The following is a 222,071-nucleotide window of genomic DNA, read 5'->3' as shown; positions in this document are numbered from 1 at the left end:
AGGAGCAGGGTCATGGGGGACAGGGCTCCAGCCACCATCAAGAACTCGCCGTGGATCCTGCTGACGCGGGCCGCCCTCTTACCCCTTCAGGGTGCTTTAACGGTGCCAGGGAGCCTCTCCCTGCTCTCCGAGGGCACCCCCGAGGGCCCCCCAACCTGGTGCCGCCCTGCCGGAGGGTCAAACGCGGCGTCTGGCTCGGCCCCAGCAGGGTGTGCACAGGCCGGCGCTGCTGAAGCACAGAGGGACGCGGGGGCGTCTCCAAGTGCGGGAAGTCCCCCCCGTGGCGGGGTCGTGCTCACCGCGTCGGGGTGGTGGGGGTCGTGGGGGTCGTGGGGGTCGGCCAGTCCCGGTGCTGGCGCCCCGGCTTCCTGTCTGTACGATGCAGTGATCTGGACTGGCCTCCCTCCCGGGGCCACCGCGGGCCGCACCTCGCTGCTCCCTCAGCTGCGGCAGAGAGAAAGGAGGCGCAGAAGGGCTTCCCCGTCCTCCAGATGCGCCCCCGCCCCGGCTGCCCTGCGCTCGCCCCTTGGAGAGACGGCCTCCGGGTACCCCAGCCTGGCCCTGGCGGGGTCCTCCCTCACACCGACGCGTGGTGGGCACGTGTGTGCAAGGAAGCCCGGCCGGCAGGGCGGAAGGCAGGGCACTTCTGCGGCGGGGTCCCTCTCATCGTTTTGGGGGACGCCAGGGGCCACGCTGTGGCACGGAAGCAGCTCTGAGGAGAGGCCTCCCATCCACAGCCTTCCATAGAGGGCCACGCCTCCCCAGACACGGCCAGGGCGCCCCCACTCGCGGGACGCCCCCGTGCCCGTGAGGCGCCCTGACGCGACACCGAATCCCCAGCAGAACCCCCCTCCCTTGTCCCTCGATCTCTGTCCCTGCTCTGTGTGCTGGGTGGGCGTTACTGTTGCCCACTGGTACTTCTGTCCTCTTCCCCTTCCCGCACGTGCGCATTGCTTCCCAGTCACCGAGTCGGCATGCCGGGTCAGCGGACCGGTTCTGGCCAAGGCACTGTCGGGGCAAGTCAGGCGCGTCCCTCCCGAGAGCAAACTGGTGCGTGGCTGTCCGAGTGCTGTCCCTGCTGTGTGAGTGGCCGAAGCCATCAGAGGGCCCGGGTCGCTAAGCTGCCTCCAGGTGTTAGCACCGTGGACTTCGTGTGAACAGAAAATAAGCCCCAGAGATTCACAGAGATCTCCACAGAGACGGTGTCTGCGACAGAGCCTCGCCTCTCCAGACTGATGGGGGGCCCACCCACAGCCGCCAACCTGGGAGCCCTGTTCACTGCTGCGCCCCTGCGGGGGGCGCCGAGATCTCTGCACGGGATGTAGTCCGGAACTGGTTGGCCCGCGGGTTCTGCCCCTGCGCGGCTGTGCGGCCGGCCGTGGGCAGTCTCCCCGAGCGGCTGTAGGCCTGCCCTTCCCCGGCCCGTCCTCCCCACCGGGGGGCAGCTCTGCTCATCTGACATGGCAGCATCCAAACTCCCCGGCTTGGCTCCCAGGGCCTTCAAAGAGTCAACACAACCTCCTCCTGTTCAGGCTTCGTCTGTGTCCTGCGGCGCATCCCCTGGGCCCTAGACCAGCCAGGCAGCCCACTCCGCATCCTGACAGGTCATTCGGTTCTCTGCTCCTGCTCTCTTTCCGTCCGAAATGCAGCAAACGCGCATTAAGCACCTACTCTGTGGGAACCCTCTGTGAGGCCCTGGAAACAGAGAGAAGCCTGTTTCAGCTTAGACAAGCTGCTTAGACAAGAGCCAAGTGAAGCAACAGCTGACCCTTGAGTCAGCGGTCTGCGGTAAATGTCACATAGGAAGGAGATGAGTGCACTGCGGGATCAGACTTCAGGCACACCCAGAGCCAAGCTAGGCGACGCCAGGGGGGGCTCCTGGGTTTGAAGACAGTAGGTGTTCCTGGGCCAACATGGACAGGGAAGACATTCCTGCTGGCAGGAAGAGCATGTGGTGTGCTCAGGAGACCTCAGGTTGTGCTGCAGGTCAAGGGAACAGTAGAGAAAGCAGAGGAGGGAGGCAGAAGCCTCACCGTGAAGGGCCTTATTGCCATGGCTTGGGCTTTATTCTGCAGATGTTTGGTCTTCAAATGGATTTTAAGTAGAAGAGGGACTTGGTCAGATCCGCATTTCAGAAAGCTCCTGCCAGCGCAAGCTCCTTCCCACAGTGGTGTGGAGGACCAGCGGGAGGGCCAGTGGGGGGGACGCGGAGGCATGGCGTGGGAGGACCAGTCAGGATCCTTTACAAGTGAGAGGGTGAATTTAGCAAATATTATTAAATTTTATTTTATTTTTAAAGATTATTTATTTATTTATTTGACAGAGAGAGACACAGCGAGAGAGGGAACACAAGCAGGGGGAGAGGGACAGGGAGAAGCAGGCTTCCCGCGGAGCAGGGAGCCCTATGTGGGACTCGATCCCAGGACCCTGGGATCATGACCTGAGCCGAAGGCAGCCGCTCAACCAATTGAGCCACCCAGGCGCCCCGCAAATATTATTAAGTCTTAAAGATTGTTTTTAAGTAATCTCTACAACCAACTTGGGGCTCAAACTCACAACCCACAGTTCTGAGATCAAGAGTTGCACACTCCAGCGACTGAGCCAGCCGGGCACCCCTTGGTAAAGATTAAAGAGGTAGAATTATAGGACTTGGAAAATGCCTGGTGAAGGCAGAGGAGGAAGGAAAGGAAGGAGGATCAGTGGCTCCCACACTCATGCTTGGAATTCCGACTGGGCGGTGGCGCTGCAGCCCCCAGTCCGTCTGCAGCAGGGAGGTTTTCAGACTGAGTTAGAGGCACGCCCGGAAGCCATTCACGGCATTGGCAGATGGTCATCCTGTTCAGGCCTGCGGGTACATCACCCGGTGCGTAGGGAGGTTTTTCTGAAGAGGGAAGTTATTCACGGTGTTGGTCACCCATGAAGTCGACCTCAGGACATGGGAACTCCAAGGACCATGAAGGGAGGCTGGAGGCCGGGCAAGAAGAGAGCCATGTCTAGGCCCTGAGCTGCACATGGGTATTGGTGTTGTGTAGGTGAGATGAACCACAAATGTAGTTCCTGTGATCTCCTGCCTTTACCAAAGCCTTGCTTGACTCACTAGTCTTATGCTGATTTTTTTAAAGTTTATTATTTTATTTTTTTAAAAATGTCTATACCCAATATGGGGCTCCAACTTACCACCCTGAGGTCAACAGTCGCACGCTCTTCTGACTCAGCCAGCCATGTGCCCCTAGCCTTGTGCTAATTTTGAACAAGGGAACACTCATTGGTGCATTCTTTGGGGGCATCAAGGGGCAGGGAGGGGGATACAGGTGCTCTGCTCCCCAGGAGTGGCTGCAGGGCTAGTCACAGTGGTCAGGGGAATGGGAACCTAAGGAACAGATATCTGGTTCTAAAGGCCCAACTGTTCCTTCATAGGGACACCCAGCGCAACCCCAGAGGCTGCTGGCTTTCTTTTGATAAGGGAAGATGACACTTCTCAGTTAGGTACCTGAAGGATACTCCAGAGGAACAAAAACCATTCTTGATCCGTACTAAGTGCTCGGTAAGTGTTAGTCCCTATTTTTGTTACTGCTACTTGCCAGACATGAGACTGGATGACTTACTCGGGTAAGAGGAGGTCTGTGGGCCCAAACAGCTCTACACCTATTTCTACCTTTGAAACCTGTCCTACCACTCAAGATTTCCACTCCTACAATTTCCCTCCATAAAGCTTTTCCTGACTTCCCTGCCTTCCCCCCTGGCTGAGCAGTGTTGGGAATATGACCCCTTCTTTAGAGTACCCACCTCATCCTACCCAAAGCGGAGGTACTGCTTTCTATTTTCTACTACTGGATTGAAAGCTCCTTTTATGAGACTGACGCGCTGCCCACTGCACCAAGAGGGCCGCTTGAAAGCTCCTTTTAAAAATGCACTGGGTGGCTCAGTCAGTTAAGCATCTGCCTTTGGCTCAGGTCATGATCCCAGGGTCCTGGGGTCAAGCCCCGCTTAGCGGGGAGTCTGCTTCTCCCTCTCCCTCTGCCTGCACTCCCCCTGCTTGCTCTCGCTCCCCACCCCCCAAATAAAAAAAATTAAAATGCACTGCCTCATCCATGTTTGCCTGGCTCAGTGCCTGGCACACAGTAGGTGTTCAGCCAGGCTAGAGAACGTGTGCTTTGACACTGCAGAGTGCTACAAAGCTGAAGGATTTTTTTTCCAGGATGCGGTGACTTTCTGCAGCTTCTCCTCTACTCGGAAGCTCCTGAAGGAGCACCTGATGCAACAGGCCTGAGGAAAGGGCTTAGCTAAGGGGCCACTGAAGAAGTCGCACCCACTGGGCTCCTATCCCCAAAGAGGTGGCTCTTGGGAGGCAGGAAGCAGAGGGTGGTGTCTGATTGTTGCCGCCAAGGAGGAGGCCAGGCCAGTTCGCTGTAGCTCATGCTCTTCTGACTCATTCCTCAGTCCCATGGGCTGAGGAACTTCTCCAGCCTTGTGATTGTGGAAACGTTTCAGGAACAGCTAGCGGATGTGGAAAGGTCACAAGCGACCCCACCCCAGGCTCCAAAGTGGCTCCTACTGGCGTGGGTACAGAGCGCTTAATTCTGTCCGCAGACTTCAATCACCCTTCACGGCTAGTACACCCAAGGGCCCACAGGCACAGTCGGCTCTGGGCTTCTCTCCACTGCGCGTCCGGCAGCCCCTGGCTGGAAGGTGCAGGGCCAATCGGCCCGGGCGCCCCGCGATGACCGCTACGGGGCCGCTCTGCATTCACCCTCCTTCGCCGCACACTCGCTTCCCCGTGCTTGCAGGCCCCTCTCGGCGCCGGGTCGGCGTCCCGCGAAGGGCGCCCCCGCCGCCCCGGAGCCGCTCGCCCTCCCCGCGCAGCCGCCGCCACGTGCCTCCAGAAGCCGGTGACGCGGCCGCGCCGGGCCCGCCCAGCGGGAGGTCACGCGCCGCCGGGCCCGCCCCCCCAGCCCCCGGGGCCGGGCGCCTCCGCGAAGGCGGATGGGGCGAGGGGAGGCCGGAGGGCGCGCCGGGCAGCGCCGGGCACACAGCAGGTGCTCAATAAATGGCCGACTGGCAGCTGCCCCGTGGTCACTGCGGCCAGTGCCCTTTACTTTGGCCTGCCACCCGCCCACTCCCCCTCCCCGCCACGACGCGGCCACGAAAGCGGCGATAATCGTTAAGCGGCGGCTGGGGCCACACACACCCTCAGGGGGCTCGTCGACCCTAGCGCGGGCGCGGACAAAGCCCCAAAGCTCCGCCCAGCGCCCCACTGTGGGGCGGGAAGTGAATCCTGAGCCTCACTCGGTTGGCCACTCCGATGACGGACGGGGTCATCAGCCAACCGCAGCCCGGACAAGACGCATGCGTACACAAAAGCTTGAGCCCTAGATGGGGAAAAAACGCCGCGGGCGCACCGCGGAGTCTGGTCTCGCGCGGGCCTGGAGCGGCGGGTGCGCATGCGTGATCCCAGCGCCGCCTCGTTTCTGCGCGACCGGCACCGAGATGGCCCCGTGGGGGCCCGGGCGGCGCGCCCAGCCGCGGAGTCCCGGTGGAACCTCCGCGCGCCGCGCGGCCGGGCGGCGGTGCCCGGAGCGGACTCCGTGGGGAGGAGCCCCGGCCACTGTGCGCGCAGAGGCCGCGGTCACGGGCCAGTCCGCTCGCTGGCGGGGACCCCAGGGCGTCCCGGGATGCACCAACGGAGAAATCCCGGAGCGCTGCAGACGTTCTCAGCCATTTGTATAACCTTCAAAAATAAGCAACACAGCTTTAGGTATATGTGGTAAAACGCTGTAAAAAGTCGGAGGAAGGGTAAACAGGGCGTTCTTGAGTAGTTGGAGAGGTTGGGGTGGGACGCGGCAGGGCGGGTGGCTGCCGCTGGCTGCGCTCTCCCTAACTGGGCGAAATGGTAGATTCATGGGTGTTTCACTGTGGTTTCAGCGTAATACATGGGATGCTTACTCTTGCATGTGTGGAGTATGATTTAAAAATGGGCTTGGCGGGCGCCTGGGTGGCTCAGTGGTTAAGCCTCTGACTCTTGATACCCACTCAGGTCATGATGTCAGGGTGGTGAGATCGAGCCCCTCATCCGGCCGGTGGGCAGCGTGGAGTCTGCTTGGGATTCTCTCTCACAAATAAATAAATAAATCTTAAAAAAAAAAGAGAGAGAGAGTGGCATCACCTCCCCTCCAAAAAAATACACAGTTGGAGAAAAAGGAGAAAGCCTTACCTATATTACGCTTGGTTTCCAGAGCACTTCTACACGTTGTATCAGTTGATTCTCACAACAGATAATTCTCTCCATGTGCAAGATGAAGAAACAGAATTGAAAGTTAACCTGAGGCCAGCAGGACAAAGACAGGAAAGGTGAGTGTGCAGAAGACCAGTGGGGAGCCCCGCACGGTTTAATCTCCAGTGTGGCAAGCGCTGTGCCTGGGACAGAGAGCATGGTCAGTAAGCACTTGCTGAGTGGGTGAGTGACTGGACTTTCTCATTACGTGGGTGACCCGTAGTGAAGGGAGCTACCCTGAAGGCAGGTGGGTGCCCGCACGGCAGCTGGCTGGCCACTGTCAGGGTCAGGAGTCCCAGAGAAGCTGTGTTCTCTCTGGGCGAAGTTTGGATACAAGTCCCTCTAAGGCTCTGTGAGTTTGTCAGTGACAGAAGACAAGACCATATTAAGATAATAAGGTCCTCCCCCGCAGCGGTGGAAGCAGTCCCCAGAGAAAGGCCTGGGTAAAAGACGGTTTGAAGGGAAAGCTGTTGCAGAATAGGTGTGAGGGGGTGTTGTAGGGGTGTGTCCTGTTGCATGTTGTCGCACGTGGCTGCCAGACACTGACGCATCCCAGCCGGAAGAATGGTGGAGCCGCTGAGTGGGTAAAGCAAGGTCATAGACGGACAGTGATTCAGAAACGCCAAAGGAGAGTGCTCCGGACAAGTCAGGGCTGAAGGGAGAGCACCGGAATGTGAGTTAGGAGACCCAGTTTCTAGGCCTGTCACCTTGGACAAGTCACTTCAGCTGTCTGAGCGTTTTTTTCTCCTATGTTAAAGAATGTCTGCACACAACAAGAACTAAAGCATGTGCCCTAGCCCCTTCTCAGGATCGAGTTAAATCGACTCATACAGGTAAATACAGATTTCCATCACTGGGACTTTGTTTTCTTCCGTTGTCCCATAATACGTTCGTGGTGCTGGGACTCCCATGTTTTAGTCTGTGTGCATGTGCGGGAAGTTGGGGCTGACCCAAGTCCCTGTCCCCCGCAGTGCCTTGCATGAAGTCGGAACTCAGGAGATTTGTGTTGAATTGCACAGGATTGTGTGGTGAAGGAGAAGGAGCATTGTTTAATCTCTCTGACACCTATGTTTCCTTGTTTGTAAATGAGGCTAGTTAACCTTAAAACTCCTTTGGGCTCTAGAGTTCTGTGATCGGACTGTGTTCTGTGGATTGAGAAGACTGAACCATCTGATCTCTGAATTCCTTTGCAACCCCGCTGTTGAGTGATTTCGTGGTGCTGGGTTGCGGGCAGCTTACAGAAGCAGTGGTTGGATGGGATCTCAAAGGGAAACTGCGGAGAGTGCTGAGAACAGAAGCAACACCCGGCTATCCAATTGGAGAAGGAGCAGCCTTGGCGAGCGACGTAGAAGGATGAGTCTGAGAAGCAGGAAAGAAAAACAGCGTGGGTGTCAGAGTCCAATGCCCAGGGGAGCCCGGCAGCCACACTCTCCCTGTCGGGGGCCACTGCCACATGTGTGATGGGTGGTGGCGACTGCAGAGCCCATGCCCACCTGGAGCCAGCCCACTGTCTCTTCCAGTTCTTTTTTTTTTTTTTAACATATTTATTTGAGAGAGAGAATGAGAGAGAGAGAGCATGAGAGGGGGAGGGTCAGAGGGAGAAGCAGACTCCCCGCCGAGCAGGGAGCCCGATGTGGGACTCGATCCTGGGACTCCAGGATCATGACCTGAGCCGAAGGCAGTCGCTTAACCAACTGAGCCACCCAGGCACCCCTGTCTCTTCCAGTTCTTAAGATGAAGCTGGAAATGTAGATTTTTATTTGAAATCTCATGATTTTTAAGTGTTGAGCCCCAATTCAGATTATTTTAAAACTCTGGTAAAAGAACAAAAACACCACTCCACACCTACCAACCCCTGGTCCTTGGTCTCTGTGGCATGGTACCCACGGGGCTCTTCCCACCCTTGGTCCGAGAGTGCTTCCGTCCAGCTGTACTGGAAGTGTCCTGTTTCTGTCCACACCACTGCTCTGATGTCAGTGCCAGCCAACCCATCACTTAGCCCCACGCTGTCTTCAGCTTTCGCCTTGCATCTCCTTCACTCTAGAAGCTTGCGAAGTCTTTCCACATCCTAAAAACCCTGCTCCGTTCTACGCTCCCTTCCAGGGACTGTCTGGAAAGTTCTTTCTTTTCCCTTCTCCAACAGATTGCCGAACAGAATCAGTTGTATTCTGCTGCCTCTCTTCCTATCATAAGTTGGCTTTGTTCCTCCGCTCAGTGCCGTTTGAAGTCAGCCTCCGCCATCTCACTGAAGCCCTTCTGACCGGGGCAAAGGTCTCTGGCTAAATTCATGGAACTGCTCCAACTGGGCTCAACTCCTCATCCTCGGAGATCGAGTCTTGTCCTTTTTAAAATTTTATGACCAAACCGAGAAGTGTTCCATCAGTGTTTATTGAGCCAAGCCAGAATGTGTTTTCAAGAAAGAAGGACAGTCAGCATCATCAAATTTGCAGAGAGATCAAAGTCTGTTGGCCAAATGAAGCCCACTGGATTTTAAGAAAAGGAGATTGCTGGCAGCTTTTGAGGGCAATTTGAGCAGAGAGAGCTGGGAGATGTGTTCCTGTAGTTCCCGAGAAAGGGGTTGTGCAGTGGTGATGGGGAGTCAAACTTACATACAGACGATATGCACACGTGTACAGATGACACGCGGGAGGAGTTTGGCGCTGGGGGGAGAGGCACAGAGCACGAGTACTGGAGACGTGAGCGCCACTTGAGATTAAAGCCCCGGCGTGCTGAATGTGCGCGAGAAGGGGTAGCTGAGAGCGCCCTTGGGGGGCGCTGCAAGAGAACTGACAGGTCAGTGAGGGGAAGGGACAGCAGGTGAGAAGTCTCCGAAGCAGGCAGAAGGACTGATCATCTCTGGACTGTGTCGCAGGCCGTGCTGGGGCGGGAGAGCCCCATGCTTTCCGGCGATGAGATGCGGGCAGGCTCGTCTGCAGGCGTGGGGCCGCGGGGCTCGACGGGGACCTCGGGCCATCTCAGGGCCCTCACTCTCGGCCAGTTGTGCTGCTTTTGCTCCCTCTGTGTCGGTTGCTGGGGACTCTGTCTTTGGCTGCCCTCCCTCTATGACTCCCTGTCAGGGAAGTGTCTGTGCCTGAGGTTTAAGCCACCTCCATGCTCGTGACTCTGATTCTGTTTGTGACCGAAAGGTCTCTCCTGAGCCTCCCTTCTGTGTGTCCAGCATATTTCACTGGTGGCTCCATATCTTCATGACTGAAACTGGTCATTTCTCCCTAATTCTTCATCCCAGCTAACGGTCACAATAATTTTGCAGTTGTCCAAGCCAGATACGTGTTTTCACCTCCCTGCCCCTCTCCCCCCACCACCCACGTGTGTATAGGTAGATATTGAAAAGAATAAGAACATACTTGTATTTTGTGTAGTGTTTTCTTTTTTACTTACTACTGTCCAGATCATTTTATCATGTCAATAAATGCTTTTTTTAAGATTTTTTTTTTTTTTTTAATTTATTTGAGAGAGAGAGAATGAGAGAGCATGAGAGGGAGGAGGGTCAGAGGGAGAAGCAGACTCCCTGCCGAGCAGGGAGCCCGATGCGGGACTCGATCCCGGGACTCCAGGATCATGACCTGAGCCGAAGGCAGTCGCTTAACCAACTGAGCCACCCAGGCGCCCCCGAGAAATAAAATCTTAAAAAAATTTAAGCAAATAGTTACTAAAAAGAAAAATTGTTCCCTTTTTTATATTATACATAGCACTGAACGTATCTGTACATATCTTCGATTTCCTTAGATTTAACACTTAAAACTGAAAAGAGGGCAAAGGAGTGTGACAATTGAAAAGCTTTTAATACATATTGCCAAATTGGCCTTCTAGAAAATTGTCCCAGCAGTATATGGTCCACTCTGCCTGTACCTCTGCTAGCATTGGATATTAATATTTTTATGCTTTCTAATTTAGTAAATTATATCTGAGCCTCCAGCTCTTGGCCCCCATCTTTCTGTCCAATGCCCCCAATTTCCTTCTGTGGTCCCACCATTGCCCTGGGGACACAGCTTACTTGGAGGGCGGAGGGGAAGGTAACACCCGGGTTCTCATAGGACGATTCTCAGTCTTCCACTCTTTGCTTAGGCTCTTGTCCCATTTTTGCTACTCTTGTGCACAGGGCTTTCTTTTCTGGTGACTCTTCGGGATCTTCCCTAATCTCTCTAGTTTCCTAACTGCCTGCCTCGGGAAGGAAGTTTTCCCTCGCTGCTTATTCTGGCTGACCCTCCAGGAGCGCTGCGGTGCTGCCCTCCCCTCTGGAACCTTTGTGTTCGGCCCGCGCCAGCTCCGGGAACTGTGGTACTCTCTTCCCTTTCCCAACAAGCAGACATACCCCAATCTCTCCTATCCCGGGAAAGGATATCTCCTGTCACCCCCCTCCCCCTCTCAAACTGCTGCCTTCTTCTCTCCTTCCTTTGCCATCAAACTTCTCCCAAGAGGAATCGGGAGATGTCTGTCGATCCTCATCTGCCTGTCTGCGTTCCGGCCCGTCTTCTCTCCTGAAACCAGTCTTCAGGGGCCCAAGTATCCTCAAAGCTAGTGGGCGGCCGAGTCTCTCCCCCTCCCTCCAGTCAGTAGCTGTGACGGGCGGTGCCCTTGCCACTGTGGCGAGGCCGTGTCCTGGCCGTGTGGCTCTGCCCTCTGCGTCGTGCCCCTGCGACAGGCTGGGTGCGGCCCTCACGTGAGGTTGACTTACTGTTCCCGAGCCGGCTACGAGGAGACGAGTGGAGAGCGGTAGCGCTCCGTGAGCCTGGTTGCGCTGAGGCCTCTGTGGGGTATTTTGCCGCGTCATCTCTTTCTGCTCCTCTGTGCCACCTCCAGCCGGTCTCCGCGTGTTCACGGTGCACCCACCCTCCATGTGCCCACCAACCCCCTCGGTCAGCTTTGGTTGCATTGGCCTGGAAACGAGCAAGCCCTTGTCAACAACCACAGACTGTATTCTAAAGCACGGTTTTAAGTACACCGCTGCTTGCAAGTGAAGAGCCTAAATGGCTCTCGGTGCTGGGCACGGTCTACCCTGTTAGCTCGGCCTCCAGGGCTCCCCTCTGACGCCAGCCTTTCGTCCTCCCAGTGCCTTTTGTGTGCGTGAGCTCCGTCCAGCCCAGAGCATGAGCCCTGGACGCACCTGCCCTCCCCCACCCCTTCCGTCCTCTCTCTTGCTTCCTTCTCTGGTCCCTTCTTCCTTACCGAGCCCCCGCCCCCATCAGATGCCCCCATCAGATGCGGCTTCTCCGAAAACCTTCAAACTCTCCGACACATTGAGTTCGAACTCTTCCCACCCCCAGCCTTAGTATTTTTTGCTTTTCTTTATCATATTTTTCCTGGTCTCAGAGATTTTTGTAAATGTCTGTCTCCTTGACTAGTCTCTTACATTTTCGGAGGATACGGACTGTTGCTTAGCTCCCTGTCTCTCCCACCCTATCCCCCACTACCAGGCAGCGTCCGGAGGAGGCACGTGTTGGGTATAAATGTTAGTTTGGCTTCAACGTCCGGGTTCCAGGGTCTGTCAGGTGAGCTGTCCCTCCACGAAAATGCCTTCGAGGATGGAGTCATTCCCGGAGGCTGGAAGAGATCAGAGATACCCCAAGAAGAGAGATGACTCTTTCCCGCCGGATTCTGACCTGACTACGGCTCGCCCGCCTTCCCAGTTAGTTGTGTGGGGAGTGCGGGCTGGAGGGAAGCCGTGTTGCGGGCCTGGAGGCAGCCGGGTCCGGCCCAAGCCCGGCCCCAGCGCTGCAAGGACGGCTCAGCAGCACACGGAGTTGTGGGGATTCAGTACAAGGCTCGGGGAGCGTTACGGAGAGCAGGGCCGGCCGATTCCGAGTCCGGGAATGTTAGGTGTCGCACCAACGGTAGCAGTGCATCAAACACACTCAGAATGGGTTTTATCTGTTTGCATTTTAGGGCGAATGTGTCTGCTTTCCTGGAAGCCCGCGCCAGGGCGCACGAAGGCCGCTTCCGGCCTCCTGCGCAGCCCAGCCCCGCCGTCCCCGGCTCTTCCTTCCTTCGCGCTCCTCACGCTCCCTGGGGAGGGGCGCAGTACCCGCCGTGGCCACCAGGAGGCGCGCGCGCGCCGCGGGAAAGCGCCTGCGCGCGTGTTCCCGCGCCGCGGACACCCCCGGGGCACGCGCTCGGCCGCAGCACGCTGCGGTCTCGTGGCCGCCGCAGCCGCGTCCCCGCCCCCGTTGCGGGCGCGCGGGGGGCTCCCTGGCGGCCGGTCTCCCAGCGCCTGTTGCCCTCGGCCGTCTCTGGAGCCCCGAGGCCCGGGACCCCGTCCCCGGCGTCGCCCTCGGCTGTCCTCCCTGGGAAAGGGGGCTCCGCCCGCTGCCCCGTGAGCGCGAAGCAGCCCGGCGGGAACCCACACTAGGAACTGCGGGGTGCGCCCGGGGTGCGCCCTGTCTGATCTCAGACTGTGTCCCTTCTCGCTCCCGCGCCCTTTCGGCGACCGCCCCCCCCGCCCGAGCCTGGGCCGGGGTGGGGGACTCACTGCCCGCGGGCGTCCCTGGCCCGCCACGCCGGCCGGCCAGCCGCAGCCCGAGGGGCGGGAACTCACGTTCCCCGGCCGTCCCGACGTGGCTCTGTCGACGCGGAGACAAGGACAGAAACGAGCGGGGGCGGCGGGCGGCTCCGCGGCTGGCCGCGGGGGGCTGAGAGCATCCTGCTAGGGGCCCGGGCCCGGGCGCGCGTGCACGCGGACAGGAATGTGCGCGCGTGGGCCGGGGCACGCTACTCCGAGGTCTGGGGACGCCAGGTGGCAGCACGAGGCCACAGGCCACGGGCCGTCAGCCTCTCTGGCCGCTCGGACGCGAGGGGCACCCCGACCGCGCTCCGACTGCGGGCACCGCGTCCCGCCCCACGCGTGGTAAAGACCCCGCGCAGGCCGGGGAGACAGACCCGGAGAGCCCAATGCCCACTCCCCAGGGCTGTTGTCAGCCCCTAGGTTTCGTTTTCCAGCTTTCAAAAGGGTACAAACAAGGGGAAGTTTGGAAAGCTGCAGGAGAAACCTGGATTAGGGTAAGGGGGCATCTGGATAGCGCTCCCCAACCCAGACTGATCCGGAAAAGAACTGGCTGCAGGAATCCTTTTTTTTTTTTTTTAATAAAATAGTGATGTCCTGAGGACATTATTACCTCACCCATTCCTGCCCCAGGACCCTCAGACATCTCTTCTCCAGTTTCCTCAGAGACAGAGAGCCCATGCCTTTCCCAGCAAAGCAGAAATCAGGCACGTAGTTCACGGAAACTCTTCATTTTTATCTTTCCATCAAGTATTGGTTCTTTGTTCTACCAGAAGCCAGGGACACTTGAGAAAACCCCATCTCAGCCAGGACATCCGGAAAGGCTTCTGAGACACAAAGCAGGGAGTTGACCGGGCCACCACGCCACCTGGGCAAGTGTTCTGGGGTGGGGGCGACATGGTCCCAGTGCAAGATGCCATCTTCTCCTTGGCCTCACTCTGCTTGCTTTTGTAACTCCGAAATGAAATCCCCTTTCTGGATCATTTCCACTCCTCCTACTGCTCAGCTCAACCTCTTAATTAGTGGAGTCATCGTGGCCCTGAAGCCCAGTGGTACCCCTCCCAATTTCCTTGAGCACAATAGAGCCAAGACCACCACCTCATCCTGTCTTCTCTGTCTGTGGGCTGGGACTCCGCAGTCCTCCCCGGTCCTCCCAGTCCTCCCCGGTCCTCTCAGTCCTCCCCACCCTCCCTAGTCCTCCCTCATCCTCCCTGGTCCCTCCCTGATCCTCCCCGGTCCTCCCTGTCCTCTGTCCTCCTCGGTCCTCCCTGGTCCCTCCCTAGTCCTCCCCTGTCCCTCCCTGGTCCTCCCTGGTTCCTCCAGACCTCACTTCTTCCCATGCTTCTCCTTTGACCAAACTGATGTAACCCTGTCTTTATAACGATGCATATAAAGCACTTGAAACACAACTCAATGTCAATGATCATCGTTGCTATTTCCAACTATCTGCAGTATTTCCAGTTTATAAGAACTTTCTTTTTTTTTTTTAAGATTTTATTTATTTATTTGACAGAGAGAGACACAGCGAGAGAGGGAATACAAGCAGGGGGAGTGGGAGAGGGAGAAGCAGGCTCCCCGCTGAGCAGGGATCCCGATGCGGGGCTCGATCCCAGGACCCCCTGGATCATGACCTGAGCCGAAGGCAGACGCTTAACAACTGAGCCACCCAGGCACCCCAAGAACTTTCACCTGCATTGTCTAATTCATCCATCCACTCATTCATTCATTCATTCAACAAATATTCATCAAACACCTGTTACATGCCTGTCGCTCTTCCGGGCACTTGATAGAGAAATGACCCACATGGACAAAGGCCCTGCCTTCATGGCGCTTTCAAGGAAGCTTGTGGTTTTCAATGCCAGCTGATGCCTGTGCGCTGCTTTGTGTTAGGATCTTGGTGTTGGAAAGAATATTAGAAACCAGCTAATACAATCACTTACCAAGACCAGAAATTCCTTCTACATCTTCCCTGGGTGGTCATTCTCGACCAGCCATTTGAACATTCTTCCTCATGCCGAACCTAATGTGCTTATTCTCTCCTTCTCTGCATTCCCTGATTCTCCTGCACCTTTAACTGAGTCACCCCTCTTTGGTGTCACACCCCACCAACAGAGAGAGACCACCATCTGTCTCCAGCAGTTTCTTCACAAAGTTTTGCTTTTGAGAGTTAGTTCCTTTTTTAAAAGAATGATTTTAGGGTATCTCCCGCTCGGGCAGCTCAGGTAAGCCTCACTTGCTGTGCAGTCATTATCCCCTGCACTTTACTGAGGAGGGGAAACCTCCCCAGGTCGCCCCCTCACACATGGCAGAGCGCCCTGTCTGTTTTCCAGGCTCTTGCATGCTGGTAGCTCGTTTAAGGTGAGCTCAGTCCGAAGTATGGTGACACTCTTCGTCTTTCTGGATTTGGATGTGATTCGCCCCTACTAGAGCCAAGGATATAACATTAGCTTTTAGCAGTTCCAAGATGCCACTGGTTCATGATGCGCTTGTGTTTACGCAAAGTTCAAGTCTTACTGGTCCACATTCTCATCAGGAGCGCTTGCTCCTGTCCTCTGCTTTCCCCTACGTTCTACATGTTCTGCACCCTGGGGGCCTACTCATCCTTCAAGGACCACCACCTCGTGCCACCTCCTTCATGAAACCTGTCCTGATTCCACACCACCCCAATTGAACGTTATCTCTTTCTCTCTCCATAGATTTCTGTTTTATTTTCTGAGCACCTATCACGTCCTGCTACGCATGCTAGCAATTTGTGACCTTGTCTGCACTCTTTAATCAGGGCCTGTTCCTCATTTCCCCTTGGGTCCCTTAGTGCTTTGTATGTGGAGCTATCCAGCAAACACTTGCCAAGTGAGCAAATCTTATAACTAGGAAATGAGTATTTTGTCCCTACGCGTGTAAATACTTTATACACCACTGCAGAATTTCTTGAGCAAAGGCTTTCTGTGGCGCTGGGCTCAGTCCTGCTCTGTGTTTCGAGCAGAGCACCTGCCAGGAGCAGTGTGCTGTCCGCTGAATGCTTGCGGCAGTCCTGTGAGGTGGGCATCACGTCTGTTTCCCAGATGAGGAACTGGAGGCTCCAGACCCAGGGCCACCCTGCTCGCGAGCAGCAGAGCCGGGCCTGGCTCTGACTGTTGTTTCTGTCACCCTGCTGCTTTTCAACAGCAAAGCACGTGCCCTTCTGGAGACCAAGTGTGTCGGGGCAGCGGTCCCAATCAGGTAGCTGTTTGGCAGAGCTGGGGAGACCTGCAGACGGCCCTGCGGAGCTTAGGAGTTTAGGACAGGGCTGCTGGTGGCTGCTGTAGGTTCTTTTACCCCCCACCCCTTTTAAAGTAAGCTCTACGCCCAACGTGGGGCTTGAACTCAAGACCCCAAGATCAAGAGTCGGAGGCAGTCAGGTGCCCCCAAATAGGAGAGAAGACTTTTTTTTTTTTTTATAAGTAGTAGCCCCTTGAGGTTCTTGAGCGGGTTACAAACCAGCTAAAAGTGGTGGTTGAGGGACAGGATGGGGTGGCAGTGGCCAAGGCAGGGGAACCCGTGGGCGGACACTGCTGTTCCTTGCGTGCGGGATTCATTCTCCCCAACCCCTCCTGAAGAACCCTCTCACCTGTAAGTCTTTGCTCAGATGCCACCTTTTCGGGAAGCCCCGCCCTGGCTCCCTCACCCTGTTCCGCGTCTCATTTACAGTCTGGGGCAGCGTCTCCCTGGGTGTCTGAAGCCTCAAGCCGGATGTGCCGTGCACGTCCCCCCAGTTCCAGCCGACAGCTCCCCGCCAGGCTCCCCTGGAGCCTCTCTCCCCCATTTGTGAAGCCCCCTTCAGCGACAGAGTAATAATCAACAAGACATCAAATGTGAAAAGCCTATAGAATAAATGACTTTTCGCTGGATTCCGACTGGTGTTTACGTGCATCTTCACGTCCTGTCCCCACACTTCTGCAGGGAGGGGTGAAGGCCACGTTGCAGTAACAACTCCCCAGCAGTCCCAGGTGGGAGAGACTCAAAGAGACCAAAAATGGGTCGGGGCCGAGTTGGGGGGGGACACTGAGCGACTCGTCCCACACCCGGCGGGGGGCTGATCCCCGGAGGCCCGGGCCATCCGCCCCTCGCCCGGATTCCCAGCGTCGCAGGCTCCCGAGAAGAATGCGGCTCAGGAGCATACGTGACCTTTCACCCTTCAGACAAGCTAAGTTTGTTTTCTCCTTTTCTGTCCATCCCGCAGCGGGAGGGAGGGGGAAATGGGATGGGCCTTGTCGAACTTTCTCCCGCGACAATACCCCAGAGGAGTTGAAGTGCAGGGAGTAAAGGATCTATTTATTTTGGCTCAGGAAGGACAATGTAAGCAGATGGTCTTTGATGGGATTAGCGGCGTAATCTCTAAGACCCTGGTAAATTGGAAAATGATCCATTATATTCCACGAACCTTTGGCGGCTTCAGCTCCTGGGGAGGGAGGAGCAGGGCCCAGGGGCACCTTGTTAGAAAGGACCCCCCTCTGGGAGCAGCCCAACCCCGCGCAGAGAATTTGGGAAGGAGTTCGTTAGCTGCACGGCGCCAGCCCCTCTCCTCTTGAGAAAGCGCAGAAATCAGAACTGTCCCTGTGCTCTCTCAGAGCTCCTTACTCTCGGTCTCCCTCCTCCCTCCTCAGGAGATGGCTGAGGGGTCCTGGCTACCACTCCCTGCCCCCCTCCCCCGACCCTTTCCACTCCCAGGGTGCTCAAGGCGACTCTTCCTTGTGAAGAGAAAGATATGAACTCTCCCACCTTGGAAGGGCAGGAAATTCTTCTTAGAATCCAAACTGTATCCCTCCCACTGGATTTCCAGTCTGTTGCCCACTCCCAGCCCCACAGCCCAGGAGGACCCCTCCGCTCCACACCCTGGGAAGCCGGGCATTGCCTGGGCCAGAGAGGGGGATGGGAGGCCGCTGCGGGGAGTAGGGGCTGGGGAGGAGGAGAAATGTGAAAGGGGAGATAGGGTGATAATGAACCACTCCGCCCAGCCCTCCACCCTCTTCACTCACCTCGGTCCCCCAGAGCCCAAGTGCCTCCAGGCCTAGGAGCCCCTCCATCTGGAGAATCTGGGCTGCGGAGGTGGGGGCATATGGGAGCCCTCATCCGTGCGAGGGGTAATGCAGCAGCTCAGGTCGTAGAAGCTGTCTGCCCTGTGTGCAACATCTTCGTCCCCATGGTAAGCCGCAGTTTCTAAAGAAACTTGGATGTTCAGAATGGTCGTTTGGATCTCCAAACAATCGAATGAGGCGGGCATCAGAAAACTTGGAAAGCAGGTGTAGACAGGGTCGGTGACTTGCTGAGGGCCCCAGGTCAGTGCGGACAGAGCCCGGACTGAAACTCAAGCTCAGTGTACCGGGGGGTCCGTGCACGTTGGTAAATGCGTGAAGTGTTTAACTGCCGCACACCTTGTTCATTCATTTCAACACTTCAGTCGTGTCCAGAACTTTCAGTAGTTCTTGAACAGCTGTCTGATTGCAACTGTATCAGATTCATAGACTTAACTTGGGGGAATCCAAAGCTCAAACACAAACCTTCAAAACATGCATTTTTCCATACACAGAAGCTACAATTCTTTGAAAATAAGCACCTACATGAGGGGAGCCGGAGGGTGGACAGGCAGAAGGGTAGTCACTCAACTCCAAATACAAATTCCAACACCTCTGAGCATATTAACTTCAACTGTAAGAGACGAAGCAGGTGACTTGGGGGGGGCGGTTCCGGGAGGAATTCGACTTGTACAATATTTTATTTCAGACTATTCCAATGTATTAAGATATATTTTACTTTATTTTAGCATTTTTTACAAATGGACACTTTGTAATGTGTGTATTTTTTCAACTTTGTTTTTAAAGTTATCTCTACGCCCATCGTGGGGCTTGAACCTGAGATCAAGAGTCCCCTGCTCTACCCACTGAGCCAGCCAGGCGCCCCTAACGTATGTATGTATTTATTTATTTTTTGAGATAGCTTGAGCTGACACCGGGATTTGCAGACTGCTTAAACCAGGAAGGCAGAGTGGAGAGGTAGCAAGCTGCCACCACCCATCCCCCTCTCCACTGTCCTCTGCCTCCGGTACAAAAATCGCAAAGTGGACGGGACAATCCCGAATTGGAGAAAAGCTACAATTCCTTGACTGTCTGCGAAGGGCCAAGCCGGCACACAGCGGGCACATTCATTCACTGAGTTCACAGCCCAGGGAAATAGGCTTCCTGTTCTCCACGTTACCTGTTCGGAAGAGAGGCTCCGAGAGTTTAGGGAACCGGCTTAGCGTCACACGGCCAGTTAAGTGGTGGGGCTGCCATTGCAGACTATGCTCCCCCTAACAGCCTGCACCCCTCCACCGAGCCCCATGGCCTTCACGTCGATCCTCCCCCAGAATGCTTGCATGTTCACCTCGCGGCAGGGACTCTCCAGGGAGGCCCTCCCGCTCCCTGTTCTCCCGGGTTTCTCCCATGGGAGCACCCCACTCCTCACCTCCCACCCCCACGGGTAAGGGGTAAGGGTTTTCTCTCGGGTTAGCTCATCCTCTGCCCCAAATTAAGACACAATCCATTTACTGATGAAGTCCAAAATATTCTGGAGTAGGACTGACCCACCAGATCTGAGTTGGGCTCATTCCCTCCTGGCTCTGGTCACCTTTGCACTGGAAGAATCCTTCCTTCATCAAGGAGGAAAGGGGTGGACGCAATGGTGTGGCCAAGGCTGCTGGGCTGGTCATCACCACCCCTCCCGGCCCCTCTCCCTCCCTCCGCAGCCCACAGAGGTGGGGCCGGAGGAGACTGCTGGGAAGCATTTATTCAGGTGTTCCGAGAGCCAGGTGGCCACCTGACACTGAGGTCAGCTGGGGCTTAGTTAGGTTGGGAAGCTCTGGACTGAGCCAGCCTCTCAGTTGCCAAGAACGCCCTGCACGTCAGTCTGGAGGCTTGGGCTAGCTGTCCCCGCTTAGGTCCCTGCTCTGTGCCCTGGAATGTTAGAGCTTCTGCAAAGCACCGGCTCTCTATCCCCTTCCCTGCCCCGGAGAACCACAGACAGGGTCCACGTGGTCTACGCCTGGCTCCCTCCGCCCCTGGAAACCTGGGTCTAGGGGCAGAACTGGGCAGCTTTGGAAGAAAAGGGAAGGGGCCCCCAGAGCCGCTGGAGAAGGGGGAGGGTTGCAAGGCCTCTGGCCAGACTCCGGGAGGGGCCCAGCGCCCTTCCACCGCCTTGGTCGGGTCCCTCTCTCCTCCGTCCTATTTCCCTGGATCTCCTTCTCTCCGCCTCTCTTCCTCCCCTGGCCGCTGGTTCTTGGGCCCCCTTCTCCCCTGGCTCTGTCCGGCTGGTCTTCCTCCGCCTCGGCTTGCCAGGCTCCCGCGTTGTCCCAGCTTCTCCGGTGACCGATTCCTCAGCCTCCCGACCCCGCACCGCGGCCGGGCCTTCCCGCCTGGGGCTGACGGCCAGCGGGGCCGGGTGGGGAGTGGGGCGGCCACGGCCCCCGGCCCCCAAGCGCCCCACGGGACCCGGCTTCGCGAGCCTCCGCTTGGCGCCGTGAATCCGGAGACAGCGTCTACAAGGGCCTGGCGGCCAAAAACTCGAATTCGGGGGAGGACTGAGCCTGGGGGTTGGCAGTGGAGGAGGGAGGTCGTGCTTGGCTTTATTCCCCCCGGGGATGGGCTCGGCGGCGGAGATGGGGGGAGGGGAGGAGGCACTGGCACGGCCTCCAGCCGGGCTGTTCGCCCGAGCCGGGTCCGGGGAGCGGGCGGCCAGCGGAGGAGACCCCGCGGCCCCCACTTCCCACGGCTCCGGGGACCCCGGGACCCTCGGTTCCTGCAGCCCCTCGGATCCCGTGCCTCCTCCTTCCCGCAGTGCCCCAATCCCGCAGCACTCCCATCCTGCATCCACCCCACTTCCCGCGGCTCCCCATCCCGTGCCCCCCCCCGCTTCCCGCAGCAGTTCCCGCTCCCCACGAATCCGTAGGCGCCCCCGTCCCTGAATCCCCCCTACCCCGGCTGCCCGCGGCCCCCTCTTCCCGAGCACCCCCTTCCTGCAGTCTCCCAGATTCCGCGGCCCTGGATCCTGTGCCCCGCCCCCGCCCCGCTTCCCGCGACCCCTGGCTTCTGGCAGCCCCCAAACTCCCGCGTCCCCAGATTCCCGCAGCCCCCGGGTCCTGCAACCCCCCGACCCTGCAGGCCCCGCTTCCCGCGCCCCTCGGTTTCCTACAGCCCCCCCCGGATCCCGTGCCCCCCGCTTCCTGCAGCCCCGCGGATCCCGTGCCACCACCCTCCCCCCTCTTCCCCCAGCCCCCCAACTCCAACGCCACCTCGCCGCGTCTCGGCCCCTCCCCTCGGGCGCCTTGAAGCCTTTTCTTTTCCATTTTGTTACCTTGCCCTTCCTATCATTTAATTTAACGGTTTAAAGATCTTTGTTATGTTTCCCTTTTATTTCATTTAGTGTTATTTTATCCCTTTTGTTTTAACGTTTGCTTCCTTTTCAAATGGATTCTGTTCTCCTCCTTCTCTGTTTCCGGTTCCCTTTTTCTTTCTCCGCTCCCAGGTCGCCTCGGCTGTCCCGTCCCCCGCGGGCGCCCGCGGCCGTGCGCCCCAGAAAGAGCGGCGCCCCACCGCGCGCCCCGCCCCGCGCCGAGCCCCCGGGCCGGGACTCGGTGGGAAGCGGGAGCCGAGCCGCCGGCGCCCGGGGAGCGCGACTGGAGCGGGGGCGCGCGGCGTGCTCCCGCCTGGGCTGGCCCGGCCTGGCCCCGGGCAGGCGGGGAGGACAGGCCCACGGTTCACGCCGGCACTCAGGGGCCCCTAGACGCGCGCGGGCAAACACCGAGATCAACCAGTGTCACACGCGCAGCCTCAAGCCACCAGAACACACCACCCTCGCCGAGCGGGGACAGAATGGACGCAGGAGGGATCGGTAGGCGCGCGCCAGCGAGCGCACACATCGCTGCACACTGCAAATAGACATGACTCAGACGCAGGAACCTACTTGCACACTCTCGGCAGCGCAGGGGGATTTCAGCGCTCACTCAGCGCATCACAGTGTGACCCTCCGCAGCCACATCGCAGCGGGAAGGGGGCCTGCCTGGTCTCCCCCGCGGGCGCAGCCATCGGAGTTCAGCACCTCTGCCTCCACTGAGGCTCTAGGGGCTCCCAAGGTGGGAATCCTGGCTGCTTGTGTAGCTGAGGGATCCAGCCCAAACCGGAGAGCGGGAGCCCCAGAAATGAGCATCAGCCCGGAGGACTGAAGCCAGCGCGGCACCAAGAAAATGGCACCGCGTTAGGGTATCAGGCTCGCGATCCGAGTGCCAGGGAGGATTCCCAGCCGCATGTACCACGCACAGGGCTGGTGTCGGGGGTGTGAAAAGGAGCAGAAAAGATGTGTGTGGTTCTAGGAATAAAAGTAACATATGTATACCAATATAGGTACCGGTACACACCTAGGGGGATGGAAAGTAGAAACTCTGTCTCCAGCTCACGGCAGGCACGCTAGCCCGAACCTCTGTGGCCAGGGCTGGGGCTCTTTCCAGGGCAGATGGGATGGTGCCATGGGAGCTCTGAGGGGAAAGGCTGGTTTGTGGGGAAACCATATGTATCAGATCTATTATCAAATCGCACACACAAAAGGGATATTTTGGCAGCGTTGGGGATGAGCTCTAGGGTAAAAGATCGGTGGGGCTGTGCACCAGAAGTCCTGGGTCTGGAAGGGGCTCCCAGTTGCAGCAGCATGTGGCGGACGGCGGAGCCTGACCACAGGCACGTGTCGGTCCACGCAGACCGTGCAGGATGGAAACACAAACCCGATGAGATCAAGTCACACCCGGACCTGCTCCACGCGCAGCTGCCGACAACCATACCGGGCACGAGGCAGGCAGTGTGTGGCTACAGATGTCCATCTGGATTGCCAGGGACATTGATTTTGTAAGAGAGAAGATGGGCTAGGAGATGTTTATGTGCACACACAGGACTCCCTAGGTTTGGAGCTCAGTTATTGTACGTGAGAGCCACAGAAGTGGGGAAGTGCATAGAGAAAGAGAAATCCCAGGGAGTCCCTGCCTGAAGCCAGGTCTCGCCGGGGCAGCCCTGGGATATGGGGGGGGGGGGGGGGGCGGAATCCATTGTCCAAACATCATCAGATGCATGCAGGGGGATGTGCCTGATGCAGCTGCAGATCCGTCCACCGTTCACTGATTTCTGGACTGAGCCTGGAGGAGAAACAGGGAGGAGGAAGGTCTCTTGGGTGGGATAGAGAAGGGCAGGCTTGGCGCCTGGGGTTGGCTGGCTGTCACTCTCTTGTCCTTGACTGGGTTCCCAGGCCCTTTCTTGTAGATCTCGGGTCTCGGCCTCTCTCGGTCCCTCTCTCTGTCTGCCTTTCAGTGCGTTACTCTTCTGTATTATAGGGCCACAGAGAAACACTGCCGGACCCAGGAGCAGATAGAAGCACGAACGTTTTCTGGGGATGTGGAGGTCACTGGTGATAAAGCCCATCCTCTTGCTGGTGTCTGTGTATTTATGTGATAGCGCATTTTCATGTTTGTGCAAAAATCCAAGTACAGCCTTGAAAGTTTGTTTTCTTTCAGTCCTTCGGCTACTGTCTCTCAGGAGGGTCTCTCTCTCTCTCTCTCTCAAGGACCCTTCCCCTTCTTCATTATACCACTCAAGAGCAGTCTGGGCCCTTGGACTTGGCCGCAGTTTCGGTCGGTAACCCTCCTGCCCCCCAGTATGGCCTTCGGTGAAGTTTGCCCCAGGTGGGCCACGCTTTACTGAGGCTAAGATGGCTGGAGGGCCCCCCTGGGAGCAGTGCCTGGAGGGAGACGTGTTGGCAACTCGGTGGGGAGGCAAGTATCTCTAAGGACATGACAAGGCCTGTGGGGCCCCTCGAACAGAACAGGGGAGGGGGTGGAGGCCTCTTCTGAGTGGAACAGAGGGAAGGGCATGGGTGAGGCTCTAAAACCCACGGCCAAGGGCCAGGGCAATCCCACCAGGCCAGGCAGGGGAAGAGGGACCCGAGTCAGCAGGGCAAGTCCTGGGAAGAATATGAAGGAAAAGCAATCAGTCCTGTCAGGTCCCACTTCCCACCCCCAGATGTGGCAGAAATAACATCTGGGTAAGAGAAGGCAGGGTGTGAGAAGGGAGCCCCAGGCACCTGGCGACATCTAGGTGGAGAGCCCAACAGTGAAGACAGTGACAGACACCCGGGGAGAGGGGAAGGGGCTGGAGTCCGCCTCTGTCCCCCCCTCCCCTGCCCGCCCCACCACCACCCTGTGCGCTCACCAGGCAGCGGCGGGAATATGACACCAGGGCCAAACGCCTCTGCGTGGATCCTGTGACTATTTACTAGGTGGTGCAAGCAGGGCGGAGGGCTTGGGAGCGGGGTGCGCTCCGGCCAGGGTGGCAGCAGGGACAGCGGCCTGCCCCATGCCCGCGAGGGAACGCACCTGCAGAGCCCATGCTGCCCCCTCCCTCCAGAGAAGCCTGCCTGGGTGTTCTCTCTCAGCCTGGATTCCTTCAAGCCCCGCGCCCCCCCCGCCCCCCCCGCCCCCCCCCCCCCGCGCCCTGGCCCTGCTGCTTCTCGGCTCCTGGGCCCTGGGGGTCCGGCTCCCTGTCTCTGTCACTCTTCACAGCTTTGCTGCCTCTGTCCTCAGGTCTCTGTCTCTCCACGCTCACCCCACCCCCCCTTTGTGAATTAAGAGACTTCTCCTGGAGCCCCTCCCCACTCTTCCCAGAATGACACGGAGCAAAGTGTCCCACTCCCTCGGCCCCCTCCTCTAGGGCTGCGGCCCCCTCCGCCAGCGTCAGATAATTGCTGGCGTGCCGCTCTGAGGAGCCCGAGCTGATACGAGGGAAGGAGAAGGGGGGAGAAATAAATAATAATTTGCTTCCATTCAGTGTATATAGGTTACTTGATTTGCATATATGCTAATAATGCTATAATTACCCTGCTGTTCTGGCCTATGATCAAGTTCTATAAATACATGGATAGCAGAGCGAGGCCTAGCAACACCACCCCAAATTATAAAGTATGTGTCTGTGTGCATCTATGTGTCCCCTAAATTCACAAGCTTCTCTTTGTTATAACACGGCCCTGGGAGCCCTAAGCTCTTCTGGCTCTCGGCTCGGCTGCCCCCGCAGTGTTCGGAGACAGGGGAGGAGGAAAGACCGGCCTGAATGAGAAAATATTCTGGGTTATATGTAATTTTTTGTATTGATATTATTATGAATAAATTATTACTGGTTTTAGGAAAATCAAAGATTTCCCCCAAATCATTCAATTAGTTATTGCCTGAATGTCCTCACCTCGGATGGGCCCGGACTTTGGGGGGCAGGTTGAGGCACGGGAAGAGGCCACCTCCCTACGCTGGGCCTGTTGAGATGTTTAAGAAAGTGCTGGCTATGGGGCCCCCTTCCCCAAAGCTGCCCCCACACCTCAGCCTCCTCGCCTGCTCTGGGCTCTGGGAGCCCTGCAGATGTTTGGGGGATGGTGGCAGAGGTGGGAGGAGGCCTGGAGCAACATAAAAGATGAGATCCACAGCTGTCTGCTTTTAATTATAATTATCCCCTTTCGCTTCCTTTCTGGCTAATGAGGGGGGGATTCGATTTTTTTTCTCCCTTTTCTCCCCCCCCTTCCCCTGGAATTGAGGGGTGGAGTGAGTTCAGGGTCCTCCTCCCCTGCCTCCCCTAGCCCCTGGTTACTGGGAGAAAGGCAGACTCCAGAGGGTGGGGACAGTGTGAAGAGCTTTGCAGGAACAAAGGGAGGACAGGTTTGGATTGCTGGACACGTCCCAGAGTTGGAGAGACCCCCTCCATCCCCCTGGCACCCCTCCCATCAGCCCCCCAGCCCCCAGACAAGGAGCTCAATGTCTTCCAGCCGGTGAGAAAGGAGCTAAAGGGAGCCCAGGCCTAGAGGGAAGGAGGAGGGAAGGGGTGGGGAGCTGGGGGCGCAAAATTAGTCTCAAAGGATCTTTATTTCTGAGCTAGTGAAGCAGATGTAATCAAGGGGAGAGCAAAATAATCATAATGGGAGGGATGAGGGGAGGGGAGCCGAGGCTGGAGTGGGGGGCAGTCTGGCCTTCCCCACCTCCCCCTGGTCCCCCTACTCTGGGGTACAGAAGGAAGCACCAGGCCCATGGACTCTGACCCAAGCCCTCAGAATCCCCCTTTCAGAGCTCGGGGATGCGGGCCCAGAAGGTGGCTGGGAAGGCACCGGGGACAGGAGAGAGCCCCCACCCTAGCTGAGGGAGGTAATGGGCAGGGGGACACTGAAAGCAGTGGGGGAGGGGGAGAGAGGGAGCCGGCAGGGACTCAAGTGGCCTCCAGGTCTGTGGGACAAAAGTTGGAGGGAGATTTGTGTATGAGAGAGGAGGGGAGGGGGCCTTGGGGAAGGGGGGGCTTTGACAATGAACTTGGGACAAACTTCATTAGCATGCAGGCCTGCTGTCTGTCACGTCGAGCTCAGACTGAGTTCCCAGGCCGGCCAGGAAGAGCGGGAGGGAGGGGAGGGAGGGGCGGGGTGGGGGTGATGGAGAGGACCGGCCATTGTGCCATTCTGGGCCCCAGCGTCCAGCAAATCTCGGGACCCCAGCCCTGGAAACCAGCCCCCAAATGGCTCTCCCTTCTCTGAGAAGGAGATAATTTATCGCCCACTTTGAACCCGTGGTCCCACCCCTCCCGTCTCCCGTCTAGCCTTCCAAGCGCTGGCCTTCCGCCCCCACCGTGGGTGCAGTGTCTCCCAAGGGTCACTTTCTCCTGCACAGCTAGGATGTGGATTTGTGATTTGTGGAGCTGACAGGGCCCGGGGCTGGGGGAGGCTTGGGAAGGGGGCTCGGGGACACCCCGAAAAGGCGAAGTGTCCTCTTTCTGTGCCTCCTTCTCCACTCCACTCCCCACCCTGGACGCGCGTCGTCTAGCCGCGCTCTCAAGTCCGAAGGTCAGCTGGACCGGGCAGGAGCCTGGGGACAGTGCGTGTCTGTCACACCCTTTCTCGAGCTTCCTTGGGGGATACGGGTGGCCTGGGGGAACAATAGCTTTCCTGAGCCCCCTCTTCCTGCCTCAGGTTGGAGAAGGCCAGAGAAGGAGGTGGGGAACAGAGGAGATGACAAAGACCCCTTCCCACACCGGCCTCAGAGCGGGAGGGGAGGGGGCTTCCTCCAGGCGGGCTGTCATTTTGGTGGTCGCGGTGTCTTCAGACAGGGGCAGCACCCCCTCTTTGCTGCCTTCCAGGGAGAGCAGCCAGAGAGAGAGAGAGAGAGAGAGAGAGGCGAGCGGAATTCCTGAATGGACAGACAGATGCTACGTCACTGGAGCCGCCCCGAGAAGGAGCTGGAGGGAGGCAGCCCAGCGCTGGGGCCGCCGAGCGGCTCTGCTCCTCACAGAAGCCGGGTGAGTGGCCATTCCGGAAGGGCCTCCCTCCCTCAGGCACCTGGGCCGGGGTGGGATGGGATTCCCTAAAACCAGTCGGGCGCCCTACTTTGCCCACGGGCTAATATTAGGAGGCGGACACAACAATCCCAGAAAGGAAGGGCTGATGAAAGCTGTAGGGGTGACCCACAGGGGTGGGGGTGAGTGTGGAGGGGGAGTCGGCAGAGCCGGGTCGCCCCTCCTGCTTCCGGGGCGCCCAGGGCAGCAGCAGGGAGCTGAGGCGGTGGCCCTGCCCCGCCACCAGAGCCCGGAGCGCCTCCTGGTCCCCTCCTTCCCCAGCCTGGCCCACGGGAGACAGCTCACCAAGTTTGTCAATGGGATTCGGGGGCTTTAGGGTCACGGTACTACTGATCCTGTTAATCCGCCCCTCCCTTGCTCCAGCAGAGGGCCAACATCTTAATGCTGGTACCAGAGGAGGGGCAGGGAGGAAGACTAGCGGGGATGGGAGGGAAGAGAAAGATGGTTCTGTATTTGGACTCCTGACCTCTTTCCTCTCTGCCCCGGGGACTTCAGCTCTTAGGGGAGGACAAGGTCTGAGGAGCTGGGGGCCTGGGGCTGGAGGCATGGGAGGAACCATATTCCCAAACAGGTGGGGAGCAGAATTAGGAAAAAACCCAAAAGCATTTTATAGACTTTAGATTAATCTAATTCCTCTTCTTCCCTGCTTTTCCCATGAGCTGGCAGGTGGGAACGGGGTTCAGGGGAGCTGAAAGGCCAGTGAGGTGTTGGGGTCAGATGCTTAGGTTCCAGAAGGGGCAGGAGCCCCACTGCAGCTCTCACCAGCCCCATCTGATGCTCGTTTTTATTTCTTGCTTTTCAAGAAGGGCCGGGGGGAATAGAGAGAAGGCACAATTCTCACTCCTGTCCCCACCCTGGGCGACAGGCTGGGACCCCCGTGGGGCAGTGGGGGCTGGAGGCCCCGCAGACTATTTCTGGTCCCCCAGAGGCCAGATTTCTGGGAGAGGCTGAGGCTGCCAGTCACCAAACATGCTCCGTGCCTCCTGGGGCGTGGTCCTTGTCACCATGCTCCCCCCTCCCCGCACGATGTGGGGGGGTGCAGGGCAGGGCTCCGCAGGGAGAGCCATTGCTTCTCCAGGGACCCCACGCCCCTTTGCGATGGGGGGAAAGCAGGAGCCAGAGGTCCCCCAGCTGTGTTTGTGTCCATTTTCTAGCCAGTCTGCAAGTTGTGGGGGTTGGCCCCTCTTTGGTGTGAGGACCATTTCAGACCGAGACAGCCCTTTATGAACGGGTGGGCTGGCAGAGCCAAGGCTGGGAGGCGAGTGGGCATTTGTGGCCCTGAGAAGTGGGGCAGGGGCGTTCCAAGCACCCCTCCTAGAAATCGGGCTGGGATGGGAGGCTCATCCCTGCTCCCCAGCCCTGCCTGTTTATGATTTCCTCTACGTTAAGGCAGATTATCTTCCTGATTAAAGAAAGAAGGTGGAGTAGTTGTGGATTGAGTTTGAGGTAGAAGGATTCACCCACCACCTTGCCCCAACACACACATGCGCGCACGCACACGAGTACGCCCGCATACACACGCGTGAATACACTTCTCCTGGTATATCAGGAGCTGGGTCACCCACGTCATTCCCCTAAATCAAAATTAGCCTGAAAGCAAAATACTGGGAAGGTGAGACTATAAAATATTGAGACTAGGTTCCACACCCAACATTAACATTTAAAAAACTGCTTTGTATTCTCACCTTTTGTGTCTGTGAGACAGAGAAGGCGAGGACCAGGGGAACGTTGGGCAGCTCCAGGATCTGCGCTCCTGGATAGAAGGGTGAGAAAGCTAGAGACCTAGCAGGGTTGGCTGTATCTTCAGTGCCGAGGACTTTACAGATACGCTGCAGTTAGATCTAGACAGACAAACATGTCTCCTTGCCCCCAGATCCCTCACTCTGCCCTGAGCAGCCGGGAGCCGTGAGGAGAGGGTGTCCACTGGGCGAGGGACTGCTCCTCCAGGTTCAAGCCAGGGGCCCTTAGCTTCGGCTGGAGGCCAGAGGCAGCGCAGGCTGTGAGCAGGGGCTGAGTTGGCGGCGGCGTCCGGGCAGCGTGGGGCTGGCGGGGGCCCTGCCCGCCTGCACGTCCAGGCATCCGGGCTGCTCTCTCCCCACGGCTGCTGGTGCTGCCTGGAGCCCTGCGAGGGAAGAGGGCAGCCTGGCCTGTGGAGGAGGGATGGACCGAGGAGGGCGGGCGGCAGGGAGAGGGGGATGCGAGGGAGAGAACTGGAACCACTTTAACCTTCACATTCTCCTCCTTGACAGGGCCGGGCATCCAAGAAGCAGCAGCCCCCGTTTCTGGTGTCATCGTGGGGGGCCACCTTGGCTTTTAGGGTATTTATTTTCTTATTCGTTTGCTTTGATGGCGGGGGCGGGGGGGGGGCGGAGCTGGCCCTGCATCCCGCATCCCCTCCGTGTTCTCCTGTTCTCCCCACCCTGCCTCTTCTAGCTCTGGGGCCCTGACTGTGCTCCCCTCTGATGGTAGGAAGACCTGTGGAGCCATTGGTGGTGGGAACGAGAGAGCCCCCGCACCCAGCTCTGTGAGAGGGAGGAGAGGCACTGGGGCGTCAGGGGACTCTTCCTCTTCTCTCAGACATTCCCGAGGGCTGGGCGGCAGCGGCTGACCCCGGGAGACAGGCGGGTGGCTGCAGAGCGGGGCGGGGATGGCGGTACCTGGGCCACAGAGGTGAGAAAGGAGAGCAGTGTGGGGCGTGGGGAGCAGGGGTGTGGGAGGCACGCACGCCCTGAGGGTGTATGCGGGCCGAGCCCCTGGGAGCGTCGGAGGCTCTGGCCGGGAGTGCCGTGGACACAGATGGTGACATTTGTCTTGCTGCGTAGGGTCATGTCTGCACGCGGGTGTGCATGCTCAGCACCCTTGCCCACCCGTGCGTTTGCCCCCAAGGAGGCCACTTGCTGAGGGCGGGCCCTCTCCCGTCTCCGTCGTCACCTTGTCCTCACCTCCCCGACTCCACAGGGCTCTGAGGCAGGCGCTCAGCTCAGCTACGGATCTAAGAACTGGGAGCGGCCAGGGAGGCAGTGATCGGCGAGGCCCAAGGAATTCTCAGGCTGGCCTCTCGACAGGAGAAAACCACCCTCATGGGGAGGGAAGGGTGGCATCCCCGGGGACAAAATCTTCCATGTTGTCCCCATGCCCTCTAACCTCCTCTGCCCCTATGGAGATAGATTTGTTTTGTCACCGCTGCAGCATTTTTTTTTTTTTTTGCCAATTCTTGCTTTTATGTGTCACTATCCCACAGACAATGCAAATATTCTATAGCAAAAGAATAATGTGTGATAATGTTCATAATAATGATGCACTTAGAAGGCAGAAATAAATACCTGAACCCACCTTCTTCCAAATGCAGCTTTCATCTGTATTATCTTCAAGGCAAATTAATCCGATAATTGAAACAAAGAAAAAATATGCCTTTTATTTAATTACCTGAATGTTTCAAGAGAGTGGCCTAATGCCAAAATGTATTTTGGACCCAAATTATAAAAATCTGTCCAAAAGCTGCATCCAGAGAGCCTCATTCAGGCCATGTTTTTCTATACATGGGCCTCTTCAGGCACAGACAATGGTGGGCATCAGGACCAGAGGGATGCGGGTGGGGACAGGCACGGGCAAAGAAGGCAGGCTCTGAGCTAATGAAGACACTTGCAGACTCAGATCTATACTGGGGACTTGGGGGGCTCTCCCCAAGGTACCCCAGAATTTCCCTGGAAGGACTCGGGGTGGGGTCTGCAGGCCATGGCTCTATAGAACACCGACCTCAGCCCAGAGTACTGGGGGCTCCAGCGGAGGCCTTCCTGGGGAGACTGAGGCTGGCAGGCCAAGCACAGGGGGGACCTAATGCACCCATTTTGCTCCAGCTGGCAGCCTCTCTCTGGCCTGCTGTTTCCAATTCTAGATAGTGGAAGGGTCTCTTGTGGTCAAAGGAACTGCCGAATAGTCACTAACACGCAGCGCAGTCGCTACGCCTCTCCCCTCCCCTCCCATGCAGGACCCACACTTGGTCAACACCCTCCCTCTCCACCCATTCGCGCTCAGCGCACATGAGGGCAAACTCAGCGGGGCACGCACATACCCTTGTTAACCCACTCTTTCCTGGGCACCCACCTTGTTTTCAGTGTAGTATTAGATCCCCTAGGCCCCAGTATGTGATGCTGCCTCTGCCCTGGAGAGCTGTCCCCTTTGCTCCCCTCCACGCACTCTCCTTCTGGAAACCAAAGTAGCATGGCCTCATCTACAAAGCAAGCCCAGTTAAGGTGCTGGTGGGGAGTTTTCTGCTTCTTTCCTGGCTTAATCCTCCACGCCCATAGGAATGGAGACAGAGGCCCCACTCACCTCCATCCCTGAGCAGGAGCCCTGGGAGGTCAGGTTGTCAAGTCTGCCCAGACAAAACCAACAAAAAATGGCTTCATCCGGAATCTGGCTAGAGAGGGTGATTGCAAAGTAAACTCACCTCCAGTTTCTGCTGCAGGGGCCTCCTTACCTTTGGACACTGGACACTGCTTAGGCTCAGGAAGCTCTGTAGCGCCCAAAGCTGCAACAAGAAGCAGGGGACCCAGCTCCTTATCTAGCTATTTGCGGGGGCGGGGGGGGTGGATTTTGGAAATGTACCCATTTCTTTCCAGACCCCAGTTTTTGAGAAGGTCCAGCTGAGTCTGATTTTGGCCCATAGGGGTGGGAGTGTCTCCACTGGGCAAAGAAGCCTTTCTGTGTCTAACCCTCCCCAGCAAAAATACAGCAGGGGCTGAAAGGGGAGGAAGGTTCACGCTGGTCCCCACTGCCTCTCCCTGTGCTCACTGGGTGGCTCCAGGGTCAGGGGTTGTGGAGATGAGCTTGGGCCCACTGAGAGTAGGGGACTTGGCTGGGATTGGTGACGGAAGAAAGCGGAGGGTATTGGCTAGCAGGACAGGCCAGCTCTTCCCCCCCTGCTGGCCCCAGCCTCCCAGGCGCTGGGTGAGGGGGAGGAAGGAGGGGGCAAAAGTGCCCTTCAGGTGCTTTAAAGGGATCGTGTGGGGGGCAAATGGGGGAATATTTGTAGGGGAAGTTGGTGGTGTGTGTGGAGAAGTATAGGCCCTATCTAGGGTTGCTGGAATGTCTGCAGGGTGTTGGGTTTCTTATAAAGAGGGACAAAATCGAGTACCTGGAATTATTTGAGGAGGTTTGTAGGCAGGAAGCTGAAAGGCTGGAGGGGCCTATCATTTCTCCCGGGCCTGGTATGGAGGGTGCCTTTAGATAATGCATTTAGCAGCGTGCCGGTAGGGTAAGCCTGTCTGTGAGAGTGTTTGGGGAGGATTCCACTTTTCTGCATCTGAACTGGGGCAACAGAGACCCCAGTGCTCCCCCAGTGCTCCGTTCTGAGCTGTAGGGGCGGGAGGGGCAGGAACAAAGTAGGCAGCGGACACTTTGTCTCTTTCCTTCCTTCCCTACAGCCTCGGCTGGTGTGCTCCCAGCTCTGAGAGGGTAAAGAATGGATGCTGTGGAAGCTTCTAGAAAGCCTTTCCCTTGGGTAAAGGTCCTGAGACCCTCTGGAAGCTGACAGAGGGGGGCGGGAGCTGTGCCTAGCACAGCCCTGAGAAGACCCTGAGACTGGGGAAGCCAGGCTCCATACTGCTATTCTCCTGGGGAAATGCAGGCCCCAGGACTTTGTCCTATTTCAAAGTGTCCCCCACCTCACAATAGTGTAGCAACTATTCAGACATTCTCCAGTCTTTAAGGGGGTGCATAAAATGAAACCCATTGGCCATGGGCTTGCATCTAACCAGGGGAAAGAGCATCCAGGTTCGGCTTTGTCCTAGAAGGTGCAGAGAGGCGACCCCCCCCCCAAGTGGATAAAACAGTCTGGCTGGGCCTGCTGGCAACTGAGGGGCGCACCTCTGTTGGCACAGTGTTCGAGGATCCCAGGTGATAGGAATCGGCCGGTATTAAGCAGGCACCCAGGCTCTAGGTATCTAGGTTGTAGGATTTTTCAGAAAAGGGGCTGAGAGTAGGGCGGTTGGAGGGACGGGGTACCTGGGGACTGGGGACTGCTCCCTGGCAGACACTGAGGCTCAGCCAGGGGCCCACAGCTCTCTCTGGGAGAGCGCCGCCAGGCAGCGAGAATCCGAATCCCGCTTGCGGGGCGGCGCGAGCTGCCGGGGTTGGGAAGCGGCATTACTGGACTCTTGATTCTCCGGGCAGTTGGGGAGCCAGGTCAGGAAAGCCCGGAACTGAAAACCTTGCTGAGAGCGATCCTTCTCCCTCTGAGCCCAGCTCTCCAGCGTCACTGGAGATGGAGCCGGGGTGGAGGCGCGCGGGGCTGGCCTCCGGGGCTGAGTGGAATGTGCGGATACCGCCCAGGTTAATTCCAGCTGAGATCCATCAGCCTCCCCACCCCCAACCTTGGTGTAGGGAGCAGGGTCAAGAGATACTCCCGTCCCTGCTCCGCAACTAGGGAGGCCCAGCCTCGATCGGACCCCGCGTCTCCCAGTAGGAGTCCCTAACTTCCAGAATCTTTCCCTCACTGTTTTGGGTTGGAAACCAACAAGAGCGAGATTCCCGCCCATCCTAAAAGGTTAGGATCCCAGTCTGGAAGGGATCAGAACACGACAAGCACAAAGAATATCCTGAGGAGAGGAGGCAGGTAGGGGCAGAATCTCGTTATCTGATTCTTTTTGATATCTCTGAGTCCCCCCCCGCCCCCCGTACCCTGGCGCAACATACCTAGGGCCCAAATGGAAAATGTAGGGCCTACAAAGAGTGAGGATGGAGATTAAAACCACAAATGGCAATGGCGGGAGACGGCAGGCGAGCCTCGGGGTGGGCGAGGCAGCAGGAGGCTGGGGGTCAGCACACAGACCTGGTAGTTCCTCCCCAACCCCGCTCCTGGGGGGGAGGGGCGCCCCAATTGCGCGCTCCAGCTCTTCCCTGGAAGGGGAGGGGCGGGCCGGCGGGGAGAGGAGGCGGTGACGTCAGACTTGGCGGAGCCAATCGGAGGCTGGCCTGGGGAGGGAGCGTGAAAGGATGAATGAAAAGTCCGGAGCCGGAGCGCGCCCGGGCCAGAGCGGCGGCCGCGGCGGAGGAGGGAGCTGGGGAGGCGAGGCCCGCTCGGCCCCGCTCACCGCGGCTCGGCGGAGGCTGAGATCCGCGCTGAGCCCTGGCACCGCAGACCCCGGGCCACGGCTCTCCGTAGCGGGAGCGCGCCGGGAGGACCGCGCTGGAGAGCACGATGGGCGCCCTGGGCTCGATGTAAGTGGCCTGGCCGGCTCGGGGCAGCAGGTGGGCGAGCGCCTCGGCGTCCAGCGTGCCTGCGCGTCCGCCCGGAGGGGCCGACCGAGACCCTCCTCCGGGCTGCCGGGACCTCCGTGTCGACTCCCGTTTCCGATCGGAATCCCCGCCGAGCCCTAGGGCCCCTCTCGCTTCGGACCCCCGACCATTTTCACAGCCTTGGGTGCTTTGTGGACCTCTTTGTACAAAGCCGTTTCTCTGGGGGTCCCGCGGGGCCTGGGACTCGCCTCACCTGCACCGCCCGCCCCATCTCGTGGGGGGTCTCCCGGAACCCCTCCCGGGTGGGGTCTTCGCCCTCTCCTTCTCTCCCCGAGACGCGCCGGGGAGGCCCTGGGGCGCCCACCCCGCACCGGCTTGCCTCCCTCCGGGTTGCCAGGATTTCCTGTTCCCTGCCAGGACGCCGCCGGGGGTTTCCCCCCACGATTCGCTGCTCGCCCCCGGCTTTAGTCAGCGCCCTTGTTCCAGCCCTTCGCGAGCCGGGGGTCCCCGCGGCTCCCACGCAGAGGCTTGGGCTGTCGGGCGCGCCCTGCAGCTTCCAGAGGAGGGCGGTGGGGACCCCGTGGGGCTGTCGAGGCCTCCGCCGCCGTCCCTGCGGTCGTCCCGGGTGGCGCGAAAAGCCCGCGAGTCCCTCTTCCTGCGGAAGGACCCGCGGAGCTCCCGCTTCTGGCTCAGATGGGAGCGGGAATCGAGGCGCTCGAAGCTCCTGGGGCCCGGGAGCGATCCCTGGACCTCGACGCCGCCGGCCTTCGCGTCCTTCCCACGCCCTTTTCGGTCTCTGTGGTGTCTGTGTCCTGTACTCGGGGTCCCTTTCCGTCTTGGACCCCGTTTCTCTCTCCGCCCCCACCTCCACCCCTGTGCCCTCTCCCACCTCCACCGGCGGGCGGCCGGGGGCGGCGGCGGCAGCGGCGGCGGCGGCCGGGAGGCTGCGTGGAAGAGGCGGCGGCGGCAGCCAGGAGGCGGGGTTGGTTGTTATCTTTGGTTATCTAGCTGTATGAGTGGTGTGGAGTCTTCATAAAGCTAGATAACCGAAAGTAAAAATAACCCCATACACTGCGCAGAGGGCCCCGGGAAAGCCGGCCGCATGGGCGGGCGGGGGAGGCATACACGAGGGGCTGGGGGCGCGCGGACCCCAGGGCCGCGCGGGCGAGAAGAGATGCCGGTGGCCCGCGGGCCTCAAGACCGAACCCCAACCCGGGTCCAGGCAGGTAGGAGGCGCCGCCCGGGCTCACGGTAGCCAGGTGCTCCCCATGAGCTGGGAGGAGGCGAGAAAGGGGAAGGGTGGTGGTTCCCCCTCAGGATGGGGCCTTTCCGGGCAGAATGCGGAGTGGGCCACTGCGGGGGAAGCTGCTCCGAGGCAGAGATCCGTTGAAATCTAGTTGCAGGGTTATTTGGGACAGTGCCTAGGGCTCCCGGCCCAGGCGTCTCCCGTGGGCGCTGGTGAACAGCTTCCCGCAGGCTCTGCACAGTTCTTGCTGGGGTGAGGCTTTGGGGGAGTACCTCCCCGCCCCCAGACCTCCTCTCAAAGAGAAAAGGAAAGAGCAAAGACCCCACCTGGGGTTTTTGCTTTCATCCGCTCCCTGAAGCCCTGTAGGTCTGCCCAGCTGAGCTGGAGCTGAGAATGAGAGTGGAGACAAGTGGGGGTAGACCTGGAGACACAGGCTGGGTTCTGGGGCAGGGGCGTGCAGAGTGTTTCTCAGCTCCCTTGTTCCATATTCTTTCCTCTTTCTGCTCAAGACCTCAGTCTGATGTCTTGAAAAGCTACTCATGGAAGCTCTGTCTTCACTGACCAGATGGGCTGAGTTGGGGTCTTTCAAGACACCTTACCTACTATCCCATCCTCACTCTCTTAGAAATCATCTCCAAGAGCAAATGGCCTCAAGGAGCTCAAACACAAAGGAATTTGTAGCTTAGTACTTATGCTGCCCAGAGAAAGCAAAGAATTAGAGAGATTAATCAGGGCCTTTCCTAAAAGAATCCGTTTATCTGGCCTGACCTAAATATTTTAAGCAAAAGTGTTTCGGTGCAGTTGGGAGAAGGATGGTCCAGAGTCACTTGGTAAAATAAAAGTAAATGTAACAAAGCTAGAGGTAGCCCCGCTGCATTTACTCCCTCTCCCCGTTCCCTCCCCCACCACCTGGCTGGCAGTCCAGAGTGCAGGGAGAAAAAAAGGGCGGGACAGCTGGACAAAATGACCTTGTACAGACTCCAGTTCCCTGTGTAAATTTACAGTTTCCTCCAGGAACTGATTTTTACAGCGAGGAGATTATGATTCAATTATATATTATGTGGGAGAAATATTGGGGAATCCAAACTAAAACAGTCAGGCTTCAGAGAGCCTAGAGCATACACGTTTCCTCCCTTCGGAGGTTTGAAGGAAGGAGAGATTAGCTGCCTCTCACTTTTTTCAGCTGTTCGGAATTTGGTATTTTTGGAGGGGGGCAGTGGAGACAGGATTAGGAAGAAAGGGAGCAGGTTTGGGCAGGGACTAAGAATCCCTAACACCGTACCCCCTGGTAACAGCCTCTGTCTACGTGCTTCTCTTTGATCCTCTGACACTGGGAAGTGGCTGCTATTAACCCCATTTTACAGATGAGGAACCACAGACCCCAGTGGGAAGCTAATGCCCCTGACTAGTTTCAAACCTCGGGGGAAGGACTAGAGGGTAAGGTGGGGAGACTAAGATGTGGATGAAGGATGAGTGAGAAGGGAGGGGATGGGGCATCGGGGAAAGGTAAGGTCCAGGAGAGATGAGAGCCTTAGGCCTGGTTGTGATCCGAGGAGGAGGAGGAGGGGGAGGAGGAGGAGGAGAAGCACCAAGAAAGACAGGCTTTTTTTTTAAGATTTTATTTATTTATTTGACAGTGAAAAGGAACACAAGCAGGGGGGTGGCTGGAGAGGCTGAGCAGGGAGCCTGATGATGCAGGGTGGGCTCCATTCCGGGCCCGGGATCATGACCTGAGCCAAGGCAGATGCTTAACTGACTGAACCACACAGGCGCCCTCCCATTTTTTTGTTTGTTTGTTTGTTTTAACTCTTCATGCAGCTTGTTGGAAATGCATGTTTGGGATCTGCTGAGACTCATCCACATAAGACTTAGAACTTATATTTTAACCACAGTGGGTTTATATTGTTATTGTGGGGCCCCATGAGCACATCTGACCGCTGGGTCTCCCAAGGAGACTAGAGGGCCTGAGGAAGCGCTGGGTGGAGGGCTTACACCCTACACAGAACAAATACCTCCGGGGGGGGGGGGGGTAGAGGCCGGGAGGGATGTGGGCGGGGGGGGGGGGTGCTGCCTTCTGTGTACGCGGCCGGTGAGCGTGGGCGTGTGGGCAGGGCTGTCAGGAGAACGATGGAAGCCTGTGCTGGGAGCTGTCTGTGTCTGCTCGCGAGGGTGAGAAACTGAGTGACCCGACGTGACGCTGGACATGTGTGTGTGTGATGGATCCACGGTGGGCAGGAGGCCTGGCTGTCTGATCAGGGATGCCTGACTAGGCATAACTGTAAATCCAGTAGAGGAACAGACACTCTGGGGTTGGGGAGGGTTTACCAAATGCAGACATCACAGTGATACCATTGAGTCCTGCCACCCGCCTCCCCCAACTTTTATTCCGGATGACACCTCCTCCAGCTGAGCCCACTAGGCAAACTGATAGGGTAGGGGTGCAGGGAGGCTGGCTTGAAGGGGCTCGCAAGGGCTTCACCCATTACCAGTTAGTGAATTTCTGGCTTGGTATCATCACACCTCTGTGTTCACGAGTTTTTAGTTTTATTCTTCTGATCTTGCGACATCCACCTATTTCTACTCGGATGGTTTCTAAGCTGGTTTCTTCACCCATTTTCCTCCCTCGCCCTCATTCCAGTGCCTTCCTATTGGATTCTGAGTCTAGGGGCTCAAAGGCAATTTTCTCCAAAATATCTGACTCAAGTTTTGATTATCACTCACACCCTCACCCTGGGTCAGATTTTCCCCAATTCAGGGCATTGAAAGGTTTCCCCAGTCATAAACATCGTCACCGTCAGCAAGCCTGGGGAGGGACAGAAATGCAAAGAGCATATGTGACTGGACCAAGGTTTGTACTTGGGTGTATCACTTACCAGCTGCAACATCTCTGAGCCTCAGCAGGATGTTTATATAAAGAAGAGACGAATGTATGCCCCCAGGTTTGTTACATGGAGCAAACAAAGACTTCTATGTAAAAGATCTTGTAATATGTTATCATATCCATGGGCAAAGAGTCATTTTTTTGCTACAGTTCAGAACAATGATCTGAAAGCATATGATCGATCTCAGAATGCAGAAAAGGACAGCTCTTTGGTATGTTCTTGACTGAGGATCTCAACACATTTCAACTTGAGGAAGTTCCTTCCTTCTTTTCCAGCTTTGGAGTAGAGGAGGGACTGCTGGGGACCTGGGTAGGCAGTGTCTGAAGGCTGGTGAGAGGACGAACAGCCCATTCAGGGAAGAGCCTAGAGTCCTTGGGGCAGAAGGGCCATCGTATTTTCTCTTCTGAAAAGATCTTATCACCTATTGGTAGAGTACTTACGATTGGTAAACTGACTTATGTAGATAGAGAAATACAGCATGAGTAGATGATAATTCCAAGCTTATTCCATTAAGTTTCTAGAATTACTAAAAACACAGTTTATTTAGGTAAAGGACCCAGTAGGCAGTGGGTATAATAAACAGACCAAATGGAGACCTGCCTATCAGCGTGCAGACTTTTCTTCAGCACGGAGCAACTTTAAGAAGGGGTGTTTTCTCTCCTCTTGCCTCCCAACCTCCCACCTCCCTGACTGCCAAATCAATTCCCCAGGTTAGTAACCCGCCAGAGAAACACAGGCCCCTCTGTGTTCTTCTGGGTCTAGAAGTCCTACTTGAAGTCTGCCCTTCCCAGGGTTTGGGAACTGGAATATTCTGATACTTATTTCTTCACCTCATTCCCACCTTAATGCTCTGGGTACAGATTGACCTTTTCACCTTCTTTCCTTCCTTTGCTATCGAGACCTCAGAGATCTTGGGGGGTTATGGCACGATCTCATCCAGAGGCAGGGTGTGCCAACTTCCCTAGGAGAAAAATGCATTTAGGTTAATGCTTTAAAATCATTGAAAGGAAGTAGACAAAACTATGAAAACATTCTCAGAGCTTTGAGGAAAATGAGAAGCAGGGTTATGGAAGGTAAAGGTGCGTAGGTGCATATTTAGATAGGAGAGAGGTGAGAGAAAAGGGGAACCCTTCCTTGCCACCCAGGCTCTCCCAAGGCTCAGAGTGACACCCCCCTCCTCCTGCCCTAATCCCCCCATTAAGGCTGCTCTCAGTTTGTTATGACAGCGGCTGAAGGCAGCTGAATTGCTGTTTGCCGTGTCTGCTAATTGGACTGAAGGGTTGGAATCTGGACACTGAAAGAGACCATTGTTGCTGTTTACCTTCTACAACTGCCTCCCTGGGGACCTTCTGGGTGAAGGGGAGCAGCATGCCCTCAGGGTTACTGCACCCATGCCCTGTCTCTGCACAAGGGACTGCGCTGGGGAGACAGTTCATCTCATTGCCTGATGTCATTGGGATGGTTTGAGCTTCCACAGCACAGAAGAGACAAGCCCAACACCTGAGTCAGTCTCCCATCCAGATGGGGTCTGGGGCCACCAAGAGTTCCCAGGAGAGGGAAGTTAGATGCTTGTCCTTCTCTTCCCTATTCATTCCCTACTTCTTCAGGGGCCCTAGCTTTGTCTCTTCCTCTGGCTGATCAGGCTTAACCCCTGTACTTTTTCTTAGGTGCTTTCTTCCAGGCCAGTGATTCTTGACTTGGTTATGCACTGAAATCACCTGGGGAGCTTTAAAAAAAATACTGATGTTTGGGTCTAGTTCCAGACTGATGAAATCAGAGTATCTAGGAAAGTTCTCTGGGTATTTCTAATGTGCAGCTAGGGTTAAAAACCACTGAGGCTGGCTTACCCTTCTGCCTGGGACACACACACACACACACACACACACACACACACACACACACAGAGGCAGCCAGGCAGACCTGTGCCCTTTCTTACCTTCCCTACTTTTCCTCTCCAGCTCTCCGTATCTGTAATACTGTTGGGCACCTGAGTATCTGTCTCATCTTTATTACTAAATTCCTTGTGGGAACCGTAGAATTTAGGGTGGAATGTAGAGGTGTGCACCCCATCAACTACCTCAACCTGAGCTCTTCCCCAAGGGCAGGAACTATGACTCTATCTCCCTGTGGATTTCCAAACAGGGTCCAGATGAAGACTGAGCTAATCTAGGGCTCTTACATCCTTAGGGATGGAGGGGTGTGAGGTTCAGAGTTGCACTGACTCTTGGGCTCTTCCTCCCCCCCAAGTCCTTTTGGCAATTGGGATATCTTCAGAGAGGAGAAACTTTCTTCTGCGTTATCTGCCCCTTTGCTTACAAGTTTCCAAAATGTTTCTGCTTCTTCTCTTCCCTTTAGCTTCTCACCTGGGGCGGGTGGGTGCGCCACCACCCTCCCGCCCTCTTTCCTCCACGCGTGAGCCAGAGCCGCATCCAGCACCACGGACAGCTCCCGGGTGGTGAGTAAGCCGGCCGTGCAGGCCCCCTCTGGGAGGGTGAGGAGGGGGTCCTTCTATCTGTCTCTAGATTGTGTAATCTGTGGGATTTGTTTGTGGGCAGCTGTGGAGTCTTGAGAAGAGGAAAAGGCTGAGGGCAGTTGGCATTGCATCTTCAGGAAACCGCATTTGTCCTCTTTGGCGAGTCTGAGTGAGGGGCCGCTGCTGCAGCAGGAAGGATGAGAGTTAGATTTCAGGAAGGATTTAACTGAAGCTCTTGTGAGATCAGGTAGAGCTAGAATAAGCCTCCGCCCTATATCCCTCATTTTACAGATTCCTAAGAGAGTGGAGGAGTTATGACCAAGGTCACTCAGCGAGGTAGTGGAAATGCCAAGATGAAGCCTCCTGAACTCCAGCCTGGTCCTGCCCACCGTGTCTGATATATCCTGTGGGGGCCTCCCTGCCTTTGTTGGGATGCTGATGCTGGTAGAGAATGTTCACAGGTTGTCCTTGCACAAAAAAAGACAGGAGGCACGCGTGGACATGTGAGGTGTCCACACAAGCCAGGAAGAGGTGGGACCAACTTCTCCCTCTGTCCGTGGAGGTTTGGGGGGGAGGCCTCGGACAGAAGCACAGGGGAAGGCATACCAAGCAGTAGCTGGTAAGCCCATGGGAGAAAAGGCAAGGGGGCAACCATCTGCCAGGGCACAGAGGCCAGCGGATGGCCACAAGGAGTCTCCAGAGGCCAGCAAGAGTCACGCAAACTGGAACAGGGCCTGGGAAAGGCCCTTCTGTGTGCCCAGGCCTGCTTCTCCAACACCGGGAGCCCAGAAACAAAGGGGCCATTCTCTCTAGGATGTGATGCCGCCATCTCCGGCTGGCAGTGCCAGGTGGTGGGGGCATCAGGGGGTGTCAACCTATTATCTCCCCCCCCAACTCTTAGGTCCTCTGGGGCTGGATGTTGGAGAGGTGGGTGTTCCATGCTATGTTGCCATGGCAACCGCCCCAACCCCCACCTTCCTAAGCACAAAGAGAGACAGCTTTCACCCCCACCCCCAGGAAGAACCTGGGTCTGGTTGGGAATCTTCCCTTGGGAATCCTCCTTTCTGATGCACACGCCTTGGCATGCATGAGCATCACGCTCTTTTCAGCCCTGGAGCCGAGCTGTACAGGCAGAGAGGCTGGTGCATCCAGAGACTCTGGGAAGGTTGTGCAAGTGAGCAGGACTCCCTTGTACTTAACCCTCTCCCCTCAAGCTCTCCTGTCCCTCACCTACAGCCCAGGCCATCCTGGGCCTTCTCAGCTCAGGTGACAGAGGCCTTGACCTTCTAGTATTTCCCAGAAGTGAGGGACACCCTGCTACCCCCAGCAAGCCTCCAGGCTGTGGGAACAGGAGAAGAGGAGGGGGTCATTTCTGCCACCCTCCATCTGCACCCTCCGCCATTACTCATTAGGCATTCTGCCCCCTCCTTCCGCTCGTTAAGCCTGATTTGCATATATTTGCATAATACAACTCATTTGCATTCCAGGAGGCTCATGGTAGGAGCCAGGAAAAAAGGGGAGGGGTTGGGGAAGAGAGAAAAGGGGAGAGATTTTGTTTTCATCAAAGTGTGTGTGGGGGGGAGGTGGCAGGAAGAGGACAGAAATAAAAACTCACACTACTTTCTTTCTTCCCTTCTGCCGTCCCTCCCTGAGCTGGACTCAGATGCCAAAGAGAGATGCCAAGGGGCCGGCTTTTCTGTCCTTTTTTGTCTTGCTTCCTCCGGGTTTGGCTCCCCAGCCTGGCCCCCCACCTTGTTGGGCTCAGGCTTCAGAAAGAGAGAGACAGGGGTAGGAGGCAATGCTGTGGGAACGGAAGCAGAGGGAGAGGGAGGCCGCCATCTTAGGCAGCTAGAGCCCCTAAGATGTCCACCTTTGACAGGTGGATGGACATGGTGGGGGGGACGGGGGTGAGGCCACAGGAAGCACTTGGCTGGCTGACCAGAATGTGGTTGAGTGTTCCTGCTCCTGGAATTGGGAAGAGAGGATGGGAGAGAGGGAAGGCAGGAGAGATGAGGCATGGCAACCCCAGAGGGGCATGAGCTTGGCATAGGCGCAGGGCTGGTAGAGAGGCCTCCCGTTTCCTTCCAGACCCCTGGTGAGCCCGGCAGTCAGAGGACCTGGCCGAGGATCTGATGGACTGTGGGTAATGTAAAAACCCTGGAGGGGTCAAACTGGGCATCTCAGCAGGAGGAAGGAGAGGGCAAGTGGTGGGTAGGCAGGACCACCTGCCAGGCTGCTGTGTACCTGAGGTGAAGCTTTGAGTCTTCTCTGCCCACTGTCCCCGCTCAGGCTGGGCGACCCCTACAGAGCATTTCCTGCTGGCATCATCCTGTCTGCTCCCGTGGCCTCTGGCTGTCCTGTTACATCCTTGCTTATGCGTTCTGGCTTCTGCTCATTCGGTCCTCCGTCCGGGTTGGCCAGGTCTCCATTATGAGTGCTCCCCAGGGTTCTGCAGCCCTGCTAGTGTATCCCATCAGCCATCGTGGGGTTCCAGATGCTCTCCCACTTCGCTCATTCTGGCCTCTGTGAACTCCAGATCCATTCCCCTACCTGCTCTCTGTGCTCCCGCCCTTAGCTCCCGGGGCAGAGGTTGGAGGGGTGCACCTGCATCATGGATGCCCAGGCCCGAGCTGCAAGGAGGGCCGGGAGGGCTCCCCTGCTTGCCGCTCCCCAGACGTGGTCCAGAGTCCAGATGCTCACAGGTTCAGCCCTGCTTACGGTCTGGCCGGGCTCCTGCCCCCACCAAACTCCTAGGCCCTCAGGTCCCATCGGGAGCAGGCCCTCCCCCTCCACACCACCCACACCAGGACCCATCTCCCCCTTTGTAGTGCCCCTCACACCCACACCTTCCTCTCCCTTCACTCTGCCTCCACGTCCGCTCATTCCATCAACAGGCATTTACTGTGTGCTTGTTATGTGCCGGGGTCGTGCCAAAGACGAAGGTGGGACCCAGGGCTGGTCTGAGGAGCTAATGGTCCGGCAGGGAGGGCAGACACACAGGATTCACAGGACGGGGAAGACTGGGCTGGTGCTGCAGTTAGGGAGGGCCTCCTGGAGGGGCCAGAGGCGAGGTGGTGACATGGGGGGGTGAAGGTGATAAAAGGTAGACAGAGTGTCATCAAGTCCAAAGTCTGAGGAAGTGGGTGGTGGAGAGTAGACAGGCAGGGTCGGGGCTGTCCGTTAGGGGGACTCTGGGCCAGGAGGAGATGGGACATGGACCCCACCAGGGAGGCTGGATGTGACGGGGTGCTGGGGAGTTAGCTGACAGCCTCAGAGATGCTGGGAGCGGGGGTACAGCTGAGGGGCAGCACATGACCACTCCCAGAAGGAAGCAGGACATGCATCCAGCTGCCTACTCAGCCCAGTGCCCAGCTGGATGTTTCACAAGCTCCTGGTTAGGTCTGCGAATGAAGGAACATGTTTAGGCCTGGGAGCCACCTGAGGAAGGGTCTCTGCCTCTACCCCCGGCCTCGCCCCACCATCCACATGCACATGGGTAGGCTTGTGGGAGCTCTCTGGGAAGAGAGGTGGAGAAGCCAGGGTTGGTGCCCAGCAGCGGTGCCCCAAGGTCAGCAAAGAAGACGGGCAGCTGGGGACTGGAGTGAAGAGCAGAGAAGACACTGGGTCCTGGGAAATCCCTGGCAGAGGGGGTGAGGGACAGGGTGGGTTGTAGGGGGTGGGCCAGGGCTCTGAGGGGATCCCTCCTGGAGAAAGGCTGTGGGAGGCTGGGGAGGCAGCTGTGGAGGTGAGGCACTGCTGCTGGCCACTGCGGGGGAAGGGAAGTAGGGGTGCGGCCCCACCCTTCCCCCAGGCCCAGCCTCAGCCTCTGCACAAAGGCTTCTCTGTGAGTGGCCATGGAAGGGGCCCTGTCAGGTGAGGGGGCTTAGCTCCCAGAGCCCACGGGTGGGGGAGGGTGCAAGGGTGTTGGAGGAGGGGAGGACTGAGGGGTAGCTCAAGCTTTAACCAGACCCGGGAAGGAAATGGAGAAGCTGAGATCTGGCCAGGCTCTCACAGTGACAGGCTCAGGACAGGCTCCTCTCCAGGGTCCCCGCATGGAGGCCTTGCTGCTGGCCTTCTTCCCCGCTGCAGCTCCCCATCCTGCCAGCCCCCCCAGCCTCCCTTCCCCAAGCCATAGCTTCCCTTCCGTGGTGCTCCCCAGCTCCTGCACAGGGACCCCCCCCCCCAGGGAGGGTTGTGTGGGGAGGGTGGAAAGAAGAGAGTCCCGAGGCTGCCTGAGACTCCACCCAGTCTTGCCGTCCCTGGGGGAGGTTTCTCTCCTTGCCTGGTCTCCGTGTCACTTATTGCTGACCAGCAGCATGGATAGACCGTCCCTACCACCCCTGCCTCATTGTGCACACCATTCCTTCTCATAAATGTTTGGGTTTGGGGTGCCAACAGCAGGCAGGATGTCAGCTTGCAGCTTGCTCACACATTCGGTAGAAGGGCTCCATCCACTGGATGGACAACAGAAGGAGGTTTCGGTTGTTGACCCTGAAATTGGACAGGCTGGTCAGGATGCAAACCCTGGCTTCCCTCCCTTACAAGCTAGGTGACCTTAGGCAAGTCACTTAAGGTCTTTGGATCCTAACTTCCACAGCTGTCCTGAGGTATCAGATGGGTCCGTGTGAATGAGGGTGTTTTGTAAGGTTATATGCAGATGTCCAGCGCTAATTCTAAAAGGGACGCAGAGTTAGAAGCGCCGTTGCAGGTAGGTGGGAACAGTCAGGGAAGGCTTCCATGGCTTGGAAGTGAGGGTGCGATCGCTGGGGCGGAGGGTGAGGGACCGGGTGCAGTCCGTGGTGGAGGCCTGTCTGAGGAGCGTGGCGGCAGCTCTCGTGGCCTCCGACCGCCGAGCATCTTTAACACCTAGACGGTGGACCCCGTGACGGCAGCTTCTTTTACCCTTCCCTCTGGCCCTGTGTAAACACTGACCCGCAGGCCTGGGGGGAGCAGGGCTGAAGTTCCCCCACATTGCCCTAGCCCTGCGGCCCTCACGTTGGGGTTCTCCAGAGGGCACGTTCGCCAGACACCGTGCCCCTCAGTGAGTGTGTCCAAGAGCCGCCTCCAAGCCTGCTGCACCAGACTCTCTCTGGTCCCCGATGCTACTCAGCGTTGCCAGGAGTGAGCTCAGTCCAGACTTCTCTAGATCCCTCAGCCCATGGGCCCGCAAGACTCTGAGCAGCAGGGTCTTTTGTCTCTAAGCGATCACTCCTTGTGGTACAAGCAGGAGCTAGGAGGGGGAGTGGTGTGGTATCATCCCCACAGATATCCGTGGGGCCTGGAGGCCTGCGGGGAAGGGCCAGGCTGAGGCTGGCATATGGAGGGACAGCCCTGGGCACAGGGGCATGAGCCTCACCCGGCCAGGGCTACCTTCTGCCGGCTTTGTCCATCTGGCACCAGCTGGCTTTCCAGCGCTGCCCCCACAACCCACCGTACTCCTCCTGCTGCCGTTGCCATAGCAATTGGCTGCCATCTTGTACTCAGGGCAGTACCTCCTGTCTGGATCTTCCCATGGGGTTCCCGGAGGATGGGAGATAGGTCTCCAGGGATGGATCCCTTCCTCCTGCTAGCCGTCCCATAAAAATTAATGTTAACATATGATTTTTTAAAAATAGCCAAGATGGAGGCCAGCGGTATGTCAGGCTCTGTGCCGAATGCTCCCCGTGTGTTATGTAATATGGCCGAGGAAGCACTCACGTGATCAATGGAAACGGTTCCCACCCAGTTTCTTATTTCTGTGATGGGCTTTTCCTCTCTCCAGCCAGGAGATTCCATGATCCTGCCCATTCCTGTCTTGGGAAGTCCTTGCCAGTGTCTGGCCCTGATGTGTGCCCAAGCACCTGTTCTTCGACCCTTGGCTTGACATGACTACTTTGAGAAGTGAGGAACACACTGCCACACAGATGCAGTCACTTCATTGGGCTTCCTGGACTCCAGCTGTTGGCACTTGGCCAGCTTGGTGAGGTCCTGGAGCCCCTTCGAGACTTGGGGACCCAAGTCTAAGATCTGTTGTTTAGAGGGGCGCCCGGCCGGCTCAGTCCGTAGAACGTGTGGCTCTCAATCTCAGGGTCATGAGTTCAAGCCCCACGTTGGGCGTGGAGCCTACTTACAATAATAATAATAATAATAATAATAATAATAATAATAATAATAATAAATAAATAAATAAAATCTTGCTTAGACAAGGGGAGTCTGTGTCACAAAATGCTTTGAAATTCCCCTTGCCCCCATCCCCACCCAAAGAGAGAAGCCCGAACCAGAGGCCACTGGAAAGTGATAGTGTCCCAGGCCCTCAGGGTTGGTGGGGGGGTCCCCTAGGAAGGCAGTCTCCCTGCTCCCAGCATTCGGGAGGTTCTGACAGGGTCCCTGAGAGATCCTGAGATGGTGAGGACTCCCTCCCTCTGGAGCTCAAGCAGAAGGCAGAGGATGGTCACCTTGACCCAGAGGGGCATCCCGAAGGGGCACTGAGCAGGGTCTAGCTTTGCCGGGGGAATCCTGAATGAGGGGCAGGTGGAGAGAGAGAAAGGAGGCCATTCTCCACTGAGGCAGGGTGGGCTGGCAGGGAGGGGCTGGGGATGATTTACGACATCATTGTTTCCCCGCCCCCCACTACTGGACGGTTGCTAGGAGATGCTGGCTATCTGTGTCTGGGCGGGAGGGTGAGGCTGCTCCATCTGGACCCCTCCTCCCCTCCTCTGAGCTTCACCCATTACCCCTCCCCAGACCCCGACACACCTTCCCTTCTGTTGGCCCCCAAATCCAGCCAGCCTGGGGCTCATGGGGCTCCCAGGCCGGCTGAGGATCTGGGACCAGGAAGCCAACCGGGAGCCCTGGAGGGAGAGGCCAGCAGACTCAGCTGGGGTGCTGAGGAGTGGCCGGCTCACCTCAGGGCCTCTGGGAGCCAGGGCAGGATGAGGGCCAAGGGAAGTCGGGGCCTCGAGGAACCCAGGTTTGAGGTAGACTGAGTCCAGTGTGATGGGTGAGGCAGACCCCAATCACACCCCTCCACAGTACAGCCCAAGTCAAGGTTAGCGGGCTGTAAAGGCCAGGTTTGGGGTCATGGGGTGGAGAACTGAGGGCAGGGGAGAATAAGGCTGGACCATCTGATCTGAGCAGAGGTACGCCGTGTCGGGGCATGGCTCAGATCCCTTCCTCTTCCGGAGATTCTCTCTTCAGATTTCAAAGCCCTTGGAGAAGTCAGATGGGTGAACTTTAGGGACTCCTAAAGCTGCTGGCTCCCAAGTCCTGCGGGGAAGGAGAGGGACGCGTGCCCACAGAGGTGCTCCTGATACCAGAGCCCACCTGGATTCGGCACCCGCTTGCTCATGCGAGCCCCCTCTCTCAGCCATGTTCTCCATCAGTCTTCCAACAGGCCTGGAAACTGGCTTGTACTGTCCTGCACTTTGTAAAGGGGCAGTCAAGGCCTGACAAAGGACATGTGACTTGCCCAGAGTCAGGGGTTAGTAAGCTGGGCCTGGGGCTTCAGATGAGGCCTGGTGGGTCCTCTGCACACGCTGCCTCCCTCCCCTGTGGCTCCCGCAGAACAAGTTCCTAACACACTGGGAGCGACTGAGGGGCAGGAGCAGATGGGCGGGGGCCTAGCAGACCATGTTCAGGTACGAAGCCGGAGGGATGCTAACACCGTCCTTGTGGGTGAAGACAGGACCGGGGAAGAGGCTACAGTTGCTGCAGAAGCCACTGGAATCCTCCCAGGTTGGTCCCCGGCCAAGGGAAGCATGTTCCCCACCTTCGGCCAAGTCCCCTGGGCCACCGCCTCATCTCTCACCTGCTGGGGATCTGAGTTCCCCGTCCTGTCATGGCCCTGGGTAGAGCTCCTGGAAGAGATGCCTAGACTCAGCCCTTTATCATGGAGCCTTCCAGCCCTTGCCTTTCTGGTGGAGGGGAGCCCCAAGGGCCGCTGGACGAACTCCCCGGAATTCTGTCCTCTGCCTCCTGCCAAGGTCTCCATCCAAAGAGAAGCTTCTTCACTCTTGACACTTCTTTTCAGACCAAAAGAAGGACCTATTTCACCCAGTTGGTGTGGCGCCCTCTGAGAAGCCCTCCTGGACTGACCCAAGATGAGGCTACACTCTAGCAATTGGCTGGCTGCTCCAGGAGGCCCCTGAGCAGGATGGAAGTGGCCAGGCCCTGGCTCCAGCCTGGGCTGCCTGTCCCCCCTGGAGCCAGCGGGGAGACTTCTTTCCACCATGCTCCCGTGTCTGCAGCTGTCCACCTGGCCCATCCCGATCCCTCCTATGTCGTCTGAGCTGACAGTCCTGAGATGGAGGTCCCATCTCATGTCTAATAAAGACTCCTGAATGCTGAACCAGTCCTGGTGGTCGTGATATACCTGGGCAGGGCTGGGAGGGGAGGGCTCCCCAAGAGATCCTTGCTGTGGGGGCCACCGTTGCAGCAGAAGAGGGAAGCCTCGGGAAGACACAGATCTCACCTGTGGGGGTGGGGTGGGGACTAGAGACTTCTTTGGCTGCTTCCACCTCTCCCAGCGGCCCCAAGGCTCCGGGCAATGCCACCCAGGCTCTGGCCAGTCCTAACTCAGAGCGATGGGCAGATGCTCCCAGCTGAGGAGCTACCACCGCAAGGACCAAGAGAGTGGGAGAGGCTGGGCTTGCTGCCCAGAGAGTCTGTGCCAGGGGTCCCTGGGTGGCCCTCTGTCCCTCCACAAAGGGGCCCTTCTTCACAAACGTCCTCCTGTGTTTGAACAAATCACAGAGAAAGAGCACCCACTCTGCTTCCTCTGCCCCTCCTCAGTAGACACAGAAGGGGAGGAATATACTTAGCAAAAGGGACTCAGGTTAGACAGCAGGTAGGACTTCCCAACAAGACCTTGGTGGGAACCTGAGGGCAGGGGACCCTCAGTAGAAAGGAGTTGGGACTGTGCTCTTGACCCCATTTCCCCCATGATGTGTCTATATCCAATGTGCTCCCCCAAAAGATGGGCCCCTCTCAGTCTACAGAGCTCCTCCTATAAAGCGTTAGAGTCCAGACTATCAGCACCTTCTGAGATCTCTATCACCCTCTAGGAAGTTCTTCCTCCATCTAACCACAGCCCCTCCATGGAATTATAGTCTGAAACCCGGAATCTTTCTAAATAAAAAGGCTTAAGATAGGAAGCATGGTACACTTCCAACAGCACAAAAGGGAAAGTATGTCTCCTGCCCACCCCGTCCCCAGCCACCCACCTCCTCTCCAAAAGGCAACCACCGGTCCCTGTGTCCTCCCTGAGATACTCCATATGCATGTATGCACATATGTCTACAACCCCCCTTCCATCTCAACACTGACCACAGCATGTTCAGCTTCCTAGACCAGGGCTCCTAGCCTGAGGTCAAGATGAACCTCAGGGGACCCTGGCATCTGCGGAAATTGCATACAGAACCCTGGGTAGGCACCCGGACACTGTTTCCAGGAAGAAGGGACGCATGAAAACCACCTGGCCTAGTCCCGCTCTTCATTGTACAGAGGACATGGACGCCAGAGAGGAGAAGGGCTATGGCCAGGACCCTCAGCATGGTGGAGCCCCCACCCCCGCCCCCGCCCCCACCCCCGCCCGCACGCACCAAGGAGCCCAGGGTCTCCTGCAAGGACGGGGTCTCAGAGGGCTGACCAAGGCCCAGGACGCAGCCAAGAAGAAGCCATTCCATTTGTACCGTGATGTGGCTTATTGAAGAGCCTGAGACTGAGCCTGGGCTCCCCATGCCTGGCCAGCGCTCCTAAGGTTCCCAGCCCTCCTTTCAGGACCCTTCCTGCTGTCTGGCCTTGCAAGGACCCCCCGCAGCACCCCCACCCCCGGGACGGTCTCTGGGGAGGAGGGGTGAATGCAGACAGGGTCTGTGCCTGCGGTCAGCATGAAGGAAGCTGCTGGGGGTCTGCCTACTCGCCGGCCTGAGCATCAGTCTTCACAGCCTCCTTCCCTTCTGGGTTTTGGGGGCCTGGGTGGGGGAAGCAGCCAGTGACTGGGGTCAGCCCTGTGCCTGCACCGGTGGCCCCCCAGCCTGGAAAGGAGGCTCCTGGTGCAGGCGCTGGGACAGGCTCTGCACAGGAAGGAAGGGCAGGGCACGGCACAGCGGGTGTGAGAGGGGCCATGGAGGGTGGGCTGCCGTTTGGAAGCAGAAAGACCCAGACCCAGACAGGGGCAGAGGGGTGGGGGCCCTCCCTCGCCGGGATGCCAGCACTGGGCTGGGAGGGGCCAGGCGGGACACTCCGGAATGTGCTCTCAGAGTCCCACTGAGCGTATGCAGATGAGGCCGTCTGTATGCAGATGAGACCGTCTGTATGCAGATGAGGAGAAAGGGCATTCTCTTCCCAGGGTTACCATAGAGCCCAGCCCACCCCCTCCCTCAGGGCCCCAGCTGCAGGGCAGCCTGGGAAGTGGCCCGGCTGGGGAGAGGCAACCTGCCACAGAAGGTTAGACTTCGGGAAGGACTTACCCAAGTAAAATGGGCCGTTCTGGGAAAGGAGCTGGAGAGGAAATGGGTTATGTAGAGGGGCGGCGGGGCAAGCCAGCCAAAAAAGATGGGGGCGGACCATGACAGAACACAGCCAGAGGGGAACAGGCAGGCCGGCAGACAGCTGGGAGCGGGACAGCGAGAGGAAGAGCTTGGACTGGCGGCTGGGCATCCACTTTGTGCCAGGCCCACTGGGTCCCCTCGGCTCCTGCCCGTCGCCCTGTGAGCCTTTCACAGACAGGGAGGACCCCCAGGCTGACGGAAACGTGCAGGACCCCCTGTTTGCAAATGGCAGGGCCCTGGCCTATCCAGCTCCGCAGCAGCTTAGAACCTTCCCCCTCCTTCCAGGCAGGCCGACCCGGGACAGCTCCTCCTACCCTGAGGGAGGGTGAGAGGTGTTCGGGGTCGGAGCTGTGCCTGGCGCAGGGGCCCTGGCTGGGAATTACTGGGAACTGGCAGCAGAGGGTGGGGCGGGCTGCTGGGAGCAGCAGAGAGGACAGATACCAGGAGGGGGACATCAGGGTGGGGAAGGATGCCAGGGTTAACGCAGCGGGGGAAACTGAGGCCAGGAGATTGGGAGGGTTGCCCTCCTCCCTCAGCAGATCCAAGTCCCAGCTGGGCCTGAACCCCAGGGCACCGGGCCCCCAGCCCCTTCCTGGGAGTGCAGAGGCCCGGAGTGGGGGTGTCCTCTTCCTCCGGTGGCCCCCGGCCCCCCACATCCAGTGGTGTAGCCAAGGCCTTTGTGGGGAAGCCGCGGGGAAGAGAGGCCCCTTGTTGGCCTGTTCATCTTGCCGGAGGCTCCACCAATGCCAGCCCCCGGCACCGGCTGGGCTCTCCTTCCTGGGGGTGCCAGTCAGCCCCCACCCACCGCCGCTGCCCACTCCCCAGCTCCTCGTTTCCTGGAGCCTCAGGGCTTTGGCCCAAGTCCCGGCTGGAGGATGGCGGGGAGCCCCAGGCCCAGCACCTCCCGCACCTCCCCTTTCACATACTGGCACCAGAGCCGTGGGAACGCTGGGCGGCAGCTGGGCACTGGTGCCCAGCTCTGCCCACCCCCAGCCCAGCCGACCTCAGAGAGGGGAGAGAGGCAGGCTGCCCCGAAAAAGCCCCTTCAGGATGGGGCCCTAGAAATCCTTAGCACTAATTATGAATCTGGGGACAAACAAGGCATTTGCAAGTCAATTAGTGACAGAACTTTCCCAGGAAAGAGCCTCATCCAGGCTCAGCTTCAGACTGGGCCCCATGCTGGGTCATCTTGTCCCTCCTGTCTCTGCCCTGCTCAGAGCTCAGGCACAGAGGCTGGCCCCATGTTCTGCCAGCCCCTCTGCAGCCGAGGGTGCCAGAACCCGGAGTGGGCAGGAGGCTGGGGGCAAGGCCGTGCTCTGTGGAGGGCAGCCGGGGGTCCCTCCAGCTCTGCCCCCGGGAGGGACGCAGGTTCCACCTGCAGCACGAGCCTGAGGCTCCCGCGCGGGATTGCAGGGGAGCCGGCTGGCCTGGGAGGGCAGGGCTGAGTGGACAGGAAAGGAGACGTCATTGTGAAGGGGGGGCGGGCAGGAGGCAGCCCAAGGGGCTACACCTATGGGAACTTCAGGTGGGCCGGCTGCCATCTGGGGCCACTTCTCACCGGCGGGGAGACAGGGCGGGATGTTGCTCCTCCCAGGCCTGGGAAAGGCGCTCTCTGCCTAGAGGACCCCTTAATTGGGGGAACTGGAGGGGGGAAGGGGCTGTTGGGGCAAAAGCCCTAGAGCCAGCCTCGCTAGCCATCTGAGGGAGATTAAGGGATTACAATTAAAAGGCGTTTGCAGACCGAGCAGGTGGGTTGGGGCTGGTGCTAACGATCTAATTGCCGCCTTACACCAGCACTTTAGCGGGGCTCTAATGAGCAGGGGTGGGTTCTTGGAGGGGCGGGCGGGAAGAGGCGGAGTGCAGGGGCCAGGAGGGGCGGGGCCTCACCCTGAACACCCCAGCCCCAGGGTTACACCACAGAGACCCCCTGCTGCCCTCCCCAAGGACCCAAGATGAGGCAGCATCACAGGGCTTTGGGGGCGCGAGAAGGGTTTTGGGGCCAGGAATGAGCAAAGGGGGTGCTTAGGTCCCGACAGAAAGGAGCCCTTAAGATAGGGGATGGTTAGGGTGAACTCTGTGTCAAGCATTGTACTAAGTACTTTATAAACGTATAATCCTCGCAACCACAGTAAAGCCATGTCCCCCTCAGGATGAGACTCCGGAGCTGGGGGTCCCACCGACCAGGGGCCGCTCCCTTCAGACCCGTCCTTTCCAGGAAGGGACAGAGGGACAAAGCCTCTCCAGACTCTGAGAGAGACCAGGCTGAGGGTCCAAGCGTGCAGGGTGCAGCCCCCGAATCCCTGCTGTGGGGGCCCAGCCTCCTCCCCTGACTCTTGTGCAAAAAGAAACCTGGGCACGGAAGGTGCCACAGAGCTGAGCCCTCGCACATGCTGCTCCGCTTCTGGAGGGCCAGCCCTTCTGCTCCTTTTTTTATTTTTTTAAAGACTTTATTTATTTGAGAGAGTGTGAGAGAGAGAGCGAGCACAAGGGGGCGAGAGGGGCAGAGGGAGAGGGAGAAGCAGGCTCCCCACTGAGCAGGGAGACCGATGTGGGGCTCGATCCCAGGACCCTGGGATCATGACCTGAGCCGAAGGCAGATGCCCAACCGACTGAGCCCCCCAGGCGCCCCCTCCACTCCTTTTCTGTCCTTCTGAGAGGTCTTCCTCTCCCCTCCATCCCCAGGCTCCCCTCAGTTAAGGGTTATCTCTGGCTGAGAGGGTGTTACACACATTCAGGAAACACAGGGATGGTGTTTACTTCTAGAAACTGAAGGGCCTGACCGGAGTAGCTCTGGGAGGATCCTGAGCAAGGGATGTGGTTGTTTCTGGGACAGGACCTGGGGTGGAACCTGAGGCACGAGGGAAACTCTGTGCTATATAGTTTACCCTTTTGTGCCTCCAAAGTGTAGTGAAGGAATTATTCAGAAACAATTAAACTTAAAATATTAATTATTGCATCTTTTTTAAAGGCTGGGGAAGGATAGCGTCTCACCCCAAAGGCCAGAGCATAAGCAAAGCCCGAGACGCCTCATATGGGAGGCAAGAGTGGGATTTCAGTTCCTTCTGTGTGCCTCTCCCTTCCTCCGGCCTCCGCCTGCTTCCCCCCGGGGTGCCTGGGCCTGCTCAGTGTGCCCTGTGCTCTGCCTGGGTCCCCCCAGGGCCTTTCAGGACTGGCCCCCGGAGTGGCAGCACCCCCTCCCTAGCCAGTTGGTGTTGACGGCAGAGCCTGGACTCTCACTAGCTCCAGGTACCTGGGCTCTCTGGGCCGGCACCAGCCCTGTGAGGGGACAGTGGTGGCCTGGCGGCTCCCGGCCCTGCCCCCCACCCCCGTCGCTGCTGCCTGGCCGGCGTGGGCTCTGCCAGCCTGCCGTGGGCCCACTTGCCCTCCCGGCACGTCTGTGTTCCTTCTGGGGCCTGGGCGCATCCCTGCCCTTCCTCTCCCGGGGCGACTGCGCTGAGGGGAAAGGGGGTCTGGCCCCGGAGCCTTCGCACTCTCGTCTGGAAAATGGGGCTGCAGATGGTAGCGCTCCGCCAGGGCTGGGGTGGGGGTTAACTGCGGTAGTGGATGTGGAGTGCCTGGCACCGCACGGCCCGAGCGGGGGGCTCCGCGACGGCTGTCATTGCCGTTATTAAGTGGGAGGGACCCTGCGCACTGCGTGAGCCGGTGGAGGGGACCCCTCATTACTGCTCTGGCTGGGAATAATGAGGCCGTGGTAATAGCCCCTCACACTCCCAGGCCCACTGACAAAAGGCCCCACAAAGTGGGAAGTGAATGTGCATAATGGGACCCTTGGGGGCTTCACCCAGGCTGGGGGGCGCCAGGAAGGACCCTCTGGCTCTGGCCCCAGGTGCTTGAGGACCCCGCAGTGGCAGGCCGCCCTTTCTCGGCCTCGGCAGGGCGAAGAGCCTGCAGATGCAAACCTGGGTCGTGATGGGGGGGCCCTGATTGGTGCACCCAGCCCCCAGTACCTCGGGCCTCCTGAGGCCAGTGCGGGAGACTGACAAGAACCCAAACGAATAGGTGAGATGCGTCCTGCATCCACTGGTCATAAAGGATCTGGAGAAAAATAGAGCAGGAAAAGGGGAGCGACAAGAAGGGCCAGGGTCAGGAGGTAAATCGCAAGTTGAAATAAGGTGCTTAGGGAAGGCCAGGCCAGATTTTGTTCAACTTTGTCTTGTGAAAAATTGTCCATAAACACGAAACTGTGCAGGCCAGTGTGGGGAGCCCAAGGCTCCCCTCGGGACCTACTCCCCACACCCCCCCAGCTCCCAGGTTAGGTTTCCGAGGTTTTGAAGGACACCACACGCCTCTCCCTTCACAGACGGTGTGGTTTGAGCTGCAGCATCAGGGCAGTGGGAGGCAGCCACGGGCCACTGGGGAGGCGGGTGTTCCAGGCAGAGGGACAGCAAGCCTGGAGCCGTGAGCCTGGGATGTGGAAGAGCAGCTCCAATTCCAGGGGCTGTGTAGCATTTCACGAGTCTCCTAACTGCTCAGAACCTCAGTTTTGCCGGCTGTGAAAGGGGGCTGGTTCCTGATCCCACAGGGAGTCTGGAGGAGCGGGTGGAGTGTGTTTCCCTGAGAGGGTTTACCAAAAGTGCGGCCTCGAGGCAGGGCCAGGGCCAGCTCTCAGGCATGTCTGACCCCAGAGAAACTCAGTGACTCCGTGGAGGTGAGACTAGACCCCCCCACCCCCAGGCACCCAAGACAAGGCTACCCCCGGCTAGCAGGCCGCAATGATGGGGAAGAGGCTGAGCCCCAAGCTCGGTCACGCTCGTGGTCCGCCCCTCACCCCCACCCCCATGGATGGGCCACAGGATCCCAGGCTGCTGGAGACAAGGGGAGCCCGGAGCTTGAATGGCCACTGTTCTCTGAAGAGGCTTGGTCCCCTTTAAAGACCCTTATCACCACCTCCACCTCCCTCCCAGGGTGATTATCACCCAGAGGGGCCTTTCCTAGGGGACATAAAGAGACCCTCAACTCCCATCCTTTAGGCAGGATAATGGGCCATTCACACTGAGGGGACCCCAGCCCCACACCTGGCCCTCTCAGGCAGCCGACTCCACCGCCCCATTGTCCCAGCGGCAGGGGGGCCCCAGCCCCCAGCTGGAGCCCTCCTGGCCCTTCCCCCACCTTTCCAGCCGCCTGGACTGGGGCTTGATTTGGGGGAGGTGGGCCCGCCATTCATCCCACCCCCTTGCTCAGAATTTCACTCCTCTCGAAAGCCCTTACAGAGCGATGGGAAAATGGGAGGGAATAATTAGGAAAATCATTAGCGTCTCAAGGCCCATCTGAGAGGGATTAAGGGATTAAAAGCCTTGCAGCCAGTCTCTCCTACTTTAAGGTTGTTGTAGGGGTTTTGTTTTCGGGACTTTTTCCCCCTCTTTTCTTCTGAGTTGGGGCAGACTAAAGTCTTGGTGGATCCTTCCTTCAAAAGCTATAGGAAAAAGTCAAGACATTGAAGTCCGAGTGGAGAAGAATGGGGGAGGAAGCAGGTGTGTGGGGGAGGGTCTCTTCCCAAGCTCTCCTGGGCTGCCTTGGGCCACTTCTTAGGGCATGAGTGTACGGGGAGGGGTTGCTGACGCTGGGCCGGGCCAGAGGGGCACCCAGCCCTGCCTGCCAGGCCACCTTCCACCTGCCCCCAGTGCTGGCTGAGGGCTCGGCAGGCTCTCCTGCCCCTGACTGGGTCCGGGATGTCCCTCTACAGAGCACCAGGCAGGCGCTGTCCTCGAGCCGCCCACAGTCCATTTGGGGTGAACCTGTAAACAGCTCATTACAACACCCTGTGAGGGGGGTCTACAGAGGAGGCAGACCCCAGGCAGTCTGGAGGGGTTAGGAACCCTCCCCTGGAAGAGATGGCCAGCTTTTAAGTATGGGCGTTCCCGAAGGCCTGGCACTCAAGCACATCATCCCCTTTCACGGGGTTTCACAGTCTCCCCGACATGGTCCCCTAGCCACAGGAGGAGAAAGTCAAATACTGTGCCTCCTGGTTTAAGGCAAACGGGGACACCGAGGGCTGTGGGTTGCTGGGCGCAGAGGCGCCCGTGTGCCCGTTAAGTGTTAGAGTCTTCGTGCCTCCATCCCAAGCCACCCCCGAATGTTCTGGGGAAGAAAGGTGCTGACGTCACGTGACTCACACCTTTCCCCTCTCTCTCACACACACAGTGGCCACCCTGGTTCCAGTCCTGGGGCTCCCTGGAGTGAAGGTTGCCCCTCCATTCCTCTGGAAGGCCCAGCTAACCCCCTCCAAGCCTCTGTGGCCACCAGCACCTGCTCGAGGGGCCCGAGGCGAGGTCATGGGCGGTGAAATGGAGCAGCCCAAGATGGAGGCAGCCGGCGTCCAGCCGCGGTGCAGGAGATGGACGCTGGCGGCATCACCAACCGCGTTTATCAATGGTCTTAATTAGCAACTGCCAACCAGAAGCCCAGTGCTAATTCCACCAATAATCGAGGCTCGTGGGGCGTGGACGGAAGGGTGGTGCAGGCCGGACGGCTGGCAGGCGCCGTGATAGCGCTGGGTCCCGCTCGGCAGAAGCCCGCCAGAGCGGCTGCCGAGCCGGGGAGAATGGGGGCCCTGCCCCCCGCCAGCTCCCACTCCAGGGTTCCTTGACCCCCCGTGGGGCAGCCTCCTCAGATGGTGTTGGGACAAAATGAAGCGTGAGGAATTGCGGGGAGGGGGGAGACCTCTGTGCCTTCAGAGCCAGAACCAGACGACAGCCCATGGGATGAAGGCGAGTCTATAAAAGCCCGAGTGAAATGAGCTAGAAGGGGATTGGGAACAAGCCCCACAGTGTCCTGGAGCCACATTCCTCGCTCTGGGGAGACGGAGGAGGTGGATGGTGTGAGCAGGGAAGGAGGGGACGCTGGGGGTGGGCAGCCCCTCCAGCTGACGGCTCTCCTGCCAAGAAGAGCAGGGTGGGAAAAGCGAGTTTAAGAACCCAGGCGATGCCCAGGCACAACAAAGCCGCTTCCTCTCTCAGCCTCCGAGCCAAGCGGGGCCTGCTCAGGGCCCCAGAGACCAGCCGAGCAGGCCTGGGGAGCCCCGGAAGTCTGAGCTGAGGGGAAGGGGCCCCTTTGGGGCGGGGAGCTCTGCCCAAAGCAAGGGCGCCATCCACAAATACCCTCATGGGAGGGAAGGTGTGCTCTGGGGTTCGGGCCGGTGGGGGCTCCGGCCACGTGTGGAGATGTGTGAGGACATGGGTTTGCCTTCTTCCCGAGGTGGCGAGAGGAGTTTCCAAGAGGCTGGGCAGCCCAGGTCAGAATGCTCTGGAGGGATTCTGGGTCGGACCAGAGACCCGGACAAAAGAGCAGCTGGGTAAGGAGCTGCAGGAGGGCCCACTTCCAAAGGTGGGGGCCTGGGGGAGGGCAGAAGTCTGGCTGCTTCCCTGGCCCCGTGAAAGCCCTCAGCTCCCAGCCCTGGTCCCCTGACCGTGACTCTCCTCTTATCTAATAGCATCCCAAATGCCAGCCGAGGAGGCCACGGTGCCCCCTACACCCCCAGGATGAGGTTACTGTGCACATTGCACCTGCATCCCCAGGGAGGCCAGGGGCACAGAAGGGAAGAGCTGCATTGGAGACGGAAGGCTGGGCCAGCCCAGAGAGGAACAGGCCTAGGAGGGGGCGGTAGGACCCTCCGCCAGTGTCTTCTCCCTCCTCCCCCATCCAGCCCTCTCCTGCCTTCCTGGGACCAGAGGAGGCCTGGGTTTCCTGGGACAGCTCTCTTGGTGTTGGCCTGACCGATTCTGCCCTGAGAGCCTGAGGAGACCCAGACGAATCACTGTTTCAAGGGCCCAGCACCAGCTCTAAAAGAGCTTCTCACCCGAGTGGCATTCGCTCTCAATCATGAACCTGTGTTGAGGTTCAGGAAAGATGGACTCGGGCCCTGCACCTCGTCCGGCCTCAAGCCCGCGTACCGGAGCTCAGCAGCACGTCCCAAGAGCAGGGCTCCAGGCTCCTCACTGGGACGGACTTTGCTCCCAGAGCTCCCTCGCCCACCGTCTATTTTTTTAAGTAAACTCTATACCCCACATGGGGTTCAAACTCAGGACCCCATGATCAAGAGTCTGAGCCAGCCAGGCGCCCCCACTGTCCGAGCATTTCAATCCAGGGTTTGACCAGTTCCGTGTGTTAGTGGGACGCAGGCCCCTGGGCTGGGGGTAGAGGGGTGCACCTCTTTCACTTGTGGGAGACAACTGCGTCTCCGTCATCAGACAAGTTTCTTTCAGTCCTGCCATGGTGCGCCTTTCTCCCAGGCCAGACAGGGCCCCTAACTGTGGCGACAGCAGAGGGAGGCCTGCACTAGGCCTGGGGCTCAGGGGTCAGAGAGGACCCCTGGGGGTGTCCCTGTCCAGTAACCTGCTTTGGGGAAACCATGAGCATTTCCCTCGGGGCTCTGGACAGGAATCAGCTCCAGAAACACCTGTATAAGTCCACTGGGTCACTGTGACGTGAGAAAATGGATGGAGATAGGGGAGAGCGGCTCGGTGGGCAGGTCGGGAGAGTGGGAAGAACACCAGCCATGGGGCCGGGCGTGCCCCCCAAGGGAAGGCGCCCCTGCAGGCCAAGCTAGTGAGCAGGGGAGGGAAGCTGGGGCCCCGCCTCGGTCGGACCCCCGAGTCAAGCCTCTCTGGGGCAAGGGTAGATATGGAGGGGACAGGTTTGGGGCTCCCCTGCCTTGGGCCGGGGCTGGCGATCAGACGTTGGAGACAATGGCGCTCTGTCCCAGGGCGCTGGGGACGGCGGCTCCGCGTGCAGTGGCTGCGGCCCCTTTCAGGCGGCGGAAGCCGGCGGCCGAGGGGAATTCTCACGGCTGCTAGCATTTGCATAGCCGCTCGCCCGCCGGAGACATTGGCCCGCATTGTTCCCGCTGGTGCCGGCGGCGGCGAGCACGGGCCGGGGCGCGCGGGGCGGCGGCGGGGCCAGACAAAGGGGCCGGGGCGCAGAGCCGGGAGGCGGCGGGTAGGGGTCCTGGCGGTGGGAGAGAAATATCGGGGTGAGGCGGGGCGCCTGCCGAGTCCGTCTGCCCCGGCGCAGCCACCGACCCCCACTCTGGACACCCAGGCCGTGTCTAATTCCTCCCCGAGCCGGAGCCGCGCGCCGTGATGTGAATCCCAACGGCGCGGCTCAGGCCTTTCCCAGGCGCTGCGGTTCAGGCCAGGTCCTCCAGAGGTCGGAGGCCCGGAGGCACCCGGGAACCTAGCAGATACCCCCTTGCCGCCGACACGGAACAGTGGCCACTTCCAGAAACCTTTCCCTCAGCTCCCTGCGGGCTTCCACGCTGACCTCAGTGCCACCAGTCTCCCCCATCGGTGGGGCCCTGGAGGAGAGCGAGGGCCCAGTGTCCTCGTCCATCATTGTCCCCAGAGCTCAGGCGCTGGGGCTGGACAGAGTTCATGAGTGGACAAGCATCTGATTGTCCTGAATTGAGAGTAATAATTGTGGTGATCAGAGGGGCTGTTCCTGAGGGGCAGAGGCCTCATTGTCCTGAAGGGGTGAGGAAAGAGCCCCCTTGGCCCCTGTCCCTGCCATCTCCTTGACCTGCTCATTGTCACCCTGTTGACCCAGCCTGAATGGTTGGGCCACCGTGCAGAGGACCAGAGGTGCTGAGCAGGGCTGTAGGAAAGACGGAGGAGGAGCTCCGGAGACACCTGTATTCCCTGCCCTCTGTGATGGTACCATCATCCCTGTTCCCCATCACTCCCATCTCCCATCCCCCTCCTGCCCCCATCCCCAAACCACAGGTGATGGCTGGCTTCATGGCAGTCTGTAGGGTGCCCAGCAGCTTGCTGGCACTCAGGACCCAGTACCGGAGGGAGAGGAGGAGAAGCAATGACAAACCAGGCCTCTGGCTCGGGAAAGCTCAGCCCCGGACTGAGTCCCCTGAGCCAAGCTCAGCACTGTCTCCAGACCATGGGCGGCTCTGTGGGGGTGACGGAGCTCGGAACCCTCTGTCCCAGGGTGCTGTTGTGGGGCGGTCCCTGCCCTGCCCCTCCTTTCTCAGGGACCTCTGGGTGGGCCACCCCACAGTTTCTCCCTTGGAAGCTGGCTGGCTAGCTGCCTTCCTCCAGAGAGGGCTCAGTTGTCCCTTCCTCCGGGAAGCCCTCCTCCACCAAGCGGGGGCAGTGGCGGGATAGAGCAGGCCGTGTTTTCAAGCCTGGAGATGTGGCAGCAGCATGCAGAAATTCTGCCCAAACTGAACCAGGGCACGAGGGGCTCGTCCTTTCGCTGAGCCTCCCTTTCCTGACAGGTTTTCAGGTCCCTTTGAGGACTGCTGGGGCCGGGGCGGGGGGGCTCCATTTTAGCTGCTGAGGCCCCAGGGGGCAGAGGGGGGTATGTGGCCTTGGCTCTCCCCCAAGCCCCCTCCCTCCCCGCAGGGGCTGACAGGACAGGAGACCCTACTGCCATCTGGGCAGTCACCCTTCTGCCCCAGCTCAGGGGCCTCCCCACGACACACCCACCCCGGCCAGCCATGGGGGGCTCTGAGGAGGAAGGAGGAGGCTGATGGGCCTCGTGGGCAGGGATGGGTCCCCTGCAGCACCTGTCCCTCGGGGTGCTCCCTGTTTCTCCCCTTCCCCTCAGCTCTGTGCTTGGCCTCCTTCCCCAGCCAAACTCAGTCCCCCAAGCTTCCTCACTGGGGGTGCCCTCTGCCCTTGACCCAGGGCCAGGCCCCAGGAACCTCAACCCCTCGGGTCCCTAGGTCTGAATGGCTGTTGGTCTTGAGGGAGAGGTCTGTGGTGGGCCCAGCTCCCACCAGAAGCCTGGAGGGATGCAGGTCAGGTGGGGGGTTGCTTCTGTGCTGCACAAGATCTGAAGCCCTAGAACCCGCCTGCCATCGGGGGGGGGGGGAGGGGGGGGCGGGCTGGGAACTCAACCAGGCCCAGGGCACGAATGCTGGGCCGCAGAGCGGAAGCAGGGGGAAGGACGCCGGATTGGGGAGAGGGCAGAGGGTCGGGGCCAAGGGCCCTGCGCCGGGGCTGGAGCGCGCTCTGGTGGCCAGAAGATGTCAGGCGGCCAGGGCTGCCTTCCCTCCGGCAGCCAGGCTCCTGGCGCTTCCCACTGCCCTTGCCTCACACTCACAGGGGCAGAAGGCATGCCTGGAGGCCGGCTACTTCCAGGGACTCAGTGGCAAACAACCCCTGTTCCCCTTCTCAGCCCCTGCAGGCTCCCGCCCAAGTCAGGAGTGGGAGCGGCTGCCGTTCTGGGGCAGGAGGACCTGGCCAGCCGTGCGGCTGTCCCAGGACAGACTTTCTGGGAGAGAATGAGCTCCCTGTCCCTGGAGGCAAGCAAGCCCAGACTGGGCACCCACTTGGTGGAACTTGGCATTCTCGAGGGAGCACCATGTGCCCAGTGAGGCGGGAGCTTGTTGGCACCGAGGTCCCCCCGGCCCCCGAGCCCACCCGGCTTTCCAACGTTGTGCGTTAGAGCCAGAGAGGAACTCCCCACATTCCCAGTGCACAAAAAGGAGTCGGAGTCCTTGGTGCGGGTGGTATTTATCACCCCGACTGCAGGGCCTGGCACACACTTCGCTGTAACTGCCATGTCAGATGCCTCGCTAAACAGGCCCCGAGGGGTGGTGGTGTGTGAGGGGGGGGCGCTGTGAGTTCTCCCCCGACCTCTGCCAGGTGCGGCCCCCCATCTCCCCACCTTCCACCGCCCTGCCCCCAGAGCCGCAGACACTCAGCCTTTTTTGCAGCAGGAGGGACGGCAGCTAGAAAGGAACTTCCCTATGGTAGCCGGCACCCTCTTCTAAAAGGAGAGCGTCCTCTCTCGAGGGCTGGAAGCAAGTTAGGCCCGGGTGTCTGGCTCCTCCGCCCTCAGGGGGCCCTGGGCTTCATCCTCATGCTCCCCGGGCACCTGGAGGGCAGGGGTGGGGGAGCAGGTGAAGGGGCAGCTCCTGGGGGCTGAAGACCACAGCTGGGGGGAGGGGGCCCCCCAGAGGAGACTGAGCGAGCCGGGAGGAAAGAGGCAGGTGGGATCCTAGGAGGGGAGGCCGGGAGGGAGGGCTCGGGTCTGAGGGGCTGCAGGCATGCTCACCTCCCAGTAAACCTGGTCCTCATAGCACTGGGGGTCCGGAGGGGAGCCCAGGAAGGGCAGCCTCAGCAGGAGCCCTGGTGGGGGGAGGGGAGGGGGGAGGGGCTGGGAGGCATGCGGTCTCCACAGGACACCTGCCACAGACAAATCACAGCTGGATTTGGGGAGCACCTACGGTGCACGGGCCCTGTGCCAAGGGCTCAGCAAGGCCCTTCCTGAGCACCCACCGCAGCCCCGCAAGCTGGACCCGACCCCCAGGTCACCGTGAAGGACGGAGAAGTCCAGCGCCTCGCCGGTTCCTACAGACGGTCATGGGCCCACTTGTGATGCTGCCGCCAACACAGTTCCTGAGCTTTCTGTGGCCTCCTCCCCAGGAGGGGGACAGGCAGTGTTGACTGAGTAAATAAGGAATGACACGAGGGAACGAATCCAATCTTGTTGGGGAATGAGAATCTGGGGGGGAGAGCAGGGAGGGGTGGGGACACTGAATCACAGGTTTTATTCTGAAGGCCACGAGGAGCGAGGCCAGACACCGGGAAGGACTGTCTGACCGGGCATCACTGGGCAGTCTGCGTGGGTGGACGGATCTGTGTTCCCAACCCCCCCCCCAACACCTAACCTGATAAAGAGCTCAGCCGCCCCCTTCAGAGCCTCAGCCTGAGGTCGGGCTGCCCTCTGGTGGGTGAAGTGGGCAGTACAGGGAAGCCAAGATCCCGAGAGGGACCCAGCTCGGCCCCTAGCGCGCCCCCCACCTCCTCTGGGCACCAGAGGGAACAGGTGCCCACTTCCGGACGAGGTTATCCCTGACTCTACCACCCCAGCCCACACTTGGCACAAGGCAGGTGCTCAATGATTATGTGAGCAAATGAATGTCAGGGAGGTGGGATCCGGTGGCCCTTCCCCCCCACACACACCCTCCTCTGTCTTCTGCGCCCCCCCGCGCTCCTGCCAGCCCCCCACCACCAGCCAAGGTCACTCACCTCCGAGGCCCCCCCCCCACAGAAGCAAACGTCAGTGTGACAAACAGCCCGAAGAGTTGGTGCATGGCCTGGGACGTGGTGGTGCGCTGGCCCGCGGCGACGAGCGGAAACACGCTGTCTAGGCTACAGGGAGAGGGGGTGCTGGGGACCCGGGGCCGGAGAACCGGGTCAGCGCACCAGCGCACCGCGCTCCTCATGCAGCGGCCAAAGGACTCACGGGAGCCCAGAACACCCTTTCACCCTCATGGGCCCGCAGACACCCAAACGCTTTTTAAGACTCAGTCTGAGGATCACTTTTGCCTGCCATCTCCTCTGACCCCTGATGTGCAAACTGATCCTAAGGGTCATTATCTCTTCCTGTCCTTATTCATGATGAACGAATGAAAATAGACACTGCTTTTTGTGTTGGTCCACAAAAGGAGGAAGAGAGTGAGTGAGGTCACCCCGGGGGGATAATGACCTCGGGGAGGGTCAGGGATGGGGAGGACTCACCCTTCTCCATAAGCTTCATGGGTGGCCAGCCCAGCCATGAGGACCCCCAGGAGGGCTCCCAGGACCCCAGGCATCCCATGGAGGTTGTGGACACCACATGTGTCTTGGACTTTGAATTTCGCCTCAAGGATGGGCTGGAGGACAGGACACGGTCATGAGTGCCCCCCTGCCTTCCCCCCCAGCTGGTGGAGAGGTGGGAGGAGAGGCGCTGAGGACCCCCTGCTCTGCCCAGGGCCTGGGAGGTGTCTATACCGTGAAGAACTTGTACCCCAGCGTGGAGACTGTCCCAGCCAGGAAGCCAGCTGCCAGGGCCCCAAAGGGTGTCAGCATCATCTCCCCTGCTGTCCCCACCACAACCCCTCCGGCCAGTGCGGTGTTCTGGATGTGGACCTGGGGGAGCACAGGGGAGGGGGGCATGGGAGGCCCTTCCAGATCGCACACCCAGTCTGGCCCCACACCGTCCACCACAGCGGCATCTGCTTCTGGAAGTCCCGCTGCTATCTGATCTCTAACTCTCCTGCTGTCCCGTGGTCTCCTCCTGGGAGGACCCCGCACATCTGGGCCCCGGGCCTGTGCCCTGTCCTGTTCCCCTGGAAAATGGGCCTCCTGGGTCTCAGATCGCTCCTCCCCCCACCCATCCCTTGGCCTTTCCTTGGCCTCCACCCCTACCATGTCCAGCCGTCCGTGCTCCCCAACCAGGGCCGACAAGGCAAAAGTGCCGAGGGTGCTCGCCGTCAGGGAGTAGTACGTGTTGAGGGCTGTTCGGTGCTGCCCGTCCCCCAGCGTGGTGGGCGCAGAGTTGAAGCTGGGCCAGGAGATCCACAGGAAGATGGTGCCTAAATGAGGGGCAGGCCGGCAGAGTGAGAGGCAGCAGGTTGGCCCTGAGCATGCTCGGTGTCCTCACTCGTGACGTGGGGCTAACATCCCCCAAAGCCGGGGCCACAGAGGTGACGTGTAGGAAGTGTTCAGCCCATGGCCTAGTGGCCACGAAGTCCTCAATTAGGGGTACTGAGACAAGAGCCACTCCCCCAAGGACCACAGACGGCTGACATTTTCTTGTTAAGCATCAGAACGGGAAAGAAAAACAGGCCAAGGGCGCGACATGTCAGGCACCAAACTGGGAACTTGACATTCATATCAGGGAAATAACGTGCTTTAAAGCCTCACCCACCTCCTGGGGAGGTGGGCCCTGCAAGGTGCAGGAGGGGGCCTCTGTCTGTGGGGCACCAGATAGACAGGCCTGTGCATGCCGGGGGAAGAACCCGAGGTCCATATGTCCTGCCTACCCGTGTGGGGTTCCCAGGCCGGTCCCGGAGGGCGGGGCGGAACCAAGGAACAAGGTGAGGGGAAGGCTGGGGACCCCATAGGGTCGGGAGGCTTGAGATACTGCCCCTCTGTCCTGAGTGGTCTTGGGTGTGCAAGGTCACTTCTCCCTGCAGCCCCACGGTCTGCGATGGAATCCAGCACACACACATGTGTCCTCTGAGGGGCGAGCAGGAGGAGCGAGGAAGAGGCAGGGCTTCCTGCCTGGAAGGAGGGGACAGAGGAGAGCTGGGGTGTAAGCCTCCTGGGGAAGCACGCCTTCTTTGGGGAGCCCCCGGACTTCTGGCCAAAACATCCACCTCATTTCACCAAAAACCTGGAGGTGAGCAAGAAATACAAAACCAGCCTCTCTTTTTAGTGTGGGAATGGGCACTTTGGTCATTATTCAGGACCACCTATGAAAAAATAAAATCTAAATATCCTTTCCTGCCTCGTTTGTGAAGGCAGAGAGAGGGGCAGAGGCCCAGGTAGGGGCACATGCTTGGAGGAGAGAGTTGGTGGGGGTGGTCAGACCCAACTGCTCCCAGGAGTGACCTGTGGGGGCCTCTGGGAAATCGCCTGGAGGGCAGTGAGAGGGGCAGAGTCCTGGAGGTAGGAGATGGGGAGAATGGCAGGGGCTGCTGAGTCTGGCTTCTGACTTGGGGTGGGGGCTGAAGGGTTTTAAGCAAGGATTGGTGCAGTCAGACTTGGTTCAGAAAGGCCCCCCCAGGAACGGGTGTGGGGCATGTGCATACTCCAGGGCTGAGTTCCAAGAACCTGTCAAAAAAACTGCTGGCAATGATGAGCACAGATGTGGGGCTCTTGGGACCCCAAGGATTACAGGCAGCACCCTGAGACCTCGCCTGGAGGAGGTCCTCTCTGCCCCCCACCCCCACCCCACCCAGGCAGGCCTCACCAATCATGGCAAAGAGGTCGGAATGGTAGACGGAGCCCTGGAGATGCTTGCTTTTCTCCAGCTGGGGCCGGTAGAGGACCCGCGAGAGGACCAGCCCGAAGTAGGCCCCGAACGTGTGGATAGTCATGGAACCTCCTGCGTCCTTCACCTGGGGAGACGGAGCGGAGGTGGAGGGGCAGCCCTCCGCCACCCCCTGGCCCCATGCTCTCCCTGCTCGGGGCCTGGCCCCGACCGTCCCCACCCTCACCCCAGCCCCACCCAACTCACCCCCAGGAGACTGAGGAGCACAAACTCGTTGATGCCAAACAGCACGGTCTCCAGCAGGGCCATGAGCAGCAGCTGAGCCGGCCCAGTCTTGCCCAGGACGGCACCAAAGGAGATGAGCACAGCCCCAGCACAGAAGTCTGCGTTGATCATGCTGGGGAGGCGGGATGGAAGGGTGAGGGGCGGGCGAGGGTGACTCTGCGGGGCTGGGTCAGGGCAGGAGGCAGGGAGCCTAGGCCTCCGGGCTCTTCCCTGGTAGGCGGGGAGGGCTCACATTGCCTTGCTCGGGGATGAGGAAAGCATTTTCAGGGAGGTTCTGTGACATAGAGAGCGAAGCCCACAAGGGGCGGAAGAAAGAGCTCCTGAACCACCAGCGCCTCCGAACCCCATCCTTCTCCAGGAAGCTCCATCCGCCCAACAGCTCTTGGGTAAGAAGGGGCTTAAAGGGACGGGTAGGTGCGGCTGAGTGTGTGGGTGGCTGCGGGACCGGGCAGCGCCTGGGACACATGCCCTGCGGGTCAGGGAGCCGCCGGACGGGGCTGGGGCTGGCTCCCCCCGCCGGGCAGGGGCCTCCCAGCCAGCCCAGGGCCGGGGAGGAGCCGGGGAGGCCACCGCCGCCCACCTCTCCACGCCGACGTGGATGTGGCCCCGGTGCATGGAGTGCAAGAAGCCCTGGACGAGCGTGGACCACTGCAGGGCAAAGGCGGCCAGGAGGAAGGTGAAGCCCAGGCTGCTGAAGCCGTATCGCTGCAGGAAGGCCATGAGGAAGCCGAAGCCCACGAAGACCATGACGTGCACGTCCTGGAAACCTGCAGGGGACATTCGGGGCTGCTCCGGCCTCCACCCATCCCATCAGCCACCCTGCCGAGGGGGGCGGGCAACTCTCACCAGCCAGGGCTGCCCGGAGGCTGGAGCAGAGCCTCTGAAACTCCCCAGCTGTGGCGGGGCCTCCCCGCCTGGGTCACCCATGCAGAGCCGGCCGGTTCGGAGCAGCGGGACCCAGACCCTCCCTGCTGTCCCCGTGTTGGAGCCAAGCCTTCTGCTCTCTTCTCTGGCCTGTGCTTGGGTCTCTTACACCTGCCCAGCGGGAAGTCCTGCCCGAGCTCTCTCCTGCCACGGTCCCTGCCCCTCCAAGCTCCAAATCGTCTCCCCCTTCGGGCTTGGTCCAATTTTCCCTTTCTGCTGGAAAGTCCTCCTCCACGTCTAACATCCATCAGACTTCAGAATCTGTGCCTCTCCATTTTGAGGATTTTAAACTTTTTAAAAATAATTTGTGAAATAGCTTTATTTATTTATTTTTTTGGAAATAGCTCTAATTGTGAACAGAGATTTCCTTGGGGACGGAACGGAACGGAGGGGTGGGGGTGAGGTGCTGTTTGCACACTGTGCTATAGGCGAGCCCCGGATTTGTGCGATATGCAGGCTTGGGAAGGAGGGTTCCGCTTTTTCGTGCGTTTCTTTCTATAATCTGAAAATGTTAATTTTATAGATGAATTAGTTGAATTTTTTTAAGTGTCAGTGAGGTTCCTGGACAGGGAGATCGGAGCCTTTCTGTTTGCTCTCTATGATGTATGCGTGATAGACGAGGCTAATACAAATCATCTACAGTGATGCTGGAAATGAGATATGTACAGGGAGTTCGCCTCAGTGTCCGTGTGTTCTGCACCCCTCCCCCAGCCTCCGTGTAAATAGGGTTTGTTTGTTTTTTTTAAAGATTTTATTTATTTATTTGAGAGAGAGAGAATGAGAGACAGAGAGCATGAGAAGGGAGGAGGGTCAGAGGGAGAAGCAGACTCCCTGCCGAGCAGGGAGCCCGATGCAGGACTCGATCCCGGGACTCCAGGATCATGACCTGAGCTGAAGGCAGTCGCTTAACCAACTGAGCCACCCAGGCGCCTGTAAATAGGGTTTGAGACGTGACCTAGTGAGACCCTCAGCCCGCCTGGCCCTGTGCTCTCTGCCTAGAGTAATTCCGTGCTGTATCTTTGGCTTTAACTGAGAAATGCTAGAGAAGGAGTCTCACGAGTGCTGTCAGAAGTCACAGTGTAAATATGCTATCGAGAAACAGGGTCAACTCTGACCCTAACCCCCCCTTTTGTAGTTCCACGTGAGAAATTTCTCTTGGAACTTAGTGCTGGCAAATGTCACTTGCCCCAGGAAACCCAGCGGCTTTCCCTGCATTCCCACGACAGAGCTTTACCAGGACCTGGAGTGCCAGGCCCTGGGGACACGGCTGTCACCGCAGCCCCTGTCCCTGCCCTCACGGAGCGTGCAACACAGACCTCAGGGACCCAGGGAACCACTCACGCGAGCCTTCCTAGCCTCTGATGAGAACACATGATTGATCGTATTTCCCTTTTCTCTTGGCTACCTGGAAGCTCGGAGCCACACTGACCTCGCAGCTGGGACAACTGAGGCACTCACTACTCATTACTGTTCTTCATTATTTATGTTCTGCTTCCCTGCTTTTCTTTTCTCGTACTCGTCACGTTTCTGTTGTAAATGACCTCAAACCTCTTGTAGAAAGAGGCAGATCATAAAGGGAAAAAAATTGTGGTTTTGTTTCATCTGAAGAAGCACTGACAGGCCAAAAATGTATTATTGAACCGTAGAACGTGACCCGTAACTTCAAGAGACGCAAACTTTTTTTTTGCTTTTTTGTGCTGGGTGTGGGCTAACAGGGAACGGGTTTTCAAGCCCCTGGCAGAGGGTTGGGTTGGTGCTGGAAGCGGAGGTCTGCAACTCAGCTGCCATGGGAGGTAAGGGTCTGGAGGCCCACTGGCCTTGCTAAAAGTCCCCAACACCGTGCCACTTCTCCAGCCCTGTGCACTCCCGAATCACCCAACTCTCTCTTCTTCTCAGATCTTAAAACCCAACAGAAAAGGAGAAGCATCACCTATAAGTCAGCCTGCAACCTAAGTTCTTTGAGGCCTCGCTGTCTGGCTTCTTTTCTTCTTGTGCAAACAGTGAAGTTCTTTTGTCCAAGGACAGCAGGACAGCAAAGGTGGCTTGGTTGCCGGGCTCTGTGCCCCTGACATGCAGAAACTACCCCGGAGCTTGTCTTAAGTGGCAATAATATTTACATCTCCCACCCTGGGCTTGTTTTCAATCAAAACTCAGTCCCTTGACCTTTCAACTGGAGTCTAAACACTAAGAAATCTCCTTCACTGGGGAACATTCCGCAGACTGTCCATCGGCTGTGGCCTCCAAACCCATGCACTTCTGGTTGGAGAGAAGGTAAAAGTCCCCTAGAGATACCCATTACCCTCCCTCCTTCCCTACTGCCTCTCCCCGACCCACTGGATGGCTCCTGAACAAAAAAACAAGGAACAAGGGGACCGTTAAAGCTGGATTGTGTGGCCACGGACAAGCCACTTAACCTCCTGAGCCTTGGTTTCCTCATCTGTAAAGTGGGGCTATAAACATGAGGAGCAGAGAAAAGGGAATAGTGAGCTGGGGAGGCCGCCTCCTCTCACACTCTGCTCCCTTCCGCCCTATTCTCCTATTAGAGGTCACATCCCCCTTCCCCCACGTCTTCCAAGAAGATCCTGATTCCATCTATCCTAAACCCCTCTCCCCGAAGGTAAGATCTCAGAGGTGTGTGATGCAGGACCTGTCCATACTGCTTCCTTAGACTCTTTCTCGTGGTTGCTGCTGTGTCCCGTCAACCTGTCTTTTCTCCTCTTTCTTATTTTCCATGACTTGCGTCATGGGACAGGAGGGGCTTGCGCAGCTGGGCAGCCAAGAGCCCTGGATCTAGCCTGGCTAGCTGGCTAGCCCCATGACCTCTCTGGCCGTCTCTCCACATCTGAGGGGAGTGGACCAGATGGGCTCTGAGGGCCCTTCCTGCAGTGAGAGGCCAGACAGAGCCTCAGAGCAGCCGTGTCCTTGGCACTGGCTAGTCCCACAGCCCCACACCAGCTGCAGAACTCCCTTTCATCTCCCGAACCAAAGGGCCGTGGTTATACCATCCTCTGGCCCTGACCCCTTCCCCTGGACTCAGGGGCAGGGGAAGACCCGGCTCATCAAAGCCCCAGGCTCCAGAGACCTCACGCTTCCCTCTGCCCCAACCTTCCCCCACACCAGGGTCTCAAGTCCACAAGGATAGAAACCTAGGGCAGCAAAGAGGTAGGATTCCCACTCCATTCCCTTTACTGCAGCCCAGGGAGAGCTGCATGTCCCAGGAGAGCCCCCCCCCCCCCGTTGCAGCAGAGGGGCGACAGCCTGGGGCGTTTCCGGGGGAACCTTGAGACAAGCAGGGCACCGAGGCCTTGAGTGAGGCCCAGGGAAGGAGCAAATGGGGGGTCCTGGCAGGCAGCCAGGTCAGACACTTGGACAAGAGCTTACTTCTCTCAGCCTGGGGCTGTTCCCTCCCAACTCTCTACTTGTCTGGACAAATGCACCCCCCAGGAGTCTGCCATCCCAGCCTCTGTGGCTCACCTTGTGCAGACAGGGCTGACGTGAAACACAGGAGGGAGGAGCTGCAGACCTTCTGCTGAGGATGGCTGGGGGTCTGGGGGTCTGGGGCCTGGGGGTCTGGCGGTCTGGCACTTCTTGCTCAGGCCCAGTGCCTCTCACCCTCTATGTCCTCAGCGTCGGGAACCTCATTGTCGGGGTTGGGACTGGGAGAGGGTCAGGTGGGGACAGCCTGCCACCAGCTCAGCATATGGAAAGCAGGGTAATGACAACCTGGAGTTTTATAGGAGACTCACACTCTGGGCCTTGTTTGAATGTACATCCCTCAAACTGAGGCATCCTTCTCCCCATTGCCCTGATGGGGAACACTGAGGCTGAGAGAAGTCCTGCCCAGCAGTGGTGATGAAGTCTAGAGATCTGGTATCTTTGGTCCCAGCTGCCCAGGGCCTGACCTGCAAGGGGGGGCCCCAGTCTCTTGGGAGAGGCTCTGTCCCCAGCAGGGGATGTTGCTTGGGATGCTCGAGTCCTAGTCCCTGTTCTGCCATTCACGCGGTGGGCGATCATGAGCAAGTCACAAGCCCTCTGAGCCTCAGTTTCCTCCCCTGGGAAATGGGCTAATGACCCTGCCATGCTTCCTTCTCAGGACCGGGGGCTGAAGCTCTGCGGCTGTGCTCCGACTCTGACTCCGGAAGGGCCCGTTTTGAGTGGCTGGGGAGGAAATGCCTGAGCGCCACGAGTCTTGGCTGCCTTCATAGCGAGTACCTGCCATTACCACTTTCTTTCTTTCTTTTTTTTTTTTTTAAGATTTTACTTATTTATTTGATAGAGAAAGACACAGCGAGAGAGGGAACACAAGCAGGGGGAGTGGGAGAGGGAGAAGCAGGCTTCCCACAGAGCAGGGAGCCCGATGCGGGGCTTGATCCCAGGACCCCGGGATCATGACCCGAGCGGAAGGCAGACGCTTAACGACTGAGCCACCCAGGCGCCCCTTCACCTGCTATTATTATTTTTAAAGATTTTACTTATTTATTTGATAGAGACACAGCGAGAGAGGGAACACAAGCAGGGGGAGCGGGAGAGGGAGAAGCAGGCCTCCCGCGGAGCAGGGAGCCCGATGCGGGGCTCGATCCCAGGACCCTGGGACCATGACCTGAGCCGAAGGCGGACGCTTAACGACTGAGCCACCCAGGCGCCCCCCATTACCACTTTCTGCACACCACTCCCTACCTCCCCTGCCAGGGAGGATTCTCTTTCCTGTGATCAGGGTGGGGGCCCTCGAAAGGCAGTCTCTGGAACAGCCCTGCAAAGCCCAGTTAGGCCAAATGGGAGGCGAGACGGGGAGCACTTAAAGCTCAGATCTGGGTTTGAATCCCAGCTCCCTCAACTCCGACAGCCTGAACCTTACCCAGCCTCGTAATGTCCTCGAGGCTGGGTTTGCCCATCTTTGTCTACTTCATGGGCTAAATGAGATAATGCATGTGCCGCCCTCAGCACAATGCCCGGGACACCGCAGACACCGAGAAAGGCTGTTCCTACAAATCCGGGGCACCTTCCTCCCGGAGCCAGAGGGGTGCCCTCCTGGGGTAGATACAGACGCCCGAGACACCGCGGACCTCGGGCTCTTTGCTCCCCGCGCCCTCACCCGCACTCACTCGGGTAGCGAAAGTAAAATTCATTGTCCGCGTTGCTGTGGTTGCCCCAGCGCCAGAGGGCGGCGTCGGTTTCGTGGTTGTAGCGGACGAAGACCGCAGAGAGGATGGCGGTGGCGCCCTGGAGGAGGAGGCACAGCAGGGGCAGCTGCAGCCGCCGGCTCGCGGCGCGGCGGGGGACCCGGCCATGGACAGGGCCCTCCAGGCCGCGGCTCCGGCTCGGGCTCGGGGCGCACAGCGCACACGCTCCGGGGCAGGGCGGGCAGCTTCCCCGGGAGCCAGGCCCCGCCCACCAGGGCCAAACCCAGCCCCACGCCGAGGCTCAGCCCCGCCCCCAGAGCCAGGCCCCCACCGCCCGAGCCGGGCGGAGGCCCACGCGCAGACTCAGCCCCGGCAGGTGCGGAACCAGGGCGGCGAGGGCCTGGGCCCAAGGCCTGAGGTGGCGCAAGGGCCGGGCGGGGAGGAGGCGTCAGGACCCCCAGGCCCTGTCTCCCTTGGCCCAGCTGCCCCTCGCGCTGTTCGGGTTCGGACAGGTCCTTGGAGATGGCCTGTGACCTGCCCCGATGGGGCACGGCTGAGGGACCTGGGGAGAGTGGGGGGATGGGGGAGGACCCTGCCCTCAAACGTGGTGTTAGTTTAGAGAGTGTTTCCCAAGGAATAAGAGGCCGTTTAAGGCCGGGGCCTGGCCCCTCCAGGGTTAACACCAGAGACAGTTGAGGGGTTACTCAATCTTTTCCCAACTGAAAAAGCCAGATGGAGAACGGAGGTAAAGAGGCGCTGTCCAGGCATTGATGATTAACCCGGCCTCAGCAGCAGAGTCTCTCCCCTGGGCCCCAAGCCTCCTAGGCCTCCCACCACGCCCAGCAGCTGGCCAGGCTGAGAGCTGGGCTCCCTGCACGCCTGCATGGGTATGAGGAGACCTGGCCTGCCTCAGCAGCTGGAAAGAAAGGAAGCTGGATGGAGAAGGGTCTTCTCGGCCCGGAGTCAGGAGCCCCTTGTAACACGAGCAAGGTCTACGTCGGCCGGGGTCCAGGTAGAGAGAGACGGTAAGGACACAGACTGACTGACGCCTACTGAGAGCCAGGCTTTGGAGATGAACCACATGACCCCTCCCTCCAGGAGCCACTGTGCAGTTGGCAGACCAACACCTAGGAGGGAACTGAATTCGCAGTGGGGTGAATGTGTGACCTTAGGAAGCACAGAGGCCATGGGGGCCCAGGAGGAGAGGCAGCAGAACCCACCATGGCAGTGGGGATCAAGGTGGGCACAGACATGAGCTGCTTCCTGGGAGGTCATGTCTGCAGGCAGTCTAGAAGGACAACCTAGAAATTGGGCAAGCAAAGAAGGAGGAGGGGACATTCCTGCAAAGACAGAAGCCTGCCACGGGAGTGCCCAGTGTGTTCAGGGACTGAAGCTGGGGCGGGGGGAGTCTAGAAAGGCCTTGAAAGCGCTGCTGAGGCGCATGGCCTCTACCCTGTGGGCGCGGGGCCCCTGGAGGGCTCTCACGGGCGGAAGACCCTGGCACTATTGGGCCACAAGGGGCTTCACAGAAGAAAAGCGGAGGGGTGTCTCAATGGGGCTGGTGGGAGGGGAAGCCCTCCGTCCACCCTGCTGCCCAGCCTAGTCTGAGGGGCCTGTTGTGTGGGAGGGGCTTCTCGGTGTTTGCAAAGAAGTACCAGACCCCTGTCTGAAGGAATAGCTACCATTCCCAGAGGATGTTGCCTAGGCTCACAGCGACCAGCCACCCCCCAGAGCAGATGCAAAGTGGGGCTCCTGACAGCAATGCGCAGGGACAGGGGAGACAGTGCAGTCCCTGACCCTCCTCCTTGCTTCCCCTTCTGTCCTTTGTGCAGTTCATCTCCTCTTCCCTTCCTGCCATGGGCTTTAGCCTCCAGCCTAGCGTGGACTCTGGGGGACAGCTGGATTCTAGCTGTCTAGCTTCCTGACTTAAGTCAGTCCCCAGCCAAGCAGGCCTGGAAGGGCAGGGGTCAGCCTCTGTGGTACGGCTCCCAGCAGGCCAAGCAGGCTCTCTGGCCTTCAGTGGCCCCTGGCCCTTGGCCCAGAGGCTCTCTGTCACTACTTGGTCAGCAGGAAGGCTGTTTTCTAGGCCCTTCTGCAGGGGTTGGGGGTGGGTAGGAGATGTCTGGTCAGATAATGATTCTTGGACAATTTATCTGGGATATCCTCCCAGGCCCAGCCTTCTGCCCCAGGGATGCGGCTTGCTTTCTGGGCACTGTCTGGGAGTGGGGGCCACTCCGGGTTGTCCAGGCAGGGTCTGGACAGGCCCTACAAGGGGAAGAGCCCTCATAAGCTGAAGAACCAGGGAGAGCAAGAAGGAGTGGGCTGGGCCCTCCCAGCATCTTCTGGGAGCCTCCCCTCTCTGTCTCACTTGTCATCACTCGTAGTTTCTGAATGCCTCTGGATCTCAGATTCCCCCTCCTCTGTTGTTCATTCATGCATCCAACAACTATTCGCTTAGTACCAACCCTGGGCCAGGGCCTGGGTCTATGACCCGAGATTCTAATCAACATGCATGACTCAGGTGGGTCCAGTGGGTCCTAGAGGTCTAGAGGGACCTCCACTGGATCTACTGGATGTCAGGAGGTCTAGAGGGAACCCCCAGAAGGGCCAGAATAGCTGGGCCAGCCTGTGGAGAGTAGACACCTGGGCAACATCTGTTTGCCAACCTGTATGGAAAGATCATTATATTTTAATAACTAGAGGTACCAGCTTGGTACTACCACCCCTGGTCCAGCAGAGGGCAAGATCCTGACAGTTCTCCCCTTCTGAGGGTCCCCCCTGACAGGCCTCCACCTGTGAGGACTCCCCTGGCCCACCACCCAGAAAGAAGAGGCTCCATCCAAGTGACATGTCAGGGCCCCTGCCCTCCCCCTGCCTCCTCTGGGCCTGGAAGCTCTGGTGGAAGGGGGGGGCTTTGTTTCTCAATCCTCCCTCCACCCACACCTCCCCCGAGGGGCCCCTGAGTCTGTTACCAGCTCCCATCCTGCCGGCCGGGGGTCTGCCCCATCTCGGACCTCCCTTCTCCAGTTCCCACCCGTGACCAGCTGGGCGCCTGGAGGGTGGCCAAGGGGACTGCCGTGGGCTGCCTGCCCTGGCCTGGTATGGCCCGGCGGTCTGTGGGGACCGAGGCTTGGGTTACTGAGTAACGCGGGGGTGCATGCAGCTGCTCTCCACGGGGGTCACCTCCTCCTGGCTCCCTGTTCTCTCGGCTCAGGAATCCCCAAAGCCACCTGGCTCCTGTAGCTCCCTGAGCTATTTGCAGCATCATGGGAGCCAATGGGAGACAAGTGGCAAAGCACCAGAGCCTGTCAGACTCGTGTTGGTGTGTTCCTTCACCCTCCAGAGCCTCAGCGGGGCCCCGGGCAAGTACTGAGTCCTCTGGATCGGGTTCCTCATCTGTAGGACCGGTTTCGAGGAGCCCCGAGTGGACGTCGAGTGCCGGCGTCTTGTAAGCTTCGGCAAGTGTGGCCATCAGTACTGTCTGGAGTGGCTGAGCAGACAGAACAGACGACTGACTCCAGCACACCGTGGGGCACACGGTGACTCGGGACAGCAACAGGCGGAGGGGCAGCCTCCACGCATGCTCCTGTCGGAACTGGAGGGGGTGAGCAGTGGGGGCCTGGGGCCTGGGACAAGCACATTCCAGAAGGGCCATCCGACCAGCATCCCCAGTGACAGGACAACTCGTGGACAGAGGAGATCCGGGGAAGGGCAGAGCCCGCCTTCATTCCTCAAACACACTGAGCACCTGCTGAGCGCCGGGCACTGTGCTTGGGGCTGGGGGGCGGCTGGAGAGAGACCGAGCCCCCGCCCTCAGGGGATGTAAGTGAACGGGCAGGATCAGGCTGCGGAGGGCTGTCCTGGGGACAGGCCGGGGGCACTAACCCGTGGTGGGGTGGTCAGGGGGAAGGCTTCCAAGAGGAGGTGATGCTTACTTTGAGATCTAGCCTAATTTCACAGCTGGGGTGGAGGAAGGGGTTCCTTTTTGTGCAGCGCTCTGGTATGAAGAGAAAAGAGGCTATATTAGAGAGCTCCTCAATGCCCATTTTCTGGGGCTGGACGAACTGCAGACCTCAGACCCTCCTGAAGACAACAGCCACTGCAAAGCCACGTAAAACATTGCTGTATTTACATACACAGCATGGTGAAACTTAGACATGGCTTTCTCTGCCCAGGGCCTCACCATCTTAGTGTGCACATAAAAGACTGTCAGATCGTTTTTGCTTAAGCTTCCTTCATCTGTAAAATCAAAATGACAGTACCTTGAAAAAAGTTTGTCAGGAGGCAGTGATCTCAAGTCCCCAGTTTTTTTCATGCATTTAACACTCTACCTGCATTCCTGTGACAGGCCAGGTGCTGTGCTGGATTCTGGGGTTCTGGGGGATTTCCCCGACACTCCGCCGCCCCCGCACGGGACAGAACCGCACTCTGCTCTCAGGACGCCAAGACGGAGGAGACGATCTCTCAGTTGCTAGGGCTTGACAGTAGCCCTGTTTCCAAAGTACAATCCTAGCCTTTCCTGCTGGGGGTCTGGGGTGAATTCCCGACAGTAAAAGTTTTGGGAGACAGCGAAGTGCAGAAGGTAAGGGCATATTGGAACGTGGGGACATAGGTCAGAGGCTCAGCTTTGTCCCAGAGAGATTTTGCACAAGTTGTTTACCAAGCCTTGAACCTCGCCTGTTACAGGGAGAGAACCCACCTCCCAAGGGCTGTTGTGAGGATGAATGTCCATGAAGCACGTGACCCGCAGGGTGTCCTCAGCAGCAGAGCTCATGGTAATTACTGCTGTTAATAAGGAAACACGCAAGTAAACGGTATGGCCATTTCTTTGCCTTCTGTTCCTCCTGCTTCCTGCCTTAGGGGAAATGTGTGCACTGCTAGGGAGGTCTGGAGACTGGCCCTCAGTCCTTAGTTTTGAGCACAAAACGAAGGGTGTTCATCTAATCCTCAAGTGCCTGACTGGGGCCCCTTAAGAGAAAAGCCAGGAGGGAATGTAGGGTGCGGGGGCAGGGAGCTTGCTCAGGGGAATGGGTCATGTGGGTGTGACCACAGTTAAAGGGGCAGGGGACAGAACACCACGTGTCCCCCCGGCTTCTCTTCCTCCCAAGTGCTCCCAAGGACTCCACCACCACCACGGAACCAACCAGAACCACAGTCCATCCCGGACCAGCCGGGAAAGCTGGCTCACGTCCTACTGCTTCCCCCTGCAGGGAGTCCAGGGACTCCCTCTCCTAGGCCAGCCCCATGCTCCCTGCCAGTCTTCCCCAAACATGAGTTTTGATGAACACCTGTCTTGTCTGGAAAGGGAGCAACTGAGCAGAAATGTTCTTCACATATGACCCAGGACAGAACAACTGTAGAGCAGATTTCTGCCCAGGGCCTGGTGGGGGACGTCCACTGCAGGGCGGGAACAGCCAGCATGGAGGTGGTGAGGTGGGTCCCTTCCATCTCTGACAGGGGCTGCTGGTTCTAGGAAGCTCCTGGCTGCAGAAGAGGGACTGGACTGGGCCGTGAACACCGGAAAATTTCGCCTCATCTAGTGCACCCTTAGGACGTGGGCTGCCTGCTCCGGGTCTCCGTCCTGCAGGCCTGCCAGCACACCAGGCCCCTGAGACACAGGCGGGATGTGAAATCTGGAGCTCTTGATGCTGGTAAGCAAAGTCATAGCTGCTCAGCCTTTCGTTCATAGCTGTTTATTGAGCCACACTTTGCAAGGTCAAGCAGGCCTGGCTTTGCCCCTGGGGATACAGCAGTGAACAAATAAAGACACTGACTTTGCCCTCAAGGAGACGCTTTCCTAGTGGGGGAGATTCAGGAAACACACACAAATAGCTATTTAAGATGCCCTAAGAGGTTTGATGTAGACAAGGCTGAGCGAGAGGATGGAGTGATGGAAGGGAAGGGCGTGTGAGGCCAGATTGCTGGGAAAGGCCTCGGGAGACACAGGAGATGCAAGCAGGAAGCCAGAAAGGGGCTCCCACAGACCCCTGGGCAGAGGGAACAGCAAACGCACTGCCCCTGAGGTGGAACAGCATGGAGGGCAAGGCGGCTGGTGTGGTGAGCAAGGAGGCAGTGCAGGGAGGCATGGGCCAGACACGTATCACTCAAGGCCCTGGTAAGGAGCGTGACCTTCCTGTAAGGATAATGGGGAGCAACAGAGGAGTTAAGAGCAGAGGAATAATATGATCTGATTTACTACTTCATTTTTTTAAAAGATTTTATTTATTTATTTGACAGAGAGAGAGAGACAGCGAGAGAGGGAACACAAGCAGGGGGAGTGGGAGAGGGAGAAGCAGGCTTCCGGCCGAGCAGGGAGCCTGATGCGGGGCTCCATCCCAGGACCCTGGGATCATGACCTGAGCCAAAGACAGACACTTAATGACTGAGCCACCCAGGCGCCCCTGATTTACTATTTTAAAGGACCTTCTGGCTGCCCAGGGGGCAGGAGTGTAGGGAATAGTGGAAGCAGGCAGCCAGTCGAGAGGCCAGCACCACAATCCAGGCAAGAGCCAGTAGTCATGGTAACATGGAGAAGACAGAAGCAGTTGGGCTCTGGGTAGATTTGGAAGCTAGAACTGACAGGGCTTACTGAAGGACTGGACATCGGTGAGAGAGAAAGGAGTCCAGATTCACGTTTTGTTTGTGGATGTCCAGTTGTTCCAACACTACTGAAAAGACTATCCTTTCTCCATTGGATTACCTTTCCTCCTTTGTCAAAGAGGAGTTGTCTATATTTATGTGGGTCTATGTCTGGGCTCTCCATTGTGTTCCATTGGTCTATTTGTCTAGCCTTTCACCAATACCACACTCTCTTGACTAGTGCAGCTTTATATGAAGTCTTGGAGTCAGGGACCATCTCCAAGGTGCTCCAACTTTGTTCTTCTTCAACATTGTGTTGGCTATTCTGGGTCTTTTACCTCTCCATACATACCTTACAATAAGTTTTTCAATATCAACAAAATAATTTGCTGGGATTTTGATTAAGATTACATTTAATCTATAGATCAAGTTGGGAATGGGGTGCCTGGGTGGCTCAGTAGGTTAAGTGTCCTGACTCTTGATCTTGGCTCAGGTCTTGATCTCAGTGTTGTGAGTTCAAGCCCCGCATTGGGCTCCACACCCAGCGTGGAGCCTACTTAAAAAAAAAAAAAAAAAAGATCAAGTTGGGAAGAACTGATTTTTTTTTTTTAAAGATTTTATTTATTTATTTGAGAGAGAGAGAATGAGAGAGAGCACATGAGAGGGGGGAGGGTCAGAGGGAGAAGCAGACTCCCTGCCAAGCAGGGAGCCTGCTGCAGGACTCGATCCAGGGACTCCAGGATCATGACCTGAGCCGAAGGCAGTCGCTTAACCAACTGAGCCACCCAGGCGCCCTGGGAAGAACTGATGTTTTATCAACATTGAGTCTTCCTATCCATGAACATAGACTATCTTTCCATTTAGCATGACTTAAATTTTTTTTTTTTTTTAATTGAGGGGCACCTGGGTGGCTCAGTTGGTTAGGTGACCAACTCTTGATTTTAGCTCAGGTAATAATCTCAGGGTTGTGAGATCAAGCCCTGAATCAAGCTCCGAGCTCAGTGCAGAGTCTGCTTGAGATTCTTTCCCTCTGCCTACCACCGCCCCCCCCCCCACTGGCTCTCTCTCTCTCTCTCTCAAAAATAAAAATAAAGGGCACCTGGATGGCTCAGTCAGTTAAGTGTCTGACTTCAGCTTAGGACGTGATCTCATGGTCCTAGGATTGAGGCCCGTGTCAGGCTTCCCCCTTAGCAAGGAGTCTGCTTCTCCCTCTTCCTCTGCCCCTCCCCCCACTCAGGCTCCCTCTTTCAAATAAATGAGCAAAATCTTTTTATTTTTTTAAAGATTTTATTTATTTATTTATTTAAAAGATTTTATTTATTTGAGAGAGAGAGAGACAGCGAGAGAGGGAACACAAGCAGGGGGAGTGGGAGAGGGAGAAGCAGGCTCCCCGCAGAGCAAGGAGCCCGATGCGGGGCTCGATCCCAGGATCCGGGATCATGACCTGAGCCGAAGGCAGACGCTTAACAACTGAGCCACCCAGGTGCCCCAAGATTTTATTTATTTGAGAGAGAGAGAGAGGGAGAGCACAGAGGAAGAAGCAGGCTCCCCACTGAGCAGGGAGCTGGATACGGGGTTCGATCCCAGGACCCTGAGATCATGTCCTGAGCCTAAGACAGATGCTTAACTGACTGAGCCACCCAGGTGCCCCAGCAAAATCTTTTTTTTAAGATTTTACTTACTTATTTGAGAGAGCACGAATGGGAGGGAGGGGCAGAGGAAGAGGGAAAAGCAGTCTCCCCGTGGAGCAGGGAGCCCGATGCGGCTAGATCCCAGGACCCTGGGATCATGACTTGAGCCGAAGGCAGTCGCCTAACCAACTGAGCCACCCAGGCGCCCCAATTCCTTATCTTTCAATAGTTACTCTGAATGTAAATGGGCTAAATGCTCCAATCAAAAGACACAGGGTATCAGATTGGATAAAAAAGCAGGACCCATCCATATGCTGTCTACAAGAGACTCATTTTAGACCTAAAAACACCTCCAGATTGAGAGTGAAGTCCTCTTCTTAATTATTGCTTTCTCTCCTCCTCACCTCTGCATCCCAACCCAGCTCTTTCCCCGCATTCCATAGGAAAAGAAGGCCTCTGTGGAAAGAGGACCCAGTCTCAAGAGTAAGTTGCCAACACATCTGTAAGAAAGTGACGACCCAGTGTGGCTCACGTGGCTAAGCTAACCTCATGTGTCCTCTTCTCAATGACTGGAAATTTATGGCTGGACTTGACCCCTCACTAAAGCTAAACTGACTTCCCAGTGGAGAAATTTACAGATGCTGTGTCTTGGTGTTTCAAGTTCGAAGCTGGTAGTCAGTCGTTCTCTGCAGTAGAGCTCAGATTCACCCACTCTGTCCTGAGGACATTACCTGTCTTCATTTCTAAGCCCTTTATCCAGCCCATGGTAGTTTCACATCCGATTATCAATTTATGCAGGTCTCTCAAGTGCCATTCTCCCTCCACCCCAAAATGCCTGCCCATGTTGTTTCTATGACCTTACCCGTGCCCTGCTGCTATTGGAAAGCTTCCAATGGCTCTCCAGTGCCTCAAATAAAATCAGAGCTTCTAGTGGCCGCCATTAGTACAATTGCCCCGGGAAAGCTACCTGGTCAGTTCTCAGCTGCTCTCCATTCTACCTCACACCCTATATTCGGGGGGGCGGAGGGGGGAAGCCTCTTCTCCTAATTTCTTTTTTTTTTTTTTTAAGATTTTATTTATTTATTTGACAGAGAGAGAGAGACAGTGAGAGAGGGAACACAAGCAGGGGGAGTGGGAGAGGGAGAAGCAGGCCTCCCGCTGAGCAGGGAGCCCAATGCGGGGCTCGATCCCAGGACCCCGGGATCATGACCTGAGCCAAAGGCAGCTGCCTAACCGACTGAGCCACCCAGGCGCCCTCTTCTCCTAATTTCTGATGATTTATTCTCCTACCTCAAGGTCTTTGTCCAAGCCTCTCAACTGACATGAAGCCACCTTATTCCATCTATCTATGCCCCGCCACTCCATCACGTGGCACCATAAGACCACTTCCTGCGGCCAGAGTCCAAGATGGGTCCAGCTGCCTCCCCCTCGCAACTCCCCTCCCCCTCAAGGCCCCTCCAAGGACCACTACATTTTGCAATGAATTATCGGTCTTAGCTGCGTTGTTAGACAGTAAATCCCTAAGATGGTCTTTACCGTGATACATATCCCCAAGTGCCTTGTCCAGTGCTTTGCATCCAACGAGCACTTACTGTGAACTTGCGAACCAACCAACCATGTGCAGAATATCTATGCCCAGGTTCCACCAAGAGTTTGCTGGGGAGAACGGAGAAAACATACACAGTAACTTTGTTCCACAATTCATTTACTGAACTGGGGCAGGTGATTTAACAACAGATTGCGGGATAAGGCTGGGAGAGAAGAGTTCTTGCTTCCCTTCCCAGGAGCCAGCTGTGTCATGGATGCTTGTAAATTTTCCAAAATAGCCATCTGTTGTTGGGTGAGCCGGGTCTGGAGCTGGAGATTGGCATACATACATTCTAGGAGTCCCAGGCATTCCTTGGGCTTGTGGTCAACTCCTGAAGGGAGAGCAAAGGAGGTACAAAGGGGACAGGAGACTCTGTAACTGTACTGGGGTGGGGAGGGCTCTAATGTTTCCTGCACAACTCGGCGCACATGTACCTTTGCTCGCCTGTCGCCTACCCGGCCACCCTATTTTAACTGGAAAACCATCACTGGGATTTGATACCTTCGTCCCTTGCTAAATTTTTTTCCCATAGAATTTATGATCATACAGCATGTTCTGTGATTACTTATTTGTTGTTGAAGTCCCCTCTCTAGAACGTAAGCTCCAGGAAGGCAGGGAGTTTTGTCTGATTGCTCACTGTTGTATTCCCAGCACCTAAAAGCATGCCCTGGTGCCTAAGTATTCAAAACATACTTGATGAGTGAGTGCAAAGATCCGACTGAGGCCCCAGGGATGCCTTAGCCTCCTTCTTACCTGACACAGTGTCGGATCAGCAGTGACCTGCAGCCCCTCCTATTGCCTCATTTCAACCAGTCTTGCTGCATTAGCCCAATTTTTCCTAATGTTTTCAACGACATTACATGCAGCCAGTTCCTAGGTAACTTTGGGAGTCATTTGCCTACTTTTTTGTGTATTTATCGGCCTTGACTTCTTTGTTAAACTCTGAGGTCAGCAAACACTGTTGTCATGGCTGTCTAGCACCTGGTTAGGCTCCCCGCCAGTATCCTAAACGCCCACTGATTTCCCTGCAGGAATGTGAATAACTGAAATGCGACAAACTGAGCTAATGCCTACCATTCCCTTCCCTAGCCACTAGCAAGCAATAAAATTTTCCTTTCAGTCACCTAGCCTAGTAAAAGTGCTAATAAGGAAACCAACACAAATTGGTAGAATCGGGAAGAAAATGAAATCAGTAGACCTGAATAATCAACAAGCTGCCAATGACCCAGAGTTGGCACCAGATCAACGGGAGAAAGCTCAGGCCACTTCCTCCATGCAACCCCTCCCCATCCTGCATGGGGTCCATTTGGGGAACCTGCCCTGCATCCTTACCTGAGGGCAGCTTTGTGTTCTGGATGTTCAGGAAAGTGGCCGGTGGGGAACTTGCTTGAAGATTAATAAAGCTAGGGGAGTGTTTGGCTCGACAAAGAGGCACAACATTACTTTCCTCTTTGGCTGGAACAAAACCAGAGGCAACTATTCAGAGTTATTTCTAACAATTTCTAGCCTTTCTAACTAGATCTCTGCATTTGGCCTATGAACACAGGTGCCAAGGCCCTGCCCTTAGTAGCTCCAACTGAAGTTACATAAGACAAAAAAGAAACCATAGTGGGAGTAAGGGAAACCAAGCAGGGATGGGTTCAGCTCACACCTGACAAGTGCTCACGGGCGTGTGCCACATGCTTATTCCTGTGCTAGACACTCGGGCGTCACAAGACCTCGAACTCATGGTTTCTCAGGTACTATCTCTTTGGGAGACAAACAGGGCACTGACGAAATGTGATATGTATCCACCTAAGGACCTAAACGATGCGTCTGACAGTCTGGGTGAAAATGAGACCTTTATTATTACTAAGATTTAATTATTTGAGAGAAAGAATCTCAAGCAGACTCCATGCTGAGTGCGGAGCCGGATGCAGGGCTCGATCTCATGACCCTGAGATCATGAGCTGAGCCAAAATTAAGCCAGATGCTTAACCGACTGGGCCACCCAGGCACCCTGAAAATGAGGTCTTTTATCTGAGTTATCCAAAGTTCAATGTTATTTGAACATAGAAATGGATACTTTTGAAAAGGTGCAAGAGCTCAACATGAGTACGATAGAGAAGAGTCCAGGCAGGTAGAGGATATTTATTGGACCTTGAACACAGGGTGCTTTTGATGAGTGGAAAGATATTTCAAGTGGGAGAAAAGAGGAACGCAGGAGAGCAGGATGAGCCATGGAAGACCCTTCACAACAGTGAATCTGAGACTTCAGGCTTTCTCTTGAATACAATGGAAAGCCATTGAGCCTTTTAGGATTAGAAAAAATGTGATAAAAACTGTATTTTGTTAATCTACAGTTATTAAAATAGGCTGGATGTGAAAGAAGTTCTTGATGGGAAAATAAATAACCTTTGGCAAAAAGAATTAAGTTAGAAGGAAAAATGGATTTGTAGGAAGGGCATGAGTTCTACAGAAGACATATGCTACTTTTGTCTAGTGAGCAACACTTCCTCTGGACAACCACTCTCCCCAGGTCCCAGGCCATACTGGGACCTCCTCCCCAGGAGGAAGGGGCGTGTGAGACAACACAGGCCAACCACGGTATCTCATCCTCCTTGGCAACTGTGAATGATCCAAGGAGTAAGCACAATGGGCAAGCTGGGAATCCATATATGGATTCTGTTGTCAAAGCAGCTTGCTTTCTTCTGATCTGCTATGCTGGGAAAATGTAAAGTTGGGGCAGATGAAAGCTACTGAATTTGGCCAGCATGCTGTAAGGAGCAGATACAAGCAAGAGGGTACAAACAAGAGCACAGGAGAGAGATGGACTGACTGACAGCTTTAGGCACTGTGTCCCCCAGTACAGTCCCTGAGGCCCCAGCTCTTGCAGGCCTTCTTCCTGGCCTGTGACCATCTCAGCCTCCCTCCCACTGCACAAGCCTCTGAATTTCCTTGTTTACTCAGGGGAGTCTGAGTTGGGGCCCCATTAGATTAACATAAATCGTATTTTGGACATACTAATGAGTGGAGACTAGGCAGTCCAGGTAGAAATACCTACAAAAACAGGCAGAGGTGGCACTGAGCTCAGGTGAAAGGTCAAACTGCCAGGCCAGCCACAAAGAGGGGATAAAGAAACTGCAAAAACAAATCAGCTCTCCAAAGTAAAAAACTGAGAGAGAAAATGGGATCTTGGGGAGCTCGTCCTCAGGAGTTTGGAAGATGAGAAGGAAGCGGCAAAGCGTACAGAGAAGCAATGGACGGAGAGGCAAAATGGCTGGGCCTCTGAAGGAGCCTGCAAGTCACTGCCAGGCCAAGGTCAAGGACAGAAGAACTGAATCCACTCATTCTAGGAGACAGCTAAGTGCCCGTGAGCATCCACCCGTGACGATGCCACAGCAAGCCAACACACGTGGTGGCGGCTCTCACGGAACTGAGAGTCCTGAGGTGCAGATCATCACTAAGTGATCGAGCATGCACGTTACTCCACTCCAGAAGTGCGAGAGAGCACCCAATCTAGAACACATCTGTGCAGCTGGGGACTGTGCTCCCCGGAAGCGATCCTGTCTCTGCTGGGATTTGGAGGATGAAGGTACAGGAAGGCTGTCTTCATGGAAAACAAGCCTGGGGGCAGAAGTGGGACAGGTAGGTTGTATAAAGGAAGATGTCGTATTCTTGTCCTTAATTCCAAGTGCAACAGAGGTGTGGCCTGGGCGGGGGGGAAGTCCTCACACACAGGTGCCAGGCTGAGGTGCTTTCTACTTGGAAACTCACTGGGCCTACGAAAATGGAAATTTGTTTTATTCCCTATTACTCCTGGTGAAGGAAATCTGTCTTGTAGGGTTTTTTAGGCTGGGTTTGCGGATTTTCCAAGCCCTGCTATAGGCCCTCCATCTTCTTTTCCCTTCATCTCATCTGTCATTTGATGGCTCGTGCAGAATGGTAAGGAGACAGAAGCTGAAACTGGGGTCTCGAGATTATTTTCACCACTGGAAAAATTTAACTTTAATTTCCATACAGATGCACTTCTCAACAATTCAGGCCCATCCTAGGTACAGGAGGATACATTTTCTACCAGGTTGTAAGGTGTGAAGGTGTGAAGAATACTTACACACAATGCATAAAGGAACCACACCTCTGACAACACAACAGAGGAGGAGGTTGGGGAGCAGCAACGGGAAGCAGAACGTAGAAAATAACAGTAAAAGGTGCTTTACGCACATTATCTATTTCTCACAATGACCCTAAGAAGTAGGTAGCTTTCTCCACATTTTATTTGAGAAAACTTTAGTTAGGAAATTTGCTTAAGATTCCACAACTAGCCACGTGGCAGTGCTGGGGTTAAATCCGGGCTGGAGGACTCCACGGTCACGTTCTTTACCAGTCACAACATTCTGTGAAAAGAGGCGGTCGATTATGTCTAAGCTGTGACATAGTCAGCCTCTCAGATGGATGGAGTCACCTACTCCACGTGGCTGGGCTCTGGAGTCAGTCCTGCCCCAGGCATTTCCCTGCCCGCCGAGTGGGACCGCCCCCCCTCAAGCAGAGTATCTGTTTACTCTGGTCAACACTATGTATCCTGGAACCCCTGCACATGAAGTCTTGTTCTAAGTAGTAAGAGGCGAAACAAAGGAAGAATAATGTATTCACTCAACATATCATTGAGCAACTATTATGTAACAGATCCAGTTATAGACATTGGGAATACAGCAATGTTCCCATCTATTTATTTATTTTTAAAGTAAGGTCTACGCCCAACAGGGAGCTTGAACTCCATGACCCTGAGATCAAGAGTCGCATGCTCTACGGACTGAGCCTGCGGAGCGCCCCGAATCCTAGAACAGCTACAAATACTTTCCAATCAACGGAGAAAACGGAAAAAAAAAATACATACAGGCTAGAATGACTTTCCCAAATTCTGAGCACTTAAGGTCTGGCTTTCAGGGGAGAGGGAGCAGGGCCTCAGACACACACCTTTTCCGCTGGGAGGGCTAGCGTGCTGCTCCATCGGGACACCAACAGGTGCGGTGCCTGGGGAAGAATCACAGCGTTACACGACCAAAAACCCGTTCTATTACTTTACTACTGACAACTTCTCTCCAGCACATGCGGGGCTGCACCAATTTGGGGAGGAAGAAGTGTGAAAGAAGGTACTGTTCTGTTTCATGACCAGATATAAGCGACTGTTCAGTTGTTCGTGCTCTCATGGTCCCTTCACTAGTTTGGAAAACAGACGTCTGTTACTATTGCTTCCTCTTTTCCGGACAAAGTAGTCATTTAAGCCCAAACCTTAAGAATCTCGCACTAACGGGGGTTCCCTCCACTTCTCCCTCCTACCCCACCAGCCTTTTTCCTGCGCTGCGAGGTGACTTCCACATCCTGGCTCCCCATCATCTCCAATGGGCTGGCAGTGGAGCGCAGGAGGAGGGCGCTGGGGAGCCGGCGTGGAAGCCGCGGGGGCGTGCCCCGGGCAGGAGACCGGGCGCGGCCACCGCTCCCAGCGACTGCGAGTCGCACCTGCGTAAGGAGGGCGAGGGGCGCGCTCGGGGAGAGAAGGGCTCTGCCACCCAGCCGGCCCCAGAGACCAAGCTCCCAAGGCGGCCCGCGCCGCTATTCCTCCCGCAGCTAAGGCTGGGAAGGGACCATCGCGGCCCCGGAGGACCCGACACGCCGGCCAGCTCAGTGACCTCAGCTGCGCTGTTACTCGAAAAGCCTCCCGCCCGGCCCCCACCCTCGTAGTTGATACACATGCGCGGTGGCGCGCCGGCCAACTGCCCCAGCCTCCGCGCTTGCGCCGACCTGCGCGCCGCACGCGGCCGGGAGCGGCCGCCCTACTGCGCAAGCGCCCGCGCCCTCCCCGTTCCATCATCGCGCGCTCTCTATCTAGCTTGCCCTGCCGTTCTTGCGTAGAGGGCGGGGCTAACGAAGTCGATTGGCCGGTCTTCGTGCCGGTCAATGAGCTGGCTGCGGTGATTGGCAGCGACGCGGAGGCTAGCGGGTTTAGGTGTAAGCCCTGAAGAGGCAGCGTTTTCTGGGCTTCTTTCTGGTTCTCTGCCTCCAGAAGGTTCTGCCGGTTGCCCCAGCTCTGGGTGCCCGGCTCTGCATCGCGCCGCCATGATGGGCCATCGTCCGGTGCTCGTGCTCAGTGAGTTGGGGGAAGCAGAGGCAGTGACCCCCTTTTCGCTCCTTCCGTCCCCGGTTTGCCGTGTGGCCCCAGCCGGGTCCCGCCCTGGTCCGGCCGCGCAGGCTTCCCGTCGTCGTTCGTGTCGGAAAACCCCCTTTCCCGCTCCTCTCTGTGCCCTGAGCCCGGACCCTTGTCTCCCTGCCCCTGGCCGAGCCGCTGGTCCGCGGGCGCTCGGCACTCCCCCGCCGCCGCACCCCTGCTCGCGTGGTTTTCGGTGCGGGGCTGGAGAATGGGAAGTGGTCTGGCCTGGCCTCACCGCCGTGGCCGTGTGGCCCCGCCGGATCGCCTGGCTCGAGCGTCCCGTCCTTTTTGGGGGGGCTTAAAGTCTTTTCTCGTGCGATCGGGGAGATTGAGTGACAAGTGGGTAAGCTGCCGAAAAGGGGGTCTGCGCACAGCGAGTGGTAGCCGTGGTCACTTCTCCGTGACAGCCCCCCGGGGTCTCCCTTCAGCGACCGCCGTGCGACGAGTCCGGCTTGGATGTAACTCATCCCGCGGTGTCCTCTGCGCTGAGATCTTTCCCACTGAGTTTTCCTAAATTTCTCTCTAAGGAGGACCACCTCCATTGTCTTCCCCTGGGGTGTTCCCCCTTTTTCGAGTAACTTCTGTACCCCATCTGCAAGCCCTTGTCCCTCCCTTACCCTTTTCCGTATACAAAATGCAGTAACGCGATTTTCCTCTATTTTCCCTGTATAACTGTTCTCAGAAAAAAAAACTTCACTTAACTGGGGAAAAGCCCTTTCTTCTGATGAGTCTACCAGAACAGTCCATGCAGGATTTTAGTTACCGCTGCCTGAAATAGGAGTCTAAATTCTGAGGGTTGTGAGCCTGTAGATTTGATGGAACTGGTTGAAAATTTTACTGATTTAAATTGTAGGGAATGTGTAATTTGGAGAGAGGAGGGAGATCGGCATTATGTTGGTTTGGTTACAGCTACTGACTTGTCTCCACTGGGAGGGCCCCGGGGATGAGTGGTACATTGTGAAGCCTTTTTCCGCTCTGCATTCATCCCTGGCACTTGTGGCTAGAACCCAGTAGACTCCCTGTTAACATACGTACTCAGCTCTGATGGTGGAGGGGTTATTGAGGCATTCTTATTACATCCAAGCGTGGAGTGAGTGTATCTTGCAAATTGAGGCACTCTGAGAGGGTATTCTCATTGCACAGCACCCTGGAGGGGCTCTGTCAGTAATTATGCTGGGACTGTCAGTATGATTCCCCCTACCCAGGTATGAAAATAGGAACCTCCAAACTCCTTCCTTTTTCACATAAAGCAGTGATTGATGCTTTTTTTAGGTCACCAGCCCCTTGAGAATCTGATAGCTGTAGATTCTCTTCCCAGACAAGAACGCAGTAGCTCCCCATTTTCTCATAATCTGCAGGAGTTCACCATTCCACTAAGGCTCATTCATGGACCTCGGGTTATGAATCCTTACTGTAAATATGTGAATGTTTGGTTAGTGGGAAAGCGATGACCAGCGTTCCAAAGTTGAAGTGTTAGGGATTGTTTGTATGCCAGGGGTTGACGTAAAGAAGTAGCCATAAGTACATATGCTTATTTTTTTAACAGTTTCTTAAGGTATGTTGACATACAATAACCTACACATATTTAGAGTGTACAGTTCGATGAAGTTTGATCTTTGTTACATCCATGAAACCTGAGTATGTTTTTACTTTCAAAGGTCAGGGTATAAATAGTTTCTATACAATGGGCGAATCCTGATCTATTGCATTTTATTTTATCTATTTTAGGCCAGAACATGAAGCGTGAATCTGGAAGAAAAGTTCAGTCTGGAAACATCAATGCAGCCAAGGTAGTATATCTTTTAAGTAGTTTAAAGTTTATTAGTTTGCCTCCACCTGCCTTCTCTAGTATTTTTGTATTCGTTTGCTATTAGGCAGAAGAAAAGTTTGACTTCCCTTCTTTGAGAACATTTCTCTGATGGTGGTAGGTAGAAGGATGCCCTCCCACAATGAGTTAGGCCTAATAGTTTTCTCGTATTTACTTGTGCATAATTCTATTAATGTATATTGTTTTGTAGTCTATGTGTGTTTGCCTCCCATACTACACTGAATTATTTGAGGGGAAGGACTATATTCCCGTTTGTATTCCTAGTGCCCATTGTAGGTCCTGGCTGGGTATTCAGTAAATGTCTTTTGGATGAAAGAATGAAATAGCCCTGGAGCTGATTTAGCACGGTGTGGAGGCCACTATCATGGAAAGAAATACTAATACACGGACTTGCCATTATCTGAGTTATGGGGACCTGAAGCTCTGGAAGCCATGTTCCCTCTTTTCCTGTGAAAAACTGTTTATACGTCCACCCTGAAATCATTACAGCAGCATCTGGACACGTGGTGTCCTGTACCTAACATGTGTTCTAACGCACACATTGACACAGTCTTCTGATTGGTGGTTACATGTCTTATATCTCATTTTTGATAGACCATTGCAGATATCATCCGCACATGTTTGGGACCCAAGTCCATGATGAAGGTAGGCCGATCTCTTACTGAACTGTTTAAAGATTTTCCCTTTCTGTTATCTGGAACATGTGTAACTTAGGTATAACTTTTACTTTTGTCCTAGATGCTTTTGGACCCAATGGGAGGCATTGTGATGACCAATGATGGCAACGCCATTCTTCGAGAGGTATGACTTTTCATTTTGCTTTCTAATAATTTTATAAAGGACCCATAAAGTTACATACACGATTGTTAGTTCCTTAGGACTGCTGTGGCTTTAAACAATAGAAATTTATTCACCCATAGCGTGGAGGCTAGAAGTCCAAAATCAAGGTGTCAGCAGGGTCCTACTCCTTCTGAAGGCTCTTGGAAAGAATCTTTGTTGCTTCTAGCATCCGGTGGTTGACCACAATCCTTGACATTCCTTGGCTTGTGGACTCAGTCTCCTTCTCAGTTGTTATATGCCATTCTCCTGTTGTGTCTCTTAGTATAGGGCCAGCAGTGGTTGGATGTAGGGCCTATCATAATATCTTGTATGATCTAATTTGCAGATCTTGATTACATCTGCAAAGACCCTGTTTCAAAAACATTCACATTCACAGTTTCCAGAGGGCAGGACTTCAGCTGTCCTTTTGGAAAATATAATTCAACCAGTGGGTGGGTCTCCCAGTAAATAAGCTATAAAAGAGGTACTGTTCTGTCTTCAAGAAACTTTAATAGTTAAGTTGGCATCTGCATTTTCCTCTAAAAAGAGGGGGACTTGGAAAGAGGATTCACTTAGATATTTTGAGGACCACTGAAAATCTTTCAAGCTGTGGTAAAACAACGGATAAGGGAGGGAATATGGAAGTAAGAAGCTCGAGAGTCAGGACCGAGGAGAGTGGGTTCCAAAGGCTTTGAGTAGTGCTGATTCTGTGGCAATCTGCATTTTCCTTTTCAGATTCAAGTCCAGCATCCAGCAGCCAAATCCATGATTGAAATTAGCCGGACGCAGGATGAAGAGGTTGGAGACGGGACCACATCAGTAATTATTCTTGGTAAGAGGAGGACAGCAGTGCTAATAGGGGAAAGTGGATTGAAACATGAAGATTTTTGTCAGAAATAACATCTCTGTCCTATTTTAAGGGAATTGTTACCAATGCACTAATTACAAATATTTAGAATAATTTATTGCTAATTTTCTGTGTATTTTTTCCAAGTGAGCATAAAACATTCGTCATAGTGTAGGAAGAACTAAAAATCTGGTTGAACAAAATGCAGTGGGTTCTTGTCATTCACAGTAAGTTATATTCTAGAAAGTCACCACAAACACTGAATTAGCATACACTAAACCATTTCTACTAGGGGAAATAGGGGTTAGGCTCCAATGAGTTTCTTCACATACTCTTTAACTGATAAATATGTACCTTGTTTTATTTATTTACGGGAGGTGGGGGAGCGGGGGCAGAGGGAGAGAAACCCAAGCGGAGTTCCCTGTGGAGCCTGGAGCCTGATACAGGGCTCCATCCTACGACCCTGAGATCATGACAGAGCTAAAATCAAGAATCAGGTGCCCCTATACCTTACTTCATGTGAGTTTTGTTTTATTTATTTTTATTTTTTTTTTAAGATGTTATTTATTTGAGAGAGAGAGCGCACTAGCAGGGAGGAGAGGGAGAAGCAGGCTCCCCGCTGAGCAGGGAACCTGGCGTGGGGCTCCATCCAAGGACCCTGGAATCATGACCTGAGCTGAAGGCAGATGCTTAACCGCCTGAGCCAACCAGGTGCCCCTATTTATTTATTTTTAAGTAATCTCTACTCCCAGGACACCTGGGTGGCTCAGTTGGTTAAGCGTCTGCCTTCGACTCAGGTTATGATCTCAGGGTCCTGGGATCGAGTTCCGAGTGAGGCTCCTTGCTCAGCGGGGAGCCTGCTTCTCCCTCTGCCTGCCACTCTGTGCTCTCGCGTGCACTCTCTCTTTCTGTCTCTGACAAATAAATAGAATCTTTTTAAAAAAATAAATAAAAATAAAATATTCCCATCGTGGGGCTCGAATTCACAACCCTAAGATCAAGAGTTACATGCTCTTCCGACTGAGCCAGCCAGGCGCCCCTTTTCTGTTTGTTTTTTTGTTTTTGTGTGTGTGTGTGTTTGTTTTTTTAAGTTGTTATTTATTTATTAGAGTGAGAGAGCACAAGCAGGGAGGGTGGCAGGCAGAGGGGGAAGCAGGATCCCCTCCAGACAAGGGAGCCCGATGCGGGGCTTGATCCCAAGACCCTGGGATCATGACCTGAGCCAAAGGCAGACGCTCAACCATCTGAGCCACCCAGGCGCCCCTTCTGTTTGTTTGTTTGTTTGTTTTTTTAAAGATTTATTTATTTATTTATTTGACACAGAGAAAGCACAAGTAAGCAGAGAGGCAGGCAGAGAGAGAGGGAGAAGCAGGCTCTCCACTGAGCAGGGAGCCGGACGTGGGGCTCGATCCCAGGACCCTGGGATCATGACCTGAGCCAAAGGCAGCCGCTTAACCGACTGAGCCACCCAGGTGCCCCCCCTTCTGTTTGTTTCAAAGACACCTTATGGGAGCTCCTGGCTGGCTCAGTCATTTAAGCATCAGACTCTTGGTTTCGGCTCAGGTCATGATCTCATGGGTCTTAGATCAAGCCCTGGTCAAGCTCCATGCTGAGTAGGGAGTCTGCTTGAGATTCTCTCCTTCTCCCTCTGTCCCTCCCCCCCCCACTTGCACACGTGCATGCACACGCTCTCTTTCTCTCAAATAAATAAATTTTTTTTTTTAAAGATTTTATTTATTTATTTGAGACAGAGAGAATGAGAGAGAGAGAGAGAGAGCACATGAGAGGGGGGAGGGTCAGAGGCAGAAGCAGGCTCCCTGCCGAGCAGGGAGCCCGATGCGGGACTCGATCCAGGGACTCCAGGATCATGACCTGAGCCGAAGGCAGTCGCTTAACCAACTGAGCCACCCAGGCGCCTTCAAATAAATAAATTTTTAAATAAAAATAAAGACACATCATGTAATGTATGCTGCTGACTCATTGACATTGAACTCAGCGGCCAGTAGCACTGTAACTCATGCCTGAGAGAAGGTTGTATAATGTGTTGTTTTCTCCGTAAGGCACATCACAGCCTTCTTGCACTTAGGAAAGCTGGACTGTACTTTAGTGCTACACTTGGGGGCCAGTTTAAACAGTGAAATCAACAAAATGCACAAAAATGTGAAACTATACCACAAAGTATGAGAGCTGAAACAAGGCAGAACATTGCATTGGGTGACTCAAGTTTTTCATCTCTGCACCTTTGTGTGAATGACCATGAAGATGCCCCAAATGCTGATTTGGGGTTCACAAATAACATTTTAACCAGTAGTTAAGTTGACAGATGAATCTTGACAATGAGTCTTGACCATATAAGTTTTAATAACCGATCTTCCCATTTTCTATAGGATCATAAAGGATCACTTTTGAAAATTTGACATTGCCTTTATTTCTCTGTATGTTTTAAGTTGATGGAGAAATGTTTATAATCAAGGCATTTGTTTTTTAAAATCTGATTGCAGTAACACATTGTTAAGGAAATGAACTGTTTTTGTTTTTGTTTTTGTTTTAAAGATTTTATTTATTTATTCATGAGAGATAGATAGGCAGAGGGAGAAGCAGGCTCCCCGCGGAGCAGGGAGCCCGATGCGGGACTCGATCCCAGGACCCTGGGATCAGAAATGAACTATTTTAAGGGATACCAGTTTATAATGTTGGTCCACATGCCTAAAAGTAGAGTCCATACAACAAAATTATTATATGAACTTTTAAAGTGACATATTCAGTTATTTTTAGAATGAGTTGTGTCAGAGATGTACTGGAGTCACCACCAACTAAGCACTTAGTTATTTTATTTTTTGAGAGAGCCGGGGGTGGGGGGATGGAGCAAAGGGAGAGGGAGAATTTCAAGCAGACTCCCCACTCAGCTCAGAGCAGGACCCAGGGCTCCATCCTATGGCCCTGAGATCATGACCTGAGTTGAAACCAAGAGTCGGACGCTTAACTGAGTCACCCAGGTGCCCACTAAGCACTTCTTCAGACCCAGTTCTTTTGAGGAGTGAAAATTGGGTATGGCTAGTTCTGTGCCTTGAAGAAAAACTTGGGGGATGAAAGGGAGGACAGACTTTATATGCTTTCTTACCATTTTTTGGTTGAAGATGAGCAGTAGTCATCAGAATTTTCTAGCTAATAATCTTAGTTAAATCTCCTGGAGAGATTAGGTGGGTTAAGTATCCATGAGTCTAGGTAGCTCTGAAAAAGAAAACACTGCCATTCCTAGAGCCATTTTTCTTCTAAGTTATCCTGACGGTTCTCTAGCAGGGCATACGTATCCTTTTCTAAGTGAACTTACTCCAGCATCTTTTAAAATGCTTGATTATCTTTGGAGGCACCTGGGTGGCTCAGTCAGTTCATCGTCTGACTCTTGGTTATGACTCAGGTTATGATCTCAGGGTTGTGGGATTGAGCCCCACGTCAGGCTCCACACTCAGTGCAGAGTCTGCTTGTCCCCTCCTCCCTTCTGCCTCTCCTGCCGTGCATCCACGCACTCTCTCGCTCTCTAAAAATGAATAAACAAAATCTTTGAAAAATAAATAAATGCCTGATTATCTTTTAAAATGCATGATGGTCACTTAGGAATTGGTGTGAAGTTTTGAATTCAAACATTTGAGCACATGCCAAAGAATACACTTGTGAACCTTGACACATTTGTGTACGTTTTGAAAATCAGTGTTAGTGGACAGGTAGTACAAGCAATTTGTGCAAAGGCTTTTTTTTAAACCAAAAGTACTTTTGTCTCTTAAAACTTTTTTTGGGCGCCTGGGTGGCTCAGTTGGTTAGGCGACTGCCTTCGGCTCGGGTCATGATCCTGGAGTCCCGGGATTGAGTCCCGCATCGGGCTCCCTGCTCGGCAGGGAGTCTGCTTCTCCCTCTGACCCTCCCCCCTCTCATGTGCTCTCTCTCTCCTCTCATCCTCTCTCTCAAATAAATAAATAAAATCTTTAAAAAAAACTTTTTTTTTTTTAAAGAAACAGGCTTGTGTGTATGTGTGTATCTATGTATGTACTAATTTGTGTGTGTATTAGAAAGTAAAGACAAATTTTTTAGTACAGGGACATTTCACAAATAATGTCTCAGTAAATTTTGTAAATTTTTGTGGGTATGCTTCCAGGTATAAGGTTTTATGTGTGTTTTGTTTTGTTTCACTGCATCCTAGGTGTTGAGATAATCATAAACAAGTCCATTTTCCTATATGCGTTTTTCCTTTTAGAGCCTTTGAAAAATAAAAATGTCTCTTTTTGTTTAGAAAACTGGTGACAAATACTGATCTTGAAAGATCAGAGATGAAAACTGTATGTTCAGTCTTTGATCACTTAAGATATATCTGATAAGGATATTTTCTTTATGAATTGCCTTGTATGAAGTATAAAATTTGGATTACAAAAATTGGATTAACAGATAATTGGCATAGTTTTTGGGACAATCTATTTTAGGAAAAAAGTTAAGGTATTTTTAGAAGCTTCATGAAGTTGCCTTGAAATCCAGGCACTTTAAAAAAAAAACATTATGGCATGTGTATCTTTTTTCAGCGGGGGAGATGCTGTCCGTGGCTGAGCACTTCCTGGAGCAGCAGATGCACCCAACAGTGGTGATCAGTGCTTACCGCAAGGCTTTGGATGATATGATTAGCACCCTTAAGAAAATCAGGTATTGAGGAGATCAGAAACGTACCATCAGCTAAGGGGGGCCTGGAAGACTCATGTGTTCTGAGCTGGTGCAGGAAGACCAAGCACATCACCAGGAGTTTATACTCTGAAGTCCTGTAAGTGAGGAATAGAGGAGGAGAGCAGAAGGAACAGAGGATAATGACAAAGGATACAAAGTAGACAAAAGGAGCTGGGTTCAGTTCTTCAGAATATCTTTTGGTTACATGCTATTTGCTTGTTTCCCTGTTAGGTGCTGCCATGGAAAATGTGTAGCAAAATAGACCTAGCTTCTCAAAGTTTAGATTCCAGTGGGGGGAGTTAGTTGAAGAGTTAGCTAACTAATTATTCAGGACTTAATACTAAAGTGTCCTACCATCACGTATGATTATGACTGATGCAGTCAATTCTCTAATAAAATGCTGTGGAGGGTGGTAGCCGGCAGTTTTCCATTAAAGTCAAGAGGAGGGGCGCCTGGGTGGCTCAGTCGTTAAGTGTCTGCCTTCAGCTCAGGTCATGATCCCGGGGCCCTGGGATCGAGCCCCGCATCGGGCTCCCTGCTCGGTGGGGAACCTGCTTCTCCCTCTGCCTGCTGCTCCCCCTGCTTGTGCTCTCTCTCTCTCTCTGTCAAATAAATAAAATCTTAAAAAAAAAAAAGTTAATTTGGTTGAAGCAGAAGGTAAAGAACACATTATTTTTCTGTAAACTCTTAAGTTTGGAGGGTTGTCAGGCACGAAAACAGATTACTCAGGGATTCGAGACACTTTCCAGGGATGGGTTAGTTGTAATCTTGTTGAAAGGCGGAGGGGGATGGACAGTTCTGCCTGTTGGCCCACTCTGGTCCCCAAGCTGTGGATGAGGGACTTCCTTGAATATCCAAGGTCTCTGCTGAGCATACTACCTGTTTCACCTTTCTCCAGTACCCCTGTTGATACCAGTAACCGAGATACGATGCTGAACATCATCAACAGCTCTATTACTACGAAAGCAATCGGTCGGTGGTCCTCGTTGGCTTGCAATATTGCCCTAGATGCTGTCAGAACTGTGCAGTTTGAGGAGAATGGTCGCAAGGAGATCGACATCAAGAAATACGCAAGGGTGGAAAAGGTAAGCTCTTTCAATGTGTGTTTGGAAGACAGCTTATTTCCTAGTATGAATCAGCTTACTTGTGGAGGACACAGGTTTATGTCTTTATAATTAGAACAATATTTGCTGCTTAGAAAACAAAAACCTGAAAAAAAAAGGGTACCAAGGGCGTATTCCCGAAATAGTTCTGTTACTTCCACTGCTCTTCCTACCCAAGGTTTACAGAAGCTAGAGAAAGGCTTATTGGTGTTTCCATGTTTGTGCGTTTGCATACGTATCTGCCACTTGGGTGAAGATACGAACAAGGGCTCCAGGCTGTCTCGCTAATAGGCCCCAGAAAGCACTCTCCGTCTCTACTCATTTAAGGTCGACAAGTAGCATTAGTAGCTTCTGGCCTATAGGTGGAGCCCCAAGCCTAAAAATTCTGTGGGAATCTTTTCCAGGAAGAGAGAATCTTTGTCACTGAATTTCTTAGAGTCTCAGCTGACTTTCAGATTGGGGTTCTGGTCCATGATTGGTGTTCCTCCTAGAGGGAAAAAAATGTGATTGCAACCTTCCTTTTTTTTTTTTTTTTCAAGATTTTACTTACTTATTTGAGAGCGAGAATGAGAGAGAGAGCGTGCGTGTGCATGTGAGGGGGGAGGGTCAGAGGGAGAGGCAGACTCCCTGCCGAGCAGGGAACCCGATGCAGGACTCGATCCCGGGACTCCAGGATCATGACCCGAGCCGAAGGCAGTCGCTTAACCAACTGAACCACCCAGGCGCCACAACCATGTTTGTTTTTGACGTTCAAAGAAGAAAGCTATGTTAGAAACCTGAAATAGTGCTCATTTGGGAAAGCTGAGTGTCTAGGAAGGGAGTTGAGAAACTGGCTCCTCTTGGTTGTGGATGAAAGTGGGTCTTTTGCTCAGATACCTGGGGGCATCATCGAAGACTCGTGTGTCCTACGGGGAGTCATGATTAACAAAGATGTGACCCATCCACGAATGCGGCGTTATATCAAAAACCCTCGCATTGTGCTGCTGGATTCCTCTCTGGAATACAAGAAAGGAGAAAGCCAGGTAAGGTTCCTGCCCTCTTCCTTGAAGTTGGTGTAAGGATCTGACTGCTAATAGGGACAAGGGAAATAAGATATGTTTATTACATTGTCTACTTTTGTGTCATTCAGTGATCTCCATATATATTTCCTGCTTCTTAAAGGAACTCTTTAACGTAGCTAGTATTGACTTGAGTTTACAGATGAGGGATCTAAAACTCAGAGAAGTTAGGTAAATTGAGGAACACAACCATATTGACCAAATCAGGATTTGAACCCAGCACTGTTGGCTTCAGTTCCACACTACCACGCCACCTCTCCTAACGAACGCATGAGTAGGAAGTAATTCAGCTGGGAAATGCCAAAGAATTCCCAGAGGAAGGAGGTTCACCAGGCTGTTACCTGTGCATAGAATAACTGAAGCTTGTTAACACAGAGATTGGGAACAAGATGTAGTTTATTGGTGGGAAGAATTAAGACCCAGAATTACTATGCACATTGACAGGCTGGAGGTAACATTGCACTGAGGGTCAGGGACCTTAGGCCACAGTATCCACTGATTGCCTTTGACTTTGAATTCCACTTAATGTGTAATTAAATGAAGGCCTTAAGCTGGAGTGCTGGAGCTAAACTAGCTTACAGAGGGGCGGGCTCCTGGCTTCAGGCCTCTAATGGACACCTTCTGGGGTGCATGAGAGGACTGGGTAGAGGAGCCTGATACTCAGGATGATCCTGAAGAGCTTCACTTGTCCGAGATTTTTGTTAAGTCCATGACTTTCTTCTCCACCACACAGACTGACATTGAGATCACAAGAGAGGAAGACTTCACGCGAATCCTCCAAATGGAAGAAGAGTACATCCAGCAGCTCTGTGAGGACATTATCCAACTGAAGCCCGATGTGGTCATCACAGAAAAGGGCATCTCAGGTAGGGCTCTTTTCGCTTTCCATCCTCCTGTTGAGGTAGAAGAGGGTGGGTTGACCTCCCCTCCCCCACTGGCATAGACAGCATAGTAAACGTGTGATGGTTTAGGGTACATTGAGGATGGAACCAGTTCAGAACCCAGGAGTTCTGGCTTCCAGTTTGACACTTCTGCTCTTGGGTTTACAGATTTAGCTCAGCACTACCTCATGCGGGCCAATATCACAGCAATCCGCAGAGTCCGGAAGACAGACAATAATCGCATTGCTAGGTGAGTAGGCCACGTCAAAATAAGATTCTTCCTTCCCATGTGTTTCCCTTTTGGAGCTTTATAATGCAGTTACCATTTCCTGAAAAGGTTTAATACAGGACCCAGTCCGTCAAGTCAGGTACAGGTGGGAATAACTTGGGTTTAGCTGTGTGCCCTCTTCAGAAATTCTCCAGTCCAACAATTATCTGCTGCAGGAGTCATTTTATACTGCTGCTAATGAGTAGTGCTCAGCTTATGCTTAGACATCTGTGGTCCCTATCTCAGGGTCTCTTATAGCCTGTTTAAACTATCTCAGAGCACAAACGGTTTCCCTGATTGGATCTTCAGCTGCTATTAATGCAACTTAAGATTGCACTCACCTTAGATGAACCATGAGAGACAATGGACTCTGAGAAACAAACAGGGTTTTAGAGGGGAGAGGGGTGGGAGGATGGGTTAGCCTGGTGATGGGTATTAAAGAGGGCACATTCTGCATGGAGCACTGGGTGTTACACGAACAATGAATCGTGGAACACTACATCGAAAACTAATGATGCAATGTCTGGTGATTAACATAATTTAAAAAAAAGCTTTTTATCTTGAAAAAAAAAGATTGCACTCATCTTTTCTGCACTGATTCTGTGTTCACATACCATTCATTTTTAATACTAATTTTTATTTTAAAAAGTTAAGTCTATCCCAGTATCACATATCAGATCCAAGTCGAGTTTTATACTTCTGCCAGCTCTGAAATGGCTCTGAGCATACATGGGTACAAATAGTCGCACGCCCATGAGTGGGGAAAAAGTGACAAATTAGTTTTGTGTTTGATGAAATTGAGTCAGACATACACTAATGTACTTACTTTCCTTCTTGCTTGACTTTTGCATTGTCTTTAGTACAGTTCTTTTACTGGCCTTGGGCTCTAATTGGGCAGTACAGGACAAATTCTATCTGGAAAGGACCATTATGTGATACATACACATTAGATATGCCTGAGAACGCATTTGTCCAGCGTTTAGTATCCACAAAATATACTTGAATTAAACTGTATTTGGTTATAGTAGTTGCTGTAGGTATAGACACTGGCATTTATAAAGCTCTGTTAGTCTAAGGAAGCTTCACCTATATATATTTGAGAATCTAATTCTCCAGGCAGCCAAGACTTCCCGAGTTATGTAGCAGTGTTTTCCAGCAATCCACTTTTGGCCTTATCCCCAGCCACAGACCCTAGGGACTAGGAAGATGAGTAAAACTACCCGAAATCACCTGTCCCCCAATCTAATCAACAGAGCCTGTGGGGCCCGGATAGCCAGCCGGCCGGAAGAGCTGAGAGAAGATGATGTTGGGACAGGAGCAGGGGTGTTGGAAATCAAGAAAATTGGAGATGAGTACTTCACATTCATCACTGATTGCAAAGACCCCAAGGCCTGTACCATTCTCCTCCGCGGGGCCAGCAAAGAGGTTCTCTCGGTGAGTCTGCCTCAGAAGGATGACTGTGTGCACAGGTCGTTCCATTTCTTTTCTTTTTTTTTTTTTTAAGATTTTATTTATTTATTTGACAGAGAGATAGCGAGAGCAGGAACACAAGCAGGGGGGGAGTGGGAGAGGGAGAAGCAGGCTTCCCGCCGAGCAGGGAGCCCAATGCGGGACTCGATCCCAGGACCCTGGGATCATGATCTGAGCCAAAGGCAGACGCTTAACGACTGAGCCACCCAGGCACCCGGTCGTTCCATTTCTTGAGAGAGGCCCAGAGACCTAAAATCATCCTGTTGCCCGTTCATAGCTATTTAATTTTTGATATGTGGCCACAAATATCTTTTTTTTTTTAAGGTTAAAAACCATTTTTTAGGGGCATCTGGTTGGCTCAGTCGGTAAAGCATGCAGCGCTTGATCTTGAGGTCATGAGTTCGAGCCCCACCTTGGGTATAGAGATTATATACATGCATACATAATGTAAAAAAAAAAGTCATAATTAAAAAAAATGTAAAATTTACCATCTTAACCGTTTTTTAAGTGTATAGTTCTGTACACATTCACATTCTTGGGCAGTAGATCTTCAGAACCTTGTCATCTTGCAAAACAGACATACCCATTGAACAGTGACTCACCATTTCCCCGGCAACCACCGCTTCCTTATTTTTTAAGTTGATGTTACAAATACCACCTATTTCTCAGGTTAAGTAACTTACCCGAAGGTGCCAGCAAGTACCTATAACACGCAGCCCCTGAAGCGCCACAGTTGGGATGGGACAGAATGGGGTAGTGCTCTGTGTAGTCGGACATCGCACCCCCGGCCCTGTCATGCACCTGTGTTTCATGTGTTTCTCCAAAGTGCAGGGCATCTGCTCTGCCCCGCAGGGGATCCAGGGACCTTTCCGATTGCCCTCCCTGATGGTTTCCCACACTTGGCAGTTAGGGAGCCCTTGAGTGCCTCTGATGTGTTCCTGAGTCATCAGGTTTCAGCTTCATATTGTCCGTTTGCTTTCCCAAGGAGGTGGAACGCAACCTCCAGGACGCCATGCAGGTCTGCCGCAATGTCCTCCTCGACCCCCAGCTGGTTCCGGGAGGCGGGGCCTCTGAAATGGCCGTGGCCCACGCCTTGACAGAAAAGTCCAAGGCCATGACGGGTGTGGAGCAGTGGCCATACAGGGCTGTTGCCCAGGCCTTAGAGGTCATCCCTCGTACCCTTATCCAGAACTGTGGGGCCAGCACCATTCGTCTGCTTACCTCCCTTCGGGTGAGTTCCTTCCCGAGCTTTGCTGCTGGCGGGGTGGGGAGAGCTGCTTGGCCTAGGAGGATGGTTCATGTCTGTGTATCTGGCTCTCCTGACACCTTGTGCCTGCAGGTGTCCTCCCTCTGAACACTTACCTGTTCGCTGTCATTGTCATCGCCTTTTCTCACTTCACTGTTCTTGGTTTATTACCTAACGTTCCTGCCCACTTCCTTGTTCTTGGTGTTTTTTTCCTTGAACTGTTGACGCTTCTTCCGACTATAGGCCAAGCACACCCAGGAGAACTGTGAGACGTGGGGTGTAAATGGTGAGACAGGCACCTTGGTGGACATGAAGGAACTGGGCATCTGGGAACCACTGGCCGTAAAGCTGCAGACATACAAGACGGCAGTGGAGGTGAGGCTCCTGGGACCTACGCTGTGCTGCTGATTTGCACAGAACCAGAAACCAGCGTGTTGGGCTCAGTCTTGAAGGGAGGGAGGGGTGTAGAAGGCAGAGTGTTCTTGGAAGGTCTCCCAAGGAATCCATCCCTCTACTTAACCTTTAGCTCGTATAGAAAGCAAGGTGACTGCATAAGATGTGTCCCTTGCTGAGGGAGAGCTGAATTTTCCCTGCCAGGCTCTGAAAAGGCAGATCTCAGATAAAATGCTAATCGTGTGGGAGGAGCTAGGTGTTCTGTTTTAAAGAAAACAAGTATCCCTCCATTGTCTGCTGGCCTCTTTGGGGCTGTGGTTTTTCCCTAGACGGCAGTTCTTCTACTGCGGATCGATGACATCGTCTCGGGCCACAAAAAGAAGGGTGATGACCAGAGCCGGCAAGGCGGGGCTCCCGATGCCGGCCAGGAGTGAGTGGAGGGCAACGCCAGCTCAAGGCACCAAGCCGGCAGAGGCTCCCTCTTCCCTGAGCCAGACTGCCAGGGGCACTGTGGATGTCTTTGTTTGGAAGGGACCGGGTTGAGGGGTAGCCTCAGCCCCTTTCTGTCCCAGCTCAGTTTGCAAAAGGCGCTGACATGTAACTCTTCTCTATTGTAAGCTTTCCATTTAATTTAGTTTGCTTCCGATGATTAAATCTAAGTCATTTGAGACGGTGGTTATGTGTTTTGCAACCTTGGGTCATGTCTCTGCTCCCTCGCAAAGAGGGAGGAGGCAGAAGACCTTGCTGGGGAGGAAGGGCGATGGGAATGAGGTGTAAGTATCTGCCTCCCTAAAGGTATTTTTCAGACTTCCCAGTAGATGCTGGTTGGGAAGACTCTTGGAATTGAAAGGGTCATACTTGAAAGGTCAAAGAAGCACGGCTTTGTACTCACGACCCAGAGAAGAGGAGGAGCCTGTCCAGACGCCAGGTGTCCCAGACCCCAAGTGTCCCAGACCCTGGGTGTCCCATCAGTGGTTGTGTGGAGAGCAACACCCAGCACGCGCTAGGGCTCGGGCGTTTGTCCTAAAGAACATAAGCATGGGTTTTTTTCTGTTGTCTCCTGTCACTTTCAGAATCCCTCCTGTCTTACCTGGAGCGCTTTTCTTCCTGACTGCAGGCTGTGCTCTGGCCTGCTGGCTGGTCCTGGTGGGCTCGTGTCTTGGGAGGGCCTTTCCTGCTGGCAGACATGGAAGGGTTAATTGCAGTTCGCACTTTGTTCTTATCAAGGGAGGAAAATAATGGTGGTGGGATGCTGGAGGCCAGGTGGGGCTGGCCTGTGATTTCTTCAGTATCCTTCCTCTTGGCTCCTGGGCCCTTCACGTCCCCTTGGTTCTTATGACTCACGTAGTTAGCCTTTATCTCCTCCCGACTGCAGGCCTTAGTCATGATGGGCTGAATATCAGGTGGAAGAATAATAGCACAGTGCCTGCTGCGTAATAAACACACTAGTCATTGTGCACACAGTGACTTGTCTCCACAAGGACTCTAGGATCGGTAACATCCCCCGTTTTACATTGGGGCGTCTGGCACAGATAGGTCATGTCAAGGGCCACGAGGCTGGCGAGTGGCAGACGGGCTTCCTGTGGGTGGTTTGGCTCCCAGCAGGCTGCGCTCACTGCAGGAGGTGCGAGGGGGCTCTGGAGGCCTCTGGTCCATTTGCACCCGAGGTGCGGCGTCGGCTCAGCCCCCTCGGAGGTCCTTGCTCTTCCTCCGGTCCAAGGGGCTCTGGAGTAAGCCTGCCTGTCCTGTGCTGAGATCCCTGCCTCTATTGAATCAGTCATTCAGAGTTCTAGGACCTTAGACAAGAGGTAAGTGACTAGGTCTTGAAGTGGTGTTCACAAAGACCCTGTGGGTCTTTGCTCCCGTTCGATTTCCCCCGACGTCCACTCTGGCTGCGGTTGTCCCCATCGGGCACGGGGCTGAATGCCAGGGGAGCGTGTGGTGGCCTGCCTGCTGTCGTCGAGCCCCTTCTCTGAGCACCTCTGTGAGCGGGAGTCCTGGCGAGCTCCATCGGTCCGTACTGTGCTCCGTGCTGTGCCGGCTGCCTCAGTCGCTACGGTCCATGGGCCCGTGAACAGTTTGCCACCTCCTTGACTTTGGGCATGGCCCTCCCTGCTGTCAGACTCCCAGATTCCACCAGATCCCGTTTTCCTCCTGTAAAGCAGCATCTTTGTGGGTGGTGGGGAGGCTTGAATTCCCGACTACTCAGGCAAGACTCTTGTTCCTACTTTCCCGTCAGGTTCCAGAGTTGATAGCTCAGACGATACAAATACTTGTCTCAGAAATGAGTTTTTTGTTTTGTTTTTTTAATATTTTATTTATTTAACAGAGGCACAACGAGAGAGGGAACACAAGCAGGGGGAGTGGGAGAGGGAGAAGCAGGCTTCCCGCAGAGCAGGGAGCCTGATGCAGGTCTGGACCCCAGGACCCTGGGCTCATGACCTGAGCCGAAGGCAGCCGCTTAATTGACTGAGCCACCCAGGCGCCCCAAAAATGAGTTTGAGAAAACTTGAGTTCATCCCAGAGTAGCCATTTGGGGAAAAATGAAGTTGGATCCCTACTTCATTCACTGTTTGCAAAATTAATTCCAGGCAGCTGAAAGGTTTCAATATAAGAAAGTGAAACTAGAAGAAAACATGACATTTTAGAAAGTATCAGAGTGGGGGGGGCGCCTGGGTGGCTCAGTTGGTTAAGCGACTGCCTTCGGCTCAGGTCATGATCCTGGAGTCCCTGGATCGAGTCCCGCATCGGGCTTCCTGCTTGGCAGGGAGTCTGCTTCTCCCTCTGACCCTCCCCCCTCTCATGTGCTCTCTCTCTCTAATTCTCTCTCTCTCAAATAAATAAAAATCTTAAAAAAAATCAGAGTGGGAGAAAATGATGTATACATAAAACACTGGCATCGTGAAAAAGACAAGCAGCGGGGGCATTGGGGGATGTGGGGATAGTTGTCCCCATACAAAAGTTAATTCTTTAAAGAACTTCTAGAAATTAGCAGGAAGAGAGAGGCTACAGAAAAATAGGCCAAGGGTGTAAATAGCTCAAGGAGTCACGATAAATGACAAAACACAAGGAGCTGGCTAACCTTATTTGCAGGGACAAGCAAGTAAGCATGGTAAACTCGTAGTGAGGGTGTGGAGAAGCAGGCCCTCTGGCACGTGGCCTGTCGATAAACCTCACAGGTCAGTTTGATCTGGCTGTTTATCTCCCATATTTGGATTCAAATGTGTATGACATGCTGTACATACAGGGATATTCATTTCAACGTCCACCATAGCAAATTGTTGTAAACTGCCAAGGTTCTGGGTAAATGTATCCATGGGACGTCCTCCTGTGCTGAAATACTTGAGTGGAGAATGAGCTCCGGGTGCAGAGACCATCCTCCACGCAGACGTGTAAGAGCAAGCTGCGGAACGGCGTTTGGATGCCATTGCGTGGTAGTACATGTGTGTAGGCAGCATGCATGCGTGTGCGTTATGCACAGAAGAGCTTTGGTTTTGTTTTGCTTTATTAAGCTCTACACCCAGTGTGGGGCTTGAACTCACCACCCCGAGACCAAGAGTCGCCCGCTCCCCTGCCTGAGCCAGCCGGGCACCCCTGCATAGAACATCTCTGGAAGGACAAACTTAACAAACGCAATAGTGGTGGTCTCGGGAAGGACCCGGGTTGCTGGGGAATACAGATGATCCCCTTCCGGACCTTGTGAAGTTTGTGTCATACGCATTATTATTAGTCAAAATAATTTTAAGCAAAAACAACAAAAAGGGGATTTATTCATCCAGATATGAACTCCTTTTGACAAATTTATTCATCCAGACATGAACTCTCACCTCTTGCTGAACTACCTTTTCTCTGCAATAAAACTGTGAGCTCTTCTAGGACAGGAACCTGCATACCTGGGGGCCCAATAATAACTGGCAACCATCTGGGGTACGCTGTCTCCCACCCCGAATTCTGTCAAATTCCTCTCTGTCTTCCCTACAACACAGCGCACCGGGACCCGCTGGGATCTCGAATCCTGACATCGTGGCCCCTCACGGGCTGCCAGCGTGGCCCGTCGGGTAGGAGAGGGCTGGGGTCTGGCTGCACACCTGTCTAGTCCGGGTGTCTTGCTTGCAGCGCCACTGGGGACGAAGAGCTAACCTTTCTGACTGTATTCTCTTCAGCCGGGATCTGGGATCAAGGGGGCGGCGGTCTCTTTAAGAAGTGGCGTGAGGCCCCGCCCTGCACCGAGATCAGCTGAGGGTGCGAGTCACATGACTCTGGAGTCTCTTCCGCCCTCTGAAGTTGGGGCCCCATGGGCGGCCGCGAGGGGCCCCGCTGGGGCCGGGGGCGCTGTGCCCCCAGCCCCACCCTCCTCCTGGGTCTTCTCGTGTCTGCGGCCCCGCTTGGCCTGCTGGGGGAGGAGACCCGCCAGGTGAGGGGCTGGAAGAGTGGGTGGTTCAGGAAATGCCGCCCGGGGAGGGCACCCGAGCGCCCGGGGGGCGGGGGGCCGCCGGGGCCCACGGGACAGGATCGTGGAGGGCGGAGGCTCCCTGTCTTCGGGGGACACCTGCCGGACCCTGCTGGCCCGGCGTGACCCAGGTGGGGCTTTTCCTTACCCCTCCCCCAGCCCTGCGCCCTCATCTGCCGCCAGGGCCGGGGGGGTTGTGGCTCTGCCCACCTCCGCGCCTTCCAGATTCCTGAGTTCCCACACCGCGCTTCTCGCCTCTCTGCATCCTACCCAAGCGGCTTCGCCCTGTGTCTCTTTCCCGACTCCGTGCCCTTGACCCTCCACGGCCCCGTGTTGCAGGTGTCTCTGGAGGTCATCCCTGACTTGCTGGGCGCCCGCCAGAACCTGCTTCACATCCGGGCAGTGGGCACCAACTCCACCCTGCACTACGTGTGGGGCAGTACGGGGCCTCCAGCGGCGCTGATGGTGGCCACCAACACGCCCCACAGCACCCTGGCTGTCAACTGGAGCCTCCTGCTCTCCCCGGAGCCGTACGGGGGCCTCAGCGTGCTCCCCAGGGGCAGCGTCCAGTTCTCTTCCGCCCTTGTCTTTACCAGGGTGAGGAGGCTGGGGGAGAAGCAGGGGGAGAGGCAGAGGAGTCATCCGGATCCCAGGGAGGGACGGAAGACTGTCAAGAATGGGAGGCTGGCTGGGGGCGGAGCAAGAATGGGAGGCTGGCGGTGGGGGCCCGCGAGTGGGGGTGGGGCCTGCGAGGGGGTGGGGGGTGGTTCCGGGACAGCGGGACTCAGCAAGCCCCGTCCCACCTCACCCCACCCCCCAGCTGTTTGAATTTGACAGCACTAACACATCCGAGGCGTCAGCCAAGCCTCCAGGAAAACCGTATCCCCCGTATTCCCTGGCCGAGTTCTCCTGGAACAACATCACGGACTCCTTGGATCCTGCCACCCTGAGCGCCACATTCCGAGGCCACCCCGTTCACGACCCCGCCGGGGCTTTTGCCAACGGCAGCCTGGCCTTCAGGGTAAGGTGTGGGGAATCAGAGGAACTCAGAAGGTGGCTTATGAGGGTGGGGGTGGCCTTCCAACACAGACAGGCCCCCGCTTCCCATGCCTCCCCCGCCTCCCCCACTCCAGGTGCAGGCTTACCCCAGCTCTGGCCGACCGGCCCAAGCCCCGCGCCTCCTGCATTCGGCGGACACCTGCCAGCTAGAGGTAGCCCTGGTTGGGGCCTGTCCCCGGGGAAACCGCTCCCTGTTCGGGCTGGAGGTAGTCACCTTGGGCCAGGGCCCTGACTGCCCTTCTGTGCAAAAGCAGCACTCCATTGATGATGAATATGCACCTGCTGTCTTCCAGGTCAGGCTTCCAGCGGAGAGGTGGGGGGGTGGGGGAACGTAGGAGGAGCCCTGTGGGACCTCAGAGACTCGTATAACCATTTACTAACTAGCAACGTAGTTCAGCTCCTTTAAGTGCTGGTCACTGTGCTGATGAATGTGGCCAGGCCTCTGCCTTCAGTGCAGAAGACAAGGCGGGCCTGGGGGCCTGGGGGCCTGGGGCGGGAGCTGAGTGCAGGCTTGCAGAGGGGCAGGGCTGGGAGAGGACCCGGTGCTCCCGATCCAACTCCCCCTTCTATGGAAGAGAGCCTCAGGCTTTGTGCAAGCAGCCTTCGGTCCTGGAGGCAGGCCCAGACCCCAGGACAGCTAGTGACAGTGGGAGGCTGGGAAGGGTGAGGAACAGAAGGGTCGGCACAGGTCAGTCCTCCTCATCCTGTTGTTTTTCTCCCCAGTTGGACCAGCTGCTGTGGGGCTCCCTCCCATCGGGTTTCATGCAGTGGCGGCCGGTGGCTTTCTCCCAGAGGCAGAGGGGCCGGGACTCAGCCCTGCCCTGCCAAGCTTCCCCCCTTTACCTCACCTTGGAATACCCTCTCCCCCAGTCACCCATTGTCCGAGGCTTCTTTGGGTCCCAGACCAACTTCTGTGCCTTCAATCTGACATTTGGGGTTCCCACGGGCCCTGGCTACTGGGACGAACACTACCTCAGCTGGTGAGGGCCAGGGCAGGACCAGGGCTTTGGGAGTGGACGTGGGGCAGCCCAGCATCCCGGTCTTCCTGCCTAACCTGCTTACCTGTCTTTCTCACTCTGCTTGCCCTAGGTCGATGCTCCTGGGTGTGGGCACCCCTCCAGTGGACAGCTTGTCCCCGCTCATCCTGGGCATCATGGCGGTGGCCCTGGGTGCCCCAGGGCTCATGCTGCTGGCAGGAGGCGTGGTTCTGCTGCTGGGCCAAAAGCAGTGCTCGGAATACCAGCCTATAAATTGAGGCCCGCTCACTGGAGGGCAGGACATGAATTTCCGGGCCTGCCTCGCTGGTCTGCCGGATGAAGGGTCAGCTGCTCCCTTCTTCCATCTGGCTTCCCTGCAGAATCTCAGAGACTACCCTCGGCTTCCTGGAGGCCCCCCAGATGGGGCTTCCCTCATACTCTGGGGAGGGACCAGCAACAGGGTGAATGCTAGAGGTGGAGGAGTCCCTTGGCGATGCCTCCCTGCCCCACCAGCCCTATTTCCCGGAATGGGACTCCCAGGCCTAAATGAGAGGCCTTCTGACTTGTTGGCTGCCCTGGAAGGCACGAAATAGACTCATTTTCTCCCCAGGGCTCGTCTCTCAGTGTGTGGGTGTTGGGGGCGGGTGTGGGGCTGGTTCCAGGAACCAGAGGCTGAGACGTGAGCGTTGGAGGCACGTCTCCGTGTGCGGCCCCCTCTCCTCTCCCGCCCGCCCCTCTCTCCTGTGGGGCAGGGGGTTCTGGACCAGTCTGCGTCAGACAAGGAAGGGACGCCTGAGAGTAGGGCTCCAACGTGAAGGAAGAACCAAGGAAGACCGTGGTGGTCATTTATTGTCACACACACATTCACACGGGGTTCACATCAGCCACCGTGCCCTGCAGCCACCCCCAGCCACCATGTGTGTGGGCATGCACACACACACCCCTACCCCTCTCCAGAGGCAGGCTTCCCCTCCCCTCCGCACCTCCTCCCCTGGGAGAGGCGTGTTCTGAGCAGTTTGGAGGTGGGAGGTTACCGGGCCTGACTGGGTTGGAAGGGAGGAGGTATCAGCTCTGGGCTACGGCAGCTTTAATCATCTGGACTGAAGCTGAAGGGCCAGCGAGGGCCAGCGGTGGAGGGTCCTGAACCCAGGCCCCCAGGAAGGTTTCCACCAAACGTGCAAGTCCTGCACGATCGGATGCCCAGCCTTTATCTTCGGCATGGGCAGTATTTCCAGTCTCCCTGCGGCCCTCTGCTCAGACCGGGGACGGAAGTGGTCAGTCTGGCTGTGGCTCACAGGAGGCTGGAGGGTGGGGCAGAGGCCAGCCGCAGTGGGTCCCGCGGGCGCTGCTGGGGAAGGAACCTCACCGCTGCTCCCTGTCCTGGCTCCCCGTCCTCAGCAGGCGTAAGGGACATGGCCATCCACCTCTTGCCCTGCAAGAAACCCTCCCTCCTGACGGCCCCAGGCTCCCGAGGTAAAAGGCCCACTCGGACTCGGGGGAGAGCAGGGGACGGTTGGGCACTGCTGGGGCTCATCCCCCGAGGCACCAGGGCCGGGGTGGGTACTCAGCCCCAGGGCCGAGGCCTGCCATCCAAGGCGGAGCGGGCGTGGTCGGGGTAGTCCAGGCGGCTCTCGGCTGCAGTGAGCATGCGCTCGGGCTCCACCACGAACATGTAGTAGAGGTTCCACACCAGCATGGACAGCAGCGGCAGGAACGTGAGGCCGTAGCCGAAGCCTCGGAAGGAGCGGCCCACGGCGAAGGTCAGCCAGTACACCAGCCTGGGGGGGCCGGAAGAGGGGAGCGCGTCAGCTAGCTGGCAGGTACATCAGCCTGGGGGGCGGGGCACGGGTACAGCAGACTCATCTGAACAGCCCGAGCTTACGCACTTACCGGGCTGGACACCGCACGACGTCGGGGCCACTAATGTAGACGCCCCTGTGTCCCCATGAGGCGAATATATCACACTCCCTTCCCTCTCTGCTGACTTCCCAAATTTAACTTTGAAACTTTTGCGTAGGCAGTATCCGTTCACGTGGTTCCAAATGCAAAGGCACCAGGGAGTATAGTAAAATGTCTCCCTGCCCCGATCCTCACCCCTCAGCCCCCCGCCTCCCCTCCGCCCCGACTTGGATGTCCAGCATCACGGCGGCTTTGCGTCAAGCACTTTGCGTATAGATGAGCAAGCAATGGGGGCATGTTTTCCTTTCCCCCGGTTGTGAAGTTTGGTAGCAAACCACACAGGCTGGTCCACACGCTGTTTTCCCCCATTAACTGTATCTTGGAGATCCGGGTTACAGCAGTACATAACCAGCTTCCTCATCTTTCACATCCTGATGACATCACACTGTGTTGGTTTCTCCTTTTGCAGATGAAGAAACTAAGACTCCAAAGGGGGTAAGTAAAACTGGTCCAAGGTGGCCCATCAGGGAAACGGTAAAACTGTGATTTGAACCCAAGCCCGATCGTCACCCTCTCTCCTGCCACTCTGGAGGGGCAGAGGGAAAAAAGAGAGGAAGGAAGCCAGCTTCAAGGGGGCCTGGAGCCCAGAGGGATGGGTCTTTCCCCTCTCGGAATATCCACTCCAAATACACACCCCCAATGCCAGGAGGGCAGCAGCTTCCTCTTAACGGGTGAAGGACCACTTAGTACAAAACGGCCGTGCCTCCACTCTCACCCCTGGGACGAGGGGGAGAGCCTGGGCACTGCACCGGCAGGCACAGCGGGACACTAGCCCTTCCCAGGCACCAGACTCCTGCAAGCTCTCTGCATGAAGTCACTCATTTAACCCCCACGCTCCGCAGAGGATGAAGCCGGGCACAAGCGCTTGAGCACCTTGCCTGCCGTAGGGAAGGAAGGGCCCTGGGGACACTGGAGGGGCTGCATTCCAGGCCCTGCTGCTGCTGGCAGGCCTCAGCAGCTCCTCTCCCCGGTCTGTTGGCTCTTTCCTCGCTGTGAACGGGCTGAGAAGGGCAGACAAGCATGGGGTCTGCTTAAGCCAACTTCTGTCTGAGGCTGGTGCTCCCCAAGACGGACATGGGAGGGTAAGTTACCCAAGTAGGAACAGGAACGTGTTCATCTGGGGGAACATCTGGGAAAAAACAGGCCGCACCACGGCCAGGAGGCTGGTGGGACAGACGGTCACTAGACTAGTCAGAAGTGACAGCACAGAGATTCTGGCTCAAGAGCAAGAATGTTTGGGGCACCTTGGTGGCTCAGTCGCCAAGCATCTGCCTTCGGCTCAGGTCATGGTCCCAGGGTTCTGGGATCGAGCCCCGCATCGGGCTCCCTGCTCCGCAGGAAGCCTGCTTCTCCCTCCCACTCCCCCTGCTTTTGTTCCCTCTCTCACTGTGTCTCTCTCTGTCAAATAAATAAAATCTTAAAAAAAAAAAAAAAGAGCAAGAATGTTCTAGCAGTTAAAGGGACCTGGAATCCTGCATCAAAAGTAACAAAAGGAAATACGTTAGGGAAAAAATGGAAAGATCTGCATGCGCCTTCAGAAATTCAAAAGTGCTTTCTGGGTTAACAGCAGTTCACGTGGAAACACCCCAAAGAGTTTCAGGTGACTTCCAAATGAAAGCAGAGGAAGGTGGCTGCGTGAGAGCCAATGTGGCTCCATTTGTATGAGCAGGAGGCCAATGCCAGTGACCACCGACAATCAGGAGGCTCTCCTGCCCGGAGGGAAGGTCACAGGACACTGAGAGACTAGGACCATTTGGCAAAGTAAACCGTGGAGGAGCAGGGTGTTGGAGTAGGGACATCCAGGGCTGTTGTCAAATATCTGAACTGTCCTGGGCAATTCCAGAGTCAAAGTCAGGACAGCAGTTTACAGCACAACACAAAGAAAGACTCTCTAGTAACTGGGACCTTTGAAAAATGAAACACACTGTCTTACACAGAACTGAACATTGGTCACAGGGGGTGTCCAACTAGAGGCCAATGGCCACCTGACCAGAGTGTCACAGGGGAGTGCCAGCAATGGGTGGGAGGTTGATCTAGGTGACCCCCGGCAGCCCTTCCAGTTTTGGGTTGGTCTATGGCTCCCTGAAATCAACTTCCTTTGGGAAGACATAGATCTGATCACCTGCTACCAGGTGAGGTATGGTGCAAGGGAGAAAGTGGACTCATGGATCCAGGGTGCAATCTGGGCTAATGCAGAATCCAGAAGGCTCTCTATCCCTGTCACCCCAGACAAGATGCCGGGGTCCCTCCAGCACCGTCCCCGCCCCTGAGCCCCACCCCCAGCCAACTCACCGGGAGATGGCAAAGAGACCAGTGAGCAGAGGGAGCAGTTTCAGGGTCTCTTGGGGCAGGTAGGTGGAGAGCACAGCCAGGTTGAAGAAGTACAGGATGAAGAGCTGGACCGACTGGGCCACGTAGCGCCGGTGGATCTCCACCTCCCGCCGTGGCTCCCCAAAGGGCCGCAGGGCCGAGAAGCACAAGAGGCTCAGCCCATACACCAGCAGCCCTGGCGGGGTTGGAGAGCACGCAGGGTCAGCCTGGGAGCAGCAGGCGGGAAGCCAGGGAGGGCTCGCGGTGGGGCTCCCACCCCGGCGAGGGCCGGGCGCACGGGGCCCAGGGGAGGGGAGCTCCCGCCCCCAGCCCTGCTCCCTTCTCCCGGCCCGGCTCACCCAGTATGATGGGGAAGGTGGCAAAGACCCCGCAGCGCAGCGTGTAGATGAGGCGGGAGCTCATGGTAGGCAGCCGTGGGGCGTCGAAGGGCAGGAAGGCGTAGGCCCCATATAGCAGGCAGGGGAAGAGAATGAGGGCGGCTCCCACCGAGGCCACGGCCTTCAGCCCCTCACGGCCTCCGCAGCTCCCACAGCCCCCGCAGGAGTGGCCAGGTGGCCTCACCACGGCCTCGGCCCACTTGCGCTCACAGGGCTCGGGGTGGGTGGCCCGGGCCGGCAGGCAGTCCCGGCGGCGCTCGCCCTCGCCCGCCTCACAGCGCACAGCCGGGTCCTCCTGGGGCCGCCGCTCAATGCACTGGAGGTCGATGGGCACGAAGGCTCGGGCCGCCTTCTCGGGCAGCAGGTTGGCATCATCTTCGGACAACTCCTCTAGCTTGGTGGGTGGCTCTGACTGGAGGGGTTCGGGCTCAATGTCCCGCCACCCGGGGGGGTCTGGGAATGGGGCACTGGGCTGGGGGCCAGTCCCCCAGGGCAAGGTGGCAGCCTCACTCACTGTGCTGTCGAGACCATCCTCAGCCCCCTCTCCGGCAGTGGTAGACCCAGCTGAAGACCCCACCTTGGAGGACTCAGCGCCATGGGACTCAGCCTCACCTTCCCCTTCTGGCTGCTGGCCACTGGGGACCAAGGCCTGGGGTGGGCTCTTTTCCAGGGCCTCAGACCCCTTCACTTCCAGCAGGGCCAGAGTCTCGGGTTCTGTCATCCTGGGGCCTCAGTTCTGGGGTCTACCATGAGGTCCTATCACCCTGGAGAGAAAAGAAAGCTCTGTCAGAAGTTCCTGGCTTCTGGCCCTCAGGACAGGTTTATAGGATTGGAACTGTCTGGGGCAGCTGGTCTCATGGGCTTTAGCCCCTTCTGGGACCTTAGGGAGAACAAGGTACCCAGGAAGGTGTTGAAACAGAAGGAGGTGGGAGGGAAGTGAGCAGCTGAAATGGAGACACCCTTTCGACGTCAAATGTCATCCAGTAGGAGAGGGTGAGTCAGGGGGCGCAGGCGCGGGCAGCTGTGGCCTTGGCCAGCTCCCACCCATGCCTTCTACCCCCTCCACCAAAACCCCTGGGGTCATGGCCACCTTAATGCAGAAATAGGAGGAAGAGGGGGTGTCTAGAGCTTTGCCAGGAGCTCCCTTCCCACCAGGGGCCTCCTTGCGTGCAGAGAAGCTGCCTCTTTATTTTCAAACCACCCCTTCTCCTTGTAGCTCCCTGCTTGGAGCTCTCCCGGTAACTGACACCAACGATCTGCCAACAAATCTGTCCCAAGGATCTGGCGGTTATAGCGCGCCCTGCTCATTTGTCTCCAAGGTGGGCACCTGGGCAGCCTCCACACTTGTCACCAGCACCTGTCCTCTATCCTCCAGCTCCAGGGGGCCTGGGGCTGTCTCTTCTGACTTCTAGATCTGGTCATGGCTGTTCCCCATGCCTCCTCTCCTGCCTTTCTCCCCTCCCTGTTTCCTCCATCTCCCTGCTGCTGGATGGGGCTGAGTCCCTTCCCTCCACCTCCTCAAGGATCTTCTGCCCCTTGCCATGTGGACCCATGACACCCTCTTACTTTCCATCTGGAGAGGCGGAGGGTCCCCAACGTCTGGGAAGGAGCTGCCCGGCTCCCTGCTGGCTCTGCAAGTATTCCACTCAGTCTCTCTCCCTTTACCTGTGTCTCCAAACCTGTCTGACCAGAGCAGGTGGGGCCCAGATTAAAGGGGCAGGCCCCGCCCTGCTGAATCTGCCGACAGAAAAAGCATTGGCGGAGGACGTCATCATCCTTTCTGAAGGTGGGGGTGCAGCTGAGCATAAAGGTAAGCGTGTGGTCCAGGCACATGGGATGTGTAGGAGCTTGAAGCTAGGGAAAGCAGAGGGTAAAGAGTGGGTCTGTACATCAAAGGGTGCTTGGACTAGGTTGGGATACCCAGAAAAGAAATGGAATTTCTACATTTATCCATTCAATATTTGTTGAGCACCTGTTTTTAGCCAAGCACTATTCTAGGCACAGACAGACATAGAAGACAAGGTGACAGGCAAGGTCTCTGCTCTCGAGGAGCTTGTTCTATCGGGGTAACAGATAATAAAGAGCCTAATCAATAAGTCAATTTGAGGAGAGAAACCTGTTTGCCAAGATGACATTTGAGCTGTGACCTCATGGGAAATAAGGAGTGTCCCAAGGAGGGGACAGCAGGAGAAAGACCAGCTTAGGTGATTTCAGGAACAGAAAAAACGTTGGTGGCTGGAACCAGGAGATGGAGGTGGAAGGGAGTTTATGTTCCTACTACAATTTACACAGACCCCCAGACACTGTGCTTTTTGGCCTAGGTTTAAGGTTAAGAAAGCAATCAGATCCAAGGTGACCTTTCCAAGGCAGAAACGTGAGAGAATGGCTGCTCGTCCCTGTGGGACCTTACCCCAGAAGCCATCTAAGCTTTGTGAGGGCGGGGCAGTGTCTGGATTGCTCGTCCCGGCATCTCCCGGGTCCAGGCGTGTGGCTGGAAGACAGCAGGTGTTCTATGCATGTTTGCGGGGCTGCAGGTGTTAGTCTTTGCAATGGGAGCCGAGGGCCGAGCGCCCGTTCAAGGCTCAGGTCTCGGAGGGCTTACTCTTGCGCTCCACCTTCCCGAAGGAAACTTTCACGTACGCTTTTGTTTGTTCAAGTGACGGGATAAAATGAGAAGAGGAATCAGCAGTGATCTGAAAGAGGGGCGGCTCAAAGGGGGGGTCGGGGTGAAGTGTCGGAAGGATGCACCCAAGGGCCACTGCTTTACAAAGCAAGGCCTCGCTGCAAGCTGGGGGCCCGTCTGCCGGACCCAGCCCAGCTCCAGCCCCTCACGGGGCCGCTGTCCATTCTCCGGCAGCTGTGTCAATAAAGTTTTCCGCAAGGACTTGGGGAAGCCGGAAGGGGGCCGTGCTGCCCAGAGTCAGTTCTGGCAGCTTCCCGGGAGGGAAGACGAGCTTCGCGAGATCTGGCAGCATTCAGGCCGCCGGCCCGCCGCCGGGCAGCTGCTATCGCGAGACTTGGCGGGCGGAGGAGGAGCTGTCGCGGGCAGCCGCCTCACAGCGATGGCGGCCGAGCAGGGCCGGCGGCGGCGGCGGCGGCGGCTCCGGCCGGACGCGGCGGCGGCGGCGGCGGCGGCGGCGGCGGCGGGCGGCGGGGGCCTGTGACCGGGAGCCGCCCCGGACCGGGCACCATGAGCCAAGGCCCCCCCCCCGGGGAGAGCAGCGAGCCCGAGGCGAAGGTCCTCCACACCAAGCGGCTTTACCGGTGAGGGGCCGGGGCGTGCGTGCGGCCGCCGGGGGAAGTGGGCGCCGCGGGGGCGGGGCCGGGGCGCGGGGCGCGGGCCGAGGGCGGGGGCGGCCGAGGGGCGCGCGTGGAGGAGGCCCTGGCCGGGCGCCGGGCGCGGCCCCGAGCTGGGCGGGCCGCGGGGTGAGGGTGGGGTCGCCGGCGGGGAGAAGCCGGAAGGGAGCGGCGCCCCGAACCCCGCAGGCGCTCCGTGCGACCTTGGGCCCCGCTGTCCTCGTCCTGGAGAGGACAGGCTTGGCTTGGATACACTCGAAAGCCCCTGTGGCTCCGGGTGTGCGGAGTTTGAATGGAGAGGGGCTGGAGACGCGTTGTGTTGGTCTGGAAGGGCCACGAAGGGCTGTGAGTGCGCAGTGTGCCCAGGTCACGGAGCCCGTTCAGGGCACCGGGGCCCCCGCCCCGAGCCCCGCTCCCTCCCAGCCTCGTGACTCGGTCTCTCGCCAGCAGCTTCCATTCCTGGCTGCTGGTCGCCGCAGCGCCACTCGCCCTCCGCAGGTCCTGTCTGCATCCCCCGTGCCTCTGCTGAGGCCGCTGTGCCTCTCCCCACACAGGGTCGAGGATTGTTTTATGGGGGGCAGCTGGGACGTGGTTTCTAGAACCGGGGCAGAATGGGGTGAAGCGTGAGGCCAACTCGAGGTTGCTGCTTTCCAGTGGGGCGCAGGGTTTGGATTTGTCGTTTAGCTCCGGTCTGTTGAGCAGGGCCCTTGGAGCGGTGGGCCCCGTCTTGGCAGTGAAGGAGTCAAGAGCATGTGGTCTTTTCCTCCCTGGAATCGGCATCCTGCCTTCTCGGCCTTTGTAAGTCGGAGGCAGAGGGGAGTACAGGCTGCTCCAGAAATAGAAGAGTGATCCCATCCAGCAGCCCCTGGGCGCCCGCTGTGGGCTGCCCCTAGCCGGCTCGGGCGGGTGAGCAGCTGGCTCTGGTTGGCACGTGTGCCGTGTCATGCTGCTGAATGTCAGCGCGGCCTGCAGAGCGTGGGCCCTGCCTGCAGGATTCCCTCCTTGTCTCCAGCTTTTGGTAATGGCCCTGGTCATCCTTCTGATCGTTCGCAGGCCTAGTTCTTCCCCCACCCACCACCCTCACAGGACTGGCTGACTGCAGGTGATGTGTGAGCACATGTGGCTTACGTGTGTGCATGTGGGCACCTCTGCCTGCGACTGTGAGTTCTTGGCTTTGAGCAGGGTGGAAATGTGAGGCAGCAGGTCTCTGTATTTTTTTTTTTTTTAAGATTTTACTCATTTGACAGAGACAGCGAGAGAGGGAACACAAGCAGGGGCAGAGGGAGAGGGAGAAGCAGGTTCCCCGCGGAGCAGGGAGCCCGATGCGGGGCTCAATCCCAGGACCCTGGGATCATGACCCGAGCCAAAGGCAGACGCCTAACGATGGAGCCACCCAGGCGCCCCTGTTTTTGTTCTTTATGAGCGCAGTGGTGGCTATTGGAAGGAACTGGGGAAGGAAGGTCTGATTTCTCTGCCCAACATAAATGTGCTGTTAGACTACGAAACTGTCACTCAAAGCTTCAGTAACTTTGGGAAATTCCCACAGTCTGTTTATAGAAATGAGATTCTGAAATGTTTTAAGCCTCTCAGAAGAAAAGACAGCAGTAGAAGGGATGCTGGGCGGGTCACAAACACCAATTAATTAATTAGGCCGATTAACTATTTTTAAAAAACATATTTCGGGGCGCTTGGCTGGCTCAGGAGAGCATGCAACTCTTGATCTCAGGGTCATGCGTTTGAGCCCCACGTTGGGTACAGAGATTACTTAAAAAAAAAAAAAAAGATTTGCAATTAGAACTTCCTAGAGTAATGGTTATTAAGCTTTCTTGGATTGAGAACTAAGAGCTGTGGAGCAGTCCATAAAGACATGTGTACACACTCCTGAGATCTGTCCATGGCACGGAAGTTCAGAAGCCCTGCCCTGGGGCACTAAGCAGGCCTAGAGTAAAGTCACTGATGGCTGTCTGATGGCGCTGGCATCGAGGGCCAGGCTGGCTGAAAGGGCTTGGCTCCCTTCTCTGGGCAGCCCAGAAGGCATTTGGAGAAATGCTGAGCTCTAAAGATTGCCTGTGGGAAGGCCTGGATTACCCTCCCACCCACTCACCTGCGTGCTGGTGGTCACTTTTCCCTGGGCAGGGCAGCTTTTGCTGGCGTCCCACCTGAGCCACCACAGGGAGCTCGCCTGCCGGGGCCCACTTGCCCCAGCCCAGGGGCCCACTTGCCCCAGCCCAGGAGCCCATGTCTCAGTATTCTGAAACAATCTTGAATTGGGAATCACTAATGCCCCCTTTCTTTGTTGCTTTTGTGCCTGGAGCTGTGTCTGAGTTTACCTGTTTTGACAGCTGCTATCTGTCTTCCTCTGGGTTTTACCTTTCTAGAGGTGACACATACCTCTGGCACTTCTTAGCCATCCCTTGTGGAGTTTCCTTGGCCTTTTCTCGTGGTGTCTGGAGTCTCCTCCTTAGCCTTATGACAAGAGAGATGGAGGCTAATGCTTATTGAATGCTCCGCATGTACGAGGCACTATTATGAGTGCTTTGTGTATAAGCTAATTTAATCCTCACACCGTGGGTGATAATATTACTCTCATTTTGTAGATGGGAGAACTGGGACATAAGGAAGTTAGATATTTTGCCCAGGACCCAGAGCCTTTAATATCAAACAAAGAACCCAGAAGACCTTGTGACTGTGCAGTACACAGCTCAGCCCTCCCCCCATTTTTCCATACCCCACTAATTCAGAAATAGAATTTTATGCTAGGAATGCCTTTCCTTTGTGTCAGAGACAATAAGCCCGTGCACAGTAATTAATTCATGTCACCATTATTTGTTGAATGGCTGCCGTATGCCAAGGCCACCCGTAAGTTCTTTCAGTTCATCCTCACAGTCCTCTGAGGCAGCTGCTGTTCCTGTCCCCATTTTTATGGACAGGGCAGCTGAGGCTTGGAGAGCTCCGATAATTTGCCCAAAGTTACAGTCTTAGACACAGCCAGCAGTCAGAGCCTGGATTTTCTGTTGGCATCACAGCATAGACTCTTTCCATTAAGAGAGTCTAGCTTCTCATATCACAGGGTTTCTCTACCTTGACACCTTGGACATTTGGGGTAGGATAGTTAATGTGGTGGACTGTCCTGTGTATTGTGGGGTATCTGGCCGCACCCACTGAATGCCAGTAGCAATTCCCCCCCCCACCTCGAATCCCCGCCACAAGTAGTGATAGTCAGAAATGTCCCCCGGGGTAGGGGGCTGTTCTGTCAGGGGGGCGGGGAGACTGTTCATCTTGTTGGGTGCAGCCCAGCCTGCAGCCTTCCCATTTCCCTGCCCCTAATTCTGCAGCTTCTCCCCTAGGATCAGTGCCGCCCCCCCCCCCCCCCCCCGTCCCCCCAGCCTGCCTGGATATATGCATGGCTCAGGGGCTGTTTGCCTGTATTTCCCTCCAGGGCTGTGGTGGAGGCTGTGCATCGACTTGACCTCATCCTTTGCAACAAAACCGCTTATCAAGAAGTGTTCAAACCAGAGAACATTAGCCTGAGGAACAAGTAAGCTGGAGACTCTAAACCACAGATCCTTACGGTTTCTCTGCCCTTCTCCCCCTGAAACGCTGTCGCATGTAGGCGCATGTTCTCTCTTATCTCCTGACCTCATGGTACAATAATGGGTTGTGAACTCTGGCCCTCCTAAGAGAGGAAATGGGGACCCCTCAGTCTTTCTGCAGCTTCTGCATCTAACAGACTGGTGCCATACGGATGGCGTTGGAGTTGGGGGAGCTGGCCATGCTACAAAATGACAGGAAAGAAAGATGGGGTTAAAAGGCAGGAAAAAAGGAGAGAAGTGTGCAGGGGAAAAAGAAGATTATTAAAGTTCTTACTGCTCCTGCCTCTATCCTTTGGGGCTCCCACTGCTTTCCAGGACAGCTCTTTGTCCCGGGTCATGCAGACTGACCCTGGATGTCCCTTGGGAGGCACAGGGATTTGTTGGTCGGGGTATTGGCAAATGCTTCCTTGCCCCAAGGATGGTCAGTCTCTTGTGCTCCTCTGTACCCTCAGGCTGCGCGAGCTCTGCGTCAAGCTTATGTTCCTGCACCCAGTGGACTATGGGAGGAAGGCTGAGGAGCTGCTATGGAGAAAGGTATACTACGAAGTTATTCAGCTTATCAAGACTAACAAAAAGGTAAGGGGAGGTCCTAGATTTTGAAAAGAAACGTTGTCTAAAGAGGGAAGCTAAGAAAGGAAGAGACAATTAGGAAGGTGGGCCAGGACATGGTTGGAGGTAGAGGAGCCAAGGAAAAGATGGCAGAAAGGGAGGGGGTCAGATGTAATTAGGATTGGGGGAGGAGGAGCCTCATCCCAGATGGGAAGTTCAGAGAAGTGGATCTAAGGGTGTGGGGATAACTCGTGAGTGAAAGGAGAGTGGATGAAGTTTCAGAGCCAAGAATCTAAGTTCATTTCCTCATGAGAGGAACTGGGTTAGGGAGGAAGAACAGTCCTCTGAGCTTACTGCTTAGCCAGCCCCTTCACTTTCCCAACGTCCAGCACATCCACAGCCGGAGCACCTTGGAATGTGCCTACAGGACGCACCTGGTCGCTGGGATTGGCTTCTACCAGCATCTGCTTCTCTATATCCAGTCCCACTACCAGCTGGAACTTCAGTGCTGCATTGACTGGACCCATGTCACCGACCCCCTCATAGGTCAGTGAATGCTGAAAGGTGGGCTTGAGGAGCAAGGATATATGCCTCCACATCTGGCCTTCTTATTCTTCTGGGTACTGTAGCTTGTGACCTAGTCAGGCAGAGAGGATTCTAGCAAGACCTTCATATAGTCCATGGACTTCGGGTTTATCCATACAAGCACATGAGGTAGGGTGAAGATCTGAAGGAAAGAGAGAGGTTTCTGTTGGTTGGGACTGTAGACTGAGTCGGAAGGAGGGATGGAATGATCTAGAGCAGGTCTGGCACTGGAGGATAGTACTAATAGCATTTGTTTTCTTCTTGCAGTTGAATTTGGTTGGCACTGTTTCTTTTTTAAGTTTTTATTTGTTTGTTTATTTATTTACGTAATCTCTACACCCAGCGTGGGGCTTCAGCTCACGACCCCAAGATCAGGAGCCTCCCACCCCCCCGACTGAGCTGGCCGGGTGCCCCCAGCACGGTTTCTTTTAACTTCAGAGATTGTTTCCCGGTTTTTTTGCAAGTATTGACAGTTTTAGAAACGTTTGGGGATTACGGACATTCCCGCAGGAGAGCGCCGGTCTCTGTGCGGCTGTCTGAGGTGTCCGTGGCTCTGGCTGACCTTCCCTCCTTGTCTGACCTCTGGCCCCTCACGCTCCTTCCCTGCCCCGCCTCTGCCCCCGCCCTTGCTGGACTCCCGGGGCCCGAGCTTGTGACTGCCACCATAGGGCAGTCTCCGGTCAGAAGCGTAGCACTGCATTTGGTGCGTTTACAAAACATGATTTAAAAACAACAGTGTAACCTAAGACCGCCCTCACAGACTATACCAGATGGCCGGAGAGGTCCAGAGCCCCCCAAAGTGAAGGACAACAAATATTGTCTCACTTCAGAGAATCAGTTCCCCAAACTCTGTTTTCCTCCTCGTTGATGTTTTCACGTTCAGCTGACTACGCTGTTCGGTCCGCTTTTCAGGGTGGGAGTCATGCAGCCGGCAGCGTGGCTGACGGTGAGGTGGACAAGGGGGGATGGGCTCTGGAGCCAGTGTGCCCTTCGAGTCCTGGCTCTCCCACTTACCCGCTGTGTGACAGTCTCCTTGACTACCGCCTGGGAGCAGTGAGAGTGACCTCCTCGTGAGGTTGCTGTGAGGATCCGTTAAATTGACACTGAGCGACACTTAGAGCAGTACCTGGCACATGGGAAAACTGCCTCCCAAAGAGCTCAAACTCTCTGAACTGAGGCTGCAAAGCTGCTTGGGTGGAGGGGGAGCGGAGAGCCCAGCATATCGGGCTCTGGCCACACCGGTCCTCAGGCATGGCAAGCTCAGCTGTCTCCCTCATGGGCAGACCCTCCAGTAGGTAGCCTTCTCCGTGCACCTCCTCCCCAGGCAGAAGCCTGGAGCACCTACCTTGGCCTCATGCACAGGTTTCCCGTCTCTACTCAAACCTTTCACTCTTATGTGGGGAGCTTCTACCCAAGGCAGCCAAGACTGTCCTGACACTTGAGCTTCACCTCTTCTTCCTTTGTAGAAGTCCGCCTATGATGACCTTTCACGTCGCCTTCCCCCAGGGAACTGTCCTGGCCCAGGGACCCTCGCTCATCTCCTCCAGTTACTTCCTCTCCTGTGAATGACCCCTATCTGTGAGCCTCTGTCTCTCTACCTGGGTCCTGGATGCGTGTCTTCTCTGCCCCCCGCCCCGACACTGTTTTAGGGCGAGCCGTGGATTCTTGATCTCCTTTCTCCACCTGGGAAAGGTGTTTCCCGTTAGGTAGGGGGCTGGGGAACGGGCTCCTGATGGTCTCTGTCTGTCTTTCCCAGGATGCAGGAAGCCAGTGTCGGCTTCGGGAAAGGAGATGGACTGGGCACAGATGGCGTGTCACCGATGTCTCATGTACCTGGGGGACTTGTGTAAGAATCTGAACCTTTCCTTTTTGGGTTGGGCTCCAGGACAGGCGGAAAGCTGCTTCTGTTGTTGGTACCACCTTGTATGTGATGGGGGAGCAGGAGGAGGACCCCCCCCATCAAACGATGTGCCCTTCTCACTGCCCCTCCGTGAGCCAGAAAGGACCAGTGACTATGGAAGAGGGAAAATGAACTTTGAGAAAGTCTGGGTGATTACTCGGTTTCAGTAGTGGGTTAGGAAGACCTTAATTGGATACTCTTCTCCTTCTTTGGGGTTTGCTTTTTTCTTTCTTCATGGACTCCTAGAGGAATTGAAGTTAGGCCTCATGGAGGACTTCCTGCCCGGCAAATGTTCTCGGAATGGAGGAGTACTCTCTTGCCTGCTGGCCCCTGGGCCTCTAGTCCTGGTAGCTAAAGGTTTCTCATTAGGCTGTTGGATGCATTGCCTTTTGTCACCTGAGGCTCTTTCCCTCCCTGCCCCGCCCACTCCTGGTCCCCTCATGGGCCCTGTGCACAGAGAGCGCCAGCTGCTTCATGTAGACTGACCAGGTGTCCTCAGTAATGTCTTCACTCCAGAATCAAGCAGCTATATTCTAGAACCCAGTACCAGGGATCTTCCCAAGCAGTTCCGTCTGCTGCAGGTCCCCTTCATCGGGAGGAGATAAGCAGGAGTCTTTTTACAAACACTAAACATTCTCTACATTTTGAAGCTATCAGCAAGGAAGAGAGAGTTGAACAATTTGCCCGTAGTCATGCAGAGTTAAGATTGTGCCAGAGGCCCAAGCCGCCTGCCTCCTGGCTCAGGCATCTTCCTCCCAGGCTCTTACTACAGCTCCACAGCGGACTCCCAAATGAGGGGAGGTTTTTCTGAAACACAGCATCATCACGTTTCCTTCCTTCTGTCTCCTGCAGCGCGATATCAGAATGAATTAGCTGGTGTAGACACCGAGCTGCTAGCTGAGAGATTTTACTACCAAGCCTTGTCAGTAGCTCCCCAGATTGGTAAGTGGCACCCCCCACTCGGGCCTCCCTACCAGGCAGCATTTTCCAACAGGAAGACAACGTTAAGAGGGCAGGCAGGCCGCATCAGACTTCACCTTGGTTGGGCATTCTCCCCCTCGGAACACACTCTCAAGAGAAATGCAGAGTCCTGATCTAAGAAGGAGGAAGGCAGAGGGGAAGGAAGAGAAGAAGGCTCCCCTGTCCCTGAGGTCTCTGTAGAAAGAGGAACTTCTACTTTAGCTGTCCCCATGGCCTGCACAGTGGGAGAAGGGAGAAGGCTCCGTTACAGGGAGAGGCGGGGATTAGCTCGTAGTAGGAGAGTTCAGGGGTGAGAAACCGAGCTGGGATAGAGGAGAGGGCTCCATGGCATTCCATCAGCCTTAGAGGGGCCACAGCCGCTGCTGACGGAACGGCGCCCCTCGGTGCTGAACCCCCTGGCAGGCCAGGTCGGCAGGGAGTCTGTAGTCAGTCCCCTGGGGAGATAGGATCAGCTGCTCTTCCCCAGGGACGCCGGTGTCCGCTGCAGACCCGGTCCTCCTCCCCACGAGTACCCGGTGCTCAGCAGTGCTGGGTCGTGGTGGTGGGTGCGTGTTGTGGCCCCGGACCGCGTGACTTCTGTCTTCCTTCAGGAATGCCCTTCAACCAGCTGGGCACGCTTGCAGGCGGCAAGTACTACAGCGTGGAGGCCATGTACTGTTACCTGCGCTGGTGAGTGCCTGCCTCCCCCATCCCCCCGGCCAGACCACCTGCTGCTGCTTCACGCCCCCTCCTTTCCTATCCCTTGGTGGAGGTAGGGCTGCTTGTCACAGAACCCCCTGGATTTGTTGGCTCTCAGGCAGCCAACATAGCTGCCCACCGTCTCCTGTAAGTTCAGGATTGCTGTCTGGAAGGAGGAAGTACATGGGATCGGGGGGGCACCTGGGGGGCTCAGTCGTCAAGCGTCTGCCTTCGGCTCAGGTCATGATCCCGGGGTCCTGGGATTGAGCCCCACATTGGGCTCCCTGCTTGGCGGGAAGCCTGCTTCTCTCTCTCCCACTCCCCCTGCTTGTGTTCCCTTTCTCGCTGTGTCTCTCTGTCAAATAAACAAACAAAATCCTAAAAAAAAAAAAAGACGTGGGGAATAAAACGTTATCAGGGTAGTGGTTGACAAGTGCAGAACTGTCGAGCTTCAGTGTCTCAGAGTGACTGTGGTGACAGTGTGGGAGGACCAGCTGAGCAGCAGCGTGGCCCACTGTTTCCCCGGTGCTGATGCTCCCTCAGAATAAGAAACCTCGGGTTCAGGACAGCTGAGGCTGAGTGGGTTTAGGCCCCCGAGTCGGCAGAGCCAAGTGCGCACGTGCCTGATAGGTCGGCTGGTGCCCTTGATGACATTATAGTCAGAAATAAACTGCCTGGGCCCCAGCGGCAGCCTCGTAGGGGCCAACGGCTCCATGAGAAGCCAGACATTTGCAGAAGACACTGCTGTGAACTGGACTTCAAGGCAAAGGGAGTAAAGTAAGTTGGTCTTCGTACCTGTACTGGCCACGTACCGAAGTGTAAAGATTATGCCTTGTAATTCCCTGTGCCCTGGTCCTCGGCTCACCTGGTCTGGGAAACCTTTTCCCTTGAATCAACACAGTATCTGCTCTTGGGGTGCCCGTCTCCTTTCCTGGATCGGTATAGACTGGCCCCAGAGGCCACTGTTTTAATTCTTAAATACAGTTACCAGGTTTGTAGGTTTCCGTTGCCTCTTCCCCAATTCTCTCGTGCCTTCCGGGGAATGCCCCCTTGGTCCCTCATCACACCCATGACCATGATTTAGGGTGAGTCACTTCCAAAGACAGCCCAGCACATCCAGGTTTGGGAGGTGCCTGCTGAGGTCCTGCCCTCCTATGTTAAAGCATTCACGTCTCATGTTCATGGGTTAGGTATTTGGGTGGGGCTCAGTCTGGCAGTTCTTTTCCCCTCGGTGGCCTTGTCTAGGATCAGTCATTGGTATTCAGCGGCCCTGGAGGGCTGATCTATCTGGATCGAGGCTCATCTGGACCCCCTCCCACTCCGTGTGGTCTCTCTTCCTTGGGAGAGATGGATTTCTTATGTGGTAGCTCAAGGCTTCACACAGTGGATAATGATCCAAGAGATTTGGAATCTGCCAGTCTCTTATGGCCTGGGCCTGGAAACTGGCAGAGTCACCTGCCCGGTGTTCTGCTGGTCAGAGCAGCTGCATTGCCTGGTCCTTCCCCCTGGGCCCCCCGATTTGAGGGGAGTAGACACAGAACCCCCTGAATGGCAGGAGTGTCAGGGAATTCATGGCTTTTATTCACCATTAACATACATTTCTTCTTTTCTATCCGTTGCTTCTTACAATGAAAAGATTGTTTCCCCCGAAAAGACATTAAAAACAGCCCAGTGCACTGTTGGTGTCCTAGATACTGCAGTGAGGCAGGCTGGGCTTGGACACTCTGCTCTAGCTTGTGTTCGCCGTGGGGCCTGCACAACGTTCCTGCTCTTCCGGGCTCCACGTCCTCGTGCGCACGTGTGGACGGTATCAGGGTACGGGGCCTGGCACATGGCGCGCACACGCGCATCCAAACCAGTGTCGTGAGCCCTGAAATTGTGTGTACGCTCCCTTGTTTGCGGCCGGCTTCTTAGATGGCACCTGTTAAGTACTCTGTGGTTCACAAAAGACGGAGGCTGGTGTATTTCGGGGATGGTAACTTACTTAAGTCACAGTAACAGAGTAGAAGCAATCATTCCACTTACGGAGGAAGCGAAGGCATTATGTTCAGTATGTTTATCTGGAAGTTGTGTCTGTGTATTTTATCCGGAAAGATGGCCTTCACCCTGAGTCTGTACGTGGAAGGCGAGGCTGGGGGCAGCGTGCGTTGGCTAGAAGCATTGTTCCCTCAAGCTCCCGTAGAGCACCGTCCCCTGCCGAGACTCCACAGCGTTCATCTGTATCTCCTTCAGCATCCAGTCGGAAGTGTCCTTTGAGGGGGCCTATGGGAATCTCAAGCGGCTGTATGACAAGGCAGCCAAAATGTACCACCAGTTGAAGAAGTGCGAGGCTCGGAAACTGTCTCCCAGCAAGAAGCGGTGCGTAGGGCCTGTGGGCCGGAGGGGTCTCTGCGGCTGGTGTGGTGGGACTGGAGGGGCTCTGGAGCCATTTGCCATTTCCCTTGGGTTCCTCTTCCAGATGTAAAGATATCAAGAGGTTGCTAGTGAACTTCATGTACCTGCAAAGCCTCCTGCAGCCCAGGAGCAGGTGAGCACAAGAGGGCAGGCCCTTGGCCTGTGTCCCGTGAGCCCCACCAGGGCGGCTCTCTCTGTGGCCGTCCCTGTGCCCACGGCTCCTCGTGCCTGCCCCCGACTGAGTCACGGACCTCCCTGTCGCTCCTGCCCTTCTGCAGCCCGGTGGACTCAGAGCTGACGTCACTCTGCCAGTCAGTCCTGGAGGACTTCAACCTCTGCCTCTTCTACCTGCCCCCGTCCCCCAGCCTCAGCCTGGCCAGCGAGGGCGAGGAGGACTATGAGGGCGGCTACGCTTTCCTCCCGGACCTCCTCATCTTTCAGATGGTCATCATCTGTCTCATGGGCGTGCACAGCTTGAAGAGAGCAGGTAACTCCCTGTGCCCCGCCTTCTCCCCTGGGGCTGCTGGGGGCCTTGCTGCCCAACTTCCAGGAGCATTTGGCTGTGGGTGTGAGGGCCGGGGAACCCTACCCTGAAGGATCTGCTGGGGAAGGAACAGAGGCCACAGCCTATCTCCACCCCCCTCCCAGACACACTCTTGGCCACAGCCCGCAGACAGGAGAGGCAGGATACTTAGCTGATGACCCAGACAGAATTCAGACTTCGCTGCGGGGGCGCTCGGGCAGTTGTGCAGACCTTTCTGCAGCGGGCCACGTGGAGCCGAGTCGGGAGGGAGGGGGCGGCAGGGCCGGTGTGTGGTGCTGGGCTGCGAGGAGGAGCCCGCGTGAAGGCATCAGAGCCAGGGAGAATGGCGTGGGGCTAGAGGATATGCTTACCTGGGCACACGGAGTGGGCTGGTACGTTCTAGACGACGGGATAATCACGCAGAGACCTGAGAAGGCTTTTCTCCTTAGAAGAAGCTTTGAGAAGTAGTTGGATCCTTGGAAGGGTGGAGAACAGGTGAGATGGGGCTGGAGTGAACGGCACCTCCTCCTCACAGCCCTGGGCCCCTGATGCCTGGCTGTCCTGGCTTTAGGCTCCAAGCAATACAGCGCGGCCATTGCCTTCACCCTGGCCCTCTTCTCCCACCTGGTCAACCACGTCAATATACGGCTGCAGGCTGAGCTGGAGGAGGGCGAGAACCCCGTGCCGACGTTCCAGAGCGAAGGCACAGGTGCAGGCTGGGGCGATGCGACCGGCTGGGTCAGCCTGGGGCGGATGACGGAGGGAGGGGGCGTGGGTGTGGCTCGGGAGGAGGTGTTGAAGAGCACCTTCCAACTTCCGGGCTCCAGTTTGTCCCGAGGCCCCGCCTGACTGTCCTCTCTGCACAGATGAGCCCTTGGAGAAGGAGGAGGCGCCAGGCCCTGAGCCCCCTCCCGCAGCACCTCCTGCAGCACCTCCCTCAGGTGAGGTCAGAAAGAGCCGGAAGTTCTCCCGTCTCTCCTGCCTCCGCCGTCGCCGCCACCCACCCAGAGCTGGAGAGGACAGTGACCTGAGCGAAGGCTTCGACTCAGACTCCAGCCACGACTCGGCCAGGGCCAGCGAGGGCTCGGACAGTGGGTCCGACAAGAGTCTCGAAGGTGGGGGAACGGCCTTTGATGCTGAGACAGACTCAGAAATGAACAGCCAGGAGTCCCGGTCAGACCTGGAAGACATGGAGGATGAGGAGGGGACACGGTCCCCAGCCCTGGAGCCTGCTCGGCCCAGGTCAGAGGCTCCCGAGTCTCTCAATGGCCCCCTGGGCCCCGGTGAAGATAGCATTGCCAGCAACCTGCAAGCCATGTCCACCCAGATGTTCCAGACCAAGCGCTGCTTCCGACTGGCCCCCACCTTCAGCAACCTGCTCCTCCAGCCCCCCAGCGAACCTCACATCGTGGCCAGCCGCACACCCTGTGTCAACGGAGATGCGGACAAGCCCTCGGAGCCAGGTAGCTCTTCGGGCTGCTCTGGTCCGCACTTGCCGCCATCGCCCCGAAGAGGCGGCTTGCCTGTCTCTGCAGGAGCCTCCCCGCCCCGCCTCGCTGCCTTCCCTGCTTCCTCTGGTCCGGGCCAGGAGTGTTGTCCTGAGAATCCCCACTGCTGCTGGCGTTCTGCCCCGTGAGTGTGGGGCTTGCCTCCCCACACGACCACTGCCACCGGCCCTCGGCCCACCAGGGGACCTCTCTCCCGAGGCTCTTCCCCACACAGGAGGCGCCCAGTGCCTGCTTTCTCAGGCGCCGGGCTGGACTGTTGTCGGCTGTTGTCTTGTTGAACTTTCTCAGCACTCTTTTGGGGGAAGAGTTCTCATCCCTCTTCTAAATGCTGCCCCTTGCCCCTGGCCTGTTGCTTGGCTCATTCTTACTTGCCCTCTGGCGTTCCCTTAGAAATCACTGGGTCTAGGCTTCTTCTGAGGCCAGGGGAGATTTCCTCCCCGTGGGCTCCTGTAGCCTCTGCCCCGCCACAGCCTCTAGGCCTCTCCCACTCAGGCGTACTTGTCGGTTGGCTTGTCTGTCTCTCCAGCGAGACCATGAGCCTCGTGGGGGCAGGACAGTGTGTGTTTGCTCTGTCCTTGGATTCTCAGTTCCTCACGCCGTGCCTGTACATGGGTGGGACGCAGGGAACGCTTCAGGGATAGAAGCAGCTAGGAAGCCAGGATGCAGAGCTGGAGCGGTCTGCTCCGTGCTCTGACCTGCCAGGTTAAAGAGGTAGGAGGTGGGGGTCGTCCTTTTTTTTTTCTTTTTTTTTTCAAGATTTTATTTATTTATTTGACAGAGAGAGACACAGCGAGAGAAGGAACACAAGCAGGGGGAGTGGGAGAGGGAGAAGCAGACTCCCGCAGAGCAGGGAGCCCGATGCAGGGCTCGGTCCCAGGACCCTGGGACCATGACCTGAGCCGAAGGCAGACACCTAACGACTGAGCCACCCAGGCGCCCCATTTTTTTTTTAATTCAGATTATTTATTAGCATGTGTCTGCGTGAGGGGGGAGAAGCGGAGAGGGAGGGGAAGGGGGAGAGAGAATCCCAAGCTGACTCCGTGCTGAGCGCAGAGCCTGACACGGGGCTCGATCTCACAGACCCTGAGATTGTGACCTGAGCTGAAACCAGGAGTCAGACACTTAACCGAGTGAGCCACCCAGGCACCTTGGGGGTGTTTCTTTTAATTCTGTATGCCTTTTCTCCCTCCCTGACAGCTCCCTTCTGATTGTCTGCCCTGCTTTCTAGCAGAGAGTAGACCTTTTATAAACGCTGGTTGAGAGAATAGCTGTAGACCACCCTCCCAATTTAGCTTGAGACAGAAAGAAGTGTATTTTGTTTTTGTTTTTTGTGTTATTTTATTTTTATTTATTTATTTATTTATTTATTCTTATGTTAATCCCCATACATTACATCATTAGTTTTAGTATTTTATTTTTTTTAAAGATTTTATTTGACAGAGAGAGACACAGCTAGAGAGGGAACACAAGCAGGGGGAGAGGGAGAAGCAGGCCTCCTGCAGAGTGAGGAGCCCAATGCAGGGCTCGATCCCAGGACCCCGGGATCATGACCTGAGCCGAAGGCAGATGCTTAACGACTGGGCCACCCAGGCGCCCCTGTATTTTGTTTTATTTATTCTTTTTCAGTAGGCTCCACACCTGGTGTGGAGCGCAGCACAGGGCTTGAACTCATGACCCTGAGATCAAGACCTGAGCTGAGATCAAGAGTCCAACATTTAACCGACTGAGCCACCTAGGGGCCCCAGAAAGAAACATTTTTTGTTTTTGTTTTTAAGATTTTATTTATCTGTCAGAGCACAAGCAGGGGGAGCGGCAGGCAGAGGGAGATGGAAAAGCAGGCTCCCCACTGAGCAGGGAGCCAGATGCAGGGCTCGATCCCAGGCCCCTGAGATCATGACCTGAGTCGAAGGCAGACGCTTAACCGACTGAGCCACCCAGGCGTCTCAAGAAGGGTGGAGGCAGCAGTCTCTTGGCTTAAAAGCATCAGGTTAGTGGGCGTAGAAGGATTAAGCAGGAGTGCGTAGCGAGTTCCCCATCTTTCACATTAGAACTGCTCCAGAGGGCAGGCAGGGCGAGCGTGCCCCCGGCCTGGAGCTGAAGCCCGATGCCACGTGCCTGCTGTTCATCCTGGCTCTCTGTCCCCCACCCCAGCCTCTGAGGAGGGCTCCGAGTCGGAGGGCAGTGAGTCCAGCGGGCACTCCTGTCGGAATGAGCGCAGCGTCCAGGAGAAGCTACAAGTTTTGGCGGCCGAAGGCTTGCTTCCCGCCGTGAAGGTCTTCCTGGACTGGTTGCGGGCCAACCCTGACCTCATCGTCGTGTGTGCGCAGGTGCGGCACTCCGGGCGTCGGGGGGAAGCACAGCCTGGAGGCCCCTCAGCTGCTTCCATCACCACAGAAGTGACGGCAGGCATCTGCTTTGCGTGGGCCTTAGGCTTTTAACAAGGAAAAGGATTAGACATGATCTCTGCCCTCCAGGAGCCTGTGGCCCGGGCTGAGGCCCAAAGTCCGTGGATGGGGAAAGCGCTTAGTCTGCTTCATGCCTCTCGCACCGGCCGTACCGCCTGTCGTCAGGACTGGGGTCGATGAAGGCGTGTGTGTGAGGGCCGGCCTTGAGCCTGGTCCTGGAGTCCAGAGGGAGGAGGGGGCACCGAGTGGTGCCAGGGAGACGGGACCCAGCGGTGGCAGGACCACCAGACAGGGTGGAGGCGTTGGGGCAGGGGAGCAGTGGGTGGAGGGCATGGTGTCAGGCTGGCGCTGTGGAGGTGGGGGGCGCAGGCGCCTTCTCCCCAGGTTCAGTCTGCCTTGATCCTTGAGGGCCCGGCGGTTTTTTCCCGTGTTGCTTTATCCCAGGAACACATCTGCTGTGCCGTGGAAGACTCCTCCCCTGTAGGTCGCTGTCCTCCCCAGATGAAAGTTGGGGTTAGGGCCAGGCACACCCTTGGGTGCGTGCTTAAGTGTGCTGGCAGCGAGTTACTCACCACCCTTAGTCATCAGGTGTGCTAAAGATGGGGATGTGGGGTCACATTCCCACACAGGTGTCCCAGGATGGGCACACAGAGGGCTGAATGACGGGGAGAAGCCGCCTCCAGCCCTCTAGCTTTTCCCACTCCCAGAATCCAGAGTGTCCTTTCTGTGGCCTCACACCTTCTCCCCATGACCTTGCTGCTGGTGATGAAGTTCAGCCAGGCCCGTGGTTCCCCCTTCATTCCTCATGGGATTAGCTCCCTGTTTTCCAGGTCTCCCAGGAGTCCCCCCTTGGCCTCTTTAGTTAATTTTTCTATCAGATCGCTCTAGGCCTATGGCCATAGCCCCTGGACCCCCCAGGCGTCCTGCTTTTCTCGCCCCCCACTCCGCTGAAGGCCTCCCCTCTCCACAGAGCTCTCAAAGTCTGTGGAATCGCCTGTCTGTGTTGCTGAACCTGTTGCCAGCTGCTGGTGAGCTCCAGGAGTCTGGTGAGTGGGTGCCCAGCACCGCCGCCCTTCCCCTTTCCCTCGTGGCCCCACGAAGCCCAGCCCCCTCCCTGGTAACCCAGCCTGGGGAGAAGGAGGTTAATGGGACTCACCCGCCACCCTGACACACAGCAGCCATTGTGGTGTCTGCGTCTCCGGTTTCCCCCAACACTGCCTCACTGTGGGCAGGTGGCCTGGTTGGCCAGGGAGTGTGCTCCCCGGGGAAGGCCATGGGGCAGGCAGGAGCGGAGAGAGGCGAGCCTGAGAGCCAGCCCCGGTTGCTGAGAGTCCTCCTGGGCCTCCAGAGCTCACCTCCTCCTGCCACCTGCAGCTGCACCTGTCCTCTGGTTCCCACCTCTGGCCTCACCTGAGAGGTGTGTACGTCCCCCTCCAGAGCCTGCCTCGGGTCCACCCTGGTGTCGGGGAGCCTTTTGCATCGGAGCCCATTGCTCCCCATGCCTGCCCTGCTCCCCCAACCCCACCAGCTCTGGTCTCCGCGAGCCATGTGGGATGGCTCTGTGTGCTCATCTCCCTGTTCTCCCAGGGGAAGGGCTGTGTTCCTCTGGGGGCTCCCACAGGGCAGGTGGTCTCACGCGTCTTCTCTCCAGGCCTGGCCCTGTGTCCCGAGGTCCAAGACCTTCTCGAAGGTTGTGAACTGCCTGACCTGCCCTCCAGCCTGCTGCTCCCAGAGGACACAGCCCTTCGTAATCTGCCTCCCCTCCGGGCTGCCCATCGACGCTTTAACTTTGACACGGATCGGTCCCTGCTTAGCACCTTAGAGGAGGTGAGCATGGCGTTTCTGACGCCACCAGCTCTGTTGTTAGTCCAGCCCCACAGCGAAGCAGGTGGCCCTCCTGTCCAGACAGGCAGGGTGTCCTCAGGGCTGGGCTGGCCGTGCCTCCTTCGTGAGCCGCGGAGCTTGCTCCCCTTCCCGCGGGCTGCTCCTTTATGGGGTGTCTGCTCGTGGGCTTCCCTCCACCATGTCCACCTTTTGCAGAGGGTGGAATGGGGGGGGCCATTAGGGCTTAGGAGCTGTTCTCATGCTCTTCTCCACTCTGGGTACAGTGTCCTGTGAGCTGGATAGGAGGCCGTCGAGAGCTGGAAGGGGGAATGCTGCCCGCCCAGGCCGGTCACCCTTGCGTCTGCCTTCCGGAGTGGGCCGCCTGGGGACGGCAGGGGAAGCAGAGCAGACAGGCTCCCGGCGCCCTCGCCGGCACTCGCATGGGCTTCTTGCTTGCTCCTCTCCAGCCAGAGCACCTTGGCTCTAGTCTGTTTCATATTTTAGGGTTCTAGAGATTTTTGTTTGATGGGGAAGAATTGTTTTGCCAACCAAAAAAGTGGCTCAGTTCCCTCGTTTTTCCACGCAAGACCCCAAGGAGGGAGGTGGCGTGAGCGCCCAGGTCCTCCCATTCTCAGCCTGGTGCACTGCCTATTCTGTCTCCACCTGAGTCCTGGTTCACTAGTCCTGCCTGGAGTCTCCTTTCCTGGCATCTCGAGGCTCTGGGTCTCGGGGCTCCCCTCTCCCACCCTCCAGACCACTGGCCTTTCCAAGGAGCCCCCGCCTGACCGGCTCCCGCATCCCCTCACAGTCGGTCGTGCGCATTTGCTGCATCCGCAGCTTTGGCCACTTCGTGGCCCGCCTGCAAGGCAGCATCCTGCAGTTCAGCACGGAGGCCGGCATTTTCGTGAGCATCGCCCAGTCGGAGCAGGAGGGCGTGCTGCAACAGGCCCAGGCGCAGTTCCGCATGGTGAGTTGTCCTGCCTGCCCTCCCTGTGTGCCCCGCTCCCGCCGGGCACGCTGAGAAAGCAAGCCTAAGAGGCCCCTGATGGACTGGGGGCCCCTGATGGAAGAGCGCAGTGATGGGGGCTGTGGGTGGGCCAGCAGACAGGGAGGGAGCGGTGCTTTGAGTAGAGGCAGCGTGGCACCAGGCCTGTGTCCCGACTGCCTGGGCTTAAGGGCCGTCTCTGTCCCCCCCCCCCCCCCGAGTCCGAGCTCCTTGCTAAGCCTGTGTCATAGGGTAGTTGTGACGCTAGGAGGAGCGTGTGTCTCGGGCACCGTGCGTGCTCAGCCGGTGCTCCTGGCCCTTCCTCTCTGGGGGCTGCAGACTGGGGGCGGGGGGAGTGGCAGGATCCGGGTATCAGATGCCAGGCAGGATCCTTTCCTCCAGGAGCCCCAGAAAATAGGTGGCCAGGGTTACCTCCTCTCCATTCAGAATCTGGTCCCCACACTGACCGAGCGTCTGCTCTGTGCCGGGCCTGTCTGCTCTGTGGGTACCGGGGTCACAGCAGCAAACAAAATAGTCTCTTTGTGGGGCTGACGCTCAGGGAGCAAAGTCCAGGCTCTGCGCCGGGGCCTGCCCCGCTCTGAGCGCGCTCTCCTCCCAGCTGGATGGCAGTACATTCGGGGGGGGGGGGGCGTCTGGCACTGACACAGCCCACGTGTCTCTGCAAACGTCCATGGTTCTTCTTCGTCCCAAGCTGCAGGCCTCCCGGCCTCTCTGAGCACCCCCTTCCTGCGGATGTTGCACGTGGCTGGGAAGGAGCAAAGGCTCACCAGAAACTCCCTTCTTTGCAATCTTAAAAGCAAGCTCGTTTTGTTCAAAAAAAACACCTTTTGTGTTAATGCTTTTGTTGCTGTTCTGTAGAGGAAAACGCATAATTACAAAGGTAATCATGGGGAAATTACACAGCTTTAAAAAGTGGTAGCTTTTGCAGGCATTTCCTTTAGCTTAAAGCTCCAAGACTCTTCCTCAGGGACAGGGAGCACCTGAAAGCCCCTCGCGGGTGGTGCTGGACCCTGAGGTCACATCGTCTGCTGGGACTGCCCCCTGCACTGCTGAGTGGCACATGTCCACCCTTCATCCCTTAGCAGCAATCGTGGCCATCCCCATATTGACATCTGCCATCACGTATTGAGAGCTTTCTGCGTGCCAAGCCGAGTTGGCCCGGGACAGCTCATTCGACCTTGGGCGCAGCTCTGCGAGGTGCTCTTACCCTCTCCTGCACTCGCCCAGGGCGCACAGAACCACGGAAGACAGACTGTCCGTGGCAGAGCCAGGGCTCTGGGATTGGGCAGACTGGCTCTTCTAAGCTGCCATGGGGCGCGGCTTCTCTGCGGGCCCACTGGGTGCCAGGGGCCGCTGCTCCTGCTTTGGGACGCCAGCATCTGCCCGGGTTAGGGACCCATCTTTCCTGTGGTTCCTCAGGTGTTCCCTGAGGACGGCAGAGGCCCACATCTCTGAGCCGCTGGCCCGGGGATGCCAGAGCCCGAGGGTGGTGCAGCTCTGCCCTTCCTGGATCCAGATGGATGCCCGCTCCCCCCCCCCCCCAGCAGAGGGGCATCACAATTCCAATTCTAGCCTGAAAGGCTGCTCCCTGGGCTTGATTCCTACAGACAGCGCTCCCCGTCCTCGCCAGTCCACCGGCGGTGCCTGCTCGGGTGCCTCCTCCTCTCCTTGCTGCACCCGGGTTTCTCCAAGGGGCCGCTCTGTCATGCAGACTCTGCAGGGACGTAGGTGCATCTTGCACAACCAAGACGTCGGGACGGTGCAGTACTGTTAACCATAGACTTTTTTCAGATTTCACTAGATTTTCTACTGACGTCTGTTTTCTTTTTTGTTTTTTTAAAGATTTTATTTATTTATTAGAGAGGGAGCAGGAGGAAGAGAGCACGAGCAGGGGGAGGGGCAGAGGGAGAGGCCAAGCAGGGAGCGCGATGCGGGGCTCGACCCCAGGACCCAGGGACCATGACCTGAGCTGAAGGCAGATGCTTAATGACTGAGCCACCCAGGGACCCCTAATGTCTGTTTTCTTTCCCAGGCTCTCCCATTATGTTGGGTTGTGTGCCTCCTGGGTCTGCTCTGGGCTGTGACAGTTCCTCAGTTTTCCTTTCGTGACCTTGACACTTCAGAGGAGTATTGGTCAATTATTTTGTAGGATGTCACTCAACCTGGCTTTGTCCAGACACGTCTTGGCCACGTGTTCTCGTGGTTAGAATGTGATTATACATTCAGGCTTAATGTTGTAAAGCACCGCTCTGAGGATGTCACTTTGCCCATCAGAGAGCCTTCGGTGGCCACCTCCCAGCTGATATTTAAGGATAAGTCCCCATCCTTAATCTCGTCTTAATTTTTTTTTTTTAAGATTTTATTTATTTGGCAGCGAGAGAGGGAACACAAGCAGGGGGAGTGGGAGAGGGAGAAGCAGGCTTCCCGCTGAGCAGGGAGCCTGATGTGGGGCCATGACCTGAGCCGAAGGCAGACGCTTAACGACTGAGCCACCCAGGCGCCCCCTTAATCTCATCTTTACACCACGTTAGGGAATTTGGGCTTCATCCAGAAGACAGAAGGAAACCATCAGAGGACTTTTTTTTTTTTTTTAAGATTTTATTTATTTATTTGAGACAGAATGAGAGAGAGAGAGCACATGAGAGGGGGGAGGGTCAGAGGGAGAAGCAGACTCCCTGCCGAGCAGGGAGCCCGATGCGGGACTCGATCCTGGGACTCCAGGATCATGACCTGAGCCGAAGGCAGTCGCTTAACCAACTGAGCCACCCAGGCGCCCCATCAGAGGACTTTTAATCGGGGCCACGGTGCACAGCAGATGGCGTCTGGTTGCCGGCGGGGAAGGTGGCTGGGGGTAGGGGCGCGGGCCAGGGAGGAGGAGGTGGGAGGAACCAGCTTAGGGGGTCACGCGGTGGAGGGGAGCGGAAGGGTGTGAGCGATTTTTAGGCGGTGCGGTCGGCAGGACGGGGAAGCGGTGACGGGGAGCCGTGAGGGAACGGTCGGTCACAGCCCGCTTCGCCGCCGCTGCCTCGTGCACATGGTGGCTGGTTTCCCACATCCGGGAACCACCAGAAGGGCAGCAGCAAGTTTGGAGGAGCGGGGGGCGGGGGCTGTGTGGGCTGGAGCTGCGGATTTGGAAGAAGTTGGCGAGTGGATGGTGATAGAAGGTGGGGTGTGCGGGGACCGCACGGAGCAGAGGGGCAGAGCGGGAAGCCTGACGTGCAGCCAGGCGCTCCTCTCCGAGCGCCTGGGCCAGCGAGAGCTTCAGCGCGGGTCCCGGGTCCTTCTCCGCCAGAGGAGTGGTTTGTCTCCCGAGCCTCTCTTGGCGCGAGCGAGAGAGCTGACTTCACATGAGGGCTTCCTGTTTCAGACCCTGGGAGTTCTTCTCAGATAATCTGTTACACCTCTTGATCGCTGGGGAAAGGACTGTGGCCCCAGCTCTTGGTCCCAAGCTTAGCATGTGTTTCTCCTCATAGGCACAGGAGGAAGCCCGTCGGAACAGGCTGATGAGAGACATGGCCCAGCTGCGACTTCAGGTGGGCAGTCGGGACCCAGCTGCTCCTGTTCTTGATCTGGTCATTGGCCAGGCCCCAGCGGCAGACCATCCCCTCCAGCCGCTGCCCCCTGCTCTGTTGCACAGCTCCCGTTTGGTTCCGCTGCCTCCCCTACCCCCGTTCCACTGTGCCCCCCCCAGCTCTGTTCCGTCTCCCCGCTTCTGTGGTGGCCTTCACTTTAACCGCATCGCCTCCCAGAATTCCTTTCCGTGCCCATTTCCTCACTGAGCCTTGATGGCCCCTTTCTGCCTTCTCTGCTGTCTTTCCTTTCTCTTCTCCTTCCCTTCTTCCCGCCCCCCTTTCCTCCAAGGCCTTGGTGTAGGGAGCCCCCTGCCCCCTTTGCAGCAGGAGATGCCCCATGAGGGCCCCTTTGGGTTCCATCCTCCCCGCCCAGGCTGCAGGGCCCACGCAGCCCCACACTCTGCCCTCTGTCCTCAGCTCGAGGTCTCTCAGCTGGAAGGGAGCCTGCAGCAGCCCAAGGCCCAGTCGGCAATGTCTCCCTACCTCGTCCCCGACACCCAGGCCCTCTGCCACCACCTCCCGGTCATCCGCCAGCTGGCCACCAGCGGCCGCTTCATTGTCATCATCCCAAGGACAGGTAGGCGTGCTGGGAGGTGGGGCAGGGTGTGGCTAAGAAGAGACTTCGGCTTGCGATGGAGAAGTGCTCATGGGGGCCCAGTTTCCATACCGTGGCCTCGGTCAGGTCCTGCCACCTTTCTAAAGCTCGGTCACTTCGTCTGTGGAACGCGCGTGACCGTCCCTGTTAAATTCTGACTCGCGAGATGGTTAGAAATGAGAGGAAAATCTAAGCGAACGCACTTGCTCGAGTGCCGGCTCTGCTGCTCGCAGAAGGCCGTGCTTCGGAAGAGCTCGGAGCCGCGTAGGAGCCCCGGGCCCTGCTTCTCCTGCAGCGGGGGGCTGGGGGACCCCCGCGAGCTCAGCCGCTTCCTGCGGAGCCCTGGGCCACAGCAGCGAGAGCTCACCTGTTGCATCCTTCCCCACCCCCACCTTGTCCTCCAGTGATCGATGGCCTGGACTTGCTGAAGAAGGAACACCCAGGGGCCCGGGATGGGATCCGATACTTGGAGGCAGAGTTTAAGAAAGGAAACAGGTGAGTGTGGGCCTGGCTGGGCCTCTCTCGAGCCCCGGGTCAGGCTCCCCGACAAGAGTGTTTGTCCCTGGCTCCCCACCAGTAAGACACACACTTGCAGAGATGAGATTACAGGTCAGGGTCTCAGGTGTGGATGGAGGGTGGTCACGGGGGACACCGACCTGCTGTCTCTTTGCCTCTGGGGCAGACACGAGGTCAGCATCAGCAGGGAGATGGGGGCAGGACCTTCCCTTCCCCCCAGCTCTGGGCTGTGGGCTCCTTGGCAGGAGTTTCTGCTGTTTTAGGGTTGGGCCGCGTGATCAGGGGTACCAGGGTGCCCTCCCCGTTGCAGCTAGCCAGGGACTGGCAGGTGGCGGCGTGTTGGTGCTCAGGCCCACACATGCCTGCCCTCCTGCGCTCCGGGGCTGGGAGAGTAGCGGGCGGCGGGCGCAGTAGAGGGAGAAACTGGCCCTTGCTCCCCGGCTCCCCTGCCGCCTCTGCCCGGGCAGGAAGCCGCACAAAGCCTGCTTGTTTGGACCTTGTCTGCAGAAGCCCTGACTTGAAAAGCATCTGCTGTTTCTCCCTTCTCAGCTCCTCCCCTGGGAGGAACCGAAGGATCGATGTTATCAGGAGGAGGAAAAGCGAGCTGGGCTCAGTGGCCAGGAAGCTCCTTTGAAATGGCTCCCAACAGAGCTGTGATGGGAGAGACTGGGCCCCCTCCCCTGGGCCACAGCGAGGTGCTTTGTGGGAGGCGCTCCGCCTCCTCTGACCCCCCCCTCCCGCCCTGCTGTCTCCCTCGCAGGTATATTCGCTGCCAGAAAGAGGTGGGAAAGAGCTTCGAGCGGCATAAGCTGAAGAGGCAGGATGCAGACGCCTGGTAAAATGCCAGCCCCGTGCTCCTAGAACCTCAGCTAGGCTGTCCGCCTCGCTCCTCTCCGACCTCTCCCTGGGCCAGATGGTCCTGCAGCAGCTAGAGGGACCAGCCTGGTCACGCTCAGCCCGCCAGGGCGTCCTGCGCCTGTCCCCTGCGGGGCGGGAGAAGGGGCTCTAGCCCCGGAGCCCCTGTGGCTCTGAGATGCCGGGGCTTGGTGTCCCCGCTCAGTGTCCCTCTGCCCACTCCCTGAGGACACTCTCCAGAACCACTGCCCTGGCCGCCTGGTTTCTCCTGCTCGCTCTCCTGCTGCCCTCCCTGTCCCCAGCTTCCCCTGGGCCCTGGGGATCCTGGCGTCCGGGCTGCGCTCATGCTGGGGCTTGGCCCACCTCCTCTTCCTACCAGGACTCTCTATAAGATCCTGGACAGCTGCAAACAGTTGACTCTGGCCCAGGGGGCAGGTGAGGAGGACCCGAGCGGCATGGTGACCATCGTCACAGGCCTTCCACTGGACAACCCCGGTGCGCTCTCAGGCCCTATGCAGGTAGGTCCGTGAGGTGGGGGGATAGGGGTGAATGGGGAAGAGGTGCAAAGGGACTCTCTTCTCAGAACACTCCACACACTTGCTTTTCTTGCTTCCCCCATCCGTTAGGCAGCTCTGCAGGCCGCCGCACACGCCAGTGTGGACATCAAGAATGTTCTGGACTTCTACAAGCAGTGGAAGGAGATTGGTTGAGACGGACCCCCAGGCCCTGCAGTGGGGCTGCATCCAGATCTCTCCTGCCCTCCCTGGCAGCCAGGACCACCACCTGTAGTCACCCCACCACACGCAGACTCACGCACGCACGCAGGAAGGAAGCCCAGCTGCACACAGGCCGCAGGGAGGGCCCGGGAGCCACAGGGAGGGCCCAGAGCCGGCTGGGAGGGCGGGTCCCCCTGTCGCCAAGACGACGTCAGGAAAGTGGGGGAAGTGCTGGGCGCAGGAGAGGCCTGTGGGCCCCCAGCCAGCCCTTCTGCCTCAGCCCCCTGCTGTCACCAGGGGCAGGTGGCAGGCGTGGGCGTCTGCGTTCCATTGGAGTGGTTTGTGGACCTCTGAGGGGAAGGGACAGCAGAAGGGCCCCCCTTCCTCACTCAAGACGCAGGGTGGTTGGCGTCAGGAGTTGGATCCTCTGGTGCCAGGGGAGGAATTGGGTAACACCGGATGTGTGGGTGGTTCTCTGCAGACCCTTCCCCTCCTGGAGGACCCCCCATCCTCCCCTCCCTTTGCACAGGCGGGGGCAGTTCTGGAGCCATGGGGACTCTTCCAGAAGAGGGCCTGGAGCTGCTGGCACCAAGAGCAGGGCCAGGGCTCGCCCCCTCCTGCTGCTGTGGGAGCCACGCACCCAGCCGCCCCACTTCTGCCCTCGCTCCGCGTCTGCCCAGCTTCCAGGGCACGGAGCAGGCCCCTCTTGACGGCAGGCTGGCCCCGTGGGCCAGCGAGGGTCCCGGGCCCACCAGCCCCACAGTCGTGATCTGTGCAGGGGGCGGAGTGCGATGCCAGGAAGGGGGGGGTGCGGTGCCAGGCCACCAGCCCCCTGACGGTCTGGGAGAGGCCTGCGTGGAGGTGGGCCGCAGAGAGGAGGGGCCCGTCGAGCTGCCTGGTCGGGGGCCTGCTGTCCTACTGGGGCTGAGCATGGGGCTCGCTTGCTCGTGGCCGGTGGCGAGGTGAACGCGGGAGCCGAGATCATGAATCGCTCAGGGCAGGCGTGGGGGAGGCTCTGGCCCGGGCCGCCTCGGCCCCTTGCCCTGGGGCTGGCCAGGAGCTCGTGGGAGGGGGCGGCGGGGCTCGGCTCTGCCGCCCCCACCCCAGCGCTAGCCTAGCTTCCCAGGCTGTTCTCAGAGGAGAGCAGGCTTCTTGCCTCCTTCCTCTAAGACAGCAAGTCTGGGACGACCTGGGGGCAGTGGGGTCACCCCGACTCCCAGTCCCTGGCAGAGACTGAGACTAAAGCATCACTTAATAAAGATCCCTCGAAGCCCACCCCGTCTCCTGGTGCCGTTCTGTCCAGTTGTACTGGGATGCGGGCGCTTTCTTGCCGAAACGGCGTCTCGGGAAGGTTTCTCCGAGGCGACCCCTCGACGCAAGAAGCCAGCAACTCGGGCGGGAGCTCTGGGGCTGGTTGTGTGGGCGGCACCCCCCCCATGCGCTGGCCCCGTGAGCACCTGGTGCCTTCGCAGGGGCGCTGGGTGCCAGCTCGGGGAAGACTGGATGGAGCTCTTCCTCCGGGGGCCGTGGGCGGGAGCCTGGAGACCAGCCTCTGGAGCCTCGGCCCCCGTCCCCCTGCCAGGACCAGCTCGTCCAGTGTGTCGGGGTGAACAGGCACCCGGCTTCCCCGGTGCTTCACAGCACCTCCTGAAGGCCTTCGCTCTGGGCTCTGCCCGGCACTGGGCGCTAAGAGGCACCGGAGCCCAGGGAGAGGGGCCTTCGGAGGTCACAAGTCGGGACTTGGGATTCCTGTGCCCAGCCTGAGGCAGAGCCCCCCGCTCCTGGCAGGAGCTGACCCCTCCGGCAGCCTGGCCTGCGGGGGGCTCGGCGTCGCCTTGCCTGTTGTAGCCAGTCTGATGTCCGTGGGCTTGGGTCAAGCTGGAGGGGCTGGCTGTGTGCAGGAGGCCGAGTGAGCTGCCTGCTAATGGGGCTGGGCCACCCCACGCTGCGCCCTGGGGACTGGACAAGGCTGGGATTGTTCCCCGGCTCCCCTTTGTCTCACTCCCCGCCCGGGCCAGGCCTGCCTGCCCGCCCACCACTCTCTCCCTCCCCGCAGCCTGGCTGGCTGGAGCCTGGGACTCTGCCGGAGGAGCCCTGGGCCTGCCGACCCACCGGCTTAGGAGCGCCCACCAAGCTCTGGGTAAGGCAGCTCAGCTGGGGCGTGACGCCTGCCCTGGGGGACCCGAAGTAAAGCGCCTGCTCCAGCCCGCTCCTCTGTTCCCATGGCCACAGCACACAGCCCTGCGGAGACCCTAAGCCCTGCGGCTAAAGGAAGGGACCCTGAGGGGAGCTAGGCCCCAGCGTCTTCACTCTCACCCGTGCCCCAGGGAGGTGGGCAGCACGCAGGATGGGTCGGACCAGCCCCATCCCACTCGTGGGAGGGGCGGGGATACCCGGGAGGCCTCGGCTCAAAGCTCGGCTGGGGCCCAGGGACAGGAGCCCGGGGTCCGCCCCTGCCCAGCAGGGCCGCCAGCACCCAGCTCGGAGGCGGAGAGGGCCTGGCAGGAGCAGAGGCTTGGGGGGCCCGCCCGCGGAGTGAGGTCCCCAGTGGGCGGCACACACGCAGACCGCCACCGGGGGAGGCCGGAAGACGGGCGGGGCCGGGCTGTATTGTCGCCGCGCGGTCTGGGCCGGGAGGGGGAGGGTCTTCTTCTCCCTCCCCGGGGGCGGCTCCACCCGCCCGGCTGGCCCAGCCCCTCCACCGGTGCCAAGGAATGTGCCGGGGAGGGGCGGGCGGGGCAGCGGAGCCGCGGCCGCGGGAGGCAGCGCACAGGTCTGGAGCTGAGGGGTACGGGGCTCAGGAGGGTCGGGGACCCCCGGGGCGCATGAGAAGTCCTTAGAGAAGAGCCAGACACCCCGCTAATTCGTTGCCCCTCCCACAGCCATCTGGCCTCTCCAGGAGTTCTCGGCAGCACCATCCGCTGGCTGTGCTCAGCCCCGGCTCTGTGGGCCAAGGGGCGTTCTGGTGGGGGGCAGGGGGTGCGTGAGCGCTCCCTGCACTGACCTCCCTGACTCAGGCTTCCCCGGAGACAGAAACTGGGGGCTGGGGACCCGGATCCAGGGTCTGGGGCTACTAACCGAGGCCGCCTTCGGGCTGGGGAGCACCCTGCCCTCAGTCCGTCCTGGGCTGAAGCTGAGCAGCCCCGGGGGGCCGGGGGCTGGGGGGGTGCTGAATACTCCAGGCTGGGATGGAGAGGGGGTCACGTGGTACGAGGACGGGGAAGCCAGCTCCCACCCACTCGTACAGGTGCGGGCACATCCCACCCTGGGTCCCAGTGACCAGGTCCGGCCTGGACCAGGGTGAGAAGGGGCCTGTGGATGGGGACAGATACCTGATGCCCTCACTCCGCACTTTGTCTCTAGGTCACAGTGCGGAGGTGCCGGGCCACCATGCTCAGTCTCAAGCTGCCCCAACTCCTTCGAGTCCACCAGGTCCCTCGGGTGAGGGGCTTGACCCACCAACTCCCACTCGCCAGGCTACTGACTGGGGCAGAGGCTCTTCCCTTTGAGCAGTTGGGCATGGGTGAGGGGGGCTCCTCCCTGCAGGCCGTCTTATCCCTGCCACCCCTCTGCTCTCTAAGGAACCTGCTGGCCACCCCTCCCTAGAGCCCAGAATGCTCCTCCACCCAGAGTCCCCTTCTTCCCCGGGCGCCCCAGCCCATGCCTCCTCTCTGGTCCCCTTCCCGCTGCCTCCTCGCTTTCTCCTCTGCTCTCTGGGCATTTGGGACCTGCGGCAAGATGGGGGTCGGATTTGGTTTGGCTTTGGGGCCGTGGTGACCTCCAGCCCGTTCTCTTCGACGCCGCTTGCAGAGATCGCTCCCGGGGAGGAAGGAGCGGGCCCAGTGACGCCCCTCCTGTGTCCCCCCCGCCCCGCCCCGCCCCGCACAGGTGTTCTGGGAAGACGGCATCATGTCTGGCTACCGCCGCCCCACCAGCTCGGCCCGGGACTGTGTCCTCAGCTCCTTCCAGATGACCAACGAGACGGTCAACATCTGGACTCACTTCCTGCCCACCTGGTGAGCGGCGCCCCGAGGGGGTCCTCGGCGGGCGGGGGCGGTGGGCGGCGGGCCTGAGCTCCTGCCCGCCGCAGGTACTTCGTGTGGCGCCTGCTGGCGCTGGCGGGGGGCCCGGGCTTCCGGGCGGAGCCGTACCACCGGCCGCTGCTCGTCTTCCTGCTGCCCGCCTGCCTCTACCCCTTCGCGTCGTGCTGCGCGCACACCTTCAGCTCCATGTCGCCCCGCGCGCGCCACATCTGCTACTTCCTGGACTACGGCGCGCTCAGCCTCTACAGCCTGGGTGAGCCCCGCGGGGCCGGGGCGGGGCCGGCGCGCTCGGGGGCGGGGCGGGGGCGGGGCCCGGGTGCTGGGGGGCGGGGCCGGGCGCGCCCTCGGGAACCTCAGCTGCAGCCCCGCCCCTTCCTCCCCAGGCTGCGCCTTCCCCTACGCCGCCTACTCCATGCCGGCCTCCTGGCTGCACAGCCGCCTGCACCAGCTCTTTGTGCCTGCCGCCGCACTCAATTCCTTCCTGTGCACCAGCCTCTCCTGCTACTCCCGGTGGGTGCTCCGCCAGTGCGGAAGGGGAAGGCGGAGGGACGGGACAGGGCACCCCCCAGACGCGCCGCCGGCTCTGGACCATTAGCAACAATGGCCCGGCTTATTGAGGGCTCACCGGGTGTCGCTCCTGCGGGCCAGCACCAAACCTGCGCTGTCTCCTTGAACGCTCACAGCCACCCCAGAGGGGGCAGGTGTCTACCCCCTCACAGACGTGGCCATTTCCAGAGGGGTCACATGCCCTAAGGGCTTTCACAGCCACTAGGCTACAGTGACATTCCATCTTGGCCAAAGGACCCCTGACCTTCGGTGACCGCCCCCCGAGAAAGGATGGTGAGCAGCCTTTCCCTCCCGCCTCCCAGGTTCCCGGAGCTAGAAAGCCCTGGGCTCAGTAAAGTCCTCCGCACGACTGCCTTCACCTATCCCTTCCTGTTCGACAACCTCCCTCTCTTCTACCGGGTAAGGGAGGCTGGGGTCCTGCCCTCCCCGCGCCCCAGACCCTCACCCCCAGAGGCCCTCCCCACCAGCTCTGCTTGTCCTCTGCCAGCTTGGACTGTGCTGGGACAGGGACCCCAGCTGCGGGCAGGAGGCGCTGAGCGCCGACCACAGCTACCATCTCCTCTGTGCGCTGCTCACTGGCTTCCTCTTCGCCTCCCACCTGCCCGAGCGGCTGGCCCCAGGGCGCTTTGACTACATCGGTGAGAGCTCGAGGGTGGTCCCCATCCAGGAAGGGGTGAGGGGACACAGCGTCCTAGAGTACAGAGTGAACAGAGTAATGGGGTATCACGGCCAGGGAGAGTGCCCGCGGTCCAGGCTCCCCCGCTCCTCAGATAACAAACTGGTAGCTTGGGTGCCGGGGGCCTTGCAGGTTCTCTTATTCCCAGTTCAGGGGGCAGCCCGCCCCGACGACGAAGTAGGGCAGCCGTGGGAACGGGGTCCATGCCCTAAGCCGCCCGCCCCCCGCAACAGGCCACAGCCACCAGCTCTTCCACATCTGCGCTGTGCTGGGCACCCACTTCCAGCTGGAGGCAGTGCTCGCTGACATGGGGTCTCGCCGAGCCTGGCTGGCCACGCAGGAACCCCCCCTGGGCCTGGCGGGCACGGTGGCCACGCTGGGCCTGGCGGTGGCCGGGAACCTGCTCATCATTGCTGCCTTCACAAGCTCCCTGTTTCGGGCCCCCAGCACCTGCCCCCTGCTGCACGGCGGCCCCCTGGAGGGGGGTATGAAGGCCAGACAGCAGTGAGGCCCCGTCTCTGAGCCTGCCCTGGGGGAAGGCAGAGGCCAGGCCCCGGTGCTGGGGAGGAGCCCCGACTCGGGCCTGACGGAGGTGGGGCACATCGGAGCCTGGAGCCAAGAGTGGCTGCGGAGAGCGAGCAGAGGAGAGGAGGGGGCAGGGGTGGTGCTGGCAGCAAGCAGGAGGGTCAGCAAGGGTGCGCTCAAGGGGGCCGGGGCAAGTGCTGAGGGTCTGAGAGGGGCAGCGCACGTGTCCAGGCTGGAGCTGGGGACAGGGCGGTGCCAGGGTCCTCACACCTGCTCCTGTTCCTGCCTGCAAGTCTCTGCCAAGCCCAGGGGAGCTCTAACACGACTAACCTAGGCCCACCCCGCGTGCTCGTGCGACAGGCCTGGAGACCCACGGTTGCCCTCGCCTCCCAAACCGGGCAGCACCATCTCCTGACAGCTCTCAGCCCACGGGCAAGAGTCTGTCTGCCCTGCTCACAGCTGTGTGCTCAAGGTGTCCAGGCCTTTGGGCCTCCGTGGGTGTCCTGGATGGTGCGGTGGGCTGGGTGGGCGGAGGGGTGCTGGGCTAGAGGGGGAACCCTAATAATTAGACTTTTAGGAAGCTCCTTTCGATGCTTCCAGATGAGGCGGGTACAAATAAATCAGTCGACAGCAGATTTGGGGAAGTACTTTCTGAGACTGAAGAGGGTACACCTCCTCTCCACTCCCATCCACCGCCCCCAAACTCCACAGATGGACAAAGACTCGCAGCCCCACCAATTCCTCTTCCGGAGTTTATTCTGGAGCAGCTGGGATGATGGGGACCCCACACTTGCGGGGCAGGGGGGCCGGGGAGAGGGGAGGGGAGCCAGGGTGGGGGCGCTGCCAGCCAGGCCAGCGGGGCTGCCTGCTCTAGACCGTGCCATAGAAGCGCTGGTAAGCGTCCTGGAAGCCGATGTGGTCAGCCAGCTCGTCACAGTGGGGGTTGAGCTCGCAGACTTCCCTCTTGAGCTCCAGGGGATCCGGGTAGGGGGCTGGGGCTCTGACACGCCAAGAGCGCGCCATCAGCCTCCACGACAAATGCCCGCCTCCTCCTCCCACGGCCCTGGGGGCTCCGCGGAGCCCTGGGCAGGGGGCTGCCCTCTCCCCGCCCATCCCCCAGGCTGGGCCCTGGAGAGCACTCACCCCAGCCAGGGGTCCAGGTAACGCCGGAGCCTCCTCACCACCTCGCTGCCCTCCTGCTTGGACACGAAGACTGTGGAGCAGAAAGGCAGGATCAGGTGGCTCAGGGCCTGGGAAGCACGGCGGGCAGCCCCGTGGAGTGATGCGCGCCCGCCCCCCACCAGGCCCTGCCTCATACCTGCACCTCTGCGGGACTCCGCACCGCTGGGCTTCGCATCTGCAAAGGAGAGGGCCCGGTTCACCCCTGCTCGTCCCTGGGGCTCCCCCACCAGGACAGAGCCTGCAGGAGGGTGGCTGGACCGGAGGCGGGGCACTCACCTGCTGCGCCAGCTAGGAAGAGTGCGACCAGGGCCAGTAGGGCGAGGACGGTCACGGGCCTCATGGCGGGTGTGTCCTGTCTGTCCGTGTCTGGGAGCGGCTGCCGGGCTGCTGCTGGGCCTCAGCTGGTCTGATTCTGGCCCTGCAGCCAGCACCCTTTATACTCTGGGTTGTGCCCTGGAGGCGAGGGGGGGGCACCCACCATGCTGTGGGTGGGTCACGGGAGGATCCACCAGGGCTATTTGGAAGTCATCCCCCCCAGCTCTGAAGGCCAAACCCCAAAGGATGTTGTGGTTGGAACTAGAGCTGCCTGGGCAGGCCCAGCCCCTCCCCAAGGGGTGCACCCCAAGTCCTCAGCTCCAGCCTGAGTTTGAGCATCAGCAGGGCAGGCCGGGAGAGGCGGGAGGGGAGCCTGGGGAGAAAGGGGGCTCCAGGTCTAAAACAGACTCCAGTAGGGCTGGGCTGCCTCTGGAAGGCTGTGATTTGCACTGCTGGCCCCAAGGGCAGGAGCCAAACCGCAGGGAGGGAGGGGCCCGAGGCAGCAATGCCCTGGTTCACCCGGAGGCAGAGGTGCCCTGCCCCTGCGGCCAGCAACGCCCAGTAACAGCAGGCCAGGGACCCGAAACCGTTGAGGTGGGCTGTCAGATAAAGACAGCTCTTCTGTTCAGGGCAGTGGGGACCCTCTCCCAGCGCCCCTCGCAGGGGGAGAGCAGGGCCTGTGAGGAGCCGGGAGACGGAGCGCACCTCTGACCCTCTGACCCTCCTCCTGCCCTGACGGCCTCCTCAAGGTTAACAACTGTGGGGGCCTATCAAGACACGGACGTCCAGTCCGAAAAACCCCATCCCAGCACAGCTGAGGGCCACGCCCACTCAGCCCCGCCTGGAGGGAGGACGTCCTCGAGCCCGGCCTCACTGCCCACCCCATGGCCTGCAGCCGGGCACGAGGGGGGTCTCCCGTGTGAATGCTGCGCCCCCACTGGGCTCAGTGTCCCCAGTGCCCCCAGACAGACCCAACCAAGCCTCCCCAGGGTGAGGCCCTCTCCAGGGAAAACAGTTTTGCGCCCCGCGTGTACCCATCCACTTCACCGGCGGGTCAGAGGAAGCGCCCATCTGCCTGTGTGTGCATGAGCTCACCACGCGCAACACTGAGGGAGGCCCGCCCGGGGCTTTCTCACAATGAACCCGAGTGGCAAAGAGAAGGGTGGAACCCAGGAGTCCTGGTCTCCATGCCGAGGGGCTCGCTGCCCCCCTGCACGTGATGGTCAGGTGCGCCCCCACCAGCCCACCCCAGCCTGGAGGCCCCCAGAGCAGCGCTGGGGCCTGGCGGGGGGCCTGGCGGGGAGCCCTGGCCCAGGAGAGGCTGGAGAGACCGAGCAGAGGAAGCATCCTCACAGATTACAGTGGAGGAAATTTATTTATGGATGTGGGGAGAACATGGCACAGTCCCTCGGGCTGACTGGCAAGGGGGCAATTGGGGCAGACCGAACACAGACTCCCCGAGCCAGGTCCGGGGGCGCTCAGGAACGGGTGGGGCGGCCGGCTGGCCCCGACCTGGAGGACAGAGAGCCCGGTGCCTGATTCCCAGCACGGGAGCTGGCCAACAGTCCTCAAGTTAGAAGAAAACAGGGAAGGGTCTGAAAGGGGTGAGGGGCTGTGTGTGTGACCCCAAGGGAGCCTCAAAGCAGGAGGGACGGTCAGGCCTCATCCTGCAGCTCATTCCATCCCCGCTCAGGGACTGGGCATGATTTCAGTGGTTGTCAGAGGCAGCTCGCCCAGGCCCTCGAGCTCGACTGCCCCGGTCCGGCCGCCACCTCCTCACTCGGGCTCCCCCAGCACACCCACCAGCTCCTTCTGTTCTCTGTGCAGGGCCTGGAAGCAGGAGGAGGGGACAAACAGGACACGAGAAAATCCAAACCTTTCCTTCCACTCGGCTTGACTCCAGGCCTCTTTCCCCCAGGACGACACGGAAGGAGTGGGTGCCTGCTGCCCAGTGCCCCAGAGCCAGGGAGGGGGCGAGGACAAGAAGGAAGAGAGCCACTGGGCCTGCTCCTGCGGCCGGCTCTCCAAGGCTCGGGGACCCGGGAGCCAGGGATTTGGGGGCCCACTGCTGTGAGGAACAGGAAGGCCTGTCCCAGGAAGGGAACCACCAAGTGGTTATAAGTAAACACAAGCTGGCCATCTGGATGGCGGAGCGAGCCCAACGTGGTGCAGCCACTCGAGCCCTGCCCACAACCCTGGACTGGAGCCACTTTTTGAGAGAGAGGAAGGGAGAGAGGGCGAGCAGAGAGAGAGTGAAAGGGGAATCTCAAGCAGACTCCCCGCCGAGTGCAGGGCCGACGTGGGGCTCGATCTCATGACCCTGAGATCGCCACCTGGGCCGAGACCGAATCGGACACTCAACCGGCTGCCCCCGCCCCGGGCGCCCCCTAATGTGCACGTTTTAAAGCTCCTGGGGATCGGTCACGTGGAGAACCCCACGGCCACGGAGCGCTAGCCCTGACTGACAGGAGGAGCCGGTCCCCTGGGCTGGGGACCAGGCCCGGGACGCTCACCTGCCAGGCCTGCTGCCTCGCCTCGCCCTGACGCTGCAGCTCCTGCACCCGCCCCCGCCCGGCCAGGACGGCCTGGGCCAGCTGCCTGTTCTCGGCCTCCTGTCTGTGCACACGGCGCTGCAGGGCATCCCGCTGCTGCAGGAAGTAGGGCATCAGGGCGCTGCGCACGTCTTCTTCCGGGATCCCGCTGGGGCGCCTGCGATCCCACCGGGGCCAGGGGACGGGGTGGGGAGGACGTGTGTGGGTGAGGCTGCCGTGGCCTCCCACCTGCGGCCTCTAGCGGGGCGGGCTTCCACTGGCACTCACCGGCTGGCGCTCAGCTCGGCGCCCAGGGGCCCCCTCTGCCCGCTCTCCCCGCCCACGTCTGCGCCCCCCATGTCTAGCGCTCCAGGACGGGAGGCGACCTTCCAGCTACTGCCTCTGTCCGTGGGACCCCGCGCACCCGCTCCTCAGTGAGCCGGAGACTGGGGGACCCGGAGGGGCCCCAGCAAGTGCTGGCTAACGTGGGAAGATGAGGCGGGCGGGTCTGGAGGCAAGAGGATGGGGGTCCTGAAAGCCCAGAGCGAGGGGATGGGTTGGTTCCAGTGGGCAGTGGGGTGGAAGCCACCAGAGGTCCTTTAAAAAATTTGTTTCCAGCTCTAAAACTCATTTCTCTTACGTGTTAAAGTCACAAAACAAAGAAACTGGAAAGCACGAGAAAGGTGTTTCCTGGCTCTGGCCTCAGACAGTTCAGGCAGGGAGAGTGGGGGGAGGCAGGAGCTCCGCGTGGGACGCCCCAGGCCGCGAGGCTGCCCGCGGGGATGTCAGCCCCAGGGCAGCAGCTCTGGCGGTCTTGTTCACCGCTGAATCCCAGGCATGTAAAACCGTTTGGGGCATACAGGGTGTCCCTAAATATTGTTAAATGGACAAGTGAATAAAAACCAGACGCCGGGCCGGCCTGACAGAGACTGCAAATCCACCCTTCCACCTCCTGCCGACGGGCAGATGGGTCCTGAAATGAGCCCCCTGCAAGGACGGCCCCCCCCCAGTCGGCCCCAAGCCCCCGACAGCACGCGCCGGCTACGAGGCTCTCCTTCCCCAGAGGGGAGGACGGGCTTGCTGCGCCCCAAGGCCCACGCGCGAAGCCACTTCTCACCAGGCCGGCTCCGTGCGGTCTTTGCCTTCTTGTACGATCTTGTCCAAGCAGTTCAAGACCGCTTCCAGGTTCCCCTCCGCTTTGATCTCAGAGATTTCCTCCTGAAGAGCAAGCAGGAAAGAGCTCCAATGACACCAGACAAGCCCACCGTGAAAATACGCCAAACCGTGGGCAGGACTCAGTAAGATCTGGGCCAATTTCGGTGTCTTTGTACCAACATTCCAACTTCTCTCCATGCGACTTTAATAACTAAGAACAGGAAGTAGCAAATGGGAAACATCTGAGCAGAGCCTGTGCCCAGCACCTTGGGATGCTGCAGCCCCAGGCCCAGCTGCTGGTGCCAGACACGCCCCGGTGCTTCCCGCCGCCCCGAAGCACGAGCGCGCGGGAGTGGAGCCCTCTGAAGAGATCACCGTTCCTGGAAGACACGAACACAGTCCCGGTCCGGTACTCCCTGCAGCACGCAGCTCCGCGGAATCGCACAGTTAAGTGTCTCCTCTGCACCTGGCCCTGCACCAGGCGCTGGGGACGCGGGGAGGCCAGGAGCCCGTGGGGCAGACAGCACGGGGCACGGCACCGGACCACGAGAGCGGGGACACGCCAGGGAACGGATGGCAGCCACGCGGGCAGCTCTAAGCGCTGAGGACCCAGAGGGCCCGAGCCAGCGCCCCCTGCTGCGCTCCCTGCCACTCACCCGGACAGATGTCTGCAGCTGGGTGACGAACTTGTCATAGACTCGCTGTGTCATCCCAGGCTGCACCTGGTAGAGGCGCTCATAACAGTCCGTGAATCTCTGGAAGCTGGCGGGAAGGAGAGACGGCCAGGTGGAGGGTCACGTGCACAGCCAGCCACAGCCCCGGCCCGGCCACCCCCATCTCCCCGCGCCCCCAGCCGTGGGGCCCTGGGTAAAGGCCTGCAGCTCCGCTCGGCCTCACCTGTCCCCAGGGTCCTCACTGCCTCTCAGCAGAGCCCAGCTGAGCTCAGGGGTCTCCCCTTACACGGTGGGTCACGCCTATCCACCATGGTGCATCAAATCACCGGGAGGGCTTGCTAGGACTCGGCGCCAGCCGCCCCCGCAGTGTCCAACTAGCTCCCAGGGGAGGCTGCTGCTGGTGTGGGCCGCGGTCCTTGAGAAACTCGGGTTGTTCCAGTCCCCTTGCCGGGCTGGACTAGGACAGGACATGTGGCCTCAGGCAGAGGCATCCTTCCTCCTCAAAGGAGCCACACGGGAAGGATGCCCCTTTTGTAGGATGGGACGACACGTGCTGGAGGCTAGGTCTCCAGCTCCCAGCCATTGTGGGGGCCCTGGCTTGAGGGCAGAGTTCATTCCCTAAGGAGGCTGAATGGAAGAGAGGAACTGGGGTGTCTGAGGACATCATCAAGCCGCCGAAGACACCAAGCTAGAGCCACCCACCTCGGGGCTGCTAGTTAGGGGGGTAATGGATTCCTCTTCTTGTTCACACCATTTCTAAAGAAAATTTTTAATAGATTTTATTTATTTGAGAGGGAGAGAGAGTGAAAGAGAGCGCACAAGCAGGGGGAGTGTCAGGCTGAGGGAGAAGCAGGCTCCCCGCTGAGCAGGGAGCCCCACGTGGGGCTCGATCCCAGGACCCTGAGATCATGACCTGACCCAAAGGCAGCCGCTTGACCGACTGAGCCACCCAGGTGCCCCTGTCCACGTCTTTTAAAATCAGGTCTCTGTCACTGGCAGTTGAGAGCTGGATCCCTGATCCATTCTCGTAGCTGGAAAGATCAGAGGGTACCCAGGACGCTCCCAGTGGCTTGCTCTCTTAGAAGTCTCCTGCCTTTTCTCTCCCTACTCCCTGCTTTCTTGTGTCTCTACCTTCTCCCTCGGGCCCGTCACCTTCTGCCAGGGTTCGGTGCTGGCCGCCAACCAGGTACTGGATGTTCTGCGGGGAGGGAGCCGCACGGCCCTCTGGGAGCTTTGGGCAGAGAGGTGCCAACAGACACAGAAACACAGGAGACCGTGGGGACGGCCACTTGTGGAGGGCGCTCTGAAGGAACAGGGTCTTGGAATCGTCTTTAAGCTGGGGTTGGGGGTGTTCAGTGACCTGCAGGAAGTGTCTGAGCGAGGGAGACCCCAAGCACATAACTGCCCACACCTGTGCTCGGCTGCGGGGCTGTGGGACACACAGGGGATTGGGTCCCTGGGACACACAGAGGATTGGGTCCCTGGGACACACAGGGGACTGGGTCCCTGGAAGACGGCGCCTAGCCCCCACCCCACCCGGGAGGATCACTGCTGGTCCCCCCTTCTCATGGCTCTCGGCCTCCCCGCCCAGGTCCTGCCCTACACAGTATCTGTGGAGCAGGTGACATTTGAGAGTGCCCAGGGGCTTGCAAGGGACACCTGCTACGTTTTCAGGAAATCTGTGAGCCTGCTGTTCAATACGGCCATACTGAACACTAAGTTATATAATCTGGCAGTAAATGTTAAAAGAAATGGTACTAACTATTCAAGACACACGACTTCCTAATGCAGCACATTCTCGAGGCTCTGGAGGCGGCTGACATCCTCCGTGTGGAAACACTGTAAGGCGCCCTGCTGCCATCTCTCCAGGACTCCGGATTGAGCGTTTACACCTTGGCAACTGGCAAACGCAGTAAGCCAGGGATTTATTTCTGGAGGGCTGGTTGCAAGCCTCTGCCAGTGGCTCCACGGGAGGGGACGGTCTCTCCCTGTGTGCCTGTCCACACTGGACGCCGACACCCCTTGGGGGCTAAACCTTGGCACTCGTGGCCAGGGCAAGGGATGGACGGCGGGCACCCTTCAGCCTCGGTGGGGCCCCAGGCGTCTTGTGTGCCGCCAGCCCCCCTCGCCACACAGTCTGTGGCTACACGAGGAATGCGGAGACGCAGGACGCCTGCCCAAGCGGGGCTGGAACTGAAACTGGGTAATTGTGGCTTGAGACGGGCTTGGCTTGGACACCGGCGATCCTGTTCCTCCACCTGGCCCGCTCGACGGCAGAGGGTCTGAGTGGGCCTCTGTGCTGCGCTCAGGAGGCCGGCAGCGGCGAGGGCCCGGGGCGGGGGCCGGGGGCCAGCCGCGCTGCGCAGAGCTCTTCCCACGGCCCCGATGGGCTCTGAGGACTCAGTGAAAGTGAAGCCCGTCCACGCAGATCCCCGAATGGTGAATGCCTGCTGCATGGGCCCGGAGGGAAGGCAGCCGGACTGGAGGCTGGTGTCAGCGAGACAGAGGACAGGGATCCTTGCTTTGTTTCCAGGTTTACGGCGATGTAACTGCCATGCCTCCTTGTATAAGGCACACGGCATGATGCTTTGACTCACATATACAGTGAAATGATGAGCACAGGAGGTGTAGTCAACACCCATCACCAGCTCACAGAGATACAAAAAACAGGGAAGAAAAGTTTTTCCTCGTGATGGGAATTGCAACAGACGCTCTTCCCAGGGCGGCGTGAGCTGCGGTCATCATGGTGGACACTGCACGCCCAGGGCTTCCTCATCCTCTAGCTGATGCCCGGGCCTTTGTCCACCTTCCTCCAACCCCCCCATCCCCACCGCCAGGAATTCCCTTCTCGAGAGCCAGGGCAGGCTTGGGAATGGTTTAAATGCCCTTGTGAATCTCCTAGAAAAATGCTCTAAGGGAAAAGCAGGAAAAGTGATGCATTTTAGAAAACATGCCGGGCCGTTCCGCCCCCTGCAATGTCACTGGGATCACTGGGATCTCCAGGGTGCCCAGAACTGTTCGATGCAGCTGCAGACCAGCCCCACCCCCAGCTACCCTGGACTCCAGGCCAGCAGGCGTGCGCTGATGGGGTGGGGGAGCCCTCCCTCATGAGCAGCCCTGGTGGCCTCTCTGCAAGTCTCCCTTGGCCCTCTGTTGGAACGGTGCCCTGGCTTTGGCCTTCCAAGGGTACGCAAGGGGCCACCCAGCTGCGTGCTGGCTACGTGCACTGGGTCTGCGGAATCTTGGCCTTTCTGTCTGGGTTCAAATCCTACCTCTACCTCTCATCAGATGAGTGATCTGTGACAACTTCTTTACCTTTCCCTGCCTCAGGTTCTGCTCTGTCAAGTGGGGATAGTGTGTCCGCGCTCACAGAATTACTGTGAGGTCACATAAGTAAAGTACTTAGCACGGTGCCCAGCGCACTGACAAGCACCACGTTAGCTACAATTAGTATCCCTAATTTCAGGAAAACAGTCCTCACTGCCCCCCTCAGAGGTGCCAAACAGTAAGCTGGCTTCCAGGATGGGGCGCCTGGGTGGCTCAGTCGTTGAGCGTCTGCCTTCGGCCTGGGTCACGATCCCGGGGTCCTGGGATCGAGCCCCGCATTGGGCTCTCTGCTCCGTAGGAAGCCTGCTTCTCCCTCTCTCACTCCCCCTGCTTGTGTTCCTGCTCTCGCTCTCTCTCTCTGTGAAATAAATAAATAAAATCTTTTTTTTTTTAATGGAAAGGCACTTATTTTTTTTAAGATTTTATTTATTTGACAGAAAAAGACACAGCGAGAGAGGGAACACAAGCAGGGGGAGTGGGAGAGGGAGAAGCAGGCTTCCCGCGGAGCAGGGAGCCGATGCGGGGCTCGATCCCAGGACCGTGACCCGGGCCGAAGGCAGACGCTTAACGACTGAGCCACCCAGGCGCCCCAAATAAAATCTTTAAAAAAAAAAAAAGTTAGCTTCCCAGAGTTGAGAAGTCTCCTTGCAGAAGGCAAGTGCTTTGTAAAAGCATCCTAGTGGCAGATGCCCGCACAGAAGCCAGCCCAGCGGCAGGAAGAATCCACTGACCCCACGACAGAGAGACGCTGAGTCGTGCCCCCCCAAAGAGGGCTACATTTATCATCAAAGTCACTGTTTGAAATGTGTTTACTGAATTTCAAAACACAAACAACTATATTAACTGATTTTAATCTAGTTTTTCTCTTACACTCTTTTTTTTAAGTTAATTTTTTAAAGTAACCTCTATGCCTCATGTGGGACTTGAACTCACCACCCCGAGATCTAGAGTGGCCTGCTCTTCAATCCTTCCTACACAATATTTCATTAACTGCACTAAAAACTCACTGCAAACTGAGTTATCACACAAGTTTATTATTTTATTTTTTATTTCTTTAAAGATTTTATTTATTTATTTGAGAAAGAGGGAGAGAGCACGAGCAGGGGCAGGGGCAGAGGGAGAGGGAGAAGCAGGCTCCCCACCGAGCAGGGAGCCCTATGTGGGGATCGATCCCAGAACCCTGGGATCATGACCTGAGCCGAAGGCAGACGCTTCACCGACGGAGCACCCAGGCGCCCCATTATCACAGAAGTTTAACTTAAAAAAAAATTAACTTCAAAATACTGAAGCTCAGGGATGCCTGAGTGGCTCAGTCGGTCAAGCGACTGCCCGGACTGGGCTCCGTGCTCAGCTGGGAGCCTGCTTCTCTCTCTGCCGGCTGTTCCCCTGCCTGTGCGCACGCGCTCTCGCTCTCGTGCTCTCTCTGACAAATAAATAAACAGAATCTTAAAGAAATATACTGAAGCCCAGAATCAAGCGCTCGAGGTCTGTCAACGTGGGGGTTTGCAGGTGGCTCCGCGGGCTCACCCGGGCTCTGGGGGCCTGGTGTGCAACCCGGCGGATGGCGGCCCCGCCGAGCGTCCCTTCGCCGACTGTCCACCAGAGGGCGCCTCGGTCCCAGCCCCGGGACGGGGCGCACAGTGCCTGGGACAGAGGCTGCGGTGCCTGACACAGCAGGTCTGCACGCTCCCCACCGTCCACCCCCCGGGAAGGCTGCCCCGCTGCGCTAGCAGGTGCTCCTCAGTCAGCTCCTTCCCGCTGCCCTTCCTCAGGCCCAGGCCTGGGGGGCAGCCCCCGGCCTGAGAAAGAAAAGGGAAGCCAAAGTGAGAAATGCTCCTTGATGACAGCACAAGTCTGTGATTTACAACAACTGTGGCAAGAAGTTACCTTTTAAAAATTAATCTTCATTAGGGGCGCCTGGGTGGCTCAGTCGGTTGAGCGTCTGCCTTCACCTTGGGTCATGATCTCTGCGTCCTGTGTCGTTCCCCGCCCCCCCCCCCCCCCACATCAGGCTCCCTGCTCGGCGGGGAGTCTGCTTCTCCCTCTCCCTCTCCCCCTGCTCATGTGCACCCTGTCTCTCTCTCAAATGAATAAATAGGCCCCCTGCAGGGACTAACCTAACCCTTTATTGCTTGGATTCCCTTTGGAAACTACCAGAAACCTAACAATGAGAATCTGAAATTGGGATACTTTTTCTGAAAAAGACTTCTGATTTGATAAATATTAACACAAAGATAAAAAAAAATTCCATCAAGGTAATTGTACAGTAGTCTCCCTTATCCACGGGGATACATTCCAAGACCCCCAACAGATGCCTGAAACTGTGGATAAACCCAAACCCTATATATACTATGCTTTTTCCTGAACAAACATACATACCTATGATAAAGTTTAATTTATAAACTAGGTACTATAGGAGATAAATAACACTATAAAAGTAATTGTTCTATAAAATATACTTATAACAGTATACTGCAATAAAAGTTGTGTGAATGTGGTCTCTCTCTCAATACGTTTTTCTTTGGTGGGGCGGAGAGGGATTTATTGGGGTTTCCTGAAGAGAGCTGGGACGCTGAGGTCTGGAATCACTCATCAGAAGCCATCCAGGGAGTGGCAGCGTGTTCCCAGGTGACAGGGGCTGCACGGACCGTGATGAAGATGAGTAGCAGCATCCCGGGCCCGTGGGTGGTGCTCAGTTGGCTCGGGGACCCGAGCAGTAAGGTCTGGATGGAGGAAGAACCACCTACTCCTTGTGGCCAGGCATTCAGTCACCAGATGGTGGGGGGGGGCTTCCTATGACACACAGTATTCACACACACTTGTCACGCCTGGAGCCTCAGGGATCCGATGCATGCCTCCCTGCAGAGGCGGGGTCTGGGTCACTGGGAGGTCTCTCTCTCAATATCCTACTGGACCGTATTCACCTTCCTTCTTCTTGTGATGCTGCCCAATGATGAGATGCCCACGTGGCGAGATGAGGGAGGTGACTGCCGTCAGCATGTGACAGACTGTTGGGCTACTCCTGACCATCTGGCCGGATGTCAGAAGGAGGGTCATCTGCTTCCAGGCCGCGGGTGACCACGACTGACCCCATGGACGGCCACTCTGGGGACACGGGGGACTACTGTATTCGTGGATTCACCTGACAAACACCGAGCATCGACGGCGCGCCAGGCCTCGCTCAGCATACAAACCCACAGATGCCCACGTAGGATCCCTGCCCTCAAGGGGATACTGTGACGAAGGGAAGATGGATCAATCCCAGGAAAACGAGGACAGGATAGCAGAGGGGGCCTCGCAGGGAACTCAGGGAAGACGCCCCGGAGGAAGCAAAGTCTGAGACCCAAGCGGGAAGCAGGAGTTGGCCAGAGGACAGAAGGCCCAGGCGGTGGGGGACCTGCGGCGGACGCATGAGGAAACCGACCGCAGCGCCATTCCCCGCGCTCCCTCACAAGACGCTCAGGCAGGTTTGACTACCACCACCTCCATTTCTCAGATGAGGGAGCGGAGGCAAGGAGAGGGAAGCTTGCCCGAGGTCGCACGGCTGGGACCCAGGGGAGCCCCCTGGCTCGGGCTCAGGTGCCCCCGGCCCACAGGCTGGCGGGGCGGCCAGGCCAGGCGCAGCCACGGAAGGGGTGAAGCAGGGCGGCGGGCGGCCTGGAGGCGCCAAGAAGCCACAGTCGGAGCCCCGCCGCGTGGCAGAGACCCGCCACCAGCAGCAGCATGGTCACCGGCACACTCAACGAGGGTGAGATATGGCGGGGGCTGCGTCTCGTGTCAACACTCTCTCTAGCGAACCACGCTGCCCCGCGAGGAGCCATCTCCTCGGAAGACCGCAGGCAGCCAGCTGGCGCACAGAGCACTCTGCGCCCTTCCGGGGGCCGCACGGAGCCTGAAGTCTGGTCCCACAGACCCTGGTCGGCCACCACAGCCAGACCCGACCGGCGGACACCTTCGGACCCCCTCCTCCCTCGGGCCCAGACGGACAACCCTCGGGGCACAGCCAGGGGTGGTGTGGCCCCCTTGCCACTGAAAGGGACGACCTAGTCTTCCAGGGCCCACTGCCGCCTCCAGCCAGCTGCCTCTCTTGGCGGCCCCGATTTGTGACGAAGCCCCAAAGGGGGACAGCCTCGTCTGCTTGCTTTAGCTAAACAAGAGGATGGCGGTCTCTCAGAAGGTCCAGGAGGCTGTGAGGACAGAACAGAATCCTTCCTTTTCAGAAGACAAGGTCCGGGTCACAAACAGTAAGCCCCCACAAAGCCTGCTTCTATGTTCTGACCCCCGAGAGAGGACAGGTGGGGGGTCTCTGCCTCAGCCGACCCAAGAAACGGAAGACCTGGAGACAGTGGTGGGGCAAAGGTCCGTCTGATCTGATAGCCCAGCCAGCAGTTCCGGGGTGCGTCATACGATTGCCTCCTGGTCAAGCTAAGAGGTACATGAGAAGTAGGCTGAGTTGTAGGGAAAATCAGTCTGGGGTTTACAACATCCCTCTGGATCGCGGACATGTGAACAAACTAGCTTGTAGTACATAGAGACTGCTGTCCTGGTATAAGGACTTGGTTTGGAGATTGAGGACTTTTAACTCCCGGGCTTGGGAGAAGGTCAAGTATTTGCATACATCTTCAAAGTGGGTATTTTCATACCTGACCCTTTCTATGTGAAACCAGCCACAAGTTCCTGCCGAAGCACATGGAGGGAAGGAGGTCCTAGCAGGGAGAAGTGGCCAGTGGAAAGAGGAGATTGCTGCAGAGGAGCTCATGGGCACGTGTGCGTGTCCACGTCATGTGTGTGCACGTGTTGTACACCCATGGCCCTGACCACGGCTGGAGAGAGAGGGAGGGGCCAAGGAGTGAATGGCCTCGTGTGCCGAGCTGATTCTGGAAACCATCCTGAGCCAATTAACCCTTTGAAGCAGGAGAAGGACATGCTTCAAAGTGAGCAGTAGGGGAGGGGGCAGGACTAAGGCTGGAGGGCCAGGCTGGAGGCAGCGGCAGCAACGGAGTGAGATGGGGGGCCTGAACCCGAGCCCTGGCACACAGGAGGGAAGGAACAGGCTGAGAGCAAACTGCTTCAACGGCGCTCGGTGGCTGGCTGGAGCAAGGGATCGGTGAGCACTCCCAAACCTCTGGCTTAGAGAACGGGCACACAGTGGTATCTTCTACCAAGCCAGAGACCACGGAGGGAGCAGCAGGCCCGTCTCCACCATGCTGAGCTTAACGGTTCTGTGAGACACCGAGGACAGTCCAGTAGTAGACGGCTGGAGCCCGATGCTCGGCAGAGAGATGCAGCCTGGGAATCCTCACGGACTCCCCAACTATGTACTGTGCGTCTCCTGGGCGCCAGGTGCCGCGATAAGCTGTGAGTGCAGAGCGCTGAATCAAACAGACCCGACCCTGTCTTCGTGGCTTACGTGGGGGACATGGACAAGGGAACTGTGCACTGTCAGAGAGCTACGGGGGAATAAACTAAGGTGTCGTGATAAAGAGAGTAACCAGGGGAGGAGGGTGGCTCTAAAGAGGGGCACCAAGAGATGGAGGAAAACCATTCCTGGCAGAGCAGACCTCAACTGCAAATGCCCCGAGGCAGGAAAGCTCTCGGCCTGCCAGAAGAGGAGGAGGTCTCCCCGAGGTGTCGAGTCACAGGCAGGGGCCGGAGAGCGCGGGACCTTGGAGGCCAGTGCAAGGAGCGGTGCACAGACACTCAAAGGCTGTCAGAAGCGGCAAGCCATCCAATGGGATGTGATCGTTCACGCGCAGAGGGACGTGAGGAAGGGCCAGAGCTCACATATTCAAGGACGAGGAGACAAAGAGGAGCCCAAGAAGGTAGAAGGGCAGAGACTGGTGGGACGCCAAGGGACAGTGTCAAGGGCAGAGGAGTGGCTAAACAGCGTCAAATATGACGAGAGCAAGCAGACGAAATATGAAAAAAAAATCCACACTATTTAGCAACAAAGAGTTATTAATGACCTTGAAAGGAACGTTTCAAGGGAATGACGGCAAAACTGCTTCCAGGAGACAAACCCGGAGATGGGGGACTAGCGCCTGGAAGAGAGACCTGCAGCCACAGCCTTGGATGTAAGGGGAGTGACACCGAGAGTGTGACACCGAGGGGGATGTGGGACTGGGCGGCTCTCAGCCAGATCCACAGACGCAGGAACTCCTCCTGGTGACCTCAGTTTTCTCTATGGATCAGGTGTTGGGGATCATTCTCATGGCCGGGCATGGGGGCGGGGTGCAGGGGAAAGGCTGAAGGGCATGATGGACATTTCCAATAGCTGCTGTGGAGAAGGGGAGAGGACTGGTGGGGGCAGGAGGGGCGGGGGTAGGAGGAGAGGCTCCACTGAGCTGCTCCATGGGCTGGGGAAGCGGCAGAGGGTGCGGGCAAAAACTGACCTGGGCTTGGCCAGGCGCTGGGAGGAGGAAGCAAAAGTGCAGAGAAGCCCGAACCTGTACAAACAGTTTTTTAACCCCAGACCTGTTTCTCCCCCCAGCTCCTGATGGATGGCACCACCTCCACCCAACCACCACAAGATGGGAGTCCTGGAGTCCCCATCCCTCCTCTCCCCTGCGTTCTACCCCCAGTCGCCTCCGTCTGCACCACCTCAGGCAGTTAGGCACGGGACTCTGGGCTGACAAGCTTTTTAAGGTCAGACAGAACGCTTCAGACTTTTAAAAAATGGAATGATTAAAAAAAAAAAGCCCAGACTAAACTAATAATTGTCATTTTTAAATGACTATAAAATGTGGGGCGCCTGGATGGCTCAGTCGTTAAGCCTGAGCCTTTGGCTCAGGTCATGATCCCAGGGTCCTGGGATCGAGCCCCGCATCAGGCTCCCTGCTCGGCGGGGAGCCTGCTTCTCCCTCTCCCACTCCCCCTGCCTGTGTTCCTGCTCTCCCTATCTCTCTGTCAAATAAATAAATAAAATCTTTAAAAATAAATAAATAAATGACTATAAAATGAAACATGTCAATCAGTCAACTGCAATTTAATTTTTTTAAGATTTTATTTAAGGAATGTCTACACTCAATAGACAGGCGTTTGAACCTACAACCCCGAGACCAGGAGCTGCATGCTCCACACACTGGGCCGCTAGGCAACCCTAGCCAACTGCAATTTTAATACAATTAGAGAAAAATCATATTCATGTGGGATCTGCATGCTTCCCTCCATAACCTGATTTTAAAATTTACCATTATGTGATCTTTTTCCCATGATTAGACATTATTCAAAACAGAATTTTATTTTTTTTTAAGATTTTATTTATTTAAGAGAGAGAGAAAGAGAAAGCACAAGGGGGGGGAGGGGCAGAGGAAGAGGGAGAAGCAGGCTCCCCGCTGAGCAGGGAGCCCAAGATGGGGCTCAATCCCAGGACCCCGGGATCATGACCTGAGCCAAAGGCAGCCACTTAACCGACTGAACCACCTAGGTGCCCCCAAAATGTTATTTTAAATACCAGCAGAGTATTTTATTAGTCCAAGTTATTATACTTGTATAACCACCATTCTTCAAATGTTGGACATTTTAGGTGATTTTCAACTATCTCCCACCGAACTTTGTCCTATGATCAATATCTTTTGTAGATAAACCTTTTTGAACTCTTTATTTTGAAATAATTATAGGGGCGCCTGGGTGGCTCAGTCGGGTAAGCGACTGCCTTCGGTTCAGGTCATGATCCTGGAGTCCCTGGATCGAGTCCCACATCGGGCTCCCTGCTCAGCAGGGAGTCTGCTTCTCCCTCTGACCCTCCTCCCTCTCATGCTCTCTATCATTCTATCAATAAATAAATAAAATAAAAAATGAAATAATTATAGATTTGTATGAAGTTGCAAAGACAAGTACCCTCCACAATGTTAACAGCTTGAACAACTATAGTATGATATCAAAACCCGGAAGCCATTGGGGCGCCTGGGTGGCTCAGTCGTTAAGCATCTGTCTTCGGCTCAGGTCATGATCCCGGGGTCCTGGGATTGAGCCCCGCATCGGGCTCCCCACTCCGCAGGAAGCCTGCTTCTCCCTCTCCCACTCCCCCTGCTTGTGTTCCTTCTCTCACTGTCTCTCTCTCTGTCAAATAAATAAATAAAATCTTAAAAACAAAACAAACAAGATAATATTATAAAAACAAAACAAAACCCGGAAGCCAATGTGTACAATCCACAGAGCTCATTCGGATTTCACCAGCTATCACACATACCTCACTTGGTGTGGACATCACATGTGTAACCCTGTGTAGCTACTACCTCAGTCAAGGTTCGGCACTTTTTTCACTTTTTTTTAAAGACGATTCATTCATTTGAGAGAGAGAGACCAGGGGGAGGTGCAGAGGGAGAGGGAGCAGCAGACTCCTGGCTGAGCAGGGGGCCCGATGCGGGGCTTGATCCCAGGACCCTGAGACCATGACCAGAGCAGATGTTTAACCAACTGAGCTACCCAGGCGCCCCTACTGGATGCTTTTTAAAGACACTGACACACAAGGGGTGCCTGGGTGGCTCAGTTAGTTAAGCATTTGCCTTTGGCTCGGGTCATGATCCCGGTGTCCAGGGATCAAGTCCCGCATCGGGCTCCCTGCTCAGTGGGAAGTCTGCTTCTCCCTCTGACCCTTTCCCCTCTCATGCTCTGTCTCACTATCTCTCAAATAAATAAATAAAATTAAAAAAAAAGACATTGACATGATATGAGTTGGAGTCTCAAAAAAAATCAGTCTAGAGCCTCTAGAAAGACCGTAGACAGTCCTGCCAACAATCTATTCCTCTGCAGAGTACCTTTAAAGTCATTGTATTCAGAGCATTAGAAATAAATAGAGATTTTTAAATCGGTGGAGATATCTCAAACATGAAAAAAAAAAAAAAGGATCAGCCATGACTTTAAGAAACATCAGGGGCACCTGGCTGGTAGACTGTGTGACTCTTGACCTCAGGGTCGTGAGTTCCAGCCCCATGTTGGGAGCAGAGATTACTAAAAATAAATAAACAAAACAGAAATTGTGACTGGCGATTTTAAAAAGAAATGGATGGCTCAATCAAGATTTTTTTAATGAGCATATAAAATATTTTATTTATTTTATTTATTTTTTAAAGATTTTTATTTATTTGACAGAGAGAAACACAGCGAGAGAGGGAACACAAGCAGGGGGAGAAGCAGGCTTCCCGCAGAGCAGGGAGCCCGATGCGGGGCTCGATCCCAACACCCTGGGACCATGGCCTGAGCCGAAAGCAGACACTTAACGACTGAGCCACCCAGGCGCCCCTAAAAGATTTTAATAAAACTGAACAGTTGAAACTGATAATAAATATAGAATTTTACACCCAGGAAACAGAAACCACACAATCTTTTTTTTTTTTATAAAGATTTTATTTATTTATTTGACAGAGACAGCGAGAGAGGGAACATAAGCAGGGGGAGTGGGAGAGGGAGAAGCAGGCTTCCTGGCGAGCAGGGAGTCCGATGCGGGGCTCGATCCCAGGACCCTGGGATCATGACCCGAGCCGAAGGCAGACGCTTAACGTCTGAGCCACCCAGGCGCCCCCACACAATCTTTTCAAGCACACATGGAACATTCACAAAAACTGCCCACATACTGGCCATATGATTTCAAAGTGTCAAAAGTTCCCCCCAAAATCAGTGTCATGCAGACCATGTGATCTAACCATAATGCGATAAAATTAGAAATCACAACAAAAGGATAACTTTATTTTTTTTTTTAAAGATTATTTATTTATTTATTTATTTGAGACAGAGAGAGAGACAGAGAGCATGAGAGGGAGGAGGGTCAGAGGGAGAAGCAGACTCCCTGCCGAGCAGGGAGCCCGATGCGGGACTCGATCCGGGGACTCCAGGATCATGACCTGAGCCGAAGGCAGTCGCTTAACCAACTGAGCCACCCAGGCACCCCAAAAGGATAACTTTAAAAAAATTACATGTCTGGAAACCAAATAACATACTACTAAATAATCACTGGGTTAAAGAAGAAATCGTAAGGAAAGTTACAAAGTCCATAAGTTTAAATGACTATGTCCACATGTGAAAGAATGGAGTTGGACCCCTTTCTCATACCATACACAGAAACTAACTCAAAATGGATCAAACGTAAGATCAAAAACCATACAACTCATTAGAAAAAACACAGGTGTAAGTCTCCGTGACCTTGAATCAGACAGTGGTTTCTCACATATGACACTAAAACCACCCGCAACCAAAGAAAAAATTCTCCGCAACTTTTTCTCTAAATAAATACACATTAATAAGTGATCTAAATTGGACTTCTCAAAATAAGAACTCTTACAAGTTAACAGTAAAAAGCCCACTTAAAAAATGGGCAAAATATGGGGCACCTGGCCGGCTCACTCAGTGGAGCATGCAACTTGATCTCAGGGTTGTGCGTTCAAGCCTCATGCTGGGTGTAGAGATTATTTAAAACTAAATAAAGGGGCGCCTGGGTGGCCCAGTTGGCTTTCTTCGGCTCAGGTCATGATCCTAGTTTCCTGGGATCGAGCTCTGCATTGGGCTCCCTGTTCAGCGGAGAGTCTGCTTCTCCGTCTCCCTCTGCCCCCCTTCGTGCTTGCTCTCTCTCTAGTGCTCTCTCTCTCAAATAAAATCTTTAAAAAAAATAAAGACAAAAATAAAATGAAAAAAATTATATAAAAATAAATAATGGGCAAAATATTTGAATCAACATTTCTCCAAAGAAGATACAAAAATGGTCAATAAGCACATGAAATGTGCTCAGCCTCGGTAGTCCTTAGGAAAATACAAATCCAAGGCACTGTGAGGTATCACTTTATGCCCGGCTACAGGCTATCATCAAAAAGACAGACAGTAAGGAGTGTGGGTGAGGATGTGGAGAACTCGAAACCCTTGCCACACCTCAAGCTGGTGGAATTATGTAAAATAGCACAGCTGCTTTGGGAAACAGTTTGGCAATTCCCCCAAAAGTGAAACCCAGAGTTATTACATGAGCCAACAATTCCACTCGTGGGTGTCTCCCCAGGAGAGCCGGACACTTGTTCAGTGATGCTCTTTGCAGCATTATTCATAACAGACAATAAGGTGAAAACTGCCCCACCTGGGTGTCAAGTCAATGCAGGAGAAAAAAAAATGTGGTAGGGAGAGCCACACAACAGAATACAATTGTCATAAAAAGGAGTGACGTGTTAGGGCACCTGGGTGGCTCAGTTGGTGAAGCGACTGCCTTCGTTCGGCTCAGGTCATGATCCTGGAGTCCCGGGATCGAGTCCCGCATCGGGCTCCCTGCTCAGTGGGGAGTCTGCTTCTCCCTCTGACCCTCCCCCCTCTCATGTGCTCTCTTTCTCTCAAATAAGTAAAAAGAAAAAAGAAAAAAAAAAGGAGTGACGTATTGACACAGGGGACATGGACGAACCCTGAAATCACTCCTTATGCGAAGTGCGAGAATCCGGACACATTAGGCCAGGTATGGTATGCTCTGCATAGATGAAATGTCCAGAACTGGCAGATGCACACAGACAGAAGATAGACTGGTGATTGCTGAGAGATGGGGTGAGGAATGGGGAGTGACTGCTAACAAACACGAGGTTTCTTTCTGGGGCAATGAGAATGTTCTAGAACCAGAGAGTGTGATGGGTGCACAACTCTGTGAATGTGCTAATTGTGCACTGTGAGGGTAAATTTCATGGTATAAGAATTATATCTCAATTAAAAACTTAAATGACTATGAAAATATGAAATACCAGAATTTGTAGAAACCAGCAAAAGTAGTCATATGAAAATTTAGTTTTGTTTTTTTTTTTTAAGATTTTATTTATTTGACAGAGAGAGACACAGCGAGAGAGGGAACACAAGCAGGGGGAGTGGGAGAGGGAGAAGCAGGTTTCCCGCTGAGCAGGGAGCCGGACGCGGGGCTCGATCCCAGCACCCTGGGATCATGATCTGAGCCGAAGGCAGCCGCTCAACCAACTAAGCCACTCAGGCGCCCTGAAAATTTATAGTTTTAAGCACATTTTTCAGAAAACAAAAAAAAAGGCTGAAAAAGAAAAGAGCTAAATATTCAACCCAAGAACTTGGGAAGAGACTAATAAAACAAATCTAAAGAAATAAAAACAAATAAATAATAAAGATAAAGATAGATTTCAAAGATATAGAGACTCATAATAAACCTCAAAAGTTTTTTTTAAAAGCCAATTCTGTAAAAAGTAAGATAGAGAGAACTCTGCCTACACAAAGTCCAAAAAAGAAAAACAGCATATAATGGAAAAGGGGAAAATAATAAAAATTTAATTTAAATAAAAATTTAAATCATTTTGAAAAGTTAGAATATAACAGACAAAGGAGACAGATTTGGGTGGGGGGGATGCCTGTAAAACAGCAATTCTGTTACAAGAAGAAATCAAATCTGAGCGGACTTGTAGCTGTTACAAGAAACCGCTCCATGCCAGACGTCTGCAGTGCCCTCTGGAGGACACATCCAGCATCAGGGCTCTTTTTTTTTTTTTTTTTAAGATTTTTATTTATTGGGCGCCTGGGTGGCTCAGTCGTTGTGCGTCTGCCTTCGGCTCAGGTCATGATCCCAGGGTCCTGGGATCGAGTCCCACATTGGGCTCCCTGCTCGGCAGGAAGCCTGCTTCTCCCTCTCCCATTCCCCCTGCTTGTGTTCCTGCTCTTGCTATTTCTCTCTCTGTCAAATAAATAAATAAAATCTTTAAAAAAAAAAAAGATTTTTATTTATTTATTGAGAGAGATAGTGATAGAGAGAGAGCATGAGAGGGGGAGAGTCAGAGGGAGAGGCAGACTCCCCGCCGAGCAGGGAGTCCGATGCGGGACTCGATCCCGGGACTCCAGGATCATGACCTGAGCCGAAGGCAGTCGCTTAAACAACTGAGCCACCCAGGCGCCCCAGCAGCATCAGGGCTCTTAACGCCCGCTGTCCTCAACCACGCCAAAAAGTTCTTGGCCTAAATGAGCTCTTGCAAACTTTTTCTTTTTTTTTTTTTTTAAAGATACATTTTTTTAAGATTTTATTTATTTATTTGACAGAGAGAGACAGCGAGAGAGGGAACACAAGCAGGGGGAGTGGGAGAGGGAGAAGCAGGCTTCCCGCGGAGCAGGGAGCCCTATGTGGGACTCGATCCCAGGACCCTGGGATCATGACCCGAGCCGAAGGCATACGCTTAACGACTGAGCCACCCAGGTGCCCCGCAAACTTTTTCTTTTTAATGAAAGATTTTATTTATTTATTTGACAGAGAGAGACAGCAAGAGAGGGAACACAAGCAGGGGGAGTGGTAGAGGGAGAAGCAGACTTCCCACTGAGCAGGGAGCCTGATGCGGGGCTCAATCCCAGGACCCTGGGATTATGACCTGAGCCCAAGGCAGATGCTTAACGACTGAGCCACCCAGGAGCCCCTCTTGCAAACTTTTAAGACACAGATAATCCCAATCTTACATAAACTGTTTCAGAAGAGGGAGTACTGTCCAAGTCCTCATACATGGCTAATACATCTTTGATTCTATAAACAAATAAGGAGAGTAAAAAAAAAAAAATTATAGGTCCATTTAACTTATTAGCATACGAACACAGATCTAACTATAACAGTCTATTTTTTTAAAGATTTTATTTTTAAGTAATCTCCACCCACCGTGAGGCTCAAACCCACAACCCCAAGATCAAGAGTCACACGCTCCCCTGACTGAGCCAGCCAGGTGCCCCCTAACAGTGTATTTTAAAAATACACCAAGTACATTTATTCCCAGAATGCAAAGATGGTTTAACTTCCATATCTACCAACGGAGATCACCAATATTAATGAACTAAAGAAAAATTCAAGATCATCTCATTAAAAGAAGAAAACATTTGATAAAGTTCAACATCTATTTATGACTCCTCCCTCAGGGGCACCTGGCTGGCTCAGTCAGAAGAGCGTGTGACTCGATCTCTGGGTTATGAGTTTGAGCCCCATGTTGGATGTAGACATTACTTACATAAACACACTTAAAAAAATAATTATGACTTCTTAAAAACCTCTCAGAAAACTAGAAACACACAGGGACTTTCATAATTTTCCAAAAATACGTACCAAAAATTTAACACTGTGGAGAACTTTAGGAAGAAGGCAAAGATGATTACATCACTGTTTGCTACAAATCCTTGATGACAATGTGGGTGAATCTCACAAAGGCAATGTCAACGAAAAGAAGTCAGAAATAAAAGATTACAAACCATAGGATTCCATTTAATAAAGTGGGGGGCGGGGCAGAAACCCAGGCAAAACTAATGTCTGGTTAACTGAAGTCAGGAAAGTGGTTACCCTTTCAGCTGAAGGTAAAGATGGGAAGGGGGCATACGAGCACTTCCTGGGGTTGTTTCTTGATCTGGGTGCTGGTTACATGGGTGTGCTCGTTCGTGAAAATGCTATCAAGCTGAACATTTATGATTTGGGCATTTTGAGGGAGGTTATACTTTAATAAGAGTGGAGCAAGAATGCAAGATACAACTATCTTACAAAAAGCAGTAGTTTCTCTAAGTCATCAGTAACTAATGTTAAAAAAAAAATAGAGAATATTCACAATAGTAACAGAAACTCTGAAGGACTAGGTAGTGACCTAGTAAAGAAGGCATGAGTTCTTTAAAGAACTTTAAAACTCTACAGAAGGGGCACCTGGGTGGCTCAGTCGGCTAAGCGTCTGCCTTCAGCTCAGGTCATGATCCCAGGGTCCCGGGATGGAGCCCTGAGTTGGGCTCCCTGCTCAGCGGGGAGCCTGCTTCTCCCTCTGCCTCTGCCTGCTGCTCCCCCTGCTTGGGCTCTTTCTCTCTCTGTCAAATAAATAAAATCTTAAGATGAGTCTGGAAAAAAAATAAAAGCTGGAGGAAATGAGTAGGCAGCTGTTGGAAAAGGAAGCCATATGACTGACAAGCTTAATGAGGGTATGTCCGAAGCTGTGAGGCAGCAGGGGTGTTAAACCACCGTGGGCCAGCCCTCTCCACACCTCCAGAGCGGCGGGAGTCAGAATGGTGGACCCCGGTGCTGGTGAGGATGGAGGAGACTGGAACAGCTTTTCTGGAAAGCAATCTGACAAGCCACAGGTAGGTGTAAACCCCAGAATCCAGGGGCCCCTCTCCGTTATCTACGTCCAGAAATGCCAGCACTCGCAAGAGCATGGACAAGGACAGACACCTGGGCATGACCGGTGGAGGAGGGGTCCGGAGGCAACCAGGGATCTGTGACCGGGGATGGGTAAGCGCTGGATGCATATCATGGAATGAAAAGCAGCCTGAGAAGCCCTGAACCACATGCACTTACAGTACGTGGTTAGATCTTTAAAAAAAAAAAAAAAAATGGTGTTGAGTGAAAAAAGTTGTATGTAGCTCAGTCATCATCCATATAAACTTAAAACATACCCAGACAAAACAACATATTCAACAAGGAAGCAAACATACTCCAATGTCGCTTCTTGCACTCACGCTAACCCAGACGCCCCCATCCCGCTGCTCTATTTCTTTACCCTGATTTATTTCTCTTTATGGCACTAGTGCGCCTTCTCCAGGAGAGCAGGGACCTTCCTGGCCCCTTGACCACAGGTTCATCTCCAGCCCCTAGAACAGAGCCTGCGACACTGTAGACGCACATGAATAATCGGAGGACACAGAGCCAACAGAAACTGGGCCTATGGAGAGGGGAGAGGAAGACAAGAATGAGCGGGGGTGGGGGGACACTAAAACAAAGAAGGGACCTCGCCTGGACAGATCTTGGTGGCGCCTTACGACGGGTCCATAAAAACAATTACAAGTTATTTTATCAAATTAACCACTCTGGAAACTAGGTCCTGCACGAAAAGGCCGCCACCTCCCCTGCCCCAGCAGACCTGACTACCTCAGGGCCTTTGCGCAAGCTGCGTCCGCCGCCTGCAGGCTCTCCCCCACCCCTCACTGCTCCAGCTTCCGCTCGGCGTCACGCGCTCTGGGGGCTCCCTTCCCCGAGCCGCCCGCCGTCTCAGCGAGCGCCGCGCCTACTCTGCCCCCCGCACGTCCCCACCCGCGGACGCGCGCAGGAGGGCGCTCGTACGCGCGCGGACTGCGCCCACCGGCGCAGGGCCGGCCGCAGCTCCGTGCCGCCCTGAGGCGCGGGCCGCGCGGGGAGCACGGCCACAGCACCGCCCGCGGGGGACACAGCGCGACCCCCGCGCGGACGGCCCGCGACCCGCCCGCACTTCCGCATCAGGTCGTCGACACCCCACACCTCAGCGACCGCCGTCCCGCGCCCTGGCGGCCGGGCCGCGGGGGAGAAGAGCGCCGAGCGCCCCGCCCCGCCCCCGGACGGCGCGCGCGAGACCACGTGACTGCCGGCCCGCCCCCACCCGGGCACGAGGCCACGTGACCAGGCCGCCGCCGCGCCCGCTCCGCTAGGCCTCTCGCGCGCCTACAGCTTCGTCCCCCTTACCTCCCGGCGGCGACCAGCTTCTGGAGGAAGGTGTCCACCAGCGTGTCGAGGAGCTTCACCCTCGGGATGGTGGCGCCGGGGGGCCCTGATTCCGGACACGACCCCTCAGGCCCCTTTTCCTCACGGCCGCTCTCTGCGTTGACGCTGCGCGCTGCGGCCATATTGAAGCCAGACCGCCGAATCTGCCGGGCTCGGCCGCCCCGCCCACCGAGGCCCCCGATTGGCCAGCCTCGGCCCCGGGCCCCTCCGGTTGGAAGCGGCGGGTGTCCGTCACCGAGCCGCTCGGGGGCGGGGTCCGCCCCGGCAGCCGCGCGCTCCGCACGCACGTCCTCCCCGGGCCGGCAGGCCGAGTAAGAGCGCGCCGGAGCTCAGGGGCTCAGTAAAAACTTTTAATCACACGTCAGAGACTTCGTACAGTGCAACAGTGAGTGTCCGCCGCGCATGTTCCCAGGAGTCCAGCCTACCAAACGCCAGCTGTACCTGCGTGCCCGCCCGCCCGGTGTCCCATGTTCCGTCCAGTTCGGGCCACGGACCAGCTCAGCCCCAAGTCCCGCTGACGTGGCCTTTGGTCCGCCCCGCACCCCGGCGCTGCATAAGCCTAGCCGACCCCGGCGCCTGACGTGCTGGACGGGAGAGCGGGGGCCAGGGCTCCGTGTCGGAGACGCGCGGCGACCGCCCGGACCGCGAGCGCGCCGTGCGAGGGAGGGAGAGGGGGAGAGGGCGGAGGGCAGGGGGGGTGAGGGGGAGAGGGCGGGAGGGGCTGCGGCACCGCGCCGCGCGGGGAGCTCGGGGAGCGCGGTCTGAGGGCTCGAAGCCCCACCTCCTGAGACTGGCGGGGCAGCACACCGCCTCCTGCCACCACACGGCCCGCGTGGGGCGGACCGCAGACGGGCCTGTAGGGAGGAGGTGTGGGACTGAGGCGCGGGGAGAGCGGGGGGGCCCTGGCCTCGATCCTGTTGGTGGCTCTTGGGGCAGGTGGGTGGCGTGGGGGCAGGGGGTTCGGAGTCACCTGTGCGCCCCGGGGGGGCTGACCATTAGTGGACAGACACGGGGACACCTGACAAAGGAGGAGAGGGGACACAAAACCGAAGGTGGGGGAAGGGGGCTAGCCCTCGAAGACTCGAGGCCCAGACGGGCGGCGGTGGGGGCGAAGGTGGAGAAGCGCGGTTGGCTCTGATCCGGCCAGGGCGACGGAAAGGGGGGCAGCCGTGAGAAGCGTCAAGGCCTCGGGCAGCTAGCACCTTTCAAGTGGCACCGTGGCCTTTCCCAGGGGTGGGGCCGATGACAGGCGGGAAGGCTCATCCAGCCACACGTGTGCAGTGCGAGTGCGGGGTCTGACAGGCCTTCTGTCCCGGGGGCGCCGCGCCCGCATCGCAGGCTTGGTGGCGGCCGCCAGACCAGCTGGGCAGTGTCGGGCTGGTAAGTGCAGCGGTCCTGGGGCGGGTGACCTCCTGCCCCGCTCCTCACTGTCTCCCAAGAATCCCTCCGGAGGCCCGTGACTGGGATGAAGAAAAGAGAAACACCAGTGGTTCCACGACTCGGAGACTCCCGCTGGGAGACCTGTGTGTCCGTGAGTCCCAGTGACTGCGGTGTAGACGCGGGCGGCCCCCCCGCCCAGGGCCCGGCTTCACTGGGCTGCTCCGGAGCAGCTGCTCTCTCTCCACCTGGGGGCAGCAGGCCCAGGCGGCCTCATCTACTCAGAACTGGGCCCGCCCCTCTAGTCATCCCGGGCCTGTGCGTCCGGGGGCGGCTGGCTCTGAAGGAACGTGGAAGGGACGAGCAACTGGGATTGAGGGAAAAGCCTCATCTTCCACCCGTCTGAGAAAGGGGTGGGCTCTGACTGCAGGACTGGTGCTTCAGCAGGACTGACAGTACCTAGTTCACAGATGTTAAAAAAATACACACACAAAATAAGAGTATCGACATTTGTCCCCGACCTAATAACTCTCCAAAGAGAGGACGAGTGCTCTGGAGAACCAGAGGTTTTTCTGCTCCTACTCCCTGTGCAGAAGTACCTGGCACCGTGCCCCCCTCCCCCTGGTGGCAGGGAAAAGCAGAGCAGTCTGGTGGGCAGCTCAGTCCCAAAATAAAAACAAGCAAGCCTGAGAGATGAAGCAGGAAAGGGCTGATGGCAGCTGATGGAACCTGGGCTGAAAGCCCGGGAGGAGGACCAGTGATAATAAGCAAGCTCTATGTACAGCTCTTGTCAGGGTCTCAGGGGCACAGATGGCAGGGGAAGCCAGAAGAAGGGTTCGCAGGGGATGGGTGGGGTGGAACTGGTGGGGACGGTGGGTTTCCTTACGATAGGACTGAGGACCCAGACTGAGCGAGGGAGCCCAGTTTGGCAAGAAAATAAAAAGTAATGGGAGCAGGGGTCCAGGTGTGGAGTCTCTTTAGCAAGAGCAGTTCAGTCTCTGCCCTGTCCCAGACAGGCCACCCGGCCTAGGGCAGGGCTTCGGATGTGGTGGGGACACGGGGCGGGGGGGGGGGGGGTGTTACCCTCCCCACGCTGCCCCCACCCCAGAGTAGTGTGGCAAACAGCGGGGGTCGCTCCCCTCCACGGGTTACCAATGTCTTGAGTCCACCAGCTCAGGTCTGAGGCTGAGTTTCTTGAGGCTCTCGTAGCCCACCACGATGACAATGGTGGAGGGTGTGGCTGAGATGATTCTGGCCGAGAGGCCTTTCATGAGGCCCCAAGGCCCCTCTTCTGCCATCAGCTGTCTGAAGGTCAGGATGATGGAGCTCTTGCCTTCAACCTGGAAAAGCAACACAGTGGAGGGCCACGGTCTGCAGTCGAAGTCGCTCGGCGCAGGCTCCCTCTGCCTTGGGGTCCAGGGGCTGGACTGTGCTTGTAAGGGACAGTGCGGCACAGGGCTTCATGTGGGCTCCGGGGCCAGGCTGCCTGGGTTGAATTCTGCTCCCCAGCTTACTAAGAGCGCAACCTCAGGGAACACAGTCACCTCTCTGCACCTCAGTCCATTCCCATGTAAGCAGCAATGGAGCGTACCCACCCCTGCGGTTGTTCTGAGCAGTCAACGCTGACAGACACACGCGCCCCGTAACTGCGAGCTGTTACTACCGCCAGCAGATCGGCCACTCAGCTGCGGTCCTTGTCCTTGTCCTGCTTGCGTGTCTCTGGCCTCAGGGAGACCGGGTGCTCGCGGCCCTGCCGGTCTGTCATTTCCATTCCAACCACCTCAGTCCCTTAGTCCCCACAGTTGGGAGTCCTCCCCTCACCCCGGGACCCCTGCTCCCTGCCACAGTGGACGTTTGGCTAAGGCAAGAATCTTCTCTGTTCCTGCCCCCTTCCCCGGACCCTGCCACCAAAGCACACTTGGCCCCACTCAGACCCTCAGCCAGTGCAGGACACCTGCTCTCCTTGCCATACTTCCCCAGAGTGGATGATGTTCACAAGGTGATATCCGGCTCAGAGCATCACCCCCCTCCCCCCCACCTCCTGTAGCCCCCTCCTCCACTCCGCTCTTCCTCTGCAGTACTCTCCTCTGCCCGCCTCTGCCCCCGGCCCTCCCACGTATCCACAGCAGCGGCAGGGCCGCTCAGCTAGCTTGGTCTCCTCCCGCCTGGGGGTGCCTCAGAAGTAGACACCTGTCCTTTCCCTTGGATCTCCTCAGGGAACACTCAAAACAAGCCTCAGAAGAGAACGAGGAGGGAACCTGTGCACTTTATGATTTGCAAACCCATCAAATGCCAATTTATTCATTCAAAAGTGTGTGGGGGCAGCATTCTTTCCTAGGGACAAATATACCTTTAGATTTACCAGCCACCTCCATCCCAGCATCCCGGTATCAGGGAAGCTGACCTCACCCCCAAGCTGCTGAGTTTCTTTTCCTCCCCTCCTGCCCTCACCAGTGACCCCACTCTCCCGGACAGCTGTCCTCCTACTCTACCCGCCTCAGACATCAAAATCCCCCATTCTCTCCACCTAAAGCTTTAGACGGCAGAGCGCCATTTGACACCCATACTCAGGTTCTATTTCCTTGGACTAGGTGCTGGGGGACGATCTCTGGGCTGAGAGGACAGGGACGGTCATCTCTGGACAGCGCCACCAAGGGCTCTGTCAGCATCTCTGCTGAGTCCACATGGCCCAGTCTGTGAGGCTTACTCAAGAACAGTCTGTAGAGAACTCGGCCCAGTGGAGAAACCAGACTTAGGGAATTCATTGAAATGGATATATTTCTAATAACCATAGACCTGCAAAGTAAGGAAAAGGTGTCTGATCGGCTAACAGGAGGCAAGGCAGGGAGGAGCCAGGGGGGCATGGCGAGGACAGGAGCAGGGCATGTAAGGACAGGAACAGGCGTGCAAGGACAGTAGCAGGGCATGTAAGGACAGGAACAGGCGTGCAAGGACAGGAGCAGGGGCGTGCAAGGACAGGAGCAGGTTATGCAAGGGCAGAATCAGGGATGTGCAAGAACAGTAGCAGGGACATACAAGGACAGGGGCAGGGCATGTAAGGATAGGAGCAGGTCATGCAAGGACAGGAGCAGGGCGTGTAAGGAAAGGAACAGGCATGCAAGGACAGGAACAGGGCATGCAAGGACAGGAGCAGGGTGTGCAACGACAGGAGCAGGGCGTGCAAGTCCGCAGACATCACGAGGGAAACACTAGGTGCTTCAGCGTGCTCAACTGGTTTCTGAAGATGCTAACTGACCACAGGAAGGGGTCAGGACAAGGCCGGCTGGACCAGAAGGCCATGATGCAGAGAGGTCAGGGGAGCGCTGGGGAGCCCGCAGGTCACCCTCCTCACCGGGCTGGAGGCTGGTCTTACCTGCACTCGGGTGCGGATGACGTCCATGGGATTGGTGAGGATGGAAGCGGTGGCTGCAGCCAGGGGCCCCGACACAGCTTGAAAGACAATGTGCGGGCACTCCTTAGGACAGAGGTACGAGAGCTGTTCTGGAATCGAGGGAAAGACAATGCCTCAAGACATGAGGCGCCATGCGGTCTGCCCTCATGCTGCTTCTGTGCCCAACAAGGATGAACCCTCTCCATCCTCAGCCTCCTTAGACCCCAGAACTCCCATCTTCTCTTCTCTTCTTTGCTTCCATCGGAACCAACAAAACTGAGGAATCTCAGGGCCCTTCCGGAAGCCATGCTGGGTACATTGCCCACTTTGAACAGAAGATTCCTCTGGAGAAGGGGTTTCAGAACCTCTCTGCTTGCCAGTTCCTTTCATCTGATGGACAGAAATCCTCCCTGGTGTAAACACCTTATGGCTGTGCTCTACTCCTCTCAATTCACGGCCAGGGACGCGCACGGGCCCATTTTCTCACGCATGCACCAAATGGCCGGCAGCGCTGGCTCTCTGAGGAAGGGGCAGGGTGACCACAGAGGGCAAGGAGCCTCTTCACTGCATCCCCTTCCTAACCTTGTGAATTTTGAGCCATGTGAATATTTTTATTATATTTTTTTCATTCCAGTTTGTTAACATACAGTGTTATATTAGTTTCCAAGGTACAATATAGTGATTCAATAATTCTATATACTACTCAGTGCTCATCATGATAAAAGTACCTTCATCCCCTTCACCTGTTTCCCAGTCCCTCACCCACTTCCCCTCTGGCGACCAGCAGTGTATTCTCTAGAGTTAAGAGTCTGTTTTTTGGTTTGTCTCTTTTTTCTTTGTTTGTCTTGTTTCTTAAATTCCATGTTTGTGTGAGATCCTACGGTATTTGTCTTTCTCTGACTGGCTTACCTCACTTAGCATTATACTATCTACCTACATCCACGTCGTGGCAAATGGTAAGATTTCATTTTTTTTATGGCTAATATTCCATTATGTATATACCCATGTGAATTTTTTTAAAGATTTTTAATTTATTCATGAGCGAGAGAGAGCGAGAGAGAGCGAGCGAGCACAGGCAGGGGGAGAGGCGGAGGCAGAGGGAGAAGCAGACTCCCCGCTGAGCAGGGAGCCCGATGCGGGGCTCGATCCCAGGACCCTGGGATCATGACCTGAGCTGAAGGCAGACGCCTAACTGACTGAGTCACCCAGGCACCCCCCCACCCACGTGAATGTTTTTAAAAATAAAAACAATGACAAAAGAGAAAGTCATATCCAACAGTAAGATGTTTTCTCCAGGCTACATCAAGAAAGAAAAACTCATTTTTCAAAAATGCTGATGGAGACAATGGCAGAGGACCCAGACTCACCCATTCCCTGGTCACTGGGAACTCACTGCAGCTGAACTGTTAGCTTTACCCTCTCTAGCGGTGAAAGACAAGAGCTCGTTTGTTCAACAGAGGCTCACTGAGCGGCCACCACCATGCGCCAGCCACCCCAGGCCCTGAGGATGGAGAGTGAATACACAAGCTCAAATCCCACCCTTAGAAAGTTTTCCATTCTACTGGGGGAACACAGACAACCCAATAAAAAGCAAAAGATATAGCGATGTCAGAAGGCGATGTGTGCCCTCTGTAGATAAAGATAGAGCAGGAAAGGGAGACAGGGAATGCCGAGTGTTGGGAATGCAGGGGTTGCCGTTTTAAACACAGTGGTCACGGAACCCTCTCCAAGAAGGCTGAAGTTTGAGGGTGCAAGCCCTACGGATCTGTGGAAAGAACTTTCCAAGCAGAGGTAACATCCTATGCAAAGGCCCTGAGGCCAGAGCGTGCATTAAGTCTTCGAGGGCAGCAAGGCCCGAGTACCTGGAGCGCAGCGAGCAGGGCAACAAGAGTAGACGAAGTCCGAGAGGTAAGTCATTAGGGCCCTGAAGCCACTGCGAGAGCTTTTCGCTCTGAATGAGGCTGGATGTAAAGTAGACTCATCATCTCAGAGATTTGGTCTCCGTCTTCTCTCTACAGTTCAGTTGCCATAGAACTTTTAAGAACTTTTTTCTCTGCCCTTACTTTTGGTAATTTGTGGCCACCTAAAGATGAGGGGACAGAAGGAAGGTGGGGGCTGGTGGGGCAGACGTGAAGACCTCTAAATCTGGCAGCATGGCAGGACTCCTTATGCCCGGCCAGAACCACCTCTCCCCTGGTTGCTAATCACCTCCCTCCCTCCCCCAGGGTCAGCACAAACCAAGACAAAGTGACCGCCACCTCACCCGTATCCTGTTTCTCCTGAGAAGGAAGCATCTTGCGGCCACTGGAAGTGGCATCTGGCCGGGAGCTGCCAGCCTCCATGGGCCTGTCTGAACTGGCCCCCAGGCCTGCAAGCCACAGCAGGATCCAGGTTCCAACTGGAGTCATAGACACATGCCATTTTCCTGGGACTTCAGGAGAGGATGAAAAAACAAAGCAAGAGAGTGGGGGAAAGAGCCCCATGTCTTTGCTCTCCATTATTCATTCAATAAGCACTAACTGGGCACCTCTTATCTGCAAAGCAGAAGATGATAAACCCAGGCTGACTTGGTTTAAGTCCCTCCTGGCTACATGATTTTGAACAGTAATATAAACGTATATTTATTTAATGCTACTGGACGCCAGGCACTGCAGTGAGCATAGGACATACAACAGAGAAATGAACAGGGAAGGGCCTTCATGGGAGCTGTGAGTCAAGGATAAAATGATCGCAAATTATGACAAATGCTATGAAGGAAACAAGCCAAAAAAGAAAAGAGAAAGAGCCCTTTTTCCAACTGGGTGACGAAGTCTTCTCTGCAAACGTGGCATGGAGGCTGAGGTCTGGGGCACGAGAAGGGGAACAGGGGACGGGGCACTCCAGACTGAGAGAACATTATCTGCAAAGGCAGAGAGATGAGAACAGAGCTTGGTGTGTCTCAGGAACAGAGAGAAGGACAGTGAGGATGGAGCAGAGCAAGGGAGAGAGGCCCACCATGGGGCTGGCACAGCAGACGGGCCAGATCATGGAGACCTGCACTGACTACGGACACATTCGATTTTATTCTAAATGCCCAGAAGGTAGCATTGGTAGATTTTAAGCAAAAAGGAATGACAAGAACCACTCTACTCATTCAACATATATTTACGAAGCACACATGGCCCAGAGCCTATCTGGCAGGTAGTGCGTATTCAGTGTTAGCTTCCTCCCACTTCCAAGAAACTTTCCAATCAACTGTATCTCAATTGTATCTCAATTAAAAAATGCATTTTTTTTTTAAAAGGAACCTTTCCACCCAGTAGAAGAGATAAGGCACACACAAATGACATCAAGGCAGGTGATACGTCGCTTCTGGGTTAAGGGCTCCACGGAGCGGTGTGAGGAGGCAGTAAGGAACACTTGGGCATGTCACGGCTTCCCAGGGCAGGTGCGCCTGGAGGGCCGAGAGGAACAAAGCAGGGGTGGGAGACACGATGCAGTGGAGGATCTGTGCATGATCTGGCCTGGCTGCTGCACACACCACACTAGGGGGCGCTCCTCCGCAAAGGGAGGTGGAAGCCAGACTGAGGAGCTGGGCTTGTACTCGGTGAGCGGTGGGGCCGCTGAGCACCACAGCCAGGGTTTGAAGAGTGACTCCATTAGGTGTGTGTGGTAGGTGGGATGGGAGACCAGCTAGAGGGCTGGCACAGCACCCAGCAGGGTGGTCACTGAGGCGTGGTTTCCAGGGAAGGCAGGAGAAATGGACAGAGAGTAGGGAAAGACATTCTGGGGTCACTAGGACCAGATGTGGGGACGAGGAAGAGGGAGTGACAGTCTCAGTGATGTGGAGAATAATGTGGCCGCTGAGAGAAAGAAGTGAGTCAACCAGCTTGGGATGAAAAATAGTTCGCTGAATAACGTTTCAGATATAAATGCACGCATCCAAGTCGAGAGGCCCAACAGTCAGAGTGTCTGTCCAGAGCTCTGGAAAATTAGTCTGGGGATAGACACAGATTTTCTGACATGGCAGAAAAGGACAAGTCAATTGTAAATGAAATCACATGAGGAGAGAGGGGCGAAGACAGACGCCAGAGAAAATGCTCACAATTCCTAGAGTTTTTCTTTTTTTTTTTTTTCTTAAAGATTTTATTTATTTATATGACAGAGCGAGACAGCGAGAACAGGAACACAAGCAGGGGGAGTGGGAGAGGGAGAAGCAGGCTTCCCGCGGAGCAGGGAGCCTGATGCGGGACTCGATCCCAGGACCCTGGGACCATGACCTGAGCCGAAGGCAGACGCTTAATGACTGAGCCACCAGGTGCCCTCTTTTCTTTTTTTTTTAAGAGTGAGAAAGAGAGAGAGAGAGAGAGAGAGAAAGCACAAGCAGGAAGAGAGGCAGGGGCAGAGGCGGGGAGGGAGAAGCAGCCTCCCCGCCGAGCAAGAAGCCTGATGCGGGATTCAATCTCAGGGCTCTGACTTGAGCCGAAGGCGCCCCTTCTGGAGTTTTTCTTAACATTAAGATTAGCAGGATCCATTCCCAAAAGATCTGATGCAAAGGGCCAGGGGTGGAGTCTGGGTATGTGAATTTTACCAAATATTCAGGAAGAAAGACTGTGTTAAACAGGAGAGAGAAAGAGCTAGCAATAAAGAGGAAGGTACCGTCAGGAAAAAGGGAGAATCACAAACGTGGAGTGCCAGAGGGATAGGATGATTACAGATTAGGAAGTCAATATGAAATTTGGTTAGGAAGGTCCCAGGTAAATTGGACAGAAGGCCCACCGCCAAGGCTCAGGAGCCCGCAGCAGGGCCTGGGGAGGTTTCAAGCAGAGACCATCCTCATGGGAGTCTGCTGGTTGCCCAACGCTGTGGATGCCAAGGGTCACAGGCACGCTCAGGTCCTGTTCTTGGCAAGGCACCCTGCCCTTCCAGAAGAAAATGTGGCAACATGTTTATCGAGGCCCTCAGAAGTGTTATCTTGGGACCCAGTGATCCATATCTGGGAAATACTTAAAAAGAAGGAAAACGTCTTACGAACAAAAATACATTCTGGGAGCGGAGGGGTTCAAGGCTCTAGGACATCTTGAATTTAACAATGCTGAGGAAAGGCATCCAACTTAAACACGCATCTGAAATTTGAAATTTCATCTTCAAATCCCAAATATCCCATGAATTTTGTCCTTCCTCGCCTTCCAATTCTCCACCAAAATTCCACTAACCCTCATTGATTGAAAGGCAGCCAGCACATACTTGATGTTCTACAGTCATCTACTTTACTCGTCTGAGTCCCCCCACAGTAACCTAAGCTCCCTGAAAGCAAGAAGCCGTGTCTCATTCATCTGTGAATGCTCTTGGGGTTAAATGTTTGCTGGATGAACAGCCCTTCTCCCATGAAATCTTCCACTCCAGCGCACACAGGGCCCCAGCATCTTGGCCGCGGGAGCAGGCCCACCCTCTATCCCCGCTCTCCCGGCCCCCCCTTACCTGCATAGAAGTGATAGAAGGGCCACCAGACAGCACTATTTGGGATGTAGGTAAGCAGTGAAGCCACGTAGCCTCGGTAAAAGCCTCGGAGCCCATCAGCCCGCAGGATCTGCCTGATGATGTCCTTGGTTTGGCCAAAGGCTACAATCCCTCGTCCCTCGGGGCTCCCTCGCACTTGGAAGCGGCCCATCCTGTCGCCCTTGCGCTGCATCATCAGGTGCTGGGACACCACGTCAATGGGCACGGTGATGCTCTGGGCCACGAGGGAGGCCGAGCCCCCGGCCACCAGAGACTTGACCGTGTTGCTCTGGCTGTAGTCAGCGACAAACTTCCGGGTGAGCTCGTACGTAGTGACGTAGCACTGGCCAGAGATGAGGGTGAAGGTGTTGACCAGGAACCCCCGGTAGAGGCCAGTCACACCGTCTGCTCGCAGGATCTTGAGGAAGGCATCAAAAGTCCCGTGGTAGAGGCTCTTGCCCCTCTGGACCTGCAGCCGGGTGCGGATGAGGGTAAACGGGTAGACGCTGACACGGATCATCATCGTCATTGCTACACCAAACACGTAAAACTTCTTCTTGTCCAGGTGTTCCCACTCGATGATCTGGATGTTGCGTTTATCCTCCATGGCGCCTGGAGACCTAGGGACGTGAGCGGGCGGGAGGACGTGGGGAAGGAGGCTAGCGCTTTGCACTCTGTCCTGCTGGCTAGGCTCCGAGCCCCGTCCTCAGGCTTCATCTCCTGGGGTACCCACCTCCCCAAAGTTTAGATTCCAGTCCAGCTTGGCCGACTCTTGCCTGAGTCTTCCTTCGGGGATCAGGATGCTGCCCCCCCTGCCGCCTCTTTTACCATCCCTCCCCCAACTCCAGAAGCTGCTCCACACTTCAGCTACTCCAGCAGCCCCACCCCCACCTCGGCTCCCTGCCCAGGCTGATCAAATCACCCACTACAGTCCCTGCCTCTGCCTGGGCCCTGGTGCCCCAGCCCAAGCTCCTCCTCTGCTCACCCAGGCGGAGCTCAGGATGCTGTGTTGCTCTGGCTTTGGTCCCGCTTGAGGGCCTTGCATCCTGCCAGGCGGTCCTCCAAGTGGGACTAAGGGATGTCACTAAGTGACGCTTAGCAGGTTCCTAATGTGGAAGGGAAGTAAGTGCTCCATTTGGGATGCTCCTGGGCCCACTGAGGAGGCATGGCCTTGACCTTCGACCCTCAGCAGGGTGCCTCTTTCGGCACCATTTACAAGCTGCCTCACCTTACTTTGCTTCTGGCTTCCCCGTGCTGGCCTCTCTGAGCTCCCCTGACTCACACTCACTACACTTTTCTTTCCTCTAGTCTGTATTAGAAGAAAATGTGGCACCCCCTCCCCCCCTCCCTCCAGTGAAAGGAGTTACAAAGTTAGGGACAAGCCAAAGGTCAGAGTCCTCTTGGGTTATTAGATAACTCACTCTAGAGAAAAGAAAGAACCAGCAGAGAGCTAAGTGGTTTCCCTGAAGTCTTGAGAACCACAGGGCAGAGGACATGCCTGGCCGTTCTCACCCCTAAGCACAGAAATCATAACCTTTGTCCTGTATAATGAGGGGAGATTCAAGTGACAGGGAAGATACAGACTCTGCCTTCAAGAAACGCACAGTCTGTTCCCGAAGACAACAGCATCCATCTGGGGAATGGATCTAAGATACAGAGAGAAAGAATCCAGGTCAAAGTACTGTAACGTGGCTCTGAGGTCAAGTGTATCCACTGCCTAAGTTCTCCAACAAAACTAGTACTAATGTAATAATTGTATGAAATCAGGAGCTTCCAACTTAAGAACTGTCAAACAGCATGTCATGATATGTTGGACATATTCTTGGTGACAACGTAATGTGTTCCTGGGTAGGACACTGGACAGTTTCAGCCAGAGGGGAAACGGGGAAGCGAAAGTGGCAATGAGAAGTCAGGGGCTCCCCAGGCTTTGGGAGAAATCCCGACAGGCTGGGAAAGGAGGTGGCCACATAAAAGGGACAACTCTAGAAGTTGAAATGTTCCCGAAGCCAGCGCCCTGGCCAGCCTCATGTCAGGTGTCTAAACAGAGTCCATCCTCAACCACCTTCCCCAACCAAAGGTCCCAAGCAGCCTGAGGAGCTTCTCACTTTACCACGGAAGTCAGCAGAGAAGCCCAGTGAGCTTTCCGGCCCCCGCCCGCCAGCTGGACTGTGTCACCGTCACAGAAGGCCAGGCTGCCTGCAGTGCAAGCCGAGCACCTGTGTGCTGAGGGAAAACCTCAGCTTCCAGGTGAGGCAAATGGGAGGAACCCCTGGAGGGCAGAGCCCTTTGAACGGGGCAGGAATGCATGTCGACCACGAAAGCAGCAAACGATGGCTTAGAACAACCAGCTTGGCCCAAACGTGGGATGTGGGCAATGAGCGAGAGGAGCGCTGCCGTGTCACTTGCTGGGGGCAAAAGTGGCCCTTCCTCCCCAGCCTCAGCCGGGGACACCCACCAAGCCCAGCAGTCCTCTCCTCTAAGGCTTCAAGAGAAGGTGTCATTGTCTGCCCTGCCCGGAGTGTTTGTTATCCAGGGTCCCAAAGTCATGTTTCCAACACCACTGAGCCATGAGCAGAGAGAGACTCTAGGATTTTCTGAATACCTATCACCTCATGTAATCCTTACAACTTAACCTGTGCACAGTTAGACACTTCTGCTAAATGAGGACACCGCATCAGATAAGTTAAAAGGAACAGGTCCAAGGTCACGCCGCTGGTCAGTGGTGGAGGCACGATATGAGCCGAGATTTCTTCTCTACTGACCATGCCTTCTACCCCACGGGAGGAGAGGAGTTCCAACACAAGTCACACTGTTCAATCTAAAGCCAAGTCACTCCCACCCGTGGGCGGCAGCATTAATGCCCTCATGGCTGCTGGTCACCCAAGGGTTAAGCATAAGCTCCTGGCCCCCCAGATGACCAGAGATTTCTCTCAGCTTTGTTCCAGAGAAACCAAGAGCTGCCCCTGCTTTCCCAGTGTGCTGGTGGAGTGACTGACCGAGCTGAGTGGCCGGCCAGCACGTTGTTGTCACAGGACAAATACAGTTGGGCCCAAGCAAGAGAGCCTCCTGCCGGGTTTGTGCAAACTGTGTGCTAAGCAGGACAGAAAGGCAGAGCAGCGGATTCCGTCCCAGGACCTTCTGAACTTGTCAAGCTGAGTCACAAAATACCAATATCTCTGGGGCGCCTGGGTGGCTCAGTCCTTAAGCGTCTGCCTTCGGCTCAGGTCATGATCCCAGGGTCCTGGGATCGAGCCCCGCATCGGGCTCCCTGCTCAGCGGGGAGCCTGCTTGTCTCTCTGCCTGCTCTGCCTGCCGCTCCCCCTGCTTGTGCTCTCTCTTCTTTCTCTCTCTGACAAACAAAATAAAATCTTAAAAAAGAAAACAAAACAGTAGAAGACGAGAAGTCTTAAGGCAGGACCCAGTGCCCCGTTTCTCTGCTTTCCTCCATCACTTACGTGTGCCTGTTGATTTTAAATTCCCAGAAGGGGGCACCTGGGTGGCTCAGTCGGTTAAGCGGCTGCCTTCGGCTCAGGTCATGATCCCGGGGTTCTGGGATCGAGTCCCACATCAGGCTCCTTGCTCAGCGGGGAGCCTGCTTCTCCCTCTGCCTCTGCCGCTCCCCCTGCTTGTGCTCTCTCTCTCTCTCAAATAAATAAATAAAATCTTTAAAAAAAAATAAAAATAAAAAAAAAATTCCCAGAAGGAAGGGGGAACTCTCCAAGGCCAAAGCAGATATCTCCTACCATTGCCACGGTGACAGGAGAAGCCACTAAGGGTCACGCCTCAGAGGGAGAAGCCGGTACAGCGGAAGGCGAGAGGGCCTGGCACTCACTCCCCCGCCTCAAAAGTGGGGTCTCAACCTGCTCTGTTACATAACTTCCAGACTTCCTGCTGAAACATCAAAACTAGTGCCTCTTGTTTTACCCGCTGGAAAATCCTCTTGGCGGACACCTGTATGCACATCTCCTCCAGCCGTCCTTTCTCCCAAGTCAATCAGCCCCCATGCTTTACGGCTCTTTCCCAGACCCTTATTTGTGTGCACAGCTCCGATTCTGAATTTCCTCCCATCTTTTAACATCTGCTCAGGCACAGAGGTTGAGGTGCTTCCTCTGGGGACCCAACAGATGACCCAGGATGCCCTGAAGTCATCAAATGAGATGTCAGAGGCAGAGCCTCCCCTACCAAGCCGCGCAGGGGAAAGGGACAGATTGGTGGTCTCTGCACATCTCCCTTCCACTTGCACCCTTCCTGAACCAGAAACATCACACCAGACTATTCACTAGGTTCTGAGATAAGATTCTGGTTCGGGATAAGGCAGTGCCACCTGGAAGGCCAGGTCATGCAGTGGAACGAACACCCGTCCTCAGAAGATCCAAGTTTGAGTTCCACTTCTGTTACTTACTGGTATGATTGGAACCATGTCACTTCATTGAAACTCAGTTTCCTCACCTGGGAAGCGGGGCCAGTCGGCCTGCCATGGCTATATAATCGTGTGGAGCCACTCACGGGAGGCCATACGTGTAAAAGCGTTTTGTAACAGCAAAGCATCCCTATCATGGCACAAAGTTCTACTAGACAATGCTGCTCTAAATCCTGGCTACTCAGAGTGGCACACACGCCGGACATCAGCTGTATTTCTTGTTAGAAATAGAGTTTCAGGTTGCAGGCTCGCCCTGCCGAATAAGAGCCAACATGTTAACAAGCTCTCTGGGTGATTAAATGTGCCAGGTTTGGAAAACACTGCTTTAAATGTTATGGATTGTCAGTATTATCATAACAATGGTACCGCTACTCAAAGAGTCCAGGACCATTATGACTCCATCCTGACTTGTCACCAGAACTGGGCCCAGTGATGGTTACTAGACGCAGGCAGAGCTTTCCGGGCTAGCCAGCCCCACCAAAGTAAACCCCCTTCTGCAGCTCCGGACCCAACCCACAGGCTTGGGTCCCCGATTTCAGCTGGAAACAAGATCTTTGCTTCCCCCTTCTGTTCCTCCGTTCTCCATCGCATCTGCATCGAGACGCAGCATCCTGGGAGCCACCTCCCCCAGCGCGAGCGCGGATACATTTACGCGCTTGCCCTCCTCTAGTCAAGGGAGGTCCCCGCGGTGCCTCCGACCCCTCGTTCGAGGCCACCTCCTCCCTCCGTCACGGTGAGGTCCCCCCCAGCTCTCCTGTGGTCGTCCACAGGCACCCACGTGATCCCTCATCACTGACACCACCTGACACCCGTCCAGGCAGCGCCTGGCCTGGCCCCCCGCACAGCCGCCCTGGGCCGGGGCTCGGACCCGGCCGTGCCACGCCTCTCGCCCCGCTCCTCCGACAGGAACAGACGCCTGGCTGCAGTCGCCCCTGAGCCCCGGAGCTGCGAGGCCGGCTCCCGCGGAGCCGCAGGCACCCGCTGCCGCCGTGACAGGTCCAGGTCCTCGGAGACCGTGGCCGTCAGGCACCCCGCGCCGGCCGTTTCTTACCTCCTCCGATCAGGGAGGTTCCGCCGCGACTGGGGCGAACTCCGAGCCCGGACCTCTAGGCCACAGCGCCCACTCTAGCCTCCATGCCCGGCGACCTCCGGCCCCCGCTCGCATCTTCCTCCATCTCGACCGGGCTCCCGGTACTGCCGGAACCGGAAATTGAAACACTGTCATTCCCGCCCCCCGCGGGGTGGGGCGGGGCTACGCCGTGGGCAAGTCCACCAATGGCTCGCTGAGCTTTAACCCCCCCGCCCCGAGGAAGGGGGGAATGGGCGGGGCCCGTGGCCATCTTGAATTCGGGCAGAAGCCACGCCTTCGTGGGCCTCGTCATGCCCTCAGTTCTACGGCGCGTGCGTGTCCTTTCTCGGTGCTCAGGAGCCAAGTCACCTGGGCCTTCTTGAGGATCCCGTTGTAAATGGGTTACCTTGTGTTTCGGGTCTATTGGAAATCTAACTTCCAATCTAATCTGTAATTTTTGCGTAACTTTTCTCGTCTGTGGTGCCAAACAGGCCAATGTGCAGCAGGAAGGACTGAGGTTAGGCAACCGATTTTGAGGTTTGAGAACTCAAAAAATTGCAGGAATAGGGGCCATCCTGGAGGTGGAGTGAGTGACATTAGGGTCTCGTCCGGCTCTGAAGCTACCTATATTTGGATTTAAAAGGAGAGGAAGAGCTCTTTATTTTATTTTATTTTTTAAAGATTTTATTTATTTGAGAGAGAGAGAATGAGAGACAGAGAACATGAGAGGGAGGAGGGTCAGAGGGAGAAGCAGACTCCCTGCCGAGCAGGGAGCCCGATGCGGGACTCGATGCGGGACTCGATCCCGGGACTCCAGGATCATGACCTGAGCCGAAGGCAGTCGCTTAACCAACTGAGCCACCCAGGCACCCCAGGAAGAGCTCTTTAAATGAGCGACTGGAAAGCCTGGGGTGGAGAGTCGGTTCATTTCAAATGAGGTATTTCCACAACTCAACAACAAAAGACAAACAACCCATTTAAAAATGGACAAAGGACTTGAATAGACATTCTTTTCCTTCCATCGGTTCATTGGTAAGTCCCCTCTTCCGTTTGAACAGACCAAGTATCTGGGGACATCCTTGCACGCTTTCCGTTTCTCGCCCATCACATGCAGCCGGTCATCAGACACCATGGGCTTCATCTCAAAAATGTGGCCGGAGCTTGGCCATTTCCTACCACCTCCACACTGCCTGCCTGGCCTCAGCCACCACTCTCACCTGGGTGACTCCAGAAGCTACCTCACCGGTTTCTTTGCTTCCACTCTTGCTTCTGCTATGTTCTAATCAGAAGACAGCAGCCAGGGTGACGCTTTTAAATTCTAGGTCAGATCATGTCCCCTCATCTGTTAGAAATGCTCCAGCAGTTCCCCATTTATTCGGAGTAAAAGCCAATATCTACAATGGCAAAGGCCTACAGGGTCCTACAATCTCCCCCCGACCCTGCACACCCAGTATCTTTCTCCCTTCATCCAATACTCTCACTCCTGCCTCAGGGCCTTTGCACCGGCTTCTTCTTATGTCTGGAAGTTTTCCTGCAGGCATCCACATAGCCTGTACTTTCTTTCATTTACTCCATTGTTTCGTTGTTCAAGCTTCACCTTATCAATGAGACCTACTCTGAATCTCCTATTTAAAACTGTAGACACTCCTTCCACTCAACCTTCTTTCTGCAACTCAATTTTTTCTTTTCCAGCACATCACCATCTAATGCACCCTACCTGTTTGACTTATTTCTGTCATCTGTCTCCCACACTAGGATGTATGCTCTATGACCACAAGAACTGTGTCTGCTTTGTTCATTAGTGTGCCATCGGTGCCTGACAGTGCCTGTCACATAGGAGGTGCTCAGTAAATATTTGAATGAATGAAAGGATTTCAGCATTGAGAGTATTGTCCAGGCACACAGAAACCCAATGAAGCAGCAACAGTGTATAAAAGGGATTATAGTGAGGTGTACATAGGGCACTGACGGTGTGATAGGTTTGAGAAGAATCCAGAGGGGATGATGTCCCAGGTGGAAGAAACAGCATGCCTCAAGGAACCTCACTGTTAGTTCCGTTAGGCAGGTTGTCTGTTCATCTCTGTGTCACCAAGGCCTGAAATGATGCTGGGCACTCAGTAAAGGTTTCCGGAAAACAGTACAAGGTGCTCAGCCTTGGTGAGCATGTGGTGCAAGGTGTGTATGGAGCGACTAGAGGAAAGGCACACTGTCCCAGGAGGTTATTCTGGAGTTCTTTACTCTGGAGTGAATGAAAAGCCATTTCAAGTTTTTTTTTTTTTCTTAAAATTTGTTTATTTATTTGAGAGAGGGAAAGGGAGAGCACGTGTGTGCACGAGCAGGGGGAGGGGCAGAGGGAGAGGAAGAGAAAGAACCTCAAGCAGACCCCCTGCAGAGCACGGACCCAGGGCTCCATCTCACGACCCTGAGATCATGACCTGAGCTGAAATCAAGAGTCGGACGCTCAACCAACTGAGCCACCCAGGCTCCCCTAGCCACTTCAAATTTTAGGCAGAAATTTTTTTTTAGTAAGTTCCTCTTGACCCAGGCCAGAGAATGGAGTCTGGATGCGAGTGGCAGAAAGGTGGATGAGACAGGTTAGGGGTCGGCTCTGGTTGCCTTGGTGAGGTGGTCAGGACCTGTTGGGACTGCAGAGGTTCTGAGGAATTCCCAGGCAAGCGAGGAGGAGGAGGAGATGGGGTGGGGACCCAGCCAATGGAGTGGAGGGGTGGGAGAGAGGAAGTGCTGGGTGAGCCCCAAGCCTCCACGTTGCAGTGTGATTAGCTAGCATAGGGGAACATGGGAGAGAGAGCAGGTTTGGAGGGGATGATAAATTGAATTTGGGACATGTTGCATTAGAGATGTCTGTGGTGTGTCCAAGTGGAGGTAAGCAGTAGCTAGAAGGGCAGGCAATGCACTGTCCCCCACAAGACCTCTTCAGCAGTGTTCACCGTAGCCAGGAAGTGCGACAACTTGAGTGTCCCCCAGCATGTGAACAGGTGAAGAAGCTGCGGAACGTACCTACAGCGGCAGAGTGTTCAGCCCCCAACAAGGAAGGAAGTCCGCCAACATGGATGAACCTTGAGGATGTTACGGGAGTGAAAAAAGCCAGTTGCCGAAGGCCAAATACTGTGTGATTCCGCTTACATGAAGTACACATTGTTTGCTTTGTGCCATGTTAAAAATAAAAACATTTTTTAAAAAGAAGCCCCAGAGAAAGAGAGTTATGGGAATACAGTGGCCAAGTGTGAAGGTGGCACAGAGATCAAGGCCCGGTGGGGCTTATGGGTAGCTTCAGAGAGTCGTTTTTGCAGAGAGGTAGGGGAGAAAGCCAGAGCACAGGGCATGCAAGGGGGCGAGGGCCTCTCTGGGGGAGCCATGGGCAGGCAGCCAGAAAGGACCCCCTCTGGGTGTTGGTAAGAATGGGGAAAGAGAGCCAGTGGAGGGGGCGGGGTGCAGCGTTCTCCTTTCTTTGGACCCTGCAGAGAACACCCAGCGCAGGGGCTGGTGGGAGAGGGGGATGGTAGGGTGAGGGCAATGCTGGGGTCTCTGCGGAGAGGAGCCTCTGGGAAGCCTCCACACAGGGGTGTGCACAGAGCGCAGCTAGTCAGATCGTCAGATCGGGGGGAAGGGGGTGGCCAGGCTGGGGGTGGCTGTACGGTCTGGTTGCTCCGTAAATTCAGTCCACCAAGAGGGGAGCGGGGACCGTGGGGCCAGCAGCTGCGGGGAGCGGCGATGGATGAGGAAAGCACCGCGGGGTTGGTTCTGGGCGGGCAGGTGGCAGGGCAGGTGGTTTGCCCTTGGAGGCAGCTGGGCCCCACAAACCTGGAGCTCCTCCCCGCTGAGGCCCTCCGCCCTGCGGTCCTCTGCTGCAGCATTCGGCTCCCACAGAAACCGCACCAGTCGTGAGCTTTGTCTTTTTATTTTAATAAAAAATAAACTGTCTGTGACAAGCGGTCTTCTGAATCCCAAAATAAAGGAAAGGGGAGAGGAGGGGGCTGAAGAGGTCAGCCAGAGGAGAGGCGGGAACAAGGCTCAGATTAGCCCTGTTCCTCAAGCACAGCAGGGGGTCACAGTCTGCCCCAACTGAAACAAGAAGGAAGGTGGTCACTTGCCGGGAGTCAGCGGTGCTCAGCGGACAAGGGGGCAGGACAGGGCAGCTCCCTGCAGGGCCCTGGGACAGTGGAGCCTTGGTGTCCGTGGGGGTGGCTGCTGCCCCCGGCGGGGGGGGCTCTCCAGGGACGGCGGGCAGCGGCGTGCCCACTCGTGTATACCTTGGGCTTCGTTACCACAGGGGCCCGGAGCAGTCTCGTGTTTTAGGGGCTCCTGGAGCAGTATGTTTCTGGAGGGATCCACTCTAGGTCTTCTTGTTTGGTCCAGGCCTGGGACGGCCCGTTGGAGGGCCCATGTGCGCGGTGGAGGGGAGGCCCACGGGGGGTCAGGCTGCTGGGTCCAGCCCCGCTGAGGGCCACCAGTGACAAGGTGGGAAGGTGGTGTTCTGTGTCCCCCCCCACCCTCAGGGCTGCGCTGCCCCAGGTCCCCCAGCAGCGCGGCGGGCGCCTGCCCTACTCTACGCGGCGGCAGCCTGCGCCCAGAGTCTACGCCACCTCGGTGCCCAGGTGGTTGTTGTCAGCGTCCACATCGCTGGCAGACGGCCTGCGTTCCTTGGGAAGTTGGAGGTGCTGCTCCCGGCTCAGGGGGGCCTTCTCCCCCGGGGGCAGGGTCCCACAGCCCTGCACCTTGCCCCGGGCTCGGAGAGCCCCCACTGGGGAGGCGAGGAGGATGAGGAGGGCTCCTGAAAGCACTAAGGCCAGGAGCACAGTGACTGTGAGGAAGTGGGGCCAGTAGGACCGCTGGGCAGCCAGGGCGGCCCCGCCACCAACCCTGGTCAGTGGGGCCTCCACACGCTCCCGGGGAATGCCCCCCAGCTCGGGGTCCAGGGCCAGGGGCTGATCCTGGCTGTGCACCCAGTAGGACACCACAGGGTACGAGAAGCCATTCTCCATGGCCCAGCACTGGTACAGACCCCCCACCCCACCCTGCAGCAGCAGCACCAGGGAGCCGTTGAAGACCGCCGAAGAGGCTTCTGGGAGCTTGGCCGTGCCCCGACTCCAGTGGTAGGAGGCCAGGGCCGAGAGGTGGGGGCAGGGGAGCTCCAGGATGGAGTTGGGGACAGCCAGGACTTCTTTAACTGTAGATGAAGGAAGGAGACGGCTAAGGGAGGGGAGCAGGAGGGCAGGGAAGCTCTGCCGACATTTGGACCCTGACTCCCCGCTTCCACCTTCCAGTTCAGCTCCCAAACTCAGCTCTGCTCCCTCGTCTATCTCCAGTCTGGATCCCAGACCCTCAGTCCATCCGACTCCGACTCTTGACACCAAAACAGACTTCAGCCTCAACCCTGGGTCCCAGCTCGGAATTCCTATCCTCCCTCCTGATGCCAGGACTCAAATCCACCCCAGGTCTGGGTGTTCAGCTCTCAAGCCGGGCAGGTTCTGGGGGAACACCAACCTGAGCCTTCCCCCGCACCCCCTGGTTCCACACTCACTGATTTGGGGGCGGCTTTGAGGATGGAGGCTCCTGCCCACGGGGCCAGTGGCGCATGCCCACCCTGGATTCCCTTGTTCCGTGTCCTGTCTCCAGGACTTCCTGAGAAGGCAGGGAAAGCAAACCTCAGGCCTTGAAACAGACCAAAGCGGGAAGAGGAGGGAGGAAGGGGGGCAGGGTGGGACAGAGAAGAGGGCAGGTAAACCCAGGCCGGCTGGAGCAGCTTCAAGACTGCAACCCCGTCCCAGGAGGAGCCTCTGCCATAGGAGGGAGGTCCTGGGAGGGGCTGTGCCAGTCGCCCCTGGAGAGAGGAAGAACCCCACATGCTGGGTAAGAAGGTCCCGCTGGGCCAGCCTCCACCGCTGTCCAGGCCCGGCACTTACGGGATGGGGGTGGGCAGGAGACGGCAGGTTCCGGACTCGGGGTCCCAGGCACAGTGGGGGTCCCGGGCCAGGACACAGTCCACACAGCTCCCATAGACGCTGCAGTTGGCTCGGGGAACCCTCCAGATGCCCCCTGAGAAGCCCGCAAACACTGCGCCCTGGAAAAGAGAGGGAGAGTGACCTCTGCACACCCAGTAAGGACCCAGCACCCAAGCCCCCCGCCTGGGCAGAAGGCCCCTTGCCACCTGTTCAGGGGCCAGCAGCAGGTTGCGGACAGGTTCGGGATCAGGGAACAGCTGGATCTCCTCCACCAGATGAGCACTGCCGTCCCCACTGACCACAGCCTTGTGGAGGGCGCCTGTGGCTGTGGAGAGACAGGGAGCACGGACTCAGGCTGGTCAGGCTGCTCCCCTCTATGCTGTGGGGCTGACGGGAACGCTGTTATAAACGGCTTGGAACCCCTGGCCTCTCTGTCTTTCCTTTGCAAGAACCCAACCCACTCCTCTACGGACTTGGGGCAGCGGGCAGCTAGGCGCTTCTGCAGAAACCCCATCAGCAGCCACCCTCACCTCCACCAGCTGTCCCTCCAAGGACTTCAGGGAGGTCTGCGCTGACCGCCCTGTTAAAAATTGCCACCTCCCCGGCTGGCATTCGGATCCACCCTTCCTCAAAATCAGTTTCTAGTCTCATAACACGCTAAGTCCTTGGCTCATGTGGTACGTTCGTTGTTTGTCTGCATGCATTCCACAAGCACCGAGCTTTTGTCTGTTGCTCTCTGCTGGGACCCAGTATGTGCGCAGCGGATACAGTGGCTGGGAACGTGTCCTGGAAGGATCGGCGCACCTGTAGCTTTCTCCCATGGAAGCTCAAGGTCATCCACCCCCATTGGGCCCTCCATACACACGCCCGGCAATCTTGCACATTCCCCTGCTGACTCTCGCTCCTTCTTTACACACTGACTTTTGAATCCACCCCTTTCTCCTCACACCTCCCCCTTTTCTACCCCTCGTTCCCAGCCCAAGACCCCGTGTCCTCCTCCTGGACCATCACAAAAGACTGCCCGTAAAAGCTGCCTCTGCTTCCTGCCGGACACCCACCCAGCCTTACCTTCTTCTATTCCTTCACCCCATCCCAGCAGAGGGCTGGCCCCCACCCACGTCCTGGACTCCAGCTTCTGCTCCCTCTGCAATTCACCTGCCAGTTACCCCCTGGCTTGCCCATTTCTTCACCGTCTGCCTCCCTCCTAGAGCCTGAGGACCTTTCCATCTTTAAAAACAAAAGCATGGGGGCGCCTGGGTGGCTCAGTCGTTAAGTGTCTGCCTTCAGCTTAGGTCATGATCCCAGCGTCCAGGGATGGAGCCCCACATCGGGCTCCCGGCTCCACGGGAAGCCTGCTTCTCCCTCTCCCACTCCCCCTGCTTGTGTTCCCTCTCTCACTGTGTCTCTCTCTGTCAAATAAATAAATAAAATCTTTAAAAAAAAAAAAACATGCTGGTGGGACCCCCCCTTCCTCCAGTCACCCCCTCCCCACTTGCCCTTCACAGCCAACTTCCTGAAGGAGAGGCCCTGCCCTCGCTGCTCCCAGCCGCCCGACACCTGGCCGCTCTTCACGGCTCTAATGTGGCCCTAACGTGGCTTCTCTGGGAGACAAACAGCTCCCGCTAAGGCCAGCAAAGCCCTCTGTGTTCCTTTGTCCGTCACCCTCTCCAGACTCAAAGCTCAGAAAGGATGGAGACTGCATTGTTGGGTAACCCCACCATATCTTAGAGCCTAGCAGGGCGCCAGGCACATAGTAGGTGCTCAGGAAGCATTTGCGGAATGAAAGCAGGAGTGAACGAACTCCAAGGTTTCCCTCCGCAACCTGAGTTGCGGTCCCTGCTTGGTCGCTGCGGGATGTCTGGAGCCCTTTACTCACCGGTGCCCAGGTAGAGGACCAGATGGCTCTGCCCATCGACGCCCTGGGCTGTCTCCACCGCAAGCCTCGTGTACTCCACACCAGACTTCACCAGCAGGGGTGTCCCCACCACCTGCTCATCCATCAGGAAATGGTCCTTCATGAAGGTCAAGGCTTTGTCAGAGGAGGGGCCCACGGAGCACTAAAGGGGGAAGGAGGCGCATCGGATCAGCGCTCTCCCTCCTGCAAGCTCACTGTTGCCCCCCCCCACCCCCGCTGGGCCTCCCTCAAGGCGGTCCTCCTCTCAGGAGGCGATGGACCTCTGGGGCTGCCTGGCTTGGCATTCCAGGCTCTGCACACAGTGCCGCGTATCACCGGCTTGCTGTGCAGAGGAAACGCACGGATATGTGGAAAGTGACATGAAGTAAGAACTTAACAAATGTTAGCTGTTGTCCTTCTCCCGTCCTTGACGCCTTCCCCATGGGTGCCTGGCAGCCGGCAGGAAGTAGCATGAGGGATGATGCACTCATGTCAGCAGCCCCAGGCTTGCACTGCACGAGCCCGGGCACACAGTTGGTGCCCAATAAATGTTTGCTGAGCCAGTCACTGAATGACGTCACAGAAAGGGATGGTGTCGCATGAACCTGCTCCACAAGTCTGGTGGAGCCCCTTCTCCATTCAGGGCCTCCTTTTCCTCACCCATAAAATGGGGAGGGGGCGGTGGACAGGGGGTGGGCTGGCTGTTCCCTGAAGGCCCTGCCCACACCAGCGTGCCATGCGCCGTGTCCTGATCTCGGTCGGGATCCTTGTCCTCCACACCCCAGGGCGCTATCTCAGGGCCAGCCCCACTCGGTCACCTGCCACTGTGTCCTCAGACAAGTTACTCCCCTCTGTGAGCTTCCATTTCCTTATCTGCAATGTGAGGTAATAACATCTGTATTTCATTCTGATGCCAGAATGAGCACATGCACCTACTCTCACTTCCTCCCCCCCGAAAAGGGGGGGACAAGGGGGAAGCAAAGACAGCCACAGGGTGAAAGCTGAAAAGCAAATGAACAAATATGGTAAAAGACTGAGCAGGAAAAAAAAAAGAAAAGAATCTTCTTAAGCCAGCCCCTGGGTAGCCAAAATGATCTGATTTACAAGGCAGAATTCCTAAAGGTCATGAATGAGCTGCGGGCCAGCTCTGGAAGTGGGAAGGGCGGGGTTGCGTCAGGAGAGCCTCTGAAAGTCTGTGCACCTGGCAGCCTGGGCTCCCGCACCCCTGCGCGACCCTGCGGGCCTCGGCCCAGGACTGGAGGCTCCTTCTCCGGAGACGGGAAAGCAGAGGGTCTCTGGGTGAGGGCAGCAGTCAGGGGTGAAGGCGGAGAGGCGCAGTGCATTTGGGGACACGTCCCCCCGGCCCCCTGGTGCCAGCAGCCAGGCCGTCTCCCTCCAAGCACAAGGCTGGAAGAGGCCTCCAGAAAACCGAGTGCAGGTCATAGGTAAGCCCTGACAATGTTGATACCAGTGGTCCGCAAGAAAACCGCCCAACCAGGCCATCTTCCATGAGCAACAAGGGGCCCACGCTGACGAGTCACATCCAGGGGCAAAACTTCCAGAGAGCTTCACGGTCCCCACTCCTATGCGAGCGGAGAGCCCAGGGCCACCAGGTGTGTGAGTTAAAACATGAACACGAAAGAGACCAAAGCAAATCAATGGAAAAAACAAATAAAAAGCTAAATGATGCAGAGAAAAGAGACCCTCACAGTGAAGTATTACTGCTGTCTTACGAGAGCTGAGCGAAGACCATGTGCCGGTGAAACCAGACCATAATGCTACAGAAGAGGAGCCCCACGGCAGAGAGGGAGCTGGACGCCACACATGACCCGGAAGAAGACCCACAACCACGGTGAAGGGGTCTTTCCCCCCAGTCAAACTCTGATCTGACCAAGTCTCTAGGCCCAACCTCCAACGAAGGTGTAGGAAATACTGCACCTCCACCACAGAGACCCATAGTCACCAAGATCTGGACTGAGAAAAATTCTATAGGACAAATAAATGGCAAGAAAAAAAAGGGAACATACAGATTAAAAGAGACTTAAAAGAACAATGATCTAAAGGGTGCCCGGCTGGCTCAGTCAGAAGAGTATGCCGCTCTTGATCTCGGGGCAGTGAGTTCAAGCCCCACATTGGTTATAGAGATTACTTAAATAAATAAACTAGAAAAAAAAATAGCTAATCCAAACTTATATATTTTACTTAGATTTTGATTCAAATAAATGGGATTTGGGGGCAGCTGGGTGGCTTAGTTGGTTAAGCGTCTGCCTTCAGCTCAGGTCATGATCCCGGGCCCTCAGATTGAGCCCCACATCGGGCTCCCTGCTCGGCGGGGAGCCTTATTCTCCCTCTCCTCCCCGCTCATGCTCTCTCTCGCCATCCCTGTCTCTCTCTCTCAAATAAATAAAATCTTTAAAAAAATCCTGTATTTTAAACAACTTTTAAGACATCTTTGAGACTACTGGAAATTTGAATACTAAATGCATATTAGATTAAAGAATTATTCATTTTTACAGTGTGAAGTGGTACTACGGCCATTTTTTTAAGCCCTTATCATTTGGAGATACTAAAATATTTATGGACGATGTAGTGGGTTGATTGGTGCCCCCCCATTCATCCATCTGAAACCCATGAATGTGACTTTATTTGCAAAAAGGGTCTTTGTAGATATAATTAAAAGTCTTGGGATGAGCTCATTCTGAATTATGATGGGCTCTAAATCTAGTGACAAGTGTCCTCACGAGAAGTGAAGGACACATACAGAGGAGAAGGGAAAGTGACGACGGGGGCAGCGACTGCAGTGGTTGGGGTGTCTACGAGCCAAGAACAGCAAGGATTGCCAGCCGCCAACGGAAGGAAGCTGGGGGAGAAGCAGAGACGTTCTCCCCCAGAGCCTCCGCCCTGCTGGTGCTCTGACTTCCACCGCCTGGCCTCCAGCCCGCAGGAGGATACATCTCTGTTGTTTGAAGCCAGGAGGTTGTGGTAATTTGTTACAGCAGCTTACAACACTAATACAGATAAAATGCCCTGTCGGGAATCTGCTTCAAAATACCCCGGGGCGGGGGGGGGGCGGTAGGTGGAGCACGGCTGAGACAAGTTTGCTTGGCTATGTGTGGGTATACGGAGGTCCCTTGTACTATTCTGTCTACTTTGTATACATGTGTGACATTCTCTATTATAGAACATTTTTTCTTTCCTTTTTTTTTTTTAAGATTTTATTTATTTATTTGACAGAGAGACACAGCGAGAGAGGGAACACAAGCAGGGGGAGTGGGAGGGGGAGAAGCAGGCTTCCCGCCGAGCAGGGAGCCCGATGCAGGACTTGATCCCAGAACCCTGGGATCATGACCCGAGCTGAATGCAGATGCTTAATGACTGAGCCACCCAGGCGCCCCTTTCTTTTCATTTTTATTGGATGTTTCCAAATATTTAAAAAAGATCAAGATTCTTGGGCGCCTGGGTGGCTCAGTTGGTTGAGCGACTGCCTTCAGCTCAGATCATGATCCTGGAGTCCCAGGATCGAGTCCCACATCGGGCTCCCTGCTCGGCAGGGAGTCTGCTTCTCCCTCTGACCCTCCCCCCTCTCATGTGCTCTCTCTCTCTCTCAAATAAATAAATAAAATCTTAAAAATAAATAAATAAATAAATAAAATAAAATAAAAAAGATCAAGATTCTTAGGCAAATTATCTCAAATGAGACCCTTCAAAGCAATTTAGAACATACACAGCAATCATCCCCCCTTCAGTTTTGCTGTTTTTTAAAAAAAAGATTTCTTTATTTTAGAGAGAGAGAGAGAGATAGCAGGGGGAGGGGCAAAGGGAGAGGGAGAGAGAGAATCTCAAGCAAACTCCCCACTGAGCATGGAGCCCAACGTGGGGCTTGATCTCAAGACCCTGAGATCATGACCTGAGCCGAAACCAAGTGGCGCCCTACTGTGCCACCCGGTGCCCCCAGTTTTGCTGCTTTATACCACTGTGTGATCGACAGAAATGGAAATTGAATGGCATGAGCCAGGTCGGAAAATTTCACCTGTTTAAATAACAACAAACTAGAGTAGAACGTTTTTATAAAAGAGATATTCAGGGGCGCCTGGGTGGCTCAGTCGTTAAGCGTCTGCCTTCGGCTCAGGTCATGGTCCCAGGGTCCTGGGATCGAGCCCCGCATCGGGCTCCCTGCTCAGCGGGGAGTCTGCTTCTCTATCTCCCGCTCCCACTGCCCCTGCTTGTGTTCCCTCTCTCACTGTGTCTCTCTCTGTCAAATAAATAAATAAAATCTTAAAAAAAAAAAGAGAGAGAGATATTCAAAGCTCAAAAAGGGGCACATGGGTGGCTCAGGCAGTTAAACATCTGCCTTCAGCTCAGGTCATGATCCCAGCTGGGGTCCTGGGATCGAGCCCCGCGTCGGGCTCCCTGCCCAACAGAGAGCCTGCTTTTCCTCCTCCCTCTGCTGCTCCCCCTGCTTGTGCGCGCTCTCTGTCTCTCTCTCTCTCTCTCTGTCAAATAAATAAATAAAATATTTTTTTAAAAGGCTAAAAAAAGCTCAAAAAAATCTAGGAAATTAAATATTTTAGCAGGAATTAAAAATCCGATAGAAGGATTTGAAGATAAAATTGAGACACTCTCCCAGAAAGTAGGGCAAAACGAAAGGCTTGGGAAACTGGTTGGGATTTAAAGACAGAGCGGACCGGCCCAGGAGGCCCAGTAAGAAGTGAGAAAACATCCTAACATGAGAGTCTGCTCCATGAGGGAAGGGACTTCTGTCCACTTCGTTCACTGCTGTGTCCCCCAGAGCTTGGAACAGTGGCAGGCAGCCTCGAAAAATATTTGTTAAATGAAAACATAATAGGAAATTGTTCAAGAAAACTTCAAACTGAAGGAACTAAACTTCCAGGCTGAAGGGGTAGGTTGAACATCCAGCAAAATAAAGGAACAGAGTCCCATCAAAGTGCAATACTGTGAAATTTCAGAACAGCTAAGGACAAAGAGAAGGCACTACTAGATTCCAGTGAGAACGGGGACTTTCAGAGACTTAAGAATCGGAAGAACTCTGGACGTCCATCCCCTTGAAGATAACAAGGCAAGCCTTCAAAGTTTTGCAGGAAGATTATTTCTAGTCTAGAATTACATGCACATATCAAACTATCAAATGCAAAAGTAGAATAAAGACATTTTCAGACATTCAGTCTCAAAAAATGTACCTGCCATGTATCTCTTTCAGGAATCTATGGAGGCTCTGCTCCACTAAAATAAGAAAGTAAGAAAAAGGGGGGCCCGGCCAGCTCAGTCGCAAGAGCATGTGAGTCTTGATCTCAGGGTTGTGAGTTTGAGCCACGATGGGGGTAGAGATTACTTAAAAACAAAAATCTTAAAAAAATAAAGATAGTGAAAAAAAAAAAGAAGAAGAAAAAAGAAGAAGCCATGGGATGTAAGAAACATGAGGATGTCACAGAGAGATACAAAGGAAATGCCCAGAATGACGAGAAGGGAAATACCAGGATGGTGGCCGTGCCCGGGATGGAGGTCCAGACTGCAGCAGACAGGAACAATCTCCAGGAAGACGAAACGGTTAGAATGCCTAACGGATCTGCCTTCAGAGAGATGCAGATCATTGAGGGAGAGTTTGGGGTTGAATTAATGTTTAGAGCTTAGAAAACAAAGCAAGCCAAAAAAGAAAAAAAAGAAAATTAAGAAAGTAAAAGAAGAAAAAAGAAAGAAAGAAAAAGAAGAGAGATAATTACTAACCCCAGGGAAATTCTTAAATTAGGCAAAAAGGAAAAGTAATCAGGGCCTGCTCCTTGGCTCAGCTGTGCATGAGTCCTAATCTACATACTGATCTAACCAAGATTATTATAAAACTATGTTGGGAGATGAGGGGTGGGTGCAGTGATGTGCTGGTAAAGCAGTTGCAGTGGGGGTCAGGGAACCCTGACTCGTTGTTTGTTCACTGCCGTGGCTCATACTCCCCCCTTGGCTGGTCTCGGGCCACCAATGTCATGTCAGCGCACATGAATTTGGAAACAGATGCCCCGAAACAGTTCTTGCTGGTTGCTATAGGCACATACATAACTGGGTGGGGGTGGGGGGCACAGGTAAATCCTCACCATCCAGAACGGGAATTCAATAGATCCTGCCTGAAACTGAAACATCAAGAAGTAGTAATAAAAGTATGTTAGAGATTTGGAGATAAATACCAAAAGTATCAGCTAAGAGAGTTGAAGGTGGTTGTCCCTCTAGAGAGGGAAAAGGGGAAGACAGGGCACAGGGCTGTTTTTGGTAACTGACGGTATAGATCTATAGGGTTCTGTTAATGGTGGCCATATGCAACTCTGATCAAAACACAAAAGTTAATAAGAAATGCAGATGAAGCGTAGGCAGTCCTTGGCACAGCCCACGCTCCCTTGTTTCCCCAGGGATACACCCAGGTATTTGGGGTGCACTTAGCAGAGGGGGGGACTCTGTGTGTAGGATGGGCTGGACACCTATGGGATGTGGGGCACTGAAGCAGGTGTGTATCTGAGCAGACAGGACTGGTTAGGGCAGGGAGCACTAACATTTATTGGACATTTATTGTGCCATGACAGATACTTTGATATGTGCGATATGTGTGTATCAGTGGGGGCGGAGGGTTGCTCAGTGCTGGGGGTGGTACTCACGCTGCCTGGTCGGGGACTGATCTCGGGGACCCCATAAGTAGTCCAGCGTGAAGTCTCTTTGTTCAACTCCTTGTACTTGCCCTCAAAGACACGCTTGATGTCCTTGAGGGAGAAGGCACAGACAGCAGAGCTCCTGGTCCCACCGATCTGCCTGGGGATAGCCCAAGGGGACATGGTCATTTCTGCTCTACCATGAAGCTCCCCCTCCAGCCCTCACCCACCCTTGTGAGAAAGCCCTGGAGGGCAGGAGTGTGGAGGGCCGGATTGGCCTACTGCTGCCTACTTTCCCCCCAGCCGTGGTGATAAGGGCTAGGAGAGCCCCTGACTCTGGCCCATCTTAGGATTATCCTTAAGGACAATTAATTGGGTTTCGGGTCTTGGGGTGGCTCCTGCCTGTCTTGCCCAGGCTGAGCTGTACCCATGGGAGGGGCAATGTAACTAGATCCTGACAGGCTCCAGATGAAGCTCTGCTCCTTTGGGTCCCCTGGATTCTTGATCCTCAGACAACCAACCAGAGCCCGACTATGAGGCTACTTCTATTCCTCTAGCCCTGGTCTGTGGAGACAGGTTTCTCTTGTTCTCTTTAACCTGATTGTGGCACACACCATGTTCTCAGTTCTGGATGCCACTGATACCAGCCCCTGCTTACAGCAGGTATCTTTGGTATCTGACCCACGGACAGCAGACACCTAAACACTGATGCAATGAACTTTTCTCAGCCTCCAAGCAATGACTTTTTATCTTAGTGACACTGATGGTGTTTCCCTCTTTGCTCTGGCCATTAGGAAGCTCAGAGCTAAGTTTGTAACCAGCATCCCAACACTGCATAAATGACAAACATTTGTGATGTGCTGACCCTATCCCTGCCTTCTTATTCTCCTTTTACTCCCATTTCCTCATCGGTTTGATCTTATCTGGTCTCAATGTTTGCCTTCCGTGAACTGCCTCCTATCCTTTTTGGAACCCGGCAGGATATAAAGGAGTAAGAACCTCTTTGAGCTTTATCTTTCCCATCTACACGAAGGGCATGAGTCAGATTCCTGGGACGTGGTGACGGGCACATGCCTTCCTAGGTGAAGTGCGTGGAGTGAGCGCTCTGGACCCCACAACCCGCGTGCAGGCCCCGCGTCCCCGCCGCGCTGCTCACCACTGAGAGCTGAAGGCCGCATAGACGCGGGGCTCGGCGGAGGCAGCGGCGGGCAGCAGGACGGCGTGGCGGATGACGTTGAAGGGCAGCTGCCCGGGCTGCGAGCATAGCAGCTGGGCCTTCAAGAAGGTGGTCCATTTCTTCTGCAGCAGCTTGTCCCCGCCCACGTCGTTCTAGGGCCGCGGGGGCGGAGTCAGGAACGCCCCGCCCACCGCGCCCCGCCCCCGCCCCCGCCCCCACTGGGCCCTGGGCGCTCGGTCCCGCCTCTGCCACCTCCCCATTGGCTCCCTCCACGGCCAGCCCCGCCCCCTCCCGGCCGCAGACCTTGCAGACTCTGGCCACCCGGGACGTGTGGAGCTTCTCGAAGAACTCGAACTCGCTGGCTGTCTCCTCGAAGAAGAAGTAGACGAAATGGGTCGAAGGGATGGCTGCCACGAAGGAGGCGTCCGCTGCGGGGCGGGGCACATAGGCTTAAGGTTGGGACACCCCAGGGCTGGTTCTGCAGCGGCAGGCCGCCCGACGGGATGCCCCGCGGCTGGCCAGGGGTGCCCTGGGGGCGCCTGCTCCCGTCGCCTCACGGGGTCGGGAACTGCGCCCCCCCGAACAGGGCCGCCCGGCACAGAGGGGCCTCTGCACGGAGGACGGCGGAGTGCAGGAACGCGGCTCTCGGCCCGGCCGGGTCCCCGCGCTCGGGGCAGGGCCAGACCTGTGCTGGGGGCTCGGGTCCTTACGCTGCAGCCAGCGGAGGAAATTGTCGGTCTTGAGGACGGGCTGGGGTCCCAGCGTGCGGATCAGGATGGGCTCGCTGCCCAGGAAGTTGTTCATGGTGCCAGAATAGAGCATCCCATCTGGGGAGAGGGCGGGAGGCTTCCCGGTTGGAGGGGGCCTCTGCCCTCCTCAGACCTGCCTCTGACCCAGGCCAGTACCCACATGGGTCTCCGGCCCCCTTCCTGTGCCCTCCACCTTCCTGTGGCGCCCATAGCCCAGCTGGCAGACCCCACTGAGCACTGTTGTTAGGGAACCCTGCCGCAGGGAGGAGCCACCCCTCATGTCCTTCTGTGTGCTGGCCTTGTCCAACCTTTCTCTCACTGCCCCCTCACACACCCAGCAGAACCACGTGCCAAGTAGAATCACTCTCTTCCAGAGGTGGCTGTGTTTTCTGTTTCCACACCTTGGTCCCACCCTTCTCTTCCTGGAACATCTTCCCTGCACATCTACCTATCTTTCGAGGTCCCACTCAAAAGCCAAGGGCCACCTCGTCCAGGAAGCCAAGGTGGGGAGTCTGTCTGGGAGGACACGGATAGTGATTTCTCTGTAAGCTCTATGGAACAAATGGCCGAACCTCAGGCCTCTTCTCTGCCCAAGACCCTTCCCAGACCTATGTGAACCTCTCTCTACCTCTCCCTCTCCACCTCCTTTGTGGCAGCATCAGCAGGAGCTGGGGGTTGGGGTGCTGAGTCGCCCTCTGATCTGGTGTTCAGAGGCTCCTGGCTTCCCCTCCCTCTGTCCCCTGCCTTTCCCTCCCTCTGTCCCCTGCCTTTCAGGAAACTGTCAGCTTCCATATTTCACAGAATGACCCGGGAAAGCAGATGCCAGGAACCCGATACTCACCTGCCAAGACAGCCGTGTGCTTATGGGCAGGGTCAAAGGGGCTTTGGCCTTTCCCCTCCACAACCTTGTCCTCGGAGATGGGCAACAGGTAGGAATCTTGGAGTTCCTAAAGGGGGGGAGAGGCTGGGGGCCAGAACGCCAGAGTCTCATGTCTGGGAAACGAGGGGCGTGAGGGAGGGAGAGGGACGTGGAGGGGAATTGGGGCCAGGAAGCTCATGAGGGTCCCACATCCGGGAGAGCAGGGTTTTCCAGAGCTCGAGAGGAGGGGGGTTAGGTGTGAGAAGGGATGCTTGGGTCTGAGCACTGGGTGCCGTGACTCACAATGAAGGTACAAGCGGGGCTGAAGGCGAAGGTGCCACAGGTATATAGGTGGGTGGCGTTCAAAGAGACCAGGACACGGATAAAGTTGAAGCACTGGGTCTGGGGAGACAGAGAATCCAGGTGTCTGGCCACTTGCCCCACACACCGGGGCCCCACGGGCTGCCCCCCACTTCCCAGCGGGGAGAGGGCCCGGGATTGCTGAGGCGGTCCCTGGACATCGTCACAGAACGTGGCGCAGACGATCACCATGGAAAGGAGCCTCCTCCGCTACCTGCCCAACCTGACGTCCTCCAGTGATGGTCTGGGGACCGGGGTTCTCCGCCCCTAAACCCCCACCTCCACTTACCTCATTGCTCTTCTTCTTAAAGGCGCACTCACTCTTTTTTCGGTCACTGGCTGGCCAGGGTATCTGCAGCGGGGGGTCGGGAGGGAGAGGATGTGAGGTCTTGCGCTCTAGCTTTGACCTGCTGTCCTCTCCTTGGGTCTAGTTGGAAGCCACCAGCGGGGCATGGCGGTCAGTGACATGAGCTCTAATAACTGCAGTCCGTGACCATGGCTACTATTCTGAAGATACTGGTGTTCCTCAGGGCGCAGCTCTGTGGGAGCGCACATCCTGTGCAACCAGACCTGAGTTTGCATCCAGGCTCAGCCCCTTACTGGTTGAGTGGTCCTAGTCAACCTCACAAGCTTCTGGAGGGCACAACCAGGAACATACGTAAAATACCTAACGCAGTGCGTGCTGTGCAGGGCAGAGTTGACAAACCACACATTTCCTGGGGAAATTGTTCAAAATGCCAGTTCCTGGCTCACACCTCAGAGAATCTGCATTTTCAACCAGCATCCCATATGCGCAGGTGGCCCACAGACCACGCACTGACAGACACAACAAGGAAGGTGCTCAGTAATTGCTCGCTCCCTCCCTCCTTCTTTCCTTCCTTCCCCCTTTCTTCCTCACATTGTCCCATTAGTAGGGTGACTATAATTGAATACAGAAGTCTCGGTGATTTCTACCAGTGGGTGGATATCAGATTATTGATATAATTTGAGTCAGTATTTCTGTCATATGTCAATGATTTCCGTATCAGCCATCTTAGCAATTAATATTATTCAGCCAGGATGCATGATAGCCCAAATAGTGAGGCCACTATTGGGTTTCTTCTCTGTTCTCCAGACCGGATATACGTAGCGGGAATTGCTGGTTACCGCCGGTTGGGGTTGACAGCGCATGGGCAGTGAGTCACACATGGGCGGTCCAGGCACGGGGCAGCTGTCAGCCCCCCTCACCCCCAGCCCACACCCTTTGTCCCCAGCCTCCTCACCATGCTCTTCAGCTTTGGCATCCCCAGGTCCTGGATATCCAAGGCCAGAATGGCCTCTCGAGCCCCCACATAGAGAGTGCCTCCGTCACCACTCAAGAGCAGAGTGTCGAAATCCTGGAGGCCCTTCTGGTGGAAGAGGCTGAGAGCCCTGCGTCCCTCCCCTGTTGGGAAGTGATGAGAAGGGGTGAGTGATGAGGAGTGGGTGGGCAGGCAACTGACTTCTGAGGTCAAGGTGTGGGGGGAGGGTTGGCAGTGTGTTCCCCAGGCCTCGGCAGCTGGACCCGCTCTCCATCGGCAGCTCCCCCTCCCCCTCCCCTCACCCTGCCTGCTGGTGGTGTAGGAGCTCTGTGTTGAGCCCACAGGGGAGAGAAGAGGCAGCCAGAGAGAGGCTAATGACAGCCTGGGGCTGGGAAAGGTGGCCTGCACCCAAGAGACAGACAAAGGGACGGGAAATAGAGCGAGGCACGTGGACACTCTTCCAGGCCTCGGAGGGGCGAAGGGGGCAGGGGAAGGAGGCGCTGGTCCTCCCCCAGGGAGGAGCAGGGGAGCAGAAGGCAGACAGACAGACAGGAAGATCCTGGGAGCCACAGACAGGACGGTGTGGCTTGTAGGGTCACACTCACCAACCCCCTTTCCCCTCCTCTAGCAGGAAATTCGACCACTAGAATCACAGCCACAGGCTGAGCAGAGCAGACACATATGTCTTCAAAGGCCCCTGTGGGCTTGCCTGGATGTCACCTGGGGGCATGGGGGTGAGCTGGCTCCCAGGGGGCACACCAGCGACAGGGACAAGCTGCTCCGTCCCCTCACAGGCGCATGCGCACCTTGGCCCTAGTTAGAGGACCGCCTAGCCAAGCATCACCATTGGAAGCTCTGACCATCTCAGGACCAGAAGGAGAAGTTGGCAAGGTGCCGGAAGGGGTGGCCTCCCTCAGAGCTGTGTAAGTCCTTCGCTCACTGAGCTGACCACCCTTAGCACGGCTGGCTGCTCACCTGCCTCCCCGCTCAGGCCTGCGAGCACCCTGAGCAGGGCCGAGTCTTGTCTCTGTTGGTAATTCCAGCACCCAACACAGATGCTCAGGAGACCCTGCGCCCACACCTCCTGCAGGGCCCAAGTCCTTCCCTGAGCCTTCTCCCTGGAGGTGGGAGGGCCAGCGGCCCCCACAGCCTCAGCAAGAAACCAGCCGACAGTGCCCGTACCCCAAAGGGCTGCCCTGACTCTCTTATTCCTGGTGTCCGTGGTACTGGACACGGCGTGGTCCGGTGTCATCTGTGTGGTTGCCATGAGCCTGTCGTGTCCCGGGCTGCCAGGTCCATGGATGACCTTGGCTTTGGGGGTGCGTGGGGGCGTGAAAGCAGTTGGGGGTCTGAAGTGCCGGGGGGTGAGGGAAAGAAAAAGCACCATCTCCGAGAAGCACCCTGGGCCCTCCCTTCACTCAGTCTTTGGCCACACAGTTTCTTCACTCCTTCCTCAGTCTCTGGCGCTCCCCGTGTCCCTTTCCTCCCCCTGTCCCTCGGGCTCTCTCTTCCTCCGCCCCTCCAGCTTGGCTGGCAGCAGGCACGCGGCCCTGCGACCCTTACCTGCACGGTACGTGATCCTGGGCAGGGGCTCCTGCCCACTGGCCCCTGCAGTCGGCGGCAGCGGCAGAAACAGCTGGGAGAGGAAAAGGCCCAGGAGACTCCAAGGGTCCCGGCCCAGGGCCAGGAGGGCCATGCTCAGCCGGAGGCTGTCACCAGATGGCTCTGAGGAAACAGGCACCCAGGCACTCCCTGGGGGAGCCATCCTCACCACATCCCCCCCAGGGACCAATGGGAGAGCCCCAGGCAGCAGAAGTGGGGGTGGGGGTGGGGGTGCCGGGGAGGGGACAGTTTCCTTTACAGAGTGCCCTCAGAGTCTCGCTTCCATCATGCACAGGCGCCAGCCGGCTGCCTCACGCTCGCCTCGGGGTCAGAGTCCTGCCATCAGGCCTGTCCTTCTGATCTCTGGCCACCACTGGCCCTGCTCTGCCTTTTCTCTCCTTACTCTCAGGAAGTCCTTCTTGCTGTCTACTCCTTTCCTTCCCTTCCCCGTAGCCCAGAACCTAAACCCTTGCCTGGCCCCGGGAAGAGCAGATCCCTGCACTTAAAATATAGGTTAATCGGACCCATGTCTCCCGGCACTTTCAGATCTGTGGACACCCTGGTGCCGCACTCTCACCCCTGCCCTCCGATGACCTAGGCAGGCCTGAGTCGGCTTGCTCTGACCTCTCCCCTCGCCCCAGCCGGGCACAGGTCTTCGATGCCCAGGCCTACCTGGCCCTCTCCTTGCAGGGAGGCGATGCGGGGCCAGGCAGGCTCCCAGCACTGCCCGGACCTCCTGCAGTTGGCCCTCTCCCTGGGCTCTGTCCCCCTGGGTGGCTGCATCCGTGTCCCCAGGACCGTCAACCTCCAGCCACCCGCCTCATCCCACATACCCTTGAGCCAGCCACAGAGCAGAACCCCGGGTGTCCGGACTCTGGGATGGAGGGGGTCCCCAGGCCCCGGAGGTGGGTAACGGAGGGCTCAGCCCGGCTGGGCCGGGAGCACGGCCCTCCAGGTACCCATAGTGCCAGAGCCAGCACTGGGAGCTCTGGAAAACCAGAATTTCCACCTCTCGAGTCCTGACAGATCCCTGGCTTGGGCGGAACTGGGGGTGGGGTTGGGCGGGCAATGAAAGGAGACTCGCCTCGGCCTCCCTCCTCTCTCTCTCCATCCATCCAGAAAGTTGAAAAGGCCAGAACATTTCTAGGTCATGTCAGCTACCCCTCTGCCCTCTGTCATGCCACATCCCGTCTGACCAGCCCAGGAGTGACTTCTCTTGCTCAAGCCCTCACAGATAGGAGACGTGACACCATCTCTGTTCCTCTTTTGGCTCACCCACAAGATGAGGTCTCTTCACTGCTCAGGACTCGGAAGTGCCTACAGTGGTCTAACCTTCAAACTTCCACTTCCAGCTGGGCCGCAGTCCTGAGAGACGGCAGCAGCTGTCTTCGGCTCTCACCCGCGGCCGTGCTGACCGCGTCCCTCTGCAGCCTGGTGCCCGTCACTCCCGGGCCAGCAGCAGGCCGGGCGGAGGCCCAGAACGTGTCCCATCTGAGCTCACCCCTCGGGGACATGCTGCTGAGGCACCCAACCCCCCAGTGGTGGTGGCTCACCTGCCCCTGGAGGCCCCAGGGGGAGCCCCGTCATAACGCAGCGCTAATGAGGCGTCTAGCACCGAGGCCTCACAACCTATAAAGTGGGTAGTTTCCGGCCCACTCAGCCCGAAACTGGCTGGCTGCTGGTTTGAAAGCACCAGCCATCGCAGGGCTGACCTGCTCCAGCCGGCGGCCCAAGTCCTTCTCATGCCCGTTCCTCAGGCAGGGAGCCCTTCCCGTCCTGCCATCCCACTGGTCACCGTGTAGCCCAGGTCGCTCCCTAGATTCCCCTGTCAGGGCCCCTCGCCCTCTTTCCTTGCCCCTCTGCTCCCATTTCCCCTCCATTCGCCTGGGGGTTGGTCTCAGCCAGACCCCTCCTGACAACTGTGTCGACTCTCCCAGACTTTCACGGAGGCTGGTGGCCAGGTCCTTGGGAGAAGCCGGGGGCCAAGCCGCTAGGGAAAGTCTTTCAAAGACTCTCGGAGTCCCGGGAAACTCCCACCTGGACCCCACCTTCTGCGCCTCCCCACCTCCCAGCCCAGACTGGGACCTGCCCTGGCCCTGGGCCTCTCTGCTTGAACAGATTAGCTTATCTGGGTCACAGGGAGGAGTTCTGACGGGGGGGGGGGGGGGGGCACGTGGGGGAGGCAGCTCCAGCCCCATGCTCTCAGCCCGACGCCCCGTTTCTGCCTCTGGAAGTGTTCTATTCAACATGCCAGTCCCACGTCCTCCTTCCCCAGAGACCCAGGAATTTTCCTTCCGGCCGGGTCAACTTTCCCAGGCCCTCCAGCCAACATGAATAGTTTGCATTATTAAGCTTTGGTCCACCCAAGAATTTTAGCAGCTAGTCACCACCGTGGTCCCATTTCACAGGAGAGGAGAGTGAAGCTCAGGGAGGCTACACAGGGAGAAGCCAAGTTAGACTCAGATCTGCCTAAAACGAATCCCTTGGCCACCCAGTGTCTGGGGAGGGCTGACTCCTGCGGTCCTCCCTTAGCTCTGGGCCACTTGGACGGGGCAGACAGCTCCCCGGGGGGTGGGGGTGGGGGGCGGCAAGCTCAGCTCTTCTGGGCTGAGAGCATGTATCTCAGGGGACTCCCGACTCAAGAGGGAACAGAAACCTCTCTGGCCGTCGGGTCAAGGCCCGAGCCCCACATCCAGCAGGGCCGGCAAGGTCTTTGGAAGAGCCTGACGGGGAGCTAGGGCACCCTGCCCCGCCACTGCCCCTCCTGCACGGGAGGCCCCGGAGTCAGACGCCGGGACCCGAAGCCGTGGCCCCGCTGCAGCTGGGGAGCCCCACCGCCAGGCTGGTTTCAGGGGCACGTGACCTGGGCAGTCACAGGAGCCCCCACAGGGAAGGGCCCACGCAGGATCTGATGCTCTCCTGCTGCCGTCCCGAAGGCGGCTGACCCTTTCTGAACACAGGACCGCCCCACATCTTCCTTTTGCACCAGGCCGGCAGACGATGTAGCAAGCTCCCCTCGGACAGGGCCCCACCTCCCTCTTCCCTGCCCCAGTGAAGAAACCAGGGCCCGCAGGGGAAGTACAGCTGGGGGGGTGGTAAGAAGGGACAAGGCCTTAGGGGCCGTGACATTGCATAGCCCCAATGGGGGGGTCCCTCAGCTCCTTTCTCCCCAGCCTGGGGACCCCCTAATAGCAACAGTGCTGAGTTCAACCCTGTCCCCCACCCCAGGGTCCACCTCCTCTGGGGACTCTTTCCCCACGACCCCTAGATCACATCAAATAGTAGCCTCTTCCTGCCAAGCTTTCTGGTCCGGGGTGGAGATCTAGCTCTGGGGGTTAGAGGTGGGAGGGCAGACGGAGATGTTGGTCTCCACCCTACCCCGTGCTCCCCCCTGTGCCCCTACCCCTGCTCACCCCCTGCACCCCTACCCCCTGCTCACCCCTGCACTCCTACCCCATGCTCACCCCCTGTACTCCCACCCCCTGCTCACCCCCTGCACCCCTACCCCGTGCTCACTGCCCTGCACCACATCCTGTACTCATCCCCCTGCACCCCTACCTTGTGCTCATGCCCCTGCATCCCTACCCTATGTTCACCGCCCCCCCCCACCCCATGCTCCCCTCTCCCTCCCCACCCCGTGCTCACCCAGAGAACTCTGGGGCACTTTGTCTCTTCGGTGCCCCAGGGCACATGGATACCTCACTGAGAGGGGCTCCAGGAGTGGGGAGAAAGGCTTTGCCAATGACCTAGCAGGTCCAACGCCCCCTACCCCCTCTCCCTTCCAGCCTCAAGGGCAGCCCCAGAAGAGCACAGTTGTGGGGAACATCAGCTTCCTGGCTCCCCTTCCTCTGCCCCACCTGCCCAGCCGCTGGTTGCCCTCTTTTTATTATCACAAGCAAGTCATATCAACTTCTATTTAGGTGCCTACTGTGTGTAAGGCACAGGGATGTCCCTAGCTTCTACCCCCCCAGCAACCCCACACCTCTTCCCACCCACACTGTCTCTCAGCCTTCTTGCCACCCGCCCAGCCCAATCCCCCCTAACCCTTTACCCAGGGCCTCCTAGGCTTCCTCCTCCAATCGGACTGTGCTGGAAGGCTGAGCTGAGTACCGCACACAATGGCCCGACCCCTCGATCTGCCCCCTCCTCAGGGCAGAGCCCGCGCCAGACAATGGCCCGCCCCCTCCCTTCAGCTTTCCGGCTCCCTTACCTGGAGCTTGGGGATGCACGGTGCTTCCCTCCCCCTGGAATGCCAGGCAGTTCCTGTCTCCCAGTGCCTCCGTCCCTGCCACACCCCCGCCCCCCATCCTCAACCCCATCCCGCCTCACTGGTCCTCAGTCACCATGGCGACCGCATCTCTAAGTGGGAGGGACTAGAATCTCCCCATATTCTTCCTCCTCCTACCCGTGTCCCCCTGCGCCCCACCTTCTGTGGCTCATGGATCCACATGTGTGGGGGAGGCAGGGCTCCAGATGTGGGGGGGAAGCAGGAGGGGAACACTAGCCCCTGGGGGGTCCTTGCTCAGTTCCCTCTTCCCCTGTCAGGCAGGCATCACCTCACAGATGTCCCCCAGCTGGGTTCAGGGGTCATGTGGGGCCAAATTCTCTCTATGGTCAGTTTCTCTGGGTTTCCCTCTTCCCTGGGAACTGTGTCTATGTAAGGGGGAAGGAGGTCATTCCTGGCCGCCAGCCAGCCTGACCCCATGCAAACTAAGTTTGCCAAGGAGGAGGCAAATGAACATACAAATATCTGTGCAAATAAGCTGAGAGGCAGGGTCTCTGTCAAGAAGCCCTCTCGGGCACCTGGGTGGCTCAGATGGTTAAGCGTCTGCCTTCGGCTCAGGTCATGATCCCAGGGTCCTGGGATTGAGCCCCACATCGGGCTCCCTGCTCGGCGGGAAGCCTGCTTCTCCCTCTCCCTCTCCTCCTGCTTGTGTTCCCTCTCTCACTGTGTATCTCTCTGTCAAATAAGTAAATAAAATCTTTAAAAAAAAAAAAAAAAGAAGCCCTCTCTTCTGTTCTTAGTATCCTGACTCCCCTGGAAAGGCGACCACTGCCACGCTCAGCTTCTGCCATTTCTTCCCGAGCCACTGTACCAGAGCCTTCTTTGCCTAGCCGCCTGAGACCTGTCAGGAGGAGAAGGGCTATGCTGTAAGAGGAAGGATGAGGGCAGACTACAGAAGGGACTTTCCAAAGGTCTAGACCAGATGCAGATAAAGCAGAGACAAGCCTGAGCTGGATTCTTTCCCACCTCTCGAAGGGCAAGCAGAGATCTGGCTGGAAGCTTTGAATCTGGGCCTGTGTCCTCTCCCAGCCCCGAACCTGAGCACCCCTCCCTGCTCTCCTGTCCCCACTGGACCTCAGCTCCCTCCTTGGTAACATGAGCAGTGGACAAAGCCCCTTCCAGGCTGGCTTCTCTGGGCTTGGGGGAGGAGGCACCAGGGGGGGCTGGGAAGCAGGAGCCCTGGGTCCCAGGCCAGGCCGCCTCGAACTTGCTGTGTGACCCCAGAGAGCGTGCTTGTTCTCTCTGATTCACATGGGTAAAATCATAGCTTTCTAGCCTACCTGGGAGCAGTTGGGCTCATTTCTAGACTAAATAGTGTTTCTAAGAAGAAGGAAGTAAGTATGCTGGTGCTGGCTCCGGGCTGAGCTTTCAGAGGCCCAGTCTGGTTCCCGTTCAGGTCTGGGTTGGGGGGGAGGGGGGGTGGCTGAGCGTTTCTGCCTGGGGCGGGGCCAGTTGGACTTGGCTTGTGCTGAAAGCAGAAGTGGACTCTGAGCAGAGCTCTATCACTGCCCCCACGGCCACCCTTCCTCGCTGCCGGCGGCCCCTGGCCTTGGGGCCTCAGAGAGTGCCCACTTGCTCAGGCTCTTCTCCCCCTGGATGGGGCACATGGTGGCGGGGAAGATGGGTTTGGAAATCACGGTGGCAGGGCCAGAGGCGGCTGAGCTAGTGGTGTAAGAGGAAGGAAGAGGTCAGACTATAGAAGGACTTCCCACCTGGGAGTGTCCCTGGGTCTTTCCTCTGCCTCCTTCCCTTCTAGGGGAACTGGGTGCCATCTCTGGAGCAGAATTGTAAGGGCCACATTTCTGAAATACTCTAAGGAAGCCTGCAGGCTCCCCCACCTCTACTTAACCCCGGGTTATGCAGGCGGGCTTCGGGGAGCCTCTCCTGGTCCTGCCCTATGGAATCGGAATTCCAGGAAGGGGCTGGGCTGTCCTGGTGAGGCAGTGGGGACCTAGTCTCGGGCAGTGGCCGTGGCTGTGGTCAGAACTATGCTGGGGTGAGCTGGACACCCAGTGCCCTGTGTCCCCTTCTTCTGGGTGGAGAAGGAGGGAGAAGATTCCTGCAGCCTCATCTCCAACTCTCCTGCTAACACACATACAGTTCCATTTCGTCTGGCTTGCCTAGCCTCAGTTTCCCCACCTGTGGGAAGATGGGGTGCCAGGGCCCCACGTCTTTAATTGCAGGAGGGGCAGCAAGTGACTGATGGAGTTTATCACAGGAGGGTCCCAGGAAAATGAGATGGGGGAGTGGAGGGTGAGGAGACACAGCCTTCCTGACCCCGGGCTCTGCCCCTGAAGATCCCCGAAGCTGCCCTTCCCCCAGTCTGAGGCCGGAGGACCACCCAGAAGGACCCCCTATGTTATCCACTGAAGTTGGCACAGATACTCTATGCCCAGAGTGCTAGGAAACTGGCATCCCACCCTTCCATCCCCTCCCCCGGGGACCACAGTCCCCCTTCCCCACCACTTTCCAGCCTTACCCCCAGCCCAGCAGTGGAGACCCTAACCCAGGCGTCCAAGACTTCCAGCAGAGTCTGTACAGGGCAGGGGGCGGAGCAGGGGCGGGCAGGGCAGGGGGAGTGGGTGGGGGCCCTGCCTGCCCCCTCCGGTGCCCCAGTTCCCAGGCAGCTCTTAAAGGGACCAAGACGAATTAGCTAGGGCCGGCTTCAGAGGGTGGCTGTGGAGGAAAGTGGGTGATGGGGAGGGGATTAGACTTGCCAGGGGCAGGAGGGCCAGACTGGGGGCCTGACACCCCCTCTGCTGCTCCAGAAGCCCTCAGACTCAGTCTAGCCTTTCCCTCATCCCATGGGACCCCCATGTTGGCCAGCCGGCTTCTGACTGCCCTCTCCTCCGATCCTGGCCCCCATCCCCCTTGGGCCCCTGCCCACTTCCTCCCCCTCCCCCACATTCGCGCCACCCCAGTCTCCAGCCAGAGCAGCCAGCTGGCACTGACTGGCACTAAGCACAGAGAACCAGCCCAAGGATTGTGAGGGCTTGCGGCCTGGCCCCAGAGGGGGCGGGGAGGCCAGCACCTCCGGGTCCCTCGGGGGGCTGGGGGCAGGAGGCCCCTTCCCCTCCAGATCCCTCTCCAAGCCGTGCTCCTCTGGCCCTCGGGTAAGGGCACTGTGGTGCTGGGGCCAGGGCTGCAAGGAGGCAGGGTCGGGCGCATCCCTCCCCGTGCTAGCCGCCTAGCGTGTGAGGGCGGGGGCGCGGAAAAGGCGAACGACTGAGCCGGTTGCCTGTGGCCACAGAGGGGTCTGGGCAGCCAAGGGAACAGGCGGGTAAGGAGAGGACAAAGGCACGAAGACTCAGACAGCAGACAGCGAGCCGGCAGGAAGCATGGGCTCTCATCTCTTGGGCTCAAACCCCCTGGCTCCGCAGTGCCCACAGCGCGAAGCCCCCCCCGCCACCCCACTGGAGTTCTGTGGGTGTGAGAAGGCTCTACCCCAGTCCTCCTGCACCCCGCCTTTCCTAGAGTTTCAGTATATACTCAACCTCCTACCTGCAATTGGACTTCCTCTCATTTCTACCTGATAGAATCTCTCTCTCTTTTTAAAGATTTTATTTATTTATTTGAGAGCGAGAGAGCACAAGTGGGTGGAGGGGCAGAGGGAGAGGGAGAAGGAGGCTCCCCGCTGAGCCAGGGGTCCGACGTGGGGCTCGATCCCAGGACCCTGAGATCATGACCTGAGCCGAAGGCAGTCGCTTAACCAACTGAGCCACCCAGGCGCCCCTTTTTTTACTCTCTACACCCAACATGGGGCTTGAACACACAACCCTGAGATCAAGTTGCGTGCTTCACTGAGTGAGCCGGCCAGGAGCCCCATTGATGGAATTCTTCTTGTCCTTCCCTGCCCGCCCCAAAAGAACCCCTTCCTCTGGAAAGTCCTCCTGGGTCGTCCCACAGTATTCTGAGTTGCCACAGCATTTTCTGGGAGTCAGGAGCCCTGGGCTCCACCACCAGCAAGCTGGATGACTTTGGCCGAACCTCTCTTCTCATTGGCTCTGGGGTGCTTCGCTTTAAGTGGGAAGAAGAACAACAGGTCTCTGCACAGTTGCTCACACTGAGTGGTTCCCTTCCTGCGCTTGCAGACGCTGACAAAGTACCTGTTGGGCATGTAGCATGAATAAGACAGACCGAAACACCTGTCCCTGGGCGCGCACATCCCAGGACGGAGACAATGAACAAACACGCAAATGAGTATGTCCAGTGGTGCTAAGTGTCCTGGGGAAAAATAAACTGGGGAGGCTGGCTGGGAAGTGTTAAGGCTCAGGAGGAGGAGGAGGACGCTGTTTTAGAAAACGTTGTCAGGGAAAGCTTTCCCGGATGATGACATTTGAACAGGGACCTGGAGAAAGTGAAGGAAATATTTGATAGGAAAAGTGGTCCAGGCAGGAGGGGGGCCACCGAAGGCGGGCAAGCACTTGGTGGGTTCTGGGAACCGGGCGGCAGCCACGGGCTTGCACAGAGGGGGCCTGGGGGTGAGGGATGAGGTGCCCGGGTTGTCCCGCCGCGCTCCACACGTCATTCATGCATTCCATTTGGCTCTTACACGGACTGTTTTAGGAAGGCTCTGGAGCCGTAATCCACCCAGGAGGCAGGGGTGACAATGCTGGGAGAGCAGACTGGCTTCCAGATCTATTGTAAAGAGCTGCATCTTCTGGGGGACTGAATGTGGTGTTCGAGAAGATGAGAGGAGTTAAGGATGAACTCCAGGCTTCGGCCTGAGCAGCCGGAGTGAAGGCTGGTCACCAGCTGACGTGGGGAGGACGACAGGCAGAGCAGATCGGGGCCGTCGGTACAGACATGCTAACCTGGAGAAGCATCGGGTTTGGGGTTCAGGGCAACGGAATGAGCTGAAGGTGTCCACTTGGGAATCAGCAATATGTGGGTGGTGTTTAAGGCTGTGAGCCTGGAGGAAGCCTGTCTTGGCCCCCGTGTAGACAGAGAGGAGCTGGGCCCGGGCGTTCGGTCTGTCAGATGGGGAGAGAAGAGGAAGACCCAGCAGTGGGGACTGAAAGGGACCAGAGCATCATCGTCTGTGACAAGCAAGGACAAGGGCGGTGAGGACTGAGTAGAGACCAGTGGGTCAGCCATGTGCAGGGCAGGGGACCTCAGCAAGAGCAGTCTCTTTGGAATGAAGAAGGAAACAGGTCAGCAGCTGAGCACGAGGAGGAGAATTTGAAGAGACAGGAGAAGGTGTGACATAGTCCTTTGGAGAAAGGGGAGGTGGGGCTAGGGACAAGAGGAGGGGGTGGTGGTGATGGGGGTGGTAATGCCAGGGACGTGTGGTCACAAATTTAAAGTCAGACTAGTGGGGCACCTGGGTGGCTCAGTTTGTTAAGCATCTGACTTCTGGTCAAGTCCTGATCTCAGGGTATTGGGATCCAGCCCCTGGGATCTCTGCACTCAGCCGGGAGTCTGCTTGTCCCTCTACCCCTCCCCCTGCTCCTGCTCTCTCTCTCAAATAAATAAATACATCTTTAAAAAAATAAATAAAGTCAGACTAGTCCGCACCAAAACTCCATCATAAGAAATTACCTGAAATAATCAAAGAAAAGGCATTCTCTGCACCATTATTTATAATCACAAAAGTGAGAACAAATCTAAATATCCAGAGACAATTGGTGAAATGCAGTGTTATATATATACTTAGCCATTTTTAAAGTATTTTTATATAATAAACATCCTTTATAAAACATCTGCAAAACATACAGCTTAATAGCTAAAGTTGAGGGAGAGAGCTTTCTCCCCTAATCTTAAGAACCAATATGAAAATGATAATCTTCCCAATAAAAACATGAGCAAAAGATAGAAACATTATTCACTCCAGAAGAAATGCAAATAGCCATTATATGTGAATGAAAAAACAATTTCAACCTCTTTTCAAAATGCAATTTGAAACAACAATGAAGTATAATTGTTTTCCTATCGAGTTGGCAAGGATTAAAACCGACAGAAATGTTGGTGTGGGGAGGAGCTTGGGGAACAGTGAGCTTGGCTGCAGGTGAGAATGGGAAGAGTCTAGTTTCTCTGGTGGATGCTTTGGCAATGTTTTCAACAGCCTTGATAATATACACACCTGTGACTCGGCTAGTCCTGTCTTGAAATTTATTTCATGGAAATGCCCAGAGATGCTGCAAAGACGTCTGCTCTGGGAAGCGTTATTTGTAAGAAGCCGCAGAACATTGTAAATGTACGTATATATTTGGGAAAATCGGAAACTATACAAAATGCTTGAAGGCCTCCCCCCACAATGTTGATGGTGGTCATCGTGTCATCGTGCAGTAGCGGAAACGTAGATGAAGAACGTGGCTTTCTTCCTCTCCTCCCCTCTCCGGGGTATCTCCAAGTATCACTTAAATGAACCGCTAGGAAAAGAATCAGTGTTATTTAAAGATAATGTTTATAAACTTAGAAGTAACATTGGAAAGTGCTCGTGCATGTTAACTGTGAAAAGCAGAATCAAAATTTAAACCACAGTGAGATCCTAACTATGTAAATTATGTGTTCAGGGAAAAACATCTAGAAAGAAATCCATCAGTGGTTGCCTCTGGGTGATTGAAAGGGGATGACTTTTTTCCCTTCTTTCTATTTACCTGCGTTTTCAGTTTTAACAGAGGGTTACAATCTGACACAAAGCATTTTTTTTAAGATTTTATTTATTTATTTGAGAGGGAGAGAATGAGAGAGAGAGCACCCAAGAGGGGGGAGGGTCAGAGGGAGAAGCAGACTCCCTGATGAGCAGGGAGCCCCAAGCGGGACTCGATCTTGAGACTCCAGAATCACGACCTGAGCCGAAGGCAGCCGCTTAACCAACTGAGCCACCCAGGCGCCCAAAACTTTTTTTTTTTTTTAAATAATCTCTTGGGCCCGCCGGGTGGAGGGGCGGGGGGCTGCGCTGCTCGAGCTGACACGTAAGCGCGCGCGGAGGCACCTGCTGCGAGGGTTTCCGCGCAGCCGCCTTGGCCCCCCGAGGGCCCCGCCCGGGCGGCGCTCTGGCGCCCTCAGGTGCCCGTCCCGGGAAGTGCACAGGACGGGCCCCTGGCGCCTCGGCCGGGAGGGGAGGGGGCTCCCACCCCAGGCAGGGGCCGCTTCCTTAAGCGCACAGCCCTCCCTCTCAGCATCTCTCTCCCAGGGGCACCTGGCCGCAGCCCACAGGGAACCAGGGTTTCAGCGGGACTCGGG

The 222,071-nt window shown here is 56.5% G+C and overlaps 11 protein-coding genes and 3 long non-coding RNA genes across 36 annotated transcripts; 7 read left to right on the top strand and 7 right to left on the bottom strand.

Moving 5' to 3' along the window:
* Positions 1 to 4,665: 4,665 nt before the first annotated feature.
* On the top strand, positions 4,666 to 9,716 carry LOC123845808 (uncharacterized). Of its 2 annotated transcripts, XR_006791100.3 has the most exons (4): positions 4,666 to 5,755; positions 6,234 to 6,348; positions 7,030 to 7,104; positions 7,395 to 9,716. It is a non-coding gene; the product is annotated as an uncharacterized LOC123845808 (long non-coding RNA). The 2 variants fall into 2 exon arrangements; XR_010412130.1 differs by lacking the exon at positions 7,030 to 7,104 and having other exon boundaries at positions 4,687 to 5,755.
* Positions 9,717 to 34,168: 24,452 nt separating this feature from the next.
* LOC135364689 (uncharacterized) lies at positions 34,169 to 49,323 on the top strand. Of its 2 annotated transcripts, none has more exons than XR_010412129.1 (3): positions 34,169 to 34,429; positions 40,931 to 41,030; positions 49,057 to 49,323. It is a non-coding gene; the product is annotated as an uncharacterized LOC135364689 (long non-coding RNA). The 2 variants fall into 2 exon arrangements; XR_010412128.1 differs by lacking the exon at positions 49,057 to 49,323 and adding an exon at positions 46,810 to 49,023.
* Positions 49,324 to 62,954: 13,631 nt separating this feature from the next.
* On the bottom strand, positions 62,955 to 73,867 carry RHBG (Rh family B glycoprotein). The gene is given in 10 exon segments (XM_064593736.1): positions 62,955 to 63,427; positions 63,608 to 63,681; positions 64,565 to 64,707; positions 65,077 to 65,210; positions 65,329 to 65,466; positions 65,746 to 65,912; positions 67,295 to 67,442; positions 67,562 to 67,712; positions 68,181 to 68,367; positions 73,627 to 73,867. Coding segments are annotated over 9 exon segments (1,191 nt in total). The 5' UTR covers positions 68,348 to 68,367; positions 73,627 to 73,867; the 3' UTR covers positions 62,955 to 63,358.
* Positions 73,868 to 76,611: 2,744 nt separating this feature from the next.
* LOC123845807 (uncharacterized) lies at positions 76,612 to 82,672 on the top strand. The gene is made up of 5 exons (XR_006791098.3): positions 76,612 to 77,248; positions 77,993 to 78,226; positions 78,331 to 78,458; positions 79,102 to 79,295; positions 82,277 to 82,672. It is a non-coding gene; the product is annotated as an uncharacterized LOC123845807 (long non-coding RNA).
* An 870-nt stretch (positions 82,673 to 83,542) lies between these two features.
* TSACC (TSSK6 activating cochaperone) lies at positions 83,543 to 89,313 on the bottom strand. Of its 4 annotated transcripts, none has more exons than XM_045876639.3 (4): positions 88,942 to 89,308; positions 88,399 to 88,455; positions 84,775 to 84,897; positions 83,543 to 83,773 (listed from the first exon to the last, which is right to left on the bottom strand). In XM_045876639.3, the coding sequence occupies exons 1-4, from the start codon at positions 89,291 to 89,293 to the stop codon at positions 83,556 to 83,558; spliced, it is 750 nt and encodes a 249-aa protein (XP_045732595.2). In that variant the 5' UTR covers positions 89,294 to 89,308; the 3' UTR covers positions 83,543 to 83,555. The 4 variants fall into 4 exon arrangements, with proteins under 4 accessions (XP_045732595.2, XP_045732596.1, XP_045732597.1 ...); XM_045876640.2 differs by lacking the exon at positions 88,942 to 89,308 and adding an exon at positions 88,762 to 88,935; XM_045876641.2 differs by lacking the exon at positions 88,942 to 89,308 and adding an exon at positions 88,771 to 88,935.
* Positions 89,314 to 89,411: 98 nt separating this feature from the next.
* On the top strand, positions 89,412 to 104,914 carry CCT3 (chaperonin containing TCP1 subunit 3). Its single transcript, XM_045876636.2, has 14 exons — positions 89,412 to 89,569; positions 91,358 to 91,419; positions 92,052 to 92,102; positions 92,196 to 92,258; positions 93,012 to 93,108; positions 97,692 to 97,809; positions 98,726 to 98,912; positions 99,803 to 99,952; positions 100,722 to 100,854; positions 101,038 to 101,119; positions 102,391 to 102,571; positions 103,593 to 103,838; positions 104,097 to 104,228; positions 104,576 to 104,914. Exons 1-14 carry the CDS (start codon positions 89,539 to 89,541, stop codon positions 104,678 to 104,680), a joined length of 1,638 nt encoding a protein of 545 aa, XP_045732592.1. The 5' UTR covers positions 89,412 to 89,538; the 3' UTR covers positions 104,681 to 104,914.
* Positions 104,915 to 108,493: 3,579 nt separating this feature from the next.
* GLMP (glycosylated lysosomal membrane protein) lies at positions 108,494 to 111,341 on the top strand. Of its 3 annotated transcripts, XM_045876632.3 has the most exons (6): positions 108,499 to 108,660; positions 109,036 to 109,293; positions 109,517 to 109,717; positions 109,830 to 110,048; positions 110,479 to 110,735; positions 110,845 to 111,341. In XM_045876632.3, the coding sequence occupies exons 1-6, from the start codon at positions 108,541 to 108,543 to the stop codon at positions 111,008 to 111,010; spliced, it is 1,221 nt and encodes a 406-aa protein (XP_045732588.1). In that variant the 5' UTR covers positions 108,499 to 108,540; the 3' UTR covers positions 111,011 to 111,341. The 3 variants fall into 3 exon arrangements, with proteins under 3 accessions (XP_045732590.1, XP_045732589.1, XP_045732588.1); XM_045876634.3 differs by lacking the exon at positions 110,479 to 110,735 and having other exon boundaries at positions 108,494 to 108,660; XM_045876633.3 differs by lacking the exon at positions 109,830 to 110,048 and having other exon boundaries at positions 108,495 to 108,660.
* A 248-nt stretch (positions 111,342 to 111,589) lies between these two features.
* Positions 111,590 to 118,443, bottom strand: TMEM79 (transmembrane protein 79). 2 transcript variants are annotated; one of them, XM_045876635.3, is made up of 4 exons: positions 117,810 to 118,443; positions 115,361 to 116,163; positions 114,984 to 115,197; positions 111,590 to 112,510 (listed from the first exon to the last, which is right to left on the bottom strand). In XM_045876635.3, the coding sequence occupies exons 2-4, from the start codon at positions 116,118 to 116,120 to the stop codon at positions 112,297 to 112,299; spliced, it is 1,188 nt and encodes a 395-aa protein (XP_045732591.1). In that variant the 5' UTR covers positions 116,121 to 116,163; positions 117,810 to 118,443; the 3' UTR covers positions 111,590 to 112,296. The 2 variants fall into 2 exon arrangements, with proteins under 2 accessions (XP_045732591.1, XP_064449797.1); XM_064593727.1 differs by lacking the exon at positions 117,810 to 118,443 and adding an exon at positions 116,966 to 117,796.
* Positions 118,444 to 118,529: 86 nt separating this feature from the next.
* Positions 118,530 to 144,171, top strand: SMG5 (SMG5 nonsense mediated mRNA decay factor). 5 transcript variants are annotated; one of them, XM_045876618.3, is made up of 22 exons: positions 118,530 to 118,663; positions 122,136 to 122,234; positions 122,742 to 122,865; positions 123,228 to 123,384; positions 125,180 to 125,269; positions 126,176 to 126,265; positions 126,895 to 126,973; positions 129,215 to 129,340; positions 129,441 to 129,509; positions 129,655 to 129,863; positions 130,471 to 130,608; positions 130,766 to 131,362; positions 133,559 to 133,734; positions 134,783 to 134,858; positions 135,464 to 135,639; positions 136,445 to 136,603; positions 140,116 to 140,175; positions 140,632 to 140,791; positions 141,214 to 141,304; positions 142,086 to 142,160; positions 142,560 to 142,698; positions 142,807 to 144,171. In XM_045876618.3, the coding sequence occupies exons 1-22, from the start codon at positions 118,590 to 118,592 to the stop codon at positions 142,888 to 142,890; spliced, it is 3,048 nt and encodes a 1,015-aa protein (XP_045732574.2). In that variant the 5' UTR covers positions 118,530 to 118,589; the 3' UTR covers positions 142,891 to 144,171. The 5 variants fall into 5 exon arrangements, with proteins under 5 accessions (XP_045732574.2, XP_064449786.1, XP_064449787.1 ...); XM_064593718.1 differs by lacking the exon at positions 118,530 to 118,663 and adding an exon at positions 119,176 to 119,194; XM_045876619.3 differs by lacking the exon at positions 118,530 to 118,663 and adding an exon at positions 119,290 to 119,494.
* A 106-nt stretch (positions 144,172 to 144,277) lies between these two features.
* Positions 144,278 to 149,401, top strand: PAQR6 (progestin and adipoQ receptor family member 6). 6 transcript variants are annotated; one of them, XM_045876621.3, is made up of 8 exons: positions 144,306 to 145,036; positions 146,260 to 146,337; positions 146,785 to 146,912; positions 146,987 to 147,192; positions 147,323 to 147,449; positions 147,809 to 147,905; positions 147,994 to 148,144; positions 148,416 to 149,383. In XM_045876621.3, exons 1-8 carry the CDS (start codon positions 144,821 to 144,823, stop codon positions 148,688 to 148,690), a joined length of 1,278 nt encoding a protein of 425 aa, XP_045732577.1. In that variant the 5' UTR covers positions 144,306 to 144,820; the 3' UTR covers positions 148,691 to 149,383. The 6 variants fall into 6 exon arrangements, with proteins under 6 accessions (XP_064449792.1, XP_045732577.1, XP_045732578.1 ...); XM_064593722.1 differs by having other exon boundaries at positions 144,278 to 145,036; positions 147,994 to 148,620; XM_045876622.3 differs by lacking the exon at positions 147,994 to 148,144 and having other exon boundaries at positions 148,416 to 149,401.
* A 44-nt stretch (positions 149,402 to 149,445) lies between these two features.
* BGLAP (bone gamma-carboxyglutamate protein) lies at positions 149,446 to 150,306 on the bottom strand. Its single transcript, XM_045876631.3, has 4 exons — positions 150,166 to 150,306; positions 150,026 to 150,064; positions 149,851 to 149,920; positions 149,446 to 149,707 (listed from the first exon to the last, which is right to left on the bottom strand). Exons 1-4 carry the CDS (start codon positions 150,227 to 150,229, stop codon positions 149,578 to 149,580), a joined length of 303 nt encoding a protein of 100 aa, XP_045732587.1. The 5' UTR covers positions 150,230 to 150,306; the 3' UTR covers positions 149,446 to 149,577.
* On the bottom strand, positions 150,211 to 174,613 carry PMF1 (polyamine modulated factor 1). 4 transcript variants are annotated; one of them, XM_064593732.1, is made up of 5 exons: positions 174,297 to 174,534; positions 154,547 to 154,652; positions 153,853 to 153,953; positions 152,718 to 152,913; positions 150,211 to 150,342 (listed from the first exon to the last, which is right to left on the bottom strand). In XM_064593732.1, the coding sequence occupies exons 1-5, from the start codon at positions 174,455 to 174,457 to the stop codon at positions 150,226 to 150,228; spliced, it is 681 nt and encodes a 226-aa protein (XP_064449802.1). In that variant the 5' UTR covers positions 174,458 to 174,534; the 3' UTR covers positions 150,211 to 150,225. The 4 variants fall into 4 exon arrangements, with proteins under 4 accessions (XP_064449802.1, XP_064449803.1, XP_045732585.1 ...); XM_064593733.1 differs by having other exon boundaries at positions 152,718 to 152,852; XM_045876629.3 differs by lacking the exon at positions 150,211 to 150,342 and adding an exon at positions 151,556 to 152,034 and having other exon boundaries at positions 174,297 to 174,613.
* A 58-nt stretch (positions 174,614 to 174,671) lies between these two features.
* Positions 174,672 to 190,192, bottom strand: SLC25A44 (solute carrier family 25 member 44). Of its 3 annotated transcripts, none has more exons than XM_045876626.3 (4): positions 190,053 to 190,192; positions 184,564 to 185,201; positions 179,086 to 179,213; positions 174,672 to 177,052 (listed from the first exon to the last, which is right to left on the bottom strand). In XM_045876626.3, exons 2-4 carry the CDS (start codon positions 185,186 to 185,188, stop codon positions 176,861 to 176,863), a joined length of 945 nt encoding a protein of 314 aa, XP_045732582.1. In that variant the 5' UTR covers positions 185,189 to 185,201; positions 190,053 to 190,192; the 3' UTR covers positions 174,672 to 176,860. The 3 variants fall into 3 exon arrangements, with proteins under 3 accessions (XP_045732582.1, XP_064449798.1, XP_064449799.1); XM_064593728.1 differs by lacking the exon at positions 190,053 to 190,192 and adding an exon at positions 185,567 to 185,687; XM_064593729.1 differs by lacking the exons at positions 174,672 to 177,052; positions 179,086 to 179,213 and adding exons at positions 180,323 to 181,186; positions 181,367 to 181,534.
* Positions 190,193 to 190,362: 170 nt separating this feature from the next.
* On the bottom strand, positions 190,363 to 213,951 carry SEMA4A (semaphorin 4A). The gene is made up of 14 exons (XM_064593719.1): positions 210,560 to 213,951; positions 208,979 to 209,139; positions 208,006 to 208,068; positions 207,660 to 207,758; positions 207,339 to 207,444; positions 206,459 to 206,575; positions 206,052 to 206,176; positions 205,728 to 205,900; positions 204,581 to 204,731; positions 197,910 to 198,090; positions 196,240 to 196,358; positions 195,995 to 196,152; positions 195,613 to 195,713; positions 190,363 to 195,258 (listed from the first exon to the last, which is right to left on the bottom strand). The coding sequence occupies exons 1-14, from the start codon at positions 210,759 to 210,761 to the stop codon at positions 194,666 to 194,668; spliced, it is 2,349 nt and encodes a 782-aa protein (XP_064449789.1). The 5' UTR covers positions 210,762 to 213,951; the 3' UTR covers positions 190,363 to 194,665.
* Positions 213,952 to 222,071: the final 8,120 nt, after the last annotated feature.

Source organism: Mirounga angustirostris, unplaced genomic scaffold, assembly GCF_029215605.1.
Source record: "Mirounga angustirostris isolate CCGP_5_RB_7025 unplaced genomic scaffold, mMirAng1.0.hap1 SCAF_6, whole genome shotgun sequence".
Taxonomy (NCBI): Eukaryota; Metazoa; Chordata; class Mammalia; order Carnivora; family Phocidae; genus Mirounga; species Mirounga angustirostris.
Note: the sequence above shows the minus strand (reverse complement) of the source record. Positions and strands in the feature narration are given on the sequence as shown.

Coding starts and splice junctions, on each gene's coding strand:
- PAQR6 (XM_064593722.1), top strand. CDS start 144,821: ATGGGGCTGGGCCACCCCACGCTGCGCCCTGGGGACTGGACAAGGCTG. Junction 146,913..146,986: donor ACTCACTTCCTGCCCACCTG/GTGAGCGGCGCC, acceptor TGCCCGCCGCAG/GTACTTCGTGTGGCGCCTGC. Junction 147,450..147,808: donor AGCCTCTCCTGCTACTCCCG/GTGGGTGCTCCG, acceptor CCCGCCTCCCAG/GTTCCCGGAGCTAGAAAGCC.
- TMEM79 (XM_045876635.3), bottom strand. CDS start 116,120: ATGACAGAACCCGAGACTCTGGCCCTGCTGGAAGTGAAGGGGTCTGAG. Junction 115,198..115,360: donor CACCTTCCCCATCATACTGG/GTGAGCCGGGCC, acceptor CAACCCCGCCAG/GGCTGCTGGTGTATGGGCTG. Junction 112,511..114,983: donor GGTCTCTTTGCCATCTCCCG/GTGAGTTGGCTG, acceptor CGGCCCCCCCAG/GCTGGTGTACTGGCTGACCT.
- SLC25A44 (XM_045876626.3), bottom strand. CDS start 185,188: ATGGAGGATAAACGCAACATCCAGATCATCGAGTGGGAACACCTGGAC. Junction 179,214..184,563: donor CTTCTATCACTTCTATGCAG/GTAAGGGGGGGC, acceptor CCTCGATTCCAG/AACAGCTCTCGTACCTCTGT. Junction 177,053..179,085: donor TCATCCGCACCCGAGTGCAG/GTAAGACCAGCC, acceptor TTGCTTTTCCAG/GTTGAAGGCAAGAGCTCCAT.
- GLMP (XM_045876632.3), top strand. CDS start 108,541: ATGGGCGGCCGCGAGGGGCCCCGCTGGGGCCGGGGGCGCTGTGCCCCC. Junction 109,718..109,829: donor ACGGCAGCCTGGCCTTCAGG/GTAAGGTGTGGG, acceptor CCCCCACTCCAG/GTGCAGGCTTACCCCAGCTC. Junction 110,049..110,478: donor ATGCACCTGCTGTCTTCCAG/GTCAGGCTTCCA, acceptor TTTTCTCCCCAG/TTGGACCAGCTGCTGTGGGG.
- PMF1 (XM_064593732.1), bottom strand. CDS start 174,457: ATGGCCGCAGCGCGCAGCGTCAACGCAGAGAGCGGCCGTGAGGAAAAG. Junction 154,653..174,296: donor AAGCTGGTCGCCGCCGGGAG/GTAAGGGGGACG, acceptor CCTTCCCGCCAG/CTTCCAGAGATTCACGGACT. Junction 152,914..153,852: donor GACCGCACGGAGCCGGCCTG/GTGAGAAGTGGC, acceptor GTGGGATCGCAG/GCGCCCCAGCGGGATCCCGG.
- BGLAP (XM_045876631.3), bottom strand. CDS start 150,229: ATGAGGCCCGTGACCGTCCTCGCCCTACTGGCCCTGGTCGCACTCTTC. Junction 149,921..150,025: donor GGAGTCCCGCAGAGGTGCAG/GTATGAGGCAGG, acceptor TCTGCTCCACAG/TCTTCGTGTCCAAGCAGGAG. Junction 149,708..149,850: donor TACCTGGACCCCTGGCTGGG/GTGAGTGCTCTC, acceptor TTGGCGTGTCAG/AGCCCCAGCCCCCTACCCGG.
- CCT3 (XM_045876636.2), top strand. CDS start 89,539: ATGATGGGCCATCGTCCGGTGCTCGTGCTCA. Junction 97,810..98,725: donor AGCACCCTTAAGAAAATCAG/GTATTGAGGAGA, acceptor ACCTTTCTCCAG/TACCCCTGTTGATACCAGTA. Junction 104,229..104,575: donor CATACAAGACGGCAGTGGAG/GTGAGGCTCCTG, acceptor GTTTTTCCCTAG/ACGGCAGTTCTTCTACTGCG.
- TSACC (XM_045876639.3), bottom strand. CDS start 89,293: ATGATGGAACGGGGAGGGCGCGGGCGCTTGCGCAGTAGGGCGGCCGCT. Junction 88,456..88,941: donor CCCTCGCCCTCCTTACGCAG/GTGCGACTCGCA, acceptor ATTCTTCCCCAG/GCACCGCACCTGTTGGTGTC. Junction 84,898..88,398: donor TAGCCCTCCCAGCGGAAAAG/GTGTGTGTCTGA, acceptor GTTTTGTTCCAG/CCAAAGAGGAAAGTAATGTT.
- SEMA4A (XM_064593719.1), bottom strand. CDS start 210,761: ATGGCTCCCCCAGGGAGTGCCTGGGTGCCTGTTTCCTCAGAGCCATCT. Junction 204,732..205,727: donor GCGGCCTTCAGCTCTCAGTG/GTGAGCAGCGCG, acceptor GGCTATCCCCAG/GCAGATCGGTGGGACCAGGA. Junction 195,714..195,994: donor CTCCTGCCCACCCCCATCCC/GTAAGTGCCGGG, acceptor CTGCCTTCTCAG/GAAGTCCTGGAGACAGGACA.
- SMG5 (XM_045876618.3), top strand. CDS start 118,590: ATGAGCCAAGGCCCCCCCCCCGGGGAGAGCAGCGAGCCCGAGGCGAAG. Junction 135,640..136,444: donor TGCTTAGCACCTTAGAGGAG/GTGAGCATGGCG, acceptor ATCCCCTCACAG/TCGGTCGTGCGCATTTGCTG. Junction 136,604..140,115: donor CCCAGGCGCAGTTCCGCATG/GTGAGTTGTCCT, acceptor TTCTCCTCATAG/GCACAGGAGGAAGCCCGTCG.